Source organism: Dipteris shenzhenensis, chromosome 30, assembly GCF_047967505.1.
Source record: "Dipteris shenzhenensis isolate YYH24624 ecotype China chromosome 30, Dip_SZ_1.0, whole genome shotgun sequence".
In the NCBI taxonomy this organism is placed as follows: Eukaryota; Viridiplantae; Streptophyta; class Polypodiopsida; order Gleicheniales; family Dipteridaceae; genus Dipteris; species Dipteris shenzhenensis.
Window position 1 is genome coordinate 43,480,708 of NC_141625.1, and position 288,358 is coordinate 43,769,065.

At 44.2% G+C, this 288,358-nt stretch overlaps 2 protein-coding genes across 3 annotated transcripts; both read right to left on the minus strand.

Annotated features, from left to right (window-relative positions):
* Positions 1-21,052: 21,052 nt before the first annotated feature.
* On the minus strand, positions 21,053-189,961 carry LOC147882172 (SEC14 cytosolic factor family protein / phosphoglyceride transfer family protein). Of its 2 annotated transcripts, XM_087402026.1 has the most exons (8): positions 189,738-189,961; positions 188,979-189,518; positions 163,312-163,493; positions 126,340-126,435; positions 79,343-79,599; positions 62,184-62,404; positions 54,742-54,813; positions 21,053-21,461 (listed from the first exon to the last, which is right to left on the minus strand). In XM_087402026.1, the coding sequence occupies exons 2-8, from the start codon at positions 189,318-189,320 to the stop codon at positions 21,090-21,092; spliced, it is 1,542 nt and encodes a 513-aa protein (XP_087258152.1). In that variant the 5' UTR covers positions 189,321-189,518; positions 189,738-189,961; the 3' UTR covers positions 21,053-21,089. The 2 variants fall into 2 exon arrangements, with proteins under 2 accessions (XP_087258152.1, XP_087258153.1); XM_087402027.1 differs by lacking the exon at positions 54,742-54,813.
* A 10,517-nt stretch (positions 189,962-200,478) lies between these two features.
* On the minus strand, positions 200,479-277,077 carry LOC147882173 (uncharacterized). The gene is made up of 26 exons (XM_087401527.1): positions 276,971-277,077; positions 276,713-276,862; positions 276,381-276,553; positions 276,066-276,186; positions 275,781-275,945; positions 275,570-275,644; positions 275,386-275,457; positions 274,870-274,941; positions 274,657-274,728; positions 274,420-274,491; positions 273,743-273,814; positions 273,535-273,606; positions 273,279-273,344; positions 272,671-272,727; positions 265,027-265,136; positions 264,424-264,498; positions 264,101-264,235; positions 263,539-263,816; positions 232,544-232,595; positions 232,301-232,392; positions 232,045-232,190; positions 231,742-231,886; positions 201,871-202,017; positions 201,599-201,764; positions 200,950-201,159; positions 200,479-200,863 (listed from the first exon to the last, which is right to left on the minus strand). Exons 1-25 carry the CDS (start codon positions 277,075-277,077, stop codon positions 201,116-201,118), a joined length of 2,736 nt encoding a protein of 911 aa, XP_087257653.1. The 3' UTR covers positions 200,479-200,863; positions 200,950-201,115.
* Between the last annotated feature and the right edge of the window lie 11,281 nt (positions 277,078-288,358).

Consider the following 288,358-nt stretch of genomic DNA (forward strand, 5'->3'; position numbering starts at 1 on the left):
TCAAATATGCACAACATGAAGATTTATACACATGATTTCCTTTGTCCTCTCTTCATGTATCCCAATGACAAAACCATACTTGAACAGTCCCGGTTTGATCCCCAAGTTGCCAATTGCCTTATGTATCTCTATAGTGAACCCACTTCAATAGCTTTATAAGCACTTAATGGATTTGCTTTTTTGGACTGCCTGGTCAGTCACCTCCTACCTATAGTCTCTACAGCCTCAAACAAAGCCTCCTCCATTAACAACTATGTACACTAGGTTCCTGCAATTAGCCAAGCATACATTATGACCTCCAAATCATTTCATGGAATTATATTCAGCCATAATCTCTTTGTTGAAATGCCACCATCCCATCTTCTCTTCTGCTCAAGACTCTGAGGCATAAAATGTTTGATGAATAAAGTTAACACTATTTTGAGTCAATTATAGATTCCAAAATTCACAAATTTGTTTGGAAATTGCATAATTGCATGTGTGACATGGCAAGGCAGAGAGGTGAGTGGTTGGGAGAAAGGGTGGTGAAGATTAAGTATTACCGAATTGGCGACAAAAGACTGGGGGGAGGAGGTGCACTCAAAAAACCCTAATTTAAAAGAAAAACGCTAAAGTGATTTCATCTATGATGTCCCACACACAACCTAATACTTTATCTCATCCATGTGCGAATTGGTATATTTCGACACTATTAGGGTTTATTAAACAAATAAGCTGGTACAATGACAAATGCAAGATGCTTCGGCACCACTGGTACTCCAAGACCAAAAAACTGCTCCCTTCGTTATATACCCATTGCACAAGTTTTCAAGCTTAACTTGGAGCTTGTTAGTGGAGTTGTAGGAGAGAAGAGAGGTGTCAAAATGATGAGGTGTCCAAGGATGATGTGGTAGTGGAGGTCACATGCCAAATGAAAAACTGTGCCTATGTATGTTAGTACTTGCTAATGCCTCATATAAGTTGTTGGTGCTTGCTAGTGCTTGTTTGTGCTACATATTTCATGTTACTTCCACTTACTATCACATAGTGCTCGTTAGTGCCTATTAGTGCTTGTTAGTGCTTGCTAGTTTAGTAACTTGCTAATTAGTACCTACAAATACTTGTTGGTGCTAATTAGTGCTTGTTAGTTCAGTAACCTACTAATTAGTACCTATTAATACTTGTTAGTGCTAATTAGTACTTGTTAGTGCTTGTTAGTACAATAAACTACTCCTTAGTACTTGTTAGTAGTTGTTAGTGCATGTTTGCTCAGTAACTTGCTAATTAGTACTACTTAATGACATGCTATTTCATGCTTGTTAGTTTAATGCTATCTAGTGTTGCTTGTTTTTGCCTGTTAGTGTTGCTTGTTATTGCCCCACTTAGTGCTTGTTAGTGCCTATAAGTGCTTGTTAGTTCCTGTTAGTTCAGAAACCTTCTAATTAGTATCTTTTAGTGCCTATTAATACTTGTTGTTGCTTGTTATTGCCCCACTTAGTGCTTGTTAGTGCCTATTAGTTCAGTAACCTACTAATTAGTACTACTTAATGACATGCTATTTCATGCTTGTTAGTTGAATGCTATTTAGTGTTGCTTGTTTTTGCCTGTTAGTATGTGTTAGTGCCTGATAATGCCTGTTAGTGTTGCGTACTAGTGTTGCTTGTTATTGCCCCACTTATTGCTTGTTAGTGCTTGTTAGTTTTTGTTAGTTCAAAAACATGCTAATTAGTACCTATTAGTGCCTGTTAATGCTTGTTGATGCTTGATCCTAATCTGATCACTTTTGTAGATAAAATTTTTGATCACATTGGATGTTTTCATGTGCAGGTTGAGTTATTTATAGAGTTTAAGAAAAATTATCCAGACATCACAATGCAACAATGCTCATTTGAACGATTAAAACCATTTTTTGTCTGTAAATTGAAGAACAAATATACATGTTGCTACATTCAACATGTCCAAATGGCCTTCTTGAAAGACAAAAACATGCTAATTAGTATCTATTAGTGCCTGTTAATGCTTGTTGATGCTTGATCCTAATCTGATCACTTTTGTAGATAAAATTTTTTATCACATTGGATGTTTTCATGTGCAGGTTGAGTTATTTATAGAGTTCAAGAAAAATTATCCAGACATCACAATGCAACAATGCTCATTTGAACAATTAAAACCATTTTTTGTTTGTAAATTGAAGGACAAATATACATGTTGCTACATTCAACATGTCCAAATGGCCTTCTTGAAAGACTCCATCAATATCATGCATCATCCCAACACCGGTCTGCATGGAGTGCATTGTTATTGCAATTGTGAAATATGTGCAAGGGACAATACTGGAGCTGTTTTTAAAGCTTCTAATCATACATACATTGGCGTTACGTGCTTTTGGGAAAGTCCGTACAATTTCGCACGTGCGAATCTATCTATAGGTTCCGTACTTGTTTTGGCATTGGCTGTGAACCAGGTTCTTGGTTCTTACTTGCTATACCTTTTCTAGGTCTCACTGCAGTCATCTACAGATATTTACAGTGTTGGGACTTTTGCAGGACATTGGCAAATTTGGGGCTTTAAGTTCTTTTCACCTCCTTTGGTTGCAATTTCTTGCAAGAACATTGGAGTTTTGAGATTTAGTCAGCAAGAAGCAACCCACAGTTGCTCTTTCTTCTACTGAGGCCGAGTACAAATCTGCATGCTTTGCTTCTTGTGAGGCAGTGTGGTTGAGGAGGATTCTGGGGGACATGGGTGTAGTGCAGAACAAGCCTACGCAGTTATCATGTGACAATCAAAGTTGCATGGCGATTGCAAAGAACCTGGTGTTCCACGCTCGCACAAAACACATTAAGATTCAATATCACTTTGTACGCAAGCTCATCATGGATGGAGAGGTCGACTTGGTGTACTGTTTGACTACAGAGAAAGCTACAGACATCTTCACGAAGGCTCTTGGAAGAGACTTGCTGGAAAGGTGTCTTCATCGACTTGGCATTGGGCAGAAAAAGTAAGTTCACTTGCGGGTGGACATTGAGGGGGGGTGTTAGATATCAATGCTCCACTCTCGTGTAACTATGCAGGAACTAGCTAACTCTACTTGTAAGCCCCCCATATGAGGAGAAGGCATTTGAGTAGCTCGATTATCTGGTAGGTCCTGGTTTGGACACCAGATGGGGGCCATGTGTGGCCTGATGGCTGAATGGTTTCAGATAGAGTTGGCACACTACCAACTATGCTGCATGCAAGTGCGGGAAGGCATCCCTTGACTGACCGCACTAAGGGCTACATGCAAGTGTGGGAAGGCATCCCTTGACTGACTGCACTAAGGGTAGACGGAGCATTTCCCAGGGCAAGCCTACTCTCGGGTTGCGGGGCCTGTTTGGAGCCTCAGATGATCTCGGATGGCTCTGGGCTGAATGGACACCATAGGTGAGTCGCTCTGTTTTGCACACCGGTTCTATCGTATGGTCGGTGGCCTATTTCAGGACCGACCCCCAATCGACCGTTTTGGGTGGACTGGGTCGGTTACCCAATTGAGCGTAACCGATTATGATTGGTAGCTATATAAGAGCAAGCCCGTGAAGCCCATTTCATCACTGGCTACAGCAACCCTGATTCCTTAGCATCCAGCCTTCGTCTTCTATTGTTTCTAGCATGCCATCAAAGCTTCTTTCATAGGATCGCACGGTTGGGAGGCAGCGCCATCTATTATATCAGTTCTATAGTAATCAAATTTTTGATTCTCCATACTTTCTTGTTTTCTCTCTTGTGTATGAGATCCTGTTATCTATTGAGCACAGACGTTGTATTATTTTCTTACAAAAATATCCTACATAGCAAGGTAAGAATTATCTCCCTTGTAGTAGAAGGGTTTCACATCAAGTATTTCTACTCCTTGCTAAAGAAAGCTAAGCAATAGATGCAAAGACAATCCTTGCCAACACAAACCATGATTGAAACCTTCATTTCTATATGGGTTATGTTGTTGTCATTAATTGAAGAGTAAGTGGTCTAAAGTCACATGATTGGCGAAAGATGTTAGAAGTTATTATAATCAATGTGACGCATTTCATATTTTTAGTGACATAAGGACTTCTAAATAATATGCATATCACATATATTAATATATTGCCTTTGCAATTGTAAGTGCTCCAAATAGCACATTGTAGTTGCTTAATGGAGGGGGTTAGGAGTGCCATCATTTATGAGGTGTGCATCCCAAATTCGTGATCCACCATTGAACTACATTCACCTCCTTCCATATACATAATTGTGTTTTTGAATATCTTGAGGGTACTTTAGGTCCATATCATCAAAGGAGATTGCAAAAGTCATTCAACTAGCCAATGAGAATTCAAGCCATTGAAGCAATATGTTTGATTTTGAGAAATCATATTTCAATAAAAGCATTTTGGATATTCAACTACATTGAGTGGATTGACTAGCATATGCAAAAACTATGTAGAGTCAATAGATGTTGAAAGGGTGTGCAAGGTAAAGGCGCATCTAGAAGACATGCAGAACATTGGTTGCTACAAGAATCATGTTTTGTGTTTTGTCCCTCCTCCCATGGTCCTCCCTCCTTCTTCTCCTTTGCTCCCATGCTCCCACTCTTGGTTGAGCTAAACTCCATAGGCTAGCCTAGGGGGTTAGATTTTAGGCTAGAGTTACCAATAAGTTGATCCTATTTAAAAATAGCTATAGGATATCTCTCTCTGGCCATCACTCACCTTCAGACAAAGTTCTACCAGCTTACTGCTTCACTTTGTTTTTTCATAGGCAAAGAAAGGAGTGTAACATTTCAAAGTTTGCTCATATCACTTCAAAGTAAAAACCAATTTTATTTCTTAGACAATAAGCTATAATTTTTTCTTTAAAGTCAACAAAGCTTATCATCCTCCTTGGGATTGTTGACATATAGGAGATTGCCATCTTTTAAGTGACTACCATCCATGAGGACATCATTCCCAATATTTCCACATGAGGCCTGTGTAGATCCATGCTAGACTCTAGTATTTTTCAAGCCCAAAAACACCATGGTATTACAAGGACTTTCAAAACTCTCAGTGTAACATTCCTAGACTTCTTTTGACACGTTGCATCATAGACTTGACCACCATCCATGAGGATATCATTCCTAATCTTTCCACATGAGGCCTGTGTAGATCCATACTAGTCTTCTTGAAGCCCAAAAACACCATGGTATTATAAGACGTTTCAAAACTCTCAGTGTAGCACTCCTAGACTTCTTCTAACATGCTACATAAGAGACTTGACATGCATTTGTGTTAGTACTATGGAACTAGCTTAGTTTGAATCAATTGTACTACCTTACATACTAGTTTATCATTACTACCATAGTAGCAAATCAATACTAGCATAATACAATAATAGAGAAACAAAATAGTATTAAAATAATAAAATTATCAACTAGAACTAATTAGTACTTAAGCTAAAACATGATTGGGTGTAACCCTTATTTGTGAAATTTAGGGTTCAATATATTGCATATGGATAACTTGCTTGATTCGTAACTTATGCATTACTCAATGGAACTTGAAAAACTTGGTATCTAACTAATCTAAACATTTTGAACTTGAATTTGAGATTAGAACATGCATTTTGAATGAGATCAAAACATTACATCATTGGCATTTGAGATCATTAAACTATTGCAAATGCTATTATGCCTATGAAGGATGTATCTTTGATTATATAGGCTATCCAAATTATTTTAAAATTTTCAAATGATTGTTCAACATTTGTAAAACAACTATAACCCTTTAGCCATTACAACAAGAAGAGAATCATTTGAATGCTCGTACATATGCTTCATTATTCCTGCTCTTTGATTTTGCTATTGCTGGAGGACCACTCTTAATCATGTCTTCCTGAGTAGGAATGATCTTTAAGTGGACTTCCCCATGATCCCTTTATTTCTTTGAGTAGTTGGTTATGTGCCTCGTTAAAGTTTGGAAATCAGGGATGTTTTTATCGAAGGTATAGAAATATAGTATTATAATATACTGGTGAAATTTTTCATAAATTATTTTTAAAAGTTTTAAAGAATTGGTGAATTATATCTTTTGTTATAATTTTTGTTTCAAAACTTGGCTAAATATTCTAGGGCATTTAAAAAACTTTCAATTTTCACAAATATACTGAAAACTAGTTATAATGAAAACTCTATCTTTTCCATTTTACATAATTTCAAAATACATGAAATAGCTAGCATTTAGGATACTATAGAGTATGCAAAACATAAAATTGTTTAAGGATAATGAATATCATTCAAATCCAATGGGGGAAGAAAATTCTCAAAGTCTACTTTAAATATGCAAAAAAAGCTAATTATAGCCTTTTCTTTTACAGCTTGACTTCCAAAGTGCTAATGCTCTATCATATGGAAAGCTACTAACATCATAAGAACAAGAGTATAATCTCAAGCTAAGATCTAAGTTATCATCTAGCTTATTACGAAGTTTATTCTTCTGTTAACCGAGAGTACTAAAACATCTTTCATCCTCAACTGCCAAGCAAAATTTTCTTTCACCTTAACAAGCACAATTGCTCCCGCTGCAAGGAGGAAGAAGAAAAAGGAGGGGGGAAGTGAGGAAGAAGTCCGTCCAAGGTGGATGCAAAGGCGAGGTGAGGTGAGGCAAAGAGGCGAAGGAGAGAGGTGGAGAGGGTGGAAGGGAAGGCAAGAGGAAGAAAGGGAAGGAGAGAAAGAGGGAGAAGGAAAGGAGAGAAGGAGGGAGTGAAGGATCGGAGAGGAGGCAGGGAAAGAGAGCCTAGGGGGGAGGAAGCAGGGGCAGAGAAGGGCGCAGAAGAGGACAAGGAGACGGAGGGGGAAGATGACAGAGGGGGCGAGATGGCAGCGGCTGCACTAGTGGGGAGGCACAACTACCGGAGGGGGAGGAAGGAGGGCGGAGTGTGGGGGTGTAGGAGCAGTGGGGCGGTGGAAGGGGCTGCGGGGTGGAAGGGCGATGAAGGGGGCAGTGAAAGGGCAGAAGGGGCGGGGCAGAGGAGCAATGGGCAGTAGGGCAACCAAGGCCACAGGTCTACGGACGGGGAGGGGCACTACTAGAGTGGTGTGCCGTGCGGAGTCACCAAATGAGATCTTACATCCTTTATGTCTACCATCATAAAAAAATTTTGGCATTCAAAGCATGGCAGGAAAAGCTTGCACTTGCTTTCAGTATAGCAATTATGTTCACCAAAATTGCATGGGGGGGTGAATATTCTCAACATTCATGTGCACATTCTGGCTCATAAAGGAAAAATGATGCTACAGTTTCTACATGGTGGTCACCCTTAGGTTGCTATGATGTGCTACTTCTTCACCTCACTAATCCTACTTTTGACTATTGGCAACCCACTCAACAGGATTTTTGGTTGGGCAATATTGAAGGCAAAGTCAAAGGCTGCCTTATTGTTACTCAAATGTTTTTGGATTGGAAACATATTCTCTCGAAATTAGCTTGGCATGGCTGGGAATCTTTGTAGGATAACTCTTTGAGAGCTGAGAGCATCCACTAGTCACAGGTGTTTTCTCAACCATTGGCTTTATAGGATCCCTGATGCTCATATTTTCTTAATTCAAAAGGGATTTCCTCTATGGCAAATGTCATTCATGATGATGGCACTCTTTTATCCTTCCCTTTGGCTACTGGAACATGAATGTACTATCGTTCTGTATGACAAGTCATTACTCGAATGCTTCAACCATTTTAGCTAGTACTACCTTTAGAACTTCAAGACAAGCTTCAGGATTGGACTCTTCTTCTAGTACACTCATCCATTTGTCCTTTGAAGCTGTCTCATATTACAGTCTCATCTTTAGATAAAGTTCTACTGTCTCCACCCTGGGCGTTAGATAGGGCTAATCAGATCTGGTGTTTGTATTGTCTGGTCAAATGGTGGAGAAAAAGATTAAAACATATTTGACACTTCAAGGTCCCTCTATGATAACAGGTCTTTCTATGGCATGTCCTATTGGGGGTTTCTCCATCTGGATAGCTTTATCATGCAGACATATTGCTCCAGTTATTTGTCGTAGGTGTTTAGCTCCAAGGGTATCTTTATCTCATATTTTTTGGCACTACCTTGAGACATGGAACTTCTTGGGCATCCTTCAGCAGAGATTGAGATTGAGATTTTCCTCAGGCTTCTTTTGGCAAGCTTTTTTGGCTATTTGGGAGTTATCCTTGACAGCCGGATTTTGAGTTTTTCTTTACCTGGGTTTGCTATTGGGCACTTTGGACACTTGGAAAGATAGAAACCATAGTTCTTTGGTGATCCAAATTTTTCTATTTTTGTTTTCTTCCATCGTTCTTTGTAGCAATCGCTCTTCGATTGTCAGCAAACTCATTGTATAGATCATGTCCTACATAGAGATTTTCTCTTGATGTAATCTTTTCAGCTTGCTAGATTTCAAGGATACCTATCTTGTAATATAAACCATTCAAAGTTTTCACTAAAAAATCGTGTATGTGTGCAAGCTTAAAGGAATTTTATTTAAAATGTGGTGGAAAATAGACCTAGCTTGGATTGTGTGTCAAAGATGCCATGCGACCACTGTGCTTAGGTGAAAGAATGAGCTACAAATGACTAGGTTGATGTCTTCAAGAAAGGATAGTACCCTTGAGTCATTGTCCCTCTTATTTTGAAGTGTTCATGTGAGGATGATGGGGGGACTAGTGAGCTATTGTCAAAGGAGGAGGGATGTGAGTTGGGTCATGATTAGTATTGAGTTGCCTTACTAAGATGGTAGGTTTGTTGCTAAAAGAGGGCCGGCATGGAAATAAATTTTGCAAATCAACCTAATTTTGTTAAATAATTCATGAGATAGTAAGTCAGTTGCTAAAAGAGGGGCGGCATCGAAATAAATTTTGCAATCGACCTAATTCCATTGTGATTTTTTTCATTCTTCTATTGGATTTTTACACATTATCAAGTTTGTGTTACCATTATCACTGTTGTCAAGCATTAAGGATAGTAGCATTTATGAGATTTAATGTTTTACTAACACAAGTTCAACACTCCCACCAATACACCAGAGAATTTGTGCACTCCTACTTACAATACATCAAAAGATTGTGTTGCATCCCAAAAAATACTAGGGAGCTCCATCCCAAAAATTTGGGGGAGCTCCTTAAATGGTGCTCTATAGTCAAGTACCATGTGTATGGTATGGGTATGTGTATGTGAATTGTATGGGTAAAACAATTCAAGGAATATATGGTATGCAAACTTTATAAATTTTCCCGTTCTCCCTAGAAAAAGAGGGATGAAATGGGAGTTGGAGAGGAGAGAGAGGGAACGTTTGAGAGAGGAGAGCTAAAGCTAGAACAAAGGGAATGTCGGTGAATTAAGTAACCTTTGTGAGAGAATAGAGAGGTAAGCTAGGACAAAGAGGATATGATTAGTAATTCAAGTGTGAAAGGTGCATATTGAGCACATAGCAATGTGGAGTGAATGCTACAAGTAATATTTTTTGTAATATAGAAGTGAGATTGCTATTATATTAGGACTATAGCTTTGAGATAATGGAATGGAATTAATTCACCTTTTGTGCATTCATCTTATTCAGTTTGCTCAAATGTCTGATGATTTATCTCTTAAATATTTGCATATCTCATGTAAGAATGCTAACAAGATGTGGTAATAGGATGTTGATAAAGGATCATTCAACAATCGGGTATGAGATTAGATAAACTTGATGCTAAATGACTAGGATGCAAAGATATACGCACATATGCAGGCTAGCTTCCACTTGTGAAATGATGTTCACATATTCCAACTCATAGAAGGCAATGTATATAAGGTTAATGAGGCTTTCTTCCACTCTCTTCTTAAGGACAAGGTAATTTTGCAAAGTCATGATACCAAGCTTCCATGCCAGTAATCCATTAAGTGGATGGAGGAAAATAATTGCTAGTATGAAGCAAATGAGTGTGATTGTATGGATTTGCCATTGATGAGATGTAACATCCATAACATTGCACATGGTGCCCCAAGCTTCCATGGCGAATACTTCAAAAGATGTAAAGATTGCTTTAATCTAAAGCACCCTAATTGAGAAGTCACATTTTTAAATCTTTGTCCAATATCACTAGTCATTTGAAGCAAACAAGGCATTAGTACATATATCTTTATGGTTGAACTGAAAATTATTTCTAGAGACCCATATGAACCATAAAGCATGTGCCCTTATTTGGAACGAAGGCTCATGCCTTATTTTGCAAGCATCTCTTAGAAAAATAGCTTTCTAGTTAATGGGTCCTCCACACTCTATTTGTATGAAAACTTGTTTCGCCCATAATTTGTCAAACTTGGATACCATGCATCTACGGAGGTAAGGTCTCATGAATATCTTGGCTTGCTCTGTGTCTATTAGATTTAGACTTAGATGCTCGTTGGGGAGAGACTAAAATGAAAACGTTTAGACTTCACAAGCAGTTGTAGCTTGAATGAAGAGATTTTGGACTACCTTTTGAATCTCGATTAGCCTTCTCTTTTAGGGCTAGCCTTCATCATGGCTGAGTCTTCCCTTCACCTCCGGAGTGCCAACAGAAACTCAGTACGAAGACTTTGTATAAATGGATGCTCAAGTATGTGTGGGTGTGTGGATTTGTATGTGTGAGAGCATATTTTTATACTATGGTCTACATCCACAGTTGACGTCAGGGGGATGTCATAGTAGCTAGTCCCTGCTATGCATGATGGAGTTTATGGTTTTCAACCTTGTGAGTGACTATCATGAGATTGAAACTACACTATGTTGTGTTTTTAGAGGATGAGTTTGGGAATGTTCTTGGATTCATCTAGGTATATGCTTCTGCCGTATTAGCAGACATGCAAATTTCACCTTGTGAAGTTTTCGTCCAAGTTGTGTCCTGCTGGTATTGTGATAATTCTTTCTATCTTAAATGGTGCGTTGCCCTATCAGCTAGATTTAGACTTAGATGCTCGTTGGGGAGACTAAAATGAAAACGTTTAGACTTCACAAGCAGTTGTAGCTTGAATGAAGAGATTTTGGACTACATCCTTCAGCTTCCATCCAACATTAAGAGTTTTGAAAAGTATTTGGAGTTGGTCTAGGAAGGATAGAGGAGCACCCTATCCAATTGAACTCTTTATGTATGATTAAGACAGAGCCACCCTTCCAGCTAATATCTCCCTTCCATAATTCCAATCTAGTCATGATAAGTCCCTGGTTTTGATTTGTGACAAAAAATTCCCTTTCGATTTCTTGCATGTCTTCCATCTGAAAAGGTCTTTGTAACTAAATTGCTCAATAGTCAGCATAAGACATTGTAAAGAAAATCATGCACGATCAAACCACTTAATGCAAATCAATTTGATGATGGACACAAACAGAAACCTCATGTTAATTTTTGGAAAATAATAAGCTTCTACTTTGCTGAATTACTGACAAGGTTAAATTAAGGAAATTTGCTTTTTGAAGGTCCAGAAACCAAACAAGGGCATGGTTGATTTAAAATTGAATAGATGAGAAACATATCGATGACAAAGTGATGATGTCTTCTGGCCCTAGATCTGATTTACCACTGCATAGATGAGAAATATGTTATTATGGACTAAACCTCAATACAATGATACTTGCATACTTGCATGTGTAGGTTATGAGTTCTTAATACTTCTTTCCTCTGCTTGTATTCATTAAGAAACCATGAACTGAGTTTTTTGTAGCCTATGTTAGGTGGCATGATTGCTTTTTTTCTTCTTTTTTGATTTAGAAAGCAGAACTTAGCTATGGGGTTGCATGATAAGGATACAGGACTAGACAATATAAGGTTCCTTTTCTTTCTTCTACTTTGAAACTGTCTAGCTACAAACTCTACCTACACAAAATAATAATCAAGGATTTGGATCCTTTGAATTAGATTAATCAAAGTTTCAGACAAAATGCTTAAACAAATCGTTCATATGTGCTAAGATTCGAGATTACAATCGACAAGCATGAGGCCACCAAACACTAACCCATAAAAAGTTTTAAACTTCACTGCTCCCCAAAGAGTGATTTGCGAATATAGCACTCATCACCAATGTATGTTGAGATGTAGATGAGGCAAGTCACTTAAGATTGTGGCACAACAAGCTTGGACCATTGAAGAAATGGGCAGAGGATGGTACGGCTGAGGGAGGAGAGAGAAGTGCTGGTGGTGAGGCTGAGAGGTGGAGCAGGCAGGCCTAATAGGGGCGTGAAAAGTTCATACAATGGTTGTGAGATTAGGAAACAAGGAGCGGCTATAGCAAAGATCTCTTGAAGTTACAACTTGGAACTTGGAACACTCAAGATTGAATGCTGACATTGCAAAACACAAGCATTCTTGCTTCATTTTTTATCAACACACCAAGCTTCCTCACTTGTTGGCAGAGAAGAACTACTTCAGCTGCTACTAATACCTACCATGTTGCTACCTCCTCTCAGATTTAGGCTACTGAAGAGATATCTTTAGATCTTGTCCATGGTGTTCCTGATGCTATTCTTGCTATTTTTGCTCCTATTGCTGACCCTGCTGATCTCAGAGCAGGCCTCAATGAAGAGTGTACCAGCTTCTCCTTCCTTGTTCTTGATGCATCTCTCGACAACTACTGAGGACTTTGCTGCTACTTCTCTTTTTGTAAGAGGTTAAGTCTGTCTTAGGATAGCTTTCTGCTCTTGGATGAACTCTGATGATGTACAAAAGTTACTCATGATAATATAATATATCTTTTTTTTTTCCCCAAAAAAAAAATCACTAGTCATTTGATTCTACATTTTCTATATACAATGTTCAAAATTTAGGCTGTCTGAGGGGAGGGGTAAAATGAGTACATGGAGAGGAGCAGTGATAGCTCGCGTGATTGGGTGGTCGCCAACTTGAGGTGGTTGCCCACTTGCTACCCTTCAAGAAGCCCCTTGCTACCTGGCAAGTGCACTCAATAGGAGAAGGACAGGGATGGTTGAGGTCGATCCTTCTCCTTCTTGAGGTTGATCCCTTCGAGAAGCCCCTTGCAACTTGGGCGAAGAGCACATGTGTCCCGCATAGATAGCCATGTGTGTGTGAGTGGGGGAAAAAACAATAGTGCGCATGGGCATGTCAATTTTAGAGGGCATTTAGCTTGGGCAAAGTAATGCACACCCATATGTAGAAGAAGGGAGAATTAGGTGTGAGCTTGGTGTGAGCAATTGGATGTGTAGTGTCCCAAAATGGAATGGTGCATTTGTCTAAGGTTATTAGGTTTGGTGAATGTATGGTGTAAAAAGGTGTGAGACTGATAGCAAATGGGGCAAAGCATGAGGGAGTCACATGAGTAGCATTAGTCACATGGATGGTGCTTGAGGAGCATTAACTAGGGCCTTTTCCAAGGCTATCAATATGGTTGTCCTTGGCTCTTTTCTCTATGCAAGGGCAATCTATTTGATGTGGTTCTTTTTTTGGGCAAGAAAGTTTTGTTGCTATATATTGATATCAAAAAATTATTTTACAAAGTAAGCTCCATCCTCAGCAGGAGCCTATACATCAGAGTTAGTCGGCCCTCAAATAATGTGGCATGTATACATCTCAGTTCGCATACAACCCCACGGTGATCACGCAATTAGGACATATAAATTCTCAGTGCTCACCTAAAAAATGACAGGATGAGCGCATGGAAAGATCTCCTGTATCCTCGTTCTCCTTGTAAGCCATCTCCGTTTTATTTACTCTTGTGCAGTCGTTGCTCTCGTGTAGAGTAGTGGACTTCGACTATCGCTCCTATTACTAAGTCTGCAAGGAATGAGACTATGATACTAAAAGCGGACATGCAATATTTTATGAATCTGAGACAAAACATCGGAGGCCACGTCTGTAGGAGTCTCCTGTGCTAGGAGATCGTTTCCTCCATCCATCCGCTGGCTGGGTAGAATGGTGCTAAGTCTTGGTGGGGTGAATGATGAACCTGGGCTTCCATGTTTTTTCTCTTCGTGTCAAATGGAGTCATTGGTGTCTTCAATCTCCTCGGGACCTACAACAGAGTTCCCAAACAAACTTCGTGCGAGTGGCCTTCACTCCTTCCTTGCTTGGATCACTGTGTCTAGCGATCTTTGCAGTTCATTTGGTCATTCATGGGTTGCTTTGGATACTCCTCTGGTAGGTCGAAGGGGTACTCTCCTTGCAGTGTGGCTTGTATGTACTGCTCGCCTTCAATTCCTGGTGGCTCTTTCTCAGTCATATAGGCTGTGCAAATCTTTGGCGGGAATCTGTATTTGGGTTCGAGTGCAGTCCATATTAAATCCTAGTACCTTTCCAAGGGTTAATCGTTGATTGATGCTAGTTTGCACGGAGCCCCTTAGTTCTAACTATCTAAGTCTTTACAATATCCATGCTACCACTTTGAATTCTTCCCTCATCCTTCGTTTATTAATATCGGGTCCTTATAAGGGATATTACCCTTGTCAATTAATAAGTATATTGTGGTGCCTTCCAAGGTTAGTCCATCAATAATTTTTTTGGCTTGATTAATTCTTTATAGGAATCAGTATCATGTATACAATTCTTCTGGTCTGAGCATCTAGTTTATGTAAAGTGTTATTTGAAGGGGATGTATTAGTGCAGTCGTTAATCATATATAACTCAAATGCCAAATTATATATTCTAGGACATGGTGTGATGTGCACAAGGATATACTATCCTCGGGTATCCATTGTATATTCTTCTATATACAATATCATGAATTCCCACATGGGTCATATAGAGAACTAAATTGATCTAGTCAGTAATCGAGAAGCATGCACAGGGTCATCCTGACCTTCGCAAATCTTGCTTTTGTTTCTTGTGAGAGTAAATCTTCATTGAAGCCATGATGATGAGGTGAAATAAACACACAAGAAAGAGAAGAAGATGACGGGCTTATGAACAATGAAGGGAAAAGAGAGCAAAAACTAAAGGACAAAAGAAGGAGTTGTAAGACACAGTAGAAAGCAAGGAAGACTTAAGGGAAAAAAGAAAGGCAAGCAACAAACCACCAGAGGCAGGACGGGAAAGTAAAGGGAAAAAACGACCAGCAGCAAAAGCTGAAGGAGGAGATGAAAGGGACACACACACACACACACACTTCCAATGGAGAGGATATACTTAGCACCTGCAAGTAAGGTGCTTCATCCCCATAGAGAACATTGTTGGGATCAACATTAATCACTCTATTAGAAGCATTATTCATTGACACTAACCTTCATGACTTTCTACCAAATTAAGGAGCTTTTTCCCATAGAAAACATTAACCAAGATGGGGTTATCTTTGAACGAGAAGGAATGATACCTTAGTTATGAATGATATGAGGTACTCTCAAATATGCCAAGGCACAATTGGTTTTCAATGTTATGCATGAGGGTTTTGAAGACCCGCAAGGATTGGAAAGATTATGCACCCACAATTGGGATTATGGTGGAGGTTGATGATATAGTTGATCCCGTGCAGGAATATGCGAAGCATGCTATCATCATTTTTTTTCCCAGGTCGTATGCCAGTTGCAGCAAATGTCAGGAACTAGTTAACCAGAACACTGGGACGTTGTTTGGTTCGTAAAGTGCATTATGCAGCTAGGGGATTTTTTGAGGTTATTATGGTTGATGAGCAACATAAGCATATGCTACTTGAGCATTCTTTGCTATTTTATGGGAAGCAGATGGTTCATGTTTTGCCATGGTCACCCACCCAAGATTATCAAGCATTGATTTGCCATCGTTGCCCAGTGTAGGTAGAGGTGGTTGCTTTTCCTCAATGTTTGGCCTCGCTTTTTCCAAAAATTGCATCTTCTCTAGGAAAAGTGGCTTGTCCACTTAGGCCAAATGGAAACTCAAATAGATTTGCATTCTTTGGGATACTGATAATCCCACCCTTGACTCCTATTCTATCACAATGAATCATGTGGCAATGGGAAGTGCATTTTATAAGCTCAAATAGGGGTTACTTGTGCAGGTTCCTGCTTTGAATGTAAAAAGTTTGGACACATGGCCTCTCAATGCCCTTTGGTTTTACACAAAATGCCTTCGAATGCTATGCCAGCTCAAATGCAACAAAAGGATACTGGGGACTCATCAATGGCTAAAAATAAGCCCAACAGGCCTGTTAGTGCAGCCCAAGATAAGGGTAAATCTCCCATTGCCTCCAATGGCATTACTTCTTCTTTGATGCCTTCAACATCTCAATGAAAAGTAAAGGAGAAAACATTGCAAGAAGCTTGGCAGACTCCAAGAAAAGCAGTGACAGCACGAAGACCTCTTCCTTCACGTACTTGGAATGGCTCATCATCAAGTGGGAACACACCACAAGAAAATTCAAGGATTGGAATTACTTAGGCTATACTAACAACAAGTCGCACCCTCTTTCCTGAGGAGGAAGTGGTTGCTCTTTTATATTCTCCACAGACATTAGTTTCATCTCAGGGTCGGGGGCCGGGATCCTGAGGTTGAAATGCAAACTTGATCTTTTCGGTTCTTACATGTAAATACCAGCCTAACATAGTTGCATTGCAAGAGCATAATCAGCATATGTATGCTGGTCATCATGGGCAATTTTCTGGATATGATATTTTATGCCGGAGAACATTCCTTTTTAGGGGTGGTTTTCCTAGTGAAACACGAATTACAGCCAGTGGTTGCTCTAAATGATAGTTAAGGAAGATGGTTGATCATCCAATGTCTTATACAAGGGGAAGTTTTTAAATTTGCATCGGTCTATGTGCCGCAATCCTCTCGCAGCAAAGGTTTAATTTGGGATGATATGCAAAGTTATCCCTCGAAACAACATGCCTTCATTTGTGGAGATTTTAATAATGCTCCTCAACCAGGTGACAATACTTTAAGTCATACTCACCTCTGAGCTTCAGCATTGGTCTACTTTATTGACTCAGCTTCCTCTTATTGATATGTGGAAAGAACCACAACCTATGATGCCTGGTTACACATTTCAACACAATGCTCAGTCTGCTTATTAGGCTCTATTGGATCGATGTTATAGAGTTGATCCTCAGCACTATGATTTTCTCACTGTCAATTTATGGGTAGATTACACTTTCACACATTTTGATCATGCCCCTTTGTGGTGGAGGATTGGTCTCCATGAGATACCTGATGACAAGCTTGTGCATGGAAGATTGCTTATTGTCAACAATAGCTATTTGGAGCATGAAGCATACAAGGCTTAGGTTAAAGATGCGGTTCATCCACTATCTCAATAGGTTGCCATTGGCATCGATGTTGCTTGGGAAGCTTTTGTTACACGAATGTAAGCAGTCATTCGTAATTATGGCAAAAGCTACATGAAGACCTTGCGGGACAATGTTGCTCAAGCAAAAATTCTGTGTCAGTCTTTGACAGAGCTGAGTCATTTCAGAAATCTTTCTTCTCAGGAAAATCATGTTTTATGTCGAACACAATATTATTTGCAATGTAATGACAATAGGAAAATAGCCAAATGGGAGACACATGTGCAGAGAGCTTTTTTGGATAAAGACTGCTCCTCTAAAGCATTTTTTAAAGGGCTGCATTACAGAAGGTCTTCACAAAATATTTGCAGGGCTTTGTTATCAGATGATGTTTGGACTTCTTCTAGGGCACAACTTGCTACAACTTGTGTTCGACATTATTGCTCTCAGTTTGGGAAAGCAGATTTACCTTTGCACGAGGTCATTTCAACAAGGCAGAAATTATTACAGCATGTCACTCTAATTGTCTCACTAGCACAGGCATTGAATTTGGAAGATATTCACACTAAAAGAGAGCTAAGTGATCCACTTAAATCATGTGGTAGATGGAAATCTCCTGGCTAGGATGGCCTAACAGTAGAATTTTTCTTGGCTTTTTGGGATCTGCTGAAAATGCCTTTGTTACAAATTATCAATACTACTTGGCAAAATCAATATATGCCGGATTCTTGGAAGAAAGGGTTGGTCAAACTTCTTTCCAAGAAACCCATTGGCTGATTGGAGGCCTATTACTTTGATGCCAGTAATATACAAGATCATCACCAAAATGGTGGCTGATCGGATTAAGGAATATCTACATGATGGCCTGCATCTAGCTCAATATGGTTTTATTCCAAGGTGGCATATTACTAATAATATTGTAAATGCTTATGTTGGGATTGAGTATGCGAAGTACACTGAGCAAGATTTCCTCATTCTACAGGTGGATATTGCAAAGGCATTTGACACCATTCAATGGGATCTTATAGCTCAGACCATGCAAGCTTTGGGATTTGGTCAGAAATTGCAGCATATCATCTTCTAGCTTTATCTAGATAGCAAAGCTGCATGCATTTTATCTAGAGATTTTGGTCCGACAAGGTTGCTCTCTCAATGCTATTTTATATGCTATAGCCACATCCAATACTTCGATATATTGATCATTTGGTGGCGACAGATATACTACATGGGCTGAAAATTCTTGCAAGTCACTGATTGATTGCGCCGGCTTATGCAAATGATTCATTTTTCATGCCAAAAAACACTCCAGGGAATCTTTCTTCACTTATGCAGGCTCTCTTTTTGTATGGACTGGCTATTGGCCTTCACATTAATTTTCAAAAATCCTGTCTGTTTCCATTGCACTCTAAGGATTGCAAAGACTGCTTTGGCCAAGGGAAATTGTTCCACCTACTCAATTGATTCATCATCTTGAATATCCTTTGGGTTAGAGCATTACGCGCCATTAACAGATTGATTAGGTTCTTGTTAAATTGAAGAAAAAATTGAAATGTTGAAAGTTGGCTACTTGGCTGTTGCATGTCTGTCTTCGCATTGTTCAGTCTATCTTGGTGACTTATATTCAGTTTTATCTGCCATTGATTTTTTTTCACTAAGGGGGATCTGTCTTCCTTCATGTCCACCATTATGAAAATTTTCCGACGGTCAAAGCGTGGCAAGAAAAGCTTGCGGATACTTCCAGTACAAAGATTATGCTCACCCAAGCTCAAGAAAGCAAACCAAGTTCGCAGTGTCTTGATAAGAGGATCAGTGTTGCTTTCCTTTTTCGAGCTCAAGGCCATAGACGAAGAGTATGAGGACGTTCTTGTAAGGTTCACTTCCAAAATCGAGTACGGCAAAGTCAAGAGTCTACCCACATGGAGCCCATAGTGTTGAGATATCGAGCTCCACTCTTGATATGCCAAGGTGATCGTTGTGCATTTATGTCACCGACTTGTTGGCTACAGATGCGGTTGGTACACCGCCCATGAATAATAGCCGGATGACATCTATCTTTATGTACTCTAGTTAGTGGCTCAGTTAGTATGCCACATAGGTTAGCTGAGTTCGGTTTGAGACTCACATATAGGTTCACCTATTCCTTTTGTACTGAGAGTTATTTTGGCTTTCACAACTAAGAAGAGGAAAGCTGTTTTTGGCCTCCCTGTTGCTTTTGGTTTTTGGCAACCCACGCAATGGGATTTTCTTTTGACTTGCACTGAAGGCAACATCAAAGATTGCCCTATGGTTTCTCAGATGTTTCTAGATTGGAAGCTTATTCTTTCACACTTGGAATGGAATGGAAGAGACTCTTTACAAGGTAACTCTTTGCGACCTGAGAGCATCCATTGGTCACGGGTTTTTTCTCCTCCCTTGGCTCAATAGGAGCCCCAACAGTATTATTTTCTTAATACAAAAGGGATTTCCAATGTTGCTAATGTTATTAAGGATGATAACACTCTTTTATCTTTTCCTTTGGTTGTTGCAATATATGGTTTTGGCATGCACTATCGTTCGGTATGGCAAGTCATTACTCGAATGCTTCAACTATTTCAGCCAATATCGCCTTTAGAACTTCAAGACAAGCTTAAGGATTAGACTCTTCTTCCTTTATACTCATCCATTCATCCTTTGAAGCTGTCACATATAACAATCTCTTCTTTATATAAAGTTCTATTATCACCACCCTGGGTGTCGGACAAGGCCAATCAAATTTGGACATTGCGCCGTCCACTCAACTGGTGGAGAAAGAGATTGAAACAAATTTGGCATTCCAAGATTCCATTACGCCAACATGTCTTTATGACGTGTTTTTTTTTTGGGTTTTTCCGTCTAGACAGCTTTTATCATGCAGACGTATTACTCTAGCTATCTGTCATCAATGTTTAGCTCCAAGGGAATCAACATCTCATATCTTTTGGCATTGCCCTGAGACACGGAGCTTCTTAGGCATCTTCCGACACAGATTGAGAATGTGATTTCCTCAACCTTCTTTTGGCAATCTTTCTGGTTGTTTAGGATCTATCCTAAACGGCTGGAATTTGATTTGTTCTTTACCTAGGCTCGCTACTAGGCACTTTGGACTCTCTGGAAAGCTAGAAACCACAGAGTCTTGGTGATCCAATTTTCTCTACTTTTGTTTTTTTCCGTCATTCTTTGCAGCAATCCCTCTTCGATTGTTTGCAAACTCACTGCATAGATCAAGATGTATATTTATCCTATATGAACATTTTTGCTTGATGTGATATTTCAGCTTGCCAGTTTTTTCCTGGTTAGCTATCTTGTAATATAAAGCATTCAGAGTTTTCACTATTTAGAAAAATGTGTGTGTGTTCGTGTGTGTGTGTGAGAGAGAGAGAGAGAGAGAGAGAGCTTCTTTTGGCAAGCTGTTCTGGTTGTTTGGTTTACATCCGTCATATAGGGATACGATCTTCTATTTTTTTTTGGGGGCTCTGGACCCTATGTAAGGGCCGCAACCATGGGGTCTTTGGTGATCCCGATCTAGCTAAATACCAATTCTTCCAACCATCTCTACAGCAATCACTGTATGATTGTCTACATGCGCAGGATTTAGATTATCCTGCCTTCTTGTCATATAATGGTATCTTCTGATGCTTGTAACTGACTGTCCCTCTCTTTGGGACTGTTTCTTGTAACATAATCATAAATGGATTTCACAAAAATAAAGAAGAGAGAGAGAGAGAGAGAGAGAGAGAGAGAGAGAGAGGTACTAAACAGCGCTTCACCCTCTTCTTCCAAGGGTGCAGAAATATATAAATCTGTACAATGGGCCCTTCCCCAAACCCTAAACAATTTGTGATTAACGGATGTTACAGAACGCGATAAGAAAATGAAGACTTTTTATTTTCATAAGCCCATACGATTAAGTTGCAATGAAATCCACCTCTGGATCTGAAAAACCAGCTAAGAAACCCACAATGACCCAAAGCATAAGGAAACCTACAATAATTGCACGCAACATAGAGTTGTATCTATTGTACACATTTGAATCCTGCTCTCTGACATTGTCATCAGAACTGACTTCATTATCAGTATCATTACGAAGCTGTTCCCTGTTAAAATATTGCAAGCATGTATTGTGATCTGTTGATGCAGCTTTCTGACAGTTGAAGCAGTTACATGTCCCACCCAAAAAATTTGGCATGGAAGCCGCTCCTCCATAATGCTCAGCCAAAGCACTTGCAAATTGATCTCCCTCAACATGAATCTTCCTCTTTGTAGCCGGTTTCAAAACCTATCACACAAGAAGACAAGTGTGAATTACAAGGCAAATAAATAGACTTACGCCGCTTCCTTTTGACTACTTCGCATATATGATCATGCATATACATCTATGTCCATATACTGCTTCCTCAAACCCTCCTACAGCAAAACAGAAGCTTAAGTATTCCCAGGTGTGATGATTACAGCACAGATAGCAGAGTAAACATTTTACACCAGCCCCTTTGGAAGGTATGAAAACTATAGAGGTGCAAGATCAAGAATTTACTTGCTAAATCGCCAAACCTTACTGAGAAAGGTCAGCTTGTAGCTAAATAAATTTATCAATTATCAGCCTTCACCAGATTACCTCACATTATCATATGTTTGGCAATGTCATACTATAAAGAAAAAATATCGAAATGTTGGCAACACAACTTTCAAGTGTGTTATGTACATATCCAATCGGATTTTAGAATCTCGACATTTAATCTCTCTCTCTCTCTCTCTCTCTCTCTCTCTCTCTAAGTGCAAAAGTTAGTTGCCTACACTGATAAGTTCAAGACCCCCTCTCAAAGTCAAGTAAGGTCTCAGAACCCTACCTCAGCCTCAAAGCAGAAAAGAGCATTACATTATCCATGAATGGTGAAACTCCAAATTTGTGGTGTCTGTCAGTACGAAGCAGGCTATCCAGCTGTCAATCCACAAGATACCCACATTTGTGGATGCAGAGAGGTTAGCAAACTGGCATGACTGACTTGCAAAAACTATGATAAACCTTGTTCGCTCCTCTCAAGGGAACATTTAAAGAGCTGCAGCTCATATCCCAGTCCCTATCATCGAGTACGAACATGAAGTTAATGATCTGATGTCAGGTTCTTTTGACAACACCACTTACCCTGCAATATACAGAATCTTCTATATACCCCTGTTCTCAATCATCACGTGTTGGTGCATTTGAAAACCCTCCCTAGACCGCATTTGGCCCAACCCTCCATCCACCTCTTTTCTTAGAGACATCTCACAACTGTAAAATTTTTTGTTGAAAGAAATGGATTCATAAATACATACAACCATGCAAACAAATATTGTACACACATAACACACACACACACACGCATGTTGGAAATGGAAGCGAGAGTACGCGAGAGAAGCAAGCTGGAATAAAATTGCAGCAACAATGAACTACAAAGCTAGGGTAGTCATAGAGATGAAACCCTAGAATGAACCCTAACTAGGGTTAAAAGATGTGGGGTGACTACCTCACCCACAAACTCAACCTCTAATTGAGGTTAGGGGTAAAAAACCTTAGTAAAGGGAAAAAGTGCCCCTAGCCCCTTATTACATAACATTGGCCACTGCCGTAGGAAATATAAATATTTCTAACCACCCCCTAGAGTGAGAATGTCACAATGTACAAGGTAAACATCAATCACCAAACGGATATAAGTTTAAAGCTTTGTGAAAAGCCTCAAATTTTGGACAAGGTAATGCTTTGGTGAAGAGATCCGCCACAATCTATTGTGTAGGGCAGAAGACCAAACTGATGTCCCGTGCATGTGGCCGCTCCCTGCATAATGATAATAAATTTCAATGTGTTTCGTATGAGCATGAAACACAGGATTCTATGCCATTGCAATAGCACTTTGGCTATCAGTGAGAATTGGAGTAGGCTCCTCCAATGATGCATGAAGATCACCCAACAAACGCCTCAGCCAAATACACTCGACTGTGGTCGTGAAGGCTGCCCTGTACTCAGCCTCACATAAGGAGGTAGCCATTGTAGACTATTCCTTGCTTAACCAAGAAATGCACGAGCGCCCAAGAAAGAAATAGTTACCACTAGTGGACTGCAGAGTATCAAAATCACCAGCCCTATCTAATCGCTGTAAGCATGTAAGTGAAAGTCACCCCCTTGGGAAAGAGCAAACCAAGAGTTCAGGTGCAGATAATGGAACACACGCTTAACAGTGTGGAGTCTTTGGACTGTGCATAAACTTGCTCAACTGGACACTACATATTGAATGTCAGGACGTGAATTGCATAAATAAATAAGGCATCCCACCAATATACTTGGACTGCAACAGCCCAATACATCTATCATCTTGTATAAACTGGATGCCCAAATAGTAGTGAAGAAACCCCAAATATGACATCTCAAACATCTACCTTGAAATCTGCAATTTTTGCAGCATTAGTACGAGTGAGCAGTATGTCATCGACATAGAGAACAATGATGAGCAAATCCCCCCCCCCCCCCTTCCTAACATAGAGGGTACTCTCATGCGGACTATTCTGCATTACCTGGCTAGTCAAAAAGGCATCTATCGAGCATACCTTATTTTCAAAACCTTCAACCTCAAAACTGAAAGGTTCAAAAATCCCTGGGGACTACTGATCTCTTTGGAGCTGCTGCTCCTCCCCGTTCCCCTGCTGCTCCCCCTCCCTCAGCCCGTCTCTCTCCCCCCTCAGCCTGTCCCTAGCCCCTCCCTGCTGCTCCCCCCCCTCCCCCCCTGCTGCTCCGCCCCCTCCCCCCCTGCTGCTCCGCCCCCTCCCCCTGCCTGTCCCTCGCTCCCTCCCTCTGCTGTCCCGCCCCCTCTCCCTGCCTCCGTCCCCTCCCCCCTGCTGCTCCGCCCCCTCTCCCTGCCTCCGCCCCCTCCCCCCTGCTGCTCCCCCCTGCTGCTCCCCCCTGCCCCCTGCTGTCCCGCCCCCTCTCCCTGCCTCCGCCCCCTCCCCCCTGCTGCTCCGCCCCCTCTCCTTGCCTCCACCCCCTCCCCCCTGCTGCTCCCCCTCTCCCCCCTGCCTCCGCCCCTTCCCCCCTGCTGCTCCGCTCCCTCTCCCTGCCTCCGCCCCCTCCCCCTTGCTGTCCCGCCCCCTCCCCTGCTGTCCCGCCCCCTCCCTGCTTGCTCTCCCGCCCCCTCTCTTCCTCTCACTCCTCCCTTTCTTCTCCTCTCCTTTCCCCTCCCTCCCTCTCAGCTTGCCCCTCTCCCCTCTCAGCCCCAGCCCCTCTCCTCCTTCCCTCCCCTTCCCCCCTGCTTCCTCTTAGCCTCCTTTCCCCTCCCTTGCCCCTCGCAGCTTTTTTGGAACGGAAGGAGCTTTTTTTTCTGTTCGAGTCGGCCTCCTCACCTTGATTGGCGATGGATTCCCCGTCAGCCAATCCTACTCCATCTCCACCGGCCGTGAAAACTATCACTTTCTCGAAAGACGAGTTGCAGCAGCTCAAGAAGGATGTAGAGATTGAGTGCTCTACCACTTTGCTAGCACGCATCTTCGGGTCTCACCCTTCCAGATCCCAAGCCAGAGACTGGATGCTTGCGGCTCTCCCCCCAGACCTCGCTCCTCGATTGGTAGATGTTCGCCTTCTGGGACGAGGTTTTTTCCAGGTTGTTTTTGACACTCCAGAGGCTGCGAGCACTGTGCTCAAGGCCGAGTTTTTAAACCTGGGACACAGAAAGATCTTCTTTGAAGCCTTTCACCTTGGTTTCGACCCAGTAGAGGCAGATAAGAAGTTCTTCTCGCTCTTCATCAGGTTCCCCGGGCTTCCCCAGGTTTACCATCGACTTCTTTCTGTTATTGGGGAGCATTTTGGCGCAGTTGCTGAGATCCCACCCCTCCCTGGGTTGCCATTGACTGCAGCAGAGGCAACCAAGGCTGATGGGGTTCCTAGAGTTAGGGTCCTTTGCAAGGATCCTAACCTCGAGATGGACCACGTCATGATACAGCGCCCGGATGGTTCCTTTTTTCGCCAGAGAGTGGAGATTTCAGGCAGGCAGGACCAGTGTAGGATTTGCAGGACCTCGGGACACTTTGCCAGGGATTGTCCCAGGAAGAAGAAAAGGCCTAAGAAGCCCTCTGGTACAGCTACCGCCTCAGGGCATCGACAGGGGGGACAGGGGGGGATTAGACCCGGCACTTGCCCCTCGACCTCGACAGAGGGGTGGTACAGGTCCAGCTCCTGCTCCTCGTTCTTCACGTGGCGGTCCTGCTCAGTCAGGTGGTGGTACAGGTCCAGTACCTATTCCTCGGCCTCGTCAGGGGGGTGGTACAGGTCCTTCACCTGCTCCTCGACCCCCACCTCCCTCAGGCACACGCGACGCTTTACAGTGGGTTCCAGTATGTGTGTAGGTCCCTCCTTCAGTTCACGAGGATACCTTAGTAGACTCTGCTTCACCTCGAGCTGTCCTTTCTGTCTCACCTTGCACAGTCCGAGACGCTGAAGCTTCGACCTCCTCCCCAGTTGCAGCTCCTTCCTTAGATCCAGCACTGCCAGATGTTCCTCTTGAGGACGGAGAGATTTCCGCGACTGGGCAGACACTGGGTAGAGAGCCTTCCTCACTCCCTCCCTTGGACAGGGGGAAGGGGATAGCTTACACTGTTGATCCTCTTCCCTCACAAGGGATCCTTCGTACTCCGGTGTCTGGATTGCTCCACAGGAACTCGTTTTCAGCCTTGGCAGAGAGTTCAGATTTCCCAGAGGAGGAGTTTGTGCCCGCTACTTTTGGGGAGCCAGTGGTTGGATTTCCTATTGACAGGGCTTCTTCTTCTTCAGGTGCCAGGATTCTTTCCCCTATTGACTTTCCTCCACTGGGTTCCTTCCCTCCTTCCTCGAGCAGGAGGTCTTCCCCTGTTGAGGGGTTTGTTTCCGCCACTAGGTCGGGTAAGGTGTTCCACTCTACATCCTCCCGTCGATGAGGATTATCAGTTGGAACATACAGGGCCTAGGTGGCGTCCCACATCGCCGCCGTAGACAGCTGATCCGGGATCAGCTTCATCCAGGTGTTACTGGGGGTCCCATTGATATATTATTTATTCAAGAGCACAAGCTGGATTATAGAGATTGTGCCAAGTCAGGCAAGTTGCTTTCAGGACATACTTTTTGGTCGCCTGCATTGGGCACTAGGGGTGGCACTTCTATTTCAGTTTCGCATTTGGTTCTCCCCTTAGTTGTTGGGCACGGAGTCATTATCCCCTCTAGAGCTCAGTGGATTATTCTTTTGATTGGAGGGCGTAAGGTTGGCTTCCTCAACCTATATGCCTCCAACATTAGAGGGGAACGTGTCCTTATGTGGAAGACTTTGCTCTCCTGGGCCCCCATTGTGGATTCTTGGGTGATTGGAGGTGACTTTAACATGGTCGAGTTACCTTCAGACAAAAAAGGGGGTAGAGAAGGCGGACTTCACTCTTTGGAGAGAGCAGCTTGGGATGCCTTCCTTTTCCATTTCTGTGGCACAGATACTTGGTGTGATGATGCCTTTCTTATTCAGCCACAGTCCCTCCTGTTCTCTTGGTCGAACAGGAGGCAACAGATGCCTATTCATGCACGCATTGACAGATTTTATGTAGATGACTGGGCACTAGACAGAGGTGGATCGGTATGCATTGCTGCGGGGGTTTCCACCTCAGACCATTTCCCTGTTGTTCTGGCTATCTCAGAGCCTCACTTGAGAGGCCGATCTGCCAGCATCAGGATTCCAGATGCCTTTTACACAGAGGAGGACCTTACAGAGGCAGCCCTACGGATATGGTTTGCTCATGTCCAGGGAGGGCAGCCACATCCTTCACATTTAGCCGCTGCCCTCTCTGGTATTAGCGACTTTTACTGCTCAGTTGCTTCTACCAGAAGACAAGATATTCTCAGACGTGAGATTGGTGTTCGCCAGCAGTTAGCAGCTTTGCAGAGGGAAGAGCAAAAATGGCCTTCAGATGCTTGGATTCAGGAGCGCCTTGCTGCAGCGAGGGCTCATCTGCAGTTATTGCTTGATCAGAGAGCAGAGTATGCCTTTCATGCACGGGAGTCCTTCTGGATTCAGATGGGTGGTAGAGTCAATAAACACTTTTTCTCTACTCTTGGCCCTAGACATAGTAGAGAGAGTGTATCTCAGCTTATTGACTCACATGGGGTTTTACAGACAGAGCCAGATGACGTCTTACGCATAGCTTCAGATTTCTATGCCACCCTCCTTACTGCTGATCCTGAGACACACGATATAGAGGATGCTAGACAGGCTATTTGGCAGAGTATCCCAGTGTTGGTGAATCCGGATATGCAGGTTCTACTTGACGCACCTTTCACCAACACAGAGTTCAGGACTGCACTTTCAGCCCTTCACAAGGGCAAGTGCCCAGGTTTAGATGGCCTCACCCCGTCTTTTTTCATTGCATTTTGGGATATGATTGGAGACTATATTACTTCAGCCATGCAGGCCATTTGGGACTCTGGCGAGATGCCTGAATCGCTTACAGAGGGCCTCATCCACCTTATCCCAAAAGGAGGTAGCAGAAATTTATTGTCCCAGTGGAGGCCTATCACACTTCTGGGGACTTGTTACAAGATTCTGGCCAAGGCTATCAGCCTCCGATTGCAGCCACTTCTCCCTGATCTTATCCACGACACTCAGACGGGATTTGTGCATGGCAGAAGTATTTTTGATAACATTTTTTCTTTCTGGGAAGCTTCAGAGTGGGCCATGCAGAGTGGCCAGAATCTTGCCATTCTACTGTTGGATTTTGAAAAAGCTTATGACAGAGTAGATTGGAGTTTTTTGGAGGGCACCCTTCTACGCTTTGGATTCACTGATGTTTGGATCAGAGGTGTTTCCTCTTTGTACAGATCAGCCCATAGCCACGTACTTATTGGTGGGGTAAGGGGTGAGAGATTTCAGATTTCGAGATCAGTCCGTCAGGGATGCCCCCTTGCTCCTTTCCTTTTTTTATTCGTGGCCGAAGCTATGAGCATCTATGTTAGATCTCAAGCTGACATCTTTGGGCTGAGACTTCCTATCAGAAGAGAAGAGGAGCTGCTTGACAGTGAGTTGGCTGATGACATAGCGATTTATTTGGATGCCTCTCCACAGACATTGACTTCTTTCAGGACAGCATTGGATTTATTTTGCTTGGCGGCAGGGGCGCAGATAAATTGGCATAAATCCAATGGCTTTTGGATCAGTGATGAGAACACTCCAGTTTGGGGACTTGACATAGGGTTCACTTGGGTTCAGAGGGGTGTGCCTATCAGGTATTTGGGCTGCCAGGTCGGCTTGGGTATTTCTACCACGCAGCAGTTTGCTCCCGTGTTGGAGAGCATCAGAAGGAAGCTTCTCTTTTGGAGCTCAGCCAAGCTGGATCTTGCCTCTAGAGTTGTGGTGGTCAACCAGGTCCTCTTGGCCACGGCCTGGTTTATTTGTTCATGTTGGTGCCGTTCTAGGGACTGCATCATTCAGCTCAGAAGACCGATCAGGAACTTTCTCTGGAGTGGGCTTGATGGCACAGCAGATGCCTTAGCCAGAGTGGCTTGGGAGACCCTCATCCTCCCTACACAGGATGGGGGTCTCAATATTATTGATCCAGATTTACAGTGCAGAGCCTTACTTTGCAAGATAGTGGTGCGAGGACTTATGCCAGGACAGGAACCGTGGAAGGACTTTCTTATCAGCAGCATACAGAGGTGCACACCTTCCTCAGGAGGAGACTGGATGAGCAGTGTTAGATGGATCTTCACCTCAGCACACCTCAGATCACCTTCATCCCCTCTCATGGTTGCCATTCTGAAAGCTTGGGCTAGTTTCAGAAGCTCTCTTCGGAGGATTCCTCCTTCCTCCCGGGAAGAGATTGATAGGCAGCCCATCATGTGGAACGACAGTATTTTAGATGATCGTGGCAGACCACTGGGTGCCTCACCCTACATGCAGTGGGCCAGGTGGGAGAGGGGACCTGCTTCTTCTTTAAGATCTTGGAAAGCCTTCCGTAGGCTTCCAGAGGAAACCAAGTCAAGGTTGACAGGACATCTCAGAGGGAGTGCAGGGAGGATCTTGCAGATTGAGACAGCCCTTCCAGAGGCTTGGATAGACACAGATGATATGCCTCTCACTACCTCCACTTGGGCAGGTACTTTCTCGAGAGGCGGGGTTCCACTTCAGGTCTTAGCCTTCCGAGATGCACAGGAGGATGCTTTGGTTTTCAGTGTCCAGGATGGTGGCAGATTGCTCAGATCTACAGATGATATATTGCTTGAGTCTGCTTTTCAGCCTATCAGGGTCGCAAGCCTTTTGATGCAGGGATCAGATTCAGAGTGGTTCTTAGACCCTGACCCCCAGTTACTCTCCACCGGGTCTTGGAGACTTTGGCTCTATGGAGGAGTTCCCATCAGGTATTTACAGTGGGACCCCGGAGAGTGGGAGTGGATTGACGCGGGGCATCGAGAGAAGACCATCCCCTTCTTTCGTTACACGGTCAGTAATGCCAGGAGATTTCAGCTCAGTAGTAGAGGCTGGAGACCCTCCAGAGTTCCTCATTGGGAGACTTTTGGTATTACTGCGGATCAGCAGAGGTACTTCTGGAGGAGGCTCTGGAAATCCCACAGGAATAGAAAGATCACTATCTTCTTTTGGCTTTCTATTCATGGAGGGATTGCAGTGAACCTTTGGAGGTCCAGATTCGGAGCCGACCCTACTTGCACTCGTTGCCTTTCTGCTTCGGAGTCTATTCAGCATTGCTTATGGGATTGCAGACAGGCGAGATTGATTTGGATGGGGATAGCCAAGATCTTCAGTCACTTTGCCCATTCCCCACTCTTTATGACTTGGGGCTCGGTGGCTTGGCTTTCTCTTACAGGACCTCAGGTTTTCTATGAGGGACTTGACTCCTCCCGGGCCATTTCGGTTCGACGTCATCGGGTTGAGCTCTGCTCGTTGGATGTGGTTCCACACCGTCCTTTTACAGCTGTACATGCCTCTGTGGATACTTCTTGGGAGATTATAGCGAGCATAGCATCCTGGCATATCTGGAGATCCAGATGCACAGAGGCTATGAAGGGTACTCAGGTTCATCCCTCGCACACATTGGCTAGTATTTGGACAGACATCGTACACACTCTGATGGCCGTATGGACGGGTATGCAGGGGGACTCCCGTGCAGCCTCAGCTAGGAGGGTTTCTTTCTTCAGGGAATGGAAGGATTCTCCTTTCTTCTCTGAATCTACTACAGGGTTGAGATGGCACTTTCAGCCTCAGCCTTGGTTTCTTTCCACCTCACTCTGAGGGGGTTTTTTATTATCCTCATGATTTCATGATGTATTCCGCTTTGAGCTTGCTCTCGCGGGTTTTTGTTCTTACTTAATAGAAGTCTTTTTCATGAAAAAAAAGGCATCTATCTTTGCATACCAAGCTCGTGGAGCTTGCTTCAAACCGTACAAGGCCTTTCTCAACTTGCATACTTTGTCTTTCTTGCCAAGTTCCACAAATCCAATGGGCTGAGCAACATAGACCTCCTCTTGAAGGTCCCCATTCAAGATGTAGTTTTAATGTCTAACTGATGCATCTTCCATCCATGAAATGCGGTCAATGCAACCACACACCTACTAGTGGTCATACGTGAAGTGGAAGCAAAGGTTTCATCATAATCTATGCCTTTTGGTTGTGCATAGCCCTTTGCTACAAGGCGACCTTTGTACCTGTCAATGGACCCATCTAATTTTCTTTTAAGCTTATACACCCACTTCGTGCAAATGCCAGTAGGCAAGTCCACCGACTCCGAAGTGTGGTTTTTCTTTATGGAGTCAATCTCTACTTAGCATTGCCTGTATCCAATGCACATTGTCTCGTGCATCATCAAAACTATCAGGCTCATCTGCCTCAAGTATGCTGTTGACCCAAGCAGACTCACAAAAATGGGCATCCTCAGTGTCTCTAGTGCCACTCCATGTACGGCTAGGATGTTGTGCTGAAAGTTTGTTGTCCTCAAGAGTGCGGAGCAGCCAACAAGGTACTGATCTTGCTTCCTGCACTGCTGTACTTTCACATGCTACAACATCATCAATCTCTTCTTGAGAAACAGGCTCAGCCATAGGCTGAACTGAGGCATCACCCACTTTTGCTGCAAATTCTTATCAGGTGCAACATCAAAGGAAATGGGCAGCATCCCGTCAGAGGGTTCAGAAGGACCAAAACCAACAAAGGGCAGATCTGCATTTTCAATAAAGATAACATCCCGACTAGTGATAACCTTCTTGCTTTCACTGCTGTAGCCAATAAAGATGCACTTTTCTGCCTTGTCATCAAGTTTGCCACACAACTCTTGAGGCACATGTGCATATGCTGCACAAAAACATGTACGAAAATAGCCCACATGGGGCTTACGACCAAACATGCTTGATAAGGTGTCATGACCTTAAGAGCCTTAGTGGGACACCTGTTTAAGATATGATTTGAGCACATGATGGCTTCCATCCAAAATTTGTGTAGCAAGCCTTTAGCTTTTAGCATGCATCTCCCCATCTCCGAAAGTGACCGATTTTTCCTTTCACCCTTTCCATTCTGTTGAGGAGTATACCTCACCATACACTGATGTGTAATGCCCTTCTCAGTAAAAGATTGTTGCAATGCCTTGGGCATATATTCCACCCCTCGATCTAAACGGAGGGTCTGCAACTGGCATTCAAATTGATTTTCAACCTAGGCAACATAATGTTTGACCACATTGCAAACTTCAAACTTCTGCTTAGGAGCAAAGACCCAGGTAAAACATGTGAAGTCATCTATGAATGTAATATAATAAAGATGACCTCCAAGAGACGGTGTGTGCATCACTCCACAAACATCAGTATGAACAAGTTGTAATTTTCGTGTATTGGGAAAGGAAAAAGGATGCATTTGATCCAAAATACAACCCTCACATATTTTGTTTGGAGTCGTCTCCAAACGAGGCAAGGCATCAACCATATTAAGCTTCTACAATAACATAAGGCTGCCATAATTTGCATGCCCAAACCTAGCATGCCATAACTCTGCATCTTGCATGGCAAAGGTGGAATCCACAAAAGCTGAATATGCTCTTTTCTCCAAGGCATCAAGCTGAAATAACCCGTGACATAATGTACCCGCGAAAACCAAGGCATAATCTCTCTCCCTATCGCGGACCGTACATTTGTCATCCTCAAAGATGACTTGGTAACCTCTTCGAGAGAAAGAAGAGACAAGAGTAAATTCTTCTTAATCCTAGGGACATACAAAACATCCTGGATGCCAAAATCTGAACATCCACGGTTGTGAGTCAAACTTTCCCAATCCCTTTAACTCGATAAGAAGAATCATTGGCATGAGAAACTGTTTTGCCAACCGGTGCACTGAATAACTTATCAAAGAAAGATTTATGTTAGGTGATATGGCAGGAAGCACCGCTATCAAAGTACCATATCTTAGCCGTCTCATTCACGCTGAAAATACGTGACTACCAAGAAGCATCACAGCTGCAAGTAAAGAAGGCCCAATCATGCTCAACAAAATAAGCAGAAGTATCCTCAAAACCTGCATGACGAGCTGGGCCTGAAACTGCCATACCTCTTTTGCAAGCCTCTTGGGACATTCACTGATGTGATGACCAAGCTTTTTGCAATAATGGCACTTGCCTTTCTTGAAAGCATAGTTACCAGGGAACAGGAACGGGAACACCACGCCATCAAATCACATGAAAAGATACCAAAATATGCTAAGAAAAACCAGCTGTAGCAGCTTTAAGCTTTCCATTTGATCTTTGGACTTTTAAGGACACAAAATCCTTAGAAAACTGAAATATACATCAATGCAAATTGCAATGTGCATTATGCAATGTGTAATAAACTTTAAAGTTTAAAGCTTAAGTCATAGAATTGCAGATCATAGAAGCTCGAGCATATAATATGCAAAATACAACAAAAGGAGGCCATGCCTCAAGCCTGAACAGAAGGCCTCAATACCAAATAGTAAATACAAAAAAGGACTTGAGACTCTCGAGTCAAGTACATGGTATATAAGAAAATAGAGGCTCATCCTCAGGCTCAGCCTCAAGAGCACCCTCTGCATCACTATCGGAGTCTTCATGTGGACGAAATTCACGGTTCAGGAGTGCAATTTGTCTTGAACTTGTTAAGCAAATGCAAGTTTGCATTAACAAATACAAGATCATTTGCCTTCTAAACCTCAAGCATGTTCCTCTTTTTTGTTGCAATGTTCCCAAAATTACTCCACAACCGCTCAACAGGCGAAAAGCTAGCCCCCTGGCTGAGTATACAAATGGCCATACCCTACAACATTGGCGTATCTACCCCATAGTCCTCTCACCAAACGAACGCGGGAAATCTTGAACCTGTCTGCCTGTGCATCCTCCAATCCAAATAACCCTTTTCTTGCCTATAGAATGATAGCTCCTCCCGCACCTTCCTCCTATCATTTGCACTTGGGACAAGTCGTCTCAATATCTGCTCCCATCCTTGCACCACCTCCTTATCTGTTTCTTGCCCCTTCCCTTGAAATTATGGATCCAAAACCAAGGGTTCAGCCTCTAAAGGTGAATGATATTCCATCCACCGAGAGGTTGCAAGTGCCCTTATCTCCTCCTTCCTCCAAGAATATGAGTCATCAATGCCATAAATAGTCTCAATCATCCTATCCAGCCCTTCATATACCTTTCCAATGCAAAGACTATCCCCATCAATAAGCCTCAACATCAAAATAATAGGCTTTGAAACCCGAAGCAAGAGGCAAATATCATCCCAAAATATGTCATCCAAGACAATGGTCTTGCATCTCTGAGCCCTGCTACGCTCATGCGATGCATCCCACTCACTCGAAACAACAAGCTGTCTCAATTGAGTTTTCAGCTTAAGAAGATGCCTCAACATGATAAATATATGCAAAGCGTGTTTCAGAATACTTTAGGAGATTCTTATTGTAGGATCGAGTAGGAGAGAGACAGTGCACGTAGCAAAAGAGTCGATGATGAGTGCCTTAGCTGTCACGTCAAAGTTGGATAAGCAAAAACAAAGGAGTACAAGGTACAAGTACCTAGACCTAGGACTAAGTGTCCTAGGTGTCACATAGGACTAAGTGTCCTATGTGGCCTAAAAGACACTAACACTATAAGTGTCTTTATTTATGCCTACAAGGCTCATACCATGGCCTATAGGGCATCACTAGAACCACCAGGGGATGGCCTACAAACCCCCCTCCATGGGATGGGCTGAAGTACTCTGGAAACGTCTCAGAATACCTGGTATTTTCTGGTCATGGTGGCACATGTTCATCCAAAAGGATATAGCCACCTATGAATGTACAAGGGATGTCAGATCATGTAACAAAGGAAACCAAGTGTAAAGCCTGTCGAAAGACTTCGAACTTGGGACGAGGAAGTGCCTTTGTAAACATATCTCCTATGTTGTCCTCTGTGGGAAGATAGGACAACTCTATGTCTCCTGCTGACAACCGCTCCCGAACATAATGATAGTGAACTTCAATATGCTTGGTACGCGCATGAAACACTCGGTTACGCGCAATGGCTAAAGCACTCTGGCTGTCAGTGTAGACAATAGTGGAGGATGTCTGGCGAATACCAAGATCTGTAAGTAACTGTCGAAGCCAAACATACTCTACTGTAGCGATGAAAGCTGCCCTGTACTCAGCCTCACAGCTAGATGTGACAACTGTTGGTTGCTTCTTGCTGAGCCAAGAGATACATGATTTGCCAAGCAAAAAACAATTGCCAGTATGTGACATCCTGGTGTGGCAACATCCTGCCCAGTCACTATCCATGTAAGCATGCATGGTAAGTGAACCCTGATCACCATAGAAGAGGGCTAAATCTTGAGTGCCTCTGAGATATCCGAAGCATAGTTACGCTGAAACGCCGAGAAAGGCGCAATTTAGGCCTGAAACGGCGTTTCCCCTGTTCCAGACACCCTGAAACGCGAAACACCATCGAAACGCGAAACGCGGCCCGAAACAGCGATCTGAAACACTGAAACGGCATCTGAAACGCCATTTCAGACCCGAAACGCGTCGTTTTCGGTGCCGTTTCGGGTGTGACCTAAAAACAGGGACAGAACATTAAAAAAACACCGCGCGCCTCGTCACGTTTTTCTGCTCGCCTGCCTGCTGCTCTCCCCCACGATTTCTTGGCCCGCCGCCTGGTTCTCTCCCGAGTCCCAGCCCTACGATGGCTGCTCTTTTGGACACCCGGCTTTGGTGAGCACATTTCCTTTCTCTATGCTTCTCTTGCCACAAACATCTTGCTGTTTTTTGGCTGCAACCATTGATTCTTGGCTTTTCCCTTTGAAATTTGATCTATTGCAGCTTATACAAGTGCTCTTTTTGCTCATGGATATGGCTTCACAAAGCATTGTCCCTCAGCAAGAGAAGGAGTTCACCCAATCGGATTATTGGTGGAACCAAGTTGATTTGGTAGGCAAGTATGACTCCAAGAAAGGAGGAGCTCGCAAGTTTAGATGCAGATGGTGTGGATTGGAGTGAGGAGGGAACCCTGATAGGGTCAAATGTCATCTTCTTGGCATTAAGGATGAGGGGATTGGGCTATGCTCCGTAATCTCACCACAAGAGAAAGAAAGGTTGCAAAGAGAGGTTGAAGTATTGCCCACTACAAAAAGGGCAAAGACAATGGCTTCCACTGGTGTAGGAGCTTCTTCAGGTGCTCATGCAGCACATGTTCAGTAGGCCACTGCATTTCAGAGTCCTCTTCCCTCTGCTACTACGGCTTCTTCTTCTGCGAGTCCACATGGAGCTCTTGCTGATATTCCTGCTACATCTCGGTCTACTTCACATAGGCAGGGCAGTCTTTACACATCATGGCATCCGCAAAGGAAGGCACAAGTAGATTCAGCTGTGGCCCGATTTTTTTACTCCAATGGGATTAGCTTCAATGTTGCTAGATCACCCTACTTCAAAGATTTGGATCCACATATACCCCTCCCACATTTGATGCTTTGAGGGGCAAGCTTCTAGAGGATGAGGTGGTGACAGTTAAGCAAGCTATTGAACCTGTGAAAGAGAAATGGGTAAAGTATGGGGTAAGTTTGGTTGCAGATGGATGGAGTGATGTGCGAAGTCACTCACTAGAGGGTATCCTTGCATATTGTAGGGGATCTGCACTCTACATACACTCCATAGAGTGTGGAGTGCAACAAAAAACAGCACCTATATTGATGCAAATGTGGGCAGATGCAGTGGAATATGTGGGGCCGTCTAATGTTTTGCAACTTGTTTCAGATGTAGAAAATACCAATAAGGCAGCAGGTACATTACTGGAGCAAAAGTATCCTCATATCCAGTGGAGTGCTTGTGTAGCACATTGCTTGAATAATTTGAAAGACATTCGCAAACTGGATTGGGTCAAGAATGTTATTGACAATGGAGAAGAGGTGGTTAACTTCATCACACGACATAATTTTTCTCTTGCTTTGTACCGTAAATTTGCCAACAAGGAGCTTTTGAAGTATGCAGAGACAAGATTTGCATACAACTTTTTGATGCTTTGCAAGCTCCTTGAAATGAGACCTGCACTGAAACAAGTTGTGGCAAGCCCAGAGTGGGATGCATGGCCCACTTCTAGGCAGGCTCTTGGAATTTATTGTTATGACTTGTGCATAGGCAGTGATGAATTTTGGGCTGATGCATCTCACATTGTTGATCTATGTGTGCCTATTGTGAAGCTGCTTAACCGAGTTGATGGAGATATGCCTTTTCTTGGAAAGGTGTATGAGGGGATGGATCGGATGATTGAGAATATCAAAGAAATAGAAAAGGATCCCCAAAAGTTGAGAGAATTGGAAGAGTTGCAGATGGAATCAATATTACTCTCCCATGCATGCAGCTGCCTTTGTGTTGGACCCGGAGTTTCAACACAAGGCAAGTGCACAACAGAGTGATGCAGAGGTTGTTTGTGGTTGGAACCTCACCCTTTAGAAGATGGTGCCAACTCCTGATGGACGGCGGAGGATAAAAGAACATCTTGCCAATTATCGCAATAAGGAAGGCATGTATGGATGGCGAGATGCACAGCATGATAGGTAATATTAACTCATTTTAATTTTCAGATTTTAGGAACTTGTAATTTGTTATTTAATACAAAATTAGAAATCTGAAATTTATGAGTTTTGGAATTTCAGATTTCAAGTTGGGGCTGTTACATGGTGGGAGGATTATGGAGCTGATTCCCCCGAGTTGCAAAAGCTTGCCATCCGCATCTAAGCCAAGCTTGCACCTCCCCTTCTTGTGAGCGTTTGTGGAGTAGCTTTGCCCATATCCACACAAAGAAGAGAAATCATCTGCGAATGCAACGGGCCAATGATTTTGTCTTTGTTAATGCAAACTTGCGTTTGCTTAACAAGATGAGACACGAGTATACGCATGACAAATATATTGGATTTCATAGCCCAGATGATGCCCACTCACCTGATGATGATGATTTGTTAGTAGACGAGAATGATGATGAGGAGGAGGAGGAGGCAGAGGTTGAGTCTCAGAATGAGGGTGAGCTTATTATTTGATCATATCATCCTTGATGTAGCCTTTTTTAGGTTTCAGCTTTCTTTTTGTTACTATGACATTTGGGCTTTGAAAGCTGAATTACCATTTATGAATCATGATTGGTTTCTTAAATATCATGAATCATGAATCATTTTTCCATTTTGTAACTTGTTATAGGATTTATAAATTACCCCACCTTGCGTAATTGAAATTTGCATTGTGTGATTGGTTGAACAATGAAACTTGAATCTTCAAAGTTCAAAGTTACAATCAATATTAATGGTACTAGGTAGAGCTATAGCTTATTGTGCACTTTTTTTGAAGGTAGAGCACTCTAAATGTGTGTATGCATTACTCTAAACCCCCTTTTGTAAACCCCCTTGATGACGTGGCGTTTCCCCGTTTCACCCCCTCTCAAAAATCCCAAAACGTTTCCGTTTCTGTTTTCGTTTTCGTTTTCCGTTTCCGTTTTCCCGTTTCCCGTAACTCTGATCTGAAGACTCTCTTCACTGCCTCCCAATGCTGTGAACTGGGCATGTGCATGAATCTGCTGAGCTGAGATACTGCATACTGCAAGTCAAGTCTGGTGTGACATAAATAAATAAGGCATCCAACAGCCTGCTGATAAAGAGTGATATCACATGGTGGGCTCCCATCATGAGCTGAGAATTTGAAGCCAGGGTCCACTGGAGTAGAGATTGGCTTGCAATCCTCAAACTGAAAACGATCAAGGAGCTGTCCAATATACTTGGACTGAGACATCATGATACCCCCCTCAACATGAGCAAATTGAATGCCCAAATAATAATGGAACTGTCCCATGTCTGACATGTCAAAAATCTGCTGCAAATCAGCCTTGAAAGCTGCAATTTGCTGAGTATCTGGGCCCGTGATGAGCATATCATCCACGTATAAAATCAGCACTAAGAAATCAGATCCACTCCCGCGGACATAAAGAGTGGGTTCTAAGGGACTATTCTGAAAACCAAGGGATAGTAAGTGTGCATGAATTGCATACCATGCCCTGGGTGCCTGCTTCAAACCATAAAGGGATTTTCTAAGCGGGCATACCTTATTTTCAGAATTAACAACCTCAAAGCCAGGAGGTTGTGTGACATAGACTTCTTCCTGCAAATCCCCATGAAGAAAAGCAGTCTTGATGTCAAGTTGGTGCACTTGCCAATGATGATGGGCTGCAATGGCAATGACACATCTAATGGTAGTAATCCTGGATGTGGGAGCAAATGTCTCCTCAAAGTCAATGCCTTGTTGTTGGGCATACTCTTTTTGCAACAAGACGGGCTTTGTATCGATCTATGCTGCCATCAGATTTCCTTTTTAATTTGTAGGCCCACCTGGTTCCAATGGCATGCTTGCCTGGAGGGAGATATACTAATTCCCATGTGTCATTTTTAGCAATGGAATGTAACTCAGCTATCATTGCATCCATCCACTCTTTGCTGTCAAAAGCATCTTTATGGCACAGAGGCTCTTCGAATAGTGGGCCGGAAGAGAAACCTGCAAATCAGCATGAGGTAGTGGCTGATTATTGCTTGGTGGAGGGCCTGCAGGAGGCTCATGTTGCTGGTCAAAGTCCTCTTCTGAGGATGGCAGATGTAACCAAGATTCAAAGGCATCAAACATGTCAATATCTGGCTTAGCTTTGCAGTCCACAAGAGGAGAAGCTGAATGTTCAGCAAAGATTACATCTCTACTGACAATAATCTTCCCAATATTTGGTTGGTATAACCGATACCCTCTGCTCTCCTGGCTGTAACCAATAAATATGCATTTGATTGCCTTGTCATCAAGCTTATGTCTCAACTAAGATGGTACATGAACATATGCAAGAGACCCAAAAACTCTCATGTGTGAAAGTGAAGGCTTCCTGCCTTTCCATGCTTCATAAGGTGTAATAGTCTGCAATGCCCGTGTAGGTGATCTATTCAGCACATAGTTGGCACATATCACTGCATCAAGCCAAAATTTATTGGGCAAAGACTAGGCCTTAAGCATGCCTCTGGCCATCTCCATTGTGGACCTGTTTTTCCCTTCAGAGACAGGATTCTGCTGAGGAGTGTAAGGAGTAGTACATGAGTGAATAATGCCCTGTGAAGACAGAAAGGCATCAAACTCCTTTGACATATACTCTCCCCCCCTATCTGTGTTGAGGGTGACAAGCTTGCATCCTGACTCATTCTCAACCATATTCAGCCATATCTGAAAGCATAAGAAAACTTCAGATTTGGCTTTTAAAGGATATATCCAGCAATATCTTGTGAAATCATCAATGAGAGTCATGAAATACTTGTACCCCCCAATGGCATTTGTCCTCATTCGGCCACAGACATCAAAGAATAACTATGAGACCTGAAGTGGCAATTGTTGAAATTGAAATCAAGTTAACTTCAATTCCAGGCACAAAAAGAACATTTGTCAGAGTAACAGGATGGCTTGAAATGGATGTGAGCTGCACATCTCCAACTCCTTTTACAGCATATGAAGCATTATTAGCACATGTAACAGTCCCCCCTCGAGGTGCATCAGCTAAAGAATGAAACAACTGTCTCCAAGATGTGACATGCTTGGAAGCACCACTATCGAAGTACCACAACTGAGCATCATTAGCAATAAAGAATGCATCAGCTTTAAAGGGATCGAATGAGCAATGGACAGCCCATGCCCAATCATCCTGAAGAGCATGTGCATGTGAAGCATCTTCTGGCTCATGGAATTCAATAGCATGTGAGGCATTAACTGTCAATCCTGCTTTCTTTTTCTCCGAAGCAATGCGCTTCCTGCATTCTGAAATGTCATGTCCAAGCTTGCGACAATAGTTGCATCTTTTCTTCTTTGACTTATCTGCTGTATTTTTAGATGCATGGGAGGAATTGCAGCTGCTATGCGCAGATTTTGGCTTGCCCATAGGCTTGGAAGCCTTGCCTCTTCCTGTCTGCTGTGAAGCAAATGCATGATCAAGAATAATGGCTTGTCTATTAGCTCTACTTTGCTCTTCCTGCAAAAGCAAAGTAGCTAGCTGATCAAAAGAATAGTGGTCTGGATTACCCATGGCCACTAATCGAAGGGTTGTAGCAAACCCTTGATATGTATCTGGCAGTCCATTCAATGTGGTACTGACAAGCTATGAATTTGGCACCACCTCATCAATGTTGGCAAGCTGTTCCATGAGGTCCTTGACCTTTGTCAGGTATGCATCCATAGAGGCACCTTCATTCATACTGACTTCCTGTAATTGCCTTCTCAAATATGCAACACGAGCTTCATTGCGAATGTGATATAGAGAAGCCAATTTATCCCAAGCATCCTTTGCTGCCCTGCAAGACCGGATGTGTGGAATAATGATTCTCTTGCATGATAAAGCAATGCATGAATGTGCATTTGCATCTCTTGCATCCCATCTTGACTGTTCTTGAGTTGGAAGAGCAGCAGCAGGAGTGCTAGAGGAAGAGGCATCAGGAGGAGTACCCCCTGTAGAGGGACCATCAGTAGAGGCAACCACTGTAGCATTGGCTGGCCTCAGATCAGCCCCAGAAACAATATTCCACAAATGCTTTGCAACTAGAATATGTTTCATGAGATAAGACCACATCGGAGAGTTGGTGCCATCCAACTTATCATCTTCCTGAAGAACTCCAAATAAATCTTGATTGTTCCCAGCCATAGCAAATGTGATACCCTGAAAAAAACCTGAAAACCCAAAAGCCTCAAGGCTATCACTGCAAAAAGCTGGCTGTCCAAAAATGACAGCAAATATCTGCAATTTTTCAACCCAAATCAAAGGGCAAATGCAGATCTGACACAAATGTGACTGTGGCAGGCAATGTTCACTGCAAAAACAGCAAATATGGCAAAAGCCCCAAATTTAATGAGGGTAAATAGGCCAAAAAGAGGGCAAATGTAGAGGGCAAATGTAGAAAAGCCCCAAATTTTGCTGAGATTTTGCAAATGTGAGCCAATGTACTGTAATCTGACCCAATGTCCTGCAAAAGTGACTCAATGTCCTGCAATCTGACCCAATGTACTTCAAAAAAACAAGAAATTGCAAACCAAATCCCAAAGAAAATAGCCTCAAGGCTTGCAACTGCAAAATTGGGATTGCTGTCCACAAATTGTCTGCAAAAGTGCACCAAATCCCGGAGCAAGTACAATGCAAGTACAACGTGGGTACTGAACTGATGTACGGAACAATATGGATATCAGCACGGAATCCAATGTACAGCTGTATGGATGCAAGTACCAAACTGTACGGTGTACGATGTATAGCAATGCATATTCAAATCTGTACGACTATACGACGAAGCAAGTACGACTGTACCACGACGCAGGTACGGAGCAAGCTGTGAGTACGGTCGTCCGTACCGTGCGACTGTATGGATGATGGAGGCTGGTGTGAGTCCAGGGGCTGGAGACGAATCTAAATGTGGCTCTAATACCACTGTAGGATCGAGTAGGGGAGAGAGAGTGCAAGTAGCAAAAGAGTCGATGATAAGCGCCTTAGCCGTCACGTCAAAGTTGGATAAGCAAAAACAAAGGAGTACAAGGTACAAGTACCTAGACCTAGGACTAATCCTAGGTGTCACATAGGGCTAAGTGTCCTATGTGGCCTAAAAGACACTAACACTATAAGTGTCTTTATTTATGCCTACAAGGCTCATACCATGGCCTATAGGGCATCACTAGAACCACCAGAGGATGGCCTACACTTGTTTGGGAATATCTTGCGAAAAACAGCCAAGATGTAGTGGTGGCAAGTGATGAAGGAGACAACATGATTACCCATATCAAAGACAGGATCCACCCAATCCAACTTACTAATATCCTTCAGGAGATTATTCAGCCCATGTGCCATGCAAGGAGTGAAGGTAAGATGAGGGTACTTCGCTTCAAGAAACCTCCCCGCTGCTCTATTGGTGTTCTCACCATCTGAAACAAACTGGATGACATGTTGTGCCCCCTCATACTCAATGGCCTCCATCCAAATGTTAGCCAACCTCTCGGCTGACTTTCCCGCCTTTGAATTATCAATAGCTTTAATGAAAAAGCTAGCCCCTCTAGAGTATGCGATGATGCCCTAAATAGAGCAGCTCCTAGTGTCACTCCATCGATCTCCCATCAATGTGACATTACATCTCAACCATATGTCTTTGATGGGAGCCAAATCATGCTCTATGGCCGTCTTCTCTGTTGCCAAGATCGTGGTGCGCAGCACCTCGCATAAGGGGGGATTGTAAGATGGACCAAATGCTGCAATCTCCTTCACCATATCAATGAAGTAAGGATTGCGGATCTTCACTGTGGGCACATCTGCTCCATAAAAGAATCGGCCCACTGCTGCATCTACCTGTGCCCTCCTCCCAGGATAACATGAGGCCACAAGGCTAGCCTGCACGACCCTCAGAGCAAGCAACTATAAAAGACACCTCCAACCATGTTTGATGAAAATTCAACGAGGAGGTTATGCTCTGTTATTTCTGTGACTCAAGTTGATCGGATAAAAGTTGCGTGGATGCAAGGTGTATTAGCAGGATGGAGACTTTGTCTCGCATAATTGTGACTAGTTTTGGTTGCAAAGGAGCCAGGTGAGCGAGATTTGTGAGCATTTGTAGAGGCTCGCGATGGTAGAAGGGCTCAACAAGAGGAATAGTAATTAGATTCCCCCCTGTTGGCTATCCCTTCAGCTGAGGAAAGGGTAATAGAAGAGGGACCCTTGGTGTTACCCGTTTGCTACATCGTATGTGACGACAAGGTTGAAGCCCACACAATCCAAGCATTCAACGTTTACTTGTCTTTGATAAAGGGAAAGGAATAATGGACAATGAGTCCATTGTTCATACGATGCGAAAGGTTAAACCAAAATGGTTTGGTATAGCAAATTATAGGCTAGAGAAATATGCTGCTAGGATGGCTTATAGGAACTCGAATGCCATCAAGGAACAACTTCACAAATGGGACAAGGTGTTTGCCAATCTGAAGGCCATAATGATATAATGATGGTTTGAGAAGCCATGCACATGTTCATGGACGCTGCAGATAGGTGGTGGATGAAGCAACAAAAGGATGAAGTGGCTCTAGTCATTTGGAAAGATTTTAAATTGAAGTTTTGGAAACGATTTCTACATCTTTTAGAGCGTGAAATGTGTACTGGTATCTAAGGCAGAGAAACTTATTAGTAACAATATACTCATAAATTTTGAGAAATAGTGATGAAGATCCTTGCGCCTTTTCCTCCATTTAAATATGAAAAAGACTGAGCAAGCTCAAGGTGAAAATATATGCTACAGCATGAAAAAAAACATCCAAAACAAGCCGATCAAAAGTTGTCAAAGTGAACTAGAAAAATCCAGAGCTAAGGGTGAAAGTGCCACCTCAACCCTGTTGCGGTCTCCAAGAAAAATGGAGGAGCCACTTCATTACCTAAGGAAAATACCCCTCCTAGCAAAAGCTGCCTAGGAGGGCTCCTCCATGCTCACCAAAAATGGCCATAAGCGTATGTACAATATCTAACAAAATACTCGTCATAGTGTGAGAAGGGTGGACCTGAGTGCATCTGGCTCTCTAAACGTGCCATGCTGAAATACTTGCCAATATCTCCCAAGAAGAATCCATAGAGGCATGCATGGCCGGAAGGGGGAAAGCGAACATCATCCAGAGAGCAAGACTTCACAAGGTGTCGACAAATCAAAAGGGCCCATGAATAGTCGTGTCTCTCATAAAAGACCTGAGGCCCCGACAGAGAGAGCTAGGCCACTGAGGTCATAAACAAAGGGAAGGAAACAAAGGTGCTCAAAATCCTAGCAATCCTCCCTTGGAACCTCGCCTATGTACAATCCCATAGGCAATGTTGCATGGGCTCCACAGCAGACAGGCATAGAGGAAAAGTAGAGTCAATCCTGAATAACCTGAACCTCGACAAGTTTACTCCAATTCCTCAATGAATATAAAGCCAAAAGAAAAGAGTGATCTTTTTATTCCTGAGGGATTTCACGAGCCACTTCTAAAAAACTTTCTGCAAATCATCAGCACTAATATGAAAACTCTTTGAATGAGAAGCTCCAGAAATCCTTCAGCCACTACAACTGAGCTGAAATATCCTGGCATTACTGATCGTGTAATGAAGCACAAGAGGAAGAATAAGAGGAAGATCAAGAAGTAGAATAAGAGAATGATGAGATGACTACAATGAAAACATAACGAGGTAGTCGTCATAGACGATGATAAAGGGTATATTTGGCAACAAAAGCCCCCGATCATGTGAATACTACCAATGTGGGGATATTAAACATCTTCACTAATAGAAGGATGCTCGAAACATCTTATGCAAAATAGATATTTCAGGCTTTGTGGATGGTTGTGTCAAATGTGGTGCTTCGTACTACCATGTTTATAGAGGATAGAGAAAATAGTTTTAACAACCCAATCATGTTTAATAAGCCTACAGAGACATATTGCCAAAAAGATTTCAAGGAGGCAATGAGAAAAGTACTTACTTCATGCTGATTCGAAGAATTGATGTGGAGACATTTAAAAGGCAACCTGAATTCCATCACTTACTTGCAATGATACATATCTTTAAGCATCCAATAAACATCTGATTGAGTATGAAAGATTGAATCATCATATTGTTGCAATGCATAATGCATAAGGTCACCTCTACCTCACAGATTCTAACGAAAGCAAGGATCATATGGAAGACATATGGTTCCCCTATAACCACTTTGAAGAGAATGGCCACACCAACACAAAAGCTTATAGATTTTTATACTTCCTTAAGTGTAGTTGTACCAAGGGAAAAACAAGAAAGAGCAGGTCGTTACAAGTTTCAAGGTGGTAAGGAATAGGTATCAGGATTATACAAGAATTTTTCTTTTTCTTTCTTTTGATGAAGTGTTTGCCCAAATATTAGATATCTACATTACATATGAGAGGGAAGACGTAACATATGAAGCCTCGTTATTTCTTCCACAAAGACCAATGCTGAGAAAAAAGAGGTGCCTGTAAGGAATCATGGAGTCCAGTGAAGTATCTACCAGATACGTATACAAAATGAAAATAGAGAAACTTTTTCAAAAAGAATACTTTTTGGCAGGAAGACAAAGACCATTACATGGCGGAGTACATCAACATACAAGTGAAGCGCGATGTAGTGGATGGGCAATCAAGTATCTCCTAACAAAAAAGGCCATCTTGAAGCATATAGCACCTTTGCCAAAAGCAAAGGAAAAGGCATGGGCACATAAGTGGATGAAAATACAAGAAGATGGATCTCAGAGTCTTACTAATCAAGACATCCCACAAGAAGCATTAAATATATAGAGAAGTTGGCGAGTGAGCACCAAAAAAGGATATCAAGAAAACTAAACAAAGTCTTTCAACTTAAAGTCAAGATAATTTGAGAATTTGAAAAGCTTATGGAGTACAAGGGAGGTTCATATGAAGGCTTATCCTTTTATGATTCGATATGGGACAAGCCATAGCTCTTTTCTAAATATGAAAACCAAGCATGATATTTCAAATATCATTAATAGAATATTATAGAGGAGAATTACCAGAGTGGGAATATGAAATATTTCATTTTTGTTCATAAAGAAAACAAAGAATTCATGCTTCATTCTTTAGCAAGGGAATATGCTACAAGCATTGATATTTCAAATTATCATTAATAGAATATTGTATAGGATAATTACCAGAGTGCGAATATCAAATATTGTCATTTTTGTTCATAAAGAAACAAAGAATCCATGCTTCTTACTTTAGAAAGGGAATATGCTAGAGAATTGAAGCATTACAATGGTAGAAAGTAAGAATCATGCTTCTTATTTTAGAAAGGTATACGCTTCTTACTTTAGATAGGGCATATGCTAGAAAATTGAAGCATTATAATGGTGTGTAGGCATCTAAGAGACGCAAGAGAGAATGTGGCTTGAAGATCCAATGTCTCGAATATTTATCTTGTATATGAGAAGTCCCTACCCTAATCACTCCCTAGAGAATAACATAAGAGAAAATTCCAAGGCATTGTATCTAATACTGAAGGTGCAGGAAGCCCCTACATGTAGTCATTGTAGACCAAATTTCTATAAAAGTTCATGCAAAAGTGGAGATTTCTAGAACGACGGTCCCCTTTACCAATTACAAACACTAAGGTCTGGTATGATTATGCACGCACACTACATGACATCCCGAATCAGCCAGCTCTTGATCTCTCACATATACCTCGCCCCATTTCCTGCACACTCTTGACTAAGAGAGGGTGTTAAGGATGCTATGATGAAGCTTCATCATGGCCAAGCGAAAGATCATGAGGGTCTATGCACTGAATTCATCGCATTTGGAATTAATACTCTATCCCCGATCCTAGCAAAGCTCTTTAATGAAGCTACTTGCCTTGGCTTCCCACGCGTCTGGACTATTAATACTATCTCACCCATCCACAAGGCAAGGGATCCCATGAGCACAAGGAGCTACAAGACCATTATGATTGGGCATGTCATGTCCAAGATTTAGGCATCAGTGCTTGATTATGAGGTCCACCGATTCGCAAAGATGCACGGGCTTAGAGCATATGGGCAGGCCAGATTCCGACATGATCATGTGACCATGGATCACATTCTCACTCTCAGATGTATTATTGAGGAGGCGAGGGCACGGGTGCAGAGGTTTTATTGTCGCTTTGTAGATTTTCGCAAAGCCTTTGATACAGTTCCAAGAGCTCGCCTCATCAGACGTTTTGCACGATTTGGGTTATGATCAAGAAATCATTTGGGCTGTCATGGCACTTTACGAGAGAGCCTCATGCAGAGTTCAAATAGGGTCTAGATGGACAGAAGAGATTTTCAGTACTATTGGGGTCAAATAAGAGTGTCCTCTATCACCAACCCTGTTTGGCCTCTATATCGACGAGCTTGAGACAGTTATGCAGACACTAGGGGGGGCTGGTTGCTCTCTTGCTGGCACTATAATTCAGATCTTGCTATATGCAAATGACGTGGTACTCCTATCTTCCTCGACAGAGGGCCCCCAGATGCACTACAGTCTTGCTATGAGTCGCATGATTTGAAGGTCGACCTTGGAAAAACCAAGGTTATAATCTTCAATACATCTCAAGTCGCTATGCATCGGGAGCAGTTCACTTTTGATGGATCACCGATCGAGATTGTCTCGTCATACACATACTTGGTGATTCTCTTTTTCGGACCTATTTTCATCATGAGACCGGCAATGCACGCTCGCTTGAGCAGAGGGTACGCCTTGTCGGCCAGACTATAGAGGTAGTGCTTCCGCTCACGCTTTCAGGACACTCAAATCAAGTGCTTACTTTTTGACTCCCTGGTCTGCCCTGCGAAAATGTATGGCAACCCTTGCGGGGCCGGATCTCTCAGATAAAGAGTGGGCTTGTGTGGAGCGCCTGCAGGTTCTCACGTTATCACAAATGATTTGCCATAAGCCGTCAGTTCCTCACCAGATCATCCAAGCTGAGTTCGGGTCATCTCCATTGCAGCTCAATGCAACATTTTAGGTCATCACCTACCTATATTAAGTCAAGGTGTACAAAGATTGCACCTCTAGACGTAGCAGATTACTGTGGCTAGCATTGTCCTCTTCTATGGTACTATCAACTGTAGGTGACCAAAGATGTTGATTTGCACACACATAAAGGTGGTTTGAGCGACTAGGGCTCCACATGGATAGACTTCCTTCCTTCCAATACAACATTGATGCACCATTCTCCCCACCCAGGTATCATGAGGTCAACTAGGTCATATGTGCGGATCTTCTTCTGCAGCTACACAACACACATTCCGGACCTGGTCGGAACCGAATGAGCTCCCAGTGAAGCTCAACTTCTACAGATATCATTACCTGCATATTTCAGATGAGGGGCTTATTGACCCACCAGGACATACATGGATTCATCTACCCCATTCACTAAGGATCTCTCTAGGGCAGTTTCGGGTCTATTCACATAGACTTTGTATTGAGAGTGGCAAGGCAGAGTGTTTACCCAAGGAGAGACGCATATGCACCTTATGTGACCTACACGAGATTGACTCTGAGAAGCATTTCATTTTTAGATGTCCAATGTACTAAGAAATTCGGGGGCGCTTCTATTGTCTATTCAGAGATAGCTTCGGATTGTTATTCTGCTTGGTCTCTTTTCCAAATCAAAGATGCTTGGCCGCGTTTATTCACGATGCAATCAGACATCGTAAGCGCCTACTTCGATCGCAGAGACAAGAGGGAGTGCTCTTTACAGCGCTCCCTAATATAGAATGTTTCATCACCATAATTATTAAGAGAGCATATGAATTATTAAGAAAGATCTACTATTTCCATGATGTCACTAAAGAATTGGTTTAAATGTTTTATACATCAGATGAAATATTATGTCTGTGTTCTTGTCTTAGGAGAGTTAGCATGTTGAGCATGCCAAAATAATAGTGCAAGCTTTAGTTCCTAATCGTGTCAAGAAATTGCATGAGGTAATTTAGTAGATGTTTTATTTATCCTCTCTCCATATTGAAATGTTTTCCATTCAATCATAGGTTCTTGCTAAGATAATGTTCTTGTATACTACATGCAATCAGTTCCAGACATCGATGCTCATAGCAGAATGATCCAATAGCATGAACCGAAAAGCTCACTATGACAAATCCATTCCGGAGAGAGTTGATCGCTTTTATTAGCCACAGAGTTCTCAGATAGTTGCCATCACCATATGTGAGCAGAAAGGTGGTAATACAGGGTGCACTAGCCATGGAAAATGTAGATAGATACACAATTGAAATCTTGCACCAATGGCAGCAAAGTACTGCATGGAACTTCATTCGATAAAGATTGGCAAATCGAATTCCATTCGGATGACCTTAGTGTTGGGTGCTATGTTCTGGTATTTGCATACCATTTTTTAATCCAAGCAAAACCAAAACCAGCCCCCCAATATAGAGTGTCCACATCACATATCCAAAAGCCATTGGTTTTATTCCAATTAATGTGTGCACCTGCTGTAGTACAAAATAAATCCAAGGCTTCCCTCAAAGAAATGAGAGATTCTAAGCAGTGATCCCAAAAGAAACAACAGTGTCATCCACCAACTCACTGTCTAAAAGCTCTCTGTCTCAAGGGAGCTCTCAGCCTATAAATATTAGCTTGAGTTCTAAGAAATATACTCATATAGCCACAAACAAAAAATAGGAGCTAGAGGACATCGACTGATCTGAAAATCTGAAACGTCTCTCCTTTGACCCCTCTAAAAAAGACCTAGATGTGGGCTGATCTGTACAAAGAGGAAACCCCTCTAATCCAAGCATCAATAAATCCGAAAGAACGAAGGGTGCCCTCCTACAAAATTCCAATCTACCCTATCATATGTCCAACAGTAGAATGGATAACTTCTAGCCGCTCTACATAGCCCAATTTAAGCTTTCCAACATAAGAAGATATTATCAAAGATGCTTCTGTCATGCACAAAGCCCCTCTAATTGTCCAAAATAAGGTCTAGAAGAATGGGCTGCAAATGCAAACTAGTATCTTTAGCCGGACTTTTCTTAAGAGTGCCCAAGGTGGTGATTGGCCTCCATTGTGACACCATATTTCTGCAACCCCCCTTTGGAAGAAGATGAATGAGACCTCTAAAAGTGAATCAGGTATAATAGCAGAGTCCCAAACACCCTACAGGGCTGAGGCGTTTATGGTCCCCAATCGCATCCAAAAAGCAATAAAGGAGGAAGGTTTAGCCCATTTGAGCCCAAGCACTTGCCCTTGTGAAGGGCACAAGGTGCAGTCCTCAAGACAAAAAGTCCTTAGAGACGGATGGTCTGCTGAAGGTTTAGCTGTCACGGGTCTTTGATGATAGGATTAGAGACAACTCAAAGGCTCTGCAAACCTCCATGCGCATTAATGTTGGTTATTTTGTTAGCCATGCTCCTAGGGTAAGTGCCTAGGGGCAAAACCGTGGTTAGTGAACTAGTTAAAGACCAAAAGGGGAGTATTGTTTAATAAATGCATTTGGGAAAAGGGGGGTGTTGGGATAAGTATGATCAAGGGCTTGCTCTATGGTGCATGTATGCATCTGGGGGAGTCACATGTGTGTTTGCGTGTGTTGTAAAGGCACATCAAGTGCTATGATGTGTCTAGTGTGTGACCTAAGTGATGATGTAAGCCAAAGGCCCCCACATGGGAAGTTCCTTTGATTTAGGCCAGTCCCACTGATGTAGGGACTGATTCCCACTGATGTAAGGGCTGATTGCCACTTATGTAGGGAAGGTATTACCTTCCCCCCCTTTCTATAAGAGAGAGTCCTCTCTCTCACAATCCATAATAGAGAACTACCATCTTTCTTTCATTATGCTCTCACACCTCTTGCAAGATGCATCTATTCTATCCTACGGGATTCTACACTTGGTATCAGAGCCTTAGGTTCTAGATCTAGCCTAGCCTAGCATTAGATGCTTTCTCTAGCATAAACTACTAGTTTCTCAAAGCTTCTTCATCTTCTCCATTTTCCTCCTCCTTCCCCAAATCTGTGAGAGCTCTGTTCTCTACCCACAAGCGACCATTGCTGAAACCCTTTGAGCTGCAGACTCCTAGTGTACGGGTGACCTTGCGGCTGCAAGCAATTAGAATATTCTCCTTTGTACGCGCAACGCCAACACAAAGATTGCTTGACGATCTATCGCGTAATGCCGCCTCTGTGCTTACTCTTTTGCAAATTCCTCTGAGCCCGAGCTGCACGACACTACATGCAAGTTGCTGTTGAAATCTGAGCTCGTTTGGTCAAGAAATGGAGGCACAGTAGACAAAAAACCAGTCGCTTTTCTCAAGCTTGGCTATGGCGACTTGGCGCAACATTGCGCCCTTCCTTGGTGGTGGACCTTCTCTGGTATAAGGCCTTTCTTCCTGCATAAAAATCCCCTTGAATAGAGCTATGAGCTGTGAGAATTGCACCCTCCAAGTTCAGGCCTCTGATTTGGACAGTTTTGACAATGTTGTGAGTTTGATGCTACATTAGATGCTACTTTAGCATTTCTGATGTTTTAAAGTGTTGAATAGCATCAGTACAACTATGGCTACAGCTTTCCTTTAAGTTGCTATACTTAGATTTGCTCGGAATACTTTCATTTAGCCACATCTATGAAGCATGCAAGTTGAAGCATCATTTTCATTATGATTTGTAGTATGGAATTTGGTTACAAGTCTTTGCTACTCTAAATGCTTGTACTTTGAAGCTCTTCAACTCTTTCTAGCCTTGTAAGAGTGTAGACACTGCCCATTTTGGGTTAGACCCTCCCATGGCTACCTTCTTGAACATGGAAAAGTTCAATGGTAAAGGCTTTCACACATGGCAAATGAAGGTTAAGTTTGCATTGATGAGGCAAAACCTCTGGGGGCTTGTCAAACCTGCTTCAACTTCTTCTTCAACAACCTCTAATGCTCGAGAATCCTCAGCTCCGACACGCCCGGCACAAAATCCTGCTAGAGAGGAGAAAGCCTATGGCATCATTGCTCTTGGCTTAGGAGATGACTATATTCATCACATTTTTTATTTAGAGTCTCCTTCTGAAGCTTGGCAGAAGCTTGATATTATTTTTTGTGCTAGCTCTCACATCTCAAAATTATCACTTAAGATTGCTTTCTTTGAATTGAAGATGGCTAGTGGCACTCCTTTGGCTACCCATGTCAATCATATGCGGAGTCTCATGACTCAACTTGCTTCTATCAACTCTCCAATCACTACAGATAATGCAATGGCAGTGTTGCTCAAAAGTATGCCTGAAGATTATGATCATGTTGTTACCACTTTGAAAAATCTTCCTAATCCTACTCTTAAAGGTCTTATTACTGCTCTTCAAGAAGAAGAAAGGCACATGGAACTCCGTAGAGGCAATGACACAGCCTATGCCATAAAAACTCAAAAGGGCAAGTTTTCACCTTGCAGACATTGTGGGAAGACTAATCACCTCTCAAAAGATTGCTTCAAGATCAATCCTTGCAAACATTGTGGCAAAAACAATCACCATGAAAAGTATTGTAAAGCCAAAAAGGAAGCAACTACAAAGTCAGAAACTGCCAATCTACTTTCAGTTGATGTGCCTCCACAAGATGAGGCCTCCTATAAGACTATGCTTTTTAAGCATTTTTTTGTTTATCATCACTTGGTCAAATTTTGAGGTTCTCTGCCTGGAGTAGTACTTCAAAAAGAATATGTTATGTCTTTTGTAAATCACCTCTGGTCACCATATGATGTAGACCATGTAATATGTGTTTTGTCTATCCCATTTCTGTGAACCTCACACCCTTGGGAACCCTTGCTAGCATGAGATCCTAGCCATAGATTTATCCTTGACCACCATGAGATGGCATGAGAAACTATGAGACTAGATGTATCCTTGACACTGCAAGAGGCAACCCCTTGAGGGGGGGTATGTTGGGATAAGTATGATCAAGGGCTTGCTCTATGGTGCATGTATGCATCTAGGGGAGTCACATGTGTGTTTGTGTGTGTTGTAAAGGCACATCAAGTGCTATGATGTGTCTAGTGTGTGACCTAAGTGATGATGTAAGCCAAAGGCCCCCACATGGGAGGTTCCTTTGATTTAGGCCAGTCCCACTGATGTAGGGACTGATTCCCACTGATGTAGGGGCTGATTGCCACTGATGTAGGGAAGGTATTACCTTCTCCCCCTTTCTATAAGAGAGAGTCCTCTCTCTCACAATCCATAATAGAGAACTACCATCTTTCTTTCATTATGCTCTCACACCTCTTGCAAGATGCATCTATTCTATCCTACGGGATTCTACAGGGGGGGGACTAGGTATAGTATAGAGCGCACTTCAGGCACTTCAGAAAGTAGTAGGAATAGAACCAACCTGCTGGACAGTAGGCAGACCAGTTGACCCATTGACGAAACAGTCGACTAAATAGAAGGATAAGTCAGTTGACTCATCTTGAATGGTGGACGCTCCACAATTTGGCTAGAAAGGGCCTGCTTAAGAGTCATGGAGGCATCATTGAAGCCAGGATTTCTAATCCTGTTGCATTCTCAATGGCAAGCATAAGCAATGCACGGTTCAGCTGCTAGGGTCTGTAAGGAGCAAATAAATTCCAACAGCAGCATGTAGCCTGGCTTCGACTCTGGAATTAACTTGGTTTTGCAGTATATAGCAATGATGTACCTTCTCATGGAGACCGTTGACTGAGACCAAGCACAAACAAAAGGTCTAGGCCAATTGTCTAGCTGCAAATCTGCGAATTAGATAGGATGCAACAGTAACGACCCATCATCAGAGTGACCACACTCATGAGAACATATTTCCATTGTAACTGATGTCAGCTTCAAGAGAAAATCCATGCTACTGAGATTGGACCTCAATCAAGTTTTCTGTACATGGTTTCGTAATTTCTCACATGCATTATTATCATCAAATGAAGATTGAACGCACACACTGAACCTTCTAGAAGACACCTCAACTATATATTTATTTGAGGTATAGTGTGGTTGTGCTAGACTTCAAAGTTTGGATGGAGAAATGATCGGATCTCAGTTTCCTGGTTCTTACATTGCAAAACTATGCTTCGTAGCTCTATTAGAGTAGTCAAAAACTAAAAAGTCCTGATGAAGTGATAGAAAAGAAATTCTTGTGAAGAGACCACAACCAATGAAAGCTTCTGCAATAAACAGCAATGTGTGAAATGCATATGCATTACCAAGTGCATGTACTTCCAGAAATCATATTCACAGAGGTGCACCGCGAGATTAAGCACAAAGAAATTTTATACCCACCTGACTCAAATGATATGCACATACAAAAAAATATTTGTTTCTTGACACTAACTCCTTTTTCTTCTCTCTCATATAACTTGCTGCACATCTACTTGATTCCAAATCAATGTCTGGAATAATTGCCCTGTATGTACTTGCTCCAAATCAAATACTAGCAAGATTGAATACTGGAGTTGACTGCCAGCTTTGAGTCCTGAACTAAGCAAAAAGAAATGTTACTCACTTGAGCCAAACTAAAAACTTTTGGATAGACTTCATCATGGTTTTGTGACTGGTCATCCTCAGCAATCTCATCCTGTTAGACACAGGCCATGAATGATATGATGCATCATAAAAAACCGTATTGAATGTGTGTCAGTTCACAAAGCACACTCAGTAAGAGGGCTCAAGAAAACGACAGATTGTTCCTGTAAGTGAAAGTGACACATATAAGCAATCAATTTTTCATTTCACATGTCTCCCTCCTTAACAACCTAAAAAAACCCCTCAGTTTAGCAAGCCAAAGAGCAATGGCTTACCCAGCTGAAATTCATAGTTGAGAAAAACATAAGGTAGCACTTGCAAAAAGTCTGATAATTGCCACGCAAAATGGCAGTTGGAAGTGAGTGTCAGGAAAAAGTCAAATCATTGCTGTGATAGAAGGAGCATAGGGATTATGGAGATAAGAGAGAGAAACTAAGAAAGAAAGTCAATTATAGTCTACAAGAGACTAAAAGGTCTATGAGGCTCAAAAAACCAGATACAATACAAAGGCTGAAGAGCAGAGCCACTAAAGTGGGCGTCCACTCCCAAAACCTACTTACTAACATCAGTTATAGACTGAGAGTCTTCAGCTTTCCATTTTACCTCCCTGATGAAAGCCTTGCCTTCACGATAGACGGCCCACTTACCTCCTGTCTAGCTGACCTCACCTTCACTAACTTAGTGGCCTTTTGTGTAAGTTGGGGACCTAGTAAGTTCCTCTACTATCCGTACTTACATACCCTTCAGTTTCTTAGATTGTCTGAAAGAGTATGAACTCTACTAGCCCTTTTACTGCAAGAATGATTATTGCATATGTACCATCTAAATGGATTCTAGTAAAGTCGTTTTCTGGCCACTCAGTGCTTGGTGTCACTGTCTTATCTATTCAAAGCTTTCAATGAAATCAATCGAGCTGCTTGTTGACTTGATCCTTTAGAGTAGATAGATGCTTTTGTGGCTCTCCCATGAGTTTTTTGATCTGCTGGTTTTCCTGTTCAAGGTCCCCAATCTGCTGCTAATGACTTACAATGTGTGTTCATTCTAGTATGGGACAAGGGGGAAGCCACCACCTGAGCAAATGACTTCACTTTCTTGCCCAGAGCAACAAGTGAACCGCTGCACTTTCTAGAGAAGGAAAAACCAGCTCAAGCTCAGCTATGGACGAGATAGCAAGCTGGACGGGTTCTGCTGTGTGGATGGGTCGAGTTGATGGGCTAGCCCTGCGATGGTGAGTTCAAGCTTCAGCTGAGCGGCGGCAGTTAGGATTACGGCTGCGACGAACTGTGGTGGCGGCTACTAGGGCTGCTCTAGGCCTTTGGCTGACCACCGGAGCTCATCTCAGCTAGGAGAGTGAGGCAGCGGCGAACAGAAGAGAGGCAGCAACGAGAGAGAGAGAGAGAGAGAGAGAGAGAGAGAGGGAGAGTCTATTAAAGTCTTCGGAAAACCGATGGGTCTATGAGATTGTGAAAATCCTGGTACAAACGAGCTGTGAGGGTGGAGGCATTAAATGAGCATCTACACCAATGCAAAATGTTAAAAATGCAAAAAGATAGTACTAAGTACAACATAGTCATGTTAGTGGTGGTGGACTACATATCAATCTCATCATCATCATCATCATTAGGACATCAGGGTGGATGGAGCAATGGAGGTATAAAATCCTGATAGAATGTTGTTGGCTGCTCACGGGTGCGGCCCTATGACGTCTCTTGGTCGTAGCTCTGCGCCTAACAAGGGCTACAGTAACCCCTGTCGGCCGAGCCCCGACTCTGAACAAAAGGGATATCCCCAAGTGTTATCTACGTGTCCACCCTCTGTATGAGCTGTTGAGTCACTGGCTCGAGGTCATGATCATGTCAAGGCCTCGTATCGTGGGGGTCCGTGTAATCTGGCAGGAAGAACTCCATGATAGCGCTCTGGGATGGATCTGCCAAGGAAGAAGTCTGCTCCTGTCTTTCTTATCTAAGTAGCCTCTCGCGGTGCTTGACTGCCTCATGAATGAAGGCCGCCAAGCATCTCTGGTTTGGATAGGAGAGGAATCAGGACAGAACCCCAGAGCTATATCTCTGAAGAGGCAGTAGAAACGCCGTCGGATCTCATAGTAAACATGACACCTAAAGATGAAGTGCTCCTCTGTCTCAAGCTCCTGTATGTCACATAATGTGCATATGCATCTCTCCCTGGGTAGGCCCTTTGCTCTGCCACTCTCGATACGAAGTCTATGTGAAGAGACCCAAAACTGCCCAATAGAGATCCTCAGGGAGTGGAGTAAGTGGACCTATGTATCCTGGTGGTTCAATGAAACCCTCCTCTGTGATATGCAAGCAGTGATCTCTGTAGCTGAGCTTCACTGGAAGCTCGCTCAGTCCCAACCAGGTTTGAAATGTATGTAGCTGTAAAAGATCCTCACGGATAACCTGGGTGACCTCGTGTGACAGAAGGGGAGAAAATGGAGTGTCCATACTGTACTGGAAGAGAGGGACTCTGTCCCTGTGAAGCCCCAGTCGCTCAAACCATCTCTCTGTGCGTGCATGCCAACATCTCCGGTCACCTCCTGCTGAAAGTGGCATAGATGAGGACAATGCTAGCCATGGTAGTCTGCTGCGCCCAGAAGTGTAATCCCCGTACTCCCTGACTCGATACGGATATGTGATGACCTGAAATGCAGCATCTAGCTATAATGGGGATGACTCAAACTTAGCCTGAATGATCTGGTGAGGAACGGATGGCTTACCGCGATAGCATGAGAACCTATAGCCGTTTCGCACGAGCCCACTCTATATCCGACAAGTCTGGCCCCAGCAAGAGCTGCCATACATCCCCGCTGAGCGGACCAAGGAGTCAAAAAGCAGCCCCTTGGTCCATGGATCCTAAAAGTACAAGTGGAAGCACTGCCTCTCTAGTCTCGTCCATGAAGCGTATCCCCTGCCCAGGCAGACCTACATCGTGGGTCTCATAGTGAAGATGGGTCCCGAGAAGACAATCCCAAGATACGTGTATGACGAAACTATCTCAATAGGTGACTTATCAAATGTGAACTGCTCATGGTGCATGACGGCTCAAGATATATTGAAGATCATAACCTTGGTTTTACCAAGGCTGACCTTCAAATCATGAGACTCACAAAAGAATTATAGTACGTCAAGGTGTCTCTGGAGCCCCTTTGATGAGGAAGACAAAAGTGCCACATCATCCGCATACAACAATATCCGGATCAGCATGCCAACAAGAGAGCATTCATCCCCCTCCTAGTCTACATCACTGTCTCGAGCTCATCAATGTAGAGGCCAAACAAGATAGGTGATAAAGGACACCCTTGTTTGATCCCAATAGTACTCACGATCTCATGTATCCACCCTGACCCTACCCGGACTTGGCCTGAGACTCTCTCGTAAAGTGCCATGACAGCCCAAATGATCTCCTGGTCATAACCCGAAATCATGTAGGCGCCGGAGGAGGCGGGCTCTTGGAACCGTATCAAATGCTTTGCGGAAATCCACAAAGCAACAGTAAACCCTCTGCTTCCGTGCCCTCGCCTACACATTAGTGTGAGAATGTGATCCATGGTTCCATAATCACGTCGGAATCCACTAAGAGGGGCATGAAGGATGTCGTAATGAAACTTCATAATGGCCGAGCGAAGGATCATGAGGGGCTATGCACTGAGTTCATTGCATATGTGATTAACCTCCTAGCCTCGATCTTAGCAAAGCTCTTTAAGGAATTGGGGTTTCAACGCACCTGGACCATTAACACTATTTCACCCATCCACAAGGCAAGGGATCCCATGAGACCAGAGAATTACAGGACCATTATGATTGGACATGTCATGTCCAAGATATATGCATCAGTGCTTGATTCTTAGGTCAGTTGATTTGCAAAGTGTCAAGAACTTAGAATAGCAAGACGTGAAGAGGGTGCAAGATGTGGGGTGTGGCATATGTGAGAGGTCAGGAACAAGATGATTTGGGATGTCATTTAGTGTGCGTGCATAGTTATACCAGACCTGAGTGTCAGTGAGTGGTGAGGGTGACCATCCCTCTAGAAATCTCGAATAATTTTTGCTTTATATTTATTGAAGGGCAAGCATAAAATCAAGATGTAATATGCAGTTGCAAGATTTCACCCACCCTTCGTAGTGTAACATAAGAGATAAGCTCGGTGGGCCACAAGCCACACACTTGGGATCGGGATCGATTCAAACGTACTATGGTTGCACCTTCGTATTCTCACTCATGAACCAGCATAGACCATCACTATACACTAAAGTTTTGGAAGCTCTTAATCTATGCAGGAGGTCATTAAGGTTCTTGCACAAGATTATAAGGAATAAGGGGGTTGCTTTTCAGCCTACCTCTAGCACTTCGTGACTGGATTTGTGATGGTATGTCATTTTAGCTGCACGAGGGTAAGTTTCCTTGTGAGGAGACGTAGCTGCCTTAGGAGGCAAAACCCTAGCTGCATCTCATATCCTTGTCCTTTAACAGATGCCAAACATGTTCAAACACTCAGAACAAAGGCGAAATAAATGCAGACATTTTGGTGCACCTAAAATATTTTTGCAAAGGCTTTAGCCCTCAGAATTCGAAGTAAGATGAAGGAGTGGATACTTCCTAAACAGTAGGGTTTTATAAAGGGTCGTCACCTTCTTGAGGCCATTATAAATATTTGGGAAGGCTGTGAATATGCCAAGGAGACTGGACAAGATATTTGCTTCCTTAAGATTGACTTTGATAAAGCCATATAGGCTGGAATGACTTAAGATTGACTTTCATAAAGCCTACGATAGGCTAGAATGATATTTTCTATTACAACCTTTGTAGGACATGGGCCTTGGCCTTTCTTTTGTTTCTTATGTTAAACTCCTACTCACTAATGCTTCAGCCAAGGTAAATGTCAATGGAGTTATGAGTTCTCCTTTTCTCTTGAAAGTCAAATACATCAAATTAGAGTCAAAGAAAGTTGTGAGCATAAGAGAGGCTTTTGTATAGAGATGGGCATTGTGTGAGTTCAATGTAATGTCTTCATTTAGTGCAGATTTCCTTTGACAATGTCCTCATTTAAAACAAGAGAACCTATTTTAAGGTTGCTTCAGCTTTAGGCAAAGGTCAGCAAAAGTAACTTGGTTGGCAGAAGAAATTCTGTGGGCCCCCTTTTATGAGGAGAAGACAGAAATTGGCAGAATGCCTTGTAGGTCCTGGTTTAGACACTCGATGGAAGGAGCAATCTGTCAGATAGGTGGATTAGAGGAGCCATTACCCCATTCCAGAAAAAATTTGCACACAACTTTGATCACAAGCCTGCCTGCCACAGATGGGATGGGATAGCATTTGTGTGGTGGCTACCAAGCTAACTCACTTTATTTGCACAAGACTCAGTAATCAGAACATTAAGTTGCTTCGCAACTAGTTGATCACGCATTCAAGAACACGGTCTTCCATTAGATATTGCACTGACAAGGATGCGAACATTATGGGTCACTTTTGGTAAACATTACATTCAGCATTGGGCACAGGCACCAAACTTACTCCTACAATAGCATACCATCTCCAGACAAACGGGCAGGGTAGAGGGGCACAAATATGCCAGAAGATTAACTGCATATTCAGCTACACAATACATATTTGCCTTTTAAAGGGGTAACATTGACACTAAGCTGGCCCAGAGATATCATGTCCCCTACAGGATAATCTGGATGTTAGAGGAAACAGCATATCAATTGGATCTGACGCACACATTCAGGATCCATGAGGTGTTTCTGAAACCACACAGGTCCACAGGTGCAACTTTTCTCATGGTTGACAACTATGCATGAGGGACACATCATCTACATTCCCAATTGGGATTCAAAATCCCAGTCCTTTTAGAATAGTGTCCACACATAATCCAAAGTACATTATCAGATGGAAGGGCCTAGTAGGTGATGAGAAGCGTGGCAGTCAGAGACCAATACAAAAGGATCCCCACCTTTTAGTATAATGACATACAGCCTCAAAGACATGAGGATTCAGCCATCGTATGTAATTTTAAGAGCAAGTTATAGAAAAGAAATGGCCGTATACAAGGAGAAATGTAGGGTCTTAGATCTGCTTTGAGTCAAGGATGGTCTCTCGTAAATGTGTGAGAATAAAGCGTTAGTGATCATTAGTGGTGATTAGCACCATGTTATATCATGGTGATCATACAAGTTAGTGGGAAGTCATGTTTGTACAGAAAGTCAATGAAACACCATAACAGGGTAAAACTGAGGTGGTTAAATGTAAGCTGTGTTGTAGAGCAAAGTTAATGTAAAATGTGATAAGCTCTATGAAGGGCTGAGTTTATATCGGCTGTGTCTCACCTTCGGTTGCCATCAAATAAAATTTAAAGGGCTGTTATATTTTGCTAATGCAGTTCTGTTGCAAATATGCATATGTATTAAAATCTGCTATAGGAAAATGTTATACGTTAGTGAGGGTTGTGAATATAAATAGCAGGGGATGTTTAGGCCCAGAGAGGTCATCTAAGCCCAACGTATAGAGTGTTCCCAGAAGACCACCAAGGGTCTTCAATCGTTCTACAAGGCTCAGCCTTGGAGTTTCATGGATGAAGGAAGGCACATTCAGCAAGTGTTCACTTGGGGAAGGGTAGCCTGGCTTTTGGAGGGGAGGAACGCTCTCCCCATAGAGATGGTCTCCCCTGCTTACTTGGTGAGTGGAGAGGCTGTCATACACCAAGACATTCATGGTGCCACACCTCCTTCCGCGTGGTAACCCTGGAGTTTTCGAAGGACATGGGATCACTCTGGCAGCATCACAACCTAGAACATCTGGGTAGCATACTACGGCCTTGTAATGAGGCAGCAGATCTGACCAGCTGCTACGGTTGTCAACATAGGGCTGCACATTATGTATACCTTATGTTCAATATAGGAGCAAGGACAGAACGCTCCAAAGAAGGCTACCAAGCACCTTCAGTGGATCTACAAGGCTTGGCCTTGGAGGAAGCTTTATGGATGGAGGAATCTGTTGCTTGTATAGCCCACCATATTTGATTATCATATGTCCTAGACTGTGCAATGCTGCCCCTTACAAATCCACTTTTGCTGCGCAGCATGTACCAAGGACCATGTTCATGAACTATAGTGTCTAAATACCTTCCAGATTCTTTCCTCACAACGGAAACATCCCTGTCCATGGCATTTTTAAGATGCCAACCTTGACTTCATACAGCTTTTGTGCAATATATGCGCCATCCAATTGCGGATCCTCGGTAGAAAATACTTAACAACAAGCTGTTTAGATCGTTAAAACTCCGTGCACAGCATAGAAGAAGTCTTCAAACAATGTTTGAACGCAATGAACCTTGAAATCAAGAGTACATGCAATATCGCAGCAATTTTTCTAGAACGAATATCCCAAGTCAAAAGAGGAAAGGAAGTACCCGGATAATGGCCTGTGCAATTACACGGACAACTGGAGGAAGATTGACAACAAAAAGAGCAGCAAGCCGAGTTGGATAGTTTTCTTGTACAAGGACACAGCATGACTTCAACATGTGTACTGGAAAACCAAGAGCAGGCGTCCCTTCACAATCTAGTATAACAGTGATCCGAGGATCTTCTTCATGCAGCAGATTTGTGACTCCATATTCAACCTGGGACACTGGATATGAGGTGGAAATTATTGCTCTGAAAGATTTGTGTACTTGCTAGTTGACAGGCTAGCTTTATTATCAACAAATACAGTAAATTACATTCTAAATAAGTATTAAGATGACACAATTACCATCATACCAAGCATAGAAATGCACATATACTTACCAACAAAATTTCAACTTGGGTTATCCACTTTCAACTTCAGTTAGCTAAGATGAACAGGATCAAATCATGACCATCTACCCAACACCTGAAATAATTGTAAAATTACACTACAAAAAATATGATACTAAGGCCATATAACTTTGTATGAAAGCGAGAGCCTGAATTCAAATGGCACTCATAACCACCTTAAAACTAAGCTATACCAAACTACATATAGCTCTAAGTGCGCATATCTCTGCGTAAACTAGATATTCTCCTCACAAATTACAGAGTGATGGGTGGCATAAGTTGATGAAAACCCTTCCTAAGCATCATATGAACCACTTTGATTGTGGGAATGTATCTTGGATCTATAATAAGTCAGGATACCCAATAGATATATATGTGTGCGCATGCGCGCGTGTGTGTGTGTGTGTGTGGTCTCATGGTTGAAGTGGATGAAATTGTGGATCCAGTTAGAGAATATGCCAAAAATGCAGTCATGTTATTTTTCCCAGGTCGGATGCCACCTGCTGCAGAGGTAGGCAACTGGTTGACCCAAACACTGGCTGGCTCGTTTGTTCGTAAGGTACACTATGCAGCCAGAGGCTTTTTTGAGGTCATTATGGTTGATGAGATTCACAGGCAAATGCTTTTGGAATGTTCGCCACTCTTTTTTGGGTAGCAAATGGTGCACGTTTTGCCATGGTCCCCCACAAGGGATTATCAGGCTCTGATTCGACATCGATGCCCGGTCTGGGTTGAAGTTGTAGACTTCCCGCAATGCATGGCTTCACTCTTGCCTAAAATTGCAGCGACTTTAGGCAAAGTGGTTTGCCCACCGCGGCCTAACGGCAACTCTAATCGATTTTGCATTCTCTGGGATATTGATAATCCCACACCGGAGTCTTACTCAGTCACGGTGAACAATGTTGACATGGAAAGTGTATTTTATAAATTGAAATGGGGATTGTTTGCAGGGGCTTGTTTTGAATGTAAAAAATTTAGGCACATGGCTTCGTAGTGTCCAGTGAGTCAGCATAAAATGCCTCTTGCTACTTTGCATGCTCAGATGCCCAATAAGGATGCCCCTGCCTCTATTGGGAATAAAAATAAAGGTAATAGACAGCTTTTTGTAAATCAGGAAAAAGGCAAAGCCCCAATTGTTTCAAATGGGAATGCTTCTTCCCCTTCACTTGCTGCTATTCAACTTTCAGCAAAAGGACCAAAAACTCCAATTGATAGATGGCAAAGTCCAAGAAAAGTTATTTCTCTTAAAAGACCTCCACCCCCTCGCACTTGGAATGGAGCATCTTCTAGTGGAAATTCTCAAGAGGTCCACTCAGGAATTGGAATCACGTGGGCTGCAGTGACAGCTAGCAGAACCTTCTTCCCTGAAGAAGAGGTTGTTGCATTGCTGTCCAATCCTCAGGCGGATGTTTCTTCTCAGGGAAGAGGCCCTGACCCTGAGGTGGAAATGCAAGGTTGACATCTTGAAGGTTGTTGCTGTACATAACTGCTTTTTTCCTATAAATATCTGTAAATATGCTTGCTCATATCAAATGCCTTACCTTAAATGTTTAGGGGATGTGCGACAATAGGAAATGGAAATCTGTGTGGCTGTATATCAATCGATTTCAGCCTGATATAGTGGCATTACAAGAACACAATCAACATGTCTATGCAGGGAAGACACGTCACTATTGCACTCTTTCTCAGGTATAGTCATTCTGATTAAGCATGAGCTTCAGCCAGTTATTGCTTTAAATGACAATCAAGGCAGAGGGATTATTCCTCAATGCATCGAGGCTAGAAGTGCAATTTGGAATGCCATGCACCGATATCCATGGAGATATCATGCCTTTATATGGGGGGATTTCAATAATGCTCCGCAACAGGGTGACAACACATCAGGAAATACACATATGTTAACCTCTGAAAGGCATGCATGGTCTCAACTACTGATTCATCTTGATTTGGTTGATCTTTGGAAGGAATTGCAGCCTTTGTCACCTGGATACACTTTTCAACATAATGCCCTTCTTCTTACCAGGCACGTCTGGATCGCTCGTATAGCGTAGCCCCGTAACAAAATGATGATTTCACATGCAAAATGTGGGTTGATTATGCCTTTGTGCATTCAGATCACGCACCGTTATGGTTGAGATTATCTTTTCATGATATGCCAGATGATAGACTGCCTCAAAGGCGACATCTGATTGTAAACAACAGCTATTTGCAGCATGTTCCTTTCAAGGCAATGGTTACTAATGCCGATCAATCTCTCTCTTCTCAGAATCACCTTGATATTGATAATGCATGGGACATTTTTGTCTCCAAAATGCAAGTTGTAATTAGAGGTTATGGCAAGTCTTACATGAAGACTATGACGGAAACTGTTGCTCAAGCTAAACTGACTTGCCAAGACCTCGCTGAACTCAGTCAATTTCGTCCTTTGTTTTTGCATGAGCAAACAACACTATGCCAAGCTAAACATTGTCTCCAAATCGATGATCACAGGAAACTTACCAAATGGGAGACCAAAGCAAGACAAAGAGCTTTCATAGATAAAGGCTATTCTTCCAAACAATTTTTTAAAAGCTTGCGTCAAAAGAGATTAAACACAAACATTTGCAGGGTGCTTATGCCTGATGGTTCATGGACTACATCACGGTCACAGCTTGCTTCTGTATGTGTACATCATTTCTCTCAGCAGTTTGATTATGTAGATCCTCCTTCACATCAGGTTTTGTCTACAAGAAATTTGCTTTTACAGCATGTCTCTCCTATTATCACCACTACTCAGGCTTTGGAATTGGAATAATCTTTTATTGAAAGGGAATTGTCAGATGCAATCACATCTTGTGGTAGATGGAAATCTCCAAGATGGGATGGTCTTACAGTTGAGTTTTTCTTAGAATATTGGCCTCTTTTAAAGCATGCTTTTGCTGCATATGGTGAATTCTGCATGGCAAAATCAGAAAATGCCAGACACATGGAAGAGAAATCTTGTTAAACTCCTTTCAAAAAAGCAAATCCGTGAATCTTTGGCTGATTGGAGACCTATCACACTTATGCTAGTTATTTACAAAATTACTACCAAAATGATTGTTGATCGGATAAAAGGCTATTTGCATGATGGGTTGCATCCTGCGCAATATGGTTTTGTTCCTCGTAGGCATATCACAGACAACATTGCTAATGCCTATGTTGGAATAGAATATGCCAAATATATGCAGCATGTTTTACTATTGCAAGTTAATATTGCCAAAGCTTTTAACACTGTTCAGTGGGACTTTATTTCCCAAACAATGCAGGCCTTGGGATTTGGGAAAAAAATGCAGCAAGTTATCAACTAGCTATATCAAGATAGCAAAACTGCCTGCATCCTTTCAGGGGATATTTCTACAACCTGGACTCTTGGTTGTTCTGTTCGGCAAGGCTGTCCCCTTAGTGCTTTACTATTTGCCATAGCCACTCATCCAATGCTTCAATATATGGACCACCTTTTGGACACTGGTATGTTGCATGGATTGGAAATTTCTGGAGAACGCAGCATGATCAATCAAGCATATGCTGATGATTCTTTCTTTATCCCAAAAAATACTCAGAGCGATCTCTCCTTGATTACGCAGGCTCTTTCCACATATGGCTTGGCTGCTGGTTTTCATGTGAATTTTCAGAAATCCAAGCTCTTGCCGTTGCATGCTAAAGACTGGCATAGTCTTTTGTGGCCTGGAGAAATTGTTCCACCTTCTCAATTGATTCGACATCTTGGCTATCCTCTAGGTTGGGGGCTCACTCGTTCTCAACAAACTGAGTGCTCACAAAGCTGAGGAGAAAACTTGAATATTGGAAGCTTGCAACTTGGCCATTACATGTTCGTTTGTGAATAACGCAATCCATTTTTATAGCATATATACAATTCTACTACCCCTCATTATGTTTACTCAGGCAGATCTGGCTTCCTTTATGTCTACTATCATGGAGATTTTTTGGCGTTCCAAAAATGGCAAGAAAAGTCTCAGATTACTCTCTATGCATCGTCTCTATTCTCCAAAGATGCATGGGGGTTTGAACATACTCAATATTCAAGTGCATATACTTGCTCACAGGGGGAAAATGATGTTGCAGCTTATGCAAGGGGATCAGCCTTGGGCTTTCATGATCCGCTCTCTTTTGTTGCATCTTACTTTTGGGCATTGGTAGCCTACCCAGTGGGATTTTCTACTTGGCTTTATTCAAGGCAAGATCAAAGGCTGCCTTTTCGTCTCTCGTTTACTTCTTGATTGGAAGCATATTTTATCCCACTTGGAATGGAATGGCAGGGATTCTTTGTTGGGAAATTCCTTGAGGGCTGAGAATATTTATTGGTCCAAGGTGTTCCACCCTTCTTTGGCTATACAAGAACCCAGGCGTTCCTATTTTATATCTTTCAAAGGAATTGCTTCTATGGCGGATGTACTTTAGGATGATGGCACTCTTTTATCTTTTTCTGCGGCTGCTAGCAAGTATGGTTTGGGAGCTCATTATCGTCCTTTATGGCACAAAATTTCAGAAATGCTTCAACTTTTCATGCCGGTACCGTGCTTGGAACTTTAGGATAGGCTTGAGGATTGGACTCTCCATCCTTCCTCCTCTTCAGCTTGTCCTTTGAAACTTTCACATATCACAGTGCCTTCTCTGTATAAAGTGTTGTTACCTCCGTCTTGGATTTCTGACAGAGCCAATTCTGTTTGGCATATGGATCGCCCATCAAAACGGTGGAGAAAGCGGCTGCGTCTCCTTTGACATTATAAAGTCCCTCTTCGGCAACAGGTTTTCCTCTGGCGAGTCCTACTTGGCATTTTTCCATCTGGGCAGTTACTCGCGCATAGACATATTGCCCTGGCTGTTTGCCACCGATGTCTACATTCTGCTGAATCTGTGCCTCACATTTTCTGGCACTGTCCACATACTTGCGATTTCCTCGCTCTCATTCGTCAAGGGCTTCGAGCGAGATTTCCCACTGTTACTTTTGGCAAGTTCTTCTAGTTATTTGATTTTTATCCAGCTAGACAAGGTTTTGATTTGTTTTTTGTTTGGGTGCGCTACTGGACACTTTGGAATCTATGGAGGGACAGAAATCATAGTCTTTGGTGATCCTACTTTTTCATCTTTAGTTTTTTTCAAACGATCTCTGCGGCAATCATTTTATGATTGCTTTTAGACTCGTTTGATTGACCATGATGTACATATGGCTTATACTGAGATTTTCAGTTGAGTAGTGGTTACTCCGCTTTTGAAGTACCTATGAATGTAATTATTTCATAGCAATAAAATAATGATTCCACCAAAAGAGAGTGTGTGTGTGTGTGTGTGTGTGTGTTGGAACTCTCCATTCTTCCTCTTCTTCAGCCCGTCCTTTGAAGCTATCACATATCACAGTGCCTTCTCTGTATAAAGTGTTGTTACCTCCATCTTGGGTTCCTGACAGAGCTAATTCTATTTGGCATATGGATCGCCCATCAAAGTGGTGGAGAAAGCGGCTGTGTCTCCTTTGGCATTATGAAGTCCCTCTTCGGCAATAGGTTTTCCTCTAGCGAGTCCTACTTGGCATTTTTCCCTCTGGGCAGTTACTCGCGCATAGACATATTGCCTCGGCTATTTCCCACTGATGTCTACATTCTGCTGAATCTGTACCTCACATTTTCTGGCACTGTCCACATACTTGTGATTTCCTCACTCTCATTCGTCGGGGGCTTTGAACGAGATTTCCTACTGTTACTTTTGGCAGGTTCTTTCGGTTATTTGGTTTTCATCTAGTTAGACAGGGTTTTGATTTATTTTTTGTTTGGGTGCGCTACTGGGCACTTTGGACTCTATGAAGGGATAGAAATCATAGAGTCTTTGGTGATCCTACTTTTCCATCTTTTGTTTTTTTCAAACGATCTCTGCTGCAATCGTTTTACGATTGCTTTCAGACTCATTTGATTGACCATGATGTATATATGGCTTAGACTGAGATTTTCGGTTAAGTAGTATTACTCCGCTTTTGGAGTACCTATGAATGTAATTATTTCACAGCAATAAAATATTCTTCTCACCAAAAAAATGTGTGTGTGTGTGTGTGTGTGTGCGCGCGCGTGCACGCACGGGCCCGACGATGGGTTTTCCTCTGTGGATCTTTATGGTTTTTTCCTATCCTCCTTGCACCGATCCCTTCAGCATGCATATGCACAGAGATCTTCCTCTGGCCCAATTAGAAGCTTTCTTTCACTGTTTTTAGTTCGGAGTAGAAGTTGCTTCTCTATGGTGCAGCTTTGAATCTACATTTTCCTTGGTCTGTTTTCATCTTCTTCTAGTTATTAGTGAAACTGGCCGCTAGCAAGCTAAAGGGCAGTAATCCGTAACCAACTTGACATCCACATTAATCACAACCACAAATGCATCACTTTCAGCCACTTCCTTTAGTTAGAACCACGGAGAAGTAAACTTTCAGAACACTGAAATGGAGGCTAGAATGCCTCTCCTCAGAAACCAAACACAAGAGATGCATATTGGCTCCCAATGCTTTGGCGCCCCTTTTGGTATTTATTTATTTCTTATGGCAATGGAAAATGCTTTTACAAACAAGGGCTCACCCTTGCACTCTACTTCACTAGCAATTCCATTGTCCAAGCCAATTCCTGGCTGAATTCAATAGGCATCCAATCCCAAGCACACACTAGCACCCAACTACCAGGCTAAGGCATTTCCCAATGTGTCTGTCCAATTGAAAAGCTGACAATTCATTCCACAAGGCCTCTAGCTAGCTAAAGGGTGTTTGGCAGTCCCGGAAACCAATGTCCAGCCTCTCAGGGCAACAATGCAATAACACAAATCCCAAACTACACAAGTGACCTCATGGAGGAAGAAATCCACAACATTGTCCCTTTGGCACCAACCTAGGCACACCCTCTATGTCTAGGTGTCTGCTGTCCACAGCCTGAATGACCAAGAGAGAACTTTGACCAACAAAAGAGCATCAAGAAGCTTCCAAAATGACAAATGGAATCCTCAAAACGAATGTACCCATTGTCTATGAAGAGGGACGAGCTCTGGCCTCACACCTATCCTCTGTCCAAGCCCTAGCAAAGCACAGAAAGCCTTCAACCATGAGAAAATGAAGGAACAATATTGCCAATGAGCTCGAACCAGCTCCAAAAGCCATCTACCCAGCTCCCAGGTGTTTTATTCCAGGCTAGAACACCTCTAGGAGGCAGCAGATCCACAAAGCAAGAGGCTAGTAGGAGAATAGGTAGCTATAGGAGAGAGAGGAAGAGAGAGAATGTGTATGGAATCAGATGGCAGAATGATCACAGGCAGGATAGAGAAATCCGCACAGCCAGCAGCCTGCCTCGCGGTGCGTGAGAGAGAGAGAGAGAGAGAGAGAGAGAGAGAGAGAGAAAGAAATATATATTAACGTCCACAGGAGATCTTGCGGGTCTATGGGACAAAAAAACACACACCAAAAACATCAACATCAGTTACAGACTGCAAGTCTTTGGGGGTGTATATCATCTCAGCCCCAATTTATTTAGATGCATAACTAGCTACTAATTTTATCTTAGAAAAAAACGGCTTGAGCAACATCAGTTCAAGACTGAGAGTCTTTGGGTTTAGATTTGAAATCACGGATCAAGGCTTGTCCATCCCTATATACTGCCCATTTTCCATCTTTGCGTGCATCCTTCACTTTAGTAAGCTCAACATTCCTTTGTTTGAGCTGATTCGGGGTAAGCTCCTCAGATATCCATACCCGTGTGCCTTTCAACATGTTTGTCTGTCAGAGAAGCTTGACTCTACCTGTCTTCTCTGTGAACTCAACTTGTACTTGTGTTCCCTTTTGAGAGATCCAACTGATGTCGGTTTCATCCCATTCTATCTGTAGTATCTCCTTCTTGAGACTTGTGATCTTCTCTTCTACTATGTATCCCTCTGTAAAATCATTTCCAGGACAGCCCATACAATCCTTTGGCAGCCCCCCTATACGCAATCTCTTCTTGTTTTTTGCTATGGCTTCAAGCTCTTTTATCTCCATATATAGATCTGCTTTGTTGATCCTCAAAATGCATGATGAAGATCCTCGAAATGCATGATGAAGGGCCGTACTACCAACAATGGACCTCGTGATGCATTCCAATCATCCCGTACACTCCTCGAAATGTGTGCAAAACAAGCCGTACAACCTGTCCGACTCCGTACGGAAGACAAATCAGCCTCGAAAGATGTGTAGCAAGCACACAACCTCGAATGGCGAGCCAAAATGATCCATATAGCCTGTACAGGAATGAATGTGCCTTGGGCTCCGTGAAAGAAAATTCGTACATATGATCACAGGTGAGAGAAAAATCATGTAGATCACATGAGAAGCCTCCAAAGTCCAAGTTAGAGAGAGAAGACAACACTTGCCATCACATGCAAAGAAGGGACTGCCACGTGGTGATACAAACTTATCCTTTAATGATACGATTTATCCTTTTTCCTACTACTGCAGCTGATCACGGGAGTAGCACCACAGAATATCCTCCCAGCCAAATCCTGCTAGAGCATGAGAGCTCTCAGAGAAGTCGAAATCCAAAAAAAATTCACGTGAAGGTACATTCTCCTTCTCTCACTAACTCCAACAAGCCCCATCTCCCTAGATGGATCTAGATGCCACATGTCATCATCATAGGGTCTTTCCTAATGCATCTTTTCACCCCTCTCTTGGGATACTTTAATTTCCTTTGCCCCTAGGCACATTGCTTGCATTAGGCCCTTAGCCTTAGATCCACCTAGTCCGGTGCTATCAGCCCTCACCTAGGACCTTCACATTCATTTCCTCCCGATCATTTACATGAAGCGCAATCAAATATATTATAAACGTAGATCCTTAAGGGAAATGTCGACTGATTCTTCCGAGGTCATGCTACCTCGGCTAGAGCGTAACACGTGGCTCATTAATGCCTCTACCCCCCTCACCAATGACACACTTATGCCTTCCCTTATGCCAAACATTTTGAGCCCTCTTTTCCTTGCATGGATTGAATCACCGTGACATACCCGAGACATCAAACTATCTAGTTTGCTGCTGAAAATTATAGCAAATAAACAACAATGAAACATGCATGAATAGCCCATACCAAAATGTGCATCATCTACCCGGCAATGATGATATGGTCTAGGAATGCGTGCGAGTCCATCCATATATCAATGCATCATCTATGTGGCATGACTAGTACACTCATTATAGAGGTCCCATGGAAAAAATACCATCAGCAATCACTACGCCGGGTGGGACCTGCAATGTCACCAAGTGACCTCTAGATACATGAGCATGTCTGTCCTGAGGAAGTGGAGGTGCTACCCCCCTCTTGAGCATCATGCAATGCTCCTCTCCTTTGCTCAGTTGAGCCTAAAGAGCCTCAACCACAATCGGCTTGAGCTGAAATGCTTCCAGATAGAGCTGCAATAACGCAGGTGAATCTGCAAGTTCACCTTCCTCCTTCCACTTCGCATCCAGTGCTGAATAATTCCTGAATTTCACCAAATAACGACAAGAAAGTCTACCTCTGACCTTTCTTTCCTTATGTGCCAAGATCTTCTTTGGAATCAAGAACGCATAATGCTCTTCCACTTCATGCAGCTCCTTGTCATGCATCTCTTAAAGCACATCTCCACGAAAAGGTTTCAGCATACTCACATGAAAGACATTGTGAATTGTCTAGTGCTGAGGCAGCTTCAGCATGTAAGCCACATCATTAATCATATGCAAGACTTAAAATGGCCCATAGTACCTCATATTCAGCTCGTTGTACGCCTTTCTTTGCTTTCTTATTCCGAAGTCTTCCTTTTTAAAAACGCAGCAAAACCAAATCACCTTCTTTGAAAAGGAGCTCCTAGCACTGACGATCAGCTGCTCGCTTAAGGTTTTCCTAGCTTTTCTGGAGGGATTCTTTAACCTTCTTATAAGCTGCATCCAAACTTTCCACATATCGATCTGCTCCAAAGATACTTTCCTTCGTGTGCAAAATGAGAGGTACATTTCTTCCACCTTCCACTATTTAAAAGGGTGCTTTCCCTGTGGAAGAATGCATTGTGTGGTTGTATGCAAACTCAACCAGTGACAAAACATGTTCCCACTTTGCCTTATGCTCTGAGACATAGCATTTCAGAAGATCCAAGACAGCAGAATTTGCCTCTTCTGACTGTCCATCTGACTGTGGGTGGAAAGAGGATGAAAAATTCAGCGTAGTGTCCATGTTTTCGAAGAGACCTCTCCAGAAAAGGCTGGTCACTTACAATGGATTGAGGCATTCCATGATACTTGAAAATATTGTGCCTGAATATTTTCGCCATATGATCCACTATAATCTTAGAATAAAGTGGGCTTGCTTACTGAATCTGCATATGATTGTCCAGATCCCATCATGTCTAGTTGGAGTCCAAGGACGATCAAACACAAAGTCCATGGCATTGCTCTGCCAAGGTTGATCTGGGATAGGTAGTGGAGGTAGCAATCCAGGTGTACCTTTTGCCTCTCGTATTTCACTTTCTAACAAATGATGCATGCTTTCACATCTTTCCTCAAAGCTGGCCAATAGAAGAAATGCTCCAACGATTTTACTGTGGCATCAATGCCTCTTATGTCCTACATACATTGGGCCACGACTCTCCGTTTAACACTCTTACTTTGTGACACAAAGTCTGCCATGCATCATCAGAAAACCATCCTTAAGAATATAGTGCTCATGTCTTTGACCCTCAACCAGCTGATCAAAAATCGTTGCAAAGTCACGATCATTTGCATACTGATCCTTCATGGCATCACGGTAACTATGGTATGCAATTGTGACAGCTGAAACTTATGGTTTTATGATATTGCATAGGGTATTGGCTTCCTTGAAAGTGCATCAGCAAGAACATTTTTCTTGCCAGGCACATGCACAATCTGAAAATGAACCATTGAAGGAAGTTTGCCCACCGCACGTCTTTTTCTGACGGCTCTCTCTGAGTGAGAAAGTACCTCAAGGATTGGTGGTCTATCTGGACATAAAAAGCAGCACCTAAAAGGTAGTGTTTCCAGGTGGAAAGAGCATGTATGACAGCCAACATCTCTTGCTCATAAATCTGCAAAAACATTTCAGCATCACTGAGCATCTTGCTCTAATATGCAGCCAATCTTGCATCCGGCATAAGCACTCCTATGCTGTTCTCACAAGCATCACATTGGACAGCAAAGGGTTTGCATAGATCTGGCAAGATAATGACGGAATCGGAGCATAGCTTTTCCTTAAGCTCTTCAAAAGCTGCAATTTCCTTGGTACCCCACCTGAAAGGCAATCCTTTCTTCTATAGAGCACGCAGGGGTGAAGCTATCCCAGCAAAATAGCGGATGAACCACCTGTAGTACGAGCATAAACCAAGAAAGTTGCGTACTCCATGGATATTCTTCAATGGTGGCCAATTCCTAATGGCTTCAACTTTGGAAGGGTCCATCCTGACTCCATCTTTGGATACTATGTGCCCCAAAAAGTGGATGTCGCTGCTGCTCCTTACCCTCAGCCAGCCCCCCTCTCTCCCTCAGTCTCCCCTCCCCTCAGCCAGCCCCTCTCCCTCTCCCCCTCCCACCCTACCCCTCCCCATCTCCGTCCCTACCCCTCTCCCCCACCTCCTCCCACACTACCCCTCCCCCACCTCCTTCCCTACCCCTCTCCCCCACCTCCTCCCACTCTCCCCCGCCTCCTTCCCCCTCCCTCTCTCCCTCAGTACCCCCGCCCCTACCCCTGCCCCCTTCCCTCCACTCTCATCCTCCTCCTCTCTGTCCCTACCCCCGCCCCTTCCCCTCGCTTCTCAACCCCTTGACCCCGCTCCCTTCCCTCTCCTCTCAGCCCTCCTACCCCTACCCTCTCCTCTCAGCCCCCCTACCCCTACCCTCTCCTCTCAGCCCCCTACCCCCACCCCCTTCCCTCTCCTCTCAGCCTGCCTACCCCTCGTCCCTCTTCTCTCAACCCACTGGCCTCCCCCTCCCCTCCGTCCTCTAAGCCCTCTACCCCAGGCCTTTCCCCCTCACCCTCTAGCCTCCTCCTCACTCTCCTGAGAACTCTCCTCTGCCCTGACGCAGCAGCAAAGGTTGGCGGATGGATCTTCATTGTGATACAATCGGCCTTTTTTGCACTCATTGATGAATGGTTTCTCATTCAGTCAATCCTCAACCGCTTCCACTGGCCGGGAGACAAGTAATTTTTCCTAAAGACAAGTTGCAGCAGCTCAAAAAAGATATAGAACCTGAAAGCTCTACTTCTCTCCATGCCCAGAATTTTGGATCCCATCCTTCTAGGCTGCCAAGGACTGGATGCTCGCAGCGTTACTTGGAGACCTCGCAGACCATCTCTTCGACGTTCGCTTGCAGGGACGAGGATTCTTCCAGGTGGTTTTTGATACTCCGGAGTCTGCGGTCACAATGCTTAAGGCTAACCCTATGATGCTAGGCTTCAGGAGGATCTTCATATCACGTTTCTGTTTGGGCTTTGACCCTGTTGAGAAGGAAAACCACATCTTTTCCCTCTTCATCAGGTTTCCTGGCCTCCCTCAGGTCTACCATCGACTCCTTGCTTCCATTGGTGCAGGGTTTGGTTTGGTCACAAATTCCCCCCCTCTGGCATGCTCTCTTCAGCAGCAGAGGCAATCAGGTTTGATGGGGTGGCTAGAGTTAGGGTCTTAGTCAACGGTCCTAACATCACGGATGACCATATCATGCTTCAGTGTTTGGATGGTTCCTTCTTACGCCAAAGATCACAGGAAAGCAGGACCAATGTACGATATGCAGAGCCCTTGGGCACTCCGCCAAAGATTGCCCAAGGAAGAGATAAGACCCAAGCTCTCTTCTGTGCGGCTCCTCCTCGTACCGCTCCTTCAGCCCCATCTTCTCGCCCTACTCCTTCGACACGTGCTACCAGGCTGACCTGATCGAAAATGTATGAATCTTCTCATACGAAGCCCCCGGGGTTTGTCTCATCCCATATGGAGTTCGCATACTTAATGTTCCTGATCAAGCATCTAGGAACCAACAGGCTGACTCACATACACTTCTTCTTAAAAGTTCCCATTTAGAAAGGCTGCTTTTACGTCCAACTCATGTACTTCGCAACCAAAATGAGCAACCAATGAGACAACACCCCTGATGGTGGTCATCATGGAAGTGGAGGCAAAGGTTTCATCATAATCTATTCCCTTCTATTTAGAATAGCCCTTGGCAACCAACCTTGTTTGTACCTTTCAATGGTATCATCAAATCTTCTTTAATCTTGTACACCCACTTCGTCCCAATAGCTTTCTCCCCTATGGGCAAATCCACCAGATCCCATGCCCTACCTGTATGGCCCTCATCCAATGTTCATGATCTTGAGCATCCTCAAAATTGCTTGATTCTTCTGTCTGTATCGTATAGTGAACTCGTCTGATCTGAATCAACAAAGCTTACTCCACCTGTCCTCTTGAACCAGCCCTTGTCCTACTGGAGAGAGGGGCTGAAAGCCTGTTATCCTGCAGGGTCTGTAACAGCCATCTAGAGATTGTCCTAGCTTCCTGTGAAACAGCCCCGTCTTCCCTGACAACCTCCTACACGTCCTCATGTGTGACAGGCTGATCTTGAACCTGATCTGAAGCATCCAAAGGCTGCTGTGCATCAGCATGTGCAGGCTAAATATTCTGATTTTCTACTGGCTGCTCTGAAGTGCGTTCAACTTCCTCAAACACATCCTGAGTGCAGCTATCTATCAAACTCCATCATGGACTGATCTGAGTTTTCTGCAAAAATCACATCTCTACAGACAAAAATCCTTATTGTATGAGGATTAAAGAGACGGTAAGCCTTGCTCTCACTGTTGTAGCCAACAAAAATACATTTAGTTGCCTTATCAGCCAGCTTGCTTCTCAACTGACTAGGCGTATTGTGCATACGCACCAAAACCCTGAGGTAGTCCACCTTGGGTTTTCTCTTGTACCAAGTCTCAAAAGGTGCAACAGGTTTCAAGGCCTTGGTTTGGTGCATATGTTCAAAACATTCGCTGCACACATTATTGCCTCCAACCAAAATGTGTGTGGCAAGCTCTTCTCTTTGATCATGCATTTGGCCATTTCCATCAAAGACAAGTTCTTACTCCCAGAAAAACCATTTTGCTGAGGTGTATAAGGGGTTGTACGATGTACAAATGTCTGGAGGGCTGCAGATGATTGGATGGAGCTGTACCATCAAAGACAAGTTCTTACTCCCAGCAAAACCATTTTGCTGAGGTGTATAAGGGGTTGTACGATGTACAAATGTCTGGAGGGCTGCAGATGATTGGATGGAGCTGTACCAAAGGCAACAAGGCTGGAGCAGGTCCAGCACACAAGCAGGAGACCAGGAGCAGATCTATGGCTGTCAGACGTGGAGGTTGGGCCAGGCAGAGGATTGGAAAGAACCCAAGATAGGACAGGATAGGCCTGGGCCAGTGACGGGCTGCCACATGGCCAGGCGGGTCTGTAACAGCTGCTGACCACCCAGTCAACTGGTTGGTTGCCTGGTTGGCTGGCTGACCAGGTCGGTTGGTTGGCTGACCCACTTGACCAGTTTGGGGCTGGTACTCTAGCCTATAAAAAGAGCCCTTCCAGGGCTCACTTGTTAGTCCAGGCCTTGGGCATTTCTGGTCACCATAGGGAGCAGTCGCGCCCAAATATTGGATGCTAAGGAAAGGTCATTTGCAGCAGGAGGAGTTCTCAGGTCTTTACAGCTCCCAAAAGCACATGAAGGAGCAGATCTACTTAGCGTGGAAGAGCTGGATCATGGTGCACAGGAATAACAGCTATGTACCTCTGTTAGGCTCACCACCTACGTAGAGTGCCCTTGCCTACACCACCTTAGCGTATTAAAATGATGTGCCTCAACTAGGCCACTATTTATGTAGAGTGTGCCTCTCCCTATGCACCTTACCCATCCTACCCACCTCAACCATGTATTCCACCTGTGCAGAGTGCCCCTACCTACCCACCCTATCCTCGGAAGCTACCCAATTGTTTCAGTATTGGGAGCCTAAGAATGCAAGCAAGGGTGGTGCTAGGCTCCCCACGTTGATGCTATTCTAGAAGCAATGGGAGATCTAAAACGTGATCCCAAGGTTAATTGTTCAAGGTTGGGGAAAGCTTAGAGACCACAATGCCCTATTCCTAGTGGACACAAGAGCTGGTAGGAGAATAGCCTTTTGAGTGTGCAGGGGTCCACATATAGCCAGCACTCAACTGATACAGTGTGGCACCTGTGCATTGTCAAGTTACTGTCTGCATATCTACATAGTACACATTAAGGTAGTGAAGTTGGATTTGAATTTACTGCTGTGATGAGGGGAGTGTTGGCCTATGCAAGCAACCACTCTCTCTACTCTCTGTTCTAAAATTTCATGCCCTCTGGAGCACCCAAATAATTATCAAAGTCATTTTATAGAAAGAGAACATTTCTCAAATGGAGAAAGAGCACACCTACACATAAATGCAACATCCATTCTTTTGCCCTTAAGCACATTGACTTACAAATAACCCAAGAGATGAACTTGCGCGCTGGTCTAATAAACCCTCTAGTCGTCTTAACACCAAACACCAGGAACCTTGACGATTAGATCCCTGAGGGCAGATACATTAAACACACAACAAGAAACACACTTTTATGATTACATGCATTTCATTGGTCTCTCCAAGGACTTAATATCCACCAATCCATTGAAGGCCATATTACATTCTAAGTGGAATGTCACACACATGGAGTGCATCTCTTACCCTGTATCATGCGTAAAAGCATCTTGACCCATAGTATCTCGAATCCAAACCACTTGGCCCCCCAAAAGGCACCTACATCTAAAGCTACTAGGCTCTAGGCTGAAAATCAAGAAGTTGGACACACAACTAGCAATCTCACCTCCATTTCAGGCACCCTCATTGCAGCATAGTACCAGGCTACCTCATAATGCTGATGGGTTAGTCCAAGAAAGCAGAGCAAAGGACAACAAACAACTCGAGACCCCTTCAATTAAAATTTAGAATGTGGAAGCTCATAAATGGAATATGCTTGCAAGTTGCCAACAGACATAGCAGGTTTATCAGGAAAGGATGGGAGAAGCCCATAACAGTACTAAGGGAGGATCCAAATAAACAATACAGGTGATTGGAAATCAGAAAAGGAAGTGCTTGGATCAGCTCTCATTAACTAGCGAGAGCTCTGGGATGGGAAGGCAGGAACACGGAAAAAGACAACAAAAAATCAATAAATCTGAGAAAATAATATTCCAGCTGTCTGAAGTTAAGCCTTGTGCATCTGTGTGACATCTTTTGAAGCCTAGAACTCCCAAGAGAAATAATCCTTATCATTCCATCCCACCACCCTATCACCTTCCTTTCATTATAGTATAAATATGGCATAACAAAAGGGTTACAAGAAGAGTACACATAATGATTTATCATATTGGTCAAGATGATTACAAATCACCCTAACCCCATTGTCTAGAATTAAACTTACCCATTGCTGAGATTTTAGATTGATCAAAGTGTCTTATAACTTTTTTTAATGATATTATGGAGCCTGGCACTGTCAACCAGGTAACTAGAAACACAACTAAGCTTGAAGGCCTCATCTACATTTTATTTGTGCAATTGAGGCAAATGATCTAATTTAATCTTGGATTAAAAAGTACCAAGTATTAGGCTTTTGTTCATGAATTGAAAAACGAAAATTAAAACCTTAGTGCATAGATGAAATTCAAATACTTACATACTGCCTGAGCAAAACGTGGGCGTTCATGTGCCTTAAGAATAGAATATGCCCAACCTATGCGGATAACAAGTGATGGTCTCATTTCAACATCATAACCATGCCAAAACACAAGGGGTGACCAGTTCTCCAACTCATATGGTGAAAAGAAGTAAAAGGTCTCCCGCCATCGAACAGTTTTCTTGACGAGTGCAGCACACCTTTTCACATTTCCATTGGCTGCTACTAGAAATCTTTCAAGCTCATCATCACTAATCCTGCATGACCAAGAGCACACAATTTATTCATTTCTTGCACCACAATTTTATTGCATATTTAAGCCCAATGTTCACAAACATTTACACAATAACTTAACTCCAAATCCTAGTATATAGCCATTCAAGCTCAAAAGTGCAGGATAGGAAGGCGCTTTTGTGGACACTTTGACTCCACAAATAAGGCTTGAGATGCATAATCTCTTTATGCTGTTGGATGGGACGACTTTTGTGCAATATTAATGGTAGATAATTGTGCCAGTGACAGTTTACAATTACCTCAACGGTAATGGTCAGGCCTTAGATGTGCATTCACAAACAAAAGTTCTCCTAGTACTATATGGCAGACTGTCAACAAGTGCCCATTTCAAGTCTCCATATTTTATATGCTGAACCGTTCATAATATGAAACTGTCATAGACATACAAGTTTGTAGAGTGAAAACCCCAAAACAATCATTCAGATACCATCCTTTGTGCTTCTATATCCATCTTTATATCACTATTTCCTGCCTGTAAGACCAGTGGAAGATGTTGAGCCCTGCAAGGGGACAGATACATTCAGACAACGGTTTAGTCAAGATCTCATCCACATCCAGAACTCTATGGTGGTGCAAAGTTTTTGAATTCTGAAGACAAGACTAGTCTTGTTTAGCAACATCACCATGTTTTGACAGTATTTTGACAAGCATCTGATTTTACTTGCTCATTTCAGATAACTAATAAAATGCCACAAACGACTATTCTCTGCGTGTAAGATGATAAGATCCAATAAACAGCACCTTTTTCTCCCCAAAGAGAATAGCCTTCTATTAGAAAATTTGAGAAGATGATACAGATCTGCAATCCATGGGACACATAACCAATCCAAAGTGGTGTGTGGCTGCTATCCTGCTCCTTAGGACCCCAGTTCACTGCCTACAGTGTCCCGGGAAACGGTGCCAGCAACCAGCATGGAAGCTATACACCCAGCAGATTCCTCGATCCATTAGAGTGTAAAGAGGCCATCCCTACTGGCAGAAATGCTCCCACCTTTTGGCAGTCTTCCTAGATTCCTCCGTCTCCTGCTCCCAAATGGCTGCAGGGTGTAGATGATACCATGCCATATGCTGATGAGGGTGGCTGAAGGCCGAATCTGCTGCCCCCCCATCACTGCCAAAATATTCTAGACTATGATGCTGGCCATTCGTCTCCCAAATGCCATCATCCGGAGAAAACTCAAGTCTCTAGCAGGAGGGAGGGGCTGCAACCTGAATATCTAAGCGGGTTATCCTATAGGTTGGAGACACCATCTCAATGTGGAAAGCATGTCATCCCTCTGTCAACTAAGCTACCAAGCCCGATGTAAGTCCCATTTGGTACGTCGCATCCTAGCAATTGTTCTAAGGGAGCTCTGCCAAATCCTCAAAACCATCCACATGCAGTGAGCTATAGCCTTGATGTCCCCGGCATCACCGCAGTCCACTATAACTGGCCTTCGGTATCCCCAAAGGGCAGTGAACAGATAAGAACCATCAAATACTCAATTTACAGCCACTTAGAACTTTCCACGGCAAACTAAATCAACTTAGAACACAACACCCAAGAGCTAGATCACCCCTGTCTTGCACTGGACACCAGATTGGCCCTAAACTTAGCGCCCATTTCAGTATTTCTTTATCTTTTATTCAGAAGGCATTCAAATACAGGAATCGCACCGCAGTGCGTCAGTCCACAAATAGCCAACTGAATAATCTGATCACAGGCACTTCCGTCTTGCTTTGCAATCACAAAGAGAAGGCATCCCAGTCGAGTGCAACATTCCATAGCGGCTCTTCTTCCGAATTTGGCTGAGGGTTCTAACATGGCAGCTCTTATACCCACTAGGGGAGTCCTGGCAGAAGAGAAATCAGCCCTATCTGTCTTGTTAGCTCTGAATACCCGTCAAGGGAGTCCTAGCAACACAGAAACCAGCAAAACAACCACACCTGGCTGTTCCTGGAAAACAGGAAGGCCAACTGCGCAAAGCAAAAGGATATGAAGGTTCTAAGGCGGTAGGAAAGTCCCCGGAAAGCAATCAACCGATAGGAAAGGTCCGGAAACCCTAGGAAAAACAGCCAGCAGGGAAAAACAACATTCCCTGGCAAGATCTCTCGCACCCTGGCAAATCTCAGCAAAAGCAACCTAGAAGACCTGCTGGAAGAGAATCGCCAAGTCTAGAAGCAAATCGAGTTGCTTGGAAGCTCCCAACTGCTTGGAAAAGTGCGATTTTGATAGGCACATGGCTTGGAAAGCTCCTAGAAGAAGTGCGAATCAGATTTGGACCTCTGGGAAGGCATGAACAGTAGGCATGCAGCAAAAACGAACTGATCTGGAGGCTCTTGGCACAAAAACGAATTTCGTTTTTGAGCTTCTGGCAGCCCTTGTAGTCAAAAATCAGCAAACCAATGTGATAGAATAGCCCTGGAGCTCTTTCCCAGCCTGTGACTTGCCTCTCTCTGTGCTTCTGTGGTCCCGAAAACAGCCTTGAAAGCAAATTTCGACTTTCTGCTTGCTTTCCAAGCCAGCTAGCCAAACGTGGCTCCTGGAGCTATTTATAGCGAAAGGGATTTTTCCCCTCTTACCTTCAAATCCTTTGCCTTGGCCCATGAAATTAATTGCACTGAAGTGTCCTTTACAGATTTAATCACTTTGAGGCCAGGTTAGTCACTGTAAATTCCTAAAATTCATGTCCTCGTGACAAACCCCCGCTCTTGAAACACAACAAATGTCCTCATTTGTTGGTTCAAAACAGCAAGCACAAGAATCAGAAAACTGAAAATACTGAGTGGCAGACTCTGCCAATATTAAAGGTACCTGTTCAAATATGTGCTTGAAATATCAGAAATGCATAAACAGCATAGAAAAATCTGAAAATTTATACAAGGGATGGCTCGGTAGAGCTCGAGATAGCCAGCCATTCCAAATATACAATCAGAAACTAACAGTGACTAGTACACTGATCCAAGTGGTCCTAAAAGCTGTCTTATGTACATCTTCTGGTCAAATACGGATTTGATGATACCCGCTCTTCAAATCAATGCGGCTGAAAATGGAAAACCCCTCTAGTGTATCTAGAATATCATCAATCCGGGGAATGGGAAACATGTTCTTCACCATGATCTTGTTAAGTGCTCGGTAGTCGATGCACATCCACCAAGATCCATCCTTCTTCTGCACCAATAGGACGGAAGAACAATATGGGGAAAAACTGGGTCGAATCAGCCCCTTTTGCAGCGATTCATTTACCTGGGCTGTGCTGACCCTGTACGGGGTATATTCAGAGGCCTACTACCTGGCATAATGTCGATAGCATGGTCCTCGGGCCTCTCGGGTGGGAGTTCCCCGGTAAAGACTCAGAAAAAAAATCTTGAAACTCAAACAAGAAATCTGTCCACTCTTTATCCATACTAGAAAGAGGCGGCTGATCATCTTCTCTCTCTTTTCTTTTGCAAAAATCAAGTACGCAGAAATATGCTTTCATTACTGAAGTAATTGCAGAAGTAGATACAACCGGAATGGACTCTCCTTTGAGTTTTACATCGAGCACATGAGTCTTTCCCCTGTGAGTCAGGGTGACAACAGCCCGAAGGCAATAACACCATGGAATGCCCAAAAGTACGTCACAACCATTCAGAGGCATGATGTAAATTCTTCAGTATCAACATAGCTTTGGATATGAAGACGAAGCTTCCCAATGATCAGAGTGATGGATGTACTCAACCCTGTAGCAGCCATGTCTGCTTGCACAAGTGAACACATCTCCTCAGGGCGTATATCCAGCTTACCTGCTAACTCACGAGAAATAAAATTCGCTTTAGCACCTAGGTCAAAGAAAAAAAGAGCGGTCTGATCACGAACTTTGCCCCAAGCTCTACAAAGCTCCGTATCGCCTTCCTGTTTCTTATCAGTGATCATGTCACGTACAAGACCAGCAGATGGCTTTTGTTTCTTGCTCTTTGGATCAGCTTTGGGTTCCGCCTTTGTTCATCTCTATCCTTCGAGAAATGTTGTCTTTTCTTCTTGAGTGGACATTCATGCACCTAATGGCCTTCCTCTCTGCAGTAGAAACATATGTTCTGCTCTCTAAGGACCTGCTTCTCGTCTTCTGTCAACCTGGTAGGCCGTAATGACTTGAGAACACGCCGTTGCCCTGCAACCAAAGTAGCTCTCAATGGTCTTCCAAATATGTCCTTCCATTTGAAGTCCTCCTTCCTTTTGAACTCTTCTCTTTTTGAATTCTTCTCTCTTGTTATCCTTAAAACCAGTGGTCCAGCCCTGTAACAAAGCATAAGCTGTATTGGCATTCTCGATCAACTGCGACATGTTAGAAACCTTGGACTTCGTGCAGAAGGCTCGAATTTCCTTTGACAATCCACAGCAATATTTCTCTACCTGCTCAGACAACGGAACATGCCGATAGGAACTAATTGGCAATAGAGCTTCCCAAAACTTCTCGTTGTATTCCTCCAAATTACGGCAATTCTCTGCATCCAACTTATGCCAAGCCGTCATGATGTCAACCTCAAATGTGGTGGTCAACCACGCAACTGAAAAGACCTGCTTAAACTCCACCCATGTGGTGGGTGCTCTCCCTTGCAAAAGAAGATTCGTCCACCATTGCAAAGCGTTTCCCTTTAAGAAAGTGGCGGCTTTGTGAATTTTGGAAGACTCTGTAAAATTCCCACCTAAGTATGGGGCATTAAAACTGCTAAATGAAGGTGAGAGCTTTCAACCTGTCTTGGCTACCATTGAAAGTGTCGAATTTCACAGCTGTTTCGCCCTCTTTATAATCTTTCTGCTTCCCCTTGGCCGTGAGATTATCATAAGTAGGTGGCTGTAAATCGGGGGCTGCATCATATTACCAAGATTTGTGACACTTTGTCCACTATTCACTGCAGGATTGACCAATTCCTGGTCCCATTGCATTCATTCCAGGCATTCCTGAAAAATTCCCCATCATACCGGTCATGGTAGTCTACATCCCAGGCATCCCCATGCCTTGCTCAGGCTGCCCAACCATCACCTAAAACACTGAACCTCCTCCGAAGTAACTTGTGGGCATAGAGATGAGGAAAAGTGTACTGTCTTGAACCATAAAAAAGAAAAGCTTTGGGGATTTCCACCCATAACTGAAGCAGGAGGCATTGCGCCAGCTTGTGGAGTCTTCTTCTTCTTCGTCTTCTTCTTCTTCTTCTCAGGTTTCAAAGGTGCATTCACCAATTCTACAAACCGTGGATCGTGCAAAAGTCTAAGTGGCTCCCTGCAACTGTGCTCTAAACTGTTCATCAGCATTTGGTTCCTCAACCTCTTCCTCTTCATGACGAGAACCCTAAGTGGCATGCTCCGATTGCACCGGCTGTTCATCATCTTCCTCCTACCATGCAGTATAACCCAAAGACTCCGATTTCTCCTCAGCATCTATGCTATGTGCCATGGCTGAAAAATTCCCTTGGCTGCAAATTTATTACAGCAACCAGTATTCACCTTCTTGAAGAAGATGGCGATGTCCCCGCAACAAAACCACTGTAACCAGCCTTCGGGATCCCCAAAGGGCAGTGAACAAATAAGAACCAGAAAATACTCAATTTACAGCCACTTAGAACTTTCCACAGCAAACTAAATCAACTTAGAACATAACACCCGAGAGCTAGATCGCCCCCGTCTTGCACAAGACACTAGATTGGCCCTAAACTTAGCGCCCCTTTCAGTATTTCTTTATCTTTTATTCAGAAGGCATGCAAATACAAGAATCACACCGCAGAGCATCAGTCCACAAATAACCAACTGAATAATCTGATAACAAGCACTTCCGTCCTGCTCTGCAATCACAAAAAAGGAATCCCAGTTCAGTGCAACATTCCATAGCGGCCCTTCTTCCGAATCTGGCTGAGAGTTCTAACCTGGCAGGTCTGATACCCACTAGGGGAGTCCTGGCAAGAGAGAACTATCTCTCTTGTTAGCTCTGAATACCCATCAAGGGAGTCCTAGCAACACAGAAACCAGCAAAACAACCACACTTGGCTGTTCCTGGCAAATAGAAAGGCCAACTGCGCATCTTAAGGTTCTGAGGCAGTAGGAAAGTCCCAAGAAAAAAATCAACCGATAGGAAAGCTCCCAAGATCCTGGGAAAAACAGCCAGCAGGAAAAAAGGAAATTCCCTGGCAAGATCTCTGGCACCCTGGCAAATGAAAATCAGCAAAAGCAACCCTGGAAGACCTGCTGGAAGAGAATCGTCAAGTTTGGAAGCAAATGGAGTTGCTTGGAAGCTCCAAACTTCTTGGAAAAGTGCGATTTTGATAGGCACGTGGCTTGGAAAGCTCCTAGAAGAAGTGCAAATCAGATTTGGGCCTCTAGGAAGGCATGAACAATAGGCATGCAGCAAAAACGAACTGATAACGAATTTGGTTTTTTAACTTCTGGCAGCCCACCAAAAGCCCACAGACTGCCCTGGTAGTCAAAAATCAGCAAACCGATGTGATAGAATAGACCTTGAGCTCTTCCCAACTTGTGACTTGCCTCTCTCTATGCTTCTGTGGTCCTGAAAACAGCCCTGAAAGCAAATTTTAACTTTTCTGCTTGCTTTCCAAACCAGCTGGCCAAACGTGGCTCCTAGAGTTATTTTTAGAGAGAGGGATTTTTACCCCTCTCTAACCTTCAAATCCTTTGCCTTGGCCCATGGAATTAATTTCACGAGTTCGAGGCCAGGTCAGTCACTGTACATTCCTAAAAATTAAAAATTCACGTCCTCGTGATAGTCCACCCTCATCTGCTCCAACCATCATCCTACAAGCAGCCCTCCATGCACTATCAGCCAAAAGAAATAGGGGACCTTCCTCAGGTGGAGACTAGTCTAGAGGCCAGCCCAAATCCTAGTAAGGACCTCGTGCAGCACTAAATACTCGAGCCTGTGCCGCTCTCAAGAAGAGGTTCACACCGATACATCGAGCTGAAGCCATCTACCTATTGAGATATGGTGCCATGAGCACATAGATTAAAGGCTAAGGTATGGTATAGGAAAGAATTAAAGTAGCCACCCTAGGATGTGGACTACATGATGTGGAGATGTGGATTGAGGATATCCATAAGGAGAGATGTGGATCAGAGAATCACATATGTGTTGACTATTCAAAGGGCACTCTCTATATAAGAGGCCTATCATGTATTGTTGAATATAGATTTAAAAATAGATTGATTCATAGTTGCTCATCATCTCTTTCAAGGAGTTTCTTCTATGCTTTGAGCCTCCGTAGTTCTTATGCTCATCTAGTTGCACTAGGTTTAGCACGATCCTACATTTATTGACATGGTATTAGAGCAGGTTTGAGAGTATTCTAGTCAGAGAAGAGACATTGTACTCCCAAGATGCAGCTTCCACAACCAAGTAATACATGATCCCTGCAACAACTTATTGATGTGCTGACATGAGCCCGACGAATTCAAGCTCTGAATTATGTTTCATGTTGTGCTAATCTACGGCATACTTGGCCAGGTCCTCCCACTGAAGATCGTTCCGGCACCCGGTATGTCCTCCCACCTTTCCCATGGTCAACTCAGGAACAACCAAGAGCGAGGCAAAGACAAGAAATGGATGAAGCGTGTCTGGAATAGTCCATCGTACGCACGCAACTGCAATTCAATTCTCTTGCGGGAGCAAGCTTGGACATGGAGAGCTCACTAGTTGTGGGCGTTTCTTTAACTTGATCACCAGCGAACAAGCTCACGACAACCCTTCATCAACTACAAGTAGTCTACAACGCTCAGGCTCCAATGAAGCACGACGAGCGGCCCTCCAAGAATAAGGCTCATAGGCTCTTGAATCCCTCGACCAGTGCTACAAAGGCGGTGGATTTTGACAGCACCTCCAACCGCTCTCCGTCAGCAGCCTTATCAACGAAACTAGCTATGGGCCTAGCCTAGCCGACCAAGAAACTCCAATGATGAGCAGCACAACACAACAACACAGCTATAATGACCTCCAATGAAGGCTTTCAACAGCAAACGAAGGCTTCCCTTCCACGAAGGCTTCCACGGCTTGAGCCTTCTCTCAACGAAGGCTGCTCCACTGACACACCAAGCCGTCATAGCTCTCCAATTCTCCACCGCGCGCCCCCAACCATCATCGCTACAACCAGAAACGACAACCTTATCTTTCTAAGGTCTAACCTTAGGACACATGGCATATTGGAAACCACGGGTGAAGATATGACTTAACTCGAGTTAGCTTCGAATAACCCTGAGTTGGGCTTGGTCAAGTCAGTGGAGGTAGGGTTAGTCAAGTGAACCCACAGAGGTGAGCTTAGGTAAGGGCAAATTCATGGTCAGGTTTGCCACGTGGCAAATAAGACCTGACTCTAGTAAGGTCAAACATAGCCATGGTTAGGTTATGGGGTTAGTTAAAAGTGCCACATCACTAACTGCCACCTAACAACACAGTCCCTTTGTAAGCACAGTCCTGCAAGCAACATATGAACCCCTATGTCACATCATCAATGGCCCCCTTTTTTAATCAAAACTTCGACAAAACTTCCAATCCAGGAAGAATTTGGACACGCTCCAAAAAGAAAAAGTGATCATCTTTTCAAGCTCTACGTGCCTGTCAGATCAAAATTATTGTTAGCAACAATTAGACACTGCCATTGAAGCAAAACGAAGCTCATGGTAAGACCTTTGCAACAAATGCTAAAGCAACGCATGAACGCAAAAAGCATGCCGGAAGCACAAGTGCATGAGATGACCATAGCCCGGAAAATGGCATCCACACATAAAGCATTAAGGCACATGGAAGAACAAAGCATCATGCATCAAGCGTAGATCAAGCAAAAAAGAGAACGCCATCGACATCAAGTATTGAGAAGCAAAACCTTGCCACCTTTAGCCCACACACGTTTGTAAATCAAGCCTGACCACCTAAGAGTCGCTATGTAAGCACCCAAGGGAGGATTTGATCTTGTAATACCCACACTTGACCACCTTAAGTAGCAATGTATGCACTAAGGGGAGGTGATGGAATGTAAACTCATATCTGACCACCTTGCGGTAGCCAATGGATCATGGCACCAAGGGGAGGTGTTGAGATATGGTGCCATGAGCACATAGATTAAAGGCTAAGGTATGGTATAGGAAAGAATTAAAGTACCCACCCTAGGATGTGGACTACATGATGTGGAGATGTGGATTGAGGATATCCACAAGGAGAGATGTGGATCAGAGGATCCCACATGTGTTGACTATTCAAAGGACACTCTCTATATAAGAGGTCTATCATGTATTGTTGAATATAGATTTACAAATAGATTGATTCATAGTTGCTCATCATCTCTTTCATGGAGTTTCTTCTATGCTTTGAGCCTCCGTAGTTCTTATGCTCATCTAGTTGCACTAGGTTTAGCACGATCCTACATTTATTGACACTACCAATGTGGCTGGTGTAAGAGAAGAAGGGCACCTCATCCACTTGCTTCGAGTGGCCTACCCTGGATGGCCAAAACCACTTGCTTGGATCCCATTGCAGCGCAAGGGTCTACCCTCCCATAATTGGAGGCTCCACCTAAATTAATCCTACCCATACAAAAAAAGGTTGGGATGGATGCTCCCCACCTCCATTGACTACTCCGATCCTCTACCACTTCACCAAGTCCCAAACCCCATCATCCCCAAGGTCTCTGCCCCCTCACTTTGACTCTGAAACTGGCCTTCCATTAACAAAAGGGCTAAAAACTGTAACTAACTTAGCATACACTTCATTCACAGCCACATTGCAACATTTCCAGCCACTTCCATTACTTGAATTTCACTTAGAAACAACTTTAATCACACTTGTGGTGAGGTTAGAGTGCCCCTGCTCAGAAACCAAACATCAAGGACACCGATTGGCCCCAGACACTTTGGCGCCCCTTCCAGTATTTATTTAATTCTTCGGACAATGGCAATTGTGCAATTACATCAAGGGCTCACCCTTGCACTCTGCTACACTAGCAGTCCGCTGCCTAAGCCAATACTTGGCATCAGAATGCATCCAACTCCCAGGTGTCACTAGAACCCAACTGTCAAGGCATAGCTAAGGCATTCCACACTGACCATGCCCCACTGAAAGTGGCAATGCATTCCTCAAGACCCAAAAAGTGCCCAAATAGCTTCAAGGCATAAGAGCTGTAATACATTGTCCCCCTAGCATCTTTCCAGGCACACCCTCTATGGCTGGGTGTTTGTTTACAACCTGTATGGCTTAGAGAGAGCCCGAAGCAAAACAGAAGAAATAACAACTTCAAAAATGACAAATGTGATCAAAAGGAAGTCAGAATATCCATACCCGTTGTCAATGGAAGAGGGGCAAGCTCTTTCTTGCACCTATCCTCTGTCCAAGCCCCTAGGGGTGTAGAAATGACTCCCAGCCAAGGGAAAAGAGAGAGATTGAGAGAGAGACAGATTCTGGAGCTGCGAACATAAAGGAGAGTAAGGTTCACGGATGCAGAGGCCAAAAACAGGAGAAAAAGGCTAGAACATCAGCAACAGGACCTCTGGATGTGCACCAACAGCCTGTACAGCTTCCAGAAGCAACCTCAAGGTGCGTGCTAGCTCCCAAAATCACCGCACAGCAGCAAAAACGAGCCTGGGACTGCGTGCCAAGCATTCTGGAGCAAAAAAGAGCAGCCTTGCTTCCCCAACATGGATTCGCGCTGCATCTTTGGATTGATGATTGCTAAGACTCCTTGTATCTCGAGAAGAATCACCTGGAGGATAGGTTACCCTAGCCCAAATATCCCACGTATCGTTCAAGCCTGCCAATAGAAAAATGCGCACTAAGCTCCTAAGCCCCTCAGCTATATCCCATGTATCGTTTGAGCCTACCAATTGAAAAATGCGCTCTAAGCCCCTCAGCTGCCCTCCCTCTATCTCGAGGAGAATCACCTCGAAGATAGGTGACCTGACCCTAGCCCAAATATTCCATGTATCGTTCGAGCCTGCCAATAGAAACATGTGCACTAAGCCCTCGCTACCCCATGTACCCCTTGTGAAAGAACCAGCAAGAACCAAGCCGTCATCAAAAGAACCTAGTATACCAATACCACCTATGCTCTCTACCAATGTACCAGACATCTCTAATTGTCACCAATTAGAGGAGCTTGTACCAAACATCTCTAATTGTCACCGAGCCAATCTATTGCTTTGCTAAAATATCCAATCCTACCTGGCAAAGTATCTTGCCATCAACCCGCGGGAATCCAACGGAAGCTATGCTACAAATGGTGGTCCTCAAGACTTGTGCTAAAACCAACTGTCTTGTTCCAATTAATTTTGGCTCTCTGAACCAAACAATACACCTCTAAGGAAAGTCAAGCCCACTCCAGGCTCTTGGGTGAGCCCTCCAAGAATAAGGTATCATCTGCGAGCTCGGAGTCCAACTCCTTGATGAATCGAGAGAGACATGCCCACCAAGCTAGCTGCCCTTAGAGCAAAGGATATAGCCTAACGATAGAAAACGAAATGGACTAATGAGCAGTTCTATTACACTTAGAGGAAGAGTGAGAAAGCCCCCCCTATGTGCCTCCAAACTGAACTTGACTAACATTGCCTGCATAAGGGGAGGAGAGGACACTTGACGAGATGTGAGGCACAATTAATTTCATGTCTAACATGACATAAGAGGCGGGTGTCCCTCTCACATAGGATGGATGAGGTGATTCGATCTTTTCGAGGAGATGACCCCAGCTTTGCATAGGGACTCCTATCCAAGGAGAAGCCACCTATTCCCATCATAGACCCAGATGTGTGGCATATCTATGCAGCATCCCTCTATGACGTGCCGCCTCAGTAATATGTCCACCCTCCCCAAGGCTACCACTTGTGTTTTATTCAATGCACAAAATGCGCGGGCTGGACTACGCCGACTCCATAACTAGAGAGCACATGACCATGAGGGGCTACGGATTGAGCATTTTCCACATGGGCAAGAGGTCTTGGCTCCGGTCCTAGCACAGATGTTCGACCATGTATGTCACGGCTTTCCTGCTGCCTAGAGTACCACTACCATTTTGCCGATACACAAAGCACAAGACCCCATGGATACTGGTAGCTACCGCACTCTCATGATTGGCCATGCACAGGCCAAGATTTATGGGTCCGTACTAGAGAGAGTGATCAGCTCCTACACAGAGACACACGGGTAGCGAGCATTGGCTAGATTCCGGTGACAACATTCTACTCTTAATCATTTCTTCACACTGCGGGTAGTCATCGAGGAGGCGAGATCCAGATCCAAAAAAGTCTACTCTCATGAGGGCAGTATGGATCGATGGGATGAGACGACGACGACGAGGGATGCAACCATAGACGCAAGAGCCACACATGATGTAGCAACGGACCAGAGCACGCACGATGGATGCCCAACCGATCACGACTTTACTCATTGGAGACTGTCCGACCAGAGGCATCACTATTGACATGACCCACTGTATACAAAGATCATGGAGACCGCACCCCTCGCCACAGTGTGAGACGACCAGACAAACACAGATACGATATATTTTTGCAGCTCACACGAGAGCCACCATGGCATCTGCCTATGTCTTCTGACTCCGATTTTGAGATTGAGTCTAGCCTCCAAAGGAGGTAATGCATCAACCATATATTTCTTGCTGCAAACATACTCTCCAGTATTACCCAAGCTGCCATAGATGTCTTGCGTGACCGAATATGAGGTATAATGAACCTCTTGACAGAAAGAGAAATTATTGAAAGAGCTTGTGCATCTCTAGAGTCCCATCTTTTCTGCTCTGCTGTGGGAGCTCCTGGAGCGGCTGCTCCAATTACCTGTGCTGTATTTGTACCTCTACCCCTGCCTCCAGCTGGAGTGACAGGTATAGGCATTGTATCTGGTCTTTGTTCATCTCCATTGACATAATCCCAAAGATTTCTGCCAACTAAGATATTGCAAACCATGAAACTCCACAAGGAGTAGTTGGTGCCATCCAACTTATCCTCCTGTGTGAGAACCCCGAACACCTCATTTGAGTTGTTATGTGCCATTTTTGCTAGATAAACTCAGAAATACAGCAAACTGAACAAGTAGAATCCCTTCCTGGGATGTAAGATGCACAAGTAAATTCTGCAAAGAAGAATATGCCCACATTGACAAATACTGTCACAGCCTCTCAAAGGCTCAAAATGCACCACAATGCTCTGCTCAATGCCCAAAAATCTGCAAATAGAATTCCCGCCAGCGTGCCCCCCCGCCATTCCACCTCCCCCCGTCTTTCTCCTCCTTCCCCCGCCTCTCCCGCCCTCCTTCCAACCCTTCACTCCTTCCTCCTCCTCTCCCTTCTACTTCCTCCCTCTCTTCCCCTCTTCCTTCCCTGCCGCCCTCTCCACCTCTCTCGCCCACCTCTTCACCTCGACGCCTTTCTTCCTCTCTCCTTTTTTCATTTGCCTCCCTGCAATCAGAGCATTCGTGCTTGTTACACTGAAAGAACATCTTGGTGGTGACCCTTGGTCTGGCCAGAGGGGCTCTAAAGGTTCTTCTTTCCCCAGCCGACAAGCAACAGGTACAACATGCAGTTCAGTCCCTCCAGGACAAGGCGCTTCAGTCCCTCCAGGACAAGGCGCTTGTGGACAAAATTGTGGGCCTCATGCCTACACGGAGACAGGTGCAAGAGTGGATCTAGGCGAGCTTGACATTAGAGGGCGACCACATCCAAGAGGTCACCATCTGTGGAAGAGGTGTTTTCCTCATCCAATTGAGCTCCCCCGACACTGCCTCGACGCTTGTGGAACAGAATCCCATCCTCCTTGGCCCGCATCTTGTTTACCTCTTTCCTTGGTATCATGGGTTCACAGTGGAGGACATGAATACGACACACCATGTTCCACTTTTCCGGTTACACTCCGCTTCCCAGGGCTCCCCAAGGAGTATCAAGCCATCCTTTGGTCCATAGGTCGGGCATTTGGCAAAGTGCTCCAGCCAGAGTCGGCCGCCTCAGTTCTAGCAGATGATGGAGTCCCCAGGATCAGACTAGAGGTTGAGAGCCCAGAGTCCCTCCCAGAAATGATCCTTTACGAGACCCTTGAAGGGGGCACACTTCGCCAGAGGTTGGAGATTTCCGGGTTACTAGGCCAATGTCTTCGGTGTAAACAAATGGGTCACCTCACCAGAGATTGCCCCCGTAGCCTCCCCCATGCACCTCCCCTGCAGAGTAGACAGAGTCAGCAGGCCAGAGTCCAGCGTCCTCTCAGGCAGGAGCAACAAGAGTCTCAGACCCCATGGGTTACCCCCTAGAAGCGGACTGGACCCAGGTTAAAAAGAAAAAGAAACCAAGCAAGCAGGCTCGCAAGCGCCGCAGGCTGAGGGCCAATTGCAGAGAGAGGGACAGGGTTGACAGAGAGGCCTCGAAGGAGGAACAGCACGAGCCACCTCCCCAGCGGCAGGGGCCATCGCCCATCTAGACGATCCTCCAGCTTTAGAGGTTCACCCACCCTTGCAGTAGCAACGAGTCCTAGGAGCTTCAGATGCAGCGATGGCGGAAGCCGTAGACGCTAGCCTGACGACGGCCACGGAGGAGCCAATCCAGAGCCCCCGATTTGGGCTTCTTCCGTGTAGGATCTGGAGGCCTACTTCAGCCATGCACTAAGAGAGACCCCGAGATGGATGGGAGTCTTGATGGCATTCACTGGCAGATGATCAGAGTGGTGGGACATTTGGGGAAGGAGTGGCACATTGACCCTCCTAGTATCTCAGAGCAGGACGCCTCTAGATGGCGCCTTTGGCTGTGGGAGGCTAGAAACCTGAGGGAGATCCAGTGGGATCTAGGAGAGTGGTTCTGACCCTCTAGGAGCGGCCTAGCTGAGCCGGTGGATGAGGTGCCCTTCTTTTCCTACACCACATGGATTGGCAGGAGGCTTCAGATGGACTCATCGAGGTGGACCCCCTCGAGGGAGAGGCATTGGGTGACCCAGAGAGTGCCTCGGGATTTGCGCTCCAGGTTTTGGACGCGGTTGTGGTCCAGCTTGTGACCGAGGAAGATTTCATACTTCGGCTACCCTAGTTGCCATCTAGCAAGATATCATTTACACTCTACGGTTCACCTCGGAGCGTGGGACTCCAGGCTTCAAGGCAACTATGGAGTGACGTGCTCGTTTCTACAAGGCTTGGCCTGCAGGAGTTTTCTACATCTTCACCCCGCGAGGGATTCGTTGGCTGTATATTACCCCCACTTGGCTGTTAGCCCCAGTTCCAAAGATCCCCTAGACAGTGAGCTGGGTTTCTCTCGAACAGGCCGGTTTCTTTCTTTCATCCTTTTCTGATTTTTGCCATACTCAGTACCTTCAGGGCTGCTGTCTTGTATGAAATTTTTCAAGCATTAATAGAAGGTTCATTTCTTTGAAAAAAAAAAGAGTGCAATTCTTGCACTCAGCTTTGCCATTTTGTTGAGGTGTAAGCCTCACTCTAAGCTGATGCGTGATGCCTTTCTCCTTCAAAAATGCCTCAAACTCATGAGACATATACTCCCTCCCTCTATCTGTGCGAAGTGTCTGCACCTTGAGTCCTGTCTCATTCTCAACCATAGCCACAAAGTGTTTGAAATGCATAAACACCTCTGATGCATCTCACCTAGGAGACCTTTGCCTTCCAAGACTTGGAATGGTGCGTCTTCCACAGGGAAAACCCCAGAAGAGAATTCTGGGAGATCGTAGGAGGAGCTCCCCATCTGCTGCTGCCCGTCCAGCCCCCACTCCCTAGCTGCCTGGCCGCGCAGGTCCCTTGGCAGCCCCCGCTCCCTAGCTGCCTAGCGGGGGCTCCCTTGGCAGCCCCCGCTCCCTAGCTGCCTGGCCGCGCAGGCCCCCTGGCAGCACTTCGCTCCCTAGCTGCCTGGCCACGCAGGCCCCTTGGCAGCGCCCAGCTCACAGGTCACCTGCGCCCTGTTGCCTCGGCCGCGCAGGCCTTTGGCCCTCCGCCCTGCTGCCTCAGTCGCGCAGGCCCCCTAGGCAGCGTCCTGCTCTGGTCGCCCCCCCACTTCAGCCTGAATTTCGCGCCCCCCCCCTTCAGCCTGCTGTCCTGGCCGCGCCAGGCCGCCTTTCAGGCCCTCTCCCTTGCTGATTGCCTGCCCCTCCCTTGCTTCAGATTAGGCAGTTTCAGGGCCCTCTCCGGGACTGTTCGACTCGTGTTCCGGGGAGCTGAGATCCTAGGCTGTTTCCAGGCATTGGCAGAGCTGTCTGCTTCAGCACTGAGCGACCTGTTTGCATCCCACGCAGGCTGAAGATCGGAGCATTCTTTTTACAGGTTTCTTTGGGGTTTTCTTGTGGTTGGTTACGAGTTCTTGGTGGGTATTTTCAGCAGAGGTAGCTCCTCCCCTCAGGACAGCGTAAGTTGAGACAATGGAGGACATTAATGCCACTCCCGTCGCCGAACCTGAGGAGATGGAAGTCACAGTTTCTTTTCCTCCCGACATTGTGCAGATGATTGAAGTAGCAGAGGAGGGTTTTCGTTCGACACACATCATCGGCTTTCTACCCGGTAGAGGCCAACAATTACGTGATTGGGTGTACACCAGCATGGCCTCTTTGGGTGTCTCAGTTACGGTTTTCCGATTGCTTGGTAGAGGGTACTTTTCTTTTGGCCTTCAGTCTACAGAGTAGGCTCAAAGAGTACTTATGAGCTCACCGATGCAGAGTCATCCATTTGTGGCCTTGGCGGAAGCACTTCAGTTCTACTTCCCCTGGACCGAGACAGGTCTCCTTTTGGATCCTTTTCCCTGGACTTCCTGATGAGGTCAGCTCTTGTCGCAGAGCTGTGGAGCATATGGCTAGTGTGGCAAGTACAGTCAACTCTTCAGGTGCTAGACTTTCCTATGCTCAGTCACTTACTGGCACAAGGATTACGAGGGTCAGACTCATTTCAGATTTCCCCCCTCCTCGACCTTTGCCTACTTTGATTTCATACTCCACTAGAGATGGGGTCCAGATGCAGCAGAGGGTTTTGTACGAGGGTCTTCCTGATCAGTGTCTTTTCTGTCGGAAGAGAGGTCACTTTATTAGGGATTGCCCCAATCGTCGGCATCGATTAGAGACTCCGGATACATCTCATCCTCCAAGTGACCCAAAACCTACAGCTCAGCCTCCAGGGGTCTCTGAGCCTGCTTCGACTCATTCAGCAGAGCGAGAGGAGATTCCTCTAAGGGAGCCTCCAGTGAACTCAGAGGGGGCAGATTTGGAGCTTGATCAGAGTCCGACTTTGAATTGCGCCGTCAGAGAGAGTCATTTGTGCCGCTGCCACTGGCATCCCATCACTTCATCCGATGTCTAGGCTGTCCATCATTTCTTGGAATGTGAGAGGACTGAATGGCCGCAGATTTAATTCAGATGCAGATGGTCGTAGATCCGGAGTTCCTAGATTGCAGTTGCTTAGGGACTCCCTTCGATTTATTTCCTCGGGGTCCCCTCCAGACATTGTGCTTATCCAAGAGCATAAGCTCTCCCAGGACAGGATTGACAGATGCAGATCCTTACTCAGAGGACAAAGCCGGACATATTGGAGCCCAGCAGATGGTACGAGGGAAGGAGTCTGCATTTCAGTTTCAGCCAGGTGGGCCCCAGAGACCACCCAAGAGGGTACACTAGTGGAGAGCAGGGCATGCTATGTTATTCTTCAGATTGAGAGCACAGCAGTTGGTGTTCTCAATGTGTACGCTCCCACGGATCCAGCCCGCAAACGTGCATTTTGGAGACAGCTCAGAGAGTCCCTTCCTCAGGCAGATACCTGGATTGTTGGAGGAGATTTCAACATGGTTGACTCTGAAGACAAGTCGGGCCAGACAGAGGGTGGACTTTCTGACAAGGAGAAAGTGGAGTGGGATAGTTTTGTTTTGCATGCTGGACTTCATGATGCAGCTCGATTGGACGACTTTCGTCACTTGGCTAATAGTCTTCAGTTCTCTTGGTCTGGGGTTTTCCATGGCTCTCTCTCTTTGGCTAGGCTTGACAGGTTTCATATTGGCCATTGGGGCCACGCCAGAGGAGGACAGATTGGGATCCGCCTGGGTTATGTTTTATCTGACCATGCTCCAGTCCTATTACAGATTCTCCCTACCTCTCGATTGGAGAGCACAGGCTTTGTGAGAGTTCCGGACTTTGTTTTTCAGGACACAAAGTTCGTGGAACGGTTGAGAGAGGCTTGGTTGACAGAGGACACTCCTGAGGATCAGGGCTGGTTGATGTGGGTAGAGGGGGCTTTGGCTAGAGTCAGCATGGCCTGCCAGTTGAGGGCAAAAGAGGAGAAGGAAAAGCTCATAATCAGAGATCGGAACGCAAGAGAGGAGGTATCCAGACTTCAGAGATTGATTCAAAGCTTTCCTCATTCTCTTTTCATCAGAGGGCAGCTTTCAGAGGCTCAAGAGAGACTAGAGGAGATTCAGGGCAGGAGGGCCCAGTTCAAGTTTTACTCCCAGCAGACCTTCTAGATACAGAAGGGGGATAGATGCTCTAGAGAGTTCTTCAGGGCAGTGGGTCAGAGATACTCTTCGGACAGTCTTCGTAGACTTGTGGATGAGGCCGGGTCTCTTCAGACGGATCCTCATCGTCTTGTTGAGATCACTTCTGATTTCTATTCCACTCTTTACACCGCCGATCCAGTCACCGAGGAGATGATCAGAGCCAGATATTTGGAGTCATGTCCCCCAGATGGTCTGAGACAGGATGATCATGTTTTGGATAGCCCGCTATCACTCCTAGAGATCACAGATGCGTTACATGAGCTGCCCAGAGACAGATGCCCGGGGGAGGACGGTCTGTCGCCCCTTCTTTTTAGAGCTCTCTCGGATACGATTGGACCTCATCTACTTTCTGCCTTTTCAGAGGCTCTCGATACGGGATCTTTGGGTGAGGCATTATGCACAAGTATGATTTGTCTCATCCCGAAAGGGGGAGACAAGACAGTCCTACATAATTGGAGACCCATTACACTTTTAGGGACAGCCTATAAGATCCTAGCGAAGACCTTGGCCCCTCGTTTAAAGCCTATGCTGCCAGATATCATCAGAGCTACTCAGACAGGATTTGTCCAAGATAGGAGTATCTTGGATAATATCTTCACTTTTTGGGAGGCCACTCACTGGGCGAAATTGAGTCAACAGAGATTGCAGTTCTCCTTCTCGATTTTGAGAAGGCCTATGACAGGGTGGACTGGGGTTTCTTGGAGGGCACTATGAGGAGGCTAGACTTCAGTGATAGATGGATTTTACGGGTCTCCTCACTTTACTCTCACTCTTCTAGATGCATATAGTCTTGCTACTGCTGCGGATGCAATTGACAAGTTCTGCCTAGCCTCAGGGGGACTTGTCAATTGGAACAAATAAAAAGGCATCTGGACTGGAGCTCAACAGGATACCCCAGCATGGGGAGGAGACAGAGGCTTTGTATGGATACCCAGAGGCACCTCCACGAGATATCTAGGCTTCCAGGTTGGCATTGAGGTGTCTCCGACGCAACAGTTTGCCCCAGTTCCTGAGAGTATCCGGAGAAAGCTAGCCTACTGGAGTACGGCTAGACTCTCTTTGGCCGGAGGAGCACTGGTACTCAACCAGGTTCTACTAGCGACTATGTGGTATGTTGCGTCATGTTGGTGCTTTCATGCTGACTCGATTCGTCAAGTGAGGAGATTGCTTCGAAACTTTCTGTGGAGTGGTGGGGATGGTTCTGAGGACACTAGGGCCAGAGTTTCATGGGATACTATCACTTTACCTTTCTCGCAGGGAGGACTTGGGGTTCTTGACCCGGAGATGCAGAGCAGAGCCCTTTTAGTCAAACTTCTTGTTAGAGGTTTGACTCCAGGAGATCAGCCGTGGAAGCAGTTCCTACTGCATGGGATTCACCAGTGCACCCCCAGAGCAGCAGGTCAGTGGGCAGGTAGAGTCAATTGGATCTTCCTGACGGACCAGCATTCTCAGCCTTCCTCACCACTTGTGAAAAGGCTTGTTCGTTTTTCGACAGCACCTCATCAGAGCAGTTCCCTCCTCCAGAGAGAAAATTGCCCGACAGCCACTTTACCATAACCCCCTAGTTCGCTACCAGGGATCTTCCCTTGGTACAGAACTTAAGACTCCCTTGGCCAGATGGCATGCTCAGGGGGTTGTGACAGTCGGAGATTGGTTCAAGGAAGGTGTAGAGATGTCAGAGGAGGTGATCAGAGATAGACATGGGCCACTTGGACAGATTGCTGCCACCAAATTATTGATCATGAGAGCTATTCCTCAGGAGTGGAGGGATGTACTTACAGATCCAGCGTATGTTGATCCCATTTCTACTTGGTCACGTTGTTTTAGTGAGGCTGGTCTATGTATTGGAGTTCGCTTAGGACCAACACCGTTTATTTATTTTGAGACTGACTCCTCTTACAGATTGTATCCCACTCAGCCCCTGGATCGTCAGGAGCTTCTTTGGCAGAGAGTCAGGGTCATTGGTTGCCTGGGTAAGGCATGGGCCACAGATCCTTCCAGGTTGACCATTGCAGAGGATATTAGATGGAGACTTTGGATTTTTCAGGGTCGACCTCCTGCGAAGCATGACTGGGACCCAGGTGAGTGGGCATGGCCTGCTCCGGTGGCAGGCGTTCGTCCTCTTTCTTTCTTCCAATACTCGACGAGGGCAGGTTACACGCTTCAGCAGAGAGACTCTCATCACATTCCATCTGCCTCCCAGCATTGGCACGCACAGGGACTTACTGTAGAGCTCTTGCTGAGCTACTGGACTCACTTTTGGGGCATCAGTAGAGCCAGGAAAGTCTCCTACTTTCTTTGGCTCACTATACATAGGGGCATACCTGTGGGTACTTGGCTCTAGCAGATGGGTAGGGTAGACCCTCCTTGTGTATGCGTTGTCAGCTTGCGGAGGAATCTAGCAAGCATTGTTCATGGAGTTGCACCAGCTCTAGAGTGGTATGGACAGGTATCTTCAGGTTGTTCTCATATGTTACATCTGAGTCCTTTCTGATGACGTGGGGCGCTGCTCTTTGGGGGAGAGGATCTGGAGCCTTTACTCTCTTTGAGTCAGAGCCAGGAGACCTCGGTTTCTTCATGCAACGTCGCCAGAGACGAGGTCCCACGGAGGCCAGCATCATGGAACCACAGGATTTACTTTTGGTACCGGTACCAGCACAGGATTCCATGCCTACTTCAGCTGCAGGGTCAGCCTGGGAGGTGATTTCCAGCATTACCATATGGCGGATATGGTGTTCGCGATGTTCTTTTGTCCTTGGGGACCATTTATGCACGGAGGCTGACACTCTCGCTTCCATTTGGGCAGAGATTATCTTCACTCTTAGGAGTCAGTGGGAGAGGTGTACAGGCACTTCTTTGGCAGCTCGTGGGAGATTTCTATCCTTCATGAGGACATGGGACTGCTCTTTATTTTTTCACTTGACCCCTTTTGGGGTGTCGTGGCATTTTAGACCACCTCCATGGCTTTTTTGCCACATTGTTGAGGCTAGGGATAGAGTACTTTCTCTCCCACCTGTTGTATGATTTGTTTTGAATGGAATATATCACTCTTTATTTAAACACTTCTGATTTTGCCTTAAGACCATAGACCCAAGTGTAGTTGGTGAAATCATCTATGAATGTAACATAATAGAGATAAACCCCAAAAGCAGGTGTCCTCATGGGACCGCAAACATCACTGTGAATGAGCCGTAATTTGCGTGTACCTCTCACTTCTTGAAAGGAAATCTATGCATCTTGCCAAGGATGCAACCCTCACATGACTCTAAAGGAGGCAATGCATCAACCATAGCATCCTTCTGAAGTGTCATTAAGCTGCAATAGCTCATGTCACATACCTGCCACGCCATAACTTTGCACTCTGCATCGCAGCAGTGGGCAAGAGTGAGCTAGAGGGTAAGCTGAACGTAGGTCACTCAATAATGGACTGAAATGAAGTGAGTACAAAACAGAGATGAATCACTAACCGTAGTTAGGAATTAGACTATGGTTAGGGGGCAAAACCTCTATGAGGGAAAAGTGCCCCCAACCCACTTATTACATTACATTGGCCACTGCCTAGAATATAATAATAATTCTAACACCCCCGTGTAGTGCCAATGTGGTGTACAAGGTAGTGATCAATCACCAAAAGGAGATAAGTTTAGGGCACTACGAAATTCTTCAAACTTCTCACATGGAAGTGCTTTGGTGAAACGAGTCTGTAGCAACCAATTCGGGACTGTTTTGGCTGTGTGTATCTCTTGAATCTCTTGCCTGATAACTTCATCCACACCCTGTGGAGGTACACAATCAGCCTGTGGCTGAATCGAGGCATGTGGATCAGGAGAAGGTTGCTGTGAATTCTGATTTTCAGCATGAACCCCAGCTGGGGAACCAAATGCTATATGCCTCAAAAACATCATCTGAAGAAGCTGGAATATTAAATTCAGCATGTGTATGTGCTGAATTCTCTGAAAATATAACATCTCTACTAACAAAAATCTCGCAAGAAGCAGGATTGTAGAGACGATAGCCTTTGCTTTGTGCACTATACCCAACAAAAATGCATTTAAGTGCCTTATCTGACAACTTGTGTCGAAACTCCACAAGCACGTGGGCATATGCAACACAACCAAAAACTCTAAAGTGATCCACTAAAGGCTTTCTCCCATGCCATGCCTCATAGGTGATTATCTTCAATGCCTTTGTGGGAGCCCAATTCAAAACATAGTTTGCACAAATGAGGCCTTCGAGCCAAAACCTATGAGGCAACGTTTTACTAGTAAGCATGCATCTATCTATCTTCATAAGAGTGCGATTCTTGAGATGGAGCTGCTCGGTTAGATGGAGCTGCTCGGTGAGCTCCCCCCCCCCGCCCAATGCCCCCTCCCGTTGTAGGCCGCTCGCTGCCCCCTCCTCCCCGCCCTCTCTCCTTGCCTTCGCCGCCCTTCCTCCTTGCCTCCACTCCACCCTGCTTCCCCGCTCCGCCCCACCTCCCGCCCTGCCTTCTCCCGCTCCGTCTCCTCCTTGCTTTCCCACTCCGCCTCCGCCCCCTGTCCTGCCTTCTCCCACTCCGCCCCGCTCCGCCGCCCCTAACCATTCCTTCGCTCGAGCTCTTCCCCACCTTCTCCCGCCTCCTTGCCTCTTGGCCTCCTCCCTTCCTCCCCCCGCTAGCGCATCCCCCCCCCCCTTCCTCCTCCTCCGCTTCTCCCGCCTCTCCCGCCCTCCTTTCTCTTTGCCACTCCTTCCTCCTTCTCCTCCCCTTGCTCCCTCCTTCCTCTCCTCCCCTCTTCTTTCCTTGCCGCCCTCTCCACCTCTCTTCTCCGCCTCGCCTCACCTCGACGTCCTTTTCCCTTTCCCTTTTTTCCTTTGCCTCCTTGAAGCGGGAGTATTCGTGTTTGTCACGGTGAAAGAAAATCTTGGTGGTGACCTTTGGTCTGGCCAGAGGGGCTCTATGTCAACACCCTCGACTCCCACAACCGTTAAGGTTCTTCTTTCCCCAGATGACAAGCAACAGGTACAGCAAGCAGTTCAGTCCCTCCACGACAAGGCGCTTGTGGGCGAAATTGATGGGATATCTCAAGGTGTATGCCACAGGCACACTTTGGGTTCTATGTGTGTGTGCTAGAGGCACAGTTAGGTGCCCATAAGCACTGTTAGGTGGTGGTAGATGCCACATAGGATGATTGAGAGATTCTAGGAGCTGATTGAGGAGACGATTGAGGAGATGATTGTGGAGCTTGGTGGCTCATGTAGAGGTGCCTACATATGGACCTCACCCTTCTTCATTCCATAAGCAAGCAAGCATTCTCATTTCGTGTTCAGCTTCATGCCTTCCTTTCACTTCTTCAACATGGTATCAAAGCACTATGATCCTCCCTGAGCCCATTTATGCCATGTCATCTTCTTCTTCTTCTTCACCTTCCTCTCCATTTTGCCCCTTTCTGCCCAAACACTTGGAGGGCTGAGTTCTCTACCTACAAGCAACCATTCCCTGGCTGGAGAGACCCTTCATATGGGCGACCTTCCACGTCAGAGGAATTAGACAATGGTGCCCACGAAACCACGCAACAGTTGCCTTCTTCCTGACGCCATTTCGTGCAATTCGACTTGCTGGAGCAGCCATTCCGAAATTCCTCTGAGCCAAGCTTGCACAACAGCATGAGCTAGCCCCTGTTCAGATTTGAAGTGAAATGGTCCACCACGGAGGAAGAAACAGGCGAAAAACCAGTCGACCTTCAAGCTCCTAGCTATGGCGACGTGACGCGGCATTTCGCCTCTCTTCTTCAGTGGCTCTTCTCTAGTATACCAGCTTTATTTCTACCTAGAAAGCCCTCTTTTCTTAGCTTTGAAGAGTGAGATACAAGCCGTCCAAGATCAGGCCTCTGTTTTGGACAGTTTTGACAATGTTGTGAGTTTGGTGCTACATTAGATGCTACTTTAGCATTTCTAATGTTTTAAAGTGTTGAATAGCATCAGTACAATTGTGGCCACAACTTTCCTTTAGGTTGCTATACCTGGATTTGCTTGGAATACTTTCATTTAGCCACCTCTATGAAGCATGCAAGTTGAAGTTTCATTTCCATTATGATTTTTATGGAATTTGGTTACAAGTCCTTGCTACACTAAATGCTTGTACTTTGAAGCTTTTGAACTCTTTCTAGCCTTGTAAGAGAGTAGACACAGCCCATTTTGGGTTAGACTCTCTCATGGCTACCTTCTTGAATATTGATAAGTTCAATGGTAAAGGCTTTCACACATGGCAGATGAAAGTCAAGTTTGCATTGATGAGAGAAAACCTCTGGGGGCTTGTCAAACCTGCTTCAACTTCTTCTTCAACAGCCTCTAATGTTGGAGAATCCTCAGCTCCTACACGCCCGGCACGAGATCCTGCTAGAGAGGAGAAAGCCTATGGCATTATTGCTCTTGGCTTAGGAGATGACAATATTCATCACATTTCTGACTTGGAGTCTCCTTCCCAAAATATTGCTTCAAGATCAATCCTTGCAAATATTGTGGCAAAAACAATCACCATGAAAAGTTTTGTAAGGCCAAAAAGGAAGCAACTACAAAACCAGAAACTGCCAATTTACTTTCAGTTGATGTGCCTCCACAAGATGAGGCCTCCTATGAAGATTATGCTTTTTGAACCATCTCCATATATGCTCCTGATCTCTCTTTTATGTTGAGTCAAGGTACTCTGCCTAGATAGTCCTCCAAAATGAATGAAATAAACTATTGTGTTCTTTGTAAACACCTCTGGTCACCATATGATGTAGGCCATGTGTATGTGTTTTGCTCCATGGTACCTCCTGCAGACATTGTGTGCATGTACATGCAAGGGAGATAACCATTGGAAGGTCTTATATATCCCTTTGTTTACTTCACACCCTTGGGAACCCTTGCTAGCATGAGATCCTAACCATAGATTTATCCTTGACCACCATGAGATGGCATGAGAAACTATGAGACTAGATGTATCCTTGACATAGCCTGAGACATTCCCTTGAGGGGGGGTTTGATGGAATATCTCAAGTTGTATGCCACAGGCACACTTTGGGTTCTATGTGTGTGTGCTAGAGGCACAGTTAGGTGCCCATAAGCACTGTTAGGTGGTGGTAGATGCCACATAGGATGATTGAGAGATTCTAGGAGCTGATTGAGGAGATAATTGAGGAGATGATTGTGGAGCTTGGTGGCTCATGTAGAGGTGCCTACATATGGACCTCACCCTTCTTCATTCCATAAGCAAGCAAGCATTCTCATTTCATGTTCAGCTTCATGCTTTCCTTTCACTTCTTCAACAGGAATTGTGGGTCTCACGCCTATACGGAGACAGGTGCAAGAGTGGATCCAGGCGAGCTTGGCATTAGAGGGAGACCACATCCAGAAGCTCACCATCTATGGAAGAGGCGTTTTCCTCATCTAGTTGAGCTCCCCTGACAGTGCCTCCACACTTGTAGAGTAGAGCCCCTTCCTCCTTGGCCCACATCTGGTTTACCTCTTTCCTTGGTATCATGGGTTCACAGTGGAGGACATGGATACAACACACCATGTTCCACTTTTTCGGTTACACTCCGCTTCCCAGGGCTCCCTAAGGAGTATCGAGCCACCCTCCCTCCATTGGTGGGGCATTTGGCACAGTGCTAGATTCCTCCCTAGAGTCGGCCGGGGATTTGATCACTGCAGTGGGATCTCAGACACACACCGTTTCATGATTTCAGTTTGCCTCCACAGGGTTAGAGAAGTGGTCCCTAGAGGTGTTCGATGCTATTTTGGGAATTCAGATTACACTCATGATGGATGAGTGCATGGGTCCACAGGGACTGGATATTTGGTACGCCCATGGCGCGGAGGTAAACTTTCAGTCGAGCCTCACGCGCGAGGAGCCGGTGTGTGGTTTGGCGACAAGAGTTATCAGATTTCCACTGAAGGCAAGAGGTGGAGCAGGCATACTCCTGGCCCCTCCAGAAGTGTGCGGAGCTGTTCAGGGTGGAAGCCTCCTTCATGATGAAGTGGGCACGGAAGATCGGTACCCACCCTAGTACGGTGCCACACAGACACCAGCTACTCGCTCTCCAAACCCCTGGCAAAGTCACACAAGGCAGTCCTTTTGGGACAGGAACCCACTCACAGGAGAGCCTTGTTCCCGACACCCCCGTCCTCATGAGCTGGACCATAGTGAGTTGGAACATACATGGGCTCCACGACCGTGTTCGTAGCCAGCTGCAGTACCTGATACTCCGGCAGGAGTTGCAGAGGGCCGTGGTAGGACGGGCAGTGAACATCCTTATGATTCAGGAGCACATGTTTTCAGCCGCAGACATCAGACGACCTCATCACCTTCTCCCAAGGAGAGGTCCCAAGGAGTGGTCCCCCGCAATAGGACGAAGCAAAGGGGTCTGCATCTCAGTCTCACAGACTTTGGCTCCAAAGGTCTACGATCAGGGCGAGCTCATTCCAAGACGGGCAGTTGGGATGGGAGTTCGGACGGAGAGTTCAAGATTGGGATCCTGAACGTGTATGCCCCAATGTGGAGACAGCACCGCCTAGCCTTTTGGAGGAGACCGTCAGAGTGTCTTCCGAATGTAGACTCCTGGATTGTTGGAGGTGACTTCAACCACCTGGAGTTTAGGGAAGACAATCAGGGCGGTACCTCATTCTCTGAGATGCCAACAACAGAGTGTAGCACCTAGGAGCAATTCATTTTCATGATCAATGGCAAAGACCCGTGGAGAGACCCAGATTTCAGCAGGACACCTGGCAGCCTTCTCTTCTCCTTTGGACAGAGGAGACACGATGGATTGCTAGAGAGACTAGACCGTTTCTATGTTAGGTACTAGGCACTACACAGAGGCGGATCTACCGTGATTCTGGCAAGTACCAAGATGTACCACTCTCGACTGGTACTTCACTTGGATCAGCCCCGCCAAGGTCTCCCCCAAAAGGGTGTCCGCATTCCAGAGGACCTCCTCCAAAACAAGGATATCCAGCAGGTCATGGCAAAGATTTGGGAGCAATCAGAGATAATACCGTGCGAGGGCTGGGCTGCGTGGGTGGCCGATGCGATGTAGAGGAGCTATGAGGAGCTGCAGGCTCACGCCCTTAGGCGGAGGAGGGCCCTTTAGGAGCATGAGCGGGCTTTGAGGAGAGACCTCATGTCCATCGAGAGGCTCAAGGAGCAGGACCCAGGTTCTCAGTTGCTTAGTGACAAATTCGAGAGCGCTCATCTTAAGCTTCAGGACATGGAGTTGCAGCGGGCTGAGTTCTCCTATCACTCCTCTTGGGCTCGTTGGGTGCAACAGGGGGACAGGGTGACAAAGCAATTCTTTCAGACCATTGGGCCCCGATCGGCAAGCACAAAGCTGCAATGTCTCCAAGACTTGTAGGGCATCATGCACACTAACCCACAGGAGATTCTGGACATGACCACCGGTTTTTACAGCCAGCTCTTTCAGACGGAGAGGATGACCCCAGCTGGTCTTGTGGCCCGAGAGCTAGTTTGGGATCACGTTCCAACAGTAGTTTCGCAACATTTATGCAACAGACTTGAGGAGCCTTTCACAGATGAGGAGCTTTGGGAAGCCCTCAACGCTCTCCCGAACCAGAAATGCCCGGGTGAGGATGGCTTGACTCCGGCCTTCTTTCGAAACTTCTGGGAGATTATCTCCACCCCTTTCAGTTTAGCTAGCCTGCAGATTTTTGACACAGGCTTTCTCCCTCAGTCCTTGAGCAGGGGGTGGATTTGTTTGATCCCAAAAGGGGGAGATATGTCAGACATCCGACAGTGGAGGCCCATCACTCTGCTTGCTATTGCATACAAGATCCTCGCCAAGGTCTTGAGTTTGCGGTTACGGCCCCATCTTACCGACATCATCCACGACACACAGACTGGATTTGTCCAAGAGCGCAGCATCCTAGACAACATCTTCACGTTCTGGGAGGCAGTAGGGCCCGCGTAGCTTGGCAGACGGTGATCAGCCGCGCAGGCACTGGGAGGCTTGGGTATCATTGATCCGGAGATGCAGAGTAGAGCCCTTCTGGGCAAGTTGGTGGTTCGTGGCCTCACCCCAGGTGCAGAGCCTTGGAAGCTCCTCTTACAGTGAGGGCTTCTAAGCAACACCCCACGCACTCGGGGAAAGTGGCAACCTTCACAAAGATGGATCTCTTAGAGGCCCCCCTTACGAGGAAGGGCTCCCCCCTGATGAGGAGCCTTCATAGGGTTTGGCAGAGATTGGCTGGGGGTCTCACCCGTGCTCCGCCCAGATGCAGAGAGGAGTTTGGGCACCAGCTCTTTATGTGGCACCCAGAGATCAAATATCAAGAGGGACATCTGCTCAGTCAGCGGACTCACATTGGTTGGGCACAGTGGGACAATGGTCAAGCAGGGTCCTTTGGCCGTTGGAGCACATTACCTATGGAGGCAAAGGTGAGGCTTGACACCCTAGCGCATCTGCGAGGGACAGGGTAGCGGATGGGCGAGATTGACTTAGCCATTCCTGAGTCCTAGTGCAAAGGACTTCACGTTTGCAGAGACAACAAATGGTTGGGGCAATTCCCGTACTGGTGTTCCTTTGAAGATGTTGATGCAGCGAGGCAGCACGCACCCCGGCTTCTTCCACGTAGGACCAGAAGGCCTACTTCAGCCACTCACAAGGAGAGACCCCAAGATGGATGGGAGTCTTGATGTGAATGAGTTGTAATTTGCGTGTAGCTCTCATTGCACCATCCATCTTGAAAGGAAATCTATGCATCTTGCCAAGGATGCAACCCTCACATGAATGAGGAGGAGGTGACTCTAAAGGAGGCAATGCATCAACCATAGCATGTTTCTGAAGTGTCATTAAGCTGCCATAGCTCATGTGGCCATACCTGGCAAGCCATAACTCCGCACTCTGCATCGCAGCAGTGGGAGTACTCACTGATAATGCAAGATCAGATCTTTTCTCATAAATATCAAGCTGAAAAAGAGCCCCATACAAAGTGCCAGACAACATCAAAGCATAGTCATTCTCTTTGTCTCTAACCGTGACTGCACTTAGCATCATCGAATACAACCTGAAATCCTCCTTAATTAAGAGAGGACACTGAAAGCAAATTCTTCTTTATACCTGGCACATAAAGAACATCTGAAATTCTGAAATCTGTGCCATCAATGGATGTGAGAATAATGTCCCCCACTCCACACACTGAATAAGAAGAATTCTTTGAACAAGTCACCTTGTTTTTAGTAGGTGGAGGATGCAGAGATGCAAAAAGGCTCTTCTTAGAAGTGATGTGCTTAGAAGCACCACTATCAAAATACTAAGTATTCCGTGTCTCATTGATACTGAGAGAGCATGCATCCTTTGAAGGATCATAACTGCAAATCAAGAAAGCATAAGGGTCATCCTCAATAGTGACTGTAGCATTTGAACTACCCACTGAAAAATCTGAAATGCAAGACAGAAATGCATAGTGCTCTTCCACAAAGTTGGTTGTAACATCTCCCCCATCATGTGCATGAGGAGCTGATGCATCTTACACAGCCATACCTGAATCCCTTTTCTTTTCTTTAGCTATGCACTTCTTGCATTCACCAATATAATGACCTGGCTTCTTGCAGTAGTGACAAATGCCCTTCTTCCTAGGCTTATCTGCATCACCCTTAGCCTTATAAGAAGGCTGTCCTGAATCAGCTTTATGTTGATGTGGGCCCTGATTGGCATGTTGCTTTTGCTGCCCTTTTCCCTTGGGCTTGAACTTAGAAATCATGGCATGCTCGCCAGCCCATGTTGCCATATTTCTTCGTGTCTCCTCTTCCTGCAACAGAAGTCCTACCAACTCGTGAAAAGAGAGGATTGCTGACCCCCCAAAATGACAAATTCAAGGAGGTGTGCAAACCAAGATAGGACTCAGGAAGAGAATTCATAGTGGTGGTAAGCACCTCTGAATCTGGAATGACTTTATCAATATTCAGCAATTGCTCCCTGAAATCCTGAAGCTTTGTGAGGTGAGTATTCATGGAATCTCCCTCATCCATATGCGTGTGAGAAAGCTCTCTTTTCAAAAAGGAAACTCTGGCATCATTTCTTGCTGCAAACATACTCTCTAATATCTCCCAAGTTGCCTTTGAGGTCTTGCATGACCAAATGTGAGGAATAATGAACCTCTTGACAGAAAGAGAAATCACTTATAGAGCTTGTGCATCCCTAGAATCCCATCTTTTCTGCTCTCATGTGGGAGCCCCGGAAGCAACAGCTCCAGTTACTTGTGCTGCATTTTGACCTCTACCCCTGCCTCCAACTGTAGGAGTGACAGGTGTAGCCACAAAATCTGGCCTTGCTTCATCTCGATTGACATAATCCCAAAGATGTCTGCCAACCAAGATGTTGCAAACCATAAAACTCCACAAGGAGTAGTTGGGGCCATCCAACTTATCCTCCTGTGTGAGGACTCCAAACACCTCATTGGGGTTGTTCTAAGCCATTTTTGCCAAAATATAGCAAACTGAAAATCCCTTCCTGGGATGCAAAATGCACAAGTAAAATCTGCCCACGATGACAAATACTATCACAGCCTATCAAAGGCTCGAATTGCACCACAATGCTTTGCAATTGCCCAAAAATCTGCAAAGAAAATCTGCAAAAAGTGGCAAAAGTCTGCAAATTGACAGTCCAAAACTGCTTGCAAACCTCCAAAATGCTCTTTCAACTACAAAATTGCAACCCAAATGCAAAAGCCTCAATTTCTTGTGGAAAATTGCATACAAAAGAGGGCAAATAGACTGAAAGCCCCAAATGTTGCAAAATTTGCACTCTGCCTGCAAAAGCCCTAATTTCTCTACAAAAATTGCAAGCAAGACAACAAATCCCCAAATTCTGGAGTGGATCTTGCAAACTGATTGCAATGTCTGCCAAAGAAAAGATGCCCAAAAAAGGCACTCCCAGAATGCAAGCCAAACAATGGCTACCTTCACAAATGCCTGCCAAAGACCACCTGCATGGATACCAAAGGCAGGAGCACGAGCAGGAAGAACTGGGAGTAGGTCCAAGAGCTTGAACTGCTCTAAAATACCAAATGTGAGAAAGAAGGAGAGCAAGAGTGAGCAAGAGAGTGAGCTGAACGTAGGTCACTCAATAGTGGACTGAAATGAAGTGAGTACAAAAGAGAGATGAGGGGTTTTGTCCAAGTGACAAAACCCTATCTAATCACTAACCGTAGTTAGGGATTAGACTGTGGTTAGGGGGAAAAACCTCTATGAGAGAAAGTGCCCCTAACCCACTTATTACATTACATTGGTCACTGCCTAGAATATAATAATAATTCTAACACTAGTTGGTGACCTGTTTTAGACATAATTGGCACACATGACCCTTCATCATAAACCTTGCCATCTCCATTAGAATTCTATTCTAGCGTTCCACAACACCATTTTGGTGTGGTGTGTATTGCACAATACATTGAAGTATGATGCCGCAAGATGCTAAAAATTCAGCGAACTCATGTGGCATGTACTCACCCCCCCTTGTCAGTGCGGAGTGTGAGAAGCATGCGTTCACTTTCATTTTCAACCATGGCAAGAAATTGCTTAAAGCAAGCAAAGACACCTCAATGGGTAAACCCAATTATTCGTGGTGAAATCATCCGCAAAGGTAACAAAGTATGAATAATCCCCAAGTTGCATTCGACTACACACATCACTGTGAACCAAATGCAATTTAAGAGGTGCACCAACACTCCTATCTTTAGGGAAAGAATACCGATTCATTTTGCTAAGTAGGCATCCCTCACAAATATGTTCGGACGACACATGCATCTTTGGGAAATCAACAACCATATCTGTTATGCTCAAGTTGAGATAACATGACATCGGAAGGGTCAACTGACATTAACTTTTAAGTGCCCGATATTTGTATTATATTTGGATTGCGCTTTATGTACATGGTGAAGAAGTCTAATGTCAAGGTCATCGGTGATGGCGATTAGCCAAAGGCCTAGGTGCTCCTACTTGTGAATTATGCTTAGGGGCAACTGGTTAAAAGATATTCCAAGAAGGGGTAAAAGGGGGGCATCTAAGGAAGGCCTTCGAAATAGGATGTGTGGCATACTAGACTCATTTAGTTTGTAGGAAGAACCTCATGAACTAACTCGTGGGTTGAATCGAACTAAGGTAATCTACAAACATTTAGGCTAGGAGGAGAATTGGATAATCACCCGTGAAGCTTTTCTTGGGTTGTACAGATATTAGAATTTAGAAATCAATCTTTCTTGTTTCAATATCCTAATAATGCAATCTCAGCAGGCTGCCATAATTCAGATGCCCAAAGCCCTCATGCCACAAGTGAGTATCAACAACCATAGAATCCTCTACTACAAGTGCTGCAATTTGTCCCCCTGTCATAGCATAAGGTCTATATAGACCCCGTGTCAATGTTTTAATGACAACAATGGTATCATAGATGGCACCGTGGAAACCGTCAAAGATAACTATCACGAGGGCGTGAATTTATTATTACAAATGTGGGCAAGGCCATGGGCTGTAGGTGTGCAATGGCCCCCTAGGAATTAATGCCTTGGGATTGACTTTATTGTTTGGTCCAAAGAGGGGGCAAAATGGCCCTTAGGGTTTAGGGTTGGGCCGCTTGTATGGTCCAAAGAGTGCCCCATAGAGGGCATGGGGCAAATGAAACGTAGGTGCAAATGCATGGGGCTGCTAGAAGCATCGGAATGGTGTCACGTGAGCGTGGAAAGAGAAAATGACGAATTCCGTACGGTATTGGGGCTAGGGGGGAGGAGCTCCAACTGACGATTTACATCCGTATGAGGCTATAAATAGCTAGTGTCTGCATAGCGACTCACCTCCATATCTAGCACCAAAGCATATCTTTTGGATATGACATACCCGATCATAATGGTCTTGTAGTTAATTGGATCCATGGGATCCCCTGCCTTGTGGATATGTGTGATAGTATTGAGGGTCCAAGTGTGTGGGAAGCCGACACAAACTGCTTCATTAAATAGCTTTGCCAGGATATGGGGGGGGGGGGGGGAGAGAGTTTATTATAGTCTATGCAAGACTGATGGGTCTATGCGACTGATAGAAAACCTGCTACAACAAGCAATAAGGGTGGGGCTACCAAATGAGCATCATCACCCATGCTGAATGCTAGGCCCTACCTAGTACGTAGTCAAATCATCAATAAAAACGACATCAGCATCATCATCACCACAATTCTCATCATCATGTTGATCAATCCACGTCACCACGCCAGGACAATGCGGCCTCACAAGGTGTAAATGTCAAAGGGAGCTTGAGAGGGGGCGGGGTCCTGCTGATGCGTAGCCAGTGATGGAGCGCTATCGACTGTCTGTGGGCATTGTCTAGCTCGATCTCCTACCAGTGGCTCTGCTCCTAACCAAGGCCACTGTAACACATGTGGATCGTGTCCTAGGTCTCAACAAGGATGGGAGATCACCCAATATGATCTACGTCTCTGTCCGCCATCGCGTATGGTGTGCCTAAGGCTCGAGGTCCCTACTGTGTTTGTAGGTGGTGGTTGTGTGATTTGTACGATCCGACTGGAAGAACTCCGTCATCCAGCTCTAAGAAGATCCAAGCAGGGTGTTTGAGACCTGCCTTTGAATCCCGAGTAAGTACTCTCTATGTCGAACCGCCTCATAAATGAAAGCAGCGAGGCACCTCAGGTCTAGATAAGAAAGCAGTCTGGAGAGAGGCCCAAAGCCATCTCTAAAGAGACAATGATAGCGATCACGGATCTCGTAGTACACGGGACATCGAAGTGCAAAGTGCTCCTCTGACTCAGCCTCCTGCCGGTCGCATAGCATACATATGTGTACTCCCTGGGTATGCCCTCAGCTCGTCTACTCTCGATACGGAGTCGGTGTGATGATACTCGAAACTGCATCATGGAGATCCTCAATGAGTGCAATAAGTGAATCTGAGTGTACTCTGGCGGGACAATGAAGCCCTCCTCAAGGATGCGAAGGCCGTGATCTCTGTATAAGCTGACCTTCACTGGAAGCTCTCTCAGCTCCAACCCGGTCCTGAATGTGTGTAGCTGTAAGTGGGACAGATGGAGAGTCTAAGCTATACTATAAGGGGGGTAATATATCCACGTGGAGAACCAATCTCTTGAACCACCAAACTCTCCCCTCCCCTCCATCTGCAAGAGTCATGGACGAAGCCAGAGCTGGCCATGGCAGCCTACGTCTCCTCAATGTACTTTCTGACGTGGTGTAGATAAGTAATGGTCTGGAATGCCGCATCTAACTGCAATGGAGAAGCACGAAACTCGGCCTGAATGATATGATGTGGCACTGATGGTTTACCCCGGATCATTCGTGAGAGCAAGAGAATCTGTAATCGCTCTACTAGAGCCCAGTTTGCTGAGAGGTCGGGTCCCCAACAAGGGCTATCATACATGTCAGCTGGTCGAACAGTGGGAGACTACAGGCACCCCGTAGCCTACATGGACAGCTGGCAAGGGCTGGAGCCCCTAGTAGTAGGCGGCATGTGTAACGACGGTCAAGGGAGAGCTCAACGATGGAGCAGCGGATGAAGCGGAGAGGCTACGCTGATGAAGCAGAGTGGCTGCGCAAGGCCTACGTAGGTGTTATGCAAGACGTATGTATGGCCTACGTGAAGGGCGACTTTGAGCGATGGAGCGAAGGGCAACGTTGAGCATGGGAGCAACAGAGCAACGGAGGGCTACATTCACAGAGAGAGAGAGAGAGAGAGAGAGAGAGAGAGAGAGAGAGAGTCTATTAACGTCCACTGGAGACCAAAAGGTCTATGGGATAGCAAGAAACCCTTTAGTGCATCTGCTTTAGGGAGGGCACATGGCACCTCCCAAGGAGTGCAAAAAGCAACCCACATTATTTTAGAGTACCTATATGATAGTCTGAAAGAGTAAACAACCATACATCAGTTTAAGACTGAAAGTCTTTTGGTTTTGATTTAAACTCTCTGATTAGAGCTACGCCTTCACGATAAACTGCCCATTTTCCATCCTTTATGGCAGCCTTGACTTTAGCTAATTCAGTTGCCTTATTCTTGAGTTGAGCCTGTGTAAGCTCCTAGCTTGATCCGTATATCTTTTGACTTCAGTGTAAGGATTGCATGACCTTTATAGTGCATTATAGAAGTTGGCCAGGAGTCGTCATCATCCTGCTCATCACCATCCACCCATTCAATGTTGGGCAAGCTTGCTTTGATCTTTGTCAATATTTCACTATATGTGTCCTCCTCTTTGTACCAATCTTCTGGGAGTCCCCCTATTCTAATCTTTAGCGCATTATCACTTCTAGCTTTGTGTTCTTTGATCTCTGCTTGAATATGAGACTTACTTGCTTTGGTGTCCACTTCCACAATCACTTCCTTCTTAGCAGTTTGTACTTCAATGTGAGCAATATCTTTGATTGTAGAGACTAGCTGCGGGGTAGGGAGGGAATCCTTACAAGATTTTACAGCCTCATCAATTACTGCCAGCTTACCAGGCCCTTCCAGAACGTGAAGTTGAGCCTTTACTTCTGCCAGTTCCAATCGTAGCTCTCTCATTGCCTGCTGCAAATAAAAGATCTAATCCTGTTGCCCAAGGATGGGTCGTTTTGAGCCTTCTTGTTTGTAATTCCGTGCATAAGGAGAGGGTGTCATGGCTGCGACTGTGGAGTACGGAGTCCAAATGGAGCTTAAAGGACTTGAGGGGGACTTGGAGGAGAGGGTAGGCCAGTCCATAATTGGCTGTCTGTTGAACCCCCTAGCTGAACCTGAAGCTAAGTGATGGTGCCTCAGAAGAGTAGGCGCGACAAGCAGATCTGAACAGATGCCAATGAAAGAGGTCGGGGAAGATAATCGGCAGCCCTAAGCAAGCAGATGACGAGGTTCACAGCAACGAACCACACAGAAGAAATGATCATTGCACCCGCTACGACTTTGCCCTGAGCAAGCAGATGACGATGTTCACAGCTACAAACCACACAGAAGAAACAATCATTGCACCCTGATATTTGTGTGAGATACAGTCATCAGCCATGCAGCTGTTAACGATGAAGTACAATGTGGCAGAGGGAGCCTTATCTTGTCACACACAGACATCACTTATAATATCAGTAATATGCCTATCTTGAGATTAAAAAGGGACATTAGCATAGTTGAATGATACAAAAGTAGAATAGCTTAGAGAAACCCTTTGAGGCCAATTGAAATTGGTTTTTATAGCTTGCATCTTGAATGCCAATCCAATTTCAGTAAACATAGGCATATGCTCTTGATTTGAGCCAATTGTCTCTCCTAGGTTTTAAAGACCCGGGTTGGATTAGGGGTTTAGCCCAACTCGAGGTTAGGGTTAGTGTGTTTGCTACTGACAAGCTACTAATGGGCGACGGGGCTGTACGAACGGAGAAGTTTGGACATAGGGGTATGGACAGAGCTGTACGGGCGGGAGAGATATGGACGAGAGAAGTAGAAGTAGAAGTAGAATTTATTAGCATCCTCCGGGGGCCAAAAATGACCCATGGGACCCGTCTCAATACAATGTAAAAAGAGTCTCCTCAAGGAGAGGGGTCAAGAGTCTATGAGTTCCTGACGACAAGTAAAAAGACGAGTGACAATAGATCCCAAAGCTGCCGGAGAGGCAGTGGAGAGAACTGATGTCAACTGAGCGAAGTCCTCCAATATCTGCTGGTAGTCCTCCCTAATATGTGCATAACGGGGCCACTATAGAGCTACATGTGCCTCTGTCTCAACTGTCTGCATGTCACAAAGGGTACAGACTCTAGCATGTCTGGGCTGGTGTATCCAAGCTCCCTGCTCAATGGCAAATGTATGAGATCTGGTACGGAACGTGGCTATGTTCCTACGATATAGAAGGGGGATAGGTATGCTAATATAAGGCTGAGCATATGGAGATGTATGTAGACTAACATGTGGGATTTATGTTGTATTGATAATATTCCAGCTTTACCCTCTTTTCACTTGTCAGCCAGTGATTCTGCAAAGTGCTCAGTAAAGACATTTGAAAATCTTGCATGTTGACCTTTGCAGGCGGCATGGTCAAATATGCTTCCACTTTCCATCTGCTGAACCATTTTCTTATGTCGGTTGCCCATCCTGTGCAGATGATCTTACTTTTGTAGTTCTTTTGAAGCTTTGTGCTGGCCTTCCATGCTTTATGAGGCAGCCTATAAGGTTGCATTTGCTGTACCTCTATTAGGTATCGCATAACTCTGATCAATGCATGAAATTCAATCGGTCTCCTTCCCGTTTCCAATAGAAGTACTAAGTATGGAGTAGTGGGTTTGACACCAAGGTGTTGCCTTAAGAAAGCTTTTTGCATTTTCTCAATATCATTCCATGTAGAGGCTGAAATGTTGGGGTAAGTATGATCAAGGGCTTGCTCTATGGTGCATGTGTGCATCTAGGGGAGTCACATGTGTGTTTGTGTATGTTGTAAAGGCACATCAAGTGCTATGATGTGTCTAGTGTGTGACCTAAGTGATGATGTAAGACAAAGGCAATCCCACTGATGTAAGGATTGATTCCCACTGATGTAGGGGCTGATTGCCACTATGTAGGGAAGGTATTACCTTCTCCCCCTTTCTATAAGAGAGAGTCCTCTCTCTCACAATCATAATAGAGATCTACCATCTTTCTTTCATTGTGCTCTCACACCTCTTGAAGATGCATCTATTCTATCCTACGGGATCCTACAAATGGTATCAAAGCTTTAGGTTCTAGATCTAGCCTAGCCTAGCATTAGATGCTATCTCTACTAGTTTCTCATCTTCTCCATTTTCCTCCTTCTTCCCCAAATCTTTGAGAGCTGAGTTCACCACCTACAAGCAACCATTCCCAGGGTCCTTCTGGCTGGAGAGACCCTTCATATGGGCGAACTTCCACGTCAGAGGAATTAGAGAATGCTGCACGAAACTGCGCAACAGTCGTTTTCATCCTGACGCCTTTTCTTGCAATGCGACTTGCTGGAGCAGCCATTCCAAAATTCCTCTAAGCCAAGCTTGCACAACAGTATGAGCTAGCTCCTGTCCAGATTTGAAGGGAAATGGTCCACCAGGGAGGGAGAAACAGCAAAAAAACCAGTCGACTTTCAAGCTGCTGGCTATGGCGACGTGACGCGGCATTTCGCCTCTCCTCCTCAGTGGCTCTTCTCTAGTATAAGGCCCTTCTTCCTGCATAAAAATCCCCTTGAATAGAGCTATGAGCTGTGAGAATTGCACCCTCCAAGTTCTGGTCTTTGTTTTGGACAGTTTGACAAGGTTGTGAGTTTGATGCTACATTAGATGCTACTTTAGCATTTCTGATGTTTTAAAGTGTTGAATAGCTTCAGTACAACTATGGTTACAGATTTGCTTTAAGTTGCTACACCTGGATTTGCTTGGAATACTTTCATTTAGCCACCTCTATGAAGCATGCAAGTGAAAGCATCATTGATTTGTAGTATGGAATTTGGTTACAAATCTTTGCTACACTAAATGCTTGTACTTTGAAGGATTATTTTTGCTCATATTTTCACTTGTAAGGCACTAGACACTGCCCTCGGGTAAGACCTTGCCATGGAAGCTAAGACCTTTTTTGAGAAGTTGGATGGAACTAGTTTCCATACTTGGCAAACAAAAGCCAAGTTTATGCTTATGAAAAAGAAGATATGGAATGTTGTGAATGGAAAGAAGTCTACAAAAGAAAAAGCTAAAGACAAGAAGGACTACTTCAACAACAAAGCAATTATGCCTGATTGAAGAACTCCATCAGCAAATGAAGAAAATGAAGACTATGCTTTTTAGGCACTTTGTCTTTTTTGTTTATCATCACTTGGTCAAATTTTAAGGTTCTCTACCTGGAGTAGTACTCCAAAAAGAATATGTTATGTAAATCACCTCTGGTCACCATATGATGTAGGCCATATGATATGTGTTTTGACTATCCCATTTCTGTGAACCTCACACCCTTGGGAACCCTTGCTAGCATGAGATCCTAGCCATAGATTAATCCTTGACCACCATGAGATGGCATGAGAAACTATGAGACTAGATGTATCCTTGACACTGCAAGAGGCAACCCCTTGAGGGGGGGTTTGTTGGGGTAAGTATGATCAAAGGCTTGCTCTATGGTGCATGTGTGCATCTAGGGGAGTCACATGTGTGTTTGTGTGTGTTGTAAAGGCACATCAAGTGCTATGATGTGTCTAGTGTGTGACCTAAGTGATGATGTAAGACAAAGGCAATCCCACTGATGTAGGGATTATTCCCACTAATGTAGGGGCTGATTGCCACTATGTAGGGAAGGTATTACCTTCTCCCCCTTTCTATAAGAGAGAGTCCTCTCTCTCACGATCATAATAGAGATCTACTATCTTTCTTTCATTGTGCTCTCACAACTCTTGCAAGATGCATCTATTCTATCCTACGGGATCCTACATGAAATGCTGCCTCCCCATACTTCCACTCCATATAATACTGTCTGCACTACATATGCATCAAACCATACATTTTGAATTTTCCAATTCTTGATGTCGGTGTGCCTGCAATCATTCTCAAACTGGTAGTACTTCCCTTAGCCAATGTCCATCCTTCTGTGTATACATTGCCACCATCTATGATCTGTCAGGATATCAACCCCTAAGTATTTGAAGGTGCTGACGTACTCAATAATCTGCCCATCAAAGGTGATCTCACGGGGATATTCTGGCTGATTAGTACAGACTGCCATCATCTTTGTTTTCCCGACATTTACTTGCAGCCCACTTTCCCTACAAAAAGTCTTAAGCACTTGTAAGAGTTTGTGCATAGATTCTGGATCGTATGCAAAAAGAACGACATCATCTGCGTATAGTAACAATAGCACTGTCCAAAGACCCAATTGTGGTCCTTGCAACCCTTCCTCTGCTGCAGATTCATTGATGAGTTCGTCAATGCATATTCCAAACAAGGTAGGTCGATAGAGGGCAGCCTTGCTTCACTCCCATATTACTCTCAAACGCATCAGACATACCCTGTGTTTGTTTGAGTCTTCATAATACCTTTTCACATATGCGAGAGATGCCTACTCTTAAGGCCAAAGGGACTCCTATTTCTTGCATTCTCTTCCATAATCCTCCTCTTGGAACTGTGTCAAATGCTTTCTTGGAATCCACAAAACAACAAAATAGAGTGCATCCTCTCAGTCTACATTCATCCATGAGGACTCTCAAGGTAATAAGGTGGTCGGCTGTCTTGTGCTCCTTGCGAAAGCCTGCTTGTCTGGTGGCTCTTTTCTGTGCCTCTTCTACCCATGAGCTGATTTTCATTTCAAGCACTGTACTGAAGAGCTTGGCCAATGTAGAGCTGAACATTATAGTTCTGTAATTTGTGACTGAATTTTTGTCTCCACCTTTGTGTAAAGGCTGGACCCTATTTTCTTGCCATTCCTGAGGGAAACCATGGTGTAGGGCATGTGTTAGGATGTGTGAGAGCCATGTTCTTGCTCGGTCTCCTGTCCATTTCACAAATTCAGCATGTATCTTCATGTGATCTGATGCTTTGCTATTAGCCATCTTCTTTAGTCCAACTTCAATGTCTTCAAAGCTGAAAGGACTAGTGCATGTGACTGACAAATCCTCCTTCCCCATTTCAGTAGCATGTGCATGATTGTACAACTTGGTAACATAATCGAGCATGGTCATCTAATATATCCCCGATGACCTGTTTCCGTCTACCTTTCACTTGTTTCCAGCCCTTTCTTGGATTTTTTATGAAAGTGATCAAATCAGATTTCTCTCTTTCCAAAATATATATTCTTTTCTTTTTCCTTGTGAGGGCATTGTATGTCTTCTCCAGTTGTTTATGCCTATCTGCATCCAGTATGTATTTCAGCTCTTGGCACAGTTGTTTGCATTCCTCGTCATACCATTTCTTGTGTGGTAACCCTTTGATATGTTTCTTTTTTCTTGCATTTGCTGCTCCAAATGTTTACGTGGCTGAGGTAAGTATTGCTCCCTGCAAGGCTGTCCATGTGGGGTTGGTTATTGTCCGAGAGAGAGAGAGAGAGAGAGAGAGAGAGAGAGAGAGAGAGAGGCTGAGCGGGTAAGGCGACCATCAAGACATCAGGGTGGGTGTGGCAATGGGGGCATGAAGTCGACAATAGAGTGTTGTCGGCCACTCAAAGGTGCAGCCCTAGCATGTCTCCTGGTCATAGCTTTGCGTCTAACCAGGGCTATTGTGACCCCCGTCCAGCGAGACCTGGCTCTAAACATGGAGGGGATGTCCCCAAGTGTGATCTGTGTGTCAACCCTCTGTCTGAGCCGTCGGGTCACAGGCTCCGGATCACGGTCATGTCTAGGCCTCATCCCGTGTGGGTCCATGTGATCTGGCTGGAAAAACTTTGTGATAGAACTCTAAGAGGGATCAGCCAAGGAAGAAATCTGCTCCTGTCTCCATGCTCGAAGTACCCTCTCGCGGAGTCTAAGTGCCTCATGAACGAAACCTACCAAACATTGCTGGTCTGGGTAGGAGATGAATCGGGCCAAATCCCCATAACTGTCTCTGAAGAGGCAATAGAAATGCCCACGGATCTCATAGTAAACAAGACACCTGAAGATGAAGTGCTCCTTTGTCTCAACCTCCTGCATGTCACACAAAGTGCATATGCGCCTCTCCCTAGGTAGTCGCTCTGCTCTGCCGCTCTCGATACGAAGTTTATGTGAAGAGACCCGGAACCGCCCAAGGGAGATCCTCAGTGAGGGGTAAATAAATCTGAGTGTACCCTGGTGGGTCAATGAAACCCTCCGCTCTGATATGTAAGAAGTGATCTCTATAGAAGCCCAGCTTCACTGGAAGATCACTCGGGCCCAGCTAGGTCCAAAATGTGTGTAACTGTTATAGATCCTCACGGATAACATGGTTGACCTCGTGTGATAGGAGGGGAGAAAACGGAGCATCCATACTGTACTGGAATGGGGGTCGTATGTCCATGTGGAGCCCCAGCCCCTCGAACCATCTCTCTGTGCATGCATACCAGCACCTCTGGTCTCCTCCTGCTGCAAAGTGCCATAGAAGAGAACAGTGCTAGCCAGGGTAGCCTACTACGCCCAGAGGTGTAATCCCCATAGTCCCTGACTCGGTACAAATACATGATGACCTGAAATGCAACATCTAGCTGTAATGGGGGTGACCCAAACTCCGCCCGAATGATCTGGTGAGGAATGGATGGCTTACCACGGATCATCCGTGATAACATGAGAACCTATAGCCGCTCCACCCTGACCCACTTTGTATCTGACAAGTCTGGCCCCCAGCATGGACTGCCATACATCCCCACTGGACGGACTAAGGAGTCAAAAAGAAACCCTTTGGTCCGTGGATCTTGAAAGTGAGAGCGAAAGCACTACCTCTCTAGTCTAGCCAATGAAGCATATCCTCTGCTCAAGCGTGCCTGCATCGCGGGTCTCATAGTGAAGGTGGGTCCGGAAAAGACGACCCCAAGATAAGTGTATGATGAAACTACCTCAACAAGTGACCCATCAAATGTGGACTGCTCCAGACTGCTCCAAGGCGCATGACGGCTCGAGATGTATTGAAGATCATAACATTGGTTTTGCCCAGGTTGACCTTCAAATCATGAGATTCACCAAAGGACTGTAGTCCATCAAGGTATCTCTAGAGGCCATCTACTGAGGAAGACAAGAGAGCCACATCATCTACGTAAAGCAATATCTGGATCAACGTGCCCGCCAAGGAGCAACCTACCCCCCGTGTCTGCATCACTTTCTCAAGCTCGTCAATGTATAGGCCAAACAAGGTAGGCGATAATGGACACCCTTGTTTGACCCCGATAGTGCTCATGATCTCGTCTGACCACCCAGATCCTACCTAAAACTCTCTCATAAAGTGCCATGACAGCCCAAATGATCTCCTGGTTGTAACCCAAATCCTACAGGCGTCGTATGAGACAGGCTCTCGGAACCGTATTAAATGCCTTGCGGAAATCCACAAAGCAACTGTAAACCCTCTGCTTCCGTGCCCTCGCCTCCTCAATGATATATCTGAGCGTGAGAATGTGGTCCATGGTCCCATGATCGCGTCGGAATCCGGCCTGCCCTGCTGCTCTAAGTCCTCGACTCTCTTCAAATCTGTTGACCTCGGAATCAAGTACTGATGCATAAATCTTGGACATGGCATGTCCAATCATAATGGTCCTGTAGTTCTCCGGACACATGGGATCCCCTGCCTTGTGAATGGGTGAGATAGTGTTAATGGTCTAGGTGCGTGGAAACCCTAAATAAACAGCTTCATTAAATGGCTTTGCTAAGATCGGGATTAGGAGGTTAATCCCATATGCAATGAACTCAGTGCATAGTCCCTCGTGATCCTTCGCTCAGCCATTATGAAGTTTCATTGCGGCATCCTTTACCCCTCCCCTAGTGAAGAGGGTGCAGGATGCGGGGCGTGGCATGTGTGAGAGGTTAGGGGCTGGCTGATTGGGGATACCATAGAATGTGCGTGCATAATCAAACCACACCTGGGTGTCAGTGAGTGATGAGGTAGAAATCTCTGCCAAAAGTCCTTAGAGTTGTTACTGAACAAAGTTTGGTTTCTTTCTGTGTACCAGTCGACGGTACTCGCATAGCGTCTTTGGTTCGCTCGGAAGACTATTTCTGGTTTCGAATCTGAGCTGACGGCGTAAAGCCTTACACTCATCATCGTACTAGCTATTACAGAGAAGAAAGAAAGTCTATTAACATCCACTGGAGACCAAAAGGTCTATGGGACAGCAAGAAACCCTCTAGTGCATCTGCTTTAGGGAGGGCACATGGCAGCTCCCAAGGAGTGCAAAAGCAACCCACATTATTTTAGAGTACCTACATAATAATCTGAAAGAGTAAACAGCCACACATCAGTTTAAGACTGAGAGTCTTTTGGTTTTGATTTAAACTCTCTGAATGAGCTACGCCTTCACGGTAAACTGCCCATTTTCCATCCTTTCTGGCAGCCTTGACTTTAGCTAATTCAATTGCCTTATTCTTGAGTTGAGCCTGTGTAAGCTCCTCTGCTATCCATACTTTGGTACTCTTCAACTTGTAAGATTGTCGAAGGAGCTTGATCCGTATATCTTTTGACTTCAAAGTAAGGATTGCATGACCTTTGTAGTGCATAATATAAGTTGGCCTGGAGTCGTCGTCATCCTGCTCATCATCATCCACCCATTCAATGTTGGGCAAGCTTGCTTTGATCTTTGTCAATATTTCACTATATGTGTCCTCCTCTTTGTACCAATCTTCTGGGAGTCCCCCTATTCTAATCTTCAGTGCATTATCACTTCTAGCTTCGTGTTCTTTAATCTCTGCTTGAATATCAGACTTATTTGCTTTGGTATTCACTTCCACAATCACTTCCTTCTCAGCAGTTTGTACTTCAATGTGAACAAGATCTTTGACTGTAGAGACTAGCTGTGAGGTAGGGGGGGAATCCTTACAAGATTTTACAGCCTCATCAATTACTACCTGCTTACCAGGCCCTTCCAGAATGTGAAGTCGAGCTTTTACTTTTGTCAATTCCAATCGTAGCTCTCTCACTGCCTGCTGCAAATAAAAAATCTGATCTTGTTGCCCAAGGATGGGTCGTTTTGAGCCTTCTTGTTGGTAATTCCATGCATAAGGAGAGGGTGTCATGCCTGCAACTGTAGAGTACCGAGTCATGATGGAGGTTCAAGGAGTTGAGGGGGACTTGGAGGAGAGGGTAGGCCAGTCCATAATTTGTTGTCTATTGAGCCCCCTAGCTGAACCTAGCCCCCGGGTTGGGTTGGGGGTTTAGCCCAACTCAGGGTTAGGGTTAGTATGTTTGTTGTTGGCTGAGGTAATCGCTGGCTGAGACAAAAGGCTGAGGCGGACGGGAGGCGGACATGAGAGAGAGAGAGACGGACATGAGAGAGAGAGAGAGACGGACGGCTACATTGAGCGTTGAGCGACGGAACAGAGAGAGAGAGAGAGAGAGAGAGAGAGAGAGAGAGAGAGAGAGAGATGGGTCTATGAGACTGAAATAAAACCTGATACAAAGAGCAAAAGGGTGGAGCTACTAAGCGAGCATCCTAACCCATGCTAGAAAACTGTGTAGACATAGTCAGTGATATCATCGTACATGTCCACCATAATCATATACACCCATCCTGGCATCGTCATCCTCATATGGAGACGCAGTCTCATCCAATACAATACAATAGGCATACAAAACGTCAAGATACACCCAATGACGGACTAGGCAATGTAGGCAAGGAATCGTTGTATGCTATCTGATAAGTAATCCGCCATACCCTGTTGGCCGTTACCCGACGCCTGACGAGCGCCACAGTAACCCCGGTTGGCCACACCCTAGGTCTGAAAATAGAGGAGCTGTCAGTGAGAGTGGTCTGTGCGTCTGTCCTCTGTCGAGTGTGCCGCGTCTCGGTCTCAGGGTCTCTGCCTCTCTTGCTATTGGTGGTTTGGAGAGCAACCTGCTCTGCCTCGAAGAACTCTGAGATCGTACTCTAGGACGATCTAATGGGACAATCTCTATGCCAGACTGCCTCGTGAATAAAAGCTGCCAAGCATCTTTGCTCTGGGTAAAGTAGGAGTCTGGAGATGCCCTCGAGGCTCGAACACGTCTCTGAAAAGGCAATGGTATCGTCCACGAATCTCATAGTAGACTAGGCAATGGAAGATAAAGTGCTCCTCTGACTCCACCTCATGGCGCTCACACAATGTACACGATACCGATATAGCTCAAGGAGAATATGGGTGCTAGCGGCACTGTGATGGTCATCTGGAAATAGCAGAGACGTCAAGCCTAAGAGGGGGTATGAGGCTGCGGTGGCCTAAACCCTGTGATGGAGCATTGATGGCTGTCAATCTGTGTAGCCACTAGCTATGGTGCTGCAACAAACAAGTGCCACTGTCACTCCCGTTGGCCGTGCCCCAGATCTGTAAGCGGCTTGTACTTTCATTTCATTCTATTTGGCAATCTACGTACAGTTCGTGTCTACTATTATCCCCTGCTCACTGCATCCCAGCAAAGGCAGGGGCAGTGGAGAATGAAGACCAGCCCAAAAACACTCTGCAATCCCCAAGCAGACTGGGAAGGGGACAGAAAAGGAAAGGGGGTGGGCGGGAGGGAGGGGAAGAGAGGCTGCAAGAGTGGGGATGGGGCTAGGCGGAGCAGGCAGCAGCACTCATAAACAGCACCTTAGCAAGCATAACTCGATTAAATATCTGAAATATGTGTATAAAGAGGCATACCTCTCAGGCAAAGTAATTCCTGCTTTCTCGAGGTCCTCTTTTAATACTGGTAATTCCTTAGCTCCAAACCAACTTCTTTGTGTCTCAACATGTTCCCTGAAAAGTTTGGGATTCTTAATTTTTTAGAAGTCCCATTTCGTAGTGCATGTATGATACCTTCTATTCTATGATGTAAAAGAACAACTTTCCTTTGTTCCACTTTTACAAGCAACATCTTAAGCTTTCAAATGCCAACACGTATTGATTCACTTGAACATCAAGGAACAGCAAAGGACATCAAGTTGCACTACTGCCAGCAAAATGACTATTAAACAAAAAAAAAACACAAGCTCATAGAATCTGGGGAAAAATCAAAATTGATATGCTTTGAAAGTCATGATTCAACTCAAGCAAGCACTCACTACCACACCAATTATGGCTATTGCTGACCCAAATCTTCCATTTGAGGTCATGACCGACACTTCCGACATCGCTACAGGAGCAGTCTTGATGCAAGACGGCAGAGTTATTGCTTTTGACAGCCATAAACATTCTGATATCCAAACCCGATATCCAGTCTATGATAAGGAGTTTCTTGCTCTTGTACATGCTTATCGCTCTTAGAAACATTATCTCATGGGTGCCGACTCTGTGGTCAAAACAGACCATCACTCTTTAAAGTACATCTTTACTCAGCCAGTCATGAACGCTCGACAAGCACGCTGGGTTGAGTTTCTGGCCAACTTTCACATGACCATTGAGTACATTCCAGGACTACGCAATGTAGTTGCAGATGCTCTCAGCAGGTTACCTCTAGCATCAGCCATGGTTCTTTCCAAAGATCAACCTTCGACTTCCGAACAGAAGATTTTCTCATCCTATTCTTATACGGACGACCTTCTGTATTATCAAGATCGCGTCTGTGTACCACATGACAAGGATGTTCGACGTCTTTTGTTAAAAGAGCATCATGTAGTTCCTTATGCTGCCCATCCAGGCATCAATAAGACTTATCGGTTACTCAGTGCAACATACTACTGGCCTCAGATGAAAAGAGATGTCATCAACATGGTTACCTCTTGCTTATCTTGTCAACAAATGAAAGCAAGTCGACGACTTCCAACAGGACTTCTTCAGCCTCTTCCAGTTCCAACTGAAAGGTGGGAAAGTATTTCCATGGATTTCATTACAACACTACCACGATCTTCCCGAGGTAATACTCAGATTATGGTAATTGTTGATCGCTTGTCCAAAATGGCACACTTTGTTGCTTGCAAAAGCAGTGCACAGGCCCCGGACATAGCCAAACTCTTTATACAACACATTTTCCGACACCATGGATTACCCAAGAATATCATATCCGACAGAGATCCTAAGTTTACCAGTCACTTCTGGATTTCACTGTTCGAATCTTTGGGTACTACTCTACTGTTCAGTTCAGCTTACCACCCAGAATCAGATGGCCAGACTGAAAGAGTCAACCAAGTTCTGGAAGAAATGCTTCGACATTATGTTCAGTCACGCCTCGCCGCCTGGGAAGAGTATCTACCACTCCTTGAGTTTGCTTATAATAACTCTTTCCATAGTGCCATCAGCATGACTCCATTCCAAGCAGCTTATGGACACACTCCGATTGTACCAACAAATTTTGTACTTCAACATCGAGTGGCCCTAGCTGATCAACTGGTTCAAGAAATGCAAGACATTTTACTGCAAGTCAGGGATCATATGCAAAAAGCGCAAGAGCGGTATCAACGGTCTGCCGACAAACATCGACGTCACCTGGAATTTAACACTGGTGACATGGTGCTATTATTTGTAGCCCCACATCGCTATAAGACGGTTAAGTCTGTGTTTCCTAAGTTGCGACCAAGATACTATGGACCTTTCCGGATCGTCAAGAAAAATTCACCTTTAAGTTATAAATTGGAATTACCACATCATGGGGTAAAATCCATCCAACATTTCATATTTCTTGGCTAAAGACGTACATTCCAGGCGATGAAGGAGTTCCTCCTGCACGTGATTATGTCCCAGAAATCGAAGACGATTATGTTTATATTCCTGAGCGTATTCTCGACCATCGACAGCGAGAGACTCGACATCGACTTATCACGGAATTCCTTGTTCTTTGGCGAGATCTGGACGACTCCGACGCTACTTGGCAGTCCGATGAAGACTTACAGCAGTACCCTGATCTTTTACAGCAGTATTTTCAGAATTTACCATGATATTTTCTACATCCGTTCATTATCTCCACCAGGGTCTTCTTTTGAGTGGGAGGGGATGTCACGATCTGTGACGTATTCCTTTCTCTTTCTAGACTTATGGATGGTTTAATGAATGGACACTTGTGGAAGGGTATGACCTTTCGACGGGACACTTGCCCTTTCGACGGGACACTTCCTAATGAGGCATAACCCTTCACAAGAGGCATTCTAATGAAGAGACATTCTAATGAAGAGACATTCCTATTGTAATGAACCCTCTCATCAAGGGTCACACCCTTCACAAGGGGTACACACCTCTTCATGCACATACCCTTTGGAGTACACACCTTTTCATGTGTGACTCTTCACTCTCTATATAAGAGAGGCCAAATTGTATGGATGACAATCACATCCACCCTACAGACATTCAAGCAATACAGTTATTCCTTGTTCTCTCCTATCTCAGTCTCTTTTCTGTTCCTTAGCACAATTCTAAATATAGTAAATCTAGGATTTCTTACATGCAGTGGTAATCACTTCAGGCGAGAGGAGCTGTTTGACAACTTGGCAGATGCTACTCTAGTGTACAGATTCAACCAGATGTATCAGAGGCCGGATACACTCAACAGCTAATGTAATTCCAGAAAGACCAGGTATATTTGGGGACAATATCGGGCTACACTCAACAACTTACTACGATCATTGTTTTACAATACAAATGGACCTCCTTCCTAGCAGGGAATGGCCTAATGATGATCTTCAACCTATCTTGGAATGCCTTTGTGCTCACAATCACTATGTATGCACTATACTATTCGTGCAATAGGGAGTAGTGTTAGAAATCAAGAGAATGAGAGAGCAGGAAGCAAGAGAGCTGAACGTAGTGTTTGCAATAGAAGAAGTGACTGTTACAAGAAGTGGGATGGGTTTTGTCTAAGTGACAAAACCTTATCCTTCACTAACCGTAGTTAGTGAACTAACTGTGGTTAGGGACAAAAACCTCTAAATGAGGAAAAAGTGCCCCTAACCTACTTATTACATTACATTGGTCACTGCTGAATTATAATAATAATTCTAACACCCCCCTGCAGTGCCAATGTCATGTACAAGGAAATGATCAATCACCAAAAGGATATAAGTTCAGGGCACTCCGAAATGCCTCAAACTTTTCACGTGGAAGTGCTTTGGTGAAGATGTCTGCAACATTGTCATGTGTTGACACATAGATCATATTGATCTCTCCTGCATGCAACTTCTCTCTGACATAGTGATAGTGAACCTCAATGTGCTTCGTGCGAGCATGAAACACAGGATTCTTTGCCACTGCTATAGCACTCTGACTATCAGTGAGAATCGGAGAAGGACCCTCCAATGAAAGACGAAGATCAGCAAATAAACGACGCAGCCAAACACATTCAACTGTCGCTGTGAAAGCTGCCCTGTACTCAACTTCACATGAGGGGGTAGCCACTGTTGATTGTTTCTTACTCAACCTAGAAATGCAAGCATGTCCTAGAAAGAAACAATTCCCACTAGTGGACTGCCTAGTATCATAGTCTCCAGCCCAATCTGAGTCACTGTAAGCATGCATCTGCAAGTCACCCCCCCTGGGAAACATCACGCCAAAAGATTTAGTACCTTGCAAGTAACGGAAGATGCGTTTTACAGCCTGCCAATGCATAATCTTTGGGCTGTGCATATACCTGCTCACTTGAGAAACTGAAAACTGAATATCAGGTCGTGTATTGCCCCATCATGCATTGTAAGCTTCAGCTCCGGCTCCATGGGAGTGGACATAGGCTTGCAATCATGCATGTTGACTCTGTCCAAGAGCTTTTGAACATACTTGGACTGAGACATAACAATGCCACGTTTCTCTTGAATAAATTGGATCCCCAAAAAGAAATGTAACAAGCCCAAGTCTGACATTTCAAATGTAGCTTTCAATTGGGTCTTGAAATCTGCAATTACTTCCTCATTTGATCCGGTGAGCAGCATGTCATCTACATAAAGAATGATGACCAGAATATCCCCCCCATCCTTCTTGATGTAGAGGGTGCTCTCAGTTGGACTATTGTGCAGCCCCTTGCTGGTCAGAAAGGCATCAATTTTGGCATACCATGCACGTGGGGCTTGTTTCAGCCCATATAAAGCTTTATTCAGCTTGCATACCTGAAGTGCATTTTCTGAAATTTGAAAGCCCAGAGGTTGTTTGACATAAACCTCTTCCAACAAGTCTCCATTAAGGAAAGCTGTTTTAATGTCCAACTGATGAACATTCCATTCAAAATTTGCAGCCATGGCTATAACCGACCTGATGGTTGCCATCCTGGATGTAGGAGCAAAAGTCTTCTCATAATCTATGCCCTTTTTTTGAGCATATCCTTTTGCAACCAGCCTTGCCTTGTACAGATCAATGGACCCATCTGGTTTTCTTTTGACTTTGAAAACCCACCGTGTACCTATGGCATTCTTACCTGGTAGCAAATCCACAACATCCCAAGTCTGATTTTTATAAATGGACTACAATTTATCGTGCATGGCATTCATCCATAGCACATTATCTTTTGCTTCTTCAAATGTCTCAGACTCCTCCTCATCAAGAAGAGTACCTGCATAAGCTGATTCAACTGAATGAGCTCCCTCCATGTGCCTTACTGCACTACGAGTTCTACCAAGCAATGGAGCTTCAAGCCTACTCTCCCTGAGAGTCTGAAGCAACCAATGCGGGACTGTTTTGGCTGCGTGTATCTCTTGAATTTCTTGCCTGACAACTTCATCCACACCCTGAGGTTGTACCAATTCAGCTGGGGGCTGAATCTGTACTTGTGGAGCTGGCAGAGGTTGCTGTAAATTCTGATTTTCAGCGGGGGAACCAAATGCTATAGGAAGCATCCCCTCAAACACATCATCTGAAGAGTCCGGAATCTGAAATTCAGCATTTATATGTGCAGAACTTTCAGAGAATATGACATCTCTACTAACAAAAATCTTGCGTGTAGCAGGATCGTAGAGACGATAGCCTTTGGTTTGTGAACTATATCCCACAAAAATGCATTTTAGTGCCTTATCTGACAACTTGTGTCTGAACTCCACAGGCACGTGGGCATATGCAACACAACCAAAAACTCTGAAGTGGTCCACTAAAGGCTTTCTCCCAGGCCATGCCTCATAGGGAGTGATTGTCTTCAAAGCCTTATGTCTCAAATTCATGAGACATGTACTCCCCCCCTCGATCTGTGCGAAGTGTCTGCACCTTGAGTCCTGTCGGTGAGAAAGGCTGAGAATGCTGGTCCGTCAGGAAGATCCAACTGACTCTTCCTGCCCACTGCCTGCTGCTCTGGGGGTGCATTGGTGAATCCCATGCAGTAGGAACTGCTTCCACGGCTGATCTCCTGGAGTCAAACCTCTAACAAGAAGTTTGACTAAAAGGGCTCTGCTCTGCATCTCAGGATTAAGAACTCCAAGTCCTCCCTACGAGGCGGGTAAAGTGATAGTATCCCATGAAACCCTGGCCCTAGTGTCCTCAGAACCATCACCACCACTCCACAGGAAGTTCCGGAGCAATCTCCTCACCTGATGGATCGAGTCAGCATGAAAGCACCAACATGACGCAACGTACCACATAGTAGAACCTGGTTGAGTACCAGCGCTCTTCCGGCCAAAGAAAGTCTAGCCGTGCTCCAATAGGCTAGCTTTCTCCGGATGCTCTCAAGCACTGGGGCAAAGTGTTGCGTCGGGGACACCTCAATGCCAACCTGAAAACCTAAATATCTCGTGGAGGTGCCTCTGGGAATCCATACAAAGCCTCTGTCTCCTCCCCAAGCCGGGGTATCCTGCTGAGCTCCTGTCCAAATGCCTTTTGATTTGTTCCAATTGACAAGTCCTCCTGAGGCGAGGCAGAACTTGTCAATTGAATCCGCAGTAGTAGCGAGACTATAAGCATCTCCTCTAACTGTCAGTGCCGTGTCGTCAGCAAACTCAGTGTCCAGAAGCTCCTGCTCCTGCCGGATAGGAAGATGTAGGCCCAAAGTGCCATGATTGGTAGCCTGCATAAAGTATCCCATAGCCTCCGCTACGAAAAGAAAAAGGTAAGATGCAAGCGGGCATCCCTGTCGTACTGATCTGGATAGCTGAAAAGCCACTTCTCTGCCTCCACAGACCACCATCCTGCTAGAAGAGCGGGAGTAAAGTGAGGAGACCCAAGAAATCCATCTATCTCTAAAGCCTAGCCTCCTCATAGTGCCCTCCAAGAAACCCCAGTCCACCCTATCATAAGCCTTCTCAAAATCGAGAAGAAGAACTGCAATCTCTTGCTGACTCTCCTTCACCCAGTGAGTGGCCTCCCAAAAAGTGAAGATGTTATCCAAGATACTCCGATCTTGGACGAATCCTGTCTGAGAAGCTCTGATGATATCTGGCAGCACAGGCTTTAGGCGAAGAGCCAAGGTCTTCGCTAGGATCTTGTAGGCTGTCCCTAGAAGTGTAATGGGTCTCCAATTACGTAGGACTGTCTTGTCTCCCCCTTTCGGGATGAGACAAATCATACCTGTGCATAATGTCTCACCCAAAGATCATGTATCAAGAGCCTCTGAAAAGGCAGAGAGTAGATGAGGCCCAATCGTATCCCAAAGAGCTCTAAAAAGAAGTGGCGACAAACCGTCCTCCCCAGGGCATCTGTCTCTTGGCAGCTCATGTAACACATCCGTGATCTCTAGGAGTGATAGTGGGCTATCCAAAACATGACTCATCCTGTCTGAGACCATCAGGGGGACATGGCTCCAAATCTCCTCTCTGGCTCTGATCATCTCCTCGGTGACTGGATCAGCGGTGTAAAGAGTGGAATAGAAATCAGAAGTGATCTCAATAAGACGGTGAGGCTCCGTCTGAAGAGACCCGGCCTCATCCACAAGTCTACGAAGACTATCCGAAGAGTATCTCTGACCCATTGCCCTAAAGAACTCTCTAGAACATCCCCTTTCTGAATCCAGAAAGTCTACTGAGAGTAAAACCTCAACTGGGCCCTCCTGCCCTAAATCTCCTCTAGTCTCTCCTGAGCGTCCTCCTGAGCGTCCGAAAGCTGCCCTCTGATGAAAAGAGAATGAGGAAAACTCTGAATCAATCTCTGAAGTCTGATACCTCCGCTCTTGCATTCCGATCTCTGATTCTGAGCTTTTCCTTCTCCTCTTTTGCCCTCAACTAGCAGGCCCTGCTGACTCTAGCCAAAGCCCCCTCTACCCACAACAACCAGCCCTGATCCAAAGGAGTGTCCACTGACAACCAAGTCTCTCTCAACCATTCCACGAACTCTGTATCCTGAAAAACAAAGTCCGGAACTTTGATAGAGCCTGTGCTCTCCAATCGATCTCCAATCGAGAGGTAGGATCTCCAATCGAGAGGTAGGAAGAATCTGTAATAGGACTGGAGCATGGTCAGATAAAACATAACCCGGTCATATCCCAATCTGTCCTCCTCTGGCCTGACCCCAATGGCCAATATAAAACCTGTCAAGTCTGACCAAAGAAAGAGAGCCATGGAAAACCCCGGACCAAGAGAACTGAAGACTGTCTGCCAACTGACGAAAGTCATCCAATCGAGCAGCATCATGAAGTCCAGCATGCAAAACAAAACTATCCCATTCCACTCTCTCCCTATCGGAAAGGCCACCCTCTGTCTGACCCGACTTGTCTTCAGCGAATTCAACCATGTTGAAATCACCTCCAACAATCCAGGTGTCTGCCTGAGGAAGGGACTCTCTAAGCTGTCTCCAAAAAGCACGTCTATGAGCTGGATCCGTGGGAGCATACACATTGAGAACACCAACTGCTATGTTCTCAATATGAAGAATAACATAGCATGCTCTGCTCTCCACTAGTGTACCCTCTTGGGTGATCTCTGAGGCCCACCTAGCTGAAACTGAAATGCAAACTCCTCCCCTCGTGCCATCCGCTGAGCTCCAATAAGTCCGGCTCTGTCCTCTGAGTAAGGATTTGCATCTGTCAATCCTGTCCTGGGAGAGCTTATGCTCCTGGATAAGCACGATGTCTGGAGGGGAACCTGAGGAAATAAACCGAAGGGAGTCCCTAAGCAACTGCAATCTAGGAACTCCCAATCTACGACCATCTGCGTCTGAGGTAAATCTGCAGCCGTTCAATCCTCTCACATTCCAAGAAATGATGGACAACCTAGACATCAGATGGAAGTGAGGGTGTGCCAGTGGCAACGGCACAAAACTCTCTCTCTGACGACGCAATCCAAAGTCGGTCTCTGATCCAACTCCAAATCTGCCCCAACTCATGTAAAATAGCTCCATCGAAGGGAATAGTACTCTGGCGCGAACCAAGGAGCTGAAAGTCAAACCAACCAGAACTCCTGGGCAAATCAGCACCTGACCAGTGAAATATCCTCCCACTAAAGTTGATGGTTACTGTTGTGACTCTTCAACATGTGCAAGGCTATCTTGTCAAAAACTGTTGCTAGCCAACAGTCGATGGATGAGAAAACAATGAAAGTTAATTTTACATTCATGGGCAAGAACCAAACGTTATTATACACGAGATAAGTCTTTGGTCATCCACTATAGAGACAACCACACGTTCAATGCATCGTGACCATCCTCAGATCCACATGGATGAGGATCACACCCCTTGAAGTAGAGGAGCAACGTACCCTCCCACAGCAACGGGGTGCCACCAGGGAAATTGGATGTAGTTCAAAATGGATGTCTTCTAACAGAATCTCGATGGTTCCCCCACATAGGAGAAAGGGGTCTATGAGACTCAGATTACCAAGACCGTGACATGCACTATTTCGGATCTGTACCTTATGGTCACATCCATGGAATTTCTAGAAATCATACACAGGACGAGATATTGCTTTCTACACAGATCCACAAGATCCTAGAGCGCCCTTTACCCTTAGTTGCACGTAGACGTGGAGTCAATATGCCGTGATGAGACTAGAGAGATAGATGGAGTTCATGGATCATGAGGCTCAGCAATTCTGTATAGGTCAACTACCACTGGGATGATTTAAGTCGAGAGACGCCACACATATGCCAGGTATCTTTGGATTTAGATCCGACGCATTTCCTAACATGGCCTTACATTGCAATGTGCTACTTTGCTCGTGAGACCTCACATTTCACTAGGGATCTCCAGGAGGAAGCTGAGACCTCACCATATGCAACCCTACATCTAGACACCATGGATTTTTCAAGCCATGGGAAAGTCCTTGTCATGGACTTCAAGGCAAGGACGACTATTTGCCAAGTACCACGTATTAATTTTCAAGACGAGTCTATTTGCTACCTACCCGATGTTGACTTGGATGAGGTAGGGATATTCCGAGTACTTGCAGATAGACAAACCCCTATCAATTTCCATCTATCTCCACTCGAGTTTTCTTGCTGTTCCACTTTGCTGTTCTGCTTTCGGCTGCACTTTCACATGGTATCAGAGCAGCAGGTCGTCTAAAAGCTTGGAACTAGAGAGCGCTTTAGACGTGGATAGTTTGGAGCTTGCTGCTGTTTGAAGATCGCTATTTGCAGGCATTTTGAGCTGAGATGTCAATAGTTTCGGATACCGTCATAGTCCATATTCCACCCACCATTACTACATCGCACATGGATGAAACCATCGCATGTGTCTTGATCGTGAGATGATTGTGCATGTAACATCAGAGCACAAAGCTTTTGGAGCTGACAAATTTACTGTTAGAAGGTGTGGACAGTTCGGGTGCAACTAAAGCAGTTCAAGAAGGCAATCCGAAGGCCTGGCCCGTCTGGGACGTACGCAAGAAGACTATTGCAGGTGTGGACAGCAAGGGAACTTATTGAAGAAGGCATCATAGCAGCCTCCCTTCTCTTCTTTCCCCAGCCACCCTATCTGTTGAAGAAGGCATCATAGCAGCCTCCCTTCTCTTCTTGCCCCAGCCACCCTATCTGTTCTTCTTTCCCATCCCCCCTCCCTTTCACAAGAGCTAGTTCTCCACCCCTCTGAGAGGACTAGTTTGTTCGAGATGGCTGAGAAACTAGTCACAATCCCCATTCTACCCACCTTTCCTTTTGACCACATCAATTAGCTGGCAACAACTAAGGGATTTGAAGAGTGGTGATGGAGTCTGTTCTTCAGTCTTATGACTCGGCCAACTTCATCCTTGTTACAGAGAATGTTGCAATCCTTACGAAAATGGAGGCGGAGACAATGTCCCAGCTCTGGCATTGGATAGTGCTCATGTTTGTTCCGTTAAATAGGTAGATTTGCTCTCTGATGGCTGGAACACATACTGCAGCAAACTCTCTCCCAGTCTTCTTCTATTGCTGCGAATTTCTTCTACTGCTTGCCCACGCCTCCTAGATTGCTGTGTCCAGCCCCGAATCCCTGTCCCTTGTTTGCTCTAGGCATTGTATAGGCTAAGTTTATCCAGAAATATGCTTGAGGTTAATTCTGGCTGGTTCTTTCAAGATCTATGCTCCCTCTTTTTGTTGTGAGGAGGAGGTCTAAGTGTCATGATTGATACTTATGTGTAGGCTAAAAAATATTTGTTATAGTGTCTGCTCATCTCAGTTGAACATGGCAAGCTGTTTGCATGATACTGACGATCTTACATGTTGAGGTTCAGGGAACTGAGTCCAAAAGTTATAGTACTCACAAAGGGTGTTCTTTACCGTGAGCTTATCATGCTGTCCCAAGAATTTGTGCTTTACATTGATATTCTTACACATTAATGGTCTGGAGACTGAGATGTCATCACCAAGGTTAAGTTGCAGTGCATTCTTTGCTTTAAGAGGTCTTGTGGGGTTTTATATGTGGCTGTGTTAGAACTTTGCTTTGTTAATGTTGCGCCAGCTTGTATCTTTGGAATTCTGTTGCAGGTTATCATCCTTAGAACAGCTGCTAACATCTAAATGTTAGATTGTTTGTTTAGTGTCTAAACCATAAGCTGCATTTTGTATTGTAAAAAGTTTGCAAAGCCTTCGAATCGTTTACATTATTTTCCTCTAACTTACAGCATGTAGCTGTACATTGACTTAACAGAAATTGTCTTGCTTCATGAGCTGACACTTGGACTCTTCAGGAGACAATGTCATGCCAAAGCATCTCATAAAGGCATAGAAAGGGTGAGAAAAGGCTGTTTATGGAGGTTTGGAGGGGCAAATGGCTTGAAATCCTTACGCAGTCTTGCCAAAAGATCAACAATTGAAGTGTGATGTCTTTGCACAGTATTGTCTAGCTTGAGAGCATTTATCCATTCGGTATGTCCAAAATCAGTGAAAAATGGCTCTAAAAGCTAGGGAAGTGTGAAAATGACCATATATGGTTAATTTGTTAGGGGAAATGGACTTGAAACCTTAAACATGCTTTCAACAAGACCCTTAAGACGAGTGTGTCCTGCTCATTTGCCGACTTTAGGACTCCCACCCATTTCGTTGCCCAATTGAGTGGAAAATTGCTCTAAACGCTAGGAAAATGGGAAGAAAGACAACATGTGGTTGTTTTAGAGAATCCAATGGATTTGGAATCTGTAGGCCTTGTTCACTTTCTTCCTCATGGGAGGACCCTTATCCATCTATTATGGCCATTCCATTGAAAAACGGCTCCAAAAGCATAGAGACTGTAAAAAAAGACCATGTATGGTTGATTTGGAAGCATTATCAAAGACCTCAAGCTCCAAGAGGTCCACCCCCCCCGGATCAGATTGCTTAGAGGTGGGGGTCAAGGCCTACACATTGATGACCTGGGCCTACAAGGTGGGATTGGAGTGCTTTGTACCGTCTAGATTTCTCGCCTTCTAAACTCCCCTCCAAGTCTAGCAAGTTGGAAATATTGTTAAACACCATGCTTTGACTCATCAGCCCATCACAAAGGCCGTGGAATCAGTTCTCAGGTTCCGTTTTTCTTTATTGACTCAATCTCCGCCTGCATGGCTTTCTTTCATGTCTCTTGAGAAAACGTTTCTTTCACTGAGGACAGTTCCTCGTCTCGCAGGATTTGAGATATCAAGGCATGGTTTCTCCAACCAAGGTGTCTCTTCCGAGGCTTTGTCTTTACCATGTTGTGATCTGTGAGGCCCCTCCTCGTTGAGTGACTTGGGAGGGACATCCGTCACTTCAACATCTCGCAAGGTCTCCATTAACCACCTAGAAACTTGGCGAGAGCTCCGAGTCTCCTCCTCCTTCTCGGGCTCAATCGTAGCTTCTAGATCATCTTTTGGTACCTGCTTTGCCTCAGGGGCAAGAACCTTCATAACCACTTGGGCTCTCCAAGAGCTTGTGGCTCCTCGACCACGGAAGACGCTACTTGCCCATCAAAGATCACGCCCATGTTGATCACAATGGGGTCGTGCGACTTGTAACTCTTAGACTAAGAGTTGTATCCAACAAAAACCAGCTTTTGCGATTTTGCGTCCATCTTTCCCCTCTGATTCTTGGGAATATGGACATAAGAATCGAAGCCAAGCTCTTGGATCTAAGACACATAAGGCTTTTAACCAAAATATGCCTCTAAAGGAGTTACCTTCGAGACAACGGTTGTTGGAGAACGACTGTCGTTGCCACTGCTTATCCCCAAAGACAACGGGGAGTGCTCCAGATTTGTTTTTTTTTCCCTTTTAACCACTCCATTCTTGGACGGAGTTCCTGTGTTTGCAAGCTCCTTTTTCAGCACAAAATCTTTCCAAATAATGTGAACAGAACTTAGCTTCTTTATCAGCCCAGAGAGTTTTGATGGACAGCCCAGGTTCTCTCTCAACTAGAGCACACCACTCTGGAAACCGTGGAAAGGTCAAATCTTTCCGAGGCAAGAAATATACACATGTGAATCTACGGAAATCATCAATCAGCAGCATTAAGAAAAGATCTCCATCTAGATTCGGGGATCTTTATGAGACCACAGAGATCCGTGTGGATCATCAGGGTTCGCGAAGCCCGCTTGTCAGCTTGGTTTGGAAATATCTCTCTATGCTGCTTCCCTTGGATGCAAGAACTGTAATTCTCTTGCTTGCTGCCCACATCGGGCGATTCATCCACAATGTTCTCTTGGACAGCTTGCCGCAGTGAATCCACGCTTAGGTGGCCATACTTGTAATGCCACAAGTCGGTGATAGAGGTTTTGTGATGGAAGAGAGGGCCGTGAGCTTGTACAAGCCATTTTCCACCAAGCCATCACACAACTTGGTCGGTTGCTTTGTCCCTGATGGCAATAAAATCTTCATCAAATTCCACACGTGTGTCAAGCTCACACCCCTCATGTATTGAGAGCAAATGAAAGCCGACCGATGGTAAAACGATACCTAAGGAATGCTTGCCCCCTTTGTCATCCGGAATGATCTCAGGCCTTCCCTCTCCACAAATTGTAATTGTAGAACTATTGATGAGCACGTTACATGACTCAAATTGAAAGTCCTAGAACTCTACCGAGGATAGAGTCATGTGCAATGCACCAGTATTAAGGATCTACACCCTTGACTCATCAACTTCCTCCTGAAGAAGATGAAGAATCCATGACCTGCAAATGAACAAAGGTGGGGGTGACAGTAATCGGTACCCTTGCCTTGATTTCTTTGAGGCCAATCCCTCTAGTAGTGGCCCTTCTGGCAACATTACATTCTTTCAAGGCCTCTTTCTTTGCATCAGTCTTCTTCTCTGAGGATGTGGATGAAGAAGAGTTGTGCCTTTGTTCTATCCTTTGTTCTGTAGGCAGCTAAAGCCTTTGTTTCTCTATGTTTTGGAGGGTTTTGGAAACGTTCCTCTTGATGAAGCACCATAGGCACAATTTGTTCCCACGTAAGAGTGTTCAACCTCCCATTGGTGATAAGGGAAGAGTAGAAAGATGAAAATTGGGATGATAGAAGGGACAAGAGCGTGATGGCCATGTCCTTTGAAGAGATCTCCTTTCTTGCCTTGAGTATCTCTTGTTGAAGCGATTGCAGTTTGTTGATATGCTTCGGGATGGTAGTAGACTTGGCGGAATTCAACACTGTGATCTTTATTCGAGGGAGACTTGCTTCATTAGGGACACTCTGTTGTAGAGAGATGCCTAATGCTCCCAAATCCATGCCTTGTGTTTGACGTGGTTGATAACTTGAGGAGTGCGATTCAGATTAGGGTTTTCAGCCCCAGGTGCTCCAGGTCTGCTGCAAACTAATCCAGGGAGCCAACACATTGCTGTAAATCGCTCCATGAGGCCCAGATTCTACTGCGAATTGATCCAAGTGGTCCACTGTCTGCTGCGATTTGCCCAACAGCCCCTCTATTCGTAGCAAATTGATTGCAGGGTGGTTTTGGGAGTCCTAGGAGAGCACTAAAATCAGCTCCAAGACTCCCAAAACCACCCTGCAATCAATTTGCCGCCAATAGAGGGGCTGTTGGGCAAATGCAGCAGACAGTAGATCACATGCACGCGCACACGCACACACACACACACACATATATATATAGAGAGAGAGAGAGAATGAACCCAGAAACATGCCCCAACTCAGCCGACATATCTTTGGAGCATAAACATAGCCTGCACATGCCCAAAGCCCTACGTGAGTGTGTGTGTGTGTGTGAAGGAGTGTGTGTGTGTGTGTGTGTGTGTGTGTGTGTGTGTGTTGGGTTCAGTGTGTGGGAGACTTCCCATCTTGTAAATTCATGAGAATATAGATACACTGGATTTTACCAAAAAAGTGTGTTGGGTTCAGTGTGTGTGTGTGAGTGTGTGTGTGTGTGTGTCGTGAGCGTGAGCGCTTGGAGAGAGAGGAGATCAGGTCGTCAGAGCCCCGTCCAGCTCCCCCGTCTGCCCGTACACCTGTACGGCTGCCGTACAGGTGCCGTACGTCAGTACGGACAGCCCGTACGACCATGCTGCTCCGTCTGCACATCCTGCGTGAATTCGCTTCAACCCTGCGTGTGTGTGCGTCGATATCGTTTCTTCTTTCTGAAACTTTATTTTGTGCATCCGTACACTTCCGTTCATTTCAGTCAGTTTCGCCTTCCATCAGCATCTCCGTCTCTCACTAGTAACCCTGTACCATCCTCTTCCGTACGTTTGTACGGCCACCGTACGGCGTCCGTACGTTTCGCACTTTTCTGTACAAACCTAGCTTTCCCGTACGTTCAGAATACTTTTGGGGCTTTCAACCGGTGTTTTCCCTAGCTGTGTTTTCCGCCAACTCCTACCTATCCTTTTGCTCTCTCCTTACCAGTTCTACACTTCCTCTTCTCTCTTGCGGGCTTCCTCTGATTTTCCTTTGGGACTGGTTTTTTTGGCTTTCGCCACCCTCTTACACGTACTTCATCCTCGAGCTCCTTTTCTTACCAAGTCATGGCAGAGTATTCATATGAAAAAACATTTCAAAAGGAGTGCTCGGCTCCCTGCAAGAAGCAAAAGCAGGTTGAGGGTCAGCATGACCCGATGCATGACACGATTGAGGCTCAACTAGTATATGATGTAATGCATGAAGGATTTGCAGATACAAGAAAAGAGTGGAAAGACTCGGTTCCTTCAGTTGGCCTCATGGTTGAGGTCGATGAAATTGTGGATCCAGTCAGAGAGTATGCCAAGAATGCAGTCATATTATTCTTTCCAAGCCGGATGCCACCTGCTGCAGAAATAGGCAACTGGCTGACACGCACATTGGCTGGCTCTTTTGTTCATAAAGTACATTATGCAGCCAGGGGCTTTTTCGAGGTTATCATCGTGGATGAGATCCACAGACAAATGCTTTTGGAACATTCACCTCTCTTTTTTGGGCAGCAAATGGTGCATGTCTTGCCATGGTCTCCCACAAGGGACTTTCAGGCTTTAATCCGACACAGATGCCCAGTCTGGGTTGAAGTTGTTGATTTTCCCCAATGCATGGCCTCACTTTTGCCTAAAATTGCAGCCTCTTTAGGTAAAGTGGTCTGCCCACCACGGCCAAATGGTAATTCAAACATTTCAAAAGGAGCGCTCGGCTCCCTGCAAGAAGCAAAAGCAAGTTGAGGGTCAGCATGACCCGATGCATGACACGATTGAGGCTCAACTAGTATATGATGTAATGCATGAAGGATTTGCAGATACGAGAAAAGAGTGGAAAGACTCGGTTCCTTCAGTTGGCCTCATGGTTGAGGTCGATGAAATTGTGGATCCAATCAAAGAGTATGCCAAGAATGCAGTCATATTATTCTTTCCAAGCCGGATGCCACCTGCTGCAGAAATAGGCAACTGGCTGACACGCACATTGGCTGGCTCTATTGTTCGTAAAGTACATTCTGCAGCCAAGGGCTTTTTCCAGGTTATCATGGTGGATGAGATCCACAGACAAATGCTTTTGGAGAATTCACCTCTCTTTTTTGGGCAGCAAATGGTGCATGTCTTGCCATGGTCTCCCACAAGGGACTTTCAGGCTTTAATCCGACACAGATGCCCAGTCTAGGTTGAAGTTGTTGATTTTTCCCAATGCATGGCCTCACTTTTGCCTAAAATTGCAGCCTCTTTAGGTAAAGTGGTCTGCCCACCACGGCCAAATGGTAATTCAAACAAATTTTGCATTCTCTGGGATACAGATAATCCCACACCTGTAAGAAATCCTAGATTTACTATATTTAGAACTGTGCTAAGGAATAGAAAAGAGACTGAGATAGCAGAGAACAAGGAATAACTGTATTGCTTGAATGTCTGTAGGGTGGATGTGATTGTCATCCATACAATTTGGTCTCTCTTATATAGAGAGTGAAGAGTCACACATGAAAAGGTGTGTACTCCAAAGGGTATGTGCATGAAGAGGTGTGTACCCCTTGTGAAGGGTGTGACCCTTGATGAGAGGGTACATTACAATAGGAATGTCTCTTCATTAGAATGTCTCTTGTGAAGGGTTATGCCTCATTAGGAAGTGTCCCGTCGAAAGGGCAAGTGTCCCGTCGAAAGGTCATACCCTTCCACAAGTGTCCATTCATTAAACCATCCATAAGTCTAGAAAGAGAAAGGAATACGTCACAGATCGTGACATCCCCTCCCACTCAAAAGAAGACCCGGGTGGAGATAATGAACTGATGTAGAAAATATCATGGTAGATGCTGAAAATACTGCTGTAACAGATCAGGGTACTACTGTAAGTCTTCATCAGACTGCCAAGTAGCGTCGGAGTCGTCCAGATCTCCCCAAAGAACAAGGAATTCCGTGATAAGTCGATGTCGAGTCTCTTGCTGTCGATGGTTCAGAACACGCTCAGGAATAAGGAGAACATAATCGTCTTCGATTTCTGGGACATAATCATCTGCAGGAGGAACTGCTTCATCGCCTGGAATGTACGTCTTTAGCCAAGAAATATGAAATGTTGGATGGATTTTACCCCATGATGGTGGTAATTCCAATTTATAACTTAAAGGTGAATTTTTCTTGACGATCCGGAAAGGTCCATAGTATCTTGGTCGCAACTTAGGAAACACAGACTTAACCGTCTTATAGCGATGTGGGGCTACAAATAATAGCACCATGTCACCAGTGTTAAATTCCAGGTGACGTCTATGTTTGTTGGCAGACCGTTGATACCGCTCTTGCGCTTTTCGCATATGATCCCTGACTTGCAGTAGAATGTCTTGCATTTCTTGAACCAGTTGATCAGCTAGGGCCACTCGATGTTGAAGTACAAAATTTGTTGGTACAATCGGAGTGTGTCCATAAGCTGCTTGGAATGGAGTCATGCTGATGGCACTATGGAAAGAGTTATTATAAGCAAACTCAAGGAGTGGTAGATACTCTTCCCAGGCTGCGAGGCGTGACTGAACATAATGCCGAAGCATTTCTTCCAGAACTTGGTTGACTCTTTCAGTCTGGCCATCTGATTCTGGGTGGTAAGCTGAACTGAACAGTAGAGTAGTTCCCAAAGATTCGAACAGTGAAATCCAGAAGTGACTGGTAAACTTAGGATCTCTGTCGGATATGATATTCTTGGGCAATCCATGGTGTCGGAAGATGTGTTGTATAAAGAGTTTGGCTATGTCCGGGGCCTGTGCACTGCTTTTGCAAGCAACAAAGTGTGCCAATTTGGACAAGCGATCAACAATTACCATAATCTGAGTGTTACCTCTGGAGGATTGTGGTAGAGTTGTAATGAAATCCATGGAAATACTTTCCCACCTTTCAGTTGGAACTGGAAGAGGCTGAAGAAGTCCTGTTGGAAGTCGTCGACTTGCTTTCATTTGTTGACAAGATAAGCAAGATGTAACCATTTTGATGACGTCTCTTTTCATCTGAGGCCAGTAGTATGTTGCACTGAGTAACCGATAAGTCTTATTGATGCCTGGATGGGCAGCATAAGGAACTACATGATGCTCTTTTAACAAAAGACGTCGAACATCCTGGTCATGTGGTACACAGACGCGATCTTGATAATACAGAAGGTCGTCCGTATAAGAATAGGATGAGAAAATCTTTTGTTCGGAAGTCGAAGGTTGATCTTTGGAAAGAACCTTTACTGCTGTGCCAAAGTCTTTATCATTGAAATACTTTCCTTTGAATGAATTCGGAACATCCACAGATAATGTAGAGATTACCATGGCTGATGCTAGAGGTAACCTGCTGAGAGCATCTGCAACTACATTGCGTAGTCCTGGTTATGTACTCAATGGTCATGTGAAAGTTGGCCAAAAACTCAACCCAGCGCGCTTGTCGAGCGTTCATGACTGGCTGAGTAAAGATATACTTGAGAGAGTGATGGTCTGTCTTGACCACAGAGTCGGCACCCATGAGATAATGTTTCCAAGAGCGATAAGCATGTACAACATCAAGAAACTCCTTATCATAGACCGGATATCGGGTTTGGATATCAGAATGTTTATGGCTGTCAAAAGCAATAACTCTGCCGTCTTGCATCAAGACTGCTCCTGTAGCGATGTCGGAAGCGTCGGTCATGACCTCAAATGGAAGATTTGGGTCAGCAATAGCCATAACTGGTGTGGTAGTGAGTGCTTGCTTGAGTTGTTGGAAACTATACTCTGTTTCGGGAAGCCACTGAAAAATTGCTGTGCTTTTCAATAATTCGGACATAGGAGCTGCGATTTCGGAAAACTGATAGACCTTTGTATGGTAAAAGTTTGCCAATCCGAGAAAAGAGCGGACATCATGAACATTCTTAGGAGTAGGCCAGTTTCGGATTACCTCGACCTTCTTGGGGTCCACAGAGATACCTTGAGCAGAAATAACATGTCCCAAATATTCAAGTTGGGTCTTGAAGAACTCACTCTTCTCAATGTTGATGTAGAGAGAATTTGCGCGGAGAACTTAAAAAACTTGGTGAAGATGTTGTTTATGCTCAAGTAGGGATCTGCTGAAAACAAGGATGTCATCGAGGTAAACGATGACGAACTTATCAAGGAAAGGCCTGAAAATGTCGTTCATTAATGTCATGAATGTGGCCGGAGCATTGTTTAACCCAAAAGGCATGACCAAACATTCATAGTGTCCATACTTTGTTCGAAAAGCTGTCTTGTACTCATCGCCTTCTCGTATACGAATTTGATGATAACCTGAACGAAGATCAATCTTGGAGAAGTGTGTTGCATGTAGAAGTTGATCGAAGAGGTCATCAATGCGAAGCAATGGATACTTGTTTTTGATAGTGAGCTTGTTGAGGGCTCGATAGTCGATGCAGAGGCGCATAGACTTGTTCTTTTTTTCCACAAGTAGTACAGGAGATCCGAAAGGACTACGACTGGGCCGAATGTGACCTTTGTCGAGTAGCTCGGTGACCTGTCTTTGGATTTCTTCATTTTGAGTGTGAGAAACCCGATAAGGAGGTTTCGACGGTGGATTACTGCCGGGAATAAGCTCGATTGGGTGATCCACTGGTCGTCGAGGTGGTAACTGCTTTGGCAATTCCTGTGGAAAAAGATCCAGGTAGGGCTGGAAAAAAGGTTGGTTGAGGTATTCAGGAGAATCCTTTGTTGGTGTCTCCTCTACTACCGTAACCAACAGAAGTGAAGTCATTGCTTGGCGTTTACGAACCCACTTCTTTACTTGTAGGGCAGAGGCAACTGGAGTGGAAGGAGAGTCCCTAGAACCAGTTAGCTCAATAAGTTTTCCCTGGTGGACAAACTGGATAGTATGGTTGCGAAAACCGATTGATGGATCATAGTCGTAGAGCCATTGTTGTCCGAGTATGACATCGTACCGAGAAAGAGGCATAATGTCAAAATTTAACTTATCCGTATAATGTTGGATGCGAAAAGACAAGTTTTTGATCCTGGTGTTGTACAAGAAAGTAGTTCCATTTGCGAGTTCCATCTGATAGTCCATGAGGCTAGGACTGGTGGTCAACCGAAGTTTATCGACCACAGAACTGGCTAGGAAATTATGAGAACAGCCACTGTCGATGAGGATGGTGACCGTTGTTCCACGAATCGATCCTTGAAAACAAAGTACTTGAGTGGCCAGGGAAGGTTCGGGGTTGCTGGCAAGGCTCAGGTGGATGGTATTCGCCATTCGAACAGCTTTGCCTTTCTTGTCTTGTGCTGAGGTAGCATCTTCTTTTTGGGAAGTGCTAGGTTCCATATTAGAATTTTGCTTTGGTCGCTTGGGACAATCGAACCATCTATGGTCGCCTGTACAGATGGTACAAAGTCCTTTTGAGCTGGAGTTGTTCTTCTTGTCAGTGGCCGCACCTTTATGTCGGGGATGTCGGTAATGACTTTGTGAAGAAGAAGAAACACGATCCTTGGGGGAGTGCTTCTGTTGGAATCCAGCAAATGATTTCTGAGGCTTCTGGGGATCTTGAGACTGTCGCTGACCTTGATTACCGAAGTTTTTTCGAAACCTGGTGTTATCTTGAGAGCGAGCACCTTTGGCCATAGGAGAGTTCTGTGTGCGATTAGCACTCTGCTTCCCTGTGTTTAGGAAATCTGTAATGCGCTCTGCGTAAGCAATAGCGCCATCTGTGGTGGTGATATTTGCTTTAAGAACATCAATGCGTAACGAGGGATTTAGGCCTGAGATGAAAGCATGAAGGCAATCATCCTCAGTTAGACCATCAATCTCCAGCACCAATGTGGTGAACTGAGAGATGTAGGAAGACAGGGAACCCGTTTGCTCCAACTGTCGGAGTTTTGAACGTGCTTGGAAGTCCGCATTGGCAGGTACAAACTGCTTACGGAGCACGTGTTCAAAACGTTCCCATGTTAACACACTTTTTCCGTCCTTTAAGCATCTTTGCCACCATAGAAATGCTGTATCCTTCAGGAGGGAGGCTGCCAAGGCGATCTTTTTGCCTTCCGTGAGGTCAACAGTGTCAAAATACATGCGGATTTTAGCGAGCCATTAGTCAACAGTTCGGCGATTACGTTGACCAGTGTAGGCTTCCGGAAGTTTGACGTCAAGTCGTTTAGTTTTGGAAGCTTGAAGTAATCGGTAGAGAGTACGCAGTTCAGTGTTTTCTACCTCTGGTGGGAAAGAGTCCGCATCGTCGTCGGGTTGCGTCACGTCGTCCTCTGTATGTGCTGGACTTCGAGAATCTTGGAGTTGTTGAACTTTTTGAACCAGGTCGAAGATGCTGTCCTGAAGCTGAGATATTTGAAGTTGTAATAGAGATTCACTTTGGACATTGCCTTCAGGGGTCTTTTTGGGACTTGATTCTTTAATCTCTGGAGAGGCTTCACGCGAGCGGTGCGACATGTCGGAAATCCCTGTGAGAAAAGCGCGAACTTGCGCTCTAGTTTGTACCATTCCGGAAAGAGGATTCAGGCTGCTCCCTCAGGTTGCTCATATTGGAGGGGGCAGGCGAGGCAGGATGGAACCACCCGTGGAAATCTGGTAAGGGAGGTCCTGTCAGAGGTAACACTGGAGATTCTGAAAAAGGTGTTACTACTCGTGATAAGACAGGGGTAGGTAGCAGAGTCCACGGATCTGAAAAAGAGTAAGGAGCTGCTGACGGAAGAGGAGGATATCTAGGAGAGGGAGTGCCTTCAGAATGTAAATACTGATGTGGAGAAGGTACAACCTGTAGAGGAGGATATCTGGGAGCTGAAGGAGGTGGAGAGTACCCTGGGGATGCCGAAGGTGAAGGGTAAAACTCTCTCCAAAAATGAACAGCAAACTCCTGAGGAATATCGTGTTCCGGATATCTTCGTGTCTCGTGGAACACAACCTGTACTGTGCTGAGGAAATAATGTAACTGAGGTGCCTCACGCAGAAGGTAGAGGATGTGATCCAAGTCACTTGGAGGGCACGTGACACAGAAGACCCAAGATGCAAAGGCTCCAAAATGGGCTGGCTGTGCAATTTGAACACGATATTGTGTAGTAGCAGGTGCCTGAGGTGTCCTTGAATGGCCGGGTGAATTACCAGGGGTTTCCATGCTTTAATGTGGATTCTTTCATTTGCTGTAATTTGTTAAAGAGAATCCGTAAAAAGCAGATTGGAAAGACTCCACCTGGCAATACTTTAATCTGCCAAGTGATTGCGTAGAAGAAGGCTGCAAATCGTTGTCCGGAGGTCCATGTTGCAGTGTTTTGCGAAGCAGTGCTCGAGGCTTGTCTGGTCCGGGCTGTCAACGGGCTGTCTTCATCGCGAGAATAGTTGCAACTGGTGCTGAAATGGCAGGGTAAAAATGGCGAAACAAGGAGAGGGCAGCAGGCTGTCACTGGCGAGGCTTAGAGCATTGCCCAGGGCGGGACTGCGCAGGGGGGGGGGGGCTGGCGAGGCCAATCAAATGCGCAGGGGCTGGCGCAGGACTGTGGGCAGTACGGCACAGGCTGGTGCAGGGGTGCGCAGGAATGTCCGTACTGTGCTGGTGTTGCGCAGGGCTGGGGCCAGGAATTTCGTACGGTGCAGGCTGGCTGTCCGTACAGCTGTACGGTTGTACGGCTGTACGGCAGGCTTGCGGAGGCTGTACGGCAGGGCAGCGAAAAGACGTACAGATTGTACGGAATCACTGCGCAGGAAGGTACGGAAGAGGCGCAGGGCTGTACGGCTGGCTGCGCAGGCAGGTACCGAAGGATGGCGCAGGGCTGTACGGCTGCTGCGCAGGCTGTACGGCTGGCTGCGCAGAAGGGTACGGAAGTCCGTACAGTTTTTGTTTTTCGTTGAAGGAGAGGCTGCGACTTTTCGCTAGGGCTGCCTAAAGGGTTAGTTGCCCCAAAATTTTAAATGGGGGTTTAGTTTAACCCTAGGGTAGTTAGGGTAAACCTAGGGGTAGGGGATGGGTTTAATTTTTGTCCCTTTTTTACCCCTCTAGGTACCCTTTTGTAGGTACTTGGGGCCTAGGAGGTGTGCCTATTCGAAGGGGTGTGACCCTTGGAATAGGTGCACCTGTTCATGAGGGGATATGTCCCTATTGTTAAAAGGGGTGTGACCCTGCATGAATAGGTATATCCCTTTGCCCACGATGGGGTATGTCCCATGAGTGAGGAGTCGAGACTCGTCACCAAAAGGTGTGTCCCATGGTGGAAAAGGTGTGTCCCTTGGTTTTGGGACAGCCCAAGCACCTGAAAGGACACGATTTTGGTCGTGTCCATTCACATCAACTTGTGATGTGAGGGAGATGGAGAGGCCAGGATGACTTTAGGCGTTTAAAAATTTTACGCTCATCCTCTCCATCTCTTCCATGCACAATGTGCACGGATGTCCTTCTAGCAGCAAAAATGTATCAGATCAGCACTAGAAGGTGGGGGGCATTTCCTGCAGGCAGGAGCGAATTTTGCTCTGATACCACTGTAAGAAATCCTAGATTTACTATATTTAGAACTGTGCTAAGGAACAGAAAAGAGACTGAGATAGCAGAGAACAAGGAATAACTGTATTGCTTGAATGTCTGTAGGGTGGATGTGATTGTCATCCATACAATTTGGCCTCTCTTATATAGAGAGTGAAGAGTCACACATGAAAAGGTGTGTACTCCAAAGGGTATGTGCATGAAGAGGTGTGTACCCCTTGTGAAGGGTGTGACCCTTGATGAGAGGGTACATTACAATAGGAATGTCTCTTCATTAGAATGTCTCTTGTGAAGGGTTATGCCTCATTAGGAAGTGTCCCGTCGAAAGGGCAAGTGTCCCGTCGAAAGGTCATACCCTTCCACAAGTGTCCATTCATTAAACCATCCATAAGTCTAGAAAGAGAAAGGAATACGTCACAGATCGTGACAACACCGGACTCTTACTCAGTCACGGTGAATAATGTGAACATGGGGAGTGCATTTTATAAACTCAAATGGGGTTTATTTGCAAGGGCCTGTTTTAACTGCAAAAAGTTTGGACACATGGCTTCACAGTGTCCACTGAACCCACATAAAATGCCTCATGTCACCTTGCCAGTCCACATGCCCACTAAAGATGCTCCTACTCCAATTGCCAACAAAAATAAAAGCAGTAGACAGCATTCTGGGAGTCAGGATAAAGGCAAAGATTCAGTAGCTACCAATGCGAATCTCACTTCGCATTCACCTCCTGCTACTCAATCCTTGCCCAAAGGAAAGCAACCCTCAACTGATGGCTGGCAGAGCCCAAGAAAGGTTATTTCTGCTCGAAGAATTCCACCCCCCCGCACTTGGAATGGTGCATCTTCTAGCGGAAACACTCCAGAGATCAATACAGGAATTGGGATTACATGGGCTGCAGTAACAGCCAGCAGAACACTCTTCCCTGAAGAAGAGGTTGCTGCTTTGCTGTCTACTTCTCAGGCGACTACTTCTTCTCAGGGGCGAGGCCTCGACCCTGAGATAGAAATGCAAGGCTGACCTCATACATTTTGCTGCTGTACATAGTTGTTACATTACTATAAATATCTGTATATATGACTGCTCACATCACCTGTTTTACACTCAATGTCCAGGGCATGTGTGACAGTAGGAAATGGAAATCTGTGTGGCTGTACATCAACAGATTTCAGCCTGACATAGTGGCACTACAAGAGCACAACCAACATATTTATGCAGGCAAGACAAGACACTATTGTGGGTATGACATTTTCTATGCTGGGGAGCACTCTTTCTCAGGGGTTGTCCTTCTGATCAAACATGAGCTTCAACCAGTCATTGCATTAAATGACAACAAAGGCAGATGGCTTGTTCTCCAATGCATTATTAGAGGAGAGGTGTTTGAATTTGCTTCAGTTTATGCACCTCAGTCATCTCGAGACAGAACTGTAATTTGGGATGCTATGCAACAATACCCGTGGAGATCTCATGCCTCATATGTGGGGATTTCAATAATGCTCCACAATAGGGAGACAACACTTCCAGCCACGATCATATGTTATCTCCTGAAAGGCATGCCTGGTCTCAACTACTTTTGCATTTGGATCTAGTTGACCTTTGGAAGGAATTGCAGCCTTTGTCACCGGGCTACACTTTTCAACATAATGCTCTTTCCGCTTATCAGGCACGACTGGATCGTTGGTATAGTGTTGCTCCCAAACAAAATGGGGATTTCGCATGCAAAATGTGGATTGACTATGCCTTTGTGCATTCAGACCATGCACCACTATGGCCGCGGTTATCTTTTCATAAGATGCCAGATGATAGATTGCCACAAAGGCGACATTTAGTCATCAACAACAGTTATTTGCAACATGCTGAATTCAAGGCAATGCTTACTGAAGCAGCTCATTGTCTTTCCTCTAGCAGCCATCTTCATGCTGATGATGCCTGGGCTTCTTTTATTTCTAAAATGCAAATGGTGATTAGAGCTTATGGCAAGTCTTACATGAAGACTCTGAGGGAAACCATTGCTCAGGCCAAGTCTACTTGTCAAGACCTCACTGAACTCAGTCATCATCATTCGTTGTCCATGCATGAGCAAACCACATTATGTCAGGCTAGACATTGTCTTAAACTAAATGATCACAAGAAACTGGCAAAATGGGAGACTAGAGCAAGACAAAGAGCCTTCACAGATAAAGGTTGCTCTTCCAAAGAAATTTTCAAGAGTTTGCATCAGAGGAGAATCAAAACAGAAATTTGCAAAGTGCTTATGCCTGATGGATCCTGGACTACTTCACGGTCACAGCTTGCCTCTGTTTGTATGCATCACTTCTCTCAGCAATTTGGCTCTGCAGCTCCTCCCTCGCAACAAGTTTTGCTTGCAGGAAATTTACTGTTGCAAAATGTTTCTCCAATCATTTCCCCTACTCAAGCTTTGGAATTGGAGGAACCCTTTACTGAGAGGGAACTGTCAGATGCCATCAAATCATGTGGCAGATGGAAATCCCCCGGATGGGATGGTTTAACAATCGAGTTTTTTCTAGCATACTGGCCTATTTTGAAGCATCCATTACTATCTATGGTGAATGCTGCATGGCAACATCAGAAAATGCCAGACACATGGAAGAGAGGTCTTGTTAAACTCCTTCCTAAAAAACAAATTTGTGAGTCTTTGGCAGACTGGAGACCTATCACTCTTATGCCCGTAATTTACAAAGTCACTACCAATATGATTGTTGCTCGGCTAAAGGGGTTTTTACATGATGGGTTGCATCCTGCGCAATATGGCTTTGTCCCGCGTAGGCATATCACCGATAACATTGCTAATGCCTACATTGGAATTGAATATGCCAAATACACACAGCAGGATGTTTGGTTATTGCAAGTTGATATTGCCAAAGCTTTTGATACAGTTCAGTGGGATTTCATTTCATCGACTATGCAGGCTTTGGGTTTTGGCACAAAAATGCAGCAACTCATCAATTGGCTATATCAAGATAGTGAAGCTTCCTGCATACTTTCAGGAGATATTTCTCCATCCTGGACTCTTGCTTGCTCTGTCAGACAAGGATGTCCACTGAGTGCTTTACTTTTTGCCATAGCCACTCATCCACTGCTTCGATATCTGGATCACCTCTTGGACACTGACCAGCTACACGGTTTGGAGATCCTTGGCAGTCGAAGCATGATTGCTCAAGCATATGCTGATGATTCATTCTTTACTCCAAAAAATACTCGCGCTGATCTGTCCATGATTATGCATGCTCTTTCTACATATGGATTGGCTGCTAGCCTTCGGGTAAATTTTCAAAAATCGAAATTGTTGCCTTTACATGCATAGGACTGACACAACCTTTTGTGGCCTGGGGAAATTGTCCCTGCTTCTCAATTCATTTGACATCTTGGTTATCCTTCAGGCTGGGGACTCACCCGTTCACAACAAACTGATTGGGTGCTAGTCAAGTTGAGGGCAAAACTTGAATATTGGAAGCTTGCAACTTGGCCATTACATGTTCGTCTATGAATTACACAATCCATTTTGATAGCATACATACAATTTTATCTGCCTCTCACTATGTTCACTAAGGCAGATTTGGTTTCATTTATGTCAGCTATCATGGAACTTTTCTGGCGTTCAAAACATGGCAAGAAAAGTCTCAGATTACTCTCCATGCATCGTCTCTGTTCTCCAAAGATGCACGGGGGTCTGAACATTCTCAATATTCAAATGCATTTACTTGCTCACAGGGGGAAAATGATGATGCAGTTTCTACAAGGAGATCAGCCTTGGGCTTTTATGATTCGCTCTCTTTTATTACATCTTCATACATCTGCTTTTGGGAATTGGCAGCCTACTCAGTGGGAATTTTTATTTGGCTCTATCCAAGGCAAGATCAGAGGATGCCCTTTTGTCTCTTCTCTGCTTCTTGATTGGAAACACATTCTATCCCACTTGGAATGGAAAGGCAGGGACTCTCTCTCGGGCAACTCTTTGAGGGTAGAGAATCTCTTTTGGTCTAAAGTATTCCACCCACCTTTGGCCATACAAGAACCCCGACGTTCTTATTTTCTCTCCTTCAAAGGCATTTCATCTGTGGCGGATGTACTTCAGGATGATGGCACAATTCTATCTTTTTCTTTGGCTGCTCGCAAATATGGCTTGGGAGCTCATTATCGTCCTTTATGGCATAAAATTTCAGCAATGCTCCAACCGTACTTGCCGGTACCTCATTTAGAAATCCAGCATCGGCTTGAGGATTGGATTATACGCTCTCCTTCCTCATATGTCCGTCCTTTGAAGCTTTCACATATCACAGTGTCATCATTGTATAGAGTGTTATTACCTCCACCTTGGATTTCCAACAGAGCAAATACTGTTTGGCATATGGATCGTCCAATGAAGTGGTGGAGAAAAAGGCTGCGTCTCCTTTGGCATTACAAAGTCCCTCTTCGACAACAGCTTTTCCTAAGGCGAGTTCTCCTTGGCATTTTTCCATATGGACAGTTACTCGCACACAGACATATTGCTTCAGCTGTTTGTCATAGATGCTCGCACTCTACTGAATCAGTGCTCCACATCTTTTGGTCCTGTCCAAATACTTTTGATCTCATTGCTCTCATCAGACAGAGGCTTCGACAGCGATTTCCTACTGTTACTTTTGGTAGATTTTTCTAGTTGTTTGGATTTCATCCCCAGAGACAGGGTTTTGATTTATTTTTTGTATGGGTGCGATATTGGACCCTATGGACTTTATGGATGGATAGAAATCATAGAGTCTTTGGTGATCCACTATTTTCATCCTTTCTTTTTTTCAAACGATCTCTGCAACAATCATTCTACGATTGTTTTTAGACTCGTTTGATTGATCAGGATGTGTATACAACCTATACTGAGATCTTTTCTTGAGTAGTAGCTACTTCGTTTTTGAAGCAGCTATGAATGTAATTATTCTATAGAAATACAAGATTCCTTCTCACAAAAAAAAAAGTGTGTGTGTGTGTGTGGTGTGTGTGGTGTGTGTGTGTGGTGTGTGTGTGTAGTGTGTGTGTGTTGGTGTCGAGAGAGAGGTTCTGCTGAGGTCGAGCTGCTCCAGCCTGCGCCGCCTGCTCCAGCCTGCGCCGCCCGCTCCAGCCTGCGCCGCCTGTTCCCCCTGTGCCGCCCTGCTCCAGCTCGCGCTGCCCTGCTCCTGCTTGTGCCGCCCTGCTTCAGTCTGCTTACCCTACGCAGCCTGCTCCCTTCTATCGCCTCTTTTGCTGCTGTACACTCAGCCCTCCCCTGCCCCTCCCTTCCCTGTGAATCCTCCGCTGTTTTCTCCTTGTTCCTTCCTGCTTCTGAGCCTAACTACTTCTGTTTTATATCCCCTACCCTTCACTTTCTGGTCTCTTCTCCCTCTCTATGGCTTCAGATGCTACTATGTTAACGACCTATGTGCGCAAGGAGCGCACACAGGAGGTTAAAAGACGCTGTCCTGATATCATTTCAGATGCAAGTATGGACGCAGAGGCCCAATATGTCTTTGATACTCTCAAGGATGACTTCCTTCAATCTCGCCAGGATTGGAGTAAGCCTGTTCCCCAAGTTACTTATAAATTGCAGCTACCATCCTTGGTACAGCCACTTAAGAAGCTTGCCCACACTGCAGTCATTATCTTTATTCCGGGAAAGATACCATCTGCCAATGATGTTGCGCAATGGATTCAGTCCATCCTCGGAGGCTCTTTTGTGGAGGGAGTGTACTTTGCCTCTCGTGGGTTTTATGAAGTTCACCTCACTGATGCTTTGCAGAAACAGCGTGTACTTGAATTCTCTCCTTTATTTTATGGCCGGCAAATGGTGCATGCTATGCCATGGTCCCCTAACAAGGACTATCAAAGTCTCATTCGGCATCATTGTCCTGTTTGGGTGGAGGTGGTTAATTTCCCAGACTATATGCGAGAAGAATTGCCAGGATTGGCTGCTGCACTGGGCCAAGTTATCTGCCCTCCTCGCCCGGCTGGGAATCATAATAGATTCTGTATATTGTGGGACACGGATACCCCTACTCTCCCCTCCATTGCAGTGGAGGTTGAAGGTTTGCCAATGGGGCAAAAGTACTTTGAATTGAAATGGGGAATTTTTGCAGGTGCTTGTTTTTCATGCCATAAGTATGGGCATTTGGCCTCTGAATGCCCTACTGTCCTGCATCCTCCTCCAGCCACTGCCATACCTCCTCCAATGGTTCAGCCAGCTCATAAGCAAGAAACTATTGGGTCTAAGAATCCGGATTTGCAGGTGCTTGCTTCACATATCATAAGTTTGGCCACCTAGCCTCACAGTGCCCTGCAGTCCTGCATCAGCTCCCACCTACAGCTATTGCTCCAGAAAATACTTCCCTTCCAACTTATGGTCCGGCGCCTAAGGCTATGCCTAGCAAGTTGGGTGATGTGGCATCTAAATCTCTCCCTCCCAAAGAAAATGTGGTTCAGGTTTCAGCCAAGCAAAAGGATAAGGAAAAGGGCAAAATTTCAAAATCTCCTACCTCTCCCCAAGGTGCCTGGCAGCAACCCAAAAAGGTATTTGCGCTCAAGCCACAACCGTTACAATCTCGCCATTGGGATGCCTCTACTTCCACCCCTGGTCAGGCCTCTACCCCTGCTGATAGCCTCACTTCTCAACTGTGGGTTGATGTGCTCAGGAAGGGCATCCCTGTATGTGACAATGATGAGGATTATAGAGCTAATGATCCAGAAGGCCAGGTGGACCTCGATGTCATGGCTGAGCCCTGACAACTTATACTTTTACTATGCTTTTTGGTTCGGCTGTACATATCTTCTATGTCTACTTCAATCACTTGTATTACATACAATGTTCAAAGTCTTTGTAATGTCAATAAGTGGAGACTTTTTTGGCACTATGTACATAGAATGCACCCCGATGTAATTTCTTTACAGCAACACAACCAACACTTCTTGGCCGGCCAGCAAGGCCACTTTGCTGGTTATGACATATTTTATGCTGGTACAATGCACTTTTCGGGGGTATGCATGCTGGTGAAACATGATATGCAGCCCACGGTTGCTTACAATGACCCCCAGGGTCGCTGGATGGTGATCAGATGCATCTATCATGCTGATCTTTATGAAATAGCATCTGTCTATGCCTCTCAAACTTCTGCAACAAGAGCTCAAATGTGGGCCTCACTAAAACAATATCCATGGCTGTCTAATGCCTTTTTGTGTGGAGACTTTAATAACTCGCCTACCATCCAAGATAACACCACTCATCGTTCTCACATGATCCCCACTAAGCTTCGACATTGGGAGGATATGCTTTCTTTCTTGCATGCAGAAGATTTATGGCTCTCAACAAGGGATAGAGATATGGGCTATACATACCGTCACAATGCCTTTACTCATTACTGGGCTCTGAAACCCCTTTTGGATAAGGGCTGCTCCTCCAAAGCCGTCTTTAAAAGCCTGCATGCGGATAGGCAAAAGGAGGATATTTGCAGGATCAAGCAAGATGATTGCACCTGGACCACCTCCAAATCAGAATTAAATTCGCAATGCTCTAGTCATTTCCAGCATCTCTTTTCTCCTCAGCCTGATCATTCAATGCAAGTGAATGCAGCTAGGTCTCAATTTCTTATGCATGTTCAGCCTATATTGTCTCCGGAACAGGCTCATGCATTGGAGCAGCCTTTTATGCTTAATGAACTAGCTTTGAGTCATTTACGTAAAGGCAGCTCTCCTGGTTGGGATGGATTGACTGTTGAATTTTTCCGTGCATTTTGGGGTGATCTCAAGAACACTCTGCTTCTTATGATCAATCATGCTTGGGCAGAACAATCTCTTCCTCCTTCTTGGAAACATGGCCTTGTCAAATTGATCCCCAAAAAAAGGTTGTGTGAGACAATGGCTGATTGACGGCCCATATCTCTTATGCCAATCATTTACAAACTCATTGCCAAAATGATTGCCACCAGGGTTCGATTTATCTTGCAAGCAGGACTTCATCCCAGGCAGTATGTGTTTGTTCCCAGAAGACAAATTACTGACAATATCTCCAATGCTTTGCTTGCAATTGAGTATGCCAAATATTCTAACCAAGATGTTCTCATTCTGCAAGTGGACATTGCGAAAGCATTTGATACTGTCCATTGGGATTTTATTTCTCAGACTATGCATAAATTGGGATTTGGCCCTCGGCTGGTCCATATTATTTACTGGTTCTATTCTCATGCCACCGCGCAGTGTTTGCTTGGTGGTGGGTTGTCAAGAACATGGACTATGACCCGTTCAATGAGACAGGGTTGCCCTCTTAGTTCGCTACTGTATGCCATTGCTACTCATCCGTCATTGTTGCATATGGACCATCTTGCAGATACAGGGCAGCTTCATGGCTTGCAAATTCCAGGGGCACAGCGGTTTCTTGCACAGGCATATGCTGATGATTCATATTTCATGCCCAGGAATTCTCAAAATGATCTCTCTCATTTGATGCATACTCTGATTTGGCATAGCTGCTTGACTGCATATTAACTTTTAGAAATCAAATCTTCTAGCATTGAAAGAAGCTGATTGGCATGCACTTCTCTGGCCAGGCCACATTATCTCTTCCCATACTATTGTGAGGCATTTAGGGTATCCCATTGGCTGGAATATCACCCCTCAACAACAGCTCAAATGGGTGCTTCAAAAGATAAACAAGAAGCTGGAATACTGGCATTTGTCCACTTGGCCTCTACATGTTCGACTTCGGATAGTACAGTCTATCATTATGGCATAAGTGCAATTTTATCTGCCTCTTCTTCCCTGGTCTTTTAAGCATTTGGCTTCCTATATGTCCCAGGCTATGGAGATATTTTGGAAAAGCAAATCTCACAAAAAGGCCTTGCGACTACTTCCCATGCAGTCTGTTTGTTCTCCTAAGACTCATGGGGGATTGAATATTCTCAATCTTCAGTTTCATATGTTGGCAAGAAAGAGCACTATGATTGCTGATTTTTTTCAGCAAAAACAGCCATGGGCTATTATGCTAGCAGCTATGTGTGGAAACATGACGTCCCATGCATATGGGCATTGGATTACAGATCACTGGGAAGCAGTCATGACCACATTTCAGAAGAAAATTCCTGGTTGTCCTGTTTCTACTGCTTTTATTCATGATTGGAAGAGAATTCTCTCTTATGCTAAATGGTCAGGTGCTTCTTCCCATCATGGTAATTCTCTTCGCTTGGAAAGCATCCATTGGAGCAAGGTGTTTGAATCGCCTCTTGCTTTATAGGCTCCTATTAAAGCATATAATCTTATGAAATTGGGCATAAGATTTGTCGGAGATGTTGTGGATCAACATGGTTATGTGCTTTCATTTCCACAAGCTTGCACGACATTCCCCTTGGGTCTGCATCATAGGCCCATTTGGAGAATACTTACAATTATGTTGCAGCCATTTGTTCCTGTTCCTCCACTGTTTGTACAGGACAGATTACTGGACTGGAATCTGACTTCCTTATCTCCCGCTACCTGTTCACTTTCAATGCATAATCTAGCCTCCTCGATGGTCTACAGATTTCTTCTTCCACCGCCATGGATTGATAAGCATGCCAACACTCTTTGGAATTTGGATAGGCCTTTATCTTGGTGGCAATCACAACTCAAGAAAATTTGGAAAGCTAAATTGCCATTGAAACAGAGGCTTTTCTTTTGGAGATGTATAGTGGGAGCTTTTCCCATTGGGGTGAAATTGGCAGCACGTCGCATTGCTTCCCCTTCCTGCCCCCGTTGCTCTCATCACCGTGAGACAGTTCCCCATTTGTTATGGTCTTGCCCGCACTCTCAGATATTGATCACTCATGTCTCTCATTTGCTGCGGCTTCGGTTTCCCTCTATCAGATTCGGGAAACTCTTCTGGATGTTTGGATGCTCCTCATCTCAGATGTCTCCATTCCTCCTTTTCTTCCACTGGGCTCGTTTTTGGGTACTATGGACTATTTGGACACACAGATTGCATTCTAGGATGGGACAACAGTTTCCTCAGGCATATGCTTTCTTCAGAATGTCCCTCAAGCAATCTTTATATGATAGTTATGCTGCGAGGGACTTGGATGCTACTAGCCTTGAAGTGTTTTTTGACTGTTTTTGAGTTCTTCCATTAGGCTCTCTTTTGGAGTCTAATGTCATGTACATTGATTTCATGTTAATAATATAGTTACGGGTTTCACCAAAAAAAACAAAAAAAGTGTGTGTGTGTGTGTTTGCATTTGCAGAGCTCTTCTCTCTGATGATGTTTGGACCTCTTCTTCTCGAGCACACCAAAAAAAAAAAAGTGTGTGTGTGTGTGTTGCTACAGCTTGTGTACATCACTTTGCTTCTCAATTTGGGAATGTAGATCCACCCTCACAGGAAGTTATTCCAGCTAGGCAACATTTATTACAGCATGTCACTCCTATTCTCTCTCCAGCACAGGCTTAAGTGATGCTGTTGAAACATGTGGTAGATCGAAACCTCCTGGCTGGGATGGTCTCACTGTTGAATTTTTCCTCGCATATTGGAATCTCTTCAAGGCTCCTTTGCTACAGATGATAAACAGTGCTTGGCAAAATCAACACATGCCGGATTCCTGGAAGAAAGGGCTTGTAAAGCTTCTGCCCAAGAAGTCAATCTGTGAATCATTGGCTGATTGGAGGCCTATCACTCTTATGCTTGTCATTTATAAGATCATCACCAAAATGGTGGTTGATCGTATCAAAGAATATTTGCATGATGCCCTTCATCCAGCACAATATGGCTTTATTCCTTGTAGGCATATCACTAACAATATTGCAAATGCTTATGTTGGGATTGAATATGCCAAGTATACAGAGCAGGATATTCTCTTGTTGCAAGTTGACATTACCAAGGCTTTTGACCCCATTCAATGGCATTTCATTGTGCAAACTATGCAAGCTTTGGGTTTTGGTCAGAAATTGCAGCATGTTATCTATTGGCTCTATAGTGACACTAAAGCTACATGCATATTGTCAGGAGATATTTCAGAAATGTGGACACTCTATTGTTCAGTCCGCCATGATTGTCCTCTTAGTGCCATCTTATATGCCATAGCCACTCATCCCATGCTTCAGTATATGGATCATTTGGTGGCGACTGACATGTTACATGGCTTGGAGATTCCTATGGTTGCTCAGGCTTATGTAGATTCTTTTTTTGTGCCACGAAACACTAAAAGGGATCTCTCCATGCTTATGCAAGCTCTTTCTTTATATGGGCTGGCTGTTGGCCTTCATGTGAATTTTCAGAAATCTCGCCCATTGCCCTTGCACTCAAAAGACTGGCATAGTCTTGTATGGCCAGGGGAAATTCTCTTCCCCACTCAGCTAGTACGCCATCTTGGTTATCCTCTTGGGTGGAAGATTACTCATCGTCAACAAATTGATTGGGTCCTTGCCAAATTAAAGAAAAAGATTGAATATCGGAACCTGGCTACTTGGCCTCTACATGTTCGGCTCCGAATTGCTCAATCTATCTTGGTGGCATATATTCAATTTTAATTGCCTTTCATCTTCTTTACCAGGGCACATCTTACTTCCTTTATGTCCACTATTATGGAAAAAATTTGGCGTTCAAAACATGGCAGGAAAACTTCCTTTACAGCAGTTATGTTCGTTGCTCCAGCTGTTTGTCGACGTTGTTTGGCACCCAGGGAGTCTGTGTCTCATATTTTTTGGCGTTGCCCTAACACATGTGACTTCATCGGCATTCTTCGGAAAAGATTGTGTTTGCATTTTCCTCATACTACTTTCGGCAGGTTCTTCTGGCTTTTTGGGATTTATCCTCGCCGACCGGAGTTTGACTTGTTCTTTTCATGGGTTCGTTACTAGGCAATTTGGACTCTCTGGAAAGATAGAAACCACAGAGTCTATGGTGATTCTTGTTTTTCTACTTTCGTTTTCTTTCGTCGCTCTTTACAGCAATCTCTATTTCATTGCCTGCAAACTCACTACATAGAGTATGATGTATATTTGTCCTACAGTCATATTTTTTCTTGATGTATTTTCCAGCTATCTAGTTTGGGATTGTAGGAAGAGGTGTAACAATCCTAAGAAAATCAACATATACATGGTAAAGGTCCAATTCAAGAGAAGCATCTAAAGTGGAAGGACCAGGAAGAGATTCATTCAATAGCTTTGAAGCAGATTGAAAAGATACAGGAATCCAGTAAGCAAAAGGAGGAATGGTGACTAGTTACACCCGTGTTATGGGAAGCCTCACAAAATTCTCTCAGAACAAGCGCAGCCCCACTAGTAGATACATAGGTAAGTTCCACAACTCATGTTGATGTTAACGGTATTGAATTGAAAGTTTTTTTATGTGGACAATTGATAACTTTGAAGAAGGAAAAGGTGAAAATTCTTGTAGACCGGTTGTTATGGATGGTCCCAAAAATTAAAAGAAGGTTACCCAAAGAACTAATATAGCCCCATGGCCAGTATAGACCCCCAAGAGTTTATATCACCAAGCAACCTATTCAAGGATATGCTAATTGCATGCCGTGCTCAACCTGAGGATGTTGATTATATGATAGCAACGGTGAAGGTGTAGTATCATGGTTAGACTTTGGCAATGGTATTGTTAGATGGAGGTTCTAAAGTAAAGATTCTGCCTCAATATATGTTCAAAAGTTTGGAACTATCCGGCTTGGAGCCTGCCCCGCCGCATGGCAGATCAAAGAAGATTCAGCCGCACCGCCGATAGGTACCATACGTAATCAAGTGATCCATATTTAGGGAATGATGTTCTATATGTACTTTGACATCCCATTTTGGTATAGTTACTTTGTAATCCAAAAAAGTTTTCACCCAAACAAAAAAAAATGGTCTGTAGGAGAGATCATGATGTATATTTGTCCTACACTGAGATTTTCTCTTGATGGACTCTTTCACCTTGCCAGGTTTCTGGGATAGCTATCTTGTAATATAAAGCATTCAAAGTTTTCACTAAAAAAAATTGTGTGTGTGGTGTGTGTGAGAGAGAGAGAGAATCCCAAAACATATCCAGAGTTTCTTTTACGGAAAAAAAAGTGTGTGAGTGAGTGTGTGTATGTAAATCCCAAAACATATCCAAAGAAGAAAAGGGGTCGTACGATGCCCACCTTCCTACACTTGCAGGCCAGAGGGCCAGAGGGCCAACAGCTCCACTATCTCTAATGGTAAATTCAGCCATCGACTCTGTCTGCTCTTCAACTCTCCCATGCTCCTCAGCAGTCCTCATCTCATCTAGCTTGCCTGTAATTGTTGTTGCGAGTGAAAGGAAAAAAATGGGCTTTGAAAACACCTACATCACAGGGAAGATCCAATTGACAACTATCGTGTTGCAAGAATACACTGATTTTCCTGTAAAACCACTTTAAAAAACATTGTACTTCTTAGATTACCTACTACTTGCATCCAAACCAATGTTCCTTTTTTTCGAAGACGCCCCTTCAAAAAGGAGCGCCTAAGTGGGCTATCCTACCATCCTTTAACTTGAGAAATGAAAGCCTGAAATGTGCAACAGTGCTTTAAACTTGGTGGAGAAAATTATCCATTTTATGGGCATGTAATCTACTAAATCGTGCAACAAACATAATAATTGTCTAAATCATGTCTTGCCATTTGATTTGATATGCCACATGACCTTGACTTACATTTGTCAAACAAAAGATTTAGGTTGTCAATGTCTGGCTGTTTTTGCAGTCAACGTAGATTTTTCAAAACAAATTGAATACCATAGTCACCCAGCTCTTTGTCCCAAACCCAAATGAGCATCTAGTTTTCTAACATTCGGCTTTAAGGAAATCACTGTCCAAAACTCATGATGTTAACAATGCTATGTATGGCATTCAATAGAGAAAGAATTTAAAAAGATTTACTTTATTTTTTGTAAAGAAAATGAGCTTGCACATGCTAAAAGGCACATGACAAAGATAAAGACGTACAAATGAAAGGCTACATTATGATTGCCACTACCACTCTTGATTACACCTTCAATGATGTTAAGATTGTGAGGATACACAAAATCAATAACCATTGTCAAGATCACCCCCCACCACATGACACACCATTACCCTTTACCAAATAGATATATCTAGATGAATCCAAGAACATGCGACAACACATAAAGCAGTTTCAATCTCATGATAGTCACTCATAAGGTTGAAAACCATAAACTCCATCACGCATAGCAGGGACTAGCTACTATGACATCCCCACTCACATCATCATTGCCCAACGGACCATAGTATAAACCTATGCTCTCACACATACGAATCCACACACCCACACATACTTGAGCATCCATTTATACAAAGGTCTATGAACAAGTTTTTGTCGGCCCTCCAGAGGTGTGTTAGAATTATTATTATATTCTAGGCAATGGCCAATGTAATGTAATAAGTGGGTTAGGGGCACTTTTCCCTCTTAGAGCTTTTTCCCCCTAACCACAGTCTAATCTCTAACTACGGTTAGTAATTAGATAGGGTTTTGTCACTTAGAAAAAACCCCTCATCTCTTCTTTGTACTTCACTTCATTCAGTCCACCTATTGAGTGACCTACGTTCAGCTCACTCTCTTGCTCACTCTTGCTCTCTTTCTTTCTCACATTTGGTATCAGAGCAGTGTCTTCTTCCCGGATCTCTGCCCTCTGCTCTCAGCTCCCTACTGTCATGCGTGCAGCTCCCGTCCATCCATACTGTTCCGCCATACAATGCCCCGTACTAGACTCTGCCGCCATCCGTACACTGTGCAGGTCTCGTCCGTACTCCCGTACTACAGACTGTCGCCGTCCATACAAGCTGCCAGGTCCCTACACCTACAATCCATCCGTACCTGCATGTGTGACGCCGCCTTCGTCCGTACAATGCCGCCATGAGTTCGTCGCTCGTCTGTACAACAGTACGGTCGGCAATACTGTTCTGTACACCTGTAGTTAGTGCACCATACATTCTGCCGTATAGTCACCGTACAAGCATCCGTACACTGTATAGATTCCGTACACAGCCCTGCATTCCGTACATTTGCAGAAGTCCGTACTGTTCTCTGTGCATTTGCAACAGTTGTGGAAAAAGGTCTTCTATGCAGTACAGGCATTTTTTTCCAGAGAGCCATTGTTTGGCTTAGTTCTTGCAAAGAATTTGGGGGATTTTATATTTGTGGGCAGACATAGCAGTTTGCTTGCAGGTGTTGAATAAATTTGGGGCTTTTGATTTTACACTGCAATTTTGCAGTGAAATTTGGGGCTTTTGCAAACAGAGTGCAAATTTTGCAACATTTGGGGCCTTCATACCATTTGCCCTCTTTTATATGCAATTTTCCATAAGAAATTGGGGCTTTTGCATTTAGGTTGCAATCTTGAGTTAAAAGAGCATTTTGGAGGTTTGCAAGCAGTTCTAGACTCAGTGTGAGTCAATTTGCAGACTTTTGCCACTTTTTGCAGATTTCCTTTGCAAATTTTTGGGCAATTGGCAAAGCATCGTGGTGCAAGTTGAGCCTTTGATAGGCTCTGACAATATTTGTCACTCTGGGCAGATTTTCTTTGGCAGATTTGACTTGTGCATTTTACATCCCAGGAAGGGATTTTACTTGTTCAATTTGCTGTATTTTTTAGTTTATCTCGCAAAAATGGCTCAGAACAACCCCAATGAGGTGTTTGGAGTCCTCACACAGGAGGATAAGTTGGATGGCACCAACTGCTCCTTGTGGAGTTTTATGGTTCGCAACATCTTGGTTGGCAGACATCTTTGGGATTATGTCAATGGAGATGAAGCAAGGCCAGATTCTATGGCTACACCTGTCACTCCTACAGCTGGAGACAGGGGTAGAGGTCAAAATGCAGCACAAGTAGTTGAAGCTGCAGCTCCAGGGGCTCCCACAGCAGAACAGAAAAGATGGGATTCTAGAGATGCACAAGCTCTATCAGTGATTTCTCTTTCTGTCAAGAGGTTCATTATTCCTTACATTCGGTCATGCAAGACATCAAAGGTAGCTTGGGAGATATTTGAGAGTATGTTTGCAGCAAGAAATGATGTGAAAGTTTCCTTTATAAACCAGAGCTTTCTCATACGCATATGGATGAGGGAGATTCCATGAATACTCACCTCACAAAGCTTCAGGATTTGAGAGAGCAACTGCTACATATTCATGAAGTCATTTCGAATTCAGAGATGATTACCACCACTCTGAATTCTCTTCCTGAGTCCTATCTTGGTTTCCACACCTCGTTGAATTTGTCATTGAGGCGGAGCAGCAATCCTCTCTCTTTTCACGAGTTGGTAGGACTTCTGTTGAGAAAGAGCAGACACGAAGATATATGGCAACACGGGATGGCGATCATGCCATACTTTCTAAGTTTAAGCCCAAGGGAAAAGGGCCGCAAAAGCAACATGCCAATCAGCCTGCACATCAGCATAAAGATGATTCAGGCCAGCCCTCTTATAAGGCTAAGGGTGATGCAGATAAGCCCAGAAAGAAGGGCATTTGTCACTACTGCAAGAAGCCAGGTCATTATATATTAGAAAAGAAGATACTCCTAGGATGTATTTTGTACATGATACGGTCATTATGAGTTCTTTTTTTTTTCTTTTTGGACTTACTAATGTACCACTAGTTTCCACCAGATGATGAATGATATTTTCCGCTCATATCTGGGAAAATTTATTATTGTTTTCCCTAATGATATTTTCTTGTATGATAAGACTTTGTTCAACATAACATTCAGATAGCTCTTACTATTCTTTGACAAGAAAAAATTATTTATCTAAAACGTCCAAATGTGAGTTCTTCAAAAGAGAACTACTATATCTTGTCCGTATCATCATTGGCAATGATATTCACATAGACCATGAAAAAGATCAGTACTAAATGGTTGAATATCAGTCTCCTCTTTCACTTCCTATGAGATGACTTACCAATTCAATCTTGTGCTCATCCGGAAATTTTTTGAAATTATTCCAAGATCCATTTAACGAAAAGGAATACATTAATACTCCATACACGTTCACACGCTTAAGAAGTCAAAAAAGTCAAATATATGGCCAAGATACCATGAATGTACAGTGCGTATTAAAGTATTCCTTCTAGGATAAACTCATATCTTTGAACACGTTGTTTGAATGTTTACGTCGTATCAGTTACTATTCATGAAAACCCGAATGCAAGAAGCGCATAGCTAAAGAAAAAAAAGGGATTAAGGTATGGCTGTGTTAGATGCATCAACTTCTCATTCACACGATGGGGGAGATGTTACAACCAACTTTGTGGAAGAGCACTATGCCTTTCTGTCTTGCACTTCAGATTTTTCAGTGGGTAGTTCAAATGCTACAGCCACTATTGAGGATGACCCTTATGCTTTCTTGACGTGCAGTTATGATCCTTCAAAGGATGCATGCTCTCTCAGTATCAATGAGACACGGAATACTTAGTATTTTGATAGTGGTGCTTCTAAGCACATCACTTCTAAGAAGAGCCTTTTTGCATCTCTGCATCCTCCACCTACTAAAAACAAGGTGACTTGTGCAAAGAATTCTTCTTATTCAGTGTGTGGAGTGGGAGACATTATTCTCACATCCACTGATGGCACAGATTTCAGAATTCCAGATGTTCTCTATGTGCCAGGTATAAAGAAGAATTTGCTTTTAGTGTCCTCTCTTAATAAAGGAGGATTTCAGGTTGTATTCGATGATGCTAAGTGCAGTCACGGTCACAGACAAAGACAATGTCTGGCACTCTGTATCAAGGTCTTTTTCAGCTTGATTTATATGAGAAAAGATCTGATATTGCATTTTCAGTGAGCACTCCCACTGCTGCGATGCAGAATGCGGAGTTGGCATGCCAAGTATGGCCACATGAGCTATGGCAGCTTAATGACACTTCAAAAGCATGCTATGGTTGACGCCTTGCCTCCTTTAGAGTCACCTCCTCCTCATGCATGTGAGGTTTGCATCCTTGGCAAGATGCATCGATTTCCTTTCAAGAAGGATGGTGGAGTAAGAGCTAAATGCAAATTACAGCTCATTCACAATGATGTTTGCGGTCCCATGAGGACACCTACTTTTGGGGGTTATCGCTATTATGTTACATTCATAGATGACTTCACCAACTACACTTGGATCTATGGTCTTAAGGCAAATCAGAAGTGTTTATGCATTTCAAACACTTTGTGGCTATGGTTGAGAATGAGACAGGACTCAAGGTGCAGACACTTAGCACAGATAGAGGAGGGGAGTATATGTCTCATGAGTTTGAGGCATTTTTGAAGAAGAAAGGCATTACGCATCAGCTTACAGTGAGGCTTACACCTCAACAAAATGGTAAAGCTGAGCGCAAGAATCGCACTCTTCTCGAGATGGATAGATGCATGCTTACATGTAAAAAGTTACCTCACAAGTTTTGGCTTGAAGGCCTCATGTGTGCCAACTATGTTTTGAATCGGGCTCCCACAAAGGCTTTGAAGACAATCACTCCCTATGAGGCATGGCATAGGAGGAAGCCTTCAATGGATCACTTCAGACTTTTTGGTTGTGTTGCATATGCCCACGTGCCTGTGGAGTTTCGACATAAGTTGTCAGATAAGGCACTTAAATGCATTTTTGTTAGGTATAGTGCACAAAGCAAAGACTATCATCTCTACAATCCTGCTTCACGCAACATTTTTGTTAGTAGAGATGTTATATTTTCTGAAAATTCAGCACATACACATGCTGAATTTACAATTCCAGCTTCTTCAAATGATGTTTTTGAGGGGATGTTTCCTATAGCATTTGGTTCCCCAGCTGAGGTTCATGCTGAAAATCAGAATTTACAGCAACCTCCTCCTGATCCAGATGCCCCGATTCAGCCACAGGTTGATTTTGCACCTCCACAGGGTGTGGATGAAGTTGTCACGAAAGAAATTCAAGAGATACACGCAACCAAAACAGTCCCCAATTGGTTGCTACAGACTCTCAGGGAGAGTAGGCTTGAGGCCCCATTGCCTGGCAGGACTCGTAGTGCAGTAAGGCACGCAGGGGGGGCTCTTTTAATTGAGACAGCATATGCACAGACTCTTCTTGATAAAGAAGAACCTAACTCTTTTGAAGAAGCAAAGGATAATGTGAATTGCAGTCCCTTGAGAGAGAGAAATCAGATTTGGGATGTTATGGATTTGCCACCAGGTAAGCATGCCATTGCTACCAAGTGGGTTTTCAAGGTGGAAAGGAAGCCAAATGGGTCCATTCACACGTACAAGGCAAGGCTGGTTGCCAAAGGCTATGCACAGAAGAAGGGCATAGATTATGAGGAGACTTTTGCTCCTACATCCCGGATGACCACCATATGGTCAGTTATTGCCACGGCTGCAAATTTTGTTTGGAATGTCCATCAGTTGGACATAAAAACAACTTTCCTTAATGGGGACTTATAGGAAGAGGTTTATGTCAAACAACCTTCTGGATTTGAACTTTCTGGCAATGCACTTCAGGTTTGCAAGCTTAACAAAGCTTTCTATAGGCTGAAACAAGCCCCACGTGCATGGTATGCCAAGATTGATGCATTCCTGGCAAGTAAGGGGTTACATAATAGTCCCACGGAAAGCACCCTCTACATCAAGAAGGATGGGGGGGATATTTTGGTCATCATTGTCGCGGGGACGTGAAGTTATGAATTGTGACTAACTTTGACTTAGGGGGCTAGCCCAGGGGAAGCGACACTTCCCAGAAGTCCCTAGGTGCACACACTAGGCCTACTTGCTAGGGGCAAGGCAAGGTTTAGAGGGGTCTTAAAGTTAGGCCCAAGGAAACCAATGTTTCATTGGTTAGAAGGGGTTAGGATTTTAATGTGAGGGGCAAACCAATGTTCCATTGGTTTGCAAGGGTTAGAGCTTTAATGAGGGGGCCATGTGGCATTCCCTCATGCACTACCTACCACCTCTCATTTCCTTACTACTCTCCTCAACGTTACAAGATGTTCTACCTACGTTTTTGAAGGTCAAAAGGCTTGGCACGCTTTCCAAAGCTCCCCCGATCGCATTTCTTGGAGTTCCACACATTTCAAGGCAATACATACGGCTGTACGGAGTGCATGCGCTTCATTGAAGGCCCTCGTATGGACTGTACAGGCCATTAGTGCTGCTGTACGGATCAGTTGGCATGTATTCCAAGGCCATAATTGCAGTACGGGCTGTTTTTCCGGCTGTACGGACAACTCTACACAGATTTCAAGGTCCCTAGGCTGTTGTGCGGGCCTGGTTTGACATTGGTTTGCTGCTTGCTCACCTCCCGAGACAACTGGACGTACCTCGAGGCTGCTGCCCGCATCCGGAGGTGTTTTTGATCGCTGAATTGCTGCTGCATGCTTCCTGAAGCACTCATTCCGAAACAGGGCTGTCATTTGAAGCTGCACGAGTCAATTCCAATCTGCAGGTGGATTCTGCCATGGAAGTTTAGCCCTTCTTCGCTCGCCCAAGCCTCTGCACCCGTGAACCTTGCTCTTCTCACATTTCTCAGCTCCTAGCTTTCCTTTCTCTCTTCCTTCCCCTCTCCTAGCTGCCAGTTCCTCCTGCTAGCCTCCACACTGGATCTGTTGGTGTTTCGGAGCTGGATTGAAGTGTGTTGGAGCTGGTTTGAGTTCTCTTGTCGCTATCCCTTTCATGTGATTGCATTTGGTGATTTTTGGAAGCTTGTTGTTGCTCCATTTGTTGTTTGGAGCTTCCTCTAGACCTTGCATGATTAAGGAACAGAGGGTGTGCCTGGGAGAGTGCCAGAGGTGCAGTGTATTGCATTTTGGTAGCCTTGAGGCTGCTTGAGCATTTTGGGAAGTGTATGGTAGGGGCACTTTTTCCTCTCAGAGGTTTTGCCTCCTAACCACAATCTAATCTCTAACTACGGTTAGTGATTAGATAGGGTTTTGTCACTTAGACAAAACCCCTCATCTCTTCTTTGTATGTCACTTCATTCAGTCTACCTATTGAGTGACCTACGTTCAGCTCACTCTCTCGCTCACTCTTGCTCTCTTTCTTTCTCACAAGATGAAGGGCAGACTCAGCAGTGACAAAGGCTAGCACTAAAGGAGGAGGCTAATCAAATAGTAGTCCACATTCTCTTCATTTAAGGTACAATTTCTCGTGAAGACTACATGATTTTATTTTAGTCTCTCTCAAACGAGCATCTAAGCAAAAAAATACTTACAGAATGATATAGCAATGCAAATAGACACCAAAGACAAAAAGTTGTATATAGTTATTATTGCAATTACCATTCTTGACTACACCTTCAATGACTGTAAGAGTGTGGGATACAGAAATTTTTCAAGGCATTATGAGAATAGTTACTCACTACATGAGAGCTCATGTCCCTTTATGGCTTGTCCCCCTTTTCTCAAAAAAAGAGTGCAAATTACCTACAAAACCTCCAATGACCTGTGTGTCACGATCTGTGACGTATTCCTTTCTCTATATCTTAGACTTATGGATGGTTTGATGAATGGACACTTGTGGAAGGGTATGCCCTTTCGACGGGACACTTCCTATGAGGCACAACCCTTCACAAGAGACATTCTATTAAAGAGACACTCCTATTGTAATGTACCCTCTCATCAAGGGTCACACCCTTCACAAGGGGTACACACCTCTTCATGCACATACACTTTGGAGTACACACCTTTTCATGTGTGACTCTTCACTCTCTATATAAGAGAGGCCCAACTGTATGGATGACACACTACAAACACTCAAGCAATACAAATATTCCTTGTTCTCTGCTATTTTCAGTCTTCTTTTTGTTCCTTAGCACATTTCTAAATATAGTAAATCTAGGATTTCTTACAGTGGTATCAGAGCAAATTTTCGCTCCTGCCTGTAGGAAATGCCCCCCACCTTCTAGCGCCTATCTGATACATCTTTTTCCGCTAGAAGGATATCCACGCACGTTGTGCATGGAAGAAATGGAGAGAATGCGCATAAAATTTTTTAGCGCCACCCAAGGGACACACCCCATCGTGGAAAAAAGGACACACCTTTCCGTGTGGGGACAGCCCTTTTTAAAATAGGGTCACACCCCTTCATAAAAAGGTACACCTATTCCAAGGCCACACCCCTTAGAATAGGCACACCCTTTAGCACCAAGCACCAACTTACAAAAGGGTACCTAGAGGGCCTAAAAAGGGCAACCAGCCCTACACCCAAGGCCTAACCCTAGACTACCCAAGGGTTCATTAAACCCACGTTTTAATTTTTTGGCAACTGACCAACCAGCAAGGAAAAAGGGCGAAATTCAATCGCGATTTCACGTCTGCCTATTCCGCTCCAAAACAGCCGTACGTGATTTCTGCCTTCTCCTTTTCAAGCAGGCTGCACTTTCATTCAGGCTTCCATCTGGCATACGCTAGATCGTTCTGCAGCAGCCAGTTCTTGTTGGTTCATCGCCATGATTATCTGTGACCAGTAGCCCTTGCTGCCCTTTTGATCTCGAATCAAACTAGCCTGGCCCCTGCTGCTCATCACGCCACTTTTAGCCTGTGAACAGCGGCTCTTTGCTGCCCTCTATTTCCGTCTAGCCATGCCTGGTCCTGCTTCTAGTACCCCACAGGTTTCAACGCAGGCCACCTTAATCAGGCCACAGATTTCAATGCAGGAGAAATGCGCCAGATCTCATGCAATCTGAAAAATGCCTCTGCCAACGCCCATCTGCCTTGAAAGACGTCTTGGCAGGCACCTGTTTCTTGTTCACACATCCACGTGGACTTGCAAGGACAGCAACATGGACCTCCGAACAGTGATCTGCAGGCTTTTTCTATGCAACTAATTGGCAGATCTAATCTATGCCAGGTGGATTCTTTCCATTCTATTTCTAAGGATTCTCTTTCATATTGTTATTTGACGCTCATTATCAAATTACAGCAAATGAAAGCCTCCTCCTTAAAGCATGGAAACCCCTGGTAATTCCCCAGTCCCTTCAAGGACACCTCAGGCATCATCTATCACACAATATCGTGTTCAGATTGCACAACCAGCCCATTTCGAAGCTTTTGGATCGTGGGTCTTCTGTGTCACGTGCCCTTCCAGTGACTTGGACCACATCCTATACCTTCTGCGTGAGGCACCTCAACTACATTACTTCCTCAGCACACTCCAGGTTGTGTTCCACGAGACACGTAGATACCCAGAACCCGATATTCCTCACGAGTTTGCTGTCCATCTTTGGAGAGAATTTTACCCCTCAGCTTCAGCATCTCTAGGGTACTCTCCACCTTTTTCAGCTCCCAGATATCCTCCTGCACTTTTAGCTCCCAGATATCCTCCTACACAGGTTTTACCTTCCCCAAGACAGTATTTACACTCTAAAGGTACTCCTTCTCCTGGATATCCTCCACTCCCGACAGCAGCACACTGTTGGAAGTCCAAAGAGCAAGCTAGAATACCTTGCAAGAAGATCATGATAGATGTTTGCACAAGCTTGCCGTGGCTTTCAATGGTTATGAAAAGCAGTCCGTCGTCCTGCAAGATTTCCAAACTAGAGTGGAAGTCTTGGAAACTCTACCCATGAAGACAAGACCTCCTTTACCAGATTTCCACGGGTGGTTCCATCCTGCCTCGCCTGCCCACTCCAACATGAGTAACCTCAGGGAGCAGCCCGGATCTTCTTCCAGGAATGGTACAAACTAGAGCGCAGGTTCGTGCTCTTCTCACAGGGATCTCAGATATATGTCGCTACAGTCGCGTGCAACCTCTCAAGTTGACTTCAGGGGTCTTTTTTGGACTTGAGTCGCTGATCTCGACTCAAGTCTAAAAAAGACCCCTGAAGTCAACTTACAAGGCAAAGCACTACTTCAACTTCAAATTTCCCAGCTTTAGGACAGCATCTCCGACTTGGTCCAGAAAGTCCAACAACTCCAAGATTTTCGCAGTACCACACATATGGAGGATGACGTGACGCCACCGAACGACTATGTGGACTCGTTCCCACCTGAGGTAGAAAACACTGAACTCCGTACCCTCTACCATTTACTCCAAGCTTCCAAAACTGAAAGACTTGACATTAAACTTCCGGAAACCTACACTGGTCAACGAAATCGCTGAATAGTTGACCAACTGCGCATGTACTTTGATATTGTTGACCTCACTGAAGGCAAAAAGATTGCCTTGGCAGACTCCCTCCTCAAGGATATAACTTTCCTATGGTGGCAACGACGCTTAAAGGACGGCAAAAGTGTGTTAACTTGGGAACGTTTTGAACACGTGCTCCGTAAGTAGTTCATACTTGCCAATGCAGACTTCCAAGCACGCTCAAAACTCAAACAATTGGAGCAAATAGGCTCCCTGTCTTCCTACATCTCTTAGTTCACCACATTGGTGCTGGAGATTGATGGTTTAACTGGTGATGATTGCCTTCATGCTTTCATTTCAGGCCTAAACCCCTCGTTACGCATTGATGTCCTCAAAGCAAACATCACCACCACAGCTGGCGCTATTGCTTACGCAGAGCGCATTACAGATTTCCAAAACACAAGGAAGCGGAGTGCTAATAGAACACCGAACTCTACTATGACCAAAGGTGCTCGTCCTCACGATAACCCCAAGTTTAGAAAAAACTTGGGTAATCAAGGTCAGCGACAGTCTCAAGATCCCCACAAGTCTCAGAAATCGTATGCTGGATTCCAACAGAAGCACTCCTCCAAGGATCGCGCCTCTTCTTCTTCACAAAGTCATGACCGTCATCCCCAAAATAAAGGTGCAGCCACTGACAAGAAGAACAACTCCAGGAAAAAAGGACTTTTACCATCTATACAGGCGACCATAGATGGTTCGATTGTCCCAAGCGACCAAAGCAAAATTCCAATATGGAACCTAGCACTTCCCAAACAGAAGATGCTACCCCAGCACAAGACAAGAAAGGCAAAGCTGTTCGAATGGCAAATACCATCCACATGAGCCTTGCCAACAACCCCGAACCTTCCCTGGCCACTCAAGTACTTTGTGTCCAAGGATCAATTCGTGAAACAACGCCTTTTGGGTTAAACAATGCCCTTTGGTCATGCCTTTTGGGTTAAACAATGCCCCAGCCACATTCATGATACTAATGAACGACATCTTCATGCCTTTCCTCAATAAGTTCGTCCTCGTTTTACCTCGATGACAACCTCGTTTTCAGCAAATCCCTACATGAGCACAAACAACATCTTCACCAAGTTTTTGAAGTTCTCGGCGCAAATTCTCTCTACATCAACGTTGAGAAGAGTGAGTTCTTCAAGACCCAACTCGAATATTTGGGACATGTTATTTCAGCTCAAGGCATCTCTGTGGATCCCAAGAAGGTCGAGGTAATCCGAAACTGGCCTAGTCCTAAGAATGTTCATGATGTCCGCTCTTTTCTTGGATTGGCAAACTTCCATACAAAGGTCTATCAGTTTTCCAAAATCGCAGCTCCTATGTCCGAATTATTGAAAAGCACAGCAGTTTTTCAATGGCTTCCCGAAACAGAGTATACTTTCCAACAACTCAAGCAAGCACTCAATACCACACCAGTTATGGCTATTACTGACCCAAACTTTTTATTTGAGGTCATGACCGACGCTTCCGACATCGCTACAAGAGCAGTCTTGATGCAAGAAGGCAGAGTTATTGCTTTCGGCAGCCATAAACATTCCTATATCTAAACCCGATACCCAGTTTATGATAAGGAGTTTCTTGCCGTTGTACATGCTTATCGCTCTTGGAAACATTATCTCATAGGAGCCGACTCGGTGGTCAAGACAGACCATCACTCTCTAAAGTATATCTTTACTCAGCCGGTCATGAACGCTCAACAAGCACGCTGGGTTGAGTTTCTGGCCAACTTTCACATGACCGTTGAGTACATTCCAAGACCACGCAATATAGTTGCAGATGCTCTCAGGAGGTTAACTCTAGCATCAGCTATGGTAATCTCTACATTATCTGTGGATGTTTCAAATTCATTCAGAGGGAAGTATTTCAATGATAAAGACTTCGGCACAGCAGTACAAGTTCTTTCAAAAGATCAACCTTCAACTTCCGAACAGAAGATTTTCTCATCCTATTCTTATACGGACAACCTTCTGTATTATCAAGATCGCGTCTGTGTACCACATGACAAGGATGTTCAACGTCTTTTGTTAAAAGAGCATCATGTAGTTCCTTATGCTGCCCATCCAGGCATCAACAAGACTTATAGGTTACTCAGTGCAACATACTACTAGCCTCATATGAAAAGTACGTCATGCATATCTTGTCAACAAATGAAAGCAAGCCGACGACTTCCAGCAGGACTTCTTCAACCTCTTCCAGTTCCAACTGAAAGGTGGGAAAGTATTTTCATGGATTTCATTACAACACTACCACGATCCGCCCGAGGTAACACTCAGATTATGGTAATTGTTGATCGACTGTCCAAAATGGCACACTTTGTTGCTTGCAAAAGAATTGCACAGGCTCCGGACATCGCCAAACTCTTCATACAACACATCTTCCGACACCATGGATTGCCTAAGAATATCGTATCCGACAGAGATCCTAAGTTTACCAGTCACTTTTGGATTTCACTGTTCAAATCTTTAGGTACAACTCTACTGTTCAGTTCAGCCTACCACCCAGAATCAGATGGCCAGATTGAAAGAGTCAACCAAGTTCTGGAAAAAATGCTTCGACATTATATTCAGTCACACCTAGCAGCTTGGCAAGAGTATCTACCACTCCTTGAGTTTGCTTATAATAACTCTTTCCATAGTGCCATCAGCATGACTCCATTTCAAGCAGCTTATGGACACACTCCGATTGTACCAACGAATTTTGTACTTCAACATCGAGTGGCCCTAGCTGATCAACTGGTTCAAGAAATGCAAGACATTCTACTCCAAGTCAGGGATCATATGCGAAAAGCGCAAGAGCTGTATCAACGGTCTGCCAACAAACATAGACGTCACCTGGAATTTGACACTGGTGACATGGTGCTATTATTTGTAGCCCCACATCGCTATAAGACGGTTAAGTCTGTGTTTCCTTAGATGCGACCAAGATACTATGGACCTTTCGGATCGTCAAGAAAAATTCACCTTTAAGTTACAAATTGGAATTACCACCATCATGGGGTAAAATCCATCCAACATTTCATATTTCTTGGCTAAAGACGTACATTCCAGGCGATGAAGCAGTTCCTCCTGCAGGTGATTATGTCCCAGAAATCGAAGACGATTATGTTCTCCTTATTCCTGAGCGTATTCTAGACCATCGACAGAGAGAGACTCGACATCGACTTATGACAGAATTCCTTGTTCTTTAGCGAGATCTAGACGACTCCGACGCTACTTGGCAATCAAATGAAGACTTACAGCAGTACCCTAACATTTTACAGCAGTATTTTCAAAATTTACCATGATATTTTCTAGGGGATGTCACGATCTGTGACGTATTCCTTTCTCTTTATCTTAGACTTATGGATGGTTTCATGAATGGACACTTGTGGAAGGGCATGCCCTTTCGACGGGACACTTCCTAAGAGGCACAACCCTTCACAAGAGACATTCTATGGAAGAGACACTCCTATTGTAATGTACCCTATCATCAAGGGTCACACCCTTCACAAGGGGTACACACCTCTTCATGCACATACACTTTGGAGTACACACCTTTTCATGTGTGACTCTTCACTCTCTATATAAAGAGAGGCCCAACTGTATGGATGACACACTACAGACACTCAAGCAATACAAATATTCCTTGTTCTCTGCTATTTCAGTCTCCTTTCTGTTCCTTAGCACATTTCTAAATATAGTAAATCTAGGATTTCTTATAGTGGAAGGTTTGGGTCAACAATAGCCATAACTGGTGTGGTAGTGAGTGCTTGCTTGAGTTGTTGGAAACTATACTCTGTTTCAGGAAGCCATTGAAAAACTGCTGTGCTTTTCAATAATTCGGACATAGGAGCTGCGATTTCAGAAAACTCATAGACCTTTGTATGGTAGAAGTTTGCCAATCTGAGAAAAGAGCGGACATCATGAACATTCTTAAAAGTAGGCCAGTTTCGAATTACCTCGACCTTCTTGGGATCCACAGAGATGCCTTGAGCTGAAATAACATGTCCCAAATATTCAAGTTGGGTCTTGAAGAACTCACTCTTCTGAACGTTGATGTAGAGAGAATTTGCACGGAGAACTTCAAAAACTTGGTGGAGATGTTGTTTGTGCTCATGTAGGGATCTGCTGAAAACGAGGATGTCATCGAGGTAAACGATGACAAACTTATCGAGGAAAGGCCTGAAGATGTCGTTCATTAGTGTCATGAATGTGGCCGGAGCATTGTTTAACCCAAAAGGCATGACCAAACATTCATAGTGTCCATACTTTGTTCGAAAAGCTGTCTTGTACTCATCGCCTTCTCGTATACGAATTTGATGATAACCTGAACGAAGATCAATCTTGGAGAATTGTTTTGCATGTAGAAGTTGATCGAAGAGGTCATCGATGCGAGGCAATGGATACTTGTTTTTGATAGTGAGCTTGTTGAGGGCTCGATAGTCGATGCAGAGGCGCATAGACTTGTTCTTTTTTTCCACAAGTAGTACAGGAGATCCGAAAGGACTGCGACTGGGCCGAATGTGACCTTTGTCGAGTAGTTCGGTCACCTGTCTTTGGATTTCTTCATTTTGAGTGTGAGAAACCCGATAAGGAGGTTTCGACGATGGATTACTGCTGGGAATAAGTTCGATTGGATGATCCACTGGTCGTCGGGGTGGTAACTGCTTTGGCAATTCCTGTGGAAAAATATCCAGGTAGGGCTGGAAAAAAAGGTTGGTTGAGGTATTCAGGAGGATCCTTTGTTGGTGTCTCCTCCACTGCCGTAACCAACAGAAGTGAAGTCTTTACTTGACGTTTATGACCCACTTCTTTACTTGTAGGACAGAGGCAATTGGGGTTGAAGGAGAGTCCCTAGAACCAGTTAGCTCAATAAGTTTCCCCTGGTGGACAAACTGGATAGTATGGCTGCAAAAATTGATTGATGGATCATAGTCGTAGAGCCACTGTTGTCCAAGTATGACATCGTACCGAGAAAGAGGCATGATGTCGAAGTTCAACTTGTCCGTATAATGTTGGATGCGAAAAGGCAAGTTTTTGATCTTGGTGTTGCACAACAAGGTAGTTCCATTTGCGAGTTCAATCTGATAGTCCATGGGACTAGGACAGGTGGTCAACCGAAGTTTGTCGACCATAGAACTAGCTAGGAAGTTATGAGAGCAGCCACTGTCGATGAGGATAGTGACCGTTGTTCCACGAATTGATCCTTGGACACAAAGTACTTGAGTGGCCAGGGAAGGTTCGGGGTTGCTGGCAAGGCTCATGTGGATGGTATTTGCCATTCGAACAGCTTTGCCTTTCTTGTCTTGTGCTGGGGTAGCATCTTCTGTTTGGGAAGTGCTAGGTTCCATATAGAAATTCTGCTTTGGTCGCTTGGGACAATCGAACCATCTATGGTCGCCTGTACAGATGATACAAAGTCCTTTTGTGCTGGAGTTGTTCTTCTTGTCAGTGGCCGCACCTTTATGTTGGGGATGACGGTCATGACTTTGTGAAGAAGAAGAGGCGCGATCCTTGGAGGAGTGCTTCTGTTGGAATCCAGCATACGATTTCTGAGACTTGTCAGGATCTTGAGACTGTCGCTGACCTTGATTACCCGAGTTTTTTCTAAACTTGGGATTATCTTGAGGGCGAGCACCTTTGGCCATAGTAGAGTTCTGTGTTCTATTAGCACTCTGCTTCCCTGTGTTTTGGAAATCTGTAATGCGCTCTGCATAAGCAATAGCGCCAACTGTGGTGGTGATGTTTGCTTTGAGGACATCAATGCGTAACGAGGGATTTAGGCCTGAGATGAAAGCATGAAGGCAATCATCATCAGTTAAACCATCAATCTCTAGCACCAATGTGGTGAACTGAGAGATGTAGGAAGACAGGGAGCCTGCTTGCTCCAACTGTCTGAGTTTTAAACGTGCTTGGAAGTCCGCATTGGCAGGTATGAACTGCTTACGGAGCACGTGTTCAAAACGTTCCCAAGTTAACACACTTTTGCCGTCCTTTAAGCGTCGTTGCCACCATAGGAAAGCTATATCCTTGAGGAGTGAAGCTGCCAAGGCAATCTTTTTGCCTTCAGTGAGGTCAACAGTATCAAAGTACATGCGCAGTTTTGCGAGCCATTGGTCTACTGTTCGGCGATTTCGTTGACCAATGTAGGCTTGCGGAAGGTTAATGTCAAGTCTTTTAGTTGTGGAAGCTTCGAGTAAATGGTAGAGGGTACGGAGTTCAGTGTTTTCTACCTCAGGTGGGTCCATATAGTCATCCGGTGGCGTCATGTCATCCTCTGTATGTGTGGTACTACAAGAATCTTGGAGTTGTTGGACTTTCTGGACCAAGTCGGAGATGCTGTCCTGAAGCTAGGAAATCTGAAGTTGAAGTAGTGCTTTGCCTTGTAAGTTGACTTCAGGGGTCTTTTTTGGACTTGAGTCGCTGATCTCCGGAGAGGTTTCACGCAAGCGTTGCGACATATCTGAGGTCCCTGTGGGAAGAGCACGAACATGCGCTCTAGTTTGTACCATTCCTGGAAGAAGATCCGGGCTGCTCCCTGAGGTTGCTCAGGTTGGAGGGGGCACCCGAGGCAGGATGGAACCACCCGTGGAAATCTGGTAAAGGAGGACCCGTCTGAGGTAACACTGGTGATGCCGAAGTGGGTGTTACTGCTCGTGAGAGTACAAGGGTAGGTTGTAGAGTCCACGGATCTGAGAAGGGATAAGGAGCTGCTGTCGGGAGTGGAGGATATCCAGGAGAAGGAGTACCTTCAGAGTGTAAATACTGTCTTGGGGAAGGTAAAACCTGTGCAGGAGGATATCTGGGAGCTGAAAGAGGTGGAGAGCACCCTGGAGATGCTGAAGCTGAGGGGTAAAAGTCTCTCCAAAGATGGACAACAAACTCGTGAGGAATATCGGGTTCTGGGTATCTACGTGTCTCGTGGAACACAACCTGGACTGTGCTGAGGAAGTAATGTAATTGAGGTGCCTCACGCAGAAGGTATAGGATGTCGTCCAAGTCACTGGGAGGGCACGTGACACAGAAGACCCACGCTGCAAAAGCTCTAAAATGGGCTGGTTGTGCAATATGAACACGATATTGTGTGAGGTGTTTTTGAAGGGACTGGGGAATTACCAGGGGTTTCCATGCTTTAAGGAGGAGGCTTTCATTTGCTGTAATTTGATAATGAGCATCAAATAACAATATGAAAGAGAATCCTTAGAAATAGAATGGAAAGAATCCACCTGGCATAGATAAGATCTGCCAATTAGTTGCATAGAAAAGGCCTGCAGATCACTGTCCGGAGGTCCATGTTGCTGTCCTTGCAAGTCCACGTGGATGTGTGAACAAGAAACAGGTGCCCGGCGAGACTTTCGAGCCAGATGGACGTTGGCAGAGGCGTTTTTCAGATTGTGTGAGATCTGGCGCACTTCTCCTGCGTTGAAATATAGCGACTTGTACTCATACCATACGTATGGTACCACCTGGACCTCTTGGGAAAAGGCAAGCTCTAGTATTCGTCAAAGTCGTGTTATTGGGGAAGTGTGTTTGCAGATATGTTTAATTTAATAAGCACTTGGTAATTTAATTAGTTAGTGAATTGAACAAATACAAGCAATCACTCAATCTTCACACAAGAAGATAGGGAGGAGCAAGAGATAGAAATAGAGAAACACTCTAGAGTTCACACTCTTCCAGAGGTGAACTGTGCAGTATTTCTCTATTTCGAATGATGCTTGGTTTGGGTTACAATGACAATCGTAGAATTTCAGACGGAACCAATGTAAACTAGAGGTCCGATCTTTTTACAACCATCTTCTTGTAACAGGATGGAGAAAGATGTAGAAGCTTTCTAAGAAACTATGAGTCAATCCAAGGATGATCATCTCTACCAAAACTAAGCCAATTCAAGAAACTCAGCCAAAAAGGAAGGCTGAACCAATTATCCTCAAGAAACTGGTACAAATCTCCAAGGTAAACACTATCGCAATCACTTTACCTATAAGTAACATTAGTACGTCCAAACATAAAGTGAAAATTGAATCCATCAGATACTAGAAATCACTATAGGAGCAAGATCTATCCTTTGGTGATGTCTAAGTGCAAGCTCTGGCCTAGAACTAGCTGAAATCACTTATTGTATCCTTGAAAATTGGACAAAATTCGAAAGGGTTGAGATGGCATTTCTAGCCTCAACCTTGGTTATTTGTACCTCTTCTTGAGGAGTTTTTCTCATGTATGGCATGATTTATTATCGCCTTGAGCTTGCTTTGGCGGCCTTTATTCATACTTAAAGTTTTGCTATAATTCTACCATGCATACCTCGATTGGTATGTCCCCATTTGAAGCATTATATGGGTGTCAAGTCCAACTACCTTCCACCATTAGGGACCAAGTCTTTCTCAACCAACATGCCAAGGAGCGGAGAAGGCATGTGGAATATCAAGAGGGAGATTGGGCTTACCTCAGACTGCATCCTCATAGGTATGCCACTTTAAGGGGCAACACTAATTCTAAATTGGCTCACAGGTTTTATGGCCCATTTCAGATTCTAAAAAGGGGGGAGACTTTGCCTATAAACTCACCTTACCAGCCACTGCTAAGATCCATGATGTGTTTCATGTTTCCCTACTTGAGAGACATGTGGGACTATCCATTCCAATTGCAGCAGAACTTCCTGCTATGGATGAATTAGGTCAAATTGACTATGTTCCATAAAATATATTGGCTATAGAGACAAGATACTCAGTAAAAAGTGATGGTGGAGTATCTCATCAAGTGGAAAGGATTACCTGATGCGGAAGCAACAAGAAAACCCGAGAATGTCTTGTAGGAGTATCCAAATCTTATGGATTGAGTCCATGCTTTCTTGCTCTTACCAGGCTGGACTGTTTCTACACCCTCTCTTTCATTTTCAGCTGTATTACTTGCCTTCATTTTGAGGGCAAATTTTCTGTGACTGTTTCTACACCCTCTCTTTAATTTTCAGCTGTATTACTTGCCTTCATTTTGATGGAAAATTTTCTGTGAGTAGGGGATATTGTACACTAGGGTTGGCAGTAGCTATCTTAATCGGGGCCCAGTTAAATGGGGTCAAATTTATTGTACACACTTCAGTACTCATTTGAACACTTGAGTAAGGTACTAGGCGTTATTGTGGGCTTACCATGTGGCAGCTGTTGTACTAATCCCATAAGTAAAGGTATTGCTGGCACACTTCCCAAAATTATAAGGAAGACAGCAGCCTCTAGCAGCCATGCTAGTCAGCCCCATGGAGCTGCACATCCATGCCCTCTTACAAGTAAGAGTGACCCTCTCTCTACCCTAATTCTGTGTTTTCTACTAGTGCGTGCTATACTCAGCTCTCCTAGTCCCTAAACTAGCAGCAGATAGCAGAAATAGTAGAACCTCTGCTTCATAGACCGACGGGAGAGGCAGTGCTTTCAAGCACACTTTCAAGATTCACTGACGAAGAGCTGGTTTTTTGACACCCTAGTGAGGCCGACTGCCATGTACCCAGCACCGTTTTGGGAGAGTGATCTATCGGCAACAAAGTGGAGGAGATTTGAGGAGCTAAAGGCAATTATGGGTTCTAGGATGATTCAGTGTAAGCCCTCAATCCCCCATCAAATAGTACAGGCACAGCTCGCCATGACACCACTTCAGCTTGATGCCATCTTTCAGACGGTAACATTCATCCACAGAGTTTGGGCCCTACCCCACAGGAGACTACCGAGGTTGGCACTAGAGTCATCCATGTGGCTAGCAAAGAGCGGGGTCATCCACATGGTTTGCCAGGCATGTATTCAAATGAACCGACTTTCACCTTTTAGTACAGTATGGATGCACCACCTGAGTTGACCCCACAAGATGAAATTAACAATATCATATGGTTAGATCTCCTCTAGCTCCATACATCTTGGACTTCGGGGGGGACCAGGAGCTCCCACCAAGATCCAGTTTCACTTCCTGAGAGTATCGAAGGAGGGCCTCATCATCAGACCCCAATATCTCAAGGACAAAGGAGTCTCATATGCACTCAGGATTGCCATTGGACAGATGCGGGTCTCATCGCATTAGTTGAGGATTGAGGCAGGGAGAGCTGGAGCATACCAAGGGAGTAGGGCATCTACAAGCTATGCACGCTAGGGGAGGTCAAGACAAAGGAGCATTTCGTATGTGTCTGCCCAACCTACTATGAGATTTGAGGATGTTACCATTGCCTCTTTCAGAAGGGAGACAGGTTTGGCCCACTCTCACTGAAACCAGCCTCAACAACGTAAAGGGTGGTAGGATCCACATAATTACAGCATACACGGTAATTTGACAAATAAATATGCACCACAGATTAAATCACAAGGGAGCTAGAGCGCTCCTACTCAGAAACAAGGACACCGATTGGCCCCAAACGTTGGCGCCCCTTGCGGTATTTATTTAACATTCATTTGAAGCCGAGCGACTGATTACAAAGGTCTCTACAGGCAAACCAACACCCGCAAACTCCCCGTCCAGCCCACCCACTCCAAACGGTGAAACGGCATCCAATTACTAGACAATCCTGTATCCTCAGCCAACCAAAGCATTGAGCAGAGACCCCAATAGCATCCACTGTCAATGCCACGCCTGCAATTGCACAACCAAGTGCCCAACCAGCCAAACATAGCTGAACAACTGCAAGACAAAGCCTTCAACAGCCAAACTCTAGTGCAATCAATCAACAAAGCACTCAAACGGGTTGTCTCAATCTATAGCCCCTCTGGCCACTGCCCAACACCATAAATCAACCTTTCTTCGAGAGGAAAGAAACCCAAACCAAGCCTTCTTCTACCCAGTATCCACAGAAGATCGATCTACCGGGGCGGGCTGGAAAACCCTAGATCCTGCAGAGAAAATATGATTCTGCTCTGGCACGGCCCCAAAAGCAGCTTAGAAGAGAACACCCACGCCTAGAAAGTTACCAAAATCAGCAGCAACACCCCAAAAGCTCCAGAAATCAAATCACAAGTTTCCCTGCAAAGCCTGGACAGCCTAGAAGCAAATTGCAATCTTCTGTAGCAACCTAGACAACCTGGAAACACCTAGAACAGCCCTGGAACTCGATGCAGTCACCTGGCACAGCCCGAAAGACAAAGACCTGTAGATGAAATCGCAATCAATGACCAAAATCGCAATGTCACATAATCTAGATCCACGAGCCCGGAGATTAGTGAAAGATTCATGTCCTGGAGTATCAATCACAAGCAAGCCAGGGACTCTCACACTTGCATCACTCTTCAACTCTTTGGTCCCCGCCAGAGACAAGGCATCACTCTTAACATAGCCCATCGGATACAAAGGTCGAGGAGACCATGTCCTCCGCCACAGCAAGAAACAGCTCAAGAGACGCAAATCCGTTATATTTTTGCTGCCCACAGGAGAGCCACCACAGTGCCGTGTTTCGGCTTCTAAGTCTCAGGGTTTAGTTTTCAGCAGTTGTTTTGAGTTTCGTTTTGAACTCTTGAGCTCTTTGGCTTAGCATAGCATTCAGTAACGGCCCTAGCACGCCCTTTGCTTCAGCCCACCGAGGCTTGTATGAGTTCCTATTTTTGGTGTACTTTGTCCCATAGGCCCATGAGGCCTTTCGAGGACGTGAATATGTCTTTCTTTCTTTCTTTCTTTCTTTCTCCCTCACTTGTGACGATTGAGTTATTGCTGTTTATCTTGTTCAGTTCAATGCTTTTTTTGCTGTATATCTGGTTCAGTTGAATGGGTTTTAAATTTTGAAGTGTTGATAAGGTAAAATTTTCGGCAACAAGCTTTTCCTATAGCACGACTCCAAAATGGACATCACGACCGATTCCCAACAGAGGCTACATGGAAGCCATGACTCCATGAAAGTAGGTGGACTCTAACAAAGGTAGGGAGGAAAATGTGGAATAGGCAACTCTCTGTACCTATTGGTTATTTTGGTGGATTACTTTGGAACACTACTTGTTATGGTGTTCTCAGATGTTAAGATAGTGAAGGGTAAATTAGGTGCACAATGCCACTAGTGTTGCAGTCATCTGCCATAATTGGAGATAATTAACTCAATATATGGAAACATGGACAGTACATGCGCATCCAGGAGATTTTGTGGGTTCATAAGTTAGGATAGCAGAAACACATCTGATGGGTACTGTGGTTCCAGCGTGACTGGTTTTGATGCCATCTGGTTGGATCATTCAAGACATGGTTTCGTGCTAAGGTCAAGAGCCACCCAATGGCTCCCTAGAAGACATCAGACCATCCTAACATCTTCATCAAATTACAAAGCAACGTTGCTAGCTTGTGCTCTAGTCAGGCTCACATAATTCGAAGCAGTTTTTGCAGAACCTGGAGCTGGTGTGAAAATCTCCTCAATTTCATCTATTACAACAATGCCCCTACTCTTTGTCTCCTTACCTTTCTTTTTATCGGCTCCTTCTTCCTACACTCTTTGGGATGGTACCTCGCTTTGTTGCGATAGAAACACTTGCCCTTCTTCTTCTTGACATCTGAAGATCCCTCTGCCTAACCCTAGAGATCCTTGCTGTCCCTTGCAATTATCCTTGCTGTCCCTTGCAATTGTCCTTTGCGTGAGCATTAAAATTCTTGTCTATATATGTGCCATCATACCTCTTCATTCCCAATTCCTCTTCAACCCTCAAAGTCCCAAACTCCTCAAAAGAGATAGGGCTGCTTCTCTGAACTGTGGTCAGAGCCATGATGAAGCCTAATCATTGTGGGATACGTGCTCAAGACAAAGCTTGCTGAAGGTCTTCGTATCCAACATTTCACCAATGGAAGCAGATGGTCTCGGAAAACCCTTATTTTTGTAAAGAGGACTCCACAACCACAACTACTTCTGGAGGTTCTATTATCCCTGTTGAGTTGTCGGTCTCATATCAATCCCTGAGGATGACGCCAGTATCCTGGGTACTGGGAGTCATCTGAATCAACGGGATCACATTATCCTCCATCATCTAGATGAGCACTCTGCGTCCTGCTCCTCCCATGCCAGTGATCTAGAGGCACCACTATGGCACTTACCCATTGGGGCTTTGCAAAGGTATTATCATTGTGAAGTCAAGAGACTCTTGAGATTGATCTTTCACAATGAGCAGTTAGGTCCAAACCATTGAGAAAACTATTAAAATACACTAAAATAGAGGAAGTGACCGGAATTACACGGGTTGGAACTATGAACGACCTCTCATCCTTCTCTTCCTCTGAAGCATACGCCCTGTAGGCTGTGATTACTAGTGTCAAGGGGTGAGACAGACACAACAAGATTGGTAGCCATCCTAAGCGACCAAGTTGAGACTACCGTTGATCACCCTTTTGAAAGGGCAAGTGTACTTCATTGGGCATCCAAACTTGAAGGACCTCCCATCCTTCTCTGCCTTTGAAGCATTACCCTATGATTACAAGTGATGACCAAACCTCAAAGGTTAAGAGAGACAGAGCAGGCTTGGTAGCCATCCTGAGCACCCAAGCTAGAGGGGGCTAGAAAGAGAATTATGTCAACCATTATTCATTATAACAAAAACACCACCAACACAGATCAGGAACGGAAGAATGACATCAATCACTACACAACCAAAGGCCATACAACATCCAAAAACGATACAAACCAAAAGACTAGAGAGTGGGTTTCTTTAATTTTACATTCAACGATCCTAAACAAAGGTTGACAAATGCTAGTATCTAAGAGAGTGCACGGGCTTCCACTTACTGTGCAAATAAGTTCACAAAATTTATGGGGGTAAACTCCACCACCAAAATGAATTGGGATCTTTGTACATAAAATAGTTAAAGCTTGAACGTCTGGGACAGATAAGTCATCTATGTGTCTCATAACTCGTTTATGAGTTTATAAAGAATGATCCGATAAGTCTTAGAAGAGAATAATCTTTGCATACGCTCAAACACATAAGGCATAGATAGGAGTTTGTTTGGAGTACAGCCAAGTTAGTGCCCATAGGACTAGACTTAAAAGTATCCAATCCAAATCACAGATTCTTCTTTAAGAGACGTGAGGATAGAGGATCAACTCAGGGATCCACATTTTGGAAAGCAAAAAACTTCAACTCTTTCGATGTACTGCTTGTCTGTGCCTTGTACAATGCTGCCTGGCCATGAAGGCAGGAGGTAACGACACCATCACACACTGCCGTTGAAGACCAGCCCAGAAGATGGGCAGATACTAACATCTTCATAAGATAGGCTCGCCTAAAATATATGCATTGTCAGCATTCAACATCAGCATCATCAAAATCCCGTTCAACATCAGCATCATCAAGATATGTGCCGGCAATGTTTAACAGATCCTGACTTTTTCTGTCACGACCACTGGCCCATGGCTTACTCGCATTCTAAGCACCACATCGTGCGAGTGTAGGGCCAGCAAGAATCTCTCTTGAATAAAGCGAGGGGATTGTAGATCTCAGTGGCAATAGTCCTAGTCGGCAAGGATCCTGAGAGGCCGACAGACCAATAGGTTCATTCCCCATTCATCATCTAGATAAATAAATATATTGCATGCCATGCCCCCGATGCAGTGGCACTTGAAACCGGCGATACACATTATGCCATCCTTTATTCGCTTTTGCTACGAACCACAATTTTTTCGTTGCCTCAGGAAATCGGTAAGTTCTAACCGGGCCTTAACATTGAAAAGATGAGACAATTTCAAGTATGGTGCTCGAGCAAAGTTTGCGGGACAGAAAGATCAACATGATACCTGCGAGCCGAGAAAGAAATATCGTAACGGACCCCATCGCTGCAACCAGCTGAGGGGCGGGACTTGAAACAATGATAATCCCTGTATCCCTTGCCACACTTGAGGACAACGTGCCACGGAGCCTCTTCTAACTACTTCGAGAGCGGCAACTTTCAAGATAAAGACTAGGAGCTTGCCACTGGACTCTCTGGTTATTCTGACCCTCTTCAAGGAGACAATAGGTTCCACGGCATTCTTCACGAGTGTATTGCCAAAGGAAACCAAGGAAAATTTTCTTCGCGGATAGCCCGACGTAGCTTGTTTGCTCTCTGGAGGAATATCTTCCACAAGAGTATCTTCCATGATGCGAAAGCCTTCGCAACCCGTTAGGCGCTCTCTCCGTCAATTGTATTGATAGGTTCTTACCACAGGGGCAGTCCATCCCTCAAAATAAATTCTGAGATGCATTGCATGCTCCGTTCACTAAATTCTCTGACCCTTATGCCCGCGATCGCCTCCTAGATAATATTGTGACGACAAAACTCACAGTGCGTTCCTCACCTGCAGAAGACCATTTGATCGCATTGAGACTAGATAACAGATCGCAATCTGATCCCTATACAAGCGATCACCTTACAAAAAGACTGTGAGCAACGATATTTCCAGTGAAGACCACATGCAATCCACACGTCTTGACAATCGAATCCTGTTTTCAAAGGGAAAAAAAAAGTATTTCAACAAACGATCCGATTGCCTCGGCTTCAAGGTGAGCTCATTTACAGAGTGAAGACTGCGTGCATCCCATCCGTCTTCCTCAGCTCCACAAAAAGCATTCCTCCAGCATGATGACAGACGAGACCGATTGGCGCCCATCGAAGCAGCGACAGGGACGGAGCAAACTCAGATTAACGAAATGATGCAATCGGTTAAAGTCGGATATGCAGAGTTCTGTGTTATGTTTACAGCATATTCGAAGATCCATGGTGCTGAGGTACTATTAGTTGTTTACTAGGACGTGGTTGTTGCTCCTTAATACCTTTGCCTTAGTACAATGGTGTGTTTTTTTTGAGGTACCATATGTGCGCCATCACCTTCTTTGGAGGAGTGTTTTGTTTGTCATTGAATTCTTTGTAATGCTCAGCTACCTGCTGTTTAATTAGGCATAGTGCTCATGATTAGCTGTATTGCCTTGTCATCTTCTTTTGACTAAAAATGCCATATGTTTCTAGTGCAAGTATTGTGCATGTTAGTTTGGCAAGTTGAATCGCCAATGTGACCTATACTAGTATGAGTAGCGTCATTGTCCGTAGTCTCTCCATGCTCAAAATGTGGATTTAATCATGGTATCGAAAGTGGGCTATCTAGTTGAACAATTGACTCAAAGTGAGATGCATTCATTTGACCATCATGATAAAGAATTTGTAGTGGTTATGTTTCTAACACCTCACCACATTTTATATAAATCCTCCTTTGAAACAATAACCATATGTAAATTGGCCGTTGTAGATACTTAAGCCGGATAAATAGCAAAACAGTCCCCCCTCCCCCCTGAAGTCCATTCTCAAATGCTTGTCTACTCATATGCACCATGTATTCTTCACAACCTTGCAACCCATGCAAAGCATGCAAAAAGCTAGGTGTTAGAAAATTTTCCAAATAGTCTTTTGCTTCTGCACAGTTTATGCTTAGAGATGATGTGAATCGATTTACTATTGTAGCTCTAATTTCTTTAGTCGTTGAGTTTATATTTAGCAAGTATTTTATTGTGTCAAATAAACAGTCACCAGGTGTTTAAGCCTTTCTCTCACCCTCCCCTTTTTAAAAATGCAATGTAGCTAGTGATTATTTGTCTTTTGGGGGAATTTTTGAAATTCCCAAGCGGTGAGTAAACTCCCCTTTTAGTAGTTGACACATGGTGTTCATTTATGCTTCAACATTCTAGACCATTAGATTCTTGCATTATTAGCTTGACAGCTTTTTTTGCTTCTAAGAGCTTTTTTCCAGCTTTCTCCAACACGACTTTAAGACTCTCGCTTCTGTTCGAGCGCTCTACTCACTGAATTGTTTTGTTTTGCACCATTCCACTCCAGCTTCAAAGGACCTTGTTAAGGTTGGACCAATCCCTGTGGGCTGCAGGTAAGCTTTGCCTGTAGTGTTGCTCAAATCTGAAGCTTGTACGGCGCCGTGAGAGATAATTTGTTGCATAGGAAGTTGCCACTCTATTTCTTGCTTTGTTGGCTTCCTTCTTCAAAGTATCCTTGTTCTGCATTATGCTCAAAGCTGCCATAGTCTTTAATTTATTGTTATGGGGTTCGTGTGTTCATTTGCGAGGATCTTCTATTATCCTTCATCAGTCTGGTGAATCACACCATCTTTCCTCCTCTTCCCTTTTCTACTGCCTCCTAAATCTTTCCCTATGTTCCTTAGGCTCCGTGATAAATTCTCCGATTCCTTGCCATTACTGCATTATGCAGCCCTCCCGAGAGCTGGCAATTGTTACAATCTCAGAATTATCTAGTCAGAGGAAGAAACTCTAATCCAAACTTTCAAATTGAGAGCTGATGTCTAGAGTTCCAATGATGCACTCTCATATTTGAGTTTTTGTGATACATATGTATATGTGCAGCACTCGAAACGACTTGAGCTCTACGATATTAGCGAGGACAGAGCCCGATGCAAAGGCTGAGAGGATGAGCATCATAAAGACGGCATCCCAAATGTAGCTCATGAGACGAGAGGCTTGACAATCGTTTTGATAGAGCCCATTGCATCGATTATTGTCATTATATGGTAGCCAAAGCTAGCCTTCCATCATTGCTCCACTTTCGTTCCAAACATGCCAGAATCAGCAACAAAATCCCATTCATCCCTACCAAGCTATTTCCATACGCCCTTTAGATTGCGTTGATGGAAGCACACCTTACATCAACGATGTTGTCGTTATTGCCCTTGCATTTAGCTTGTCCAATACATGGTTTGCTACAATCCCTCCCACCAGTCCTACCCAGGTTGAATAAACTCCATAGATTTCTAGCGCTTTCATCAGATAAATGCAAACAAGCATGATCCAACTTCACCCCACAAGTGATATTCGATTTGAGCATGGGATACTGCAACAACGATGCTTTGCTCATCACTGATTTCAATCAAAATTCACATTTGCACCACTCGCCCTCTGAGCTTGGAAGAATATTGAATTGATCTCTATCCATCGTTACACACACACAATGTGAATCATAAACAAAGATACGGGGATAAGGAAAAGGGTAAATAATTATGCCACACAAGATCTCGCTAAATTTTGTGCATCACCTTTGGTTCTTCATGGCTCAGCTCCTTCCTCTCCACCCTTTCACACTTTCCCTCTTAGATAGCTTGACCCAAGGGTTCTAGGACTCTTGTTACTACTATTTTTGCTAGGACACTAAACCCTATCCACTTGAGGCTCCCTTTGCTACTTTTATTTAGCATACAGAGGAAGAAAAGGGGCATGTCTATATCCTCTAGGCTAATCACATCCTAGATGGCTCATTTGTATGCACCATAGGCACTATCTTGGTAGCTTTGAGACCTTTATCCTCTATTACATATCTACCCAATCAAGGGTCTTATAAACTCTCTACAACCAGCTTGAGTCTAGGGACCCCATAATCTACAACAATCGATGATGTTGTATCTAGCAAAGACTCCAATATTTTGCCAAAAGTGCATCCACTCGAAGGGAGGATGGCCTTGTAATCCCTTGGGAGCCCCAAGAAGCAGAGCATCGTTGGAAAGTGGGGCACATGGTGGGTTGTGTCCATGTTCTCAATAGTGAAACCATGGTACTAGGGAAAGGATACACCAAATATGGCCACGAAAAATAGGGCCCCACTCCACAAATGCTCCAGTGGTATAGAGCTTAGCTAGAGGAGAAATACTCCTTTGCCATAGATGGTGGTCTCTCAAATGTGGTCCCCAATGCCCCATCTAGTGCTAAGCTTATCTGTAGCCAATGTTGTATCTAGATCCTCAAGGGCATGAGTCTAACAATCCTTCCCAGTACCACTTTTTCCTAGTAGTGATGACTAAACTACAATGTTAACCTACTACTTGTTAATTGAAGAGAGTAACACCTTGATATTTTGGAATTGAGGGTGCTTCTATGAGAGCCCCTCTTGCCAAAGCAAGGGTCACGACTCACCACCAAGGTACAGTCTCCAAAATAATAAGCACAAGTACTATGATGCTGCAAAAGGAAGAAAACAGGTGGAAAAAAGGAAAGAAGTCCTCACTAAAATCTAGCTAGAAACATCTGACAAAGAAAAAAAGGCTCCTTGCAAATGTGGGAAGGCTCAAGCCTTCAAATACCTCTCCTAAAATCGCTTAAAGAAAGTCCATAGCCAACTAAGAAAGAGTAATAGTTGTGGGGCCATTCCTAGATGGAGAAACAGCTCAAAATTGCCATTGGTGCCTTGAAGCAAATACTTGCAAAATAAGGACTCAACTAAGGATTGGATAGCCTCTACAAATGACCACTTTGAAGAGGTGACCTTGGGCTCAACTCCAACCTAGTTAGCTCATGGGATTCTCTAACACCTCAAATCTAATAGGTGCTAAAGCAATCACTAGCAACAAGAATTATGATTCAAGAAAATGCAAGCTAAAGGGAGCTCTCAAGAAGCTCCAAACTACTCAAATAGAAACCCAAGGGCTTTGCACCTTACTAGTGCCCAAATATGGGCACCGAAAAGCTAAGGAGTTTGAATGATTGCTCCAAGACTACTAATAGCAACTAGGATCAAAGCAATCTCTCAAATTGAAGCCAAAATTGCAACAAACCAATGGTAAGGCTAGGGAAAAAGAAAAGGTTGAGTTGAAGGGTGAGAAGGGAAAGGAGAATGAGGCAACACCAAGGGGGGGGTGTAGAAGTGGCTAACAAAGAACTTGAGGCGACGGGGGAGAGGAAGGGTGACAGGGGAGAAGGCATTCAAGAGTGAGGGGTTATTTCAACTACTCTGGTTCCCAATGGTTTTATTGTAGTACTTTATAGCTTCTTGCCCCCTAGCAACATATTGAGGGAATCTAGAACTTTGTGAAGGGGAAGGACAATAAAGGAGTAGTATTTTGTCTCCCGTGTGTAGATTTTGGAGGACATTGAAGGCTAGAGCTAGGCCGTGTGTTTGAAGGAAGCCTAAATGAGAACAATAGTAAGAAAGTAAGTATAGACTTCATTTTGGTGTAGGATGGAGCAACAAGCTTTCCATGCCTAGAAGGGATGTGATAGAATATTTTGTGTATACTTTAGTAATACTTGTGCTCACATGATAGAGTGTCATTTGTTCACAAGATATAATGTAATACTTGTGAGATTAGTCTTCCAACATGGGAGTTGGCTACAATAAGATGCTATTTATTTTTAGACAAGGACATTGAAAGATTTGTGAGAGGAATCTATAAGAGGGAGGTGGAAAAAGAAACTAAAAGGCCAATTTCTCATGTAAATGTTAGAGGGGGTGGAAGTACGTGTCCAACGTCCTCCAAATGAAAATCATATGATATATTTGGATTAGATGGTGAGAACAAACCATTTATGCAATTCTCACAAACTTGTTCATTCTTACAGAGCAATTTTGGTAAGACAAACGGAGAAAATACTAAATCATTGGGCATGGGATGATAAGGTGGGAGCACCATCATAAGTAGAGTTCATGATAAAGCACATAACACTTTATGGGGATAATATAGAAGGAGGTCAAGGATAATGAATTTCTATCCTCAATAATTTTGTTGATTTCAAGAATGTTGACGCTCTAATTTGATCAGTCTTCACAGGCCAACTTAAGGGTACTCGATGCTCATAAATAACCCAACCCTGTGCAGTGGTTGGGTGAAGCTACTTGCTCTTGCAATCCATTTAAGTATAATACATGCGTGCTCGAGGTGATGAATCAATGGTCAATAGTAAAAATATGGAGGTTGGGGTTAGGTATTGAAGGGGAAACCATATGCATGTGTGTATATTTGATCTAGCAATTGCTCTTCCATAAAGTTAACGATCTTGCATTGTTTCAATGTTAATTCATGCTAACATTTCAAGCAAGCATAACCTTCCATCTCATAAAAATAATTTTGGAAAGATTCGCAGATCAAATACAATATCTCCGTACACAGAATCTGTATAGCGCCGCATGATACAAAATACATGCTTAAAAAAATAATAAAAACCACCCTCTACTTCAAGAGAGTCCAGGGACCTAACCTCAAGAGCACCTAGCTTCATCATCTTGTGGGCACATTGTTCATTCAAGCAATATTCAGCTCGAGGGAAGATTATGTACTGGCAATGATTGTCCAAGCTTGCCACTTGGATTCTAAGACTATTGGAGGGTGACCCCTTCTTATGCATAGAGGACAACTTCAATTCCTAAGAACTTCTATCCACGTGCTTTGAGGAGGCTAAAAAAAGGAAAGAAGACTATGAGATGGATGATGAGACATTCTTGAAGATTCAAAGAGGCCTCAAGTTTGACTAGGTCAAAAAAGAGGAGTATAAAAGGAGGAGTGAAAAAGAGTATAAAGAAGGAGTTTGACTAGCTCAAAAAAGAGGAATATAAAAGTTTGACTAGCTCGAAAAAGAGGAGTATAAAAGAATAGCAGGAGACTCCTTGGAGAGCAACATGTTCCTTTGGAAGGCCAAGGATCTATAAGAAGATGAGGATATGAAGGTAAGAGATGCTATCTTATGGTATCTTTGTTCTCATGTTGCCATCAATTGAGAGATCCTTTTCATTTGAATGATCTTGTCTCATGTTGCCTTTGGTGGAAATCTCATTTTCATGGATTCTTTCCTTTTGAGGTCTGGTGGGAGCAGGAAGAGAAGTCTTGGCTAGCTTGCCGGCCTCTCTCATTATATCAAGATGCTCTCTTTTGTGAAAAATTAATTTACCATCGGGATTTAAGTAATGATGGAGTGATAACTATTTGGTTTTTCAAAGGTGTCAGTTTTTGGGAGGTGACCAAATCAACCAATAGAAGGACAAAATCATTATTGTCAAAAAAATCTTTGCTTATAGTATTTTTGGTTGTTAGCCTAACAAGACCTGCTCTAGGGTAGGATATTATCTTACATACACTGCTTATGCCCTTGCAAGTGGCATTACAAGCCCTCCCAACTTGGAAGTTCATGGAAAATACCATCTTGTCATGTTTAAAGAGGCAGCTTTAGCACATGAAGCCATTCAACTTAAAGAAGACAAATTAGTTCAATAGCAAGAGACAGAGTAGACTGAAGATGAAAAGGCATAAGTACACTTGTAGATCATAAGACAAAAAGTCGTTTAGTACATGGATTGCTGTTGCAAAATTTACATCATATAGTCATTGATTTTACTACAGTGACTTGTATATTATATTGTTACTAAGTTTTTAATCTCTATTTTTCCAACCACTTGTTGTTTACAAAAGTCTTTGACCGCTTGCATTCTACATGTTTTTGTGCAACTATTAAGTTATCCAAGATTTTCCTTCTTCTTTCTTTTGGACTATGTTGAATGCTACTTTAACTTGTGATGTTGCCATTTTTTTCTTAAATTACAACGTTTGTAGTATACCTCAATAGAACCATTGAATAAATTGTTTGAGATTGTTTGCCTTCCATGCTTCTTTAAAATGTTGTTTCTCGAAAAAATGCATTTTGTGCAGTGTAATGAGACTTTTCTATTCCTTGGGTGGACCAAATTGCAAGACATTCATATTCTTTCACGAAATATGGAAGGTGGTTAAAGATAATATGCTACATTTACAAAAAACAAGAAGTCACTTTTGCTTTGTTAGATAATATGCTACATTTATAGAAAAATAGAACTCTCTTTGCTGTGTTAAAAACAAGAAGTCACTTTGCTTTCTACTAGGTGGCATAAGGATATGCTAATAAGGAAAGAGTGAATTTTGGTTACCATGTAGTGTGTTATATTGCAATTTGTTCAAGCTTATATAATTGATTTTCCAAAATTCTTCAGTTTCTCTTCTAATGAATGGTGATCTTTATTGCTCCAAGTTTGTTTGTCACAAAGAATGAATAGCTTTTCTAATGATTTTCATACTTCAATTTTAACATTTCGTGCAATTTCATGTGCCTCATGATCTTTGACTACATTGTGTATGAAATTCCAAGGGCCATAGTTCACTCTAAAAACATATCTTGATTGTTTGCTTGGTTTTCTTTTGACTGCATTGTGTATGAACTTCCAAGGGCCATAGTTCACTCTAAAAACATATCTTGATTGTTTGCTTGGTTTTCTTTTGGCTGCATTGTGTATGAACTTCCAAGGGCCATAGTTCACTCTAAAAACATATCTTGATTGTTTGCTTGGTTTTCTTTTGCTTTGTGGTTGTGATAAAAACCTTCTAGCTTTGACTCCACCAATAGATGGCTTGATGACCAATACATGGCTTGATAGGGACTTATGTCCCATTTTTTGACTTCTTAAGGTCTGTTGTAATATGAACACCTCCTCCATGGAAACCAATGTCTAACAATACTTTTTCCAATGCTTGAAGTGCCTCCTTCTTATGCTTTTCACAACAAAGCTTCTAGGTAAATCCAATATATAAAATACCAACTTTTCAACGATCTGACATAAAGCATGTAATGTGCATATATGTACTTTGCACAAAGGGATTTCAAGAACAACTTTGAAACTTGGATCAACCTCACCTTTGTTATGTGCTTTTCTCCACCATTTATGATCCATGAGATATGTTGGCTTATTATAATAAAAGCATGGAGATTTTGAATTGCCTCCTTTGCTTATGTTGAACATACACTTGAGGGTATTGAGGTGTGATAGCTCTATTCATTAATGTGACAGTCACTCGTTCAATATTTTTCTCCTTGACAATTTCACATTCATCTAGCTTTATAACAAATTTGAGACGTCCTTGGTACTCTTCAAATGTGATACCATAAAATTCAACCATTCTCCTTTGTACTTGTTGAAGATCAACAAAAATGTTGTTCCAAGGATTATACACAGTGCTTCCCTTGTCACTTTTGAATACCCCTTGAATATGAAAACAACCTCACTTGCCACTTTTGAACACCCCTTTAATATGAAAACAATATCTAATATAGTCATCGACTTGTTGGTTGAGCAATGAGTAAGCTTCTTAGCTTCCACACTTCTACAGGATTTGGTAAGAGCATACATTTTATCCTCTGATCTTCTAAGGTCATTGACAATGCTTTGAAAATTGAGGTGTAACCTTTCCTGCTCACTCCACTTTTATGAAGTGCCCCTTAGATTACATTACCATAAACTTTGTTGCTATCTACAAATTCTTACACAACATTGCGTTTGATTGTTTAAAACTTTTTCTCCTCTAGCATACTTTTTGCAACGAGTAGAATCAACATTCTCCTTTTGATGTCTAGGATTTTCCTACAACAAGCACATACATAGAGTATTTTAAGAAATATTATGCTCAACTACCGTTATCATTGAGTACTCAATCATCACTTTTGGGTTGCATTCAAAATAGCAAAAGCAAAGAAAACTTCCTGAACTATACACTTGCATCCTCCACTGCCAACTTTCAATTCCACAATGTTGCGAATTCTTCTATTTCTGAGTTTATCTCCCAAGGGAGTGGCTTTTGTTCCAGCTTTCCTCAACTTCTCCTTCGTCTTTGTGTGTTCTTCAGTTTCCTTCTATAGTTGCTCTTTCAATTCAAAGTTTTTTGCCATCTGTTGTAATTTCATCTCCATCCTGTTGTAATTTCATAAAAGAATTCATAATGTTGAGAATTCTTCTATTTCTAAGTTTATCTCCCAAGGGAGTGGCTTTTGTTCTAGCTTTTCTCAACTTCTCCTTCGTCTTTGTGTGTTCTTCAATTTCCTTCTATAGTTGCTCTTTCAATGCCATCTGTTGTAATTTCATCTCCATCCTCTGTTAATACAAGCCTTTATACATATCTGCAATAGCAAATTGAGTTGGGACGTATCCATGCATCCCCTTATTACCATCACCCACAAAATTCAGTAGTGTTTTTGGACTGAAAAATGTAGTAGAGTTTCTAAGTGGAGATTTTGGACAAATGCTTCCACCGCACCATAAATCAATATGATGTAAGCGTTTTATCCTCATGTTCTCTCTTTGCATGGCACCTACTTTTGGACCCTTCCGTCATTTTTGCATAGGCGCATAGTCTTCTTCTAAATCAATATAAAGATGGTAAAGTCTCTTCTTACTGGATTGCTCTTGAGGCATGGTAGGATGTTGCCATTTGTTTTAGCAATGTTGCTTTACACTCTTACCACGATAAGTGTTAGCAATGGGATAAGTCCATGTTAATCCTGATGTGTTAGCAATTTTTGCCATGTTAACAAAGTGTTAGCAATGGACTTACCACGATAAGTCCATGTTAATCCTTCGCATGGACGCTTAAAAATTCTAAAAAACAAAGATACTTAAAGGTTAATATGGGATCCTAACACGGAATCTATTGCACGAGCTCCTAGGACAAAATCTGCTTCAAAGAGAGAATATGATAAGAGCCTTTAATGCGAATCCATTTTTGCATATTTTGGAGGAAAGTAAAAAGAGAGAATTGTGAATTTCCTACAAGGCCCCAAAACAAGTTTCCTTCTTTCCTAATGGTAGCCCAAAACAATCAATGACAATTTGTTATGCCAAAGTGATTACAAACTATTAGAATAAAATGTGTATCATGTGAAATGTGTTTTGCCACCACTCATATATATAAAATATAAAATGAATTCTTATATGAGACTAACACTTGTATACATGACTAGATCGGCATCCAAAATACATATATACTCACATGTGTGTGTCTTGCAGCGTGCGTGTCTGTGCACATATGCATGCGTGCATGTGTGTATTTTGGATGCCAGTTTAGTAATATATACAAGTGTTAGCTTCATTAGAATTCATTTTATATTTTATATAGATGAGTGGTGGCAAAAAACATTAAACCTGATATACATTTTCATCTACTTTATGCTCCTGCTCTATCGACCGAGCATCCTTTTGAGCTTTACCTGCGTTGCTAGGCTTATCTATAATTAAAAGAGCTAGACCACATTAAATACTACATTGTTTGCTTTGTAGTGATGCCATTGTTACATGAGGGTGACAAGAAGTAACAATAGATTACAAAAGTTATTATATGCTGATGGTAGCATTAAATTTATGTACAGGTTGCAGTAACGTTATCATTCAATGGTCATGTTCAAACACGAGTAGTGGTATGATACTGCCTCCTCACACATCATGAGCAATATCAGCCGAGGAAGACGCTCCTTTCCCTTTGGGATTCATGCAGCAGGCAATCCCTTAAATGTGTCCAGCCGCAGCCATGGCTTTAGACGCATTGGGAAGGGAGGGCTTTTGGCGTTCAGGTAAAGGTTTAAAACTCCATTAATTACATTCCTACAGAATTCATATAATGTTAAGACAACAAAAACTTTTGATAGGTCTTAAGTAACATCTAGACAATCAGTGATTAAAATCTCAAATGACATTGAGCTAGCCAAGGCATATTGACTGTGTATAACTGTACAATTTCAAGCTGCAAAGACAGATTTTACAAATACAATTTGCAAAAGATATTTAAAAAACTTCTCCAAGGAGTTTATTTGAGCTCTGCGCATCCATTTTTAATGTGCATTTGTTTCTGATTCCATAGAAAAATTGAGCATATTACCTTCAGGCACCGCATTCGACTGTGCCTTTGTGATCTGCCCTTTGTTGCTGTAGAAGAACCTGCTGAATTGAACTAATAAAACTTGTCTACGATCCATATGTAAACTACCAAGTGAATTCCTCAGAAAAAATATTACAGCAAAGAACTCATTCAGACGCCGTCAAAGAGATAGCCAAGGCCGAGTGTGTACATCTGTGAATCTGCATGCATAGATTTCCATAATTAATTCCTAATAAGGAACAGGCTCCTATACATTAAAAACTGTGTCTACAGTCTCCAAGCAAACCTGATGAGAATTGAATTCTGCTCCTAGTTTGCATCGAGTTTTCCAAATGTTTGCTCATGTGCTCTCTTCACGATTCCGCCAGCATCTCCAAAGAGCACTTAGCTGGGTGATTGAACCACAGATACATTTTTGAGAGCTAGAACTTTCAAATTACTTATATTTCAGCTCAAGCCAATGCTATTGTTGCATGATCTTTGGAGAGCTGACATCCTGTAAGGCAGAAAATATTGCTGTGTTGGTCTTCAGATTCAAAATGTTTCCTAGCTCATTGTTGAATACGATGAGCGTAGAAACATATTTCAGCACCATTCTTCAGATTCTACAGCTTAGCAGCTTATTGAAGATATTAGAAGTTTTGAAGCCTTATCATGTGAGCAAACATGGAGCTCAATCCCTTGGTTCAGCTGCTTTTGCACTCCTTGGGAGCTGCCCTGCCCTGTGTGTATGTTTTATCTAGGCTACTCTCTATATAAATGGAGCTGCTTTTGCACTCCTTGGGAGCTGCCCTGCGCCCTCCCTAAGCTGATGTACTAGATGGCTTTCATGTTGTCCCATAGACCTCTTGGTCTCCCGTGGACGTTAATAGACTTTCTTTCTTTCTTTCTTATTCATTAGCGCGGTGATAGAAGAGACACGCTTGGCCTGCTACCTTCTTCAACACTATCAGTGTGTCCCCGTATTCTTCTGGTCTCCATAGCAAAGTATTCTTCTTCTGATATGTATTCACCATAAGGATACTTACGTGTGTCAGTTGCCACCTGTTCTAGAGGTGGGGAGACAGCCCAACGACAGGCATCCAGAATGGTTACAACAGCCTGGGAAGAAAATGAGACTAATTTAAAAAGTGCACACCAGAGACCATACAAATAAACTTTAAACAACAGACAATGTATGTTGATTATGGAGGGATATTTAGATTACCTTCATTGATGGCCGGTCCTCTGAATTGAAAGATGCACAATCAATGGCTAGCCTCACTATATCTTGATAAACCTGCTCTGGATATCCCTCACCAAGCCGTGGATCAACAATGCTCTTTAGTCCTACGGTGTTCAATTTCAATTTGGCCTGCAGCATGAAACTGTCAGTGACTTTTTCATGTTGAGAGAAAACGATTTGTCTATAGACCTCTTTACAAATTGTCATTTGGAAACATAGCCAAATGTACACATGATCCATAGGTTAAGTATGCTCCATGTTTAGTAGCTAGTCCTTGCTACGTGTGTGAGATATTACAGTTTTCGACCTTGTGATTGTCATGAGATTGAAACTGCGTGCTGTGTTGTGTTTTCAAAGGATGAGTATGGTCATGTTCTTGGATTCATCCATCTATCTACACACTTTTTTTTTTTTGGGTGAAAGCTTTGAAGGCTTTATATTACAAGATAGCTATAAGATAGCTATCCTAGAAAAACTGGTAAGCCAAAAGATTACATCACGAGAAAATCTCTGTGTAGGACAAATATACATCATGATCTATGTAGTGAGTTTGTGGACAATCGAAAAGCGATTGCTGCAAAGAACGACGGAATATGTGACAACATATTTACAGAATATGTACACTTGAGAACCAAAAGTATCAAGTCTGCATTTCAATCTCAGAATCCGGCCCCCAACCCTGAGATGATACTAGTGTCTGTGGAGAAGACAAAGGACCCGTAATTTCCTCTTCAGGGAAGAGGGTGCGACTTGCTGTCACAGCAGCCCATGTAATTCCAATTCCTGAATTTTCTTGGGGATAATGACCATTTGAAGATGAACCATTCCATGTACAAGGAGGGAGAGGTCTCCGTGCTGTCACAATTTTTCTTGGACTCTGCCAAGCTTCCTGCAAAGTCTTTTCCTTTACTTTCGATTGAGAAGTAGAAGGCATCAAAGAGGAGGCATTTCCATTCAAAACAATCTGAGCCTTTCCCTTATCTTAGGTTGCGATAGCAGGCTTGCTTGATTTATTTTCAACCAAAGAAGAGGCAAGAGAATCCTTAGAATGCATTTGAGCAGGCATAGCATCTGCATGCATTTTGTGTAAAACCAGAGGACATTGCAAAGCCATGTGTCCAAACTTCTTGCATTCAAAGCAAGCACCTGCAAATAATCCCCATTTAAGCTTATAGAAAGCACTTCCCATAGCAACATTGTTGACAGTAACAACATAGGATTCTGGAGTGGGATTATCTGTATCCCACAAAATACAAACTATTAGAGTTGCCATTTGGTCTTGGTGGACACCATAGTTGCATCGGTACCATACGAATGGTTTTTCCGTACGTCAGTACGTACGGCCTTCCGTATAGCCATCTGTACGTACTTTTTAGGAGGGAGGGAAATCAAGATCCGTACCTTGTAAACCTGATTTGACGTCTTATTTTCTATTCTGTACGTCATTTGTGAAGGTTCCCGAGTCTCGACAATGGCCGTACACTCGTGACCCGACTCTCCCGCCTATAAACCGACCTTGCTGCCTCAAGAGCCTATATAGGCAGCCCTTTGTCCTCTTCTTCAGCATGCAGTCCCGACTCCCCTCAGTCCTTCACTTTTAATCTCCAGCCCATTCAAGTCATTGTACAGCCTCTACCTGCTTTGGAGGTCAGTGGTCACTGTACAGTTGCAGCCTGTAGCCTGCCTCTACGCTCTACCTGCTCCAAATGTCAAGGTAATGGCTATGGCTCCTCTCTTTTCCTGTTTTGCAGCAAGTGCTCTCTCTTTAGTTGATGCTAGATAACAGGGCAGCCTACTTGCCCAATACCTTATTTGCCCTCTTTTGCAAATTTGCAGCTTGCAGATCTGCAAATGGGAAGACAAAAAGGACCAGAATGGGAATTTGTAGAGGCCTTAAAGCCTTTGGGGAAGGGCCAATACACTTATAAATGTAAATATTTCCCTCATTCGTGGGATGGAGGACCGACCCGTATAAGGGCACATTTTCTTGGGCTTGGGGGTTTAGAAGTATACCGCTCCTCCCGAAAATGTGAAAGATACTTGTTGAAGATTGTAGGCAAAGGCGGCTTTGAAAATGGCTACAAAACAGCTTGATGAAGATGTGGTTGATTTGGAGGATGCCTCGGTGAGTGATACTGTAAGTAAAAATGCATCTGCCAGTGCATATGAGCCAAAGCAAAAGAAACAGAAGATGTCAAAGGGAGCCTTGGCCAAGCCATGGGAGTCACATGCATGGAAGGATGCATACATTGCTCTCCGTCGTTTTTTCTTTGCAGAGGATTTTCCTCATCGGAAGGTGAGGAGCCCTTATTTTTTAGAGATGGTTCGTGCCATTGGCCAAGTTGGGCCTACGTTCAAGCCTCCATCCCACAATGTTTTGCTCACAAGGGAGCTAACTATTGAAGCAGTATGTATAGATCAAGAGATGCTACAGTTCAGGGATAAGAGGAAAAAATATGGTTGCAACATAACTTGTGATGGCTGGTCTGACACTCGGCGCCGGCCTATAATCAATATCATGGTCTCATGCATATTTGGCTCAGCCTTCTTGAAGTCTGTGGACACAAGTGGGAAGTATAAGTCAAGGGAGTACATCTTTGGGATACTGAAAGATCCCATTCTTGACGTTGGGGCTGAAATCGTGGTGTAGGTGTGTATGGACAATGCATCTAACTGTGTGCGGCCAGGAGAATTGGTGGAGGAAGAGTGGCCTCACATTTTCTATACTAGATGCACATGCCATTGCCTTGACCTCTTGTTTGAGGACATTGGAAAGCTTGCATGGGTGAAGCTAGTGTTGGTACATGCTCACATGATTGTGACATTTGTTACCCAGAAACACACTGTTTTAGCAATGTATATAAATATTCAGCAAGAAGGAATTGGTGAAACCAGCACAAACACGGTTTGATTACATGTTTATCATGTTAGCAAACTTGTTGGATGAGAGGGTATACAATGGATTGCGCCGCATGGTTGTCAGTGATGAGTATTGCATGAAGAAGGTGTCACGCACTGTGAAAGCACAACAAGTGTCTTCTATTATATTGGGTGCTTCATTTTGGCAAGATGCAAGACTCATTGTGAAGCTTTGTGCACCTATTTTGAAGATCCTTCGCTTGGCTAATAGGGAAGGGGCTACCATGGGACTTGTATATGAGCTCACTGATCGGATGGTCGAGAAGATAGCAACTTTTGATGGGATTGCCTCCTCAAAGCTGGCTGATGTTAGAGCCTTGTGTGTTGACACATGCGAGCTCGGATTTGACACTTCTTGAATTTGCGAAGATCATTTTGATGGATGATATGAACCGCATAAGCACAAGAATCCTGTTCAGAGGAGGTGAGCTGCCTATAAGAGCTGATTACATCCATTTGTTGCTTGTGAGATTGAGCCCATTTCAGCTTAAGCCTGAGGTTTCCCATGTAACTCCGTCCATAATCTTGAATAACAGCCTGCAAACGATGGGCAAGACTGATCCAAGCAAAATCCATGTCCTCCTGAGCATGTAAGAGGAGGGGACGGACAGCCACTCTCACCATGTTCTGAAATTGTTGATGAAGCAAATAAGCACTATTAACATGGAGTAGGCGACGACCAAAAAAAGGCATATCATCTGTCAAATGTGCTATAGATAATGTCATGCATACTGGAAAGTGATTAGATAGCAAGAGGGAATGATCAACCCATAGTGCACATGTGAAACTAGCATACTGCTGAGCATGCAACAAATACCATCTGTCAAGGTGGGATATGATGCATTCTCCATTGCATGCGGCTGTTTTTGTTCTCCATCCTATTTGGAGAGGAAAAATTCTAGATGGTGACAAGGAGGTGCACGATGGGTGGATGGATGTCATCGAGCGGTACACCAAGTATGATGTTGACAACCAGGGCACCTTATGTGATGAGTTGGATATTTATAAATCCATGTCAGACACATTTGCTCGTGTGATTGCAAAGGATGAGAAGAGAATGCACCAAGGGGTGAAATGGTGGGAGACATTTGAGGCTCACATACAAATTTGCAGCGGTTAGCCCTTCGAGTGCTCTCACAAAGTACATGTGCTTCTCCTTGTGAGAGGAATTGGAGCACATTCTTTCTTATCCGTACTAAAAGAAGGAATAGGCTGCTTCCAAAGAATACCGAGAAATTAGTATACATCCATACTAATTTGCGTCTCATCTCCAAAATCAAGGAAAGGGGATTGAGAAGATAGAAGTGACTCTGGAAATGATCAACAAGGAGAAGGATGACGATAGGCTGCTCGCTTTGCAAGCAGATATAGAGGGAGAAGAGATTGCAGCCCCTATTGTTACACTTACAGGAAGGATGGATGTTGCTGCAACTTCAAGCAGCTCTAGTCTTTTGGAGTCCCATGGCGAGGCAGATGAGGATTATTGTGATGAGGAGGACGAGGAGGAGGAGGAGGAGGGTGCGGGCATTGATGCAGATGATAATAAGGATGAGGATGAGCAAGAGGATGAGGATGATGATGCAGCTTGAGGCTTGAGCCTCATTGGTTGTGAATTGTCATGCATTTCAGGCTTTATTTCCGGGCTGTGGCAGCCTTTTCTTTATGATGTTTTGCCATTTCAATCTCACGATAGTCACTCATAAGATTGAAAACCATAAACTCCATCACGCATAGCAGGGACTAGCTACTATGACATCCCCACTGACGTCATCAGCGCCCAACAGTGGGGGTAGACCATAGTATAAAAGTATGCTCTCACACATACAAATCCACACACCCACACATACTTGGGCATCCATTTATACAAAGTCTTCGTACCGAGTTTCTATCGGCACTCCGGAGGTGAAGGGCAAATTCAGCCATGACCAAGGCTAGCACTCAAGGAGAAGGCTAATCAAAAAGTAGTCCAAATCTCTTCATTCAAGCTGCAACTGCTTGTGAAGTCTAAACGTTTTCATTTTAGTCTCTCCCAAACGAGCATCTAAATCTAAATCTAGCTGATAGGGCAATGCACCATTTAAGATAGAAAGAATTATCGCAATACCAGCAGGCCGCAACTTGGACGAAAACTTCACAAGGTGAAATTTGCATGTCCACTAATACGACAGAAGCATATACCTAGATGAATCCAGGAACATTCCCAAACTCATCCTCTAAAAACACAACATAGTGCAATTTCAATCTCACGATAGTCATTCATAAGATTGAAAACCATAAACTCCATCACGCATAGCAGGGACTAGCTACTATGACATGATGTTTTGGTGTAGTATTGATGATTGATCTATGATCTATGATTCCATCATTTGACACTATGTATCAAAATCTAGAATCCAGATGACTACGGTCTCTCAGGCTGGAGTCTTTCATAAATGATGAATCACGACTCATGAGTGATGACTTTAAAATTAATACAAGTTTCAAGTTTCAAGCTGAAAGTTTAATACCTCTATGTCAATTTAATATGTACAAATTACAATGATCAATCTATATTTTTGTTGATTTTTTGGGGGTAAATTTAGGGTCACGTATGTTTCAGCCCCAGGGACTGAACCATACTCTAATCATACTTCCATACTCGTATGACGTATGCGTACAGTAACGTATGGAAAAAACTATGGTGGACACACCACCTTATCCAAAGAAGCTGCAATCTTTGGCAACAGAGAAGCAAGGCATTGAGGGAAGTCCACTACTTCCACCCACACCGGACAGCGATGTCTGATCAAAGCTTGATAATCCTTGGTAGGCGACCATGGGAACATGAACCATTTGCTGTCCATAAAAAAGAGGAGAGTGTTCCAAGAGCATCTGATTATGCTGTTCATCCACCATAATAACTTCAAAGAAGCCCCTGGCAGCATAATGCACTTTGCGTACAAAACAACCACCTAAAGTGTGTGTCAACCAATTACCCACATCAGCTGCAATTGGCATACGGCCAAGAAAGAAAATAATCACTGCGTGCTTGGTATATTCACGCACCGGATCCACAATATCATCAACCTCCACCATTATCCCAACGGTGGGAGCAGAATCTTTCCATTCCTTGCGAGTATCTTCAAATCCCTCATGCATCACTTCAAATACCAATTGGGCCTCACGAGAGGCATGCACAGGATCATCCTGACCCGAGTCCTGCCTTTGCTTCTTGTGCAAATAAATCTTCATTGAATCCATGTACAACAGAAAAATTGAAGGCAAATTACAGCAAAGGAGAAAAAGTAGAGAAAATAGGAAAAGAGGGAGCAGAAGAGATCATTGACAGGTGAAAAGGATTAGAAGAACAAAAAAGAACAGCAAAAGCAAAAGCTTATGCACAGGAAAGGGAAAGGAGAGGACAAAAAAGGCGAGCAATTGACAGAGGCACTTGTGCAAAAGGGGAGAGGACGAGGAGAGAGAGGCAACCGGTAGCAAAAGTGGCGACCAAGAGCAAAAAACACTAGCAGACAGCCGGTCAAAGTCCGAACCTGTATGGAGACTGCAGGAGGTCCAGAAGCCTGTACAGAAGGGCCATACAGCCTGCATGGATGGCCGTAGAGGTGGTACCGAAGGCTGCAGGTAGAGGTAGAAATGCTGCGGGGAAAGCCGGGGGCTGCAGACGGACCCAAGGTAGGAGTACGGGACCCCTAGATGAGGCTGCAGCAGCCGGTGGACACCATGGAGCTCCTCTACCACACACACACACACATTTTGTGTGGGTAAAAAACCATCTCATTAATAAGAATGCACATTAATAGCTGTCCCAAGGAACAAGTACTACTCATAAACTAGAAAAACGGATAGAACACTTCCAGCTAAGCCAAAGGAAGGTCTCCAAGAGAGATCGATGCCAGCATGAACAAAAGAAATGGAAGACATCAATGAAGCAATGCCGGTACAGTCGAATGTTACCGGTATTATATACACACATTTTGTGTGGGTAAAAAACCATCTCATTAATAAGAATGCACATTAATAGCTGTCCCAAGGAACAAGTACTACTCATAAACTAGAAAAACGGATAGAACACTTCCAACTAGGCCAAAGGAAGGTCTCCAAGAGAGATCGATGCCAGCATGAACAAAAGAAATGTAAGACATCAATGAAGCAATGCCGGTACAGTCGAATGTTACCGGTATTATATAATGACCATAGAGCCCAAAAATGACACCAGGAAAAGAAATGAGCAAAGTCTGGTCGAGAGGCATATCAGGAACTGTTTGCCAAAAGTAATCTAGAAACGAGCATAAAGATCCATTCTCAGCCTGAAAAGAAAATTTCGCGTAGTAGGACAGGTTCAAAGAGATGAAGCACAATATCCCTCAAGTGTCAATAATTGGGGAAGATCGAGGAAGCGATACGTTGGGCAACCAATAAAGATCCCACCATAGCTAGGTCCATACGTGCATGGTTGGCTGAACCATACGCGTATGAAATATTTATCACAAAGCATATGGTTCATACTTGGCTTTTTTTTTGGGGGGGGGGGGGTGGGGGAAATGAGGTTCCCAGAACTTTATGAAGGATGAGTGAGATCTTGGGGCTGGAGAGAGAAAAACTCTGAAAAAGTGATGCAGGATGGAGAAAGAAAGCCTTAGAATGGAGATGGTTGGGAGAGAGAGTGCTGATGCTGCTCCGAAGCAGCGGAAAGAGGAAGAGGTGCTCCTGCTGCTGCTCCAGAGGTGAAGAGAGAGGAAGATATCTGCAGGGAGAGAGAAACCTGAACTGTAGAGAGAAAAAGTGCTACTGTAGAGAGGGACGTTGGCTGCACCAAGATGGGGGCACCTGAGCCATAATCTCCTCTCGCTGTGTTACACTAACTCTGTATGGGGGCCTATTGGGTGGCTCACTGCTAAGAATGAGTTCTATGCCATGATCTTCTGGTCTCTCAGGGGGTAACTCGCCTAGCAAAGCGTCAGAAAAGCAATCTTTAAAATTTTCAAGAAACTGAAATTAATTTAGATCTGCCTCACTTATTTCAGCATGCATTTCCACATCTCTCTTTTACAAAAACCATGTAAGCTGAAACTGCAGACTTTATTTCTTTTCCAACAGAACTATTTGATACAATGGGAATAGTTTCCCCTCTCTCCCTACCAACCACACGATGTAATTTGCCCCTATGTACAAATAAACTCCAACACTCTTTCAGGAAGAGTCAACTTCACTACCTTGTGGTGGAACCAAGGCATACCCAAGACTACATCATGATGTTTCAATGAAGAAATGAAGAAGTCTTCTGCAATTCTTGTGTCTTTGGGTTTGAAACATGACCCAGTATATCAGGGATTCCTCTTGCCATTGGCTTGTGCGGTCCCTGTGGCTTCTCTGCCTCTTTTCCCTTCGGAGTTGAAGGCTTTTTTGGGCACTAGGCAGCCACATGCCCCTCTTTGCCGCATCTGAAGCATTTACCATCTTTCTTGAACATTTCAATTTGTTAAGGGGTAAACTGTGGTGTTTCCTTATAGGGCCTTGGTACCTGGTTTCCCCTCTTCTGAGGTTGAAATCCCCTCTTCTGAGACTTGGGAAACTCTCTTATTTCAAACTTGGGGGCCATTGGCTTTTAATCCCCGGTATCCCTGCCTGTAGTGAAGGCACACTAGTAGGATCTTGCATGTACACGAGACTAGCCACATTGGCTGAATGCATAAGATCTGAAATTTCTTTAATATCCTTGGTGTTCACTTGGGTCGTCTGAGTCTGTATCTTTGGAGTGAGTCCTACCCAGTACTTCCTGAGCTGAGTCTTGTCAGAGATTTTCTTGAAAGGTGAAACTTTATCTTGTGCTTCCATATGTTTACTCTCCCAACCACGGAGGACATGATCCCGAAACTGTTTGGGAATAAACTGTTTATAGAAAGCTTTCATGAAGTCCTGAACCTGGGGGCTACATAATTAGCTGTTTTAGCTATCCACCTTGCAGGTACAGACAAGTGCAATCCACCCATACGAAGCTTCGAGGACTCACTAAAATTTTCCAGGCTAAAGGCAGCATCAAACTGCCTTATGAACTGCATTGCCTTTTCAGCTTGGCCATACTGGCCATTGTAAGTGGCAAATCTCACTGACTTCCCACCATCTTTGAATTCTTTAGTCTCTGCCTTTTTGCTGGACTTCTTCTTCTTCTTATGCTTTGGCTCTAAAGATCCAGAAGAAGAAGATGATGTTGAGGATGAAGAGGTAGAGCTAGAAGACGATGAATTGGATGAACTGTGATGATGCTTCACCTTTTTCTTCTTGGAAAGAAGACCTGCTCTTTTCCTCTTTTGTTGTCCTTATGGCGAGACTTCTTACTCTTTCACAATGTATCATTTGTGGAAAGAGGAGTAGGACTCAAAGATCTCTTTTTGCCCATCACTTCCTGATTTGCTCCAAAGGAAAGCTTCTCTGGCTTTTCCTCAAAGAGAGGTTGTACCATCCTACGAAACAAGGGGTCGCTTGTTGCCTCTCCCAACTGAGTAATCAGCTCTTTGTAGGTATTCTCTTTATTTATCTGTATAGCCTCCGCCCGCTGTACCTGATCAGACTTTGCCATTCCCTCATGGGATGATTGGGCATGCTGCTGTGAAGCCATTATTGCAACCAAAATATGAGAATTGCAACTCTCTCACACCACCATGTATGCAACTGATGCACTCTGCCTTTTCTTTCCTGAGAGGAATACCTCAACAAGAGGTGTATTGCATTTACAACTCGTGCTACTGCCGGGTTGTCAACTCAAAGCATAAACCCACAAAGTTGCTAAAGCATCGACAACTGTGTTGTCTCTTTCCTGGCTGCTGCAAAAAGCACTCAGAATGCATTTGTTTTCCATACTCTGTGCACAGCACAAAGCAGAGATTCTACTGATTTTTCTGCTGTTTTTCTGACAGGAAAAGTTTGACAGATAGGCGGAAACTGATGGCAGAAATTCTCTCTGCAAATTTTTTTTTGATAGTAACCGACTGGTTACACTAACCAGACTAGCTGGCTCTGGTCTGGTTAGTCTGTGACTAGACCTCTAACCAGATTAACTGGATTCTGAAGTAACTGACCCAGACTGGAATCTGGTTAACTGAATCAGTCTGGTCTGTTTGAAGGTCAACTGGGACTAGAGAATCTGTCCATAGTCTGGTTGACTTAACTAGTTCCACTAACCAGATAGTTAGGGTAACTAAACCTTGGACGATGTTAACCAAACCATGGTTAACTAACTGCAATTTACTTGACCTAGAGTTACCCTAATCACAGTCAGCCACCTCAACTGACACATCAGCAAGCTGCCAACTCACCATATTCCCTGCCACTTGCCATATCAGATCACACGTGTCACTGCCAGGTCACCCACACGTGTGCCACGTCAGCTTTCACACGTGTTGCAATGTGTAAACCTGTCTGTTCTGCCACGTGTACGCTACTGAATCAGTCTGGTCTATTTGAAGGTCAACTGGGACTAGAGAATCTGTCCATAGTCTGGTTGACTTAACTAGTTCCACTAACCAGATAGTTAGGGTAACTAAACCTTGGACGATGTTAACCAAACCATGGTTAACTAACTGCAATTTACTTGACCTAGAGTTACCCTAATCACAGTCAGCCACCTCAACTGACACATCAGCAAGTTGCCAACTCACCATATTCCCTGCCACTTGCCATATCAGATCACACGTGTCACTGCCAGGTCACCCACACGTGTGCCACGTCAGCTTTCACACGTGTTGCAATGTGTAAACCTGTCTGTTCTGCCACGTGTACGCTTGTGCCACTTCAGCAAAATCCACGACAACCTAAGGTTTAGACCTTGGTTGGCTGGCCGGCGCCGCGCCTTCCAGAGACCTTTCTGCGTGCGCCTGCATCATGCCATATCCACGCCATCAGATCATTCAGCGTCGAAAGATCCCTTCCAGGTTTTTCATAGTCTCATAGACCCATCGGTCTTCCGAAGACACTAATAAACTTTCTTTGTTTCTTTCTTTCTCCTTGGAGCAAAAGGAGATTTGAAGTATCCAAATGCTTCTGAGCCCATCAATTGAGTCATTGCATCTGAAAAGCGAGGAGCAATTCTCATGCATGTCGCCTCAAGGGTCCCCTTGGGTTTAGGCGCAAAAACCTTCGCGGACCGGATAGGATATAGGTCACGTTCTTTGCGTGCAAAAGAAGAATGGTAAGAAGGGAAACCTCCCCCTTGATAGTCAAGGAGAAGAAGGAAAAATTCGAGAAGCAGGGGGGGTTGGCCAAAGAAGCTTCCTAAGCATGTCTTTTCAAGAAACGTTAGGTCCATCTCAAATATGTAACGTTACAGTCTTTCTGAACGATGGCCTACATGCAGATTTAATAGCATGGCTTAGAATGCATGCACTTATTGGATTTCTAGTTGGTCCAAGGCCTCGAGTTGCAACTCTAGAGTCAAGGGTGAGGAATATTTACATTAGAAAGGGTTTGGTCACAAATTTAAGATTGCCGAGGAAAGGTTACGATGTCTTCTTGTTTGAGAAAGAAGAATGGCAACAAAAGCCACGGTTGTGGACCATAAGAAACAAACTTATTTAGAGTTTTTGTTTCTTGATTTTCTACAACAAGGCAAGATCGACGTTGGCCCAGTCTGGGTGGAATTAAAGAAACAATTTATGAACCCATGCTAGATAGTTGGTATTGTGGGTGATTCCATGGTAATACTGATGTTGCTAGTGTTGTTGGTGTAATATTTGATTATTGTATGTTGAGCACAATTACATTGGGATCGATTGATTTGGTGATTCATTCAATTGATTGATACAAATGTGAATGTGTCTTGAATACAAGTGATGGAATTTATGATGAGGATTTGAGATGGTGCGAGGGTACCAACTGAGGTGTTGCATGGTGTATATCATGTGGCCCTAGGCCAGTAATACTTTTTCTTACGAGAGGACATAAACCATCTTTTGATAAATGAAGTCCCAAGAGGCTATGTAAAAAGCATCCCTTACTTCCGTGGAGGGAAGGATAATTTTGGTATGTTATTTTTGTCTGTGTATGCATTATTGAAATATCTCAAATACTCTAGATGAGGAACTGCGAGCCGGGGAAGGAAGATGATACCCACTTGGTGTCATCATCTTCTTTGATGTGCTTTTTTCCAATTTATACAGTGGTGCTTTGTGTGTGGGCGAATTCCATATTCTAGTTGTGTGTGTGTGTGTACATACGTACGTACCCCGCGCATCCTATGCCCTCTGGCTTCGATTCTGTCGCAAAAAAATGCACTTTTGTCACTAAGAACTTGGCCAAAACAGCTTGTTTTTGTTGGCAGCCGCCTTCTACATGGTTCTCTTGCTCGGGCGCCACTTTTGGAGAAGTTCTAGTGCTGCTCTGAACCCGGATGACCAGGTTTTGGAGGGTTTTTTGCTGAATTTGACCTGGTTTGGACCAGCCACTGCCTCCTACTGCAAGTTCAAGGCTGGGTGCCTCTTTTTGAGCATTTTGGGGAGCTACTTCTAAGCTGGGGAAGTAGCTGGGGGACCTCATTTTGGACCCATTTTCGACAAAAACCAGCTGAACCTGTTTTTTGTGGCATTTTTGAAGGCAACAATCATTCCTAGGCTGGGCGCCTATTTCTTGAGGTCTGGACAAGGTGTTTTTCAGGACTATTTTGCCGTTTTGAAGCGTTTCTACAACTCACGGGCCTACTTTGGGGCTTCTAGAGATCTTTCCTTGCTCTTAACTCATCTCTAAAGAGACTAGCATTCCTTTGTAGCCACATATTCCATAACCATGCACCCTGATGCTTAGTCCAATCCCCTCTAAATCTATTGGGCTTGTACCCCAAAAGAATGTAAGCATGACTGAATGGGAACGAGCAAACATGAGTTCAAACTGTGTCCCAAACGTGCAAAAAAAGCTCGCAATTCGTAAAGAGATGGGTCCCAACACATCCTAATAGCTTTTTTATTCAATCTGACTGCTCCTTTGAGTGATGCTTCTTCTAGAGGAAAACCCTTCCAGAGCACCAAAAACCAGATAGAATCTCTGCAACAGAAGGTCCCTGTTTTCCTTGAGAATCCCTTCCGACATATATAGGGTTTTCCCAAGCTTTCCACATTCCTTTCCACAGTTCTAACCCTTTGGTAGAGCATGCCTCTGATCCAAAAAAGGTTTAGAGTTCAAGGATGTGTTTCCAATACTTGCATCTGATAGGCTTAGCCTTTGACAGATTTCCTTTTAACTAGAAAATCTCCTATATTGTTTGGTTTTTGGAAAGTCCTCAAAATCCACTAACCCATAAATATGGCTGCATATTTTTCTATCTTAATTGTCCCTAGGCCCCCCACCTTTTTTGGCATAATGCAAAACTTCCAATGAAACTTGGCCATCTTCCTTTGCCTCCCCGTAAAAGGTATGAACGGGGGAGTTTATTTCATTAAAGCCGTTCTTTGATGGGAACCAATAGGAAACGATGTAAATGATGGATATGTCCAGGAAAAGGTTGAGCACAAAAATTCTCCTTGCCAATTAGGGTTGAAGGCCCTGCCAATCTTGCTTTTCACATCATTGATCACCCAGTCCCATCTATCTTTTAGAGAGCCTAGCAGTATGAAACTTCTCCTTCCTTTATTAGTTTGCATCCTTTTTTGGTAAGAAGAATTTGGGGCGACTTGCTTATCCCATGAATCTCAGTTTTACTGAGATTGATCGTTGACTCTATCACTATGCACAACGTCTCTAAGCATTCCAAGGTATTCCCTACTGAAAAATCATCAGCTAATTGCTGGCAAATAATTTGTATCGTGCCCTCTGACTGAATGCCCTTTATCTGCCCTCCATCTACTTTTTCCTAGTGCATCAACAGCTATGGCAAAAAGGAGTTATTATAGAGGACACCCTTGCCTGATGGACCTCTTAAGAGGGAAGGGAGGGGAGGTCTCGCGAGTCAACGCAAGGCTAGTTAGCGTTCGAATCGTGGGTCAATTGCTCTACAAAGTTCATGCGTTACAATAGTACAAATGGCTTTGCTAGTCGTGGGCTTGGCTATTGGGCTTGGTAGCCCGCAGAGCTACGTGCATTTGCTGTAAACTATTCTTGGGGGAAACTTCCAAGTTTTATGTGTGACATGGATTCCTGGATGGAAAAAGGAGAATAGCGATGTTGACTTGCGCTTAAAGCAGGAATTGGGGATAAACGCACAACAAAAGGAGCACTCTTTGACCAACGGGAAAAAAGGAGAAAGTCGCCTCTTTACATGTGAAAACTGAGCTGTCATTGGGAATAACAGCAGGTGTAAAGAAGGTCGAAATTAATACAGCTCAGAAAATTGCGATGGATAAGTGGCCACTAGTGTGGATTGACCTTGAAATGACAATTGCTCTTGATTCGAATTCAACTGTCCTTGGGGACCCCTGGGGTAGGTTCGCATCAAGCTTGTACTATCCTGGAGTGCGCTGAGGGTTCTTTGTGATCAGCTAGGTCAGCTGTAGCTGTCCCATATGTACCTGGGGCAAGCCTGCAACTTGCAAGTGGTTCCAAGTAAGGGCCTGGAGTAGACCTGCTATCTGCGATCAACTCTAGGTGCTAGAATCTTGGTGTGTGTTGATCATGTGGAGATACCAGGGGGCTTTTGATTTCCTTTTTTTCTTTGTTTTATTTTGTGGTTAAATTTCTAAAGTTTCAAGGTGTGTGAGCTGGATTGGGAGCGAGATTATGCTTTTGGATTTACGGATTTGGAAAGGATTTGAGGTTTCTGAGATTCCAGGAGTTTCCCTAGCATAGGGTTGCAGTTGATATATGTCTGGTTAGCTGTAATTTTGGGAGTTGGACTTTCGATTGTAGATACAATTCAGGTATGTGAAAAAATACACACACACACACACACACACACACACACAACCCCATCGACCTAAATGGAAGTAGAAGAAGAAGCTTCTAGGGTGGATCCCGTAGAGTCGGGAGTCCGGCCGACCCCACAGGTGTCGCGCCCAGCAGGCCATACACTATCTGGTAGAATTGCATTATTGGAGGATGCCTTGCCAGATTTTAGTGCAACAGTTACAAGCAAATGTAGGGCAATCCAAGCTCATGAAAATGGTTCATAGTATGTCTAGTAGACCATCTCGTGAAGAGAAACGTAAATCTCCAATGGAGCCTGAAACCAGTGTTCATACGGTCGAGCCTAGGAGGGCTAAGGTGCCTAATATTGCCAATTATAGGCCAGAAAAGTATTCTAGTCGAATGTCTAACCGTAGTTTTGATATCATAGAGACCTGGTTACACAAATGGGACGAGGCTTTCGCCATTTGTGAAATCAGGAATGATCTGAAGAAAATCCGTGAGGCCACCCATATGTTTAATGAGGCAGCGGATACGTGGTGGATAAAACAACATAAAGATGGAGTGGCATCCACTACTTGGGAGGAGTTTTAAAAAGAATTTAGAAAACACTTCTTACCTCCTGACGAAGCATCCCGAGCTTGGGATCAGTATTGAAACCTTCGTCAGAGAAATTTATCAGTGGCGGAATACACTGATAAGTTTAGAGAAAGTGTAATGAAAGTTTATGAACCTCTACCTCAGTCAATCTAGGTAAAAGATTTTATCTTTGGACTAAATGATCGGATTAAGATGGAAGTTTGGGCTAAGTATGCAAACACGCTAGATGAAGCAATTGCCATAGCCTTGAACTATGAAGATGCCAAAGGGAATAGACCAAGTGGGTTTGTGCAGGTTGGGACTCGGTATGAGTACCCAAAGAAAACTGGGTTTAAGAAGAAGTGGATTAGCAAAGAGAGTGTCTCACAGCCTGGTGGTCAAGCCAAGCAGGCGAAGCCAATTGAGACTGAAAAGGCATATCACTAAGTATTCATACAACCCAAATGTAGTGCAAAAAGCTGTTTTATGCACATCTTGTGGTTGTATTCTGACTTGATGATAATTACTCTTCAAGTCTATCCTGCTGAAAACTGTTGCCCCTCTGAGTTGGTCAAGCACATCATCTATGCATGGTATCGAAAATCTATTTTTGATGGTCATCTTATTTAATGCACGGTAATCAATACACATTCGGAAAGAACCATCTTTCTTTTGTACTAAAAGTACCCGTGAGCAAAAAGGAGATGAGCTGGGTTGAATCAACCCTTTGGACAGCAAGTCCTGCACCTGAGCCATTCTCCACTCTCTGAGTCGCACTGACTCCATAAGGTGGTGTATTTGGTGGCTCACTACTAGGCATGAAGTCTAACTGATGATCTTTTGGTCTCTCTGGGGGTAACTCCCCTGGCAAAGTATCTGAAAAACAATCTTTAAAGTTCACAAGAAACTGAAATTTATCATTGTCTGCATCATTCATTTCAGAATGCATATCATTTTCTTTTTCTTTTACAAAAACCATGTACGCGAAAATTGGAGACTTTATTGCTTTACCACATGTAACATCAGATACAAAGGAAATAGTTTCCCCTTTATTCCTGGCAACTAAACGCTGGTTTTTCCCTCTATGGATAAAATTCAGCACCCTCTCAGGATATTCTATCTCTACTTCCTTTAGATGGAACCATGGTGTACCAAGTACAACATCATGCTGCTTGAGAGGATAAATTAAGAAGTCCTCCTGGTCTATATAACTCTGTACATGGACACGAAGCTTTCCAATCAAAGGAGTGACTTGCACTGGATCCCCATGGAACATTTGATCAGCATCAAGAGCTCTGCCTAGCTCTGTCTAGACTAGTACTGTTCTCCTGGTCTGGTTAGAAGAACAGTCTAGTTGTTCTGTAACTAGACCACTGACTGAACTGAACTAGGCACAGTCTGGTTACAGTGACCAGACTAGTCTAGTTGGGTCAAGTTAACTAGACCTCTAACCAGTCCACTAACCCAGGTTAAGTTAGATTAACCCATGGTCTGCCACATCAGCAAATTTGTCCACCTGAACTGTCTGCCATGTCAACATGTGCAGTATGGTCGCCACGTCAGTCACGTGTCAATGCCACGTCAGTATGTGAGCTGGCTGCCACATGTACTTCCACGTCACGTGCCTGCTGCTCATCTACCACATCATCTCTACTACCTGGCTGGGTGCCACGTCAACACCAATGCCAACGCCAACGTAGCAACCCTGCAAGCTCTCTGGAAGAATTAAATGACGCCGTGACACCCGCCGGAGATTCACGTGACGCCTTCTGAATCCCGTCGGAGAGAACCTTTCGTCAATGTCTAGCCGTTTCCCGCCCACACTTGCGTGAAGACTTTGCCGTAAGACCACGTCAGGTTGTTCTCTCCAAAAGCGCTCACTCTGCGTGGACTTCTGTAGGTGCTAAATAGTTCCACCGGTGCTCACATGAGGCGGAAAGTTATCTTTCTATAGGTAATTTTATCGCCATAGCGTAGCCTCCTCGAGCGCTATCGCCTTCACCAGGGTATGCAAATTGACATAGGAAGCCAAAGATCACCTCGAGCGTTCACGCGATACCCAGGCAGCTACTTTGCTCGTTGGCAATTTGATCGCTTCCATTTGCTTTGACTCTCCGTCAGAGGCGTCCTTATGCCGTCATGGTCATGAGGTCCCAGGCCTACCAGATAGCCCGCACCCCTTGTGCCCACGCCATCACCAGCGTATCTTGCCTCGGGTCACCGTACGCTTTGCCTTAATTCACGCCTTGCTATTGGATCGTCACAGCCTAAGGAGGCCATGAACCTTGGCTCTGATACCAATTGTAACCCTTAGCAAAACATCTCTCTAAACAGCTCTCTCTCTCCCTCTCTCTCTTCCTCTCTCTGCAAAAACATTAGGGCCTTGGACAACATGTTGGGCTGGACCCCCCCAAGGTCCTTATTCATGAAGGAGAATCTGAATACAAAACTTCAGCGTAGAGTTGTGCTCCAAATTCCAAACGTGAATCCCTTTTTACAAAGAGCTCATGGCTCAATACTTTGGCAACATGCCAAGAGTCAAAATAACTGACTAAAATTTAGTACATGTCACAGAGGGTAATCTCTAGGGTCTTCGATGTTCCTTGGTCACACAAACATCTTCTAGTCGCTTGCTAAGCTCCTTAGCACTTGGGAAATCAACCCTTCTTAGTTACCTGCAATAATTAATTAAAGCGCCCACCATGGCACCCGTTAATTGTTAGTGCTGTTGCATGCAAATAATAATCTGTGGACAAATCCTAGTCATGGTGGGCGTCCCCACTGAATACATGTGTGCACAATATAAAACATTTCTCTGGTTGACCGAGGTCAACCCTCTTGATCATGATTAAGGGGCTTTGACCAACGGTCGAGGCGCCTTAATTATAATCAAGTCTCTCCAACCGAAGTTGGCACATCTTGGTTAAACGCAGTTAACCCTCTTGGTATAAATCAAGTCTTCCTTATTGAAGTCAGGATTACTTGACCGAAGTCAAGTATCTTTGACCGTAGTCAATTCTTTGACCAATAGAAGAACTCTTTTGACCATAATTAACCTAGATGAGAAACTCTTTAATTATGATCAAATAAATGTTCAGTTGTACTTTGACTTGGGATATTTACATTGTGGTGACAGTCTGCCTCTTATCTCTTCCTCTCTTATCCAGCATTGCAATTCAGTTTTTAGCCTCAAGGCTGATGCTTTAGCAAAAATCTTGTAACATGTGTTAAGCATTGTTAAGGATCCCTAGTTTCTGAAATCATCTTTGTTCCCTCCTTTGGGTATCAGTTTTATAATTTCTGTGTTAATCTTGGCAGGAATTGCTTCTCTCTCAAGAGATTCTTTCCATAGTAATAGTAGAAAAGGTCCTACAGTGTCCCAGAAGCAATGGTAAATTCTATCACTATCATCCCCAGGATTTTACCCTTGGCCATGCTATCCACAACTCCCTTAAGTTCATCCAGGGCGAAAACTCTCTCAAGGTGTAAAGCATCAAAGCTAAGGGCCACCCTAAGATGATGCTGGCTACATCTCTCCCTTGTCCGAATATTTTTAATAGACCTTATGTAAACTACTCGGTGCTTTCTATCAATTCAAACAACGGATTTTGCAGAGGCATTTGAATGAGATGATTGCGAGTTGCCAAACACATATACTTGAACTTAAGAGTTTGCAATTAAGCTGGAATTAAGACTTATACAGCTTAAACACAAAGTGACATCATTGGAGAATGCAATATGATTGAGGGGCCAAGACGGGGCCCCCCCCTTATCCAGGCTCACTTTATTCTTGAAAATGGAGATACAAGACCAAGGTGCAATGCACCTTCCAAACTGATGAACTCAGTGAAAACCTAGGACCTAGATACAAGACTCAAAAGCATATGTACAAGGTAGACAACAAAAAGGAGGACTCCAAGCTCAGGTTTCAGGTCTTGGCTTGCCCAATCCACAAGGAAGAAGCCTGCAACAATCACCACTTACATCCAACATTAGAGACAAACACTAGTTTCTAGAAAGATAGTAGAAACAACATGAAATAGTGCTGTAAATGAGATAAACTTGACAATACAGGCTCCCTTCGTGACTTGACCCTTTTGTAGATGAAGTCCTTGATGCCTCTGAAGCTACCTTGGGTGAGGGGAGTGTGGAAATGGGGCTGGAATGAGAACAGCTTAGAAAAACAGCCTGTAGGCTAGAGAGAGAAAGCTTTTATGGAGTGATAGCTGTAGAGAGAGAGTGCCAATGCTGATCCCAAGGGAGGAGATGTAAGAGAGGAGCTGCTGCTGTTCCAGAGGTGCACAGAAAGGCAGATTTCTACAAGGGAAAATGGGCTGGAACAGTAGAGAGAGAAATTTTGCAGAAGAGAGAGAAAGACTGCAGCAGGAGAGAGAAAGGGGCTGTGGCTGCTCCAGGCTAGGTGAAGGAGAGAGGATGCTGCTGCTGTTCCAGAAGAGCTGAGAGGGGGCAGATTTCTGGAGAGGAGAGGCTGGAACTGTAGAGAGAGAATGTGCTGTTGTAGAGAGAGAAAGTGCTGCTGAGGTGAGAGAATGGCCTGGGGAGAAGCTGGCTGCACCCAAGGAGCTGGAGAGGTTCTGCTGCATCATCCAAAAGGAGGGAGAAGAAAAGTGACGAAATTTTCATGTGAGGAATGAAGGGGAGAGGCCTTCTTTTATAGGCTCAGCCCCCCCCCTAGACCTAGAGTGGAAGGTGGACACTTGTCCCAGATTTTTGGTGGGCTGCAGTCCCAAAGAGGACAGCCCACCACTTGCCCTAAATCTACCAGATTTGGGGCCAAACACTTGGCCTGCATGCCCTGCCACTTGCCATGCATGCTGCCACATGTGTGGGACAGGTGGACTGACCTGCCAGCTCAGATTCCATGTGGCAGTCTGCCACGTGTCAGCTGCCACGTCACTCCCAAAAACCCTAAAATTTCAAAGTTGTCAGAATTTAATTCAGGGTGATAGTAGATCGATTCAGCAAGCAAGCCCACTTCATTCCTTGCAGAAAGAATCTCAAGGCACCTGAAGCTGCCCATTTATTTATTAGACACATCTTTAGACACCACGGCATGCCCAAGTCTATAGTATCAGATAGAGACTCAAAGTTCACTAGTAACTTCTGGCAGGCTTTGTTTGAGAACCTTGGAACTCTTCTAAGTTTCTCCTCAGCTTTTCATCCTCAAACGGATGGCCAAACTGAAGTTACGAACAGTACACTCTTGGATTTGCTGAAATTTTATGTGCATGACCAGCAAACCTTTTGGGAGAAATTCCTTCCTCTTGTGGAGTTTGCTTATAACAACACAATTCATTCCTCCACTGGAAAAGCTCCTTTCGAAATTGTATATGGTAGATCTTTACCAACTCCACTCATGCAAACAAAAGAGAAAATCTTTGCCGCTGATCAATTCGTGGAGGATTATGACTCTGCTTATGCCACGGTTCGAGCAACCATTCAAAAGGCACAGGAGAAACAAAGAGCAGCTGCAAATAAAAGATGGAGGGCGTTTGCAGTGAAAGAAGGCCAATGGGTCTTATTGAAATTTGAGAAAGCCCGGTTAAAAACCAAAGTGGGCAAGAAGCGCATCTACTTCAAGCTATCCTTTCGATATTATGGTCCTTTTCAGGTGTTGCAGGTAATAAATGATGTCTCAGTCCGATTGAGACTTCCAGAGCATTGGAAGATCCACAATGTCTTCCACGTAAGCTTGGTGAAACCCTTCATTGGGGAACCACCTCAAGAGCCCACACTGGACGATGCACCTGAAGTAGAGGACACTGAGATCTTGTTGATCCCAGAGCAAATTATTTTGCATAACTTCACTACGGGACGTCGAGGCACCACTCGCAAAATGTACCTTTTGAAGTTCAGAGGGCTCCCATCCACCGATGCCCAATGGGTGGACAGAGCTACATTTCAGGAGTGTCCTGAAATCCTGGATGCTTATGAGGAAGCATTTCAGTTGCGGACAACCGAATGAAAGACGGAGGGAATGTCATCCTGCTTCAACATGTATCCACTTGCTTGGTACTATTTCTTTTTGTTTTTCAATAGTATGCTTATTAAGAAATGAAATGTTTTCCTTCTGTTCAGTTACGGACAATGGGGACTAGGTCTAGCATTTGAGGGTGGACCCCCTTGCTTGGGGTTATGGGCATTAGTGACCCACAAGAATGATGGCCTCTCTTTGAGAGGGACATCTAGAAACCACACCCCACCTGAGTACCCAAACATGGGACCAATCAAATGCACAAATTGCATACCGACCTAGGAACCATTCAAGAGAATGTTCCCTGAGCTTTGGGTGTGGGCCTGGCAGCATGCCAAGAGTAATGGAGATACAAGATAAGACGACAAACAAATGAGCTCAGTATGGCTCAGTTATGACCTTAGAGTACGTCAATAGATAGTCTAAGCTGTTAGGAACCCGTGGGTGCGATCAGAATTAAATTCTGACAACTTTGAAATTTTAGGGTTTTTGGGAGTGACGTGGCAGCTGACACGTGGCAGACTGCCACATGGAATCTGAGCTGGCAGGTCAGTCCACCTGTCCCACACATGTGGCAGCATGCATGGCAAGTGGCAGGCATGCAGGCCAAGTGTTTGGCCCCAAATCTGGTAGATTTAGGGCAAGTGGTGGGCTGTCCTCTTTGGGACTGCAGCCCACCAAAAATCTGGGACAAGTGTCCACCTTCCACTCTAGGTCTAGGGGGGGGGCTGAGCCTATAAAAGAAGGCCTCTCCCCTTCATTCCTCACATGAAAATTTCGTCACTTTTCTTCTCCCTCCTTTTGGATGATGCAGCAGAACCTCTCCAGCTCCTTGGGTGCAGCCAGCTTCTCCCCAGGCCATTCTCTCACCTCAGCAGCACTTTCTCTCTCTACAACAGCACATTCTCTCTCTACAGTTCCAGCCTCTCCTCTCCAGAAATCTGCCCCCTCTCAGCTCTTCTGGAACAGCAGCAGCATCCTCTCTCCTTCACCTAGCCTGGAGCAGCCACAGCCCCTTTCTCTCTCCTGCTGCAGTCTTTCTCTCTCTTCTGCAGAATTTCTCTCTCTACTGTTCCAGCCCATTTTCCCTTGCAGAAATCTGCCTTTCTGTGCACCTCTGGAACAGCAGCAGCTCCTCTCTTACATCTCCTCCCTTGGGATCAGCATTGGCACTCTCTCTCTACAGCTATCACTCCATAAAAGCTTTCTCTCTCTAGCCTACAGGCTGTTTTTCTAAGCTGTTCTCATTCCAGCCCCATTTCCACACTCCCCTCACCCAAGGTAGCTTCAGAGGCATCAAGGACTTCATCTACAAAAGGGTCAAGTCACGAAGGGAGCCTGTATTGTCAAGTTTATCTCATTTACAGCACTATTTCATGTTGTTTCTACTATCTTTCTAGAAACTAGTGTTTGTCTCTAATGTTGGATGTAAGTGGTGATTGTTGCAGGCTTCTTCCTTGTGGATTGGGCAAGCCAAGACCTGAAACCTGAGCTTGGAGTCCTCCTTTTTGTTGTCTACCTTGTACATATGCTTTTGAGTCTTGTATCTAGGTCCTAGGTTTTCACTGAGTTCATCAGTTTGGAAGGTGCATTGCACCTTGGTCTTGTATCTCCATTTTCAAGAATAAAGTGAGCCTGGATAAGGGGGGGGGGCCGTCTTGGCCCCTCAATCATATTGCATTCTCCAATGATGTCACTTTGTGTTTAAGCTGTATAAGTCTTAATTCCAGCTTAATTGCAAACTCTTAAGTTCAAGTATATGTGTTTGGCAACTCGCAATCATCTCATTCAAATGCCTCTGCAAAATCCGTTGTTTGAATTGATAGAAAGCACCGAGTAGTTTACACCTTACCTCTGCAGAGTTCTCTAAAAAGTCTGTGATAATGTCCTGTGACCACTTGATTAATCTCTACCTTGTCTGTGATTATTTTACCATCAACCATCAACTGATCTACACTCTCTTGCGCATGTTTCTTCCTTATTACTCTGAACATCTCCTCATTGTCTCTGACCCCTTTACCTGCCCACCAATCGCTTGTGTATTTCTAAAACTGTTGAGCTGTTGTTTGTTCTTCATTTCTTAGTTCTTCTCTAAAAAATTTGAGCTTAATCTGTCCCTGTTCCAAGAAATCAGCAAACATGGCTTGTATGTGTCTTTGTATGTCCTGCCTTCTCTTCTCCTCTTTCTTGCTATTGTTGCTCTTTTCCTAATAGCTTTTAGGAAAATCTTAGTCCTGTCTATAGACTTCAGCATTTGTCAGTATTACTTACTGTTCTCCCAAAGGCATCTATCTGGATGGGATTATGACCTGAAAGGGGAGCGAATTTAAAGACCTGCACTCACATAACAGTGATTCATCACTAAGTGTCTTGAACAAATACTATGAGCATCCCCAACTTGGTTATTCATCGAAGTGAAAGAAGTAATTTTTAAGTACACCTACTAATTCTGCAGTCTCTTTAAGCTGTTGCTAGGCATCAAGTTCAATTCCTCTTAATAGATTGCCTAGTCCCTGCCATCTGACATGCATTCCACCATGCATTCTGGAGTTTTTAACATGGTAGAATGCATATCTTTGACAAGAGCCCTAGGGACAAGAGTTCCAAAGAAGAGTCCTACCTTTGAAAAACTTTGGACCATATATAGAAAAATCTCACAAGTGAGATTATTGTGGACAAAATTCAATGCCTATTCCACAAGAATCTCGGGCTGGGACAGTTCTACCAATGCAGTTTTCCAAGTTCTCAGACACCCCCAGGGCTGCACCTCCTTTTCCTCCCATGTGGTTTGTGATGAACCATTTCCTTCTACTGTCTACCCGCTAAAGTCGCTATCTAAGTTTATCCATCCTACCTTCAGTTCCTGTAAGGCTACAAACTTTGGTCTAGTATCTAAACCCTACGTAGCTGGTTTAAGGTCATTATCAATCCATGAACATTTATGCACAAGAAATTGAACTTATCCTAGTTGTTGTTCAGCATATATAACTACTGTTTTCTTTTTCTTTTTCTTGAACTGAATTGGGCTAGCCGCTGACAAGGCAAATCCCTTAAACAGTCTTCTTTTCCCCCTGGGTTCTAGATTTGTGACCTTTCTCAAACTTGTCCTCTCTTTGGGGGTACCCTTCTCTCCCTGAGGAGCTTTCTTACTTTACTCCCTCTTTTCCCTTTAACCAATGTGAGGGGCAGCTCATCCTTCTTGACGTTAGCTTGGTCTACTTCCTTCAACTGTTCCTCAAAAGACTGGGTGTTAGGAACTACCTCCTCTTCTTTTCCTCTCCCAAGCTCTCCTCCTCCATCTCCTCTTCTCTAACAATCTCTAAAGTGTTCTGAACAGTTTCTCCCTTTCCCTTCTTTCTCTAGCAGTTTGCTCTTTTCCCTTGGATTCCTGTGGTCTGGTTTCAGGTGGTTTCAGGTCAATGTCCCCACTTTTGTAAGCAATAAGGCTCACTGGCACGGCCTATAAATAGGCCTGCCCAGGTGGCTAGGCCAGCAGCCAACCAGGCTGGTCGGCCCAGTCTGTGGCAACCAACCAGCAAGTTGGCCAGAGGGGGGGGCTGACAGCCTCCTATATAATCCCCTCTCCCCCCACAATTTGAGCATGGTTGCAGTTCTGGTATAAAAGGGAAAAGGTGATCCTTAAGCTCTGTTAGCTTTGCTGACATCATTTTCAGACCACTCCCTTTTAATCCAGCGTTACTGAAGTGCCAATCTGAGTGCCATGGCCCCTATTACCTTTTTCCAGGTTTTATTGCCTTCACTCTTTAACTAATGGAAAACCCTTCTTCATCAGCCACTGAAGGCTACAGGAGGGAGCGTGGAGCAGGAGTTCAGCGAGATTTTGCCTACAAGAGAGTTCTCAATTTTGCCTAGGCGCTGCTGGTTGTTTTGTGCTCATCTCTGAGCTTGTTTTGCCCACTGTTTGGTGGTAGAATATATCTAAGATCTCTCCCTATCTCTCTCTCCTTCATGTGCTGTCTATTCTCTATTCTTTGAGTGAGGTCTTCATCAATGAGCTGCATCATTGAGTGTGAAGGATAGAGCTGATCCTAATCTGCTGCATGTGAGGTTGAGTGAGTCTACCTTGTGGTTTTCAACATGGTATCAGAGCCAACACTGCAGCTCTAGTTTCCACTTGGAAGGAGGAGTCCCTCAGAAACAAGGTGACCCCGATTCAACTAAGGTTTGAGCAGAGTTCTCTAGTATCTACAGCAAGTGATTATTTGCAGATGCGCAGAGTACATTGCAGTGTGTATTACAGCAAGAGATGGCATCCTTTACAACTACTGCTCTCCCTTCCTCCTCCTTTTCTACTCCTCCTTTCATCCATAACTTCGCAGAGTCCAGGAAGTTGGATCGGATGAACTAACCCATTTGGAAATAGAAGATTGGGAGTCATCTGGTGGCTCAAAAATTGTGGATCCAAAACCAGCAGACGTCAAGGATAAGACGGGGAAGATCACTATTCCTGTGGATGCAGATGAGCTTGAGGCGTGGGAAGACAAAGATGCCCAGGCCCTTGCAATGATCATAGGGACAATGGCAGATTCGGCTATTCCCCACATCCAGATGGCAAAGACATCTATGGAGGCGTGGGCATTCTGAAACGAGACAGATAACACGTCACATATTCTCGCTCTCAATCATGAGCTCTTCAACATGAGCATGGGTACGGTACATGACCACCTAAGGAAATTCAAGGCGGTGCGAGCACAACCTGCCGCGGTGGTCAGAAGTGTGACCAGCTGGCACTACTGACACTTGGGATGCTCCCAAGGAGCCTCAAGAGTTTTACAACCACTATTACAACAGGAGAGAGTACTGAGCCTCTGACGTTTGAAAAGCTTGGACCCTTATTGCCGCAGGAGAAGGTTCAAGTGAAGCACTTCAACAAAGAAGATGACAAGGCCTCTTGGCAAAAGACAAACGTGGCAAGGGTAAGTCTAAGGATTCCAAAGGCAAAGCGGAAGATGCAGAGAAGAAGAAGAAAGTCAAATGCTTCTATTGCGAGAAGCTTGGCCATTATGCTAAAGATTTTCGCAAGAAGAAAGAAAATATGAAGTGGAAGAGGCACAAGAAGGAACCAAAGTTGAACTCAGCAAATGTTACTAGCGGTGAGCTTTTCCTAGTCATTGAGCATTGTTCAGCTCATGCAGTGAGTGAGGACACGGAGGGCTGGTATGTGGACAACGGGGCATCAAAACACATTTTGAACAAGAAAGAATGGTTCAAAACCATGGAAGGTACACATCTCAACTCTAAAGTGACTGTGGGAAACAATGGCACATATCCTGTCAAAGGTATTGGCAGCATACCATTTCACACCAAATCAGAAGCCATTAAGGTGTTCCAAAGCTATGTAGTCAGATGTCGAAGTCCAGCAAGCATTGAGTGATATTCGACGGCAAGGGAGTTGTTGTCAAACCAAGAAGACGGGAGGTATTGTAGCTCAAGGAGTTCAGGAGAGTGGCTTGTACCATATTGATGCTTTCCTAGTTTGAGGCGGTTATGAGAGCTCCAAGCTATGGCATGAAAGATTCGGACATGTCAACTATGGCACCTTGTCAGAGATGTAGAAGGCGAACATGGTTGATAGACTTCTGTCAATCGCACGACAAGATGGTGTTTATCAGGCTTGCTTGGAGGGCAAGCAACATAGGGAGGGATTTTCACAAGAGGCCTCATCGAGGGCCACAGAGCCACTGGCGTTGGTTCATTCTGACATTTGTCGTCCCATGTGTGTAAATTCATTTGCAGGGTCTAGATATTCTCTTACATTATAGATGATTACAACAGGATGACTTGGGTGTATTGCCTTGCCAAGAAGTCAAAAGCTTTCAATAAATCCAAAGAATGGAAGGCCAAGGCAGAAGTAGAAGTAGGAGTAGAATTTTATTATCGTCCTCGGGGGCCAAAAATGACCCATGAGAAGGAACCAAGGAAATATGTGAATTCCTTTTGCGCTAACAGAGGAGGTGAGTTCACATCTGGTGAGTTGCGATGCTTTCCACAAAAAGTACGGAATCAAGAGGTAGTTTTCTCACAACCGCACCCACATCTCAGCAAAAAGTGAGCTTAGCTGAGCGGAAGCACCGGATAGTGACATAGATGGGTTTAACCATGCTGAGGAGGAAGTCCCTCTCTAGAAAGAAAGAAAGAAAGTTTATTAAAGTCTTCGGAAGACCGATGGGTCTATGAGACTGTGAAAAAACATGATACAATGAGCCGTGGTAGTGGAGCTACTAAACGAGCATCCACACCAATGCAGAATGCAAAAAATGCAAAATGGCAGTACTAAGTCCTAAGTACAACATAGTCATGTCGATAATGGACTATATATCATCATAATCATAATCATCATCATCATCATCATCATCATCAAGACATCAAGATGGATGAGGCACTGGAGGCATGAGGTCAGCAATAGAGCATTGTCGGCCCCTCAAGGGTGCAGTCCTCGTACGTCTCTTGGTCATAGCTCTGCGTCTAACCAGGGCCACTGTGACCCCCGTCGGTAGGGCTCCGACTTGAAACAAGGAGGGGATGTCCCCAAGTATGATTTGTGTGTCAACTCTCTATCTGAGCTGTTGGGTCACAGGCTCTAGGTCACGATCATGTCAAGGTCTCGTCCCGTGGGGGTCTATGTGATCTAGCTGAAAGAACTCCGTGATAGAGCTCTGAGAGATTCAGTCGAAGAAGAAGCCTGCTTCTGTGTCAGTGCTCGAAGTATCCTCTCGCGGTGCACGAAACCAGTCAAACACCGCTGGTTTGGATAGGAGAGGAAACGGGCAAAAATCCCATAACTATATGTGAAGAGGCAGTTGAAACACCCTCGGATCTCATAGTAAAAAGGACACCTGAAGATGAAATTCTCCTCTATCTCAACCTCCTGCATGTCACACAGTGTGCATATGCGCCTCTTCCTGGGTAACCGCTTTGCTCTGCCGCTCTCGATACAAAGTTTGTGTGAAGAGACCTTAAACTGCCCAAGAGAGATCCTCAACGAGAGGGGTAGGTGAATTTGCGTGTATCCTGCTGGATCAATGAAACCCCCCGCTGTGATATGTAAGAAGTAATCTCTGTAGAAGTCCGGACAGCTTCACTGGAAGATCACTCGAGCCCAACCAAGTCCGAAATGTGTATAGCTGTAGTAGATCCTCACGGATAATCTGGTAGACCTCATGTGATAGGAGGGGAGAGAACGGAGCATCCATGCTGTATTGGAATGAGTCTGTCCATGTGGAGTCCTAGTCCCTCAAACCATCCCTCTGTGCGTGCATACCAGCACCTCTAGTCCCCCTGCTGCAAGTGCCATAGAAGAGGACAGTGCTAGCCATGGTATCCTGCTGTGCCCAGAGGTGTAATCCCCATACTCCCTGACTCGATACAGATACATGATGACCTGAAATGCAGCATCTAGCTGCAATGGGGGTGACCCAAACTCCGCCCGAATGATCTGGTGAGGAACGGATGGCTTACCACGGATCATCCGTGATAACATGTGAACCTGTAGCCACTCCACCCTGACCCACTCTGTATCCGACAAGTCTGGCCCCCAGCATGGACTGCCACACATCCCTGCTGGGCGGACCAAGGAGTCAAAAAGCAACCCTTGGCTCCATGGATCCTGAAAGTGAGAGCGGAAGCACTACCTCTCTAGTCTACCTAATGAAAAATATCCTCTGCTTAGGTGTGCTTGCATCGCGGGTCTCATAATGAAGATGGGTTCGGAAAAGACGATCCCAAGATAAGTGTATGATGAGACTACCTCGACAGGGGACCCATCAAATGCGAACTGCTACTGGCCCATGATGGCTCGAGATGTATTGAAGATCATAACCTTGGTTTTACCCAAGTTGACCTTCAAATCATGAGACTCACAAAAGGACTGTAGTGCATCAAGGTGTCTCTGGAGCCCCTTTGCTGAGGAAGACAAGAGAGCCACGTCATCTCCATAAAGCAATATCCGGATCAGTGTGCCCGCGAGAGAGCAACCTAAACCCCCCCGCGTCTGCATCACTAGAGCTTATTGGGGTGAAGCTGTGAACACAGCCGTTCACATCCTTAGAATCTTTGTATGTTCATTAGACATTTTTAAAGAACAATTATGTCTCAAGAAACATGTGGTGTCCATTATCCTGAAAACTTTGACCCACTTCTAGAATGATCTACTTAGTTGATGAGCAAAGGTTGTTTCCAGAAGCATGTGCTTCGAGGTTTGGCATATATGACCGGAGCCCTATTATTGTGGGGATCAAGTAAACTGCAAAAAAAAAAAAAAATCATGCTTGGACATCGAAACAAACCTCAACATATTGGTCTCTAGGCTTTGGCTGTTAGACATACCAATGAAGCGTCTCAATATGTAAACTTTTTTGATTTCTATGACTTTTGTTTGAAAAGATACAAAATATTGTTTTAGGCCACCTACATAACCTGTAGCAGATAATGAGGATTAACAGTGGTTTAAACCTAATTATGGTTACCACAAAACACAAATAAACAAAGTAAAAGAAACAAAGCGGGTGGTAGTTTACCCATTCAACAAGGTTGTGATCCTCTTCTCGAGTGTTATCTATGGACTTTTGGCCAGAAATAAGCTCCAAAAGAACCATGCCAAAGCTATAAACATCACTTGCTGTCGTCAGGTGTTGCCTCAAAATATATTGAGGATCAATATATCTGCCCAAAAAAAGGTTAATTTTAACTGTTTGCACCACCCAAAAATGATATAGACTTTATCCTCCTATGAAATTTCAAATCAATCTTTCCAAATTTTTAATGCTGCAAATAAAACTGATAAACAAGACAGGAATAAGGGATCGTAGGAGAATTACTACCCAACAGTTCCAGCAGGTGTAGTGGCAAAGCTTGTCTCAAACTCAGGAGCAGCTCTCGATATTCCAAAATCTGCCAGCTTGGCCACCAAATTTTCGTCAAGCAGGATATTGCTTGGCTTTACATCCCTGTGAATTACTGGTGGATCCTGCATAAATTGTTCCAATTTTGTCTGATAGATCTTTAAAAAAGATACTAAATGCTGCTCAAAATACGACAAAAACAGGAAGTATTTGCACCAGATGATCATAGTCTTACTGCAAAGGAGTGAAGGTATTCCAAGCCATGTGCAATACCAACAGCAATGTCCAATCGCCTTAACCAGTCTAATGTAACTCCACTATTATTCTCTGCACATATGCATAGATTATAAGAAAAATATGTTTCACCATCATATACAAGCTACAAAATTACCAATTCATAGCTCAACAATAAAATCATTGTCAATGATCTGACGTTCATTCTGTCCATTGATGTGGCCTTAAGGAGTGGAAAGCATACTGAATAGAAGTGTATGGAGGTTGCCGTTTGTCATATACTCATATACAAGGATCTGCACAAGATATTTTATTAGCTCTCTCTGTCTCTCTGTCTCTCTGTCTCTCTCTCTCTCCATCAAATATCCAGCAAAAAATTCAAGATACAGCTCAAGAACATCAAGATCCATTAAATCACAAGATTGCTGCATTCTCCTACAGTTAGCAGAGATTTTCAACTACTTTGCACGATGCCTACAAGAGCACGTGTAGAAGATACATGGGGAAAACGAGCTCTGGAAACAGCTATCGCAGCCCTCTCTACAGGGACATCTCACAAAGGTACTGCAGATGTACTCACATGCCTTAATAAGATATGCCTCATGCTGATAGAAAGATTGACAGCTTGGAGGCCACAAATGTGGCTTTATTGGCTGAGAAAGCACACATGGACAAGACTTTAGCTGAGATCAGAAAGCACGGAGGGAAAATACAAGAAGAATGGAGGAAGGAAAAGGCCAAGAAAGAAGAGTGGGAGAAGGAGAGCAGGATGGGAAAGTGAGAAGCCCAAGCTCCAAGACAAAGTACACACATTGGGGGTTTAGCTACAACAAATGAAAGACATGCAAATAACATCAGATGGGGGCAGCAAAGTCATGGAAGAACTTAAAGCAGAAAATGCAGCTCTTAAGAAAGAGAGAGCTGCCACACAGGCCACTGTGAACAGTAAACATGCTGAGTTCACACAACCGCTTACTAAGGGAAAAGAAGAGATGCTCGAGTGGACAACAGTGGTAAAAAAAAGGGTTCAGCAGCCCTTAAGAAGGAGTTTATCTCTGAGGTGCTAGAGGAAGAGAAAAGGAGGGCCAGCAAGGCACTGAATGTCCTAGTAAGAGGCTTAATGGTAGGAGATACCCCAATGGCAGATGCTCAAGCTTTGTTCACCAAGATGGGTGTCAACCTTACGTGTGAGGTGGCTTGGAGGATAGGGTGACGGAGGTACCAACAAGACCCTTAGTGATGAAACTCCGGACTGCGATGGACAGATCTACCCTCATGACCATAAGGGCATCTTTGAAGGGGACCAAAATCTACTTGGATGACAACCTCACTCTTTTAAAGCAGGAGCATAGAAGGGAGGGAATGATACATGTAATGGCAGCAAGAGAAGGAGGCAAATGGGCTGCTTACAAGGATGGCAAAGTGATTATCCGGGGGGAGAAGGGAGAAGGGAAGAAGGAAGAAGGGGAGTGAAGACACGATTGATCTTCATAGCAATATGCTACTTACCCCAGATACATCATCCTATGCACATGAGGTCACTATAGAGGGGCATAGTTTATATGCGAGGATATATGATGGCATCACAGAGTTCTCTAGGCAGGGAGATATCCTCCTTTTCAATGACTTCAATGCATGCATAGGAGATAGGCGGGTGGGTTTGCTAGACTTTGACTCGGACTTCCTCATAGTTCCAGAGCTAGACCCAACAGAGCTCCGGATTGTGAGACACTTAGCAAATGCACCACAATGTGACAAGGTATGGGCGATATCTACTTGAGCTGGGAGTAGTACATGACCTGATTATATATAACGGCCTCCAAGATGGCGGTCATCTCGGTAGGCTTACTTGTTTCCCAGATGGTGGAGGGACTAGTACAGTGGATTATCTGAAGGGTATCCTGGCCTTTGCACCATGCATACACGACTTCATTGTGCCTCCCCCCCACTCGGCGCTGACCACTCATACCTGGCTCTCAGCATCTTGGCTACTATGCCATCGTCTTGCACACCCACTCGTGTCCAAGTCCACTTTGACCATGCTCTCTACCCAGTCTACGGGAGCCACTTAGACCATGAGCTCTCAGATCTACTTATAGACGATGCGCACCTCATCCAGGCCTCGGACACCCTGGTCTTAGTGCTACATGATGCAGCCACTAGATCCTTCCCCAGGACCAAATTTGCAGCACATGCTCCAATTGGGACGATACCTCAGAATCCTTGGTACAATGATGAGTGCATAGAGATGACTCTCGCATGCCACTCGCCTACCGCCTCACCCACATTCACTACTATGAGTCTATTCATGTGGTTGTCGAGGGTCAACACTCGCCCGGACATAGTTTGGAACGACTCCTTGCTGTCCGAATCTCGGGTAAGGGGCTGGCAAGGACTAGCCTTTTCTCGAAACTTGTGGACCTGGAGGTATGTCCTCAGAGTGGTCTTCTCTGTGCTACGGTGCCTTATTCATATGGCTTTTGGTGCCAAGTGCACGTGAAAGCTATACCTATTGCAATGCTTCGTTGGCAAGGGTTGGCTATTATGGTCAAGGGGGCTCAGAGAGGATGAAAGGGGCAATCGGGTCTGCTTCCTTGTTCCATATCTCCATAGATCCTCGGCTTACTCCCATAATATGTGCCCACATAGAGCATGACTCTGTCGAGTGATGACTAACAATTTTTTCCATTAGCTAGAGGAGGTTGGCAGTGTAATTGGGCAAGGTCTTAGTTGTGGGTATTCGGCAATGCTGCAATGCGCCCCATGATGGCCTGCCACCTCCTCTGTACTTTGGCCATTCCCTTTGTGCTCTTTCTTTGGTTTTGAGATTGTAATCATGTGTCATGTGATCATACAGCCTTCCCGTGGTTGGAAGGTAATCCACTGGAATCACTCAAGACGCAGGTTGGCACAACGGAGTGGGCGATGAAGTTCTTGCTGAAGATTGTGGAGGGTGCCATATGCATTGAGGGCCACTAGTGCGGCGACTGTTTCCTTCTATCTATCTTGGTGGGGGCCCTGTCCTTGGAGCCTATCAATGCTTGGCCTTGCTTCTATAGTGTGCGTGTCGAATGGAGTGTCCAATTTTGAGATAGAGGAGCGGGAGACCTAGGATCCTGTGCCTTCCTCGAGGTCATCGAGGCCGCGTCGCCTTGGTAGATTCAAAGGGTGCTCAATAGGGACTTTGAGGGTTCGCACCAAGTCTTGGATTCGGTCAAGGGTCCTCCCTTGTTCATCTCCCTTTGATTGATACAATTCAAGCTCCGCTTTGAGGGCATCGTGCTCCACATTGATTGCCTCAATATCCTCCTGTTCTCATTGCTCTACTGATTTCACTTCCGTCTCTCTCTGTACTATGCCTTGCAATTTGTTCTCAAGCGTGTCCTCTGGTTCTACTTTGTCAACTGCTCCTCGACCTTCCATCTTTCTTCCGCAATTGTGTCTTCCGCTGCCCCTCGCTCTTACCTCGTTCTCTTCTTGGGTTGCTTTGAGTGCCTCATGTTCCATCCACGGTGCATCGTATTCATCTTGGAGTTGGTGGAGGTCACAGGTGAGCTTTGTGATTCATTCTTGAAGGAAGGTCTCCTTGATTTGAGCTCAACATTTCATGTCCACATCCTGCTTTCTTGAAGCTCATCGGCCTTTTGTTCATTGTGTATCAACACTTGGGGAGGCACCCAACGTGTTGATATATGCTGCAAGAATCGCAGTGCTTTTGCTCCCTCACGGCTAAGATGGTCCCGTGTATCTCTGAGTTGGCTTTTGGAGAGGAGCTTCAAGTTGAAGCTTTGCACTCCACTCGACTCCTAGGCAACCTAGTGTTTCAGAGCACGGCTATTGATATGAGATTGGCTCGTCGTTTTCAACATTTTGTTGGCTTGTTTGGAGGCGGCGGGGTACGCCGGGGGGGGGGGTGGACTTTACTATGTGACTCATCCTGGACGAGCTTTCTTGCCTCGTTTTATAGGGGAAGTTAGTTCCCTCGTTTGCTCCTCGGGATGCTATGTGCCTTGGGCATTGTTTGGGGGCAATTTTGAATCTGATAAGGTTGCAGGAGTTTTTGATCGCACTAGACATTCCCAGTACTCTTCTTGAACCCAAGGTATTCCGCCAAAAGCATGAAAAATGGCCTCATTGAGGCAACTTTAGCATAGAAGATGAGCTATCCTTGCGAGGAGTTGAAGCTGCCCGGCTAGAAGTACGAGTAGCGCCTTTGGGTAGTCGGAGTGGGCTGCTCATGAGCCATGCAAGGAAGTTCGAACAATTGCTCGATCAAGTGTCAAATGAGCATGATCTTCTCGTCGATGATGACCAATATATCCTCATCATTGTAGGTTATGACTATCACCTTTTCTTTTGCTACCTCAAACTGTCCCCCCATGGAAGCTACTCGAACTTTCGCAAGCAGTTTTTCTTAAGCAGCTGCTAGCTCTTTGCTGTCTAGTTTGTCGGGTGTAGTGGCTCTTTGGTGTTCAGTGTGTCGGGTGCAAGGAGCTTTTGTAGCAAGGGCAAGGATGCTGTGGAGCTGTAAGCCGGTGAGAAAGGTCGCAAAGGAGAGCTGGTTTTAGCTTGATGGCAGAGCTTGAGTGCAAAGTGGATGAGTGTAGACGTAAGTGTTACTTTGAATGAAAATTTTCCTTTTGTTAGAACTATTACCGTCGCCTCGGGCTTCGCATGCAATGCTTCTCCTTTAAATAGTGGAGTCCATTTTGCATGCTTAGGCAACGTGGCAGCTTTACTGTGTGATCCTTGCACGTGCAATTGTGCTCCCTCATGAGATTGCCATAAAGGCAAATTTTGAAAAGCAGCTGCATGGTAAGGTAAAAAGTTTTACCTTACTCCCATTGAACAACTCAGGAATCAGGTTCCCCTGCAAGTCAGCCACCTGGACTGTGCCTGTATGGAACAATCCACTTAACCTGAATGGACCATTCCACCCAAGCTTGAGATTCGCTTTGAGGGGGCTGAGTTTTGCATTGTAGAGTGACAAGAGCATGTTCTTCAAAATTCTTTTTCACAATGTGTCATTGTGCCATGCTCCTCCATCTTTGGATGACTTCTTGTGCCAATGCTGCTCAAACTCTGAGTTCATCCAATTCTGCTAGCTATTGCTGTCTCCTTGTGATAGATTCTTGTTCTCCCATCTAGTGCACCACGACTACTTAGACGCTTGGGACCAAGAATTTTGAAGGCACAACTGCTTCCAACCCGTAAGCCATCGGGAAAGGTGTCAAATTGGTTGTGGCTTTGTAGGCTATTCTATGTGCCCAAAGGACAATATTTAACTTGATGTTCCAGTCATTGATTCCAGTCTCATCAATGAACAATAGCAATTTTCGTGAGAATTGATTTTAGGACTTGATTGTTGATTCTACTTATCCCTTGCACAGTAGGTAGTAGGTTGATACAAACTGTATTACCCCCGTATTTACAATTTTTATTCTCATAGATGTTCCAGTCTCTTTATTCTCATATATGTTCCAGTCTCATCAATGTACAGTAGCAATTTTTGTGAGAATTGATTTTAGAACTTTGATTGTTGATTCTGCTTGTCCCTTGCACATTGAATAGTAGGTTGTTGAAGACTCTATCATGCAAACGTATTTGCAAATTTTTTCTCATAGATGAATTTAGTAGTGCTCCAAGCGGAGTTGTCTTGCAATGCTTTTGCCTCTACCCGATTGATCGCGTAGTCTATGGCTACAATGACGTATATGTTGGGCCGAGTATTTGAAAGGACCCATGAAATCAAGGCCCCATCTTTGGAAGGCTTCCAAGGGGGAGGGGGCATGTGATGTTAAGGCAATAGCCTCCCCATTCTTTCACACTTCAGCACACTCTACATATCATGAGTAAGCCTCTTTGAACAAAGTGCTCCACCACAGTCCCGCTTGAAGGACTTTCCTCGCAGTTAGCTCTCCACTGAAGTGTTCTCTTGTGAGCCCCATATGTGCCCCGGGTAGTACAATACCTTGTTCGTGCGGTAGCACCCACTTTCTCAAGATTCCGTCTGCACTGTGTTAGTAAAGTTATCTACTGATTAGGCTGTACCACCAAGTTTTCAATGCTAGTTTTCTCCATGGCCTTTCCAATTGATATGTTTCCCTTTTTGCACCTTCGCTTGCTGTGTTGCTTGTCCCTTGGAACGAGTGAATATGTACGTTGGCATCCGTTGTCTCAAGCATCTCTATGAGTATTGATATGCATTCCACAACAGGGTCCACTTCCCTTCTTACAGATTTGGTGTGTTCCTGCCTACAGCTTGCACTTGCTCTTGACATGACCCTCTTTTTCACTGAAGTAGCATTTGACCCTTGTCTTCCCTCTAGGTCTTAGCAGGGTTTTTTATCTCAATCTCTTTCGGTCCCTCGATCCGAAACGTCTTCTTCTTCCTGGGTCAGGGCAGGGTGGTTTGTCATCTCTTGGCCTGGCTTCTCGGGGCTTGATTGACATATGTTGTCCACTTGTTACTGTACAAATATTCTGAGCTATCATGACCGTGCTTAACACAAGCCTCGCAATACTAGGTGCAGCAGTTTACTTTTGTGTGGCTGCCCCATGAACATTTGTTGCACCACTTCTCGCTCATTCTAAGTCTTCCCCGGATGGCCACTTTTTGCAGCACTTTCTTGATATGTGCTGTCAATGCTTCTTTCTTTCTCCCCTCGTCTTCTTCTTTTGCTTTGGTTTTGACTGTGCCACGATTCTCTAGAGCAATGGTTGTCACGGGGGCGTGAAATTCTAAGTACTTTAATGTACTACAAGACCGTGACAACTTTGGTTTTAAAAGTCCAAGCGTGGGCTTAATAATGTGTAATTAAACGCGGCATGGTGCCTAGCACATAAGCGTAATTAATCCCTAGGCCCAAAGGCATTCCAAGGAATTAAAAGAGTGGTTGTTGGGAAATGATGATGTGGCATTTTTAATGGGCCCCCTTAGAGTTCCAGGTGGCTCTAGTGCCTTCTACATGCTCCTTTGCCATTCCTGGATCCTTCTAAACTTCACATGTGTGGTTTTCTCTCTCATCTTCTCCCTTTGTTGAGATTTTGGACTGGTTTTTCAGCCTCCTTCAGCTGAATCCCGTTTTTCTTCATAACTCCTCACCCGTTTGGATTCCTAGACTTTCGTTTGGCCCGATGGCTTCCCCTCTGCCTCCCCTTCGTAGTGATATGCTTTTCCCTCCGTGCGTTTGGTAGAACGGGCAGAGCTGAGCACTTCTTTTGCTGGTCAAATTTGCAAAAGTGGCTTTTTCTAAACCTTTTTGCTTCTACCGCCTCCTGGGCCTCTCCTCTTGCAAAGCTACAGCTTTCTGTTGAATTTCGAGTGGTCCCACGCGCTGGTTGACTGGTTTTTCTCAGTTTTGGAGGACGTTCCGGCGATGAAACTTCTCCAAAACCTTCTCAATGCATTCCTCTCTAAAGCACGCTTCTTTTGAGCCCAAGAACTCCCACTTCTTCGCGACAGAAGTGCCTCTTTTCGCATTTTTCAGTGGAATTCTTGCTAGTCGGCTCTTGTAAATGCTATTTCTTCATGCCTTTGCACTCCTCTTTGGCTGAGAATGCAATTGGGCATTGGCTACTATGTCCTCTTGGCGATTGAGAACTTGGTTCGAGTTTTCAGGGCTTGGTGAGTTGTGATTTTGCTACTGCAATTCCTTTTTGCCATAAGCTATTGGTTGGCCTTGTGTGCCGCCTCTTTCTTGGCTCACAGGTGCCCAGGCAGTGCTACATGAGTCATTCTTTGGTTGGGTACTTTGCTGATTTTATTTTGGAGCTTTGAAAAGCTTTGTGAATGCCATCTGGAAACCACTCAAAGAGAGTGCAGCTAGGGTGCAGTGTGATTGTATCTGGACAGCCAATGGAATTGCACTCGGAAAAGAGAATGCCTTTGGGTTAAGCCTATGGATTAAGTGCACTTATGTGATGGTGTTCTATGCTTGAAAGCCTTGCGAAGGCTTAGTGAATTGGGGCTGCGTGCTCAGTTGCAGGGAAGGTCTCCTAGATGTAACTTGTAATCATTTCACTGTGAAATATAAAGAAATACCAAAAGGGGCGCCACGGTGTTTGGGGCCAATCGGGTGCACTTGTCTATGTCTGTTGAGCAGGGGCATTCTAGCCTCCATCCCTTTTTCAGTGGTTTTGTTTGTGAACAAATGGATAAATGCCAAATGGTGATCATGCAATGGTTAATGGTTGTGATATATGCTTTGTGAGCTGTAAATAAGTGCTGAAGTGATTAAAGGTTTAGTTCCACTGCCCTCTGAGTGATTAGAGGCCGGTTTCATTGGTTCCATTGCCGGGATACCACACACTCTTTCTCAAGAGGTGGGCCTTGGTAGTTTGGTGGAAGGATATCTTTGCTGCACTTTTTGACAGCTGAATATTACAACCATAAACATGGTGAGTACCCATGAGCAAGAGAGCTCCAAAACTCCTCAAAGGAGAAGGCAGGAAAGCCTTAATGATCCAGCTAGTGTACAGCTGCAGGGAGCACAACAAATGCCTTTTGACCAGGCCACACATGAAGCTACAACTGAGCTCAACGGTGATACTAGTTCTAGCAGTGAGTTAGTTGATGCTACTATGTTGAATGCATAGCTTGCAAGTGCAGTGACTGCTTTGACTCAGCTGGCTCAAAATTTGGCTCAGATTGTGCAAACAAATGCCAAGAAGAAGAAGAAATCAAGAAAGCACAAGCACGGAAAGAGTGAGTACACACATGCATCAGCTTCTCATGGCAGACCGCACACTCATGCATCAGTTTCCCATGAGGGACAGCCATCAAAAATGACTCCGAAAGTGACTTCCAAGAGAGAGGAATCGCCCAAAAGAGCACTTGAGAAAGAGGTACAAAAAGTACAGCCAGTGCAACAGTATGAGCAGCCAGCACAAGGCCTTGGTTTGGGTACTTCTACTCCTCAAAATAATAATGTGCAGTCCATAAATGTGGCTCAACCACCTCAGCCATATTTGAGGCAGCAACCTGAATATTTTGGTACAGATTCTATCATTGATGCTATGTTGATTTCACCGCCAATTGGGCATAGAAAGCAAGCCATGTATGACAATGTGGGAATGCAGCCAGGCATGCAAGCCATAGCATATGCTCCCATGCCTAATGTTCAGCCAAGCATGGCTCTCCCTAGTGAAGGGAATGCTGCAAATATACAGCCATCTTTGGGACAGCCAATATCAAATGTATATAAAGAATTTAAGGATGGTGGTTCTTATGTCAAGTTTAATACATATAATGGAGTACAAGACAGGTACAAAGCCCTCACATTCCTTCAACAGTTTGATGCTGCATTTCTTGGGGGTTTGTTTACAGAAGCATCCAAGATGAGGAAGGTTGCCACATTTTTGAAAGGCAATGCACTTAAGTGGTACACCAACCTTATGCTTCATGGAGATGCACCTGCTACTTGGCTGGAATTTAAGCAAGTGTTCTCTTCTACTTCAAGTGTTCTCTTCTACTTGGCTTACTCCAACTTTTGAAGTTGAAGTACTTTCACACTGGCATGACTTGTCATACAAACTTTGCAAGAATCTTGATGATTACACCAAGAGGTTTTGGGATGTTTTGCTGCCATTGAGCTCTTGAGCTCTTACAGGCATGTTTCTTTGAAAGAGCAAATAGAGAGGTACTGTTGTGGATTGCCTAGTGAGCTACGTGATTATTGCATCAAAACCAAGGTGGGTTCTACAACTCAATTAATTGAGAATGCAAGGACAGCATATGTGTAACACAACCTCTCTTGTTGCGCTCTGCAGCTCCTGCTATAATACTAGACCTGCGCTACGCTACTTAGTTCTCACGGGCGATGGCTATTATTCTTTCCTCCCAGCCAACTCTCAAGGACTTGATGCGTGATTCTACAATTCTCAACGTTAATTCCTTCATCCTTATCCCTGAGACCCACAATTCCCTACATAGTTCCTGGCCACATGTCTACATTTTAGGCCCTTACTTAGATGCATCCTTTTTCACCCCTCTCTTGGAGTTCCTTTAAAAGCAAATTGCCCCTTGGCAATTTGCACATTTAGATGCACCTAGGCCCTAGCCCTATTAGAACTATCTAGTCAATGCCATTACGCCCTCACCTAGGACCTTGGCAGTTACTTCTCTTGACCATTTAATTACACACATTAATTATTACAAAAGTTGGTCATCTAAGAGAAAATGCCCACCGATCTATCCGAGGTCATGCTATCTCGACTAGAGCATAACATTCCTTCCCTCTTCAAGCATCAGCGTCCTCGATGATGAAATCTGGGAATGCTCTCCGTAACTGGTATACGGATTTCCAGGTAGCTTCCGATAGAGGCTGACCATGCCATGCAACCAACACCGTGGGTATCTTCCGATTTCGTATCTGCATTGTTCCTCGGTCCAGGATTCTTGTTGGTTTGCGCCTTGCAATATCCTCTATCTCCTGAAACAAAACCACACCTTCGATTAGTGAGTCACCAGCATGTAAAAATTTCTTTAAACGTGAAACATGAAAAACCGGGTGCACCTTACACCCCTGTGGTAATTCTAATTTATAGGCTACACTACCTATTCTCTTTAGAATTAACCACGGCCCACAGTATCGAGGTGATAACTTAGCACACTCTCCTGAAGTCAACGACTTCGAGTGCGAAGGAATTCTGAGAAAAACTTTTTCTCCTTCTTCAAATACTCTTATAGACCGATTTTCATCCGCATACACCTTGGCTCTATCCATAGCCTGACGGATATTAGCTCTCGCACGTGCTAGCATCTCCCGCATCTGAACTACAAAGTTCGCGGCACTAGGCACTTTCTGAGGTACTCCAACTATAGTTGGATTAGCTGGTCTATAACCATAGTTCAGCTCAAACGGACTGAACCCCGTAGATGAATGTTTCCTATCATTGTAGGCAAACTCCAACAATGGCAACCACTTGTCCCATGTATGTTGCCTCAATGACACATATGCCCTCAGCATATCCTCTAAAGTCTGGTTGACTCTCTCCGTCTGACCATCCGTCTCAGGATGATCCCCACTACTCATTCCCAACTCAGTCCTTAGTGTCTCAAATACCGCTGTCCAAAAGTGACCGGTAAACTTGACATCTCTGTCTGACACTATGGATCTAGGCAATCCATGCAGACGAAATATATGTCTAATAAACAAATCCGCCACTTGCGGGGCACTAACAGACTCTCTAGTCGGAATGAAGTGAGCCATCTTGGTTAGACGATCAACCACCACAAGGATAGAATTATACCCTCCTTGTGTTGCAGGTAGCCCTACAATAAAATCCATGGAAATGCTCTCCCACTTACTTAGTGGTATTTCCAAGGGCTGTAAAAGTCCGGGTGGCTTCACCCGCTCGGCCTTACTTACCTGACACGAGAAACACCGTGTCACATATTCATGAATATGTTTTTTCATCTTTGGCCAAAAGAAATCTCGCTTCACGAGATCATATGTCTTCTCGACTCCTGGATGTCCCGCACACGGGCTATCATGGCATTGTCGGATGACTCTCTGCCTGAGATCATTCTGACCAGGTACTACAACCTTGCCATTTCTAACTAGCATACCATCCCTTATGGCATATCTTGCATAAGTTTGGCCTTTTCTGGATGCCAGGTCATCCTTTTCATTTTCCCCGGGTTTTAACACATGAGCCTTAGGCCATAAGCTCTGGACAAACTCGTCCACCTTCTGAGTTTCTTTGATCTCGGTCATTAGAGCACTCTCTAATACCGTGAAACTCAGGTTATGCATAATGCGAGACAACGCATCAGCTACCTTATTGTCTTTTCCTCTTCGGTACCGAATCGTTAAATTAAACTCCTGCATGAGCTCTGCCACCTAGCTTGGCGGCCCCTCAAGTCAGGCTGTTTACAGAAATGTTTCAGAGTATCATGATCCACATCCACATAAAACTCTGAACCATACAGATAATGCCTCCATGTTTTCAAAGCATGGATAACAGCATACAACTCCAATTCATGAGTTGGCCAATTCCTTTGAGAGGGAGAAAGCTTCTTGCTTTCGAAGGCTACTGGCCTTCCCTCTTGAAGGAGGACTACTCCTACCGCAATGCCACTTGCATCGGTTTCTAGGAACGACGGTTTCTGGGGATCAACTATTTTTAACACCGGTCCTGAGACCACAGCTTGTTTTATGGTGTTAAAACTTTCTTGTTGATTCTGTCCCCAAATAAAAGGTACTTTATCTGAGGTCAGATCAGTCAATGGCGATACTATTTCGGAATATCCTTTGATATGCCTTCTATAAAACTGGACAAATCCCAAGAATGATCGCAACGCGGTCAGACTCTGAGGGATTGGCCAAGTTAGTATCGCAGCCACTTTCTTCGGATCCATTTCTACCCCCTGTGGAGTAATTATGAACCCTAAGTACTCAAGCCTAACCATACACAGTATAGTTTTCTTTTTATTCACGTAAAGACTGGCTTTCCTCAAAGTACTGAACACTATTCTTAAGTGTTCACGATGCTCAGTAACACTTTTACTGAATATCAAGATATCGTCAATAAAATGTACTACGAACTTTCCGATATACGGACGTAGTAAATCGTTCATAAGCATGACGAAGGTCGCTGGAGCATTGGTAAGTCCGAAGGGCATTACCAAAAACTCATAATGACCATACCTGCTTCTAAAAGCGGTTTTATGCACATCCTCGGCTCTAATCTGGATCTGATGATAGCCGCACTTAAGATCTATCTTGCTGAAAATCACGGCTCCATGTAATGCATCTAGCAAATCATCAATCCGAGCCATCGGATACCTGTGCTTAACAGTGATATTATTCAATGCTCTGTAATCTATACAGAGGCGAAACGTATCATCCTTTTTCCTCTTTAATATCACTGGTGAAGCAAAAGGTGAGAAACTTGGTTGAATCTGCCCTAACTTGAGGTATTCTTCCAGTTGCCTACGCACCTCCGCTTCTTCAGCAAAACTCATCCTATAGGGAGGAGGTTCTGCCCCCGGGATCAGTTCAATCTTATGCTGAACTTTCTGCTCTGGAGGTAACCCATATGGTAGTTCATCCCTAAAACATTCAGAGAACTCCTCTGTTATAAGATTAGCCAGCTTGGCCATCTCACCACTTTGCGTAACATCAGTGCTAGTCGAAGAATCATCCACCGACTCTACCGATGCTGTGCAAAGGTATAAAAACTCTACTTGAGCCTTTCTGATTTCCATCACGGAAACCAACGGTCCCTGAGGTATATCTTTTTCACCTCGCAAGACATAAAGCACATCATTCATCTTGAATTGATATACGTGCTTTTTCCAATCAATGGCTGGATTCTTCCTAGAATGCCACGCCATTCCCAGGGCTATATCTGCATGAGCAAGCTTGGTTATTTCAAAATCAAGCTTCTCAGCATAGTCCTGAATCCGAAGCTCTAACTGGGTAACCCTTTGGTCCCATACTTCAGTTGAACTTCCATCTGCCATCCTGACTGTATACGCATAGTCAGATGGACTTGTCTTTAATTTCAGCCTCTTCACGAGCTTGGAGTTAATCACATTGTGAGTTGACGCTGAGTCAAACAACACAATGACATCATGATTGGCCACTTGCCCTTTCATTTTGATTAACTCCGTATCATTGAAGGCTGTATACCCCGTTGCTGCGGGCTTAGATAGGATGTTATCAGGTGCACTCGTCACTAACTTAGCAACAGATACACATAACAAACAAGGTACTAACCTCTGAGAAGGTCCCGCTAGTTGCATCTGCATATGTTCCGCACTGGGACTCTCCTGCATTTCTACGTCGCATTTAGATATTATCATATTAGCCGTGCGACGATCTTTGTTCAGTGGACAATCCTTCCACTGATGTCGCTGAAGGCAGCCGAAGCACAATCCTTCTTTTCTAGCTTTCTCTTTTTGTTCAGGGGTCAACGAGGACTTTGACCAAGCCCGAGCTGCCATTGGAGTTATTTTCCTTTTCACCCCAACGGTGGTACTTGTTTTTACTGGTCCCTCAACCGGCTTCACCTGCTTGGTTTGGCCACTTGGCTGCGAGACACTTCTCTTTGAAACCCATTTCCTCTGAAATCCCCCTTTTCTCGGGTGCTCATACTGAGTCCCTGCCTGCACAAATCCACCAGATCTGCCTCTGGCATCCTCATAGTTCAGGGCTACTGCTATAGATTCATCTAGTGTAGTCACATATTTAGCCCGAACTTCCATTTTTATTTTGTCGTTCAGTCCATAGATATAGTCTTTTAACTGAACCGACATAGGGAGAGGGTCTGTTATTTTCATAACACATTCCCTAAATTTGTCAGTGTACTCTGCCACTGACAAGCTCCTCTGACGAAGATTTCTATAAGCATCCCAAGCTCGGGATTCTTCATCAGGTGGGAGAAAGTGTTTCTTGAATTCAGCTTTGAACCCTTCCCAGGTGGTTGGAGCAACTTGATCCTTCTGTTGCTTTATCCACCATCTGTCCGCTGCCTCAATAAACAGGTGTGTGGCCTCGCGGATTTTCTTTAGATCGGATCTAATCTCACAAATGGCGAAGGCTTCTTCCCACTTGTGCAACCAAACCTCGATCACATCAGAGCTGCGCTCGGTCATCCGACCAGCGTACTTCTCCGGTCTATAATTAGCGATATTAGGCACTTTGACCCTTGCGCGCTCTAAGGAATGTACACTGGGCTCTGGCTCTGCTGGAGCTTTGCCCTTATCAATCCTAGATGGTCTAGCCGACAAGGCTTGCACCATCTCCCTAATCTCATTTTGACCAGCATTCACCTGAAGCTGTTGGTTCATAATCTGCTGTAAAGCATCCTCTAATATTGAAATCCTACCAATCAATGTAGGTGCTGTGTGATGTGACATCTGTTGTGTAGATTGTGCTCTAGACTCACTAGGATTCACCCTTGAATTCTGCCCTTCTGCTTCCATAAGTTCACAGTGGAAGATGGTTTTTTTTTTTTTAATTAAATAAATTGGGGTTTTTTTTTTTTTTAAATAAATATGATGAATCTCCCCCTTTTTGTTATAGACAAAAAAATAAACAACAGTCCCTGCTGTAAAAACGAACTAACTGGTACTTAGAAATTTCTTTCGAAAGACATAAATGCTCCCTGGATCCAAGTCCGCCACCACGCGATTGGAGACGACGCCACCATAAGTCGTGATCGTCAATCTGCGTTATATTTCCCTGCTTGTCGTCATCTCCCTACTGCAAACTTCTTTTTGTCGTTTCTCTACGCAAGTGACGATATAGGCGTCGACGTAAACTGTTCACTACACAACCATATGCGTCGTCCGCCTCTATCTACAGTCCGTCGACGTAGCTCCCTCACGTCCGTCACCGTGGTATCGATGCTCCGTCGCTCGCTCTTCCCACGACCCCTGTCTGCCTATTGTCACCACCCTTCGTCGTTCTAACTGGGCGCCCGTAAGATCGACAATTCTGTACTACCTTCCCTTATCCCTATTTCGAACGCAAAATCCCGTCATCAACGCTGCGTCACATCTAACGCTATCATGACGCCGTCCGTCATCAATCGTCTACTGCTGTCCGTCAAACTCTCCCTCGCTGCGCTCTGATACCAAGTGTGACACAACCTCTCTTGTTGCGCTCTGCAGCTCCTGCGATAATACTAGACCTGCGCTACGCTACTTAGTTCTCACGGGCGATGGCTATTATTCTTTCCTCCCAGCCAACTCTCAAGGACTTGATGCGTGATTCTACAATTCTCAACGTTAATTCCTTCATCCTTATCCCTGAGACCCACAATTCCCTAGATAGTTCCTGGCCACATGTCTACATTTTAGGCCCTTACTTAGATGCATCCTTTTTCACCCCTCTCTTGGAGTTCCTTTAAAAGCAAATTGCCCCTTGGCAATTTGCACATTTAGATGCGCCTAGGCCCTAGCCCTATTAGAACTATCTAGTCAATGCCATTACGCCCTCACCTAGGACCTTGGCAGTTACTTCTCTTGACCATTTAATTACGCACATGAATTATTACAAAAGTTGGTCATCTAAGAGAAAATGCCCACCGATCTATCCGAGGTCATGCTATCTCGACTAGAGCATAACAATATGCATGGATGCAGGAGAAGAATTTGGGCTTTATGGACAGCAAGAAAGAAGACAACAAACGGGCTGCCAAACACCAGGATAAGGACATCAAATCTGAAAATAAAAATTATGGCAAACGACTGTTTCAAAAGGGAGGAAAAGCCCAATTCAAAGCTGGTCAAAGGCGTGGATAGCCTAATAAACAGCCCCGTACCAAGTTATCTGATGAAGAGAAAAAGTCACTCATGGAGCAAAACAAATGTTTTATATGCAAAGGAGAGGGACACCGCTCTTATGATTGCCCATTCAAGAAAAGAGACAGGTCAGATGATGATAAGAAGGGTGATAAACAGGCTGATCGAAAGGGCAAAAAGCCTAAACCTTCCGCAGGACTTCTTCCAGATGTGATTGGGAGTGTGCCACATGCACATGATGAAGAGGAAATGGAAAAGACTGAGATGTGCAGAGCATGGGGAAAAATCAGAAATCAGAAATCAGAATTGTTTGTTTTTCTTTGATTCTGGGGCAAAGGCAAATTTCATAACTCCTGATATGGCAGGAAGGCTTTGCATCAAGCCTGAGGAAATGGGGCCATCCGGCATGTGTGATATGGATGATCCTGAACTCAACACACCTGTCACTCCTATCATTGGCAAGTTGAGGATGCATATCCAGGGATATCAGGATGCAGAGGACTTCTACATTATGCCTTTGCCAGAGTGTGATGCTTTGCTTGGGATGCCTTGGATGTACAGGGTGGGGGCTGATGTGCAGATGAGAAACAAGAAGATTTCTTTAACTCATAGAGGCAAAAACCATGTACTTGATGTAAAGTTAAAAGGGGAGTCCATCCCTATAGTTTCAGCTTCTTGAATTTCCAATGTAATAAAGCGTCATATTTCAGCGTACTTGATTTTTGTCAAAGAGGACAACCAACCAGTTCAGGAAGGCTCTACTCTTTCTGCTTTAGATAGAGAAAGGGCTGCTTTTATTTCAGATTTTCAAGATTGTTTCTCAGATGCACTTCCTCAAGAATTACCTCCCAAGAGGCCCGAGGATCATCAAATTGATATAATTCCAGGAAGCTCACCGCCTAATATACCTCCCTATCGTGTCAGTTAAGGCACAACAGGAAGAGATAATGTCACAAGTGAAGGAACTCTTGGAAAAGGAATTAATACAGCCAAGTAATTCTGTAAGAAATCCTAGATTTACTATATTTAGAAATGTGCTAAGGAACAGAAAAGAGACTGAGATAGCAGAGAACAAGGAATAACTGTATTGCTTGAATATTTGTAGGGTGGATGTGATTGTGTCATCCATACAATTGGGCCTCTCTTATATAGAGCGTGAAGAGTCACACATGAAAAGGTGTGTACTCCAAAGGGTATGTGCATGAAGAGGTGTGTACGCCTTGTGAAGGGTGTGACCCTTGATGAGAGGGTACATTACAATAGGAATGTCTCTTCATTAGAATGTCTCTTGTGAAGGGTTGTGCCTCATTAAGAAGTGTCCCGTCGAAAGGGCAAGTGTCCCGTCGAAAGGTCATACTCTTCCACAAGTGTCCATTCATCAAACCATCCATAAGTCTAGAAAGAGAAAGGAATACGTCACAGATCGTGACATCCCCTCCCACTCAAAAGAAGACCCTGGTGGAGATAATGAACTGATGTAGAAAATATCATGGTAGATTCTGAAAATACTGCTGTAAAATGTCAGGGTACTGCTGTAAGTCTTCATCAGACTGCCAAGTAGCGTCGGAGTCGTCCAGATCTCACCAAAGAACAAGGAATTCCGTGATAAGTCGATGTCGAGTCTCTCGCTGTCGATGGTCCAGAATACGCTCAGGAATAAGGAGAACATAATCGTCTTCAATTTCTGGGACATAATCACCTGCAGGAGGAACTGCTTCATCGCCTAGAATGTACATCTTTAGCCAAGAAATATGAAATGTTGGATGGATTTTACCCCATGATGGTGGTAATTCCAATTTATAACTTAAAGGTGAATTTTTCTTGACGATCCGGAAAGGTCCATAGTATCTTGGTCGCAACTTAGGAAACACAGACTTAACCGTCTTATAGCGATGTGGGGCTACAAATAATAGCACCATGTCACCAGTGTTAAATTCCAGGTGACGTCTATGTTTGTTGGCAGACCGTTGATACCGCTCTTGCGCTTTTCGCATATGATCCCTGACTTGCAGTAGAATGTCTTGCATTTCTTGAACCAGTTGATCAGCTAGGGCCACTCGATGTTGAAGTACAAAATTTGTTGGTACAATCAGAGTGTGTCCATAAGCTGCTTGGAATGGAGTCATGCTGATGGCACTATGGAAAGAGTTATTATAAGCAAACTCAAGGAGTGGTAGATACTCTTCCCAGGCTGCAAGGCGTGTCTGACATAGTTAGGGGAAACGGGGAAACGGGGAACGGAAACGGAAACGTTTCGGGATTTCTGGGAGGGCTGAAACGGGGAAACCCCACGTTAGCAAGGGAGGGGAGATCATATGGAATTGTGCCAATCTCTGTGGAGAATGCCACCAGTGGAGAATGGTAGTGGTGCCAATCTCATCTTTGAGAATTGTGTTGCGTGTAGAAGTTGATCGAAGAGGTCATCGATGCGAGGCAATGGATACTTGTTTTTGATAGTGAGCTTGTTGAGGGCTCGGTAGTCGATGCAAAGGCGCATAGACTTGTTCTTTTTTTCCACAAGTAGTACAGGAGATCCGAAAGGGCTGCGACTGGGCCGAATGTGACCTTTGTCGAGTAGCTCGGTGACCTGTCTTTGGATTTCTTCATTTTGAGTGTAAGAAACCCGATAAGGAGGCTTCGATGGTGGATTACTGCCGGGAATAAGTTCCATTGGGTGATCCACAGGTCGTCGAGGTGGTAACTGCTTTGGCAATTCCTGTGGAAAAAGATCCAGGTAAGGCTGGAAAAAAGGTTGGTTGAGGTATTCAGGAGGATCCTTTGTTGGTGTCTCCTCTACTGCCGTAACCAACAGAAGTGAAGTCTTTGGTGTTTACGAACCCACTTCTTTACTTGTAGGGCAGAGGCAACTGGGGTTGAAGGAGAATCCCTAGAACCAGTTAGCTCAATAAGTTTTCCCTGGTGGACAAATTGGATAGTATGGCTGCGAAAACTGATTGATGGATCATAGTCGTAGAGCCACTGTTGTCCGAGTATGACATCGTACCGAGAAAGAGGCATAATGTCGAAGTTCAACTTGTCCGTATAATGTTGGATGCGAAAAGACAACTTTTTGATCCTGGTGTTGCACAAGAAAGTTGTTCCATTTGCGAGTTCAATCTGATAGTCCATGAGGCTAGGACTGGTGGTCAACCGAAGTTTATCGACCACAGAACTGGCTAGGAAATTATGAGAACAGCCACTGTCGATGAGGATGGTGACCGTTGTTCCACGAATCGATCCTTGAACACAAAGTACTCGAGTGGCCAGGGAAGGTTCGGGGTTGCTGGCAAGGCTCAGGAGGATGGTATTCGCCATTCGAACAGCTTTGCCTTTCTTGTCTTGTGCTGAGGTAGCATCTTCTTTTTGGGAAGTGCTAGGTTCCATATTGGAATTTTGCTTTGGTCGCTTGGGACAATCGAACCATCTATGGTCGCCTGTACAGATGGTACAAAGTTCTTTTGAGCTGGAGTTGCTCTTCTTGTCAGTGGCCGCACCTTTATGTTGGGGATGTCGGTAATGACTTTGTGAAGAAGAAGAAACACGATCCTTGGGGGAGTGCTTCTGTTGGAATCCAGCAAATGATTTCTGAGGCTTCTGGGGATCTTGAGACTGTCGCTGACCTTGATTACCGAAGTTTTTTCGAAACCTGGTGTTATCTTGAGGGCGAGCACCTTTGGCCATAGGAGAGTTCTGTGTGCGATTAGCACTCTGCTTCCCTGTGTTTAGGAAATCTGTAATGCGCTCTGCGTAAGCAATAGCGCCATCTGTGGTGGTGATATTTGCTTTAAGAACATCAATGCGTAACGAGGGATGTAGGCCTGAGATGAAAGCATGAAGGCGATCATCCTCAGTTAAACCATCAATCTCCAGCACCAATGTGGTGAGCTGAGAGATATAAGAAGACAGGGAACCCGTTTGCTCCAACTGTCGGAGTTTTGAACGTGCTTGGAAGTCCGCATTGGCAGGTACAAATTGCTTACGGAGCACGTGTTCAAAACGTTCCCATGTTAACACACTTTTTCCGTCCTTTAAGCGTCTTTGCCACCATAGAAATGCTGTATCCTTCAGGAGGGAGGCTGCCAAGGCGATCTTTTTGCCTTCCGTGAGGTCAACAGTGTCAAAATACATGCGCATTTTAGCGAGCCATTGGTCAACTGTTCGGCGATTACGTTGACCAGTGTAGGCTTCCGGAAGTTTGACGTCAAGCCGTTTAGTTTTGGAAGCTTGAAGTAATCGGTAGAGAGCACGCAGTTCAGTGTTTTCTACCTCTGGTGGGAAAGAGTCCGCATCGTCGTCGGGTTGCATCACGTCATCCTCTGTATGTGCTGGACTTCGAGAATCTTGGAGTTGTTGAACTTTTTGAACCAGGTCGAAGATGTTGTCCTGAAGCTGAGATATTTGAAGTTGTAATAGAGATTCACTTTGCACGTTGCCTTCAGGGGTCTTTTTGGGACTTAATTCTTTAATCTCTGGAGAGGCTTCACGCGAGCGGTGCGACATGTCGGAAATCCCTGCGAGAAAAGCGCGAACTTGCGCTCTAGTTTGGACCATTCCTGGAAGAGGATTCGGGCTGCTCCCTGAGGTTGCTCATATTGGAGGGGGTAGGCGAGGCAGGATGGAACAACCCGTGGAAATCCGGTAAGGGAGGTCCTGTCTGAGGTAACACTGAAGATTCTGAAAAAGGTGTTACTGCTCGTGATAAGACAGGGGTAGGTAGCAGAGTCCACGGATCTGAAAAAGGGTAAGGAGCTGCTGTCGGAAGAGGAGGATATCTAGGAGAGGGAGTGCCTTCAGAATGTAAATACTGATTTGGAGAAGGTACAACCTGTAGAGGAGGATATCTGGGAGCTGAAGGAGGTGGAGAGTACCCTGGAGATGCCGAAGGTGAAGGGTAAAATTTTCTCCAAAAATGAACAGCAAACTCCTGAGGAATATCGTGTTCCGGATATCTTCGTGTCTCGTGGAACACAACTTGTACTGTGCTAAGGAAATAATGTAACTGAGGTGCCTCACGCAGAAGGTAGAGGATGTGATCCAAGTCACTCGGAGGGCACGTGACACAGAAGACCCAAGATGCAAAGGCTCCAAAATGGGCTGGCTGTGCAATTTGAACACGATATTGTGTAGTAGCAGATGCCTGAGGTATCCTTGAAAGGCCGGGTGAATTACCAGGGGTTTCCATGCTTTAATGTGGATTCTTTCATTTGCTGTAATTTGTTAAAGAGAATCCTTAAAAAGCAGATTGGAAAGACTCCACCTGGCAATACTTTAATCTGCCAAGTGATTGCGTAGAAGAAGGCTGCAAATCGTTGTCCGGAGGTCCATGTTGCAGTGTTTTGCGAGGAGTGCTCGAGGTTTGTCTGGTCCGGGCTGTCAACGGGCTGTCTTCATCGCGCGAATAGTGGCAACTGGTGCTGAATTGGCAGGGCGAAAATGGCGAAACAAGGAGAGGGCAGCAGGCTGTCAGGAAAAGGCAGGTATCCAGGGCTGCAATGGCAAGGCTAGGGCTGCAAATTGCGAGGGGATTGTCAATGAAAATGGCGAGGCAAGGGCTGGCAGTAAACAGGCTGGCAGCATGAATCGCGAAACAGGGACTGGCAGCGCAGGCTGTGCGGCTGTATGGCTGTATGGCTGTACGGCTGGCAGCGTGAATGGCTGTACGGCTGGCTGTACGGCGGGCAGTACGGCGGGCTGCGCAGGGGGGGTACGAAAATGATGGCGCAGGGCTGTACGGCTGGCTGCGCAGGGATTTGCTCGAGATCCGTACGGTGCAATGAAGAGGTTCACCTCTTTTCGTTGGGGGCTGCCCAATGGGTTAATTGCCCAAAAATTAATTTGGGGGTTTAGTCTAACCCTAGGGTAGCTAGGGTAAACCTAGGGGTAGGGGATGGGTTTAATTTTTGTCCCTTTTTACCCCTCTAGGTACCCTTTTGTAGGTACTTTGGGCCTAGGTGTGCCTATTCGAAGGGGTGTGACCCTTGGAATAGGTGCACCTGTTCATGAGGGGATATGTCCCTATTGTTAAAAGGGATGCGACCCTGCATGAATAGGTATGTCCATTTGCCCACGATGGGGTGTGTCCTGTGAGTGAGGAGTCGCGACTCGTCACCAAAAGGTGTGTCCCATGGTGGAAAAGGTACGTCCCTTGGTTTTGGGACAGCCCAAGCACCTGAAAGGACACGATTTTGGTCGTGTCCATTCACATCAACTTGTGATGTGAGGGAGATGGAGAGGCCACGATGACTTTAGGCCGGGTAGGCATTTAAAAATTTTACGCTCATCCTCTCCATCTCTTCCAAGCACAATGTGCACGGATGTCCTTCTAGCGGCAAAAAAGTATCAGATCAGCGCTAGAAGGTGGGGGGCATTTCCTACAGGCAGGAGCGAATTTTGCTCTGATACCACTGTAAGAAATCCTAGATTTACTATATTTAGAAATGTGCTAAGGAACAGAAAAGAGACTGAGATAGCAGAGAACAAGGAATAACTGTATTGCTTGAATATCTGTAGGGTGGATGTGATTGTGTCATCCATACAATTGGGCCTCTCTTATATAGAGAGTGAAGAGTCACACATGAAAAGGTGTGTACTCCAAAGGGTATGTGCATGAAGAGGTGTGTACGCCTTGTGAAGGGTGTGACCCTTGATGAGAGGGTACGTTACAATAGGAATGTCTCTTCATTAGAATGTCTCTTGTGAAGGATTGTGCCTCATTAAGAAGTGTCCCGTCGAAAGGGCAAGTGTCCCGTCGAAAGGTCATACCCTTCCACAAGTGTCCATTCATCAAACCATCCATAAGTCTAGAAAGAGAAAGGAATACGTCACAGATCGTGACAAATTCTCCTTACTGTTCCCCTGTGTTGCTTGTGCAAAAGAAGGATGGCAGTTGGAGAATGTGTATTGATTATAGGGCTTTGAATAAAGTCACAATTAAGAACCGTTTTCCAATTCCACGCATTGATGATATATTGGATCGGTTGGAAGGTTCCTTAATGTTCAGTCGTATTGACCTTAAAAGTGGATACCATCAGATAAGGATACGGCCTGAAGATGTTTACAAGACTGCCTTCCGCACTTCATTTGGCTTATATGAGTTCCTTGTGATGCCTTTTGGTTTGACTAATGCACCTTCCACTTTCAATAGAATGATGAACAGAATTTTTAGAGCACACAGAAAGTTTGTGGGCACTTTCTTCGATGACATCATTGTGTTCTCTAAAAAACGCAGGAGCATAGGAAACACCTCACTATTGTGTTTCAAGAGTTGAAAAGACACAAGCTATTAATAAACACCAAGAAAAGTGAGTTCTTTATGCATGAGATTCATTTTCTCGGTCATATAGTGTCAAAGGATGGAGTCAAGATGGATCCTGCAAAAGTTGAGGCCATAAGGAGTTGGCCAATTTTGAAAAATCTGCATGAAGTCAGAAGCTTTCTTGGGTTGTGTTCATACTATCGGAGGTTTATAAAGTACTTTGCAGAAATTGCTTCTCCCTTGCATGCTTTACAAAAGAAAGCTGTACCGTTTCAATGGGGACCAACGGAAAATGCAGCTTTTGAAGAGCTGAAGCAAAAGTTGTGTTCTGAACCCGTTATTATCTTGCCAGATCTTGCAAAACCCTTTGCTGTAACTTGTGATGCATGTGGAAACAGCACAGGAGGCACTTTGATGCAGGATGGCAGAGTGGTTGCATATGAGAGTAGAGTTCTCAAAGATGTTGAATTGTACTTGCAGACATACGAGAAGGAAATGTTAGCAGTGATACATGCTTTGACCACGTGGAAACATTACCTTCTTGGAGCTGATTTTTATGTGCAGACAGATCATCAGTCACTTAGATATTTTCTCACGCAGAGAAAATTATCTGAAAAGCACATGAGATGGGCTAACTTCCTCTCAATGTTTCATTTTCAAATTGTACATGTGCCGGGTAGCAGTGAGCATTGCTTACAACAATGTGTTAGATGTGATGAAAGATCAGTATGTTAATGATGCTGATTTTTCAACTATTTATGATCAGCTTTCTAATGGTCAAAGGCATGATCACTATATGTTGAAAGAGGGTTTCATTTTGATGCATGGACGACTCTGTGTCACTGATCAGATGCGACAGAAAGTCATAATGGAAAGTCAAGCTCCTCCATATGCAGGACATAGGGGAATTACAGCAACAATTACAGCAGTGGAGCAATACTTTTATTGGCCATCTTTGAGGAAAGATGTGGAATAATATGTGAGAACATGCATGGTTTGTCAGAAAGTAAAGTTTGACAGGAAAAAGACACCTGGGTTGTTACACCCTTTGCCAATTCAAGATAGACCATGGCAAAGCATAGCTATGGATTTTGTGTTTGATCTTCCACGTACTCCTACTGGACATGATGGATAGTGGACAATAATTTGCAGGTTTAGCAAACAAGCCCACTTTGTGCCAGTAAGAAAGAAAATTACAGCAGATCAAATGGCCAAATTGTTTTTGCAGCATGTCTTCAAGTATCATGGGATGCCTGAATCCATAATCAGTGATAGAAATCTGAGGATGACTAGCCTCTTTTGGAGAGGATTGTTTGAAAATATGGGCACTACGCTGAATTTTTCGTCATCTTTTCACCCTCAGTCTGATGGACAATCGGAGCAGGAAAACTCTACCATCTTGGATATGTTTAAATGCTATGTCTCAGACCACAAAAGCAAATGGGAGCATTATTTGCCTTTGCTGGAATATGCTTACAATAATGCGATGCACACATCCACAGGTAAAGCACCTTTTGAAATAGTGGAAGGTGCCAGGAAGATACCTCCCATTTTGCATACAAAAGAGAAAATCTTCAAAGCTGATCGTTTTGTGGAAAGCCTTGAAGAGGCTTACAAGAAGATCAAATATGCCTTGCAAAGAAGTTAGGACAAGCAGAAAAGAGCAGCAGATAAGCACCGCAGGGAATTGGTATTCACAGAAGGTGATTGGGTTTTGCTGCGTTTTCAGAAGGCAAGGCTGAAAAATAAGAAAGGCAAGGAAAGGTTGTACACAAAGTTGAACATGCGTTACTATGGTCCTTTCCAGGTTTCTGAAAAGATAAACGAGGTAGCTTACAGGCTGAAGTTCCCTCCGCATTGGAAGATACATAATGCCTTTCATGTGAGCTTATTAAAGCAATATCATGAAGATATTCCTAAGGATTTACCTGATGAGGTGCAGCCTGAAGTGGAAGAACAGGATGAACTTCTGGTCCCAGAGCAGATCTGGCACACAGGGATAGAAAGCTCAAGGGTAAAGTTATCCGTCGCTACTTGGTAAAATTGCAAAATTACCCATCACTTGATGCAAAATCGATGGAGGAAGGTGAACAAGCAGATTCACCTGGGATATTGCAGCTTTACCTTGATGCTTTCCAATTAGAGCCGACTGCGGTCCAGGCTCCTACAGGTAGTTCAACAGAGTGAGCGTCTAGAGCATTACCTGGTGTTCGAGAGGGGGGTAGCACCTCCACTCCCTCAGTACAGACGGGCTCACTGTGATTTCATGAGGTCGCTTGATGACACTATATGTTTCATCCCGAGATACTGAGCTGACAGTATTTCTGTTGTGAGACTTCATGATATTGATGCATCTTGACTATTGATCGCCGAGGATCACATAGATTTTGAGCAGTGTATATGGATGGATGCATGCCTCTCCTAGCCATATTTTCACTGTCTCTGTATACTATAGCTGCGTCTTTCTTGTATACTCTTTTATGCTATACTTCATGCTCGCTCCTGTGTTTTGGGGCAGCAAACTGTGGTTTGCTGTTTCAAGAGAGGGGTATGTCACGCGGGTGTGAAATTCTAAGTACTTTAATGTACTACAAGACCGTGACAACTTTGGTTTTAAAAGTCCAAGCGTGGGCTTAATAATGTGTAATTAAACGCAGCATGGTGCCTAGCACATAAGCGTAATTAATCCCTAGGCCCAAAGGCATTCCAAGGAATTAAAAGAGTGGTTGTTGGGAAATGATGATGTGGCATTTTTAATGGGCCCCCTAGAGGGCCATGTACCTTCAATGGCCCCCCTAGAGTTCCAGGTGGCTCTAGTGCCTTCTACATGCTCCTTTGCCATTCCTGGATCTTCCTGAGCCTTCTAAACTTCACATGTGTGGTTTTCTCTCTCATCTTCTCCCTTTGTTGAGATTTTGGACTGGTTTTTCAGCCTCCTTCAGCTGAATCCCGTTTTTCTTCATAACTCCTCACCCGTTTGGATTCCTCGACTTCCGTTTGGCCCGATGACTTCCCCTCTGCCTCCCCTTTGTAGTGATATGCTTTTCCCTCCGTGCGTTTGGTAGAACGGGTAGAGTTGAGCACTTCTTTTGCTGGTCGAATTTGCAAAAGTGCCTTTTTCTGGACCTTTTTGCTTCTACCGCTTCCTGGGCCTCTCCTCTTGCAAAGCTACAGCTTTCTGTTGAATTTCAAGTGGTCCCACGCGCTGGTTGACTGGTTTTTCTCAGTTTTGGAGGACTTTCCGGCGATGAAACTTCTCCAAAACCTTCTCAATGCATTCCTATCTGAAGCACGCTTCTTTTGAGCCCAAGAACTCCCACTTCTTCGCGACAGAAGTGCTTCTTTTCGCATTTTTCAGTGGAATTCTTGCTGGTCGGCTCTTGTAAATGCTCTTTCTTCATGCCTTTGCACTCCTCTTTGGCTGAGAATGCAATTGGGCATTGGCTACTATGTCCTCTTGGCGATTGAGAACTTGGTTCGAGTTTTCAGGGCTTGGTGAGTTGTGATTTTGCTACTGCAATTCCTTTTTGCCATAAGCTATTGGTTGGCCTCGTGTGCCACCTCTTTCTTGGCTCACAGGTGCCCAGGCAGTGCTACATGAGTCATTCTTTGGTTGGGTACTTTGCTGATTTTATTTTGGAGCTTTGAAAAGCTTTGTGAATGCCATCTGGAAACCACTCAAAGAGAGTGCAGCTGGGGTACAGTGTGATTGTATCTGGACAGCCAATGGAATTGCACTCGGAAAAGAGAATGCCTTTGGGTTAAGCCTATGGATTAAGTGCACTTATGTGATGGTGTTCTATGCTTGAAAGCCTTGCGAAGGCTTAGTGAATTGGGGCTGCGTGCTCAGTTGCAGGGAAGGTCTCCCAGATGCAACTTGTAATCATTTCACTGTGAAATATAAAGAAATACCAAAAGGGGCGCCACGGTGTTTGGGGCCAATCGGGTGCACTTGTCTATGTCTGTTGAGCAGGGGCATTCTAGCCTCCATCCCTTTTTCAGTGGTTTTGTTTGTGAACAAATGGGTAAATGCCAAATGGTGATCATGCAATGGTTAATGGTTGTGATATATGCTTTGTGAGCTGTAAATAAGTGCTGAAGTGATTAAAGGTTTAGTTCCACTGCCCTCTGAGTGATTAGAGGCCGGTTTCAATGGTTCTATCAAGAAGTTTCTCATAGGTTTTTGTTGGACTTGCTATTCCATTAGCATCCTGCTCAATATCCAAGAACACATTGTTTTGTCACCGAGCAACTTGCTCACTTGATTGATCAAGGCTATCATCCACAATACAAAATCTTGCACACCACGTCTCCTTCCAACTGCAATCTGTTGTGCTTTGTTCTAACATCCTCTTCGTTGACTTCTTGGCAAAAACATCTCAAGAAAGATTATATCATGTGATGCCAATCAAAAAGTATCCGTTAGGAAATTGGTTGAACCACTGCTGTGCTATTCATATAATTGTTGTGTTGATGGAGCTTGTATGCTCTAGGCTGCGCCTTGGTCTTGTCATGCATGCGTTGACTCTGGGCTGTCTCCTTTCTTCATCCAGTCTTGTGTCGCACTAGGTCGGATGTGCATTTTGACTCGTGACCTTTCTTTGTTTGTCTGGTCCTTCGCACCGCTCTCAGTCGAATTGCGTGTCGGCTTCGGACTTTTCCATAATTTGTCCAATCCTTCATACTGCTCTTGATCGGATGTGCATCTAGATTCCGAACTAGGTACTTTCCGTTGCATTTCTGGATGACCTCTACTCGTACGTCGGCTCCCCATGAAAGTATTCATCAAAAGAACTTCACTTTTGGACAGTGAGTCCTCAGCATCCACACCACACAACTGTTCAGAGGCCGCTTCTCTTTATCTGCGATCATCTATTTGCCTTGGTCGAATACAGGGACTACTTCAATCCTGGCCTTGACGTAGTAGTTAGATGAAGCACTACTTGATCTAGCTAGGCCGGGTTTCCTTGTAACTTGACTTTTGTTGTCCGATGCAATCCTCTCCTCCTGCTCTTGGCCTCCAATCATCTATTCCCAGTTTCAAGTTCACCTCCAATTGTCTTGGTGCTTAGTTTTACCAATCCATTCCGCCTTATCTAAGGTGCTCCTCTCGTAGGGCAGCATCTTGAGTTCACCTTCAACTGTCTTGATGCTTGGTTCTACCAATACATTCCGCCTTGTCCAAGGTGCTCCTCATACCTTTGATGGCTTTCATATCTCATTTCTAACATTTCAAGTGTTCAGCTCATTTGCACTCTTCCGTCCAGACACCTATAGATGCATAGATCCAAAGAAGCCACAAATCTTCACTTGGTACTAGTATCACTCTTTTGAAGTAGGAGAGCAACTCGATTAGTTGGCACAATTCGTGCCTTGTCAACATGAATCCTTGTTCACTTAATTGCTCGTGCTCTCATGACTAGATGCTTCTAACACTCACCCACTCGACTTACACCACTCTTTTAAAGCATGTCCCACTATGATTGCCAAATGTTGACATCTTTTTCCTCAACTACTCGAGTCTTCGCTTGTACAAACTATTGACCGTCCTATGCGCCAAGTGCTCCTATTGTGGGGTGTTGGGGAAAATCAAGCGTCACAATACTAAATTTTGAGGGAAATGCCGAGTGACTAGAATAGGGGGCTCTAGGCCCGATTACAAACAATGCGTGGCTGCATGCCTAGTGCTTTTTGTGTATGTGTACTTCTCTCTCATCTAGCGTTGTTGCCCCTTATATAGAATCGTTCTGAGTGTCGTCTCATTTGTCCACGATCAGTGCCATTGTTTGCACCAGCTTCTAGACTCCGCACTTACCCGTTCTTGTCAACTCCTGCGCTACACTCACCTGCCACCTCAGCCACATTCACTATGAGTCTTTTCATGTGGTTGCCTGGCGTCAACACATGTGCACACATGTGCGTGTTTGTGGGTGTGCACATGTACGTACGTAGATGTGTGCACATGTACATTTTGTCACACACTATCATAAACTTTAAGAAGAAAATGATATTATGGTAGAGGAAAGACAAAATAAACTTGCAGCAATTCAAGTACAGAAGGGTGGCAAGAGGCAAGGCTTAGTGGATTGCAGCCTCCCACTCAAGAAAAAAAAGGAAACTCATAGATCATCCAATTGGTGTTGGCTGAATATTAAAAATATGATGATTTCTGGGAAGATGGAAAAAATGCCATGAGATAGAAGGGCAAGAAGCTTTGAGCAGGAATAGAAGGGAATGAAAGCGGGCAATCCAAGTAGAGGCTGGGAAAGAATCGGCACAAGTATGGTCTGCCAGTTAAAAAGTTTGGATAATTTGGAGCAACCATGTATGGTCTGCCAATTAAAAAGTTTGGATAATGTGGAGCAACCAAGTATGGTCTGCCAGTTAAAAAGTTTGGATAATTTGGAGCAACCAAGTAAAAGCTCGTGCCAATAGTTATGATTCGCCAAGTAAATACTTGATTAAAAACTCTCGAAGTAAGAGTGCACGTAACAGTCATCTCAAAATCCTGTATGTTTTGAATTCCTTGCATTGAAGTCACTTGCATCATCGTGTCCTTGCCTTGCATACTATATTCACTAGCATAAAAAATCTCAAACTTTGAGATCAATATTCTTCTAATATGCTAAAGTAATTCAAGATGTGATGCCAACCCTTGAATGAATGTCCTTTCCAAAATTACACTTAGCGTCTGACAGCTGTTTGGACAGATTAAACCACACATTTGTATTGACCATCTTGCGGATCCTTTGTTTGTGGCCATAACCCATGACTTTGTGCAGCCATCAGGCACCTAGTAGAGCACACCAGTTAGTTGTAGGGACGCCTTATGAAATCCACCTGTAGAAATTTATGGTTAATTCCTCTACAAGGAGATATCATAATTTAAAAATTAATATCAGCTGTACACTTTCACTAAAAGTGCACAAGGGTTGGAAAGTGTTTGGAGCATGGATCTCCAATAATCTATTTGAATTTAGTATAAAGGAGGCTATCGAAATCTTGCATTGCATGTTATCAAGAAAGAAAGGGGAATTTCAAGAGGAGAATCCAGCATTAGAAAATGAGTTGTCAAGGAGAGATTTCAATGAAAAGCATTGATAAATTTGCGAGGAGAGAGGACAGAATTGGAGGAATCAAAGAATGAATTGCATCACTAAATACTACACAAAAATCGAGTGTTTTGTAATGAAAATTTAGACAGTGCAAAAGATTAAATCAGTGCTATCATGTGTACAGTCCTTTTAAAAAAGCGTCCTTTAAAAAAAGCGTTGTATCATACACTAGTGGTACCCAAGCTACATCAGCTTAACTTATCTTATATTCTGCATCAGCTTAACTCATCTTATATTCTAAATCTGAATCCCTATATAAGGAACTATGAAACTCTAAAGATTGGTTACAAACCCCCCTCTATCAATTCGCAAGATCTTATGCTTTAATCACCTGGAACTCTTCGACCTTAGAGAAAATTCGAGATTGTTTAAGAAGTACATCCGAATTTCTGTCACTTGCTGTGGTCACATGAAGTGCTATATTTTTTCCTTACACCCTCCATTGTTTAAGCACAACAATCATCAGACAGTCCTTGGTTTACAAACTAGACTTGAGGAAATGATGACTCAAACAGGAATAGCCCAAAAGTTGCTGTAAGCATCGAAAGACTAGCAGCTAGCATACACTCTAGATATTTGAAAACATGCGCAGTATGCAGAAGAAAGCAAACCTGAACTCCATCATCCTCACAAAAGCCTAGAAGGTGCACAAGATTCCGATGATGAAGTCTACTCAGAAGCAGCACCTCATTGCGAAACACTGCACTGCCTTGGATGGAAGATGAAGATGCCCGCTTGATTGCTACCTTCTTGCCTGTATCCAGTAAACCATAATAGACATTCCCAAAACCACCCTTCCCAATTTCATGACTGATGCTGAAATTATCGGTTGCTCTAGCAAGGTCTTGGAGGGAAAACCGCTGCACTCCTTCTGGACCCTCCCAAAAATCTGCATCAGGAAGGGCAAAGGAAATAAAGCAAGGGGAATGCAATAATGTCTTATGTTAATCAATCCCATGTTGGTGCTCCAAAACACCCATTCTAAGAAAAATTATGTTAAATGTAGCTACATAGGGTGCTTCATTACTTGACATAGAGCTTGAGCTTGATAACATTTGTAATATCTTACGTTAGTGAATACTTGTATACACATGCAAAGACTTTTTGCACACTAGGAAACATTGGATTTTTGGCTCTTCCACCACAAATACAGACCTTGAGCTTGATAAAAACCTGAAGTAAATTTGTTGATCAGTCTTTTGTGGGATTTTGAACACTTCCACCATATTGAAAAAATAAGGATAAGAAACACCCCCACCCCTATAATAGAGCCAACCAATTTTCCATTTTGCCCAGACTTTTTTTCACCTATCAACATCAACCCAAAGAATGAGTTACACACCTTTCCTAGATCCACGCATTTGAGAGTTCAAGGGTGCCAAAAACTTACTTGGGCTTCCAGTCAACACATCTTAACTTCTGACATTTTGTGGTTATGTTACAAATCAATCTTTCGCAATATCATAAAATTGCTACAAGCTTAGGAATTTATGGACCTGTTTGAGATGTTGTACATATACATGTAGTTTCATCTTCGAGAGCTTGAAGCGGCGGGCAATCAGGGCAATTTCCTGCAACACCCAAATATGATTACAAATCCCCATGTTTAATCTCACTTGTTATAGAAAGCTAGCCAAGACTGTATGTAAAAGAAAATGACAGTGGTGAATCGTCCCCACTAGTGTAAGAAAATAATACTGGGACTATCTTTCTCAGAATGCACTGGATTGATATAAAATTCGATTTTCAGCATTAAATTTAATACCCTCTTTTTATCATGGGAGTAATTTAGAGGGTTGCCATGATTACATTTTGAGCTCAATTCAAATCTTACCTTTCGATACAGGGACCAAAAATTCATGACAAATCCTCATGTATAATCTCATTTTCTACTGAGCAAGCTAGTCAAGACTGTATGTAAAAGAAAATAACAGTGGTCAATTGTTCCCACTAATGTAAGAAAGTAATTGTGGTACTATCTTTCCCAGAATGCACTGGATTGATGTAAATTCAGCATTCACATTTAACAGCCATTTTTCTCCACCGAACTAATTTAGAGGGTTACCATGGTTACTTTTTGAGCTCAATTCAAGTCTTACCATTTGATACAGAGACCAAAAAATCATTGCAGTCAAAGTAAGGTGATTGAGAGCATTTGATCTTGTCATTGGGATCTGACCCAACAAAGCAATTTCCAGTGTCATTTAACCTATATGTCCACAAGAAGCCCAAATCAGCATTACTGCACAATGGTATGATTGATGAGAACAAAACAATCAGCTTAGGATAGTCTAGCCAAAAGAAGCCAATGTTTCTATCATATGGGTGCGGGTGATATACTCAAACTTTTAAGTTAATGAATATATATTTTCGTTGTCATTTGGCATTTCTGCATTGCTCAGTATACATCCATTACAAGATAACCCAACGTTTGTCTTTTGAGTAGTGTGGTAGACTTAGAACTCTTATAACAATATGGGTAAGACAAAAAGGAATACAAGCCAAAAGTAGAACAGCGGGGCGGAAAGAGATAGGAGACTCAAGAGAGATGTTATAACGTCTCTAAAGTATGCTCCATCCAGGGCAGGTCTAATGTGCTACGTAAGGCTATTCTGTCGATAGATTTTGGGTTGAGGATCTTGCCCCGCGACTTCTTTTGTTTTTTCTTTAGAACTTTCTTTTAAAAGCACTTTCATCTGCTTTGCTTGATAAAGTTTTGTCTGAATGTGTGTGATTGTGTGTGTGTGTTGTTTGGAGTGAACACAAACTGAGAATTCTTGCTTATGGAATGAAGAAAGGTGAGGTCCTTAAGTAAGCACCTCTTACATGATCATTGACATCACTGATGACCTCTGAGCTCCACAATCATCTCCTCAATCTGCTCCTAGATTCTCTCAATCATCCTATGTGGCTTCTACCACCACCTAACAGTGCTTATGGGCACCTAACTGTGCCTCTAGCACACACACATAGAAACCAAGGTGTGCCTGGGGCATACACCTTGAGATATCCCATCATACCCCCCCTCAAGGGAATGCCTCAGGCTATGTCAAGGATACATCTAGTCTCATAGTTTCTCATGCCATCTCATGGTGGTCAAGGATAAATCTATGGTTAGGTTCTCATGCTAGCAAGGGGTTCCCAAGGGAGTGAAGTAAACAAAAGGGATACAAAAGACCTTCCAATGGTTATCTCCCCTGCATGTACATGCACACAATGTCTGCAGGAGGTACCATGGAGCAAAAACACATACACATGGCCTACATCATATGGTGACCAAAGGTGTTTACAAAACACACAATAGTTTATTTCATTCTTTTTGGAGGACTATCCAGGCTGAGTACCTTGACTCAAAAAAGAGAGATCTAGAGCATACATGGAGATGATTCAAAAAGCATAATCTTCATAGGATGCCTCATCTTGTGGAGGCACATCAACTGAAAGTAGATTGGCGGTTTTTGACTTTGAAGTTGCTTCCTTTTTGGCTCTACAAAACTTTTCATGATGATTGTTTTTGCCACAGTGTTTGCAAGGATTGATCTTGAAGCAGTCTCTTGAGAGGTGATTAGTCTTCCCACAATGATTGCAAGGTGAAAACTTGCCCTTCTGGATTTTTAAGGCATAGGCTCTGTCATTGCCTTTCCGGAGTTCCATGTGCCTTTCTTCTTCTTGAGGAGCAGAGATAAGACCTTCAAGATTAGGATTAGGAAGATTTTTCAAAATGGTAACAACATGATCATAATCTTCAGGCATACTCTTGAGTAACACTGCCATTGCATCATCTGTAGTGATAGGAGAGTTGATAGAAGCAAGTTGAGTCATGAGACTCCGCATGTAATTGACATGGGTAGCCAAAGGAGTGCCACTAACCATCTTCAATTCAAAGAAAGCAATCTTAAGTGACAATTTTGAGATGTGAGAGCTAGCACCAAAAATAATGTCAAGCTTCTGCCAAGCTTCTGAAGAAGACTCCAAATCAGAGATGTGATGAATATAGTCATCTCCTAAGGCAAGAGCAATGATGCCATATGATTTCTCCTCTCTAGCAGGATCTCTTGCCGGGCGGAGCTGAGGATTCTCCTGCATTGGAGGCTGTTGAAGAAGAAGTTGAAGCCGGTTTGACAAGCCCCCAGAGGTTTTCCCTCATCAATGCAAATTTAACCTTCATCTGCCATGTGTGAAAGCCCTTACCATTGAGCTTATCCATATTCAAGATGGTAGCCATGAGAGGGTCTAACCCAAGAATTGGGCAATGTCTTCTCTCTTACAAGGCTAGAAAAACAACTGAAAAGCTTCAAAGTATAAGCATTTAATGTAGCAAAGACTTGTGACCAAATTTCATACTACAAATCAATGATGCTTTCACTTACATGCTTCACAGAGGTGGCTAAATGAAAGCTTTCCAAGCAAATCCAGGTATAGCAACTTAAAAGAAAGTTGTAGCCACAGTTGTACTGATGCTGTTCAAAACTTTAAAACCTCAGAAATGCTAAAGTAGCATCTAATGTAGCATCACACTCACAACCTTGTCAAAACTGTCCAAAACAGAGGCCTGAACTTGGAGGGCTTGTATCTCACTCTTCAAAGCAAAGAAAAGAGGGCTTTCTGAAGCAAAAGAAAGCTCATATACCAGAGAAGATCCAGCACAGAGGTTGGGCGAAATGGCGCGCTGTTTTGCCCGGGGGAGTCGCTGCAGGCTGAACCTGTGTTTTGACGTTTTCTCCTTCGTTACTGAACCAAATGGGCTGCAAACTGACTCAAAATGTTCGTCTTGAGGTCGCCCATCTACCCCTAAGAGGGCTCGAGCAATGGTGCAGCAGGCAGGGAGTATTTTGCAACAGAAGAAAGACGAAAAAATGCGCTGTTTGGAGAATGGCAGCCAGCAGAGACGTTTTTTTTTCAATTGCTTGCACGTGGAAGTTCGCCCAAACGAGGGGTATCTCCAGCAGGAAGGGCTTGGAGAATGGCGGAGAACTGAGGGAGAACAAGCTTTAGCAAGATTTGGGAAGAAAGGGAAGAAATGGTGAAGATGAAGAAGAAGAAGATGGAGAAGAAGATGCTTATGGGCACCTAACTGTGCCTCTAGCACACACACATAGAAACCAAGGTGTGCCTGAGGCATACACCTTGAGATATCCCATCATGTGTGTGTGTGTGTAAGGAGGACGATGGAGAGCTCTGGAGCCCCCACAGCCCTGGTCGACCCTCCGTCCCCCTCGTTTTGCCTGTACAGCCCCCGTCTTCCACCTTGCAGCCTTCATCGCCATCCGTACAACTCACGTCAGCTGTACGGAATTTTGTACAGTCCGCACAACCCCCCCGACCCCTGCAGTTATCTACACAGCCTTCGGTTCAGCTCTTCGTACAACCCTCTATCCAAGCAGACCTGGTGCAGACGCCAGTACCTGCAAAATCTGTACAGATTTCCCCGCCCGTACAGGCTACCGAAACATCTTTTGTTTTTTCTGCTTCCTCTGTTCCTCCTGCTCCAGTCTTCATTCGACGGAAGCGTAGTGCTTTGCCTTCTTCATCCTCTTTCAAATCAGCAAAGCTTGATCTCGCAAATGGCCCTTCTTCTTCCCTGCAGCTAGATCTTCTGCATCAGTTATGCTCAACCTCTGTCACAGATGTTCCTTCATTAGGTTTCCCGTTTGTTTGCTCTTTGGATTCTGCCCATCTAGTTTCAAGTCTTCGACAGGCTCAACAGTTTGGATTCTATCTCTACTTTATGGGCAGGGTTCTTTCTACCGCTCAACTTCGTCGTTGGGCTGAAGCTGCAATGGGTCCGGATTGTATTTCATCCTTTGTCTTTCTGGGCAAAGGATTTTATTATGCCCACGTTTCTTCGACTGATGTGGTGGAGCGGCTAGTCAGTCGTGCCGGTGTTCTTGGGGCTGGTTTCTTTGCTTATGTGATGCCCTGGGATCCACTTTTCGATCCTTTTGCTACCCTTCTGACTCATTGTCCGATTTGGATTACTCTCAAAGCGCTGCCTGTGCCTCTTCTTCAGCATCTTCCAACTCTTGCAGCTTTTTTGGGAAGGCCTCTTCATGTTCCGAGACAAGAGTTCTTGCAAGCTTCCCGTGATGTTCGCCTTTGCGTTTTGTGGGATATGACGCAGCCCGTGCCATCTACTCTCGATCTTGATTTGGGATTTGCCCATCCAATGCGCATCAGGCTGCATTTTGCATCTTTTCCCACTGCATGTTATCGGTGCCGAAAGGTTGGTCATTTTGCATGTGATTGCCCTTCTACATCCAGGCCCATTCCTCCTGCTCCTTTTTCAGCTGTCAAGGTTACTCTCCCTTCTCCTCCTATTTCTGCTATGGCTTCTTTGGAGAAGCCTTCTACTGCTCCGAAGCACTACTGGAGGAAGGTAGATAAATCATAGGCAAAACTTCCTCTTGCTGAAGAAGCTCAAGATTGCACCCCTGTTCAGCACCATCAGTCTCCTTCTACTCAGGATATGGATGTACCCCTTGCAGAGGGGATTTTACAGGATGATATGCATGCTCTCTCTCAGGATGCTGCACTTACTCTTACTCAGGTTGATCCTCAGAATGAAGCTCAAATGCTAAGTCCTGCTTTATCAGATGCAGCTTTTTCGTCGAAAGATACAGATGTTGATTTAGCCTCTCTGCCTTTGATGCCTATGCCAAAGTTTTCTTATGTCCAGGATGCAAAAGTACCTTTTTTACTGCAATCTTTTCATCCCATGTTACAAATTACAATAGGTTTTTGACCCTGTGATTTAGAAATTTCGAGTACCAGCCTATATCAAGAAGAATCACAAGGGCAAAAAACAGCTTGTTTTTATCGATGGTGTGGTTTCATCACTGCATCAGTTTTTACAGAGCAACAATTTGAAGCTGGAGGATGCTGTGTTTGATCCTCCTCCAGCTTGATATGTAACTTTTTACTTGGCTGCCTCATGACTTTTGCTCTGAGGTTTTACTTGTAAATTTTTTCCTTGTACTTATTGGTGGGTTTTTACCTCTTTTGAGGTTTCCCACACAGAATTATAAGATTTCACTAAAAAATGTGTGTGTGTGTGTGTATGACAACAATACAAAATAGATAGATCCAAAGTCCCACCAATGGTGTGGTCCTTTGATCTAACCACAAGGTCGTTCTCCAATCTGTTGGCTATCTCTAGATTCGAGCCCGCGTGCTCCACCTCGAGCCTCTGTAGACTTTCCGCCCAGTGTGTTCTTCTCCACCTTACTACCTGTGAATCAGCCTAGGTTGGCAGCCCCTGCCAAGCTTTGTCTGCAGCACACAGGTCCCTGTTCCACTGCTCCAACCTGCTTGTGAATGGCTGCTCCAGAAGGTATGACGATCTCAGCACCTTGCTGCCCTAGAAGACAGCCAAGGTCCAGCCTCTCCCTAGAGCTAAGTCTGCAGCACCCGTTGCACTCTCTCACCTCCTGTAGATAGGCCCAGAGAGTAGGCTTCCTGCTGCTCCTTTCTGCCCTGGAACTACTAGCTGCTGGATGATTTGTGAGGCATCAAGCCTCTCCTTTTATAGGCCCTAAGGCCTGCTGTAGAAAACCGACCAGCCAGCTTCATACTGGCCGACCAGTCTGCTGCTGGTCCAACCCTTTAAGGGCTCTAAAACCGGGGCCCTTTGGCCCAAACTTCTAGGGCCTTTGGCCCTCCAATTAAGGCAACGGCCCAGCCCTATATAAGGGCCCTAGCTAGGCCCTTTTGGGCTGCTGCTAGGCTGCCCTTTGCTGCAGCTGGAGACCCTATTGCAGGCTGTACTCCTGCCCATAGCCTCTGCCATCTGCCCCGTATCTTTCTTCATGCAGGCGCCTTCCTGCTACAGCATCCTTGCCTCCTGCCAGGCCTTCACCAGCCCCATACAGCCACGTATGCATACCGTACCCTTCTGTATTGCTGCACCATCTATCCTTGCTAGAAATCCCTGCGCAATCAGGCTGTTGTAGGTCCCTGATGTCCACGTGTCTGCCCTGTACATCAGGAGCTCCACGACTTGCCAGGTACCCTTCTTGCTTTGTGTGAGGTGCTGCCCATGTGGCAGTCCCCATCCCTTTCTCTTCTCTCGGCATCTTCTGCCCTAGGTCTCCCTCCCCCACGCTCTCCTCATTTGGGGGCTTATAGATGAGGAGGTGACCATTCCAACATGATGCCTGTGCCAAAGTCTTCTTCCGTTTGGGATGCAGATGTGCCCTTTTCACTGGATTCTTTTCATCCCATGTTACAACAGGTTTTTGACCCTATGATTCAGAAATTTCAGGTGCCGGGCTATATTAAGAAGAATCACAAAGGCAAAAAACAGCTTGTTTTTATTGATGGTGTGGTTTCTACACTGCATCAGTTTTTACAACGATCTAGCTCCCCCAATTTTATCAAAAATACCAAATGTGCAAGCAAGGGTCATGCGAAGAGTTGAGATGCATGATTTGACGAGTTGCTCATAACACATACTACATAGCTTCGTCCATTCGCAAGAGCTTGTCATACTAATAACATAATCAGGAATGGAACTCGAACATATACCTGGGTCTTATTACTTCTAAGTACGATAATTCTTCACTTTCAAATTCATTTCCTACGAAGATGAAACTGAAATCACAATGACAAAAGGGTCAAATCCTGTAAAAATGTTATTGTTATGTAAGTATAAAACACATTGTACGCATTGCTCTGGTAAGCTTTTAGATTACAAGGTGTCCAAGTTGCGAGTAATACTTCGTCTGGAAAAGAGAACGTCGTCGAAGCATATAGTCGCTTGTTGTGAAGCGATACTCCACTATCCAACAAAATAGCATGACATTTGAGCCTCGACGTCTTGGAAATGGTTTGTCACAAAAGCTTAGAAAGGCGAAGCTTTGTCAGCCACGGTAGTTGCGAACTAAGAATACCCAAAAGAAATAGGTGACGTGGGAGGAAGACAGCCAACATTATCAATGGATTTGCTAATGTATTCTCACTTGCTAAAGTAGCTTCTGTCGCAAGACTTTCAAAAACCTCTTCCCAAATCATCGTATAAGTGTCATCTCACTGTAAGAGTCTAGGGAAAAGGGGAGGGGTAAAGGCCACTTCTTTGTCCTCTCCCCCAGGAATCCTTCTTCAAAGAGTATGTGAGTCACGTGCTATTTGCCTTGAATTATGAATATCGGATTTGGCATGAGGTAAATCAGCCTAACTTTCAAGTTGGTATGTTTGCGAGTGTCCCGGGCTACGCAACACTGCACAAGTGTGAGTCAGTTGTAAAGTCAACCACTTTTGAATGCACACCAATGATTTTTTAGAGGGCTTTGGATAAATTTTTTAGGATGGTCTCCATAAATGGCAATTTGAAACACACAACTTAAGTAATCTTTAAAAAAATTACAAGTGAAAATTCACAAAAAAGCTTCAATCCTCCACCTTAGTATTGCCTAAATGGAGACACTGCTAGTAAAATGACTTTCGTAACACGTAAGTTAGGCTTTTGACTTGTGCTCTTTCATTGAGCACTCATTTGAAATTTTAACTTGTTTTGACTCTTTACTAATTGTTCACATGAAGCAATGTTTTGAAGTTGTCGCATATCATGTAATCTTCTAAAATATACTTGGACATTGTGAAAGAGTATCCATACCCTCTACAAAAACAAAGAAAGTTACTTTTATTAAAGAAAATGCATGTTACACATGGCAATATTAAAATAGTCTAACACAACAAAAACCCACACTTGGATAAATTTTAGTCCTTCAGGGAATGATATAACTTACACTAAGGAGGAAGGTGATGTTGGAGCAGTGCCAGATAAAAAATTGCATGTCATGGAACTGCATACAAAGTTTACATAAATGAAAATTCACATTTAAAACGCCAGGTTAATTAGTTAATTAGGTAGTTACCATGGCTAAGTTTCATATGAGCAGTGTATTTTCTAGCAAACATAGCCTTATATTTATGTGAATAGCTATCTAAATGCAAATATGATATATTGTGAAGAAATGTATGACATAAGCGAGGTCTTCGTGCACACCTCAGCATTCTCAACATAGGATTATAGAAAGCTTTAATCGTGAAATGTTAATAGATTCCATCACATACACATGCATGTCTGTATATGCATGGGTGTACATGTGCAATAGTGTCGATGTGCATGTGCAAGTGCTCATGTGTTTACATCTATTAGCATAGGCGTACAGAGTTGCATGTACAGTTTTTCATATGTCTATGTACACTTTGCTCATGTGCATCTATGGTCATAGTGCACAAGTATGTGCACTATATATGTTTGCTCACAAGTTAATGAGCAACTACATGTATTGCCTCATTATTAAACTATAAAAGGCAACAAAACTCAATCCAAGAGTGTTTAGTCACTTACAAATTTTGTAAATTGGAGCTTGGGAAGTTGGGAGCATTTCCATACAAAAAGTTATATGAAAGACTCCTGAATCAACAAGAGACAACCCTATTAAACTTGGAAAACAATTATCATAGCTCAAAATGTCAACATACATGAAGCGACTTGTAGCATGAATTTTTTATGTATCATGTTATAATTATTATGAAGAATGTGGCCATGCATCTTCTAGACTAAGTGCACCATGGGGTTGAAATGGTATATGGTAATTTCTTACACATTGAGTAGAGTGTGGAGCTCTACTGTCCATTGAGGAAAGGATTTTGTCAAATAGTTGTTATTTATCAACCTATCTCACAAGAAACACAAGGAAATTTTTATTAATTGAAAGGTTTATAACTTCAACAAAGAATGAATTAAGACTAGATGTCCAATAGTTGTTGTACCCGAATCAAAGATATGATAATGAGGGACAAAAGCCTTACAGATATTTCATGTTTATCAAGTTCTTCCAACTGTCTGGAATAATGCCAGTGAATTCATTCCTATATAAAGACCTGCACAACTCTCCAAATGCAAGTGTAAATATATTAATTTTCTTAGCTTGTAAAAAGCTAAATCACAAAACCTGAAAAAGAACATGTGTGCATTACATCAAGTGCAACCAGATGGTACAAAGTTCCCTCGACCTTATAGGTTTATTGATAATGAAATGAAAAAACTCTACATTTCTCTAGGGTTTAGTGTGCATTGGAGAAGCCTAAAAGATATTATGGTAATAATAGCTACATAAATTGAAACCTTTTGTACAATTATCTTTCAATTCTTGCAAGTACAAGCTTGAGAATGCTTCTACCAAAATGAAAACATTTTTCTCAAAGATAGCAACAAATTTTATAGTGAAACACAACAAGGTGATAACAAACCACACAACATTAGATTAGGATGATGTACACAACCAAACCACACAACATTTAGAATATAAAATCAAGTAGTAATGTCTTCACTTCCTAAAGCAAAAAAAAGAAGATGCATGCAATAGGAAGATTGAAACAAGACGCTCGGCAAATTTCCACATCCGGATCATTTTTTGTTATTCCCTTTGGTATTTCATCCCATTAAAATCATACATTGAGAAATGCTTCATAATTCAATGACTTACATGCTTTGAATATTCTTTAGTTTGCCCAATTCACTAGGAAGTCCTCCATATAAGTTGCAATCATGAAGATTCCTAAAGTACATATAAGCAAGGTTGTATACATAAAGATAAGTATAGGGAATCAATAACATGTGATCAAAATATGTCAACTAACAAAAGCAAACAATCAATTGAATTTTTGCCATGAGCACATAGTAGAAGTTCCAAAAAAATAAATCATATCGAACAAAAGCTTACAAGTATTTCAAATTTATAAGATTGCCAAATTGACTTGGTATTGTGGAACGGAGATTATTGTTCCATAAACTCCTACAACACCAAATCTTTAAAATTATTGTAAGCTATTCAAACTTGATAGCACTTTACATACTAAAGATGGGATTTCACCCTTTATAAAGAAAATATATACCCCTAAAAAATGAACATGTATGCAGAAGGGAGCATACGTACAACTCTAATAGATTGACCAAATTGCCAAACTCTTGTGGTAAAGGTCCTTCCATGGAGTTATTTCCAAGATAGCTGTAAAATGCAAGTAAGAACATGATTCTTATGATAAAGAGATACACCATTATACAGATGGTAGAGGCGAATCAAGCCTATGTTCAATGATAAGTGTATATGTAAAGATATTTTTCTCTTCATAAAGGTGACAAAAAGTACCAATTCAACCCCGCCAAAAGAAGACAGAGGAATTGGCTGAGCTTCAAAGGCCTCTAAGGCTCAAAAGAATAAACAAACCGATCCTGTAAATCTACTCACATCCCTGAGCATGTTCTCACTCAAGGACTGTTTTGGAGTGCGAGAGGTGAGATTAACTTCCAACATTGGTTAGATTCATGAAATTTCCATGAATTAAAAGATGGTTCTCACGCCTCTCAAATCATGCACTAGCCAGGAGCCTTTACAAAGATAAATGGTAATTAAAAGGTGGTATGAAATCATCACAGAACCATGCAGACTTACAGGTACTGCAGCTTGGTGAGTTGGGAAAGCTCCGGGGGAAGCGATCCTGAGATTAAATTGTTATCGATCCTCCTGCACGCATTCAATCATAAGCTCAGCCATTCGCCTCGTGGACAAAGAGCTTTTTATTCTCCACAATTGCACCGAAATTCATCACTTCTTAATCTGATGAGCGGATGCTTACAGTGCCGTAAGATTGGTCAAACTGAACACAACAGACGGGAACTGATTCAGTCGAATCTTGTTGAAGCTCAGATTTCTGTGAAAGACCCACAAGACATGAAACAGTTTTGAATTTACGATTTCAGCTCCTCCTGCAGGGCATTTTCGCTTCCGACCAGCCAGAGCTTATGAAGTTCATGCAAACTATACCAGGTGGGTGTTATTGATCTTACAGACTCTGGAGGTTTATGAGGCCTCTCAGTGCAGAGATGTCTCCTGTTATCATGTTTAAAGGTGCTTTTGCATTCCTCGGATTGCCCAAATCCAGATTCTGCAGGTACTCCAGTTTGCCAATTTCGTTGGGTATCGGTCCCACTAACCCTTTGTTGGACAGATTCCTTCAAGCAACAATATCCCGAGAGTGTATCAGTTACGATTTCGTCGTACCGATTCATGTGCTCTCACTCTGTAATTGTTATTACGTTGCAAATGCAAGAGAAGGATTTCAAACAACGTACAAGAACACCACGCGCTGGTTGTCGTTGCAACGGACGCCTTCCCAATTGTGAGAACAGGGATCGCCCACCCAGGACGATAGATGCACTTTCCATGAGTTCAACGCAGATAACAATGATACCCCTGTTCAGTATTCAGACAACAACTCCAACTATAAATCAGGCACTGTGAGCAGCTACAGCTTGCAGTACCTACGGTGATGCTCGACACAACGGATTGACAACACTATACATGCTAACCGAGAGCGAAAGGCGACGGAACGACAGAAGGGCTGCAGCTGGAACGTTAATTGCTCTACTGTGTAAAAGCTCTCATACCGTCCGAAAGTGCGATCGCGGGGGTGAAGAAGATCGCCCATGGTATCAGCAGCGCCATAGCGAGCAAGGCCGCAGCCATCCCTGGAAGAACTGCAGATGCTCTATTGTTTACAGACGGCACCTGCGGCCAGAGTCCGCTAGAAACGAAATTTTGAAGACAAATGTCGGACGTTCTGCGCAAATAAGCGGTCCGAAATTGCAGAAAATCCGAAAGGGCAAACGAACTGTTCGAATTTTGTAACTGTTGAAAAATCGGAGCGAGTGAAGCCCGACGGCAGTGCGTCAATACAGGTAGTGGTGGGAATGGAACTCTGGCCCTGGGGTGTGATCACGATTCACTGTGATGTTCTTGTTTTGACTTTATAGCCAACGGTCCGACGGTGCCAGATGGAGTTGCGAAACGTAGGAGCGGTGAATTCAATCGACAATTGAGGCCGCAGTCTCGACTGTCATCAAAGCTCCACGCTGAAAATTCAAGGCGACTGTCTCACAAGTGGATAAAAGCTAGCGAGGAAAACGTTATTTTACGCCCTTAATCCCGAAAATTCCCGATTCCTTTCAGCCGGGCAAACCACTAGTGCAATGCTGACCATTGCTGAGTGCTCCATGCACTGCACAGCGGGAATGCGTTCCGCTTCACGATCGGTGATTCAAAATCGCGCGTTGAGGCGGAGTCTCGATTTCGCCTTGTCGGCATTTCCAGGGCTGCAAGTAGCAAGCAAACAGTAGCTGGGGAAGGGGTCAGGGTGAATCATCGACGCTTCGTGCTGCAACAGGTTATTACTGCCGTGTGCCGATGTGCCGAGTCGGCCGACTCCCGATTGATGTATATGTGAGTGAACGCTGAATGCATTGTATAGTCCAACAACATGGTTGACGCCTTCAAAGGTCACGGGTGCTGCAACTTCACGGGTGCTGCAACTTGCCAGAATGAGATTATTGACGTGATGACGTCGAGAATCCAAGACACCGCTCGAGCCTCGCAGTGAATAGCTTCTAGAATCGAAGACACCGCTCGCAATGTAGATCCATAATCCATTCGCAGATTGACGAATCACGAATCAAAATTCACCAGCCTTGAGAAACGTGATACACTTTGCATGCATGCACTTTGGAAATTAAGAGTATTCTTTATTAGATTTACCTTAACGATCAACGAAGATCAACTATCGTACAATCAAGAGGGTCCCTCCAAGTTCCACTTTCCTTCCCAGTTACAACTTTGCAACCTTTCGGACTTGGACCCGTCACCACATTGCACATGTGAGAATTTAAGAAAGTTTGATCGTGAAGAACATCGCATAGATGATTGATTATAATTTATAACATGTGGTGCATGCTAGCGAGTATATGATACTTAGTATACCATACTTAAGGCCCGAGCCCTGCCCTCTCATTTGCAAATCAGATTCAGGTTGACATCACTCCCCTCATCTACTCTTGCTGTGATCATGGTCACGCCTTGAGTCAAGTCTCTTCCTCTCAAGTTTATGACTTAAATGCTTTCACTTGCCTATAGCCAATAATGCACTACCACGATTGGCTAGACTGGCAGTTTACATCGGAAGCTATGGTTCGTGCGTAGCCCCAGGGCTACAAGTGTTTAAGCTGGCTCGTGCATTAAAGCCTACAAACGTCACAGGTTTGTGAAGTCCTGGGATGGCTTGACCAGGCCCTTAATAGTCGTGAAGTATATCAACATCATAAATGACTTTTTGGAAATTATTCACCACTCTGCTCTCCTCTTAATCCTCCATTCCATGAGCATGAATCATGATGGGCTTCAGTCTTGTGACCCATGGACCATTGGCCCCCTGAGGCAGTGGCTTGCGATGGAGCCAGTAGTCACCATAGTGACCACTAAGCATATCTCTCTTTTTTTTGCGTGGAAAAAGAGGATTGATTAAAGATAAAAGAAATGTATAAAATATGGAAAAATCAGCATGAAACTATACAGCATTGCGAAGTGCTTCCAAGCCATTGAAAATTCAATAGATCTAAACCTATAAAACTCTAAAACCTAGATCTAACATGTCTGGCTGAATTCCTCCAAAACCTCTTAAATGTCATGTTGAATTCCTCTGGACATGTCATCTCTTAAAGGCATTCCATGGAAAACTAAGACATTCTGAAGTCTCCGAATATGATGCATGCTAACAACTCGAACCAAATTCCAACCACGAAGTGAAGATTCGTTGATATTGCCATGGTCACCAAAGAGTGCTAGCTTCCACATGAGAGAGAGGCTCAATTGCGTCTTTTGAAACCAGGTACCTCTACAGCGACCACCAGACCCTTCGGACTATAACACAGCTCCGAAACAAGTGGAAATGCGACTCGATGGTGGTATGGCAGAATAAACACACAAGTTGAAGTTCAATGTGGTAGTAGACATTGCCACGGTTACCAAAGAGTGCCATGTTCCACTTGAGAGAGAGAGGCTCAATTGCACCTTTTGAAACCACCTCTACAGTGACCACTAGACCCTCCGGACCACAATACAGCTCTAAAACAAGTGGAAATGCGACTCATGGTGGTATGGCAGAATGAACACACAAGTGGAAGTTCAATGTGGTAGCGGACTCCCTAAGCTGAATGCCAATTGTTAATGAATTGAGTTTTACTCAATTCCAAAATGATTTCGTAGAGTCCTTGAAAGAAAAATGTGAGTTTGATCCTCCCCTATCTTTGTTTTTACAAAGAAAGGAACCTTCTATTAATGCTTGAAAAACTTTCATGCAAAATAGCAGCCCCAAAGGTGCTGAGTATGGAAAAAACCGATAAAGGCGGAGAGAAAAAGATCAGCATGTTCCAGAGAAACCCAGCTCACTGCCTAGGGGATCTCCGGTATAGGGGCTAACAGCTAGGTGGGGGTACTATACAACCAGCAGATCCCTCGCAGAGTGAATGTGTAGAAAACTCTCCCAGGCCAAGCCTTGCAAAAACGAGTGCACCTCATAACAATTGCCCTAGAGCTCGGGGTCTCGCGCTCCCAAGTGGAGCACATGGTGTAAATGATATCCTGCTAGATGGCGACCAAGGTAGCTGAGGGTGGAGCCAGATGCTCACCCATCACCAAACTACAACGAGCAACCAAAATGTTCCACGCCGTGACACTGGCTACTACCTCCCACACGCTATCCTCCGGAGGGGAATGAGGATCCAGGCTAGCAAGAGGAACCGGCTCATGGAGCTCTACCCTCTAAATGCTCTAACCCTGTATCGGTAAGATGGAGAGACCTCATTAATCTGTTAGCGTGTCCTCCCTCAGTCAACCAATCCATGCTCTGCATGCGGGTCAAAATCCTGAGGGATCCTATCCAAATCCTCACTGTGTTACGACAACTCCCAAGGCACTAGGGAATTATCTCCAAAACTCTAGCTGAGCAGCAGTGATACTGCCCCTCCATCAACATCTACTCCAACCAAGGGGCTATGGGCAAGCCTCCGTGGGTGGTCAGCCAGAAGAAGTAGGAGATCTTCCTTGGCCATAAACTGGACCAAAGGTGAGTCCAAAAAGTAGAACGGACCTCCTACGGCACCCTCTAGGCCACCCAGTGCCTCTCCCTTGAAGGAGTCCATGTCGAAGTGTCCATCTGGAGCCTCCTACCAACCTGGGTGGTATAAGAAAAGAAGGGCACCTCATCCACCTGCTCCATGAGGCCGGCCTTGGAAGGACAAAACCACTCTCTGGGATCCCATTGGACCTCCCTCAGGGGCCTACCTTGCCAAGGTACCATCTGGGGGCATCTTGCTCTAGAATGTTGGGGGGATCAATGTGCCACTCCTTTCCCAACCGGCACACAACTCTGATCATCTTCCAATGGATCCCATCTAGACTCCTGTCCATCTCTGAGTCTCTCTCAGCAAGTGCTTGAAGAAGCCTCTAGGCCTACGCAGAAGAAATTGGGCTAATTGCTGCCTCGCTAGATCATCATCCTCAAGGGGGCCCCAGTCTGGGAAAATTGGCCCACGAATTGTTGTCCATCCACGTACAAAGTCCCTCCCACCAAGACTCAGGGATGGTGAGGTCGATCTCCCTCAACTGTTGCCCTACCCCTCGCATATGCCCTAAGGCTCCAAGCCTTGCCTTTAACTCTAAGGGTAATCTACTCCATCTGCCAAAGGAGCAAGCTAGGCTGTTGTCCCAATGTGCCCATCAAATGTGAGTCCGTTGTCCTAGCATACGTCCATCTCTGATCTCTAGGTGCAACATGAAGGGTTGTCGCTCAGACTCCTCCTTGCAATGGGACTGATGAGCACGGATAAGGCGACCTGCTAATCTCTGCCAGACCCTATGTAGGCTCCTCATTATGGGGGAAACCTTCGCCATAAGGGGGGCCTTTGAGAAGATCCATCTGTGTCATTACTGCCATTGCCCCCCGTGCGTGGGATGTTCTTGAGAAACCCTCATTGTAAGAGGAGCTTCCAAAGCTCTATACCAAGGGTGAGGCTGCGCACAACCAGCTTGCCTTAGGAGGTCTCTGCTCTGCATCTCTAGATCAATTACACCCAAGCCTCTCAATTCCTACGGCATGATCATCGTCTGCCAAGCAACCCGGGCTGTGGTATTCCCTGTGTCATTCGATCCTATCCTAAAGGAAATTCCAAACCAAATGTCGGAGCTGTCCAATGCACCCTTTGTGAAAACACTAGTAGGAAGCAGTGTACAAGGCCATGGCAAGAAGGACCTAGTTTGCCACTAAGGCACGGCCCGCCAGGGAGAGTGTGGTCGACGAGCTCTAGTAGAGAAGCTTGTGCTGAACACTCTTAGGACTGGGGTGATCTGTTGCTCTGCTGTAATATCAATACCCACCTGGCATCCAAGGTATCTCGTTGTCTAGCCCCGTGGTATCCAGTGGAAGCCAAAGGCACTCCCCCACTCTCGTATCTCCTGTGTCACCTTAGAGCCTGTGAAAAAACGTATGGATTTTGTCCAGTTGATCCGTGCACTCGAGGCCTCGCAATAGATAGCTAGGGCTCCCCTAACTCTCTCCAATCTTGTTGTGGTGCCCTCTACATACAAGGTTGTGTCATCTACAAACTTTGAGTCTAGTAGCTTCTCCTCATGTCTGAGGCCAGCCACCTGCGATCTCAAGCAGTAGCCCAATGCCTCCACCACAAAAAAGAAAAGAAAAGGAGCTAGGGGATAGCCTTGACGGACTGAGTGGAAAGGCCTCGGCCCTGTGTCCACCAACAAGCATTTGACCTCATAAAGGGTAGAGACTCCTCTAATCCATTTTGTCTAAGAAACCCAACCTCTGCATAGATCCCTATAGGAAAGACCACTCCACCATGTCATTAACCTTTTCAAAGTCCAAGAGAAGGATGGCCAAAGGCTGTGACTCTTCCATGGCCCAATCTGCTGCCTCCCAGAACGTGAAAATTTTGTCCAAGATGCTGCGCTCCTATGATGTCGGTGAGATGAGGCTGCAACCGCAAACTCAAAACCTTAGCGAGGACCTTGTATGCAGTGTCAAGAAAAGTGATCGATCTCCACTATCAAATGTCTTCTATCTCCCCCTTTTGGGATCAAACAAACCCTACTCAAGGAATGAGGAAGGGAGCCCGTGTCGAAGATCCTAGTGCATGCTCGTGCTCTTGAAGAGCCCTCCTCCATCTAAGGGTGTGAGACTGCAACTCCTCACTGCTCTTGTGAATCGCATCTGCCACCCACGAATCCAAGCCCTCGCTAGGTGTTGACTCTGGCAGCTACCAAATCTATGCCATAATCTACTAAATCTCCTCATTCTGCAAGAGGTCCTTTGGAATGCGGACCCCTTTTGGGGAAGACCCCGCGGTGGCAAGGCTGCTCTAGGTAGAGTATTGATGAGAGGGATGACATCGTGGTGCCTACTAGAATCCCTATAGGCCTATCTCTGTGGAGTGCCCAGCCCCCAATGCAGAAGCAATCTAGCCTCTCAAGCAAAATATCATGTCTCCTCCATATCTAGATTGAATAGAATGAATTTTTTGTTTGAGATACTGTGTAGTCAATGGAAATCAAAAGATTCTAGATGGCATTGTGTATGTTCCGACGATGCAAAAAACCATACCGCTTCTAATGTAGTGAAGAGGCTAGCAAGAATTTGATGTGCATCACAATGGCTTTAGCCATAATTTTGTACGCTCCATTGAGCATGGTCAATGGTCTCCAATCTCCTAGGAAAAGCTCATTGGCACCTTAGGGGATTACTTTAATTATCCCTATATTCATTGAAAGCAACAAGCATCCTACTACATAGTAGGCATTAAGAAAGGTTCTAAGATTAGACCCACACACCTACCAATACTTTTGATAAAGATAGATGGGTATTCCATCCGGGCCTAGAGCTTTTTAGGGAGCCATGGACCACAAATTTGAGCTCTAAGAATGTGAAAGGCCTATGAAGCATTAAAGCTTCTGATTTTGAGATAGTGGGTTGCAAGGATAAATGCGATCATCATAGTCTTGAACTATTGGAGGGGGAGAGCCAATAATACTAGAGAGATGGTGCAGAAACACTTTAGCAATCTTGTCATCACCACCGCAGACTTTGGCTCCCTACTTATCTAAAGTTTTTCTTTGCATTGCTTCTCCTTGATGTGGCAAAAAAGAAATCTGACGAGTGGTCCTCCATATCCAACTAGCAAAGACTAGATTATACTTTAGTTTCCACAAGTTTGAGATGTTCACATCGATGGAGATGGCATTTAAGAGCATGCAATATAAGAGGAAGATAAGGTAAGGTGATGGGGGGTCTCTTGAAGGGCTACTAAAATAGAGGCACGCATGCATTGAACCATAGTCTCATCTCTACAACAAGCTTGTGCTTAAGCGTGTCCATAGTATTTGCAAAGTTGGGCGATGTGTTCCAACAGACCTCCTCTCATTGGAATGGAGACATTGTGGTCCATCTGGCTACCTCCCAAGCTTGAGCAAAGTCACTATTGAATGAAGACCTAACAAAAAATGAAGTGTTCATTTTCAAGGGTAGAGGCCCCCTAGAATGCCGTGTTTGAAGAGAGCACATGAACTAAAAGTTAATTGGCAAAGGGTCGGATGAACAAGAACCAAAACATACATTGCCATGACCCCATGGGTCCAACCACCACGCATTATTGGAAACTTATATATGATCCAATCTAGCAGCTCTCCAAGAGGCATCATTGTGGAAATTAAGCCAAGTGTATTGTTGTATATGACTCAATCTAGATATGATGCATCAATTAACCAGCCCCAATGAAGTATGAAAGCTTGTTCATGCATCAATTTTATTGGTAGTGAAGTTAGATGAGGCATGAGGCCGATCATAGTTCTCTATTGTCATGTTCCAATCTTATAAGTAGATAGTGTGCTTCCCACTAAATTCAACATGCAACCAATCCCACAAACTAGCTCTATTTGTAGAATTATTAGGTGCAACCAATCCCACAAACTAGCTCTATTCGTAGAATTGTTTGTCGATGCATAAACAAATACAAAGATTAGACTTTGCCCTATACAGTAGCCTCGATAGCTAGATAAGAGCCATCATCAGCTTCAAAAATCAACTTTGTGGTAAGAGAAGAGTGTAATCACATGCATGACCAATCGTCTTTTCTGAAAGGAGCATGCTCCTTTGACATTCCAACTAATACAAGAGATCATTGCCATTAATTGGTTGATTACCGATCTGCACCACCTCAAGTGGTCTTTCATCATCCTCATCCATTAACTCCATAAGTGGAGCATAGAGATTTGCTAAGGGATGAGGTTTTTTTGGTGTGGCCTTTAATAACTCTTCATGTCATTCACCTTAGAAAGTCTAGAGGAAATGACTCCATTAATCACATGAGCATGTGCATGTGACACATGGTCACATTCCGAATGCTTAGAGCTGGGGAATGACCATTCTGTCCATCCTCCTACTATACAATAGGAGCCTTGCCGGTTTTGCATCCTGCAGTGCCATTGATCAACCCACCATCTTGCTGACCTTTCCATAGTGAAGGAAAGGGATGTTGTTTATCCAAGGCACCCTTTACAGTATCTTTAGCCCCACCTGAAACAGATTGTTGCTTTTTATGCTCTGTTCCCTTGATGGCAATGTAGTTCAAGGCAACATGATGACCAATTTGCTCATGGGGCATAACCATACCTCATTACCTAACACCTATTCGTGAATTATAATTTTTAGAAACATCTTCAACCAATAATTAAAGGCATTCCTCGTTAGCGATTATTGAATCTAGCTACCTTTCATCAACATCATCACTTGCACAATGTGAAATGATTGTTAATGATGTCAACCAAGCATGCATGACAAGGCACAACACGACTCATGAGTTAATTTATTCCAAAGTTGAAAGGAGACAAGGTAAGATTTGCACCCACCACAAATTCAATGTTTTCACATAATGTAACAAACTTTGGATCAATTCAATGATTTCCAAGTTTTCATGGAAGCATCCATCTAATGTCGAGATCTAATTCTAGATTCTCTTTTTATTGTTCACATTGGAATTTGGAAGTGGATATAATTAGTAATAACGAATGCATGTATGTTGACTCTCTTTTTGTCCTCATGAGTGGCATAACTCATCTAAGATGGGTTAGAGACCTACTCCTCTTGGTCTCAAGGTGGGATCTTAAACTATCTTTAATTTCAAAAAATCAAATGCCAAGTTTCAAGATGCGATAGGCACCACTTGGCTTGGCTCTAGCAACCATGTGATGTTGATCGAGGGGCAAAGCATTTGCATGATAATTTCCCCCCCTGCACACTCCCTCTCTCTCTCTCTCTTGCTCTCTCTCTCTTTCTCTCTCTCTCTCTCTCTCTCTCTCTCTCTCTCTCTTTGAGTGAATATATAATATTTCTTGCTATGATACAACCACGTGTGCTCTGTCTCCCTTGAGTGTCTTCCTCACATGCATACAACATGGACACTCAAACATAAAAGATCCCTCCCCCCCTTGTCTTTTTCATGTACACTTGCACACATCCTTGTTTAGACTCTCTCTCTCTCTCTCTCTCTCTCATACACAAACAAGTTCTCTCTTGTGACTATTTTCCTCACAAACACAAACACACAGGCACACATACACTCACAAATACTCAAACTTAGGAGACATACACATATAAACATACAAACACTTAAATGTAGGAGACCAACACACATACACATACAAACTCTCAAACTTAGAAGACATACACACACAAACACTTGAATCTAGGCTCTCTCTCCCCTTTGGTTGACACATGGCAACTCTTCCCTAATAAAAGAATAGAATTAAATATAAATGTGTATATGTATAAACATACATGGTTTTGATTGTGCAATACACGTGTATAGTTCTGAGATATTTCCTTTTTAGCTTTTCTTTTTAAACATGCATAAATCTTTATTTCCAAATAAAAGAAACACTTAGGCTTACTTGAGATCTAATTCAAAGTTTCCTACTAAAAGGAATTCAAATATTGAAATCCATTATAAAATCTAATATTTCATTCCTTGGAATTAAAGGAAAACTTGCAAGAAATTGAATGATTCAAATCGAAAAACCAACTGCAAGAAAGCCACAATGAGGCCAAAGACAATCACCAAGGGAAATGAGAGAGAGAGAGAGAGAGAGAGAGAGAGAGAGAGAGAGAGAGAAAGAGAGAGAGGTTTGTTATGCCTAGGTTTAAGGGTGAAATTGGTTTTACTCATTGTTGAGGGGATGATTGAAACCAAATGACTGCCTTTCAAGAAAGTCCAAAAAAATTTAATAGAGGGGGCACGAAGAGAGAGAGAGAGAGAGAGAGAGAGAGAGAGAGAGAGAGAGAGAGAAAGAGATGTTTGTTATGCCTAAAGGGGTGAAAGTATGCCCGCATTGGGAGTATATCTAGATCCATCAAGTGTGTCAGGGTCAGAGAGGGAGCTATTGGAAAGACTTGTATGCCCATATCGTACACCATTAAAACATTAAAAACTATAAGTGACTCCATCATCTCATATATTCCATTTCCATAAGCTTTCTTATAGTTCCTATATATTTAGAGGATCATATCCCTAGGAGTATGAGGGTTCCCTTGGAGGAACTTTGAGCTTCGTATATTTCTTAAACACTTTTTGATTTCTTATAAATACTATGTCCATTAAACCTCTTAACTTTCCTATATGGCTTTGGTCATTTTATACAAGATTATGTGCCTACCTTGTTTCATAACTTCACTGCTAATCTTGGTCTACAGGACATTGTAGGTAATGTATAGATTGTTAGTTTACAATTTTAGATAGATGGGCTTTAGCAACATCCACAACCATTTATTAAAGGCATTCCTCTTTGGCAATTATTCAATCTAGCCGCCTTCTGTCAGCATCATCACTTTCTCAATGTGAAGCGATTGTTAACGATGTCAAACCAAGCATGCACGACAAGGCACACCATGACTCATGAGTTGATTTATTCCAAAGTTGAAAGGAGAAAAGTCGAGCTTTGCACCCACCACAAATGCAAATTTTCACATAATGTAACAAAATTTGGATCAATTTAATGATTTCCAAGTTTCCCTCGAGTATTTGTCTGATGTTAGGATCTAAATTCTATGCTCTGTTTTTATCATTCACATTGGATTTTGGAAGTGGATATATTTATCAAGGAATGCATGTTCATTGACTCTCTTTTTGTCCTCACAAGTAGCATAACTAATCTAAGATATGGGTTAGAAACCTATCCCTCTTGGTCTCAAAGTGGGATCTTAAAATGTATTTAATTTCAAGAAATCAAATGTCAAGTTTCAAGACTTGATAGGCACTGTTGGCTTAGCTCTAGATGAGCCACCATTTGATGTTGATTGAGGGGCAAAGCATTCGCACAAAAAATCCCCCCTACTCTCTCTCTCTACCTCTCTCTATGGTAGACATTTGTATGCATGAATATTTCATCTTGAGCACCTCTCAACATCACCACTTGCACAATGTGAAATGATTGTTAATGATGTCAATAACATGCATGACAAGGCACAGCATGACTCATGAGTTTATTTATTCCAAAGTTGAAAGGAGACAAGATAAGATTTGCACCCACCACAAATTCAATGTTTTCACATAATGTAACGAAATTTGGATCAATTCAATTATTTCCAAGTTTTCATGGAAGCATCCATCTAATGTTAGGATCTAAATTCTATGCTCTCTTTTTATTGTTCACATTAGAATTTGGAAGTGGATATATTTAGTAAGAATGCATGTATGTTGACTCTCTTTTTGTCCTCATGAGTAACATAACTCATCTAAGATGGGTTAGAGACCTACCCCTCTTGGTCTCAAGGTGGGATCTTAAACTATCTTTAATTTTTAAAAATCAAATGCCAAGTTTCAAGAGGTGATAGGCACTACTTGGCTTGGCTCTAGATGAGCGACCATGTGATGTTGATCGAGGGGTGAAGCATTTGCACAAGAAATCCCCCCCTTCACACTCTCTCCCTCCCTCTCTCTCTCTCTCTCTCTCCCACACACACACACACACACACACATGCACACACACATACATTTTCTTTCTCTCTCTCTCTCTCTCTATCTCTCTCTCTTTGAGTGGATATATAATATTTATCTCTATGACACAACCACGTGTGCTCTTCCTCCCTTGAGTGTCTTCCTCACGTGCAAACACACATGGACACTCAAACATAAGAGATCCCCCCCCCCTTCTCTTTCTCATGTATGCTTGCACACAAATACATGCACACATCCTTGTTATAGACTCTCTCTCTCTCTCTCTCTCTCTCTCTCTCTTTCCCTTATACACAAACAAGTTCTCTCTTGTGAATATTTTTCACAAACACAAACACACAGGCACACATATACTCACAAATACTCAAACTTAGGAGACATACACACAAACATACAAACACTTATATGTAGGAGACCAGCACACATACACATACAAACCCTTAAACTTAGAAGACATACACACACAAACACTTGAATCTAGGCTCTCCCCTTTGGTTGACACATGGAAAATATTCCCTAAT

Coding starts and splice junctions, on each gene's coding strand:
- LOC147882172 (XM_087402026.1), bottom strand. CDS start 189,320: ATGGAAGATACTCTTGTGGAAGATATTCCTCCAGAGAGCAAACAAGCT. Junction 79,600..126,339: donor GGAATTACTTTGCCTGAGAG/GTATGCCTCTTT, acceptor TTGGTCATGCAG/GATTAGTGATGATGAGCTTG. Junction 21,462..54,741: donor AAGTTTTTAGTTTGGCTCAA/GTGAGTAACATT, acceptor CTTGTGTGATAG/GTTTTGAAACCGGCTACAAA.
- LOC147882173 (XM_087401527.1), bottom strand. CDS start 277,077: ATGCCGACAAGGCGAAATCGAGACTCCGCCTCAACGCGCGATTTTGAA. Junction 232,596..263,538: donor GTGAGGATGATGGAGTTCAG/GTTTGCTTTCTT, acceptor TATCTTGTGCAG/ATCCTTGTATATGAGTATAT. Junction 201,160..201,598: donor CACTGATAGTGTTGAAGAAG/GTAGCAGGCCAA, acceptor TCTGCCTTACAG/GATGTCAGCTCTCCAAAGAT.